The sequence below is a fragment of the Vipera berus genome, assembly GCF_964194415.1.
Source record: "Vipera berus genome assembly, chromosome: 5".
Classification (NCBI taxonomy): Eukaryota; Metazoa; Chordata; class Lepidosauria; order Squamata; family Viperidae; genus Vipera; species Vipera berus.
The window spans coordinates 16964039-17218790 of NC_138207.1; the positions used below are offsets into that span (position 1 = coordinate 16964039).

At 40.3% G+C, this 254752-nt stretch overlaps 2 protein-coding genes across 4 annotated transcripts; both read left to right on the forward strand.

Annotated features, from left to right (window-relative positions):
- Positions 1–30155: 30155 nt before the first annotated feature.
- TNIK (TRAF2 and NCK interacting kinase) lies at positions 30156–180310 on the forward strand. 3 transcript variants are annotated; one of them, XM_081329174.1, is made up of 30 exons: positions 30156–30297; positions 36357–36482; positions 58196–58306; positions 60520–60610; positions 62805–62935; positions 69066–69120; positions 72239–72317; positions 84526–84701; positions 87894–87960; positions 90724–90928; positions 106765–106872; positions 109721–109807; positions 112254–112445; positions 125171–125335; positions 128471–128710; positions 134002–134108; positions 137198–137361; positions 139015–139112; positions 145794–145978; positions 148545–148674; positions 156423–156587; positions 161148–161262; positions 162369–162539; positions 167685–167828; positions 170589–170723; positions 172386–172486; positions 175577–175726; positions 177388–177547; positions 178212–178351; positions 179924–180310. In XM_081329174.1, the coding sequence occupies exons 1-30, from the start codon at positions 30283–30285 to the stop codon at positions 180005–180007; spliced, it is 3897 nt and encodes a 1298-aa protein (XP_081185300.1). In that variant the 5' UTR covers positions 30156–30282; the 3' UTR covers positions 180008–180310. The 3 variants fall into 3 exon arrangements, with proteins under 3 accessions (XP_081185300.1, XP_081185301.1, XP_081185302.1); XM_081329175.1 differs by lacking the exon at positions 109721–109807; XM_081329176.1 differs by lacking the exons at positions 30156–30297; positions 36357–36482; positions 58196–58306; positions 60520–60610; positions 62805–62935 and adding an exon at positions 66582–66870.
- Positions 180311–200128: 19818 nt separating this feature from the next.
- Positions 200129–237178, forward strand: SLC2A2 (solute carrier family 2 member 2; the record flags this gene model as incomplete). Its single annotated transcript, XM_081328253.1, has 11 exons — positions 200129–200188; positions 210679–210774; positions 212553–212743; positions 215892–216016; positions 217427–217542; positions 219442–219604; positions 224991–225181; positions 225646–225750; positions 230605–230706; positions 236020–236223; positions 236984–237178. 11 exons carry the CDS (start codon positions 200129–200131, stop codon positions 237176–237178), a joined length of 1548 nt encoding a protein of 515 aa, XP_081184379.1.
- Between the last annotated feature and the right edge of the window lie 17574 nt (positions 237179–254752).

The following is a 254752-nucleotide window of genomic DNA, read 5'->3' on the forward strand; positions in this document are numbered from 1 at the left end:
CTATTTAAAGTACTACCACTATTCTCCAGAAAGTGATCTCCCAAAGCCATTAGAGCTGTGCCATTTTAAGGATGGAAAACACAATTATACTGGAGTTATAATTATACCCGGTGCAGTGCATTAATAAACTAAATCAGTGTTTCTTAACCTTGGCAGCTTTAAAATGAGTGGACTGCTGCTCCCAAAATTTCCCATCCAATTGTTGGCTGGGAATCCAGGGAGTTGAAGGCCACCCATCTAAAGTCTGCTAAGGTTGAGAAACACTCCAGACAGGCCACGAGAATTTAAAGGTAATCTTCAAGTTACAACAGTTCATTACTAACCATTTGAAGTTACAGCAGCAATGAAAAACTGACTTGGGACTGTTTTTCACACTTAGGACCATTGCAGTATCCCCATGGTCACATGATCAAAATTCAGATGCTTGGGTACTGTTCAAATTTATGATAATTGCAGTGTCCCAGGGTCATATCATCAACCTGACCAGCAAAGTCAGCAGGGAAGCCAGATTCACGTTAACAGTCATGTTACTAACAATGACGGTGCAGCTATTCACTTAACAACTGTGGCAAGAAAGATCATGAAACGGGGCAAATCTTACTTAACAAGTGTCTCGTTTGCCCAGGGCTCAGTTCTGGTCATAAGCCGAGGACCGCCTGTACTTTCTGAGCCAGCTCCAAAAAAGTACAATTGACTGCATCATTCTTTCACAAAGTTTGTTAAAGCATTTGAAAAACTTTACAATTGTTTTTTTTCCTCCTCTTACTTGGTGGCTCTGTACCTGGATTTAAGTCAAAAATCCAAACTGACAGAATTCCTTGGGTTATCAATAGTAGAAGTGGATCTTTCTTTGCCTGGCTTCACAGATTAATCCGCAAAACAGCACAGCTCTGAACCGGCTTTCAAATTCAGCCCAACTAAGGCAGGTCTGTAGAGGTTGATACTGTCAAACCCTCCTGATGAAACAAAGCTCAGGCTTACTATGATCCCAGATAGAACAATAGGCTACATTAATCAAGGGTGGAACAAAGCCCTGGTTTGGTAAGCATGCCAAAACACAAGAATTTACATTCCCCTTGTGTTCTTTGAAGGGACGCGGTGGCTCAGTGGGTTAGGATGCTGAGCTTGTCGATCAGAAGGTCGGCAGTTTGGCGGGTCGAATCCCGAGTGCCGCGTAACAGAGTGAGCACCTGTTACTGGTCCCAGCTTCTGCCCACCTAGCAGTTCGAAAGCACATAAAAATGCAAGTAGAAAAATAGGGACCACTACGGTGGGAAGGTAACAGCGTTCCGTGCGCCTTTGGCGTCTAGTCATGCCGGCCACATGACCAAGGAGACGTCCTCGGACAAGCGCTGGCTCTTCGGCTTTGAAACGGAGATGAGCACCGGCCCCTAGAGTCGGAAACGACTAGCACGCATGTGCGGGGGAACCTTTACCTTTACCTTTACTGTGTTCTTTATGCCTTCTTGGCAATTCCTTGGCACACCCTCTGTTCCCAAAGTGTTCTTAATTTCCTCATTTTCTAAGGAGGGCAGGGGTATTTAAATCATGCTGGGAACTGCATTTAATACTTGCATCTAGGATAGGGTTCATTCTTTTTTCAAGCGTTCCAATTCTGTGTAGTAATCACATTGCTATGGAGGATTTGGAAGAAAGGGAGCCGTGAAGACAACATATGGTGGTGGTCAGGTCTATTGGCTTTCCTGGTTGCCCTAGGGCAGGGGTAGGCAACCTCGGCTCTTTTATGACTTGTGGACTTCAACTCCCAGAATTCCTGAGTCAGGAATTCTGGGAGTTGAAGTCCACGAGTCATTAAAGAGCCGAGGAGGTTGCCTACCCCTGCCCTAGGGCCTAGGCCTTGAGTTGATATGCAACTTTCAAGGGGAATAGTAACTGAGGGACCTAGGAAGCATCTCTACTCTGTCACAATTCCTACCCTCTAGACCAGTGATGGTGAACCTTTTAGAGACCGAGTGCCCAAACTGCAACCCAAAACCCACTTATGTATCGTCGGGTGCCGGGTGGGTGTGGCCCGCTGGGTGGGTGTGGCTGCGGTGGTAACGGCAGACTGGGTGGGACTAAAAAGTTCAATCAATCAATTCCAACTTTGCGAGATCTTTTTTTTCCCCACAAGAAGTTGAAATTGACTGATTGATTGAACCTATTTTTTTTTTGCACAAGGCAGCTGAAGGCCTTGGACTGGGGTGACGGGGCACGTGCCCACAGAGAGGGCTCTGCATGCCACCTGTGGCACGTGTGCCATAGGTTCGCCACCACGGCTCTACACTAATCTTCCTCCAGAGACTCGTGTAATTCCCTCCTTTGTATCATCCAGGTTATTATTAAAGACTCGGCTGTTCTTGTGAAGGCCACGGGAACCAGGGGACTATGGAACCTTCTTTCCTTTTCTTTTACTTGCTTTCATTTTGGTCTGATCTGTCTTGGTTTTGCTCTTGTGGTCAGTTATATTATTTATATGTAGGAGGATTTGTTTTTAATAGTAAGCTGCCCAGAGTCACTTGTAAAATAAATAATAAAACAATTTGGAGATATTTTCTTCAGATAAACCTTTTTATGTGTGTACCTACAGCATGTTTTCAGGAAGCCATGTGGCTTCTTTCATCAGAGTTTTGGGCCAATTGCATAAGTTGGCAAACTTTTTCTGTGACTTCACTGACCGTGGTATTTCTTTTATGCAATGTCACATAATGCTGGATCCCACAAAGAGGGTATGTTATTTTTGCCTAATTTATCAGCTATTTTAATACTTTGAAAAAGCTAAGATATGTGAAGAACAATTTTGTATCTCCCTTATGCCTGCCTTCCTTCCTTCCTTCCTTCCTTCCTTCCTTCCTTCCTTCCTTCCTTCCTTCCTTCCTTCCTTCCTTCCTTCCTTCCTTCCTTCCTTTCTTTCTTTCTTTCTCTTTCTTTCTTTCTTTCTTTCTTTCTTTCTTTCTTTCTTTCTTTCTTTCTTTCTTTCATAAAACAATGTAGTGTATATCTTGCTCAAGCAGGGGGTTGGACTAGAAGATCTTCAAAGTCCTTTCCAACATTGCTGATTGCAATGTATTTAGAGAGTGAGACTTGGGATAACATCCCAGGTAATCCTTGACTTAACAACCATTTGTTTAGTGACTGTTGAAAGTTAAAATGGCACTAAAAAGTGACTTAGGTCCATTTTTCACACTTATGACCATTACAGCATCCCCATGATCAACCCAAAGTTTGATGCTTGGCAGCTGACTCATATTTATGATGGTTGCAGTGTCCTGGCAAGAGGAGTTGTAAAATGAGGCAAAACTCAGTTAACAAACGTAAATTTTGGGCAATATAAATTTTGGGCTCAATTGTGATTGTAAATTGAGGACTACTTGTATTCTTACTTGAATAGTCAAGAAGCCTAATTTTGCTATTCTGTATTATTCAATTAATTAAGCTGGTTTGTGGTGAAAGAGAGTGAGAGCTTATGGGATGGAGAAAGGAAACCCAAACTGGAGAATTCAGGGGTGGGGGGGAAATCTCAAGAGGAGAGCTTCTGGTAAGCTGGAAATTGTAATAGGGTATTTTTTTCCCCAGCAGGCAGCAGAATCTAGTAGCAATAAGACATTTCAGGAAAAGGCAGTGTTGTATAAGGGTCTGCTCTGCTCATTTCGCCATATAAAAGAAATGTAACTTGAATACGGAACATGGAAAATGTGATACAGGTATCGGAACGAGATAGTTGTTAAGTGAGGTTTGCTTCATATTATGAACTTTCTTGCCACAGTTGTTAAGTGAATCACTGCAGTTGTTAAGTTAGTAGCACGGTTGTTAAGTGAAGTGAATCTGGCTTCCCCATTGACTTTGTTTGTCAAAAGTTCGCAAAACCCTGGGAGACTGCAACCGTCACCAATATGAGTCAGTTGCCAAGCATCTGAATTTTGATCACATGAACATGGAGAAGCTGCAACGGTTGTAAGTGTGAAAAACTGTCATGTCACTTTTTTCAGTGCCGTTGTAACTTCGAACGGTCATTAAGCAAACTGTTGCAAGTCACGGCTTACCTGTAGTCCTTAGCGAACAACAGCAATTGGGACTTGGAACAGTTATAAAGTACATTATAATGTTGGTGTATATCTGTCTTTTCAGAACTGTTTCTTATTGTCCTTAACAGCTGGAGGCTTTTTTTACAGTAAATGCACACTGTGCCATTACATTTATTTATCTGATTCATTGACTTGATTGATTTGGCCAACCCTCTTAATTAGCTCTGGGTAGCTCACAACAACCATAACACCAATAAAGAAAACAGTCATAAAAATAATAAAAAGACTAAAACAGTAAACAAAGGCCCTGCACTGTGGGTGAATCCTAGGGATGCACTGGATTCGCTGAACTGTTTACCCTTTTTCCAAGATGTCTAGGGGACGATCATAGTCAGAGAAGCTAAATTATGCTTCTCGGCCAGGAAAAATATAAAGTATATTGGCATAGTAGAAGCAAGGATGGCCTATTAAGATAGACAACTATGGAGAGGTATAGAGAATGGTATTTCACTCAGTCAGACTAGAACTGGAAGGGACCTTGGAGGTCTTCTAGTCCAACCCCCTGCTCAAGCAAGAGAACCTATACCATCTCAGACAAGTGACTGTCTAGCCCAGACATGTCAAACTTGCAACGTCACGTGATGTTGTGCAACGTATTAGGACAGTTTTGCCATTGCCGGCAATAGGGTAGGCATGGCTTCCGGATGACGCGTCTGGCCAGCGGGCTGGGAGTTTGACACCCCTGGTCTAGCCTCTTCTTAAAAATCTCCTGTGGTGGAGCACCCACGATTTCTGAAGGCAAGCTGTTCCACTGGTTAATTGTCCTCACTATTAGGAAGTTTCTCCTTAATTCCAGGTTGCTCCTCTCTTTGATTAGTTTCCATCCATTGTTTCTTGTCTGCCTTCTGGTGCTTTGGAAAATAAGTTGACCCCCTCTTCTTTGTGGCAGCCCCTCAAATACTGGAATACTGCTATCATGTTACCCTTAGTCTTTTCTTTTCTCTAGACTGGCCGTATCCAATTGCTGCAACCGTTCTCAATTTGTTTTTGTTTCCAGGCCATTAAGGACTACTTGTTGAGTACAGTTTGTCAGCCAGTTACAAATCCATCTGGTGGTGATGCTGTCTATCCCACATTGTTCTAGTTTACCAAGAAGTAGGTTGTAGTCTACTCTACTTTGTTGAATGCCTTGCTGAAGCTTAAGTATAATATGTCCACAACATTTCACTGTTCTACTAATTTAGTCACTTTGTCAAAGAATGAAATAAGATTGATTTGGCATGATCTGTTTTTAATAAACCTATGCTGGCTACTAGTTATAACTTTATTTATTTCTAGATGGTCACAGATCTATTTTTTGATTATTATTTCCAGTATCTTCTCAGGTATTGATGTTAGACTGGTCTGTAATTTTCTGGGTCTGATTTTTTTCCTTTTTTGAAGAAGGGAACCACATCAGCTCTTTTCCAATTCTCTGGTAGTTCCCTGGTGTCCCAGGATTTTTTGAAGATATGGTGCAATGGTTCTGAGATAACATCTGCCAGCTCCTTCAGAACTGTAATCCATCAGGTCCCAGTGATTTATATTCATCACAGTCAGACAGGTGTTTTCTTACCATTTTCTTGCTTATTTTAATGTTTATTTCTAGTCTGTCTTTTGTAGTTATATTTTTGGTAGGTTGGGCTATAGTTACAAAGTGCATAAACTAGATTTTGTTGCATTTCATATTTTTATCTCTTGTCTTTAATTCTTTTGGCTTACTATTTTCTAGTCCCTTTTCTATGCTTTGCATAACATTGCTTTCCCAAAAGGGAATAATGTGGTGGGCGCATCATTAATATGTATGTGGCTCTTGGTTTATTCCCAGTCCTCTGAGATGGGTGATCTCTCTTCTTCTCCAACATCTTGCTATGCATAAATGAAGGGAGTGGCAGACCTTCTGAATCCACACTCCATAAGCTGGTATTGATTTTATTTGTTCCTGCTTTGTATTTTTGTAATTTGCTCCTATGTTGTGCATTGAGCTCTGAGTGCATAGTAGAGTTATCTCCCTCTACTAGGTAGATAGGTAGACCTTTGTTGTGGTCTTTGATGAATGTGTATACATGTACAGTATATATGTATACATAAAGTATACATTAAAATGGCAATTAAAAAGTTTAATGAATTAAAGAGGAAGAAAGAGAAGGAGAGAGGAAAAATGAAAATTATGAAAGGAAAGCAGTTTTACTGGACAATATTTATTGATTCTACTACTATGCTAAGTGTTAAATGATTGGATGGGCAATTTGAGAAAGCTATGATATGCTGACCATATCCTTTTATCTCTGTGTAATAAAAATTCAGTTTTGCATAAGGACCATTTTGTCAGGCTAAAAAAGAATAAATAGGGAAGAAAATAGCCACATGGGTTGTTTTTCATCCAAAATCTGCTCTTTCTGTGCATGTACAAGAATGTTTTTGAAGAGCTGAGGTTTTCTCCCATTTGATTTCTTCAACTGCCCTGAAATTGTGACTGGATATTTTGTGTATAGTTTCCTGCTAAATTCTGGGATCATTGTATCCATATGTATTAAATAATAGTGAGGTAAAGGCACCCTCAACTCAATCATGACAACTGATGGCAAACAGACACAACCATGTTGTTCTTGAGAATAGTACTGAAGTAATTTGCTATTGCCTTCTGGGATGTTTTTCGACTTCTATAAATAATTCCTGGGATTCTGTGGTGGCCTTTCGTTCAGATATCAAATACGTCTGATTTGCATTAGGTTCTAAGTCTTCGAACAGTGAGACAGGCATCTTATGGAAGGAAGGAAGGAAGGAAGGAAGGAAGGAAGGAAGGAAGGAAGGAAGGAAGGAAGGAAGGAAGGAAGGAAGGAAGGAAGGATCACTTATAGCCAATGGGTGAATCATTGGAAGTTCTGAAGAACTAGATTGTGGAGGGAGTGTTTGGGACAAAATCTGTAATACAAAGAGTAGATGCCAACTTGATGGCACACACTCAAACCATGCTATTTACCATAGCCAGCAGATACTCTGCACTAGTTACAGCTGGTAGCAACATTTCATGATATGGGCTAATCTTGATCCATCTGAGCAGGGTTAGATATGATTAATGTGGAAGGGAGAGTACCAGAGAGACTTAAGGTTGTAGGCCAAACTGCCCTGGAAAAGTCAGTGGCATCTGTTTCCACGTTGCTTGCAAGAAAGATATGCCTCTCTGTGTCCATGTCGTCACCAGGAATCGTGGTCTACTTGAGATCCTTTCGCTTTTTATTCTAGGCAAGCTTTTTATTCTTTTCTTAATTTTCTATTACCTCTTTATCTTTCTTTTTCCCCAGCATACCTCCAGGGTTTTATATATAATCTAATGGGTTCAGTGCATCTGTTTCATTGAAAAGGGGGTTGTATATTGCTCTTCAAAAGAAGCCTTCATGTGCTTCCCTGAGGAGTTAATCTTACTGTGTGACAAATATAATAGATTTTATGTCCTTTCCCCCCTCTTTGCATAACCCTGCTGTATATGTGTAGAATATCAGGAGGCTGAACGCTTCAGATGTCTTCAAGCAATCTAACAACTCAATAATAGACTATTTTGCACTGGTTGATGATGAGCTGCCTTGTGTGAAAAACACACACGCTGGTATCTGTTTTTCAGGAAGGCTTTAAAATTCTATATGGGTTGTGAATTTCCTTTTCCACTGGAAGGAGAGCAGGGATGGGTGTTTTGACAACAGCAGTATATGTACCAGCCAACCTTGACTGAACCTTGCAAAAGGGAAGATTGGACCAAATTAGTGCTTGGAAGGACAGACCACTAGAAAAAGGACAAACTGAAAGCTCAAAAGCATTCCAGGGAATGTTGTTGCCAAATAAGGACATGGGTATGATTCTAAAATCATTGGGATTTGAACTCTGAAAAATGATGTTAGAATAATATGTAATATATACTGCTCAAAAAAATAAAGGGAACAGAAAATAAGACATCCTACTATTAAATACAGTACATTGTGTTGTTTTAAGTGTTCCCTTTATTTTTTTGAGCAATATGTGTGTGTGTGTGTGTGTGTGTGTGAGTTACTGAATGTAAGGTGCCAATGGAGAGATGGGGTTATAACAAGACCCCTGAGTTGGATTTACATATTCAAGAAACAAACACTTAAATTTCAACATCTCAATTCTTCTTATGTCAGGGCTTCCTTTATTAGTTTGTTGAGTAAACTACAATCCTTTGGATTTATGCAATATGTTTAGCTGTAAACCATGATTTAGCAGTCACATTTCTATAAATAGTGCTTCTGTTGTGTTTGTTAATCGTTGTATTGTAATTAAAGCCTGCTTGTTAGTAGAAACACTTTTGTGCCAAACTCAGTTTTAGCAAAGGACATATAATTATACTTTTTTTAAAAAAGTGAAAAGGACAAGTTCTTTTTTCAAAGTAGGTTTTTTTTACCGGAGAAAGATGTCAAGGATGATTACAGTTTGCAAGATTAATTCAAGAGTAGGAACATACCCTCAGCTTATATTCTTTTTTTTAAAGCAAAAAGTAAATAAAATAACAATTAGGCTGCTGGCCAAAAATTAAACCTGCCGTGCAAGTAACCTACATTCTTAATTATTGTTCTCTGTCACATAGCTGTTACATAAAGTAATAGTGGTGCTGAAATGTTATTGAGTTCTGTGTATTTCTCTTTTTACTTAATTGATTGTCATCAGCATAAAGACATTTAGTTTATAATTAAAAACAAAACAAGGAAACTATTTGCAAAAGGACAATTAATTTGTACTTCAGAAGTTTGGTGAAAAAGGAGAGAAGTTGGTGTATTTGAATAAAGACAAAGGTCTTTGGACCTCTATGGGATTTGCATCTGAGTTGAAGAATGAAGTCCAGGTCTATGTAATCTTTACCAAAGCTGTCCTCTGCATTATTAAGAGAGAACAAGAGACTCCCCCCCCCCTTTGGAAATACTAGCAGCTTGTACTTCTCCGACATTCATTCAATTAAATTTCTCATTCTTGTAGCCTATAAAAATCCATCCTGGAAAATCTTGAATGCATCCAACTGCTATCAATAACCCTGTGGCTTTATAGTTGTAGCTCATTGCTCTGAACAATAATAAATTTGGAATACAACAGAAAGAAGCATCAGCTTCCACTTTTAAAGTATCTTCTAGATCAACGTCTGCTCCAATATTTAAGTCTGACTCCATTTCATTCAAACACTGGGTTTTTTTGGATTCACAATTTGTAAGTTGAGATGCACGATTAGGGTGCTACCATCTTTCTCCCTCTCACCCTCCTGACCATTGTTTTGCATCCTTTGTGCTCCAGTTGCAAATTGAGTTTCTGTTGCAAAACAGAAATAGATTTGGCAAAGACATGAAAGGGGAGCTTGTGGTTTCTCAGTGTCACCGAGCCAACTTTTATCATCCCCCACTGTTGAACTTGCTACTTGGAGTTACTAAAACTTGTAGTTGATTCACATCTGGAGAGCCCCAGTATCCTTTGGTCATTTCATAAAAGATGTAGAAGTATAAGAAGGTAGACAAGGATTGTATCAGACTGAGATGCAGCTTATGCAATTTTATTGGGACCCTGAAAAGTTGGCCTACTGTAGCACACTGAAAGGTGGAAGCAGGCTATGGGTGAGCAACCAGAGGAGATTAGTTTAAAGAGGCTATGGCTGCTTGCCTCTATCATTTTGCCCCTGAAAAAGCATATGTTTAACTTGAGCCAGGATACTTGGTACCTTGCTCAATAGTAGCAACTGTGAGAGGGATCTTGGAGTCCTAGTGGACAATCACTTAAATAGGAGCCAGCAGTGTGCTGCAGCTGCCAAAAAAGCCAACACAGTGCTGGGCTGCATTAACAGAGGGAGAGAATCAAGATCACCTGAAGTATTAATACCATTTTACAATGCCTTGGTAAGGCCACACTTGGAATACTGCATCCAGTTTTGGTCACCACGATGTAAAAAAGATGTTGAGACTCTGGAAAGAGTACAGAGAAGAGCAACAAAGATGATTAGGGGACTGGAGGCTAAAACATATAAGGAACGGCTGCTGGAATTGGGTATGTGTAGTTTAACGAAGAGAAGGACGAGGAGGGACATGATAGCAGTGTTCCAATATCTCAGGTGCTGCCACAAAGAGGAGGGACTCAAGCTATTTTCCAAAGTGCCTGAAGGCAGGACAAGAAGCAACGGATGGAAACTAGTCAAGGAGAGAAGCAACCTAGAACTAAGGAGAAACTTCCTGACAGAACAATTAACCAGTGGAACAACCTGCCTCCAGAAGTGGTGAATGCTCCAACACTGGAAGTTTTTAAGAAGAGACTGGACAGCCATTTGTCCGAAATAGTATAGGTTTTCCTGCCTGAGCAGGGGGTTGGATTAGATGACCTCCAAGATCCCTTCCAACTATTATTGTTGTTGTTGTTGTTATTGTTATCATTATTGTCTGGGCAGATACATCTGAAGTCTTAACACAGTCTCAGTTGAAGGGATGATTGGATTTGTAGAGTCATTCTTATAAGCTGAAGAATGGTGCTGTTTAGTTCTTTTATTATTTTGTAGTTCAAAGGTTTACTTTCTCTAAGGTAACCTGCCTTTTTCTTGTTCTCCTCCATCTCATTTTGCAGGAATCCACCTACATTATTAATCTTGGGTTTCTAACCAGGTCTTACATTGGGTTCCCAGATTCCTTAAATTGATTCCTTAAATTGATTCCTTAAGTTAAATCCTTAAAAGTAAGGATTCCTGTCCAATTAAACCCTTGAAGACTTCAAGGACACATCCAAGTACATTTCTTAACTACCAATGCAGAAATGGTTTTCTGTTGGTTCTTTGGGGATGCTTTGCAACTTTCCAGCTAGACTAAAGCCCTGGTAATCTCAGAGGGTCTTGCATCCAAGTACTAATAAGGTCTGTCCCACTTATCTTCTTCAAGGTCAACCAAAATTGCCTATATTAATGTGCCCCGAATAGGAAAAAAATATTTTCTTTTTTACACATGAACCAAAACCATTGCAGTCTGAAGGTTCTGATGAACTGCTGTGGACCAACCCACATTTTTAGAACAGGCATCTCGAACTGCTGGCCCGTGGGCTGGATGTGTCATGCTGAAACCGCCCCCACCCCATTGCTGGCAATGGGGAAGAAGTTGTGATACGTCACACGATGTCACGTGATGTTGTGAGTTTGACATGCCTGATTTAGAAGAAAAAAACTAGAGCATTTTATTGTTTTGGGCTTCAACTGAAACAAAACTTTGGAGGCAAGGAATAGTGTTCATCAGCCCTCTCTCCCCTCTACCACATAACCTGGCCCACTCACTCAACACTCTTCATGATGTCTTCCCTTCCCTTTTCTTTCTTCCTATCCTTGCTCTATTAATCTTACACAGTTGCTCCAGAATCCCTCCAAACTTTATTTCAGTTGAAGTCTAGAACCAAAATCATGGGTTGATCTAGAGCATCACCGCCAAGGTTTAAAGAAACCCTCTTGACTTTGGTTTTCTTACTTGCTGGTTGGCTAAGTGATACTGTCTTGATGCTTTCCATGGTTTGAAAACTGTGGGCATCTGCATGAGGAACAACAGCCCAATCAAAAACAGTTACATTGAGAACCATAAAAATAAAATTAAAAATCTGGTCTCCAGTATCTCACTCTTATCCCCTCCATCCGAACCCTGAAGCACCTTCTGCTTGAAATAACCACATTTCCAGAATAAAATATCTGGCCAACTAGGGTTGTGCAAAGTGTTCCATGTGCAAGGCTGTTTGTGCACAGAATGTCTTCCACATCCCTAATCAGCTGCTGTCTGGGTTTAGCGTATGCATGAAAAATATGCATCCAAGTTGCCAATTTGTTTTATTATCTTGGTGTTGTTGTTTTCTTGTTGTTCTTGGTGGATTTCCAAATACTGGAAGTAGGGAATTTTGGCTTCCATTGCCTATATTTTGTGATGGTGTACATGTAACCTGAAATTGCGGTTGGAAGGAAGAACTTAACTGATGGGACTTATATATTCAAGAAAATAACATCAAACATACCCATAATCATTGGTTGATAGGTGACTATAAAAATTGAAAATGAAAGAATGAATATACCCCTGTCATATTCTTCCATTCCATTATTTTCAGTGAATTGAATATGACCACCACCCATGTTGGACAACCCACACTGCAGCTAAATTATTGAGGAAAACACAATATTCTTTTTCAGATAAATACCGCAGTCCTGATATTTGCCTTCTCCCAGCCTTTTTCAGTACATCAAGCATTTGACATTTAGAGCTCAAGGGATCTAATCAAGTTATTTGTGTCTGTAGTCTGATGATAGATTTTTCTGTTCCTATGCAGGATAATTTTCACTTCAAAATAAAATGGTACGAGATGCCAACAGGACTGAATAAAATATTCAAATTCATGGAGGGAATGAAGGCTTAAGGCAATTCTACAAGTCCAGAATGTGGTGGGTGGATTTGGGTGCTTTCAGACAGATAGCTTTTAGCACAATTAATCAAAACACATTATGCAGCAATTCTGTCTTTTTCCCTGCTTAGTAGAGTTTGTAGGGACTGGGCTGAGGTGATCTGGGGGCGGGGGGGGGGGAGAAAGCAGTGGAAAAATACAGGTGAGTTCCAGATAGAAGTGAGTAGCACCTCAATTTGAAACAAGTCAGTTGCACTATGAAAGGAGAAAAAAACTCATCTGGATTTATTTTTGATATTTATGTATTTATTATATTTATGTATTTAGTTGTATGTCTAGCCTATAGCACACTGTTTGCGTCTATAGATACAGATAGATGATATCAACACCAATATAGACAGAAGGCTGAGTGCTGAAGAATTGATGCTTTCAGACTGTGGTGTTGGGGAAGACTCTTGAGAGCCCCTTCCACTGCAAAGAGATCAAATCAGTCAATCCTAAAGGAAATCAACCTTTCTGTTCTTTGGGAGGACAGATACTGAAGCTGAAGCTCAAATACTTTCGCCGCCTAATGAGAAGAGAGGACTCATGGGGGGAAAAACACTGATATTGGGAAAGATTGAATGCAAAAGGGAGAAGGGGACAGCAGAGGATGAGATGGTTAGATAATGTTATTGAACATGAATTTGGTCAAACTCCTGGAGACAGTGGAGGACAGGAAGGACCTGGCATACTATGGTCCATGGGGTCGCAAAGAGTCAGACATGACTTAGTGGCTGAACAACAACAAAAAATATAGATTAGAGATAGAAATAGAGATAGCGATAGAGATTGAAAGATAGAGATAGAGATGGCCTTATCATTTAAGATGCTGGGCTTGTCTTCTGGAATGGAGTGAGCTCCTGTCCTTTCCACAGCTCCTGACAACCTAGCCATTCAAAAGCATGCAAATGTGAGTAGACAACAGCGGGAAGGTAACAGTGCTCCATGACATCGTGCTGGCCACATGACCACGAAATGTCTTTGGACAGTGCTGCCTCAATAGCCTTGAAATGGAGACAAGCACCACTCCCTAAAGTTGGCAACAACTAGCAGAGTAAAATCTGCAAGGATCCTTTAACCGTTTTTATAGATATAGATAGGGCTAGCTAAATATATTCAGGTAAGAACTCATTTAAACAACCCAGAGAAACAGGTATTCAAGGTACATTTAGCAACTAGATGCTGGAGTGTTGCTGCTATATTGATTCGTTTAAAAAAAAACCACCAGCAGGAAGGATTATATATCTTACATGGCATCATTCTTTTCCCCATTCCTTTTTGTAATAGTTGGAAGCAGTTTATTTGGCCTTTTTCCAAAAAGGTGATTACAATAAATTGTGTAAATATGGATTTTGAAGGTTGCAGATAACAGCAGCGGGTGCCTGACAAATGAATGCAAATTGGATAATACATTGAGATTGAAATTGATCTGTTTATATGGATTTCTGTATTTTTCCAGTCTTAGCAGCATGTTTTAAAAAGTGGATTTACATTATGGTTGCCATTTTGGGTTGTGACCAGCGTGGAAGGTAGAGAAACCTGTCCAATTTAGTACCCAAGGCTGGAATATTTTAATAGTAGTTTCTTTGAGAACATATTTTATACATTGGATAAATGAATATCAGTTGATTAGCAGAAGAATATTGCTCTGAGATGAAGCCAAGAATGGTATCAGATCTCTCCTCACATGGTCACTTACTATGTCAAGAACGTTTCAAAACTAATACCGATTTGCAGATGCCTTCTATGGCTAAGACTGACAAAATGGTTGGAAACCATTCCAGAAGCTTTGTTCTGTATGCTTTTTCTACCTTCTTTAAAACTTTAATATTAGAATTGCATCCCAACACTCAGTTGTTAGTTTGCAAGAAATCTGACAGAATTCCAAAACCTAGCCCTACAATTAGTAAAAGTCTCAAGGACTTTTAAATTAAAGTTTGTCATGTAATGGGAACATCAGAAATATCCCTTTACTTTTGGCTGCCTCTGTTCTGTGATATGGTATCCTCTTCAAAATCTGCACAAACTATGTTGCCTTTAAAGTGTGGCTCATTTAGCAGACCTGGGTCAAGGGAATTGTAGCCCTGCACTGTTACTGGGATTTTATTCCTTGGTTCTTAATCTTTCCATCCATCTATCCATCCACCCATCCCCACCTCCACATACATACCTACGTTTCTTTCTGTGTCCTACTAGTTTTGTTGTATTAATATGTTACCTTTCTCTCAGAATCACAATAGAGACAATTTATGAAATCAAAGAAATAAATAGGCAGTTCAGATGTTACCAGTCCCATTGTGTTACAAAAACACTGTAAAGTTAATTCAGGATTTAACTACGGAATCTCAAGAATGCATTTTTTCTCTCCAGTTGCTGTGCGGCCAGCTGCTTAGGTCCTACTCTCTAGAGCAGAGGTGTCAAACTGCCGGCCCGCAGGCCGGATGTGTCATGCCGCAACCACGCCCACCCCATTGCCGGCAATGGAAAAAAAGTCGTGATACATTGCGACATGTCACATGACATGAGTTTGACACCCCTGCTCTAGGGAGTGTAGAGCTGAGAGTTGAGTTGAGACGTTTGTTGATTACAGGAGGGCAAGATCTTCCTCTGCATAAGCCTTTTGATTGCAGCCAAAATTCACTGAAGATTTTTTTTTCCTCAGAGAAGATGCTCAGAAATGCAACTGTATTTATAATTTATTAATATGTGAAAGCACAGGCATTTCTGAAAAAATCATCTGCATCTGTACAGTTTGACAGCTGTTCAAGAATACAGAATTTCCAATTTGATTTCCATTATGCATGTGTCACCCAATTGATTGGTGAAAGAGTGGGAGAGGGAGAGGGAGAGAGAGAGAGAGAGAGAGAGAGAGAGAGAGGGAGAGAGAGAGAGAGAGAGGGAGAGGGAGAGGGAGAGAGGGAGAAAGAGAGAGAGAAGAAAAGCAATATGATATGACTCAATATTGTTTACTGTGGAATGAAACCTGCAGATACAGTTAGCATGCCAGTGCTGTAATAAAAGCAGAAGCATTGTGAAAAGATTGTGACTTGCTTGTCTCAGTTAGCCCAGTTTATTCATATCAGGATTGTTGCCATAGATCATTAGGACAGCCCAGATTTACTGTCCTAAATGAACGGATCCTAAGCTATTGCAAAATGTTTTTTGATGGATTATAGTAAGAAATGCCCCTTCATGGATTACTGCCTTGTCGTGGTGAAGGGGCTTGCGTAATTCAATGAAGCTATGAGCTATGCCGTGCAGGGCCACCCAAGACGGACAGGTCATAGCCGAGAGTTCTGACAAAACGTGATCCACTGGAGAAGGAAATGGCAACCCACTCCAGTATCTTTGCCATGAAAACCCTATGGACAGTACCAAAAGGCAAAACGATATGACGCTGGAAGATGAGCCCCTCAGGTCAGAAGGCGTCCAATATGCTACTGGGGAAGAGCAGAGGGCTAGTACTAGTAGCGCCAGAAAGAATGAAGCGACTGGGCCAAAGCCGAAAGGACGCTCAGCTGTGGATGTGTCTGGTGGTGAAAGGAAAGTCCGATGCTGTAAAGATTTTTTCTCCATAGGAACCTGGAATGTAAGATCCATGAATCAAGGAAAGCTGGACGTGGTCAAACAAGAAATGACAAGACTGAACATCGACATCTTAGGTATCAGCGAACTAAAATGGACAGGAATGGGTGAATTTAATTCAGATGACCATCAGGTATACTACTGCGGGCAAGAATCCCTCAGAAGAAATGGAGTAGCCTTCATAGTCAATAAAAGAGTAGGAAAAGCAATACTGGGATACAATCCTCAAAATGACAGAATGATCTCAGTTCGAATCCAAGGCAAACCATTCAATATCACAGTAGTCCAAGTCTATGCCCCAACCACCAGTGCTGAAGAGGATGAAATTGACCGGTTCTACGAAGCCCTACAGCACCTTATAGAACTAACACCAAAAAATGATGTCCTTATCATCATGGGGGATTGGAATGCTAAAGTAGGAAGCCAAAAGATAACTGGAATAACAGGCAAGTTTGGCCTTGGAGTACAAAATGAAGCAGGGCACAGGCTGATAGAATTTTGTCAAGAGAATACGATGGTCATAGCAAACACTCTTTTCCAACAACCCAAGAGACAGCTCTACACATGGACATCACCAGACGGTCAACACAGAAATCAGATTGACTATATGCTCTGCAGCCAAAGATGGAGAAGCTCTATACAGTCAGTAAAAACAAGACCAGGAGCTGACTGTGGCTCAGACCATGAGCTTCTCCTTGCAAAGTTTAGGCTTAAACTGAAGAAAGTAGGGAAAAGCACTAGGCCACTCAGGTATGAATTAAATCATATCCCTGTTGAATATACAGTAGAGGTGACAAATAGATTTACGGAATTAGATCTGATAGACAGAGTGCCTGAAGAACTATGGACAGAGGTTCGCGACATTGTACAAGAGGTAGCAACCAAAACCATCCCAAAGAAAAAGAAATGCAAGAAAGCAAAATGGCTGTCTGAGGAAGCTTTGCAAATAGCTGAGGAAAGGAGGGAAGCGAAAGGCAAGGGAGAAAAACATAGATACGCCCAATTGAATGCAGAATTCCAGAGAATAGCTAGAAGAGATAAGAATGCCTTCTTAAATGAACAGTGCAAAGAAATAGAAGAAAACAATAGAATAGGGAGGACCAGAGATCTTTTCAAGAAAATTGGACAGATGAAGGGAACGTTTAATGCAAAAATGGGCATGATAAAGGACCAAAATGGCAGGGACCTAACAGAGGCAGAAGAGATTAAGAAGAGGTGGCAAAATTACACAGAAGAACTATACAAGAATGAGCTTAATGTCCCTGATAATCACAATGAGGTGGTCACTGACCTCGAGCCAGACATCCTAGAATGTGAAGTGAAGTGGGCCTTAGAAAAGCTGCGCAACAACAAAGCTAGTGGAGGTGACAGTATTCCAGCTGAGCTATTCAAAATCTTAAAAGACAGTGCAGTAAAAGTGCTACACTCAATTTGCCAGCAAATTTGGAAAACTCAACAGTGGCCACAGGATTGGAAAAGATCAGTTTACATTCCAATTCCAAAGAAAGGCAGTGCCAAAGAATGTTCAAACTATCGCACCATTGCACTCATTTCTCATGCTAGTAAAGTCATGCTTAAAATCCTACAAGCTAGACTTCAGCAGTATGTGGATCGAGAACTACCAGAAGTACAGGCAGGATTTCGAAGAGGCAGAGGAACTAGAGATCAAATTGCCAACATACGCTGGATCATGGAGAAAGCTAGGGAGTTCCAGAAAAACATCTACTTCTGCTTCATTGACTATGCTAAAGCCTTTGATTGTGTGGATCATAACAAACTGTGGCAAGTTCTTAAAGAGATGGGAGTACCAGACCATCTTATTTGTCTCTTGAGAAACCTATATGCGGGTCAAGAAGCAACAGTGAGAACTGGACACGGAACCACTGATTGGTTCAAAATTGGGAAAGGAGTCCGGCAAGGCTGTATACTGTCGCCCTGCCTATTTAACTTATATGCAGAGCACATCATGAGAAAGGCAGGGCTAGATGAATCAAAAGTTGGAATTAAGATTGCCGGAAGAAATATCAACAACCTAAGATACGCAGATGATACCACTCTAATGGCAGAAAGTGAAGAAGAACTAAAGAGCCTCTTGTTGCGGGTGAAGAAGGAGAGTGCAAAACTTGGGTTGAAACTAAACATTAAGAAAACCAAGATCATGGCATCTGGCCCTCTCAATTCCTGGCAAATAGATGGGGAAGAAATGGAAGTAGTGACAGATTTTATTTTCCTGGGCTCCAAGATCACCACAGATGGGGACTGTAGCCAAGAAATTAAAAGACGCTTGCTCCTGGGGAGGAAAGCCATGGCAAATCTAGACAGCACACTAAAAAGCAGAGACATCACCCTGTCAACAAAAGTGCGTATAGTCAAGGCTATGGTCTTCCCAGTTGCAATGTATGGCAGTGAAAGTTGGACCATAAGAAAGGCTGAGCGCCAAAGAATTGAGGCCTTTGAACTATGGTGCTGGAGAAGACTCCTGCGAGTCCCTTGGACTGCAAGGCGATCAAACCGGTCAGTCCTAGAGGAGATCAATCCTGACTGCTCTTTAGAAGGCCAGATCCTGAAGCTAAAACTCAAATACTTTGGCCACCTAATGAGAAGGAAGGACTCACTGGAGAAGAGCCTAATGCTGGGAAAGATCGAGGGCAATAGAAGAAGGGGACGACAGAGAATGAGGTGGCTGGATGGAGTCACTGAAGCAGTAGGCGTGAGCTTAAATGGACTCCAGAAGATGGTAGAGGACAGGAAGGCCTGGAGGAATGTTGTCCATAGGGTCGCAATGGGTCGGACACGACTTCGCAGCTAACAACAACAACAAAAGTAAGAAATGAGGAGCCGAGTACAGGACATTTGCAAGCTTGCCTGGGGCACATGAAAACCTTGATGAGACTGCTCTCAATGGGAGGATGAAATACGTATATTCATATGCTCTTCATTTGGAACAAGAATGGCTACTGTGTTCTTTTTTGTAATGACAATATTTATTGGGAAGGACTGTGAAGTTTTATTTGGAATGTTTCTATGCTGCGCTTCAAAACAGAGGTTCAAATTATTGCATCTTGAGATCTGTAGTTTTTATGTCTTGAAGTCTGGGATTCTCCCTTTAGAAACTTCAAATCAAGAAGCTGGATACCAAGACATAAACTATTGGGATGAGTGTGTGGATATGTACAGGTAGTCCTCGACTTATGACCACAACTGAGCCCAGAATTTATGTTTTTAAGTGAAAAATTGGTTAAGTGAATTTTGTCTCATTTTACGACTTTTCTTGCCACATTTGTTGAGTGAATCACTGCAGTAACACAAATTAGTAACACAATTGTTAAAACGAATCTGGCTTTCCCGTTGTCTTTGCTTGTCAGAAGGTCGCAAAAGGTGATCACATGATCCCGGGACACTGCAACCGTCATAAATATGGACCAAGCCTCTGACTGTAAATCATATGACCATGGGGATGCTGCAGCAGTCATAAGTGTGAAAAATGGTAATGTCACTTTTTCCAGTGCTATTTTGACTTGGAACAGTCAATAAATGAACTGTTGTAAGTCAAGGACTGGCTTTGTTTATTTCTATTTACATTGCTGCCTGTCTCACTGAGGCATCTGTGGTGACCGGCAGACTGTTGGATTGAAACAGCATCATAGGTTTCCATGGCTGTTGATATTCATATAATTATATACAGATTTATATCCTGCTTACTTCTGTGGACTCAGAATGGTCTACAAATAGAAACGGGACATAATTCACAAAAAAATTAAAGAAGCGACATCCACTAATTCAGTGGTAGGCAACTTCGGCTCTTATGACTCATGGACTTCAACTCCCAGAATTCCTGAGCCAGCTATGCTGACTCAGGAATTCTGGGAGTTGAAGTCCATGAGTCATAAAAGAGCCGAGGTTGCCTACCCCTGCACTAATTACTTAAGTAACTACTAAACCCACCATTAGCATTCAGGCATCTGACAGAATAGTCAGTTCTTTATTTCCCAGAAGATGAGGAGGTTCAGACGTATTCTCAAATGTCTGTGTGTGACACCATTGAATGCACATTGTGCCCCACTTCAAGTCATGGTGGATCCTCATCAAATCCTCCCTGCAAAAAAAAAAAAACATTAGATAGGCCAAGTTTTGTCAGGGGTGATGATCCTATACAACCTGAGATATCATATATTAAAAGATAATACTGTAACCAATTTTGGAATTGATCCTGTAAGCAAATTAGCAATCAATGTAATGACCATAGCATTGGTAACACATAGTTTTATGGCAGCTGAAGTTTCCAGATCAGGTCTCAAAGGCAACCTCACATAGAGTGCTTTGCAGTAATTTAGCTACAAGGTGAGGAGGGCATGATTCATTGTTACCAGGGTCTCTGATCCAGATACGCCTCTAGTCAACATGCCACCCTCTAACTAAAAATAGAACCACTATCACACAGATCCTCAAGTCCCAGCTTTCATTGGTGGTCCAGAAGTATACAAGTTGAACGTAGCGAAGTAGTAGGACCAAGAAGAGTGTACTTCCAGGTCCTGACATGCATTGGAAAGATCAGTATCATTTCTGTCCCATGCCTAGGCCTGAAATCCAGTTGAAAAGGATCTAGAAAGTCATTGAAGCCCCATTATCTTTTCCCAAAAAACTCTCAGAAGGAAAGGATGGAGTTAGCCAGTTGTTGCCTAAGGTGACTGAATTGAAAGCTGGCCTCTTCAGAAGGAGACACATAGGGTTAAATCTTTGGGCTGTTCAACTTCACACCAAATGTGAGTGCATACACTTCACCATGCCATAGCTACGTGACATTATTAGTGATCCCATTTTCAAAATGACATACTAATGGGGATTTAGAGTAGCAATAGCAATAACACTTAGACTTATATACCACTTCATATTGCTTTACAGCCCTCTCTAAGTGGTTTACAGAGTCAGCATATTTCCTCCAACAATCTGGGTCCTCATTTTACCAACCTCAAAGGATGGAAGGCTGAGTCAACCTTGAGCCTGTCAGGATCGAACTGCTGGTGTGAGCAGTGAGTTAGCCCAGGGTTTTTCAACCTTTTCACCCATTGTACCACTTTTAGAATATGGCAACATCCGAGTACCACCAGTCACCTAGCAAGGTGTCAAAAACTTGATGACACCCCCCCAAAAGGAAAAAAGCGATGAAGTACAGATAGTCCTCGACTTACAACAGTTCGCTTAGTGACTGTTCAAAGTTACAATGGCACTGAAAAAAGTGCCCCCCAAGCCACAGCCGAGCAAGACACCTGCCTGCCTGCCCGGTGGCGCTCTTCCTCCTGTCCGAGGTTTTCATTGTTATGAGCATTTCTGTTGAGGATTGGCAGCGGGGGTGGGGTGGGGGTTGTTTGGTTTTTATTCCTGTCTGCTGGGTGGTTGCAGCAGGTTTTGGTCACTTCACATGACCCTGGGACACTGTGACAGTCATAAATATGAATCAGTTGCCAAACGTGAATGTAAATCACAAGACCCTGCATTTGCTGCAACATTCCAGCTGATTGGCGCTTCTTCTGGGCTCAGCAGATGTGCTGGGATCAGCGTTGAACTCCAGCTGGAGCCTGGCGCTGATCCTGGTGCTTCCACTGAGCCCTGACAACCCCGAAGTAGCGCTGACCCTGGTGCTTCTACTGAGCCCTGACAGCCCTGCAGCTCCAGCCATCTCGCTTAGGCTTGTGCGGTGCTGCCACCGGTTCAACTCATTCCCCTCCCCCGCTACCACTTTTCTGGGATGGTCGCGTACCACCTGCCAGGTACCAATGTACCACAGGTGGTATCCGTACCACTGGTTGAAAAACCCTGAGTTAGCCTACAGTACTGCATTCTAACCACTGCACCACCACGGCTGAATAGGTGGTTCTGGTTGATGTAAAATGATTTTTTTAAAAAAATAATAAGCAGACTTTGGAAATATGAATAAAATCAACGATTGTCTAATTTGTCACTGTTGTTAAGCAGTCCTAAGGGACACTGTCAAAATGCTATTGCTTTGCTTGTCAAAACCAATCAATCTGCTATTTTGTAAGGTGGGAAAAGAACAACAATAGGGACTATATTTCAAATATCTGCAGGACAAAACGTGGATCATTTATACAAGGTCGTGCAGCGTTCTCCTGGCATTTGTTCCTCTTCCAGGCAGAAATGTCCACATTGTCCATAACTAACTTGTGATGCGTGAGAGGACAGTGTGTGTTTGTTTGTGTGTGCGTTAATGAAATTATTCTCCTCCACTCATGCTGGAAAAGGAAGAGCATTGTGAAGGTAGGAGAGGCTGGCAATACCAAAATGTTTGAGCATATTTAAACATCTACGTATTATAATAGCCAGGCAGGAGAAACAAGAAGATGTAGTGGTTTTATGCCTTTGCTTGTTTTATTTTAACCACCCCACCCCAAAAAGAAAAGATAACTCTGATCATGATGAAAGGATGCAGGCCAGATGGCTATTTTTTTCCACCATCATAAAGTTTCCAGAGTAGATATTATTTAATTGGTTTTGTCTTTAAATCAGGTATGCCCAATTTTTTGGCTTGCCTGGGATGCACTCATGAAGAGGAGTTCTTTTGGGCTCCAAATAAAATGTATAATACAATTAACATATTTAAATGCACATGATAATGTTAAAAGTTTACCATCTTGTGGGCTGCATTATTAGCTGCACGGGGCTGCATGTGCTTTAAAAGCTCCAGCTAGTAATTAATTTCTAGTGTCTTTGGAAAACTAAAAGCAAGAAGGCTAGTGAGAGTCATCAGCTGGAGTCCATCCAGCATCTGAAATTTGCAGAAGAGGAGATTAAAAGGGGCGTAAGCCTTCTATTGCCAGAAAAATATGGAAAGTTGTTTAGAAGGAAGTTTTAGGGTAGATTTTTTTTAAAAAGGCATCCAAGCTTTAATTATTCTTGGCTAGCTCACTTGCTTAAGTTCAGAAATTAGTGATTTATGGCCCTCCAGAGGCTGAAAGGTACATGGATGCAATGATTTTTGTTTTAAAAGCTGAGAATGGCTTTTGTTTGAATCTATGTAAAATACGGCTCCAATTTAATGCAGTATGACAGTGAAGATACATTTGCTGGCATTTCTGTAATTGCACAGTGAAGTGAGACATTTGGTTTGCCAGCAATTGTGGCTAATTCATTGGTGATGAGGGTACGGATGAATTTTAATCTGATGCTGTATAACAGGCTTTTGCATTTGGAGTGCTCTGAATGTGTTCGACTACAATTTTGATGTTTCTGAGCCAGTTTTCTTAGATAACTACTGAACATGATATATACTGTATATTTTTGGGATCAGGCTAATAGGAGTATATGTGCATGTTTTGACTAGAGCTCTATGATCCTGTGAAGGTTGTGGCAAGGCTGGAAAAATAATGAAATAAATCTTCAAGAGATAGAAAGCAAATTCATGGCTAGCTTATCTTATAAATGGCAACTCAGCTCAGGTGGGTGGAAATCTGGGAAGAAGCATTTCAGATCACTAAAAGAGACTCTACCTTAATGAACCCATTATAAATCACTGTTTTTCAAACTTGGCAGCTTTACATTGTGTGGACTTCAACTCCCAGAATTCTCCAGTCTGCATTAAAGTTGCCAAGGTTGAAAAACACTACAATGGTGGGGAAAATTTTCTTACGGTATTCAATAGTCTTTTTGAAAAAAACCATAGATTGGGAGCAGAAGTCTGTTTATTTCTTGATTCTTTCATCTTGCCCAGCTGGATGTGGCTTGACAGACACACAGCTGTGACATGGTATAAAACAGGGGTCCCCAACCCCCGGTCCGTGGACCAGTACTGGGCCACGGCATGCCAGCAACCAGTCCGCACAAACAAGCAAAGCCCCATCCGAGGCATGCAGGCAGCACACAAAACCACACCCCCTTCGGTTCATGGAAAAACCTCTCTCCACAGAACCGGTCCCTGGTGCCCAAAGGGTTGGGGACCTCTGGTATAAAAGACCTCTGCTGGTTGCAGATTGATATCACTCCCTGTGTTGCCAGGGGACATTGGGGCTTTCTTTGGAACTGTGGGGCAAAGAGTTTCCTATTGGTGGAAAGTTCCTCCTCCTCCTCCTCCTCCTCCTCCTCCTCCTCCTCCTCCTCCTCCTCCTCCTCCCATATTTACAAGGTTCATAAGAGTAGGAAGCCAATGTTTTGTACGGCAGTACTACTTTATTAAGGGACGCAGTGGCTCAGTGGGTTAGGACGCTGAGCCTGTCGATCAGAAGGTCGGCAGTTTGGTGGGTCGAATCCCGAGTGCCGCGTAACAGAGTGAGCGCCTGTTACTCATCCCAGCTTCTGCCAACCTAGCAGTTCGAAAGCATGTAAAAATGCAAGTAGAAAAATAGGGACCACTACGGTGGGAAGGTAACAGCGTTCCGTGCGCCTTTGGTGTCTAGTCATGCCGGCCACATGACCACGGAGACGTCCTTGGACAAGCGCTGGCTCTTCGGCTTTGAAACGGAGATGAGCACCGGCCCCTAGAGTCGGAAACGACTAGCACGCATGTGCGGGGGAACCTTTATCTTTCTTTCTTTCTTTCTTTCTTTCTTTCTTTCTTTCTTTCTTTCTTTCTTTCTTTCTTTCTTTCTTTCTTTCTTTCTTTCTTTCTTTCTTTCTTTCTTTCTTTCTTTCTTTCTTTCTTTCTTTCTATTTTTATGCCGCCCTTCTCCCTAAGGACTCAGGGCGGCGCACAACAATAAAAATTAAAAACATAAAATAGAAAATTTTAAAAAGAATTAAACAACAAATACAATAAGTCCCTAGGGAGAAGGGCGGTATAGATATCCAATAAACTAAACTAAACTAAACTAATAATTATATGACAATTTAAAAACCAGTAAAAAGCTAATTAAAACCATAGTCAGTCCAGGCCCGCTTGTTGGAAAAACCACGTCTTCAGGTTACGGCGGAAGGACCGAAGGTCAGGGGCCGTCTGCAGCTCCGGGGGCAATTCATTCCAGAGTGTCGGCGCGCCCACAGAGAAGGCTCTCCCCCTGGGGGTCGCCAGCCGGCATTGCCTGGCTGACGGCACACTGAGGAGGCTGACTCTGTGGGAGCGAACCGGGCGATGGGAGGTTGACAATGGCAGCAAGTGGTCTCGCAAGTACCCCGGGCCTAAGCCATGTAGGTCTTTAAAGGTTATAACCATCATCTTGAATCGCACCCGGAGGGCAACCGGAAGCCAATGCAGCTCACGCAGGAGTGGTGTAACATGGGAGTACCGAGCACCTGCGCGGCTGCATTCTGCACCATTTGAAGCCTCCGGGTGCTCTTCAAGGGCAGCCCCATGTACTTTATTATAAAGCAAAAGTTTATCTTGTAAGTCTGAATGTGCATCTCCCTCTCATCCTTTGTTTTCATGAAAACTAGGTTAAAATTGGACAAGACCTTTACTCAGGTTACATTCCTTCCCTGAACTCCTTAATCCACTTTTATCTGATCATTGTTTTGAAAGGGTTTTTTTTTCCTAATGGTCATTGCTTCTGCCCTCTACATCCTCACCTCCTGTAATCATGTCACTAATGCCTTTGCCTCATCCTACGTTTCTCCCATTTAACTTAGTGTCTGAATTTCCCAAGCCTTGGAAATGGTCATAAAACAAAAAATGAATCATTATTGTTATGAACCACCAGGTTTATTATTGGAAAACTGAAGTATATCTTTGTTTGGATCAATAGTATTTACCTCAACTGAATTTATATCAGCTGAGAAAGTAGCACAACAAATAAATTCTTCAGCTAAGAACTGTTTATTCAGTGGCAGTCTCTATTTTTTATATTAAGAATGTTGTTCCTGGCGCACTCTGTAGTGTCATACTTGATTTATGTATATTACAAAATGCTAGTAATGCTTATTTCTGAGGAGTTGATGCCCTAAACACAATTTTTAAAATATGTTTAGAGATGATAGAAATTTGAAAGCAAGATGCTTTAATCATCTGGTTTTTTTCTAGGTCTTTTAGGTATCTTGCTGCGGCGTCTCAGGGGACTGGGAGTGGGAGGCACAGTTCTTCGGTGGTTCTCCTCCTATCTCCTGGGTCGTTCGCAGTCGGTGTTGGCAGCAGGGCAGAGGTCGACCTTGAGGCCTCTTGTTTGTGGAGTCCCTCAGGGGTCGCTCCTCTCGCCTCTCCTGTTCAACATCTATATGAAGCCTCTGGGCGAGATCATCCGTGGTTCTGGAGTTGGGTATCATCAGTATGCTGATGATACCCAGCTTTTCATTTCGACCCCAAACCACCCCAGTGATGCCCTCGACGTGATGTCCCGTTGCCTGGAGGCGGTCCGGGTCTGGATGGGGAGGAACAGGCTTCAGCTCAACCCTGACAAGACTGAGTGGCTGTGCGTGCCGGCATCTCGGGAAATTCAGATTATTCCACCTCTTACTATGGGGGGTGAGTTATTACCCCCCGTAGATAGGGCTCGCAACTTGGGTGTCCTCCTAGATTCACAGCTCTCCTTAGAAGATCATATAGGAGCTGTGACTAAGGGGGCCTTCGCCCAGGTTCGCCTAGTGCGCCAGTTGCGGCCCTATCTGGACCGGGATGCCTTGCGTACAGTCACTCATGCGCTCGTGACCTCTCGTTTAGACTACTGCAACACTCTCTACATGGGGCTGCCCTTGAGGACCACTCGGAGGCTTCAGCTGGTGCAGAATGCAGCAGCGCGAGTTGTGTTGGGGTCTCCCGATACTCCCATGTTACACCTCTGCTCCGTGAGCTGCATTGGCTTCCAGTTGCCCTCCGGGTGAGATTCAAGGTGCTGGTGATGACCTATAAAGCCCTACATGGCATGGGTCCGGATGACCTACGGGAACACCTGCTGCCGGCGTCAACTTCCCTCCGTCCAGTGTGCTCCCACACAGAGGGCCTCCTCACCAGTCAGAGAATGTCGACTGGTGACCCCCAGGGGGAGGGCGTTCTCTGTGGGCGCGCCAGACCTATGGAACCGCTTACCGGTTGAGCTCCGGATGGCTCCCGACCTTCGCTCCTTCCGACGTGATGTAAAAACTTATTTATTTGAACAAGCCGGCCTGGTCTGATGGGTTTGAGGTTTTAACATTGATTTTAACTAATGTACTGCATCGGGCAAAATTATTTAATGTTTTTTAACTTTTGTATCTTGTATTTTTGATATTTATTGCCCTGTACACCGCCCTGAGTCCTTCGGGAGAAGGGCGGTATAAAAATCAAATAAATCTAAATCTAAATATGTCCATTATTTCTTCCCTTATTATAGTTACATACTGAATCACCACCATGAAGGATATCCTTTGTATAATGGAAATGTAGATTCTTAAGCTCTAAATGCCTTTAAAGCTGAAGCGTTTACATGCTATGAAAGTGCTCCCTCCTAGAGCTGAGACAGAGTGACTGGCCCAAGGTCATCCAGTTGGTTTTGTGCTTAAAGCAGGACTAAGTCTCATGGTTTGTAGCCTGGGACATTAACAGCCACACTGAACTGGCTCTTTGTAGAATATATTACAGCTGCAATAGTAAACTGTGTGTAATTGAGAGACGTAATTCTGTGACCAGCTTTCCAAATTCATGGTGTCTTTGGTATTATGAGAATTTGGCTTTCCTTGGTGGAAAATTTGGGATGGAATTTTAATGGTAGTTCAGGATTTTTCTTTACTTATGACAGTAATAGCTTATGTGCCATTTTATTAATACAGAGTAGGCTCATGAAAGATGGGTCTGATAAATAGAGGTCAGTTAGAGCAGTACTATTGCCTTTAAGCTTTGCTTATAGGATTTCCGGAAGCATCTCTGACCTCTGATGGAAATAGGCTGCTTGGCAGATGCTCCTTGTTTATCTCATCCAATAAAGTCCTTCTTATTCTTTAGACATAGATTTACTTCTACACAGCTAATCATCTTGTTAGAAGAAGCAACAATAGTTTAGGAACAGAATACCTGGATTTTATGTGACATTTCAGGTTTAGATTTCGGCACTCTCTGAGTAATAGTAGAAAATAAAAGCTTCAGATTTGTTTGTTCAATTTCTATAGCTACCCATCTCAAGCAAATGGCCCTTGATTGTATTACGACTTGATATATCAGATGTTGGAAACTTGCGTCAATTAGTCTTGGCAGTATTAATAATACACTAATTTCCTTCAGTTTAAGATGGCTTATTTCCAAATTAGCAATTTTTTTATTTTGGATCTCTAGGTATCAAACTACATTTGTCATCATCCCCATATTGGCTGGGGATGATGGGGGAATTGCTATGAATCAACACTGCAGACCCAATATACCTTTTCTCTTGTCTTTATTCATGAACATTGGATTCATACTTTGGTAAAACCTTGACATTCTCGAGCTTACTAGTTTTGCGAATGTACTTTAAGGATAATTACAGAAATAATGTTCCTCCTAAACAGTGGTGGGATTCAGCCAGTTCTCACCAGTTTGGCAGAACCGGTAGCTAATTTTTTGTTGCCCAGGCCCAGAATGGACTTCCGGAAGTGGCATCCACACGGAGAACTGGTGGTTCACATATTTGAATCCCACCACTGCTCCTTAATAATATTCAAGTCAAAAAATGACAGCTTTGAAATTTCCACATGAGTAAATTTACAATTTGAGACACACTAGGTATTACCATCTACTTAGGCAAGTTTGGATATTGTGGCTGGAAATGAAAATGGTTGTCTAATCTCTTCTTTAAAAACTCCATTGTTGTAGCACCCACAACTTCTGGAGGGAGGTCGTTCCACTGATCATTCTAACTGTCGGGAAATTTCTCCTTAGCTCTAGTTTTGATCTCTGTTTTGATTAGTTTCTATCTGTTGCTTCTTGCCCTGGCTTCAGGTGCTTTGGAGAATAGCTTGAGCCCCCTCTCCTTTGTGGCAGCTCCTCAAATATTGAATATGGTATCCAGTATGTATGTGTGTGAAAGTGTTGATTCCTGTCCTAGGTATAGGGAGGTTAGACGTTCTTGAGCATGCTTTTTGTCCTTATTCCATTCCTACCACCTGTCTTATGTACTCTAGCACACGACATATAAAACTGTCTTCATAATTTTCTTCTCTGGTGACCTTCAGTGTTCACTTATGGACTGGGTTGTGACTTACCTTATGATCTCCAGGAAGGCAAAACCCAGAAACTGCTGCTATTGCCATTGTGGAGTCTGTTGTTGTTGTTGTTAGTTGCGAAGTCGTGTCCGACCCATCGTGACCCTATGGACAATGTTCCTCCAGGCCTTCCTGTCCTCTACCATCTTCTGGAGTCCATCTAGGCTCACGCCTACTGCTTCAGTGACTCCATCCAGCCACCTCATTCTCTGTCGTCCCCTTCTTCTATTGCCCTCAATCTTTCCCAGCATGAGGCTCTTCTCCAGTGAGTCCTTCCTTCTCATTAGGTGGCCAAAGTATTTGAGTTTTAGCTTCAGGATCTGGCCTTCTAAAGAGCAGTCAGGGTTGATCTCCTCTAGGACTGACCGGTCTGTCTGTTACGGTTGTCTTATTGTCATATGAGAGCATTGATGCACTGCCAGTAGACCAGTAAATTAATGACAAAACCACCCACATTAGTCTTCCTGATCGCTTAAGCAGGAGAAATGTAGATGCTAAAACTACTTCCATCAGAGTGAATAACTAACATTTGGCTATCTGCACAGATTGGCTAATTGGAATGGGATGTAATTGCATATTTCATGTGTTCACTGCTTTGACTCAGTGACCCTTTTTGGATAATTAGATATTATGAATGCTCCTTTGTGTTTGTTTTCACTCCCTGCGTAGAGATACTTAAGGATATAAGATTGATAAGAGTTGTGTTATACAATATGACCATGTCCTTTGCTGAGTGAGTTTCCTACGGCAGTCATTTTATGATCAGGATTGTTACACATTCTCAATATCTGAAATGTGTCCTAGAGCCAAAATGTTTGCCTGCCTCTGAAATCTGTTAAATATAAATGTCTTCATAAATAATCAAGCTAATGAAGTGATGCTTTTGACTTCTAACTTTGTACTACTTACCTTAAGGGATGAAGCAGTCAAGCAGGAATAAATTATATTTGGAGATAAGGCCTGTCCAATTTATGAGAATTGATGACTTTGAAGCTTTGTTGATAAATAATTGGCCCTAATGTGCAACTGTGAAATCTAACTGACTTATTTGTTTGATTTGTTCTAGGGCCGTCATGTTAAAACAGGGCAACTTGCAGCTATTAAAGTCATGGATGTCACTGGGGTAATGTATTCCTATTTCACTTTCTAAATTATGAATGTGTATGATTAAAGTGCAAGGCAATTTACTCAAGAATTTGAAAACATCCAGAAATTATTCAAATGTTGTTTGGTTTCCATTGGCTCGAACTGCAACAATACACATGGAGAATTGTCAATAATCACAGTATTTTTTAAAGTGCCAGTTCATTTCATATAAAGGCCAGTATTAAAACATTTAGAAAAAATCTCATTAACAAAGGACAGCTATGTGATTTAGGGATTGTTTTTAAAAATATTTTTCTTGCTGTTCAGTGTACAGTATGTATTGCTTATGTGCTTTGAGGAGCAAGGAGAGACTTGCACAAGTTATAACAGTAATTACTATTTAATCATTTATTTGCTTCATTCTCTGGAAAAATGGTGAAGATTGGGTCTCCATACACTATTTTGGCAACTCTTTGTGGCATTGGATGCAAACAAAAGTACTGTAAACATAGCTGAAATTTCTCAAGAAAACTAAATTTCATAAAATTTCATATAGCTAATCACAAATAGTCCTTCAAAATTCCACACCCTGCTTGTGAACAAAGAAATTGGATGGATAATTATTCCGTATTTGTCTTAGAGAAGTAAATATTCTCCAAAGATTCCTTAAAGGAACAGTTCTCTTCAGTAACAATAGTTGTGTCACCACTGGAGAAGCACAACATGAACGACTTACCTTGGGGTATAATTAACACATGAATCTACAAACTTCTGGAGAGGTGACTCTACATTGAAAAATGAGAAATGCACACCTATCCTTTGGACACCTAAGTACAAAATAAATGCAGAAGATCACACTCTATTCATGAAATGTTCTCTGAAATTATCTTCTCTTTTGGAACACTATAAAATACTCTTGTTTTATGCAGTTTGAATGATAACTAATAGAAAAACAAAATAGAACTTATGTATCTGGCATTAATTTTAGCACTCTTGAAATATCACAAGAACACAAGTGTGAACACTGGTATTCAGAGAACATGTTTGATTTAGGCCACTAACTGGGTTGGGATGCTGAGCATGTCGATCAGAAGGTCGGCAGTTTGGCGGGTCGAATCCCGAGTGCCATGTAACAGAGTGAGCGCCTGTTACTCATCCCAGCTTCTGCCAACCTATCATTTCGAAAGCACATAAAAATGCAAGTAGAAAAATAGGGACCACTACGGTGGGAAGCGTTCCATGCGCCTTTGGCGTCTAGTCATGCCGTCCACATGACCACAGAGACGTCCTTGGACAAGCGCTGGCTCTTCAGCTTTGAAACGGAGATGAGCACCGGCCCCTACAGTCGGAAATGACTAGCACACATGTGCGGGGGAACCTTTACCTTTACCTTTACCTGGCATTAATTTTAGCACTCTTGAAATATCACAAGAACACAAGTGTGAACACTGGTATTCAGAGAACATGTTTGATTTAGGCCACTAACTGTAAATATATTTAAGAATGAAACAGTGAGATATTTTTATTATAGACATTTCCATTACTCGGTAGTAGTAGATGCCAGTTGCTGACTCAGGCCTTACACCCAAGCTCCATTTTTATCAACAAAGAAAATTTTCTAATGTTTTCCTTACCTACACAGATTCTCTTTTCCTCTGGAGTTTAAGTTTCAGCATTCCATGTGGTATTTCCTTTACTTTTGCCAGATTTTGAGATTCAGTTTTATCCAACAGCCAGCTCAGTCAGCATGTTTTTACACCTGAGTAAAGAGTACAGTGGTCCTGCCAATCCTACAACTGGCTGCAATTGATCTAGACTTTTGTGTTGGTTGCCTCCTCTGTTTACATCACTGTAGCATTGCCTGTCCTTCATAACTAATAAATTCCTAGCTTTCATTTTACAAGGCTCATATATGTGCTCATTGTTGCTGCTTTTGTAAAACAATGTAATGTGGATAAAATAATAATTCAGTAATAATTTTTAATTTCTGTCATGGGTGTAAAGTTTTACACAAAGCAGTCTTGAGGTTTTTTTCCATTTATTATATTTACAATAAGTATATGGCAATTGGTTTTATTGCATTTCTTTGCAATATTTGAATATTCTTTGAATATTTGTATGCAGTTGCCTTACAAGTAGTTCTCAACTTACAACTGGTCATTTAACAACTGTTTGCAGTAACAAGGACTTGAAATGGGTGCCTTATAACCCTAACTCATAAATGAGGACCCAGATTGTTGGGGGCAACATGATGACTCTGTAAACCACTTAGAGTGGGCTGTAAAGCACTGTAAAGCAGTATATATAAGTCTAAGCCAGGGGTAGGCAACCTTGGCTCTTTTATGACTCGTGGACTTCAACTCCCAGAATTCCTGAGCCAGCTGTGCTACCCCTGATCTAAGCGCCATGAAACACTTACAGCTCTCTGTCACATGATGGTATTTCAGGCAGTTGGCAACCGTTTCACATTTATGACCAGTTGCCAAGTGCTCTGCAATCATGTGAATGCAATTTATAGTTTTCTCTTTTGCCTGGTTGCTTAATGACTGCCACTGGGAGAACTGAGCCAGTCACATGGCTTCTAGCTTAATGATGATTTGGCTCTGTGACCGAGATTCCAGGCCTAATTGTAGCCATAAGTGGAGGACTACTGAGAGACTTTTGAATTTGCTAGCATTTTTCAATAGTACCTGCTCTTCTTGTCTGGGCTTGGAAGCTGGATAGTATTTGGATAGGGTACTATTAGGAAATGCCACTGGTGTAGACTAGGCTTGGAAGACTCCGTCCCACCCAAAAATAAATTCCAGAAGAAAAAAGCGACAAAGAACTTTTCTGTTCTTTTCTGTTACTGTCAAGTCCCCAGGGTGCTTTTTCAAAAGGTAACTCGACTTCCTTGGTTTTTTTTCCTTGAAAATGTTTTGCTTCTCATAAGAAGCTTCATGGCTGAGAAGCAAAGCGTTTTCAAGGAGAAGACCAAGAAAGTCCACCTGCCTTTTGGAAAAGCACCTTTAGGTCAACCATGACCTGGATGATTGAGAAGCTCCATAGACATACTGTGATCGAGAGCATTTTCTAGACTTTTCTTTCTCTAGTATCTAGTATCTCTAGTTTGCATGTTGGTTTGGTGTCCCTCCTTTCAAAGAGGTAGTCTATCCTCTTTGAAATGAATGTTGATATAAACATTGCTAATTCTCTGCAAGAAGTAAGGCAGTTTCTTCTGGATATCTGTGGTGCACCAGCTGTTGAAGACACTATACATATCCTGTTTGGTTGCAAACTATATTCTGCAGAAAGGACCATTTACTTAGATCCTAATTTAAGCGTTAAAAAAATTACTGGGACGCCCAGTCGATAAAAGGAACAGAGTTTTTCTAGGTATTCAGCTTGCTAGTCTTTTTATGGGAAAACTAAACAATTTGCTTCCTACAGAAACCCAGAAGGAAAAATATAAAATGACTTAATGTTTTTCTGGAAATGTAAGCACTCTACGAATTGCCTAATAAGAGTTTTAATTCACTAAACCACATGCTATCTTTACGATTTATGGCCACATGACTTGCCTAGAAATACAGTGTGAGAATATCTTCAGAAAGAATTCACTTTAAAAAGACAAATCAAATGAGCTCCTTGTGCTCTCTCATGAATCGCAACAATTTCTTCCTGCTTTCCTTCTTTCTTCTAACACTTGGCTTTCCCCCCCTCATCCATTCACTAGTACTTAAGCTCCCACCCTGTTCATTCATACAAAAACATACCTCTCCTTCCATCCTTCCACCTTTCACACAAACATTTGCAATTCTCCAGGGAGGTCTGTATAAAAAATGACAACAGTTTTACCCCTACCTGTGGTTTTTTAAAAAACAGATAAGAGATCGCTAATCCTGGAGCCTTTTGGTCCCAGAGTCTTAGAATTTCCTCTGACATTGATAGCTGAAAATTGTTAGCCAATTATTGCTATTTGGGAGTGGACAATGTATGAGCACTTTAGTGTAATCTCTAAAATTGGCATATTTAAATAACAAAGAAAACCTCACAAATGATTTTGTGTATCCCCATACTATCTTATATCTATCTTATATGTGAGCTTTTAACTCTGCCCCTCCCCTCCATTATGTGTGGCCCATCCAAAAGCTTACTTATACCTATCTTTTATCTTTAAGCAAACAATCTTCTTTTTCGTATGATGAGATATCCAGTTGATACTTTTTTTCTAAAAAAAAAAATCTGTGTACATTTTTAAAATGAGACCCAGTTTGATGTAGTAGTTAAAGGAGTAAGGAGAGAAACCAGGAAACCGTGAGTTCTAATCCTGCCTTAAACATGAAGCCAGCTGGATGATCTTGGGCCAGTCACTCTCTCTTAGCCCTAGGAAACAGGCAATGGCAATGGCAAAGCCCTGTTGAAAATCTTGCCAAGAATCTGCAGGAACTTGTCTACGGAGTCATGCATGCATATGTGTATATATTGTTTGAGTGAAAAAATATATGTGATTTTGCGATGCAAGGACTAGGGAATTCAGTGGATAGAACTCCATATGTGAGATGTGTGTTTGAATGTATACATAAGTATGTACACATATGCCGCATGCTGATTTTTGCATGAAAGTGGAGTAACATATTCAGTGAACAACGAGCAAATTTCATAAAGTATACAACACAAAAGTAAACCAAATGGAGGAGGTAAAATGCCAACATAGCAGAGTCTCTATTAAAAGTATAACATAAGGTGTATTAATAAACGATAGAAGTCTACAGTCTGGAAAATAAAAATGTATGTTTTCTAAAATAAAGTACTGGTAATACAAAAACACTAATACAGGGGTCCCCAAACCCGGGTCCGTGGACCAGTAGTGGGCCACGGCATGTCAGCAACTGATCTATACAAACAAGCAAAGCCCCACCCATGGGATGCAGGCAGCACACAAAACCACGCACTCTCTGGTCTGTGGAAAAATCTTTCTCCACAGAACCACTCCCTGGTGCCCAAAAAGTTGGGGACCTCTGCACTAATACAATGTCAGAATCTCCCTAGAATCTGAAGTACCGTAGTTATTCTTGGAAGCAGCTACGCCTTATTTTCATTGTGGAAATACATCATTTGATTGCTGTGGAAGAAATGAAGGGTTTCAAATCTTCTAAAGATGATATGCATACAAATCATCTGGCCTTCTTAAAGATGTAAAAGTGCGCAAAATGTGTATGTTTGTTACCTATTTTCTTTATTCACATTCCACCAATCAACTCTAAGCCCCTCTAGCCTTATTCCTTTCTTTCATTTCCCTCTGCCAATAGTTGATCTTCAGTCCTCCACATTTTGGTTCTGCATATGTGCGAAACAGGATTTCCTGTTTTCTGGCTCATAAATTCCAGGATCCCATTTAAACTCCAGTTGGAATTGAGTAGAAAACTCTATTATAGTTTGTATAGGAAGCAAAACTGTAGGCCTTTAGTGCAAACCACAGTAGACGTACAAATTTGGATTGTAAAAGTTAGTTTGAAATAGATTACTGTAAGACAGTTTGCACATTTCACATATTGTTCATTTTGGAAATTGTCTTTTTCATTTCTCAAAGGGTCCCCTAAACCAACTTTTTCCGATGCCCAAATGGTGGCCACGCTTAAAAGGAAGACAAAAACCAAATAAATTATAATTTTACTTGACTTTAAATTGTTCAAAGTTAAATATAGTTAAAGAGATTAATCTCTAATTATATGTTTAGTAAGTTTTCTCCCCCAACAATAACCAGAATTACTGTTTCATAACTATTTCTGGAGATCTCAAGAGGCTGCATCCAAGTCTTTTAAGGGTGCTTGTGATTGTAAAGTCTCTGATTGTTTCTCTCTATTGTAATCCAATTAACTTCATTGTCACATGAAGCCAAAATAGCAAGCAGCCTAATGTAAAGAAAATGGAAAATATTTACAACTGGAGCTAAATTTATTCTATAATAAACAGATAAAAGAGGAAGCAGAGTGGTGGAAATAAAAGCAAATGAATTGTTTTTGACTGTCTGCATCAACTGATGAAGAGAAATAATCTCTGGTGATAAGCCTGTTGTTGAATTGATGACCCTATTTTCTTTTTCTTTTTCTCCAGGATGAAGAAGAAGAAATTAAACAAGAAATTAACATGCTAAAGAAATACTCTCATCACCGAAATATCGCTACTTATTATGGTGCTTTCATTAAAAAGAATCCACCAGGAATGGATGATCAGCTCTGGGTAATACAGTTACAGTTTTGTTTGTATTTTAACAATCTTCGTTTTATTTTCTGTGGTTGGATAAATCTTAAATGCGACCAGTGTATCAGTAGGTGACAATACCCACACACCCACGGTTAATTTTGAAAGCTACATAGAGTTGAGCGAGAACTGGTTAGCTCTCTACATGGGGCTGCCCTTGAGGACCACTCGGAGGCTTCAAGTGGTACAGAATGCGGCCGCGCGAGTTGTGATGGGGGCTTCCCGATACTCCCATGTAACACCTCTACTCCGTGAGCTGCATTGGCTCCCGGTTGCCCTCCGGGTGAGATTCAAGGTGCTGGTGACGACCTATAAAGCCCTAAATGGCTTGGGTCCGGGTTATCTGAGGGAACACCTGCTGCCGGCATCAAGCTCCCTTCGTCCCGTGCGCTCTCACAGGGAGGGCCTTCTCAGGATACCGCCGGTAAGGGAATGCCGGCGGGTTATTCCCAGGGGAAGAGCGTTCTCTGTGGGCGCGCTGGCCCTATGGAACCAGCTCCCCATGGAACTTAGGACTGCCCCCGACCTTCGCTCATTCCGCAGGGACCTGAAAACTTGGCTCTTTGAGCTGTCTGGCCCAGGCTGACGGGTTTTAATTTTTATTAGGCTTTAGTTTTAAATTTCGGGGACTTTATTTAATTAATTGTTTTAATCTGATTTTAATTTTTGTATGTTTGTTTTAATCTTCCCTGTACACCGCCCTGAGTCCTCCGGGAATAGGGCGGTATATAAATTTAATAAAATAAAATAAATATGGATGAGGAACCCCCAAACAGATCAGAACTGTTGGGAAGTTGAAAAAAATGTCCTTTAAGATAATGTTGAACTATTTTTTCCTCCATATTCACCAGGAGTTTGATTAGACTGAAGGAAACTTTACTGCAAATAATACTGGGAGTCCTCACTTAAGGAGCTTAATTGGGACCAGCTAAGCAAAGCGGTGGTTCAGTGGGTTAGGATGCTGAGCTTGTCGATCAGAAGGTTGGCAGGTCGAATCCCGAGCACCGCGTAACAGAGTGAGCGCCTGTTACTCGTCCCAGCTTCTGCCAACCTAGCAGTTCGAAAGCACGTAAAAATGCAAGTAGAAAAATAGGGACCACTACGGTGGGAAGGTAACAGCGTTCTGTGCGTCTTTGGCGTCTAGTCATGCCGGCCACATGACCACGGAGATGTCCTCAGACAAGCGCTGGCTCTTTGGCTTTGAAACGGAGATGAGTCGGAAACGACTAGCACGCATGTGCGGGGGAACCTTTACCTTTAAGCAAAGCAGTCACTAAGTGGGAAATCACAGGACCACAACTGTGGTTTTTGATGGGAAAGCTACAAGACCAGTTTCACACCTTTACTTTTGTTCACCCAATTTCTTCTTTCTGGGAAGTAAGAGGTGAAGAAAAAGAAGCAATTTCTGCAGGCAATATCTCCTTTGCCTGAGCCTTCTACTCACCCTCCATATTGCAGAGAGATTGGAAAGGAAGGATTTCAAGAGAGTAAGCTGCTTGCTTTGCAGGGGAGATAGAAAAAGAATCCCATAGATCAGGCATTGAATAACACATACTAACTGTAATGGTGATCATGTGACTGAAGGATGCCTAGAAAAGCATAAATGATGTTAATGGGCCATAAGGCTATTTTTTTCAGCACTTCTATAACTTTCTGTAACTGGTCAGTAAGTGAAGGCTACCTTACTGCAATCCCTGAGCTTTCCAAGAAGGAACTTTGGCAAATCAATGGCTGGTTTCTCTTCCATTGTGCTTGGATCTGTTTTAAATGCTATTTTCTTTAAATCACTTGTACATCTATTTATAGGAGGTGATATAGCTCAGTTTGAAACAGGTATAAGGGGTTTTAGCTTTTAATATTGTTTTAATTGTTGGGCTTATGTAATTTAATCTATTTTAATTTATACTATTTTTATATCATATTTTATGTTGCCCTGTAAACCGCCCTGAGTCCTTCGGGAATAGGGCGGTATAAAAATTTAATTAAATAAATAAATAAATAAATAAATAATATCCATTTAGATTCTGTAGCTGTGTTTGCATAACATTCAAACTGAAGCTTAAGCTTCTAGTTCTTTGGCATTCCTGAGATAGTGGGGGGGGGATATTTTTCTCTCCTCTTATTGTTGATAAATAGACACTGGTACAGAGTAGGTTACAAAGTACAGCAAAGCAGTAAAGATGCTGTTGCAAGGAAATATTTCATTCCATTTATTCTTCCAGCCAGTTCTTTTGATTAGCCTCTTTTCTGGGATCAGACAAACTGGATGGTATGGTTTAATTTTCCTTCCTTTTTCAATTAACAGAATAACAGAGTTACCTTCAGAAGCCTAACTGCAAACTAGCTTAGTGTATTGTGTGAGCTTGCCCAGTAAAAATAGCCTGTACTTTAAATTAGGATGCAGGATGATTTCTGCCTTTCTGGTCACAGAGAAGCCAAATTTATAGAACACAGGATTATCAATGGCTCCTAGTCTTGAAAAATGGGTGCTTATGTCAAGGCACGAGAGCAGTCTGCTTCTACGTAGTAGGTGCACAAGAGTAACAGTGAGAAACAGTAACTGCTTTGTTTTATATCTGTTGGCTTTCTATTGGCTTTTTGTGTGAGAAGAAATGCTGATTTTAGATCTAAGATGGCGGCGCCTGGAATGGCTGCGGCTGCATTGGCTGCATTGGCTCTTGAAGGCAAATAGTTTTGGGAGGGATAGTAAGGGCTATAGGCCACATGATCAGGAAATTTTGATGTGTTTGGGCAACATGGTGGAACTAAGGTAACATACAACATACGACCGACAATCTTTGCTGGCATGGTGAGTTTCTAGTTGTTTTGGAACTGTTGGTGAGACTGTTAAAAGTCGTTGGAACTGTTTGAATTTGTTCTACCAGCAGCAAGGTCTGACTGCTGGCCCAGTGATGGATTGTATTGCAAATCAGGGCTGTTTCCAGAGGAGGCAGAGGAGGAGAGGACCTGGAGCTTATGGAGCAAAGGAACTGGATAAGGCTGTCGGCAGGTCCAGAGGAAGAGAGAGAGGCTTTTGGAGGAGTTGGTGGCGGTGGCAGCGTGCTCCAGGGGCGAAAAGAAGCAAGGCCTCTTTAAGGAAAAGGTGGAAGAGTCAGGATCAGAAAAAGGAAAGAAGGCGAGGTTGTCAGAATACAAGCGAATTTGAGGGCTAATCCACATGGAGCCCCATTTCCATCTGTCCTGTGTGCCATCGTTCACTCCCTAGAGACTAAAATGGACAATGTGAAATTTGAGCGGGCCACGAACAAGAAGTATATATCGGAGGTGGTGACCCTTTGAGAGCTGTATGCAACGAAATTTCATTTTGATGTATGCCGATTGGTGTACATTCAAAGTGACAATAAAGTTATCATTATCATCATTAGATCGGCCTAGACGTGATACAGCAGAGCTAGCTTCACATCCTCAAGTTCTCAGTGGCAGCCCCATTCCAGGTCTGCAACTGTTCCTTCCACACTGGACCTCATTCTAAAAATTACACGTTGTTGAACATTACTTTGTGATGCTTTCCTTTAGCTTAACACTGGCTACTACAAGCAGAAACAGAGAAAAATACAACTTGATGCTAAGATAAGGTCTAAGTTGTCTGCAGGTTGTAAAAAGCGATCTCAGCAGGGTTTGCAACAATTGTTACCTTAGCATTCCTCGAAAGAAGGCGGGATATAAATATTTATGAGATACCAGGGATTCTGGTTTTGTTATATGTTCTGTTACATTTATTTGAATGCTTAGAATGCACTTTTTCTTGCAAGCCTGCAGTTCAGCACCTGTGCATTGTTAAACATGACCATAGTTTGGAGGATCTGTTTTTTGTTGTTGTTGTGTTTATTTGTTTTTAATAATTTCTGGAGTTAGGCCACGATTCAAATGACCTGTTCAGAAAGTGTCACTGGGTTGCAGCTGAGAGGTGAATGAACATTTTGTTCCATGCGAGCAGAATTACTATATTTTAGATGTCTGATTGAATTAGAACTGGTGACACTTCTATTCTTCCTGCTCTGGAGATAAATGCATCTTTATTTTTTGCTGTCATTGTTGGAATAAAACTCCTTGATGATAAGGCCAAAGTAATTCTCTTTATCAGTCCTCTGCCGAGGTGGTAATGGAGAGGTGGAAGGGAAGCCACAATTTTTTCAATACAGATTATGATCTCTCTGCAATAAGGCAGGTTCCTGACATATTCTATGGCTATCATGCTTGAAGTGCCTCTTTTTATTTGGCCTGCAAATATTGCTCTGTACAAGAAAAAAAACAAACCCCACCAGGTCTATTAAATGTTATCACCTTTGTCAAATACGAAGGTGGCAAATTCTAGCCTAATTGTTCTCCAGGAAAACCAAGTGCAAGGTTCCTTTTTCTCAATAAAAGGGAATTGGATCTAGCGATCATCTCCTGGTTCTGTAGAATTCCATTGTCTTTCCTCGTTTTCAAAAAACATACTTTCAGATTATTTGTCCTGTTAGGAAAATGGGGAAAATCTTTTTAGTGACCAGGCCAAGGCCATTTCAAAGGCAATGGGAGGGTTTATTTGGTCCTCTCTCTCTTATTCTAAGGTCCTGTCCTAATGGCTGATTTTATTGTTGGGTTTTAGAATTGGTGGATGTACTTATTTTAAGGGTACTGATTTTTGTTCTTCCAAGCTGTTTTATACAGGCAGTCCTCAACCTACAACAGTTCGTTTAGTGACCGTTCAAAATTACAACAGCCCTGAAAAAGTTACTTACAACCGGTGCAGGATCCCCAGAGTCATATGGTCAAAATTCAGATGCTTGGCAACTGATTCATACTTATGACAGTTGCAGTCTCCCAGGGTCATATGATCCCCTTTTGTGATCTTCCGACAAGCAAAGTCATTGGGGAAGCCAGGTTCACTTAACAACCATGTTACTTACTCAATAGCTTCAGTGATTCACTTACCAACTCTGGCAAGAAAGATTGTAAAATGGGGCAAAATTCACTTCACAAATGTCTCACTTCGCAACAGAAATTTTGGGCTCAGTTGTGGTCATAAGTCGAGGACTGCCTTGTCTGATTCAATTGTCTTTCATAACTTTGATATTGTGGCTTAATAAATGCTTTTAGCTTCTAAGTCACCTTGAATACTGTGTGATTGAAAAAAGAAGGTTATGATTTTCTTAAAAGAATATTGCAATGCTGGACAGCTTCTTTGTGAGAGCTGCCAGATTCAGGTTATTGGCAGTAGCCCAGCAGAAACATTTTATGCACACCAAATACGTGTGTGTGTGTGTGTGTGTGTGTGTGTGTGTTAAGTGTTTGATAAGTATTTAGAATACCTTGCTAGGCCCCAAACACGGGGCAAATCTTATTTCCTGTTTCAGCCTAACCCATATATATATATATATATATATATATATATATATATATATATATATATATATATATATATATATATATATATCTCCTCCACAAAATTACCTCTATTTGGCAATTATGTCTTAAAGCCCTTCTGAAGTGTGGAAAGTATATATTGTCAGGGCACTAAGCTGAAATGCTAACTAACCTCTGTCTGTGAGGACCCCTCCTTATTACAGTTTGAAAGGACTGCCCATTTTAAAGAAACACTAGTGAAGAGATGGTTCAAAATCACAACAGCATAGGTGACGCATTGTTTTGACACATTGTTTTGGCTTACAGATCTCTGCACCCAGAATTAGATCCAAATCTTAATCACCTTTCATCAATTAGTGAAGGCCACAGTGGGACAGGTGGATTCTGATTTGGGGAATTCTGGGAGTTATAAATATTTCTGGAGGTTTGATAGATTGGGCATGGTATTTTGAATGAAATATGGGAACCAGGATAGACCACCATATGAGGCTTTCGAATCTGGCTTGCATTGTAATCAGAGCAATAGGAGGGTTGTTCCCAAACTTCAGAAGTGTCCTCTGATTGCCTTTCCTTCATTACTGCCCTCCCTTGCTTTGCTTCTCCTTCACCCTTTCCTTGTTGCTTTCAAACTTTTCTTGAGCAAGGAATGTGGCGCTTAGCATGGTAGATCCTAACTCCCTATGATGGAATGTGGGTTTCACTTAGACAAGACGGACAGGAATGTTGAGCTATAGTAGAAAAGATATTTGAGTCCTGGGAAAATAGAAAGTAGAATGCAACTCTACTCTGCCTTGGTTGCATTAGGTATAAGTTGAAGGCGAGAGGGCTCCGTCAGACTTTCCTGTTGAAATCTGTTTCCAGATTGCAATATCCAACCTAAACCCCATTAAAGCATATTCCAAAGCTCCTAGCAACCCGTTTCCCGAGCGTGCCTATCTCAAAGGGCTGACACTCTCCACTAATAATTGCCTTGGTGGAGCAGTGGGCTAATGCCTCCTTAAGTAACACCAGCTGCCTGCAATTAGTGCAGGTTCGAGTCCCACCAGGCTCAAGGTTGACTCAGCCTTCCATCCTTCCGAGGTAGGTAAAATGAGGACCCAGATTGTTGGGGGCAATTAAGCTGACTTTGTAATAATGCCGCTTGGGGTGTGTGTGAAAGCCCTAATAAGCAGGCATATACATAGAATGAAGGCTATTGCTAAGCTTGTAAGCTGCCCTGAGTTTTCGGAGAAGGGCGGGATATAAATGGAATTAAAATAAAAAAATAAATAAAAATAAAAAAATAATTTTAATTTTTTAAATCTTAAGAAAACCAAGTGCAGGGTCACTGTTCTTAAACACAGAGAGAATTAGATCCTAATGTTCACCTCCTGGATCTGTAGAATTCCAGTGACTTACCTTCTTTTCAAAAACCATCATTTTAAATTATTTGCCCTGATAGGAGACATGCAGGAGAAGTGCTGTTGGGAAATGGGAAAAAAGAAATCTTTTTAGCGACCGTGCCAAGGCCATTTCAAAGTTAATTTTAAATTTTAAAATGTAAAAATACTAGTGGGGAGATTTGAGAAATGCAAAATTGAGTTGTGGCCCAACACATTTTGAGGGCATCAGTTGGCAGTGAACTTTGTATATGCCTCTTTTGTCCTCTCATTTCATTTCATATATCTCCAACTCCAAAGAAATTGGGGAGGGGTGAATACACACACATACACAGAGAGACAGAGAGGTGTGTATGTGTGTGTGTGTGAGAGAGAGAGAGAAAAATAATTACGCATAGTCTATCTTGGTACAAGACAGGTCTGAACAGGTCATTTGTTACATATATTTTGTGTATATGTTACCTGTATTTGGTTTATCTCCCTTATTGTATTTGTGTTTATTTTGTGGTATTTGTGTTGTTTTTATATTGTGAGCTGCCCAGATTTGGCTGGGAGCTAGATGGCATCATAGTTGAAGGAAAGTGGTTAGTTCATTTAGGTCTTTCTGGATTTAAGGGAAGTAGCCATTGAGGCTGTATAGACCAAGAGTCAGCAAACTATATGGTTCACCTGCCAAATTTGGAACATACCACCTTATAGCTTGCAAGCTAAGAAGAGACAGGTGGGCAGCAGATGATCAGGTGTGAACCTTAACTGAGCCTAAGGGTAGGACATTCTAGGTAGCAGTCATCTATCATCAGCCTTCTTATTGGTAGGCTGGCATTGTCCAGTAGCTACCCTGTTCCTTGACCTCTAGACCTGCCGGCCATGCCGACAGAGAAGGGTTCTGTATTGCAGAGTCTCTAATCTTGCTTGGGCCACTGTCACTAAAATATTTGCTATCTGGTCCCTTATAGAAAAGAGATGATTGTACAATGAATGACTAGACATTAGACAATGTTCCTTGACCAAATTGTAATTAGAACATAGAACAATAGAGTTGGAAGAGACTTTGGAGGTGTTCTAGTCCAACCCACTGCTCAAGCAGGAGACTTCATACCATTTCAGACAAGTGACTGTCCAGTCTCTTCTTAAAACCCTCCAGTGATGAAGCACCTACAACGTCCGAAGGCAAATTCTTCCATTGGCTGATTGTTCTCAGCATTAGGAAATTTCTCCGATTGCTTCTCTCCTTAGTTAGTTTTTCCAACCATTATTTCTTGTCTTGCCTTTCGGTGCTTTGAAAAATAATTTGACCCTCTCGTCTTTGTAGGAGCTTCTCAAATATTGGAACACTGCTATCATGTCACGCCTAGTCCTTCTGTTCATTAGATGAGACATACCTCATTCCTGTAATTGTTCTTTGTATGTTTTAGCCTCCCGTCCCTAATCATTTTTGTTGCTCTTCTCTGCACTCTTTCCAGAGTTTCAACATCTTTTTTATATTGTGACGAGAACTGGATGCAGCATTCCAAGTATGGTCTTATTAAGGCTTTGTAAAGCAGTATTAGAACTTCACATGATTTTAATTCTATCCCTCTATTAATGCAGCCTAGGATTGCACTGGCTTTTTTTTTGGCTGTTGCCCCATACTGTTGGCTCATATTTAAGTGATTGTCCACCAGAACTCCAAAATCCATCTCACAGTTGCTGGCATTAAGCCCTGTTTCACCTAGTCTATACCTATACAGATGTTTTTTCTTGCCTAATTGTAAAACCTTACTTTTATCCATATTAAATCTCATGTTGTTAGATACGGCCCAGTGTTCGATGAATGTTTAATCAGAACCTCACCCATCATCTCAAGAGAGTTTTTTCCAAAATTCTTTTTCAAAATAAACTTACAGAAAACCCCCCTCTTTTTCTTACTATACTGAATGAGAACTAGTGGCAAGTATTTTCTTCCTAATCCTTTGTATTTTCTTCCTAATCCTTTGACTGGAAAGGACCATCCTCTCCCAACCGGACCTACATCCTCCATTTATGTGAAATACTGTCCTAGATCAGTGATGGCAAACCTTTTAGAGACTGAGTGCCCAAACTGCAACCCAAAACCCACTTATGTATCGTCGGGTGCTGGGTGGGCGTGGCCCATTGGGTGGGTGTGGCCAATTGGGTATACGTGGCCCATTGGGTGGGCATGGCTGCGGTGGTAACAGCAGACCGGGTGGGACTAAAAAGTTCAATCAATCAATTCCAACTTTGCGAGATCTTTTTTTTCCCCGCGAGAAGTTGAAATTGATTGATTGAACTATTTTTTTTTTTGCACACGGCGGCAGAGGCCTAAAGCGAAAAGGTTTTATAAAACCCAGCTGAAGACCTAGGACTGGAGCAATAGCGCACGTGCCCACAGAGAAGGCTGCGTGCCACCTGTGGCACCCGTGCCATAGGTTCGCCACCACAGTCCTAGAACAGCATGAGTTAATCCACATACCCCGTCTGATCTGTTTCACATTTGATTGATCCCTATTCCTTGATTTGCATTTGCTTTGCAAATTTCACAGGATCTAAGCAATGGATTTGGGATCAGGGGTGGGGGTGGGGAGAGGATTTGTTTTGACTGGAAACATTCCTGCAAATGGTTAGGAACAAGACATGAAAGAAATAAAATAAGCAAACCTACTCTGTGTGGCTTAGACTTCCAAATCCCATTCTGGAGGTACCAACGCAAAAGCAAAGGTGCCACTGTACAGCTGTCCTTGCCGTCTGGGGGCATTGAAATAATAAACAGAAAGGCACTTCCCTGATCATACAGCAGCATTGGCTTTTTTTTTTCCTCTGCCTCTCTGTGGCTTGTGAAATCTGGACTCATGCCATTCTCAGACGGAAGAGAGAACTCCGGGCTGGTGAGAGCTGGAAAGAAGAGTGCTAAAGACAGAGCCCTTCCCGGCGGAGAAGAAAGGGGTGCTTGCTTTCCTGTCTAAAGACGGATTGTTTCCATGGCAACACTACAATTTAGATTTGGAAAGGCTGGTAGATTTATAATGATCCAGTAAGGGGCGGGGAATGAGAGGAAAAAGAAATGCAGAACGTACCAGCAAGGTATATGCTCGGAGGGAAGAGGAGAATATTTAGGAGGACCTTCTCTAAATGGGGAAGAAATGGAGGTAGTGACAGATTTTATTTTCCTGGGCTCCCAGATCACCACAGATGGGGACTGCAGCCAAGAAATTAAAAGACACTTGCTCCTTGGGAGGAAAGCCATGGCAAATCTAGACAGCACACTAAAAAGCAGAGACATCACCCTGTCAACAAAAGTGCGTATAGGCAAGGCTATGGTCTTCCCAGTTGCAATGTATGGCAGTGAAAGCTGGACCATAAGAAAGGCTGAGCGCCAAAGAATTGAAGCCTTTGAACTATGGTGCTGGAGAAGACTCCTGCGAGTCCCTTGGACTGCAAGGCGATCAAACCGGTCAGTCCTAGAGGAGATCAACCCTGACTGCTCTTTAGAAGGCCAGATCCTGAAGCTAAAACTCAAATACTTTGGCCACCTCATGAGAAGGAAGGACTCACTGGAGAAGTGCCTAATGCTGGGAAAGGTTGAGGGCAAGAGAAGAAGGGGACGACAGAGAATGAGGTGGCTGGATGGAGTCACTGAAGCAGTAGGCGTGAGCTTAAATGGACTCCAGAAGATGGTAGAGGACAGGAAGGCCTGGAGGAACGTTGTCCATGGGGTCACGATGGGTCAGACACGACTTCGCAGCTAACAACAACAATCTCTAAATGATCTGGCAAGAGGGTCTGATGAATAGGAGACCCTTGCTCAGCCTGTCTTTCGGAGAAAGATGTGAACTCAAACTAACCTTTGGCTTTGTTGAAACACTCCAAGGTTAAATCGAGCATAAATTGGTGGGTTGTGTGCACTAATGCAACTCTTTGCTTTTCTGTGCAATGGCTGCTATAGCTAAAGTGGAGCTGGTAAATGACGCAGGCCTTATTTACAGAGATCCACACCTAGCTAAGTGTTTACCTCTGTACAGGTGATTAGGGTTCAGACTGGAAGAAAGTGAACTAGGTCACGCCAATCGTAGATGAGCATGTGGGCTGCCTTGACTGAGAGTTTAGCATGAGGAAGGAAGACCTGGTTGCAAAGCAAGGTCAGGATAATAGGAATTTGGGGGAGCTGCTGGACAAGGCAGCTGGTGTTGGGATAGGACCAAGTTCATGTAGACCAAATTCTTAACACTATTCATGGGACCAAATTTATAACACTATGTGTTATGGCAGGGCTTCACAAACTGTGAGTAGATGCAGACAGAACCCAGGAAAGGTGCGAGAATCCTTTTAGTTAGACTGTTAGAATAAACCCACCTTTCACAAACTTTCATTGTACTGTATTCATTGTTAATTTATGTTCATTTTGCCATTCATATTTTTAAGGGAGACATTGTGCATTAAGATTTCAGTAAAGGGAGGCGTGATGACAAAAACTTTCGGATCTCCTGTAGTATAAAGATTGGATTTCCATATCCTATTGAGCCATTTTTGGTTGAACCATACTTTCTTGGGTAAGACAGCAGCAATGCGCAAATCACTAAATTAGATAGATAGATAGATAGATAGATAGATAGATAGATAGATAGATAGATAGATAGATAGATAGATATAGATATAGATAGAGAGATATACACACACACATATATATACATATATATACATATATACGCACACATACACATACACACACATACATACATACATACATACATACATACATACATATATATATATATATATATATACACACACACACACACACACATACATATACATACACACACATACACACATATGAATAAATAAGAAATGAGGACACTGTGCTGTGACTACCTCAGATCTTCTGATCACCCACTTTTAACATTTATTTTGATGTATTAAATTTTTATGCCACCCATTTCACTGATAGAGCAGCTCTGGGCATCTTATAATATAATAAAAAGTAAAAATGGTAATATGGGGCCATTAAAATTAGGTGAGTTAAATAGAAAAGGTAAAACCAAGACTATGGGCAGCCTGGAGGTAGGGATCTTCCCTACCCTGTCAGCCACTCCCAAGGCCAGGTGCAGAGGACAGGTTTTCAGACACTTTCAAAGGCCAGATGGGTGGGGGGAAATCTTGTCCCCAACATGAGAATATTCCAGAGGGTGGGGGATATGGCAGGAAAGGCTCCTCTCCTGGATCCCACAGTGATATCCTTTGGCAGACGGGATTCAAAGTAGGCCCTTTCCGCTGCAACGAGTCAGGTGGGCTAGTCCCATCAGTGTGAGACGGCTCCTGAGAGATGTTCCTTTAATCAAAATAAAAAATAAACAGGAATAAAAATATGAAAATATTTTTCCTTATTTTCATTATAAAACAGGGGTCTCCAAATTGGCAACTTTAAGACTGGTGGACTTCAGTTTCCAGAATTCCTCAGCTAGCCATACTGGCTTGGAAATTCTGGGAGTTGAAGTCCACTAATTTTAAAGTTGCCAAATTTGGAGACCCCTGTTATAGAAGAAGTGAAGTCAGAATAGTGGAGTTCACTAGGGAGATGGCAAAAGGCCAAGGACTCTCTGGGCCAAGCGCAGAGACAACACACCAAAATCCAGTCGAGTTCAGTCATATATTTGCTCACAACTAATGGACAGAATCTTGCCAGAATAACGATATAATCTTTTAGCTTACTGCAGACATGTCAAACACAAGGCCCGGGGGCCAGGTTCCGGTGCGCAAAGTGGTTTCATGTGGCCTGCGAAGCCATCCTGGAAACAGTGAGGGAACGGCCCCCACTGCCTTGGACCTGGCCCAGAGACCCTCCTTCTGCCAGAGACCCTCAGATCTGTCCCACTCCTGCCCAGGCCCCCATAGGCACCCTTGATGCGAACGATGTAGGGCTGGCCACGCCCACCCAGTAGGCCATACGCACTCTAGCCACTCCCACCCAGTAGGCCACGCCCACCCTGGCCATACCCACCCAGCCCCTTGAGGGCAACCGCAATGCTGATGCAGCCGTCAATGAAATTGAGTTTGACACCCCTGGCTTACTGGATATACTCTGAGAGATTCTAGAACAGGGCTCCTCAACCTTGGCAACTTTTAAGACTTGTGGACTTCAACTCCCAGAATTCCTCAGCCAGCAAAGCTGGCTGCGTGATTCTGGGAGTTGAAGTCCACAAGTCTTAAAGTTGCCAAGGTTAAGGACCCCTATTCTAAGGCATTGCTATTCTGATCCTCTTCTCCTCTCCCCCACCCGACTCAAGACTGTAGTCTCTTAATTTGGGCTTCTCTCTGATGGAATGTACTTCCTTGTCCCTGGGAATGTTCTATGTTGCCAAGCCTCTTCTGTCTGCTTTTCCAGAGACGTTGTTATGTGTATAAGCAAAATGGTGTATGGATCAGAAACATGTAAGCAAAACTGCAGATTGTTCTGTACCAGCCTGCTACCGGCCTTGCAGAAAAGGCAACCCCTTTATAAACGGCAAGAGGCTGGAATACGTCTGCCAAATTTATTACAAAAACAAACAAAACACATACCAAGATACAGGAGCTTTGAAACACTATCGGAGCGGTTGCTTTCAGCAAACCAGCCCTCCCCAAACATTCCCTTTATAAAGAGTTCAGGGCGTGGCCTCTCTTTGCCTCCTTCCGAGAAGTCCCACAGCCTTCCTCTGCTTGCTCCTACTTGACTGCCTCCTGCGTCGGGCGTCCTTGAACAGGGCCAGCTGTGGGTCATCTTCATCCACACTGTCAGGCTCACACAGCTGGGTCTCCATGGTGACCAAGTGGGAGGGGCCTGCCTGAGGGCTATCATCAGCAAGATCTTCAACACCCCCCTCCTCCTCTGAGTCGTCGTCGGACCCAACTGCCGAACCCACAGGCTGACCCTGAATCACAACACAGATACCCAAAGCCTTTTACTGCGGTTGATGGGTTCTAGTCTATGCTTATCGACACAGACTTGTGACACTGTTAATGCCAAGACCACAGATAACAAGGTCTTCTACTACAGTGAAACAAACCTGCACTCCTAGCCTCATTAATGAGCCGTAAGTGAGCAAAAACAGAAAGGTATCACTTGGAAGCCGTGTACTCTGTCTCTTTCCAGATGCCCTCTGTCTATTCTCTTCTGAGCTGTAAGGGGAATCAATCTGCTAAGTGGAGAACTGAAAATAATCAAAAGGACTTTTTTTTGTTAAAAAAGGATAGGATCCAGAAAAGGAAAGGAAAGGAAGAGAAAAGAAATATGGAATCCCATAGCACTTTCAAAGTGAATTTTTATTGGAATGTAAGATTTCATGAACAGCATCTCACTTTATGAGATGACATTGAGTACGTTCCTCTTACAGGAGTTCAAATGCAGATGATTAAAGAGACAGGGAAGACAAGACTAAGGATTTACATAAGCTAATCGATTTAATAATTGATATGAAAACCCATTATCCCTGTTTAACCTTTCTGTATGTAGATTGGTGTTCTCTAACACAGGGCTTTTCAACCTTTTCACCCATTGTACCACTTTTAGGATATGGCAACATCCGAATACCACCAGTCGCCTAGCAAGGTGTCAAAAATTTGATGACCAAAAAAAGAAAAAAGTGACGAAGTACAGGTAGTCCTCGACTTACAACAGTTCGCTTAGTGACTGTTTGAAGTTACAATGGCACTGAAAAAAGTTCCTCCCAAGCCACAGCCGAGCAAGACACCTGCCTGCCCACCCGGCTGCGCTCTTCCTCCTGTCCGAGGTTTTCATTGTTGTGAGCATTTCTGTTGAGGATTGGCAGCGTGGGTGGGGTGAGGGGGTGTTTGATTTTTATTTCCCCTGTGTGCTGGGTGGTTGCAGCAGGTTTGGGTCACTTCACATGACCTTGGGACACTGTGACCGTCATAAATATGAATCAGTTGCCAAGCATCTGAATGTAAATCACAAGACCCTGGAGATGCTGCAACATTCCAGCTGATCGGTGCTTCTTCTGGGCTCAGCAGATGTGCTGGGATCAGCGTTCAGCTCCAGCTGGAGCCTGGCGCTGATCCTGGCGGTTCCGCTGAGCCCTGAAAGCCCTGCAACTACAGCCATCTCTTGCTTAGGCTTGTGTGGTGCTGCCACTGGTTCAGCTCATTCCCCTCCCCCACTACCACTTTTCTGGGATGGTCATGTACCACCTGCCAGGTGCCAATGTACCACAGGTGGTACCTGTACCACTGGTTGAAAAGCCCTGCTCTAACATATTGCTATTTTCCTATTTTTCAATGTACCAATGTTCATTGGCAGGAAGCTTCTCAGCTCCACCAGTGCTACCTTGAGTCAGTGATGGAGTATCCTGGGAGTATCCTGAAATGATGTGCCACTGTCTTGTCACTGTTTTGAGTTCTGCCGTATGATTTTTGTCCGTTTATTCTCTTGGCACAGAGTTTAACTAACTTTGCTACGTAAAATCCAAGTGGGTTTTATTGGTAGCCAAGAACATAAATCATATTGAAGGATAAGCAAGTGAAGGCACATCTCATATTGTGGGTGCTGTTGAGGTGGCTTGTAAAAACGTTGTGACAGATGGTGAACAGATTTGGGGTTGTGACTCCTCTTGTCCCACATCTTTATCCATGTTGGCTATCCCTGGAGGGAACTGAATTTCTGTATTATCAGAATGTCCATTTATTCCTATCTAGATTTTACTTAATACATATCAATCTCAGTTATAAACATAATAAACATTTTCCAGAGTAGGGCATTTAATGGTTGAGAAAAATTTTCCAAAGTCATAACATCTAAGGAGAGAAATAGTTGCCCCTATCTATTTGTCTACTCGTTGGAAAAGACCCCCGGTGTTGGGAAAGATTGCAGGCAAAAGGAGAAGGGGACAGCAGAGGATGAGATGGTTAGATAGAGTCTTGGATGAAATAAACATGAAGATAGTGGAGGACAGGAGGGCCTGGCATATTATGGTTCATGAGGTCATGAATAGTCAAATATAACTCAGTGACTGAACCACAAAAACAATCTCTCTATTAGATGTATCCTTCAGAAGCTCAATCTGGTTTACAAAGTACTTCCTCGTCCAATTTTCCCCCATACCAACTTTCCAATAACGTTGAGCATGCTTTGGTCTGGGGTGGGTCTTCCCGATTCTAATCCCACATGCCAAGTTGCTGTATCACAGTGGGTTGTTGTTTTTTTTGGTCAGGAGCCAATTTGTTTGGGTGTGTTTTAACTCAGATGAAGATAGTTTGTCATATTCATTAATAGCTTTTTAGTATCTTTTTTAAAGCATGCACCGCATCTAATTTAGCAACAGGTCTGTATAAGTATTATATTACAAGGATATTAGGATCACAAGCTCTCAGAAATCTCAGCCCTACTTTTCCAATTCTGAGAAATATAGCTCCAGCAAGAGCTGGCTGATGCATTTTCTTGTTAAAATCAATTAACCTCAAGCAGATAGAAATAAGGGCAGATGGCTATGGTTGAATATTTTGGCAGTACAATGGACATTTTGCTCCAGATTAATGGACAAACTGAATGCTTAATGTTTAGCACATTTCTTTTTTTATTTTATATGCAATGTGCCGTAGAGTGCATTTTCCACCACATTTTGATTTTGAACTCTGTATATGAAAATGCCTGCTTACTGGCTTTGGGAACTCAATAAAGAAGATGAATGCTTGCTCTGTGTTTTCATTATTTTCATATTGGCACGCTCCAAACTCAAGTCCTTGCTTATTGTGATTCACACAGATAATCATCCCTTGGGAGTTGTTAGGCTATTTGATGATGAGTTTCTTCAATAAAAGAGCAGGTCCCTAGAACCATGTTTGATGTAATCTATTGCCCTCCATTTGTTTTGACGATAGCTCTCCAGGTATTTTACCATTGACTGATCAAACTGGCGGTGATGGCAACTGAATCTAAAAGCTTCTGGAATCCAGCTGATTGCCCAACCCTAGTTTAATGTCTTGAGGTCAACATGAGGTCATTTTCAGGTCTATTTTATGGTAAATAGCTGTGCATTTTACACTGGTTTGCAACAATTCCCCGTAACTGAATAGTGTTGAACATGCTAAGTTATAATTTCCAAATCCTGTCATATGAATCTAATTCCCAATGATCAGGCATTATATTATAGGTTAACATATGGAAAGACCCTCTACCATCATTACAATGACTCAGCTGCCACTCAAGCAATGGCTGCCACTCAAAGAGCAGCTGTCAATCAGGTACAGGTAGTCTCAACTTACAACAGTTCATTTAGTGACCATTTGAAGTTACAAGAACACTGAAAAAGATGGCTTATGACTGTTTTTCACACTTTCAACCATTGCAGCATCCCCATAGTCATTTGATGAAAATTCAGAAGCCTGGTAACTGACGCATATTTATGATGGTTGCAGTGTCCTGGAGTTATGTGATCACTTTTTGCAACTTTCTGATAAGCAAAGTCAATGGGGAAGCCAGATTTACTTAACAATCATCTTACTAATTTAACAACTGCAGTGATTCACTTAACAACTATAGAACAGAACAGGAATAGACTAGACTAGAATAGAATAGAATAGAGCAGAACAGAACAGAATGAATGAACCTTTATTATCAAAATACAACATGTATACATTGAGATTGGCTGAGCCTCCCTTCGTGCCCCCCCCACACACACACAACTCACAGTGACAACAAACCTACCATCTTGTTACACCATGTGAGCTAATTGCACACAACACACCGGCCTCGCAAGTCAATCATACATAAAGTTATTTCCCATTCAAGATGACAGCCCGTGGATAGAAGCTGTTCTTCAGCCTGTTGGTACAGCTGGCTACACTCCTGTATCTCCTACCAGATGGTAGGAGAGTAAAGACGTACCGACCAGGGTGTGAGTCATCCCTGAGAATTTTTCTCACTCTTCCAAGACAGCGAGCCCTGGCAGTGTCATCCAGTGGTGTCAGGGGACAGCCCACGATGTTTTGTGCTGTGCTCACCACCCTCTCTTAATATTTATTTATTTTATTTAATAAATTTTATTTATTTATTTATTTATTTAATAGAATAGAATAGAATAACATTGGAAGGGACCTTTGAGGTCTTCTAGTCCAACCCCCTGCTCAGGCAGGAAACCCTATACTATTTCAGGCAAATGGTTGTCCAATCTCTTCTTGAAAACTTCCAGTGTTGGAGCATTCACAACTTCTGGAGGCAAATTGTTCCACTGATTAATTGTTCTAACTGTCAGGAAATTTTTCCTTACTTCCAGGTTGCTTCTCTCTTTGGTTAGTTTCCTTCTGTTGCTTCTTGTCCTGCCTTCTGGTGCTTTGGAAAATAGCCTGACTCCCTCTTCTTTGTGGCAGCTCCTGAGATATTGGAAGACTGCTATCATGTCCCCCCTCGTCCTTCTCTTCATTAAACTACACATACCCAATTCCAGCAGCCGTTCCTTATATGTTTTAGCCTCCAGTCCCCCAATCATCTTTGTTGCTCTTCTCTGTACCCTTTCTAGAGTCTCAACATCTTGTTTACATCGTGGTGACCAAAACTGGATGCAGTATTCCAAGTGTGGCCTTACCAAAGCATTGTAAAGTGGTATTAGTACTTCACGCGATCTTGATTCTATCCCTCTGTTAATGCAGCCTAGCACTGTGTTGGCTTTTTTTGGCAGCTGCAACACTGTGATAAGGTTGGTAAAATGGAACAAAACTCAGTTAACAATTATCTCACTTAGCCACAGAAATTTTAGGCTCAATTGTGAACATAAGTCAAGGACTTCCTATATCAAGGCAGGAGGAGGGAAGATCATCAGAAACCAAATAAAGAGGCAAATTAAATAAAGAGAAAGAGGCTACCAGACAAAAAGGCAGCAGCTGAGAAAACTGGGGAGAGGGACACATTTTACCCTTCCCAGAGTGAAGTGAGGGAAAAATTCTTCAAATCCTCTTCCTCAGATGGAGCAAGATGGAGAAGAAGATGAGGGTCAAGAAGCCTAGCTAGGAACAAACAAGACGAAAAGGCAAAGAAAAAAAACCAAAACTTTGACAGGACAGAAGTTGAAAACAGAGTGAAAGAGATGAAAGTCAAGACTGAACTCTAGAAAAAAAGGAGCATGGTTCTAGGGCACGGGTCTGCAACCCGCGGCTCCGGAGCCGCATGCAGCTCTTTCAGCCGTCTCCTGCGGCTCCCGGTCCTCTGCCGTGTGCAGTCCAAAAAAAACAACAACAGTGGGACTAAAAAAGTTCAACCAATCAATTCAAATATGCAGGGTAGTTGCATATCTCGTCTTGGCTCCACTCTTCAGTCAACCCCTGTTCTGCGCATGCGCACATGTACGCACATGCACACACATTTTTTGCGGCTCCCAGTTTTTCCTTTTGTGAGGGAACCGGTTCCGAGTGGCTCTTTCACTGTTTCAGGTTGCTGACCCCTGTTCTAGGGAGAATGACAGCAGAGGGATTAAGACAGGAATATAGAGATCAACCAATAAACAAATATATTAAAGGTAGAGAAGGATTTGAAATACAGCGAAATTGGAATTTAAAAAATGTAACATAGATGAAGAGATTGTAGAAAGTAGAGATGGTAGAAAATAGTTTTATGATAAAGATTCAATTCTATACTAGTCTTCAACTTCATTTTTCTTTTATTTGTAAGCTTTTTTAAAACTAAACTAACAAAACAAAAAACCTAAATTCTCATCCAGCCACAGAAGGGAGATACAAAAACCCCATCTCCGTCATTCAGGTTTCCAGTGCTTTGTGTCTATGGAATCAGGGTCAATCCAGGTTTTTATAGTTTTTTTTTAAAAAAAGAGAATACATGGCAGGCAGTTATTATTATTGGCCAGAATCGATGCAAGCACTGATGTGACTTACATTTTCCTGTGTATTTACATGACTTAAAAACAGTAGAGATAGTCCTCAACATACAACCACAATTGACACCAGAATTTTCATTGATAAACAAGGTAGTTGTTATCTGAGTTATGCCCAGTGCTTTTTTTTTGGGGGGGGGGGTGTAAAAAAAGAAAAAGGTGCCGGAACTCACACACGTCATACAACCTGCCTTGCCTACCCTACAAAGTTCCATCCAAAAAAGGTGCCGAAACTCCGTTCTGAGCGTTCTATGACAAAAAAAAGCCCTAGTTATGCCTGATTTTGCAACCTTTTTTGCCACAGATGTTAAGTCAACCAGTGTAGTTTATAAGTGAGTCGTGTGGTTGTTAAGAGAATCCAGTTTCTCCCATTGATTTTGTTAGTCAGAGGCTGCCTTGGAAGGTTGCAGATGGCGATCCCATGACCCTGGGATACTGCATTTTGTTGGGCACCGTTGCCAAGTGCCCAAATTTTGATCCCATGACTGTGGCATCCCCACCTGTACCACAGGTATTTCTCAAGGAAATTGTAATAATACTTTAAGGCAGGTGTAACTTAAGAATGCAAAGATGAATATGGGACATTTATATAAAGATATAGAATAGAATGTTTATGGCAATATATAAATATGAACATCAAGTCTTTTGAAGCAAGAAATTCTTCAACTGTCAGTGAAAATATCAAAAAAGGAGATATATTTTCAAACACAGGAGACAAATATATTTTAGTTTAACATACTTACTCTCCTATAGTTTCTGAACAGGAGAAGTGGAACAAACCGGGAAGCCACCCTTTAATGATCATTTTGTGCTCCACCTGAACCAAATCCTGTGGTTGATGGGCTTACAACAAGCAAAGTTGACTTGTTTGGAAATTAACTGTAGTTCATAGTTCTGTAATAGAAGAAGACATACTGTACTTAATTGTGGGTTCTCAGCTTGGTTGCTCTTCATGAAAAAGAAAGACCAAAAGTGCCTTTGTTCAGGTTTTTGAAGCTTCTGTATATACTGATTTATCAAGCTAGGATGTGTTCATCCAAATGTGACCTAGCACCAGAGCTTTAATGGAAAAATAATTACTTTGCATGAAGATTAATTTAAGTTCCTCACACTATGAAATCTGAATCATGGCTTTAGTCAGAGGCTTTCATGCAGTTTCCTTATTTGTTTGTGATGTTCCAGTTTTTCTTTCAGTTTTATTATTTTAAAAGGAGAATCAACTACCCTTCATTTCCAAAAATGTATGCAGTAGTGTGGGAGTAGCTTTGACTCCAACTGGTTTCTGAAGCTTTCATAGAACTTCTAAAGCTTCAAAGATCAGCTTTCCAACCCATCTTGAGCCATTAGCTCCTTGGGTGTCCTGAAACACTGTTATTTTTCAGCTTCATTTCCTGATCTGTTAACTGAGAGTATTTCTTCTCTGCCTCTCGGTGGTTATTGCAAAAAAGCTAATGGCATTGGGAAATGCTGTAAAATTGTTGGAGAGAATAACAGAATAACAGAGTTGGAAGGGACCTTCGAGGTCTTCTAGTCCAACCCCTGCTCAAGCAGGAAATCCTATACCTTTTCATACAAATGGTTGTCCAGTCTTTTCTTAAAAACTTCCAGTGTTGGAGCACCCACAACTTTTGGAGGCAAGTCGTTCCATTGATTAATTGTTCCACTTGTCAGGAAATTTCTCGTTAGTTCTAGGTTTAGTTTCTATCCATTGCTTCTTGTTCTGCCTTCAGGTGCTTTGGATAATAGGTTGACAAACCCCCCCCCCACTTCTTTGTGGCAGCCCCATAGACATTAGAACGCTATTTTGGAAGAATATTTAAGTGATAATATTTGCCCTTTCCTCAAGAAAGTGTTTCTTTCATTTCTTCTTTCTTTCCAAACTGCTACAGCGAAATTGCAAGTGGAGGAGTTGCCGTTTAATGAAATGTTTTTATATCTATATAAATTTTAACCTTTTTTTTTCCTTTTAGCAGCACGGGCCATTGCCAATTAAATGCATTCTGCTAGATTAATGCAACCCAGAAAACACTTTTCTTTTGAATTATAATAATTGCATTTTTGTTTATTTTGCCAGCTGGTGATGGAGTTCTGTGGTGCTGGATCTGTTACTGATCTGATCAAGAACACAAAAGGGAACACTTTGAAGGAGGAGTGGATTGCCTACATCTGCAGGGAGATTTTGCGGGTATGTGTCCAAAGCGAGCTAACCATCTCTCTGTAATGTCATTGCATCAACCCTGTAAAGAAATAATGTTAGTTCCTTCCAAAAAGTTTACACAACAGAAGCCAACACACACACACACACACACACACACACACAACACGTACGTATGTTCCCTCTCTTTATTTTTTTTCCAGGTGAATTCAGTTCTTCTCTCTTGCTGAATTTAAACCATGGTTCGTTATCACACCTATACTGATAATTTTAGTTCCTTACTAAAAATCACTACCTGATTAATAATAAATATGAATTCGTGTATAGAATCGTGGTTCTAGCCAACAAGTGTATAAATTTTGATGGAAACAGACAGTAGATGCTAGAGTTAGTGACAAAAAAACCCATGAAAAATAAAGGTTGAATATTGGAATGTTCTCCCTTTCCATGAGAATCTTCCTGGCTCCTGTTCCTATTGTCTATCATTTATTACTGTTAGAAGTTTTGATTATTTTTATATCTATTTTTTATTTTTTTTTATTTTAATTCCATTTATATCTAGATAGAATTGAGAGGGTATATTTACAGTATTCTCTCAATATTTTAAGATAGTCTTTATATGCTGCTGTTGTATAAAAATTGTTCACCTGAGTAACTTATTACTTTAAGGCTTCGGCATCTCTCTTTAATTACAGGTAGTCCTCAATTTATGACTGGTCACTTAACGACTGCTTGAAGTTATGACGGACTTGAAAAAATGTTACAACTGTCGTATCACACCCCTCTGATTATGTGATCACATTTCAGGCACTTGGCAACAAGCTTGTATTTATGACTAGTTGCAGGGTCATGTGATTACATTTTGCGGGGGTTTTGCCAAGAAATGGCAGAAAACACCTGTGGGATCAGCTGGATTCTGACTTACAGCCGTGTGATTTGCTTATCAATTATTATAAAATGGCCATAAACCGAGTCCAGTCATGTGGCAACTTGCCTTATGACCACAACAACTTAGGACCAAATTTGCAGGCTCAGTTGTGATTGTAAGTTGAGGACTACCTATACAGGAATTAAAATTTTGCAGTAGAATGTGAGCTGGTTAGAAGACAGAGGTGAGAAAAGAGAAAATTTCCATTTCTAAGGCTTTATCCTGAGCTTATAAATTAATTTGCTAAGAGCTAATGTTATGCCTGTAACTAATCTCTGTTCTGAATTTAGTTGCTTAGAAAAGGGTCACAAGGTAAAAGATGGCTCCAAATGCTTGGTGGCTAGTCATTAGAGGACTGTATGAATGAATGATTCATAGTCACTTAAATCCAATGTATAATGAATGAATGAAAGTTATTTGGCTCTCTTCCTTGCTCGTCTTTGAAATCTGCTATTTCTTTTTAGAAGGAAAACTCCCTCTTTAATATTAATAGGAGCAGATGTATTAAAATCAGAGTTTCAGATCCCTTTATAGAAATGGGGAAAATCATTCAAAATAGGGATGAAGAAAGATATTTTCACGTAGAGGGACTCAAATGGAACAAAAAAAAATTGTTTTGTTTTTCCTACCATTTAGAATTCTTACTACAATAAGGGTGAGAATCAGGATAATTTCTGAATGTTATTATGTTCTATGTGGAAATCATTTTGCTTTTTATTTACACAGCAAAGTCAGCTATGACATGCAAGTTCCACAAGAAACTGAAGACTTGCTATATATATTACAATCTCTCTGATACTATTTTTTAAAAATTTATTTTATGGAAATCCATAAAATGTTCACACTATAGCTAGATTTTCTGCTAGAATCCTCTTAATGGCCATAGATGCAAATGAAGATCAAGCCAGCACAGTTTTATCTCGGAAGTGGGTGGACTTCACCCTTTTAGGATCTGCTTAATTCAATCTGATACAGCCATTCTGAGATCCAATAATTTGTACCTCCTGCAAATAACTGTCTATGAAGACTCTCAGTCATCCAGGTCATGGTTGTCCCAAAGTTGCTTTTTCAAGAGGCAACTGGACTTTCTTATTTTTCTTGAAAGACATTTCACTTCTCATCCAAGAAGCTTCCTCAGTTCTGACTGGATAGTGGAGAATGGAAGGATTTATATTGCAAATGACCAGCTGTCTGCAAGGAAACAAAATCAAAATAAAAAAACAAAACAAAATTAAAATTAAAAAAATCAAAATAAATACATTCTCTTTAGTTGCAATATATTTATATTTATCATGTCTCTCACTGACTTCTCTAGGGTTTGAGTCATCTCCATCAACACAAAGTAATCCATCGAGATATTAAAGGCCAAAATGTTTTGCTTACTGAAAATGCCGAAGTTAAACTAGGTAAGATTTGGGGAAGGTGACTTTTTATTTAAAGAAAATACTAGGAAGGATGAAATGAGGCTTAACTGAAAAATCTTCATTGGTCCTGCCTTCTAAGGCAACCCCCAGGCCGCGGCCTGTTCGAGATGGGCAGGCGCGGACATGTGAAACTACACTCACGTGAGTGGCAGGCAAACATGAGCACAAGCAACCTCCCTCAAGCATCCTCTGCGCATGCGAGTGGAGCTTCGCGCATGACTGCATAAGTACCTGCCGCTCGCAAGAGTGGAGCTTCAAGCATGAGTTCAAGCACCCACAGCCCATGCATGAAGTTCCATTCACGCGAATGGAGATCACACGTGTCTGCCACTTGCACACATGGAGCTGTGTGCGCGCACACACCTGCCACTCACACACCCTTGCACCAGATTGAGCCGTCAAGCTGGAAAGGTTGGGGACTACTGTTCTAAGGAATACCAAAGCCGAGAATTTCTCTTGTTTGTATGAAGTAGACCTGAACATTGACTTTATAACAATCCTACTCTACTCAAGAAATTTCAGAGAGAAAAAATATTCAGGATTCGTATCCATGATGAACCCTAGAATATACAGCAATATACCACCAAAAGGCTGTGAAGAATACTAGATAATATGGCCTTCATTCTTTGAAGTTGTTATGTTCTTAAAATAAGACCCTTAAAATTCTTGAAAGTTTATGCTCTTACAAAAAATGAAGAGATTCTGGCTAGGAATATTAGCAGGCCATAATCCCTTCCGACTCTTTTGCTCTCAATGTCACTTCAAATTTTCTTGAGCATTTTTACAGTTCTCCACAGCCTATTTAAAATATGTTAATTTTGGATGGGTATTGAATAGGTAAAAGACACTAATTCAAGGATTTATACATTAAACATTAGTTGGTCCTTGAAGAGATGTGGCCAGAATGTTTAAAGAAGAGTTGGTCTCAAAAGTAACTAGAATTGATCAGTATTATTTGTGCAATTCTACTGTAGCTGAACTACAATGCATTCTTCAAGGAGATCCACACACAGGTCTCTGGTACTTAAAAAAACAAATAAACTTTATTGTATTTTGCCAGAAATGGTATATGATCTGACTCAACATTTGAGCGGTATCAAAAAAATAAATAAATCTGCAACCATGCAGTAGAACACAATGGAGATTTTATTTGCCTTTTTATTATTTTCATAATTGAATCATTGGAAAAAGATATTTGATACAGTCTTGATATAGATTCATAACCATCAAGGAAGGAAATACTAAAATGCATCTTCTAAAAAGTAAGAATGAAGTTTTAGATAACTCCATTTCAAGTTTTTAGCATAGGCTTTGGAAGCCTTTTCTGGCCTGTGGCTCTATTTTGTGATCTACAATGATCAAAATGCTTCTTTTTGTAGACTTGCAACAAGCTTGATCAGGAATCCGGTAGACCTTTTCCAACTAATAAATTTTCTTAAAGGCGCTTATGAGCTGCAGTTCCCTTTATTAGATGCACAGAGTGACTAGACTGATTTAGGATTTAAATTGGGTTGAGGTAGGGAAAAGTAGGGAAAGAGAGGGGAAGCTAGATTGATTATACAGATGAAAGGTACAGATAAAACAAATTACAAATACTTTATCAATTAACAATTGTATTTAAAAAAAGTTTTAATTGCACAAAATCTTTTGATACATGGATTCAATAATTTCTTGTTCACTGGTGCTATTAAAGTCCTGTGTTTCTAAAGTCACATTGACTTTTTCTGCTATAGTATCCTGAGAGGTTGAAATACTATGATATTATCTTGTCCTTGTTTGACTTGGTTGGAAAAAGTGATCTCAATTTCCTGTTTTGGTTTTTTTACAATAATAAAGCTATATTCAATGACAACAATTCACAAGATCTCTTATGAGAACTCCAGAGTCTCAAATGTTTTCATCAAACATTTTTTTTAAAAAAAGACTTCTTCACCTGTTGAATTCTATAAAGATTCTTGGTCTACAAAATGGCCTATTTGATTTGACCCTCAAATCCATTTGATACAGGAGGAAGTGTACAGAGTGAGGAGACGGGCTGAAATTTCTTAGTATTCTGAAATGAATTGCCTTGTTCATGGGGGATGATCCTATATGAAATTTAGTTTATATCCTTTTAATGAGATCAGCTTTTTTTAAACTTTTACCTCATTCAAATTCTCCTATTTTCAATTCAAAGTGGATTTTGGAGTCAGCGCTCAGCTAGACAGAACAGTTGGTCGAAGAAATACATTTATTGGAACACCGTATTGGATGGCACCTGAGGTGATTGCCTGTGATGAAAACCCCGATGCTACTTATGATTTCAAGGTATCTATAGCTATTGGCATAGATCACATTTAGTAACCAAAACTGTTTTAAAGCCAGTTTTAATCACAGAAAATAAGAGTACAGCTTGTAGGAGATCTAGGATCAGACCTGATTTACATATTGGAGCAATCTCAAGGATAAAATAGATTATAGGCAAGATGTGAAGCATTTACATTTATGAGGGAGAACATTAGGCTCTAAAGACAGCTAGATTATTAGGAAAGTGGACTACGAGTGAAATTTACAAGGTGACAAGAAAGATATCCAGAGACATATGGGGAAGGAATCTTATTACTGATTCAGGTAAGGTTTTAGTTTAACCAAAAAATGTATACCCAGTTGGAACACAAAGTGTATGGCTTAATTCAGGGGTGTCAAACTCAATTGCATTGAGGGCCGCATCAGCATTGCGGTTGCCTTCAGGGGGCCGGGTGGGCGTGGCCTACTGGGTGGGCGTGGGTAGAGTGTGTATGGCCTACTGGGTGGGCGTGGCCAGCTCTACATCTTCGCATCAAGGGTGCCTATGGGGGCCTGGGCAGGAGTGGGACAGATCTGAGAGTCTCTGGCAGAAAGAGGGTCTCTGGGCCAGGGCCAAGGCAGTGGGGGCCGTTCCTTCACTGTTTCCAGGATGGCTTCGCGGGCCACATGAAACCAGATCCGGCCCCCGGGCCTTGTGTTTGACATGTCTGGCTTAATTAGTAATGATCAGTGTGCAATTAGAGAGCAAATAATTATTTTGCATTAAACCTGACTTTAGTGTGTTTCCTTCCTTCCTTCCTTCCTTCCTTCCTTCCTTCCTTCCTTCCTTCCTTCCTTCCTTCCTTCCTTCCTTTTTATTACAGAAGGGCTTATCAAAGTAAAAACTATAAGAGAAAAATAGATAATGAAGAATAGTAAATAGTGAAAATAGAAATAAGAAAAAGAAAGATTACAAAGAAACATGAAGTTTTATCTTCTTGAGAAAGATCAAAAACAACCAACCTTCTTAACCCGGTTGGTTAAGAAAGTTGAAATCCCCTTTGTATGCTTCCTTAAAAGCAGACAGCAGATTCATTTTCTGAAGGAAAGAAACTTGCCAAAAGACCTTATGCAGACCTTCTGTTTTGCCCTCATTAAATAGTTTCCTTGCTGATTTTCTGTTCTGAACACAGCTTAAAGAGAAAAATGTTCCATAAGGCCATCGCTGGAAAGATATTGATTTGGGATTTGGGATTGCAGTTACAATTTTAGCTTTCAGGCCAAATGCTTCTGTCGTGCATTTTTCCTTTTTCTCCCAACATAGTCATTAACTACAATAAGTAGGGATAGCAGCGACAGACACATGGAGAACACCAGAAAATTGGGCTAGTTACTTACAGATTGTAAGCCTAAAGTCAGAGCCAAGGACTTCAGGGACTGTTACCATGTTTTCCCAAAAATAAGACCCAGTCATAAAAGAGCCAAGCTTGATGACCCCTGATCTAGGCTGTAGCAATGGTAGTATTTGGCCTTTACCATTTGCAGCTCATAAAAGTGTTACTGAACTAGCTAACTCAATTAACAGGCAGCAGAAACATGTACGTGCCACCAAAGGAGAATTTGTTGATAGTTAACTGATTTGAAAGAGGCAGTAGTGATCTAACTCTTGGCTTAAGAAAGAGAAAATCCTCGTTGGCTCCAACAGGATTAAATAACTGTAAGTTTGTTTCAGAGCTTCACTTTGTGGTGAGTTAAAAGAGGTCACTGCACACCATGAATCTTGGAGAAAACAGATTTTTTTTTGAAACCCATATCAATCTAGAAGTATAGTAAAACTTGGATTGGAAACAGCATCAATTGCCATAATGGATTGTTTGCATCATGAGCTGGAACAGGGAGTGTGATGTTATAATTTTTCTTTCCCCTTCAAAGCTGTTTAACATAATAGAGAATCACAATCCTATTTTGTTAGTGAAAGTACTTGATGGGCGGCATTGCCCTCTTCTATAGAAACTGAATGCCAGTAACTATTGTAAACTGCTTAGAGGAGGCTGGAAGGCATTGTGAAGCGATCTATAAGGCTAAGTGCTATTGTATTGTTTAGTGCTGTAGGGTATCTAACAGTCTACCATGTTGTTCTCTCCACTTTAATACTGACATTTTGGTAACTATTTTACCAAAAGTTTGGAATCTGATATTGTCTGAAATAACTAGACTTTTCTCCTTTTCATCCCTGTATAGCTACAGACTAGGAATGCTTTCTGGCCATATTCTGGGATAGCTGGGCCAAATCATCATTTATTGTCTTAATCTAATGAGAAAAAATGGGTCTCTGTCTCTCTCATTTAGATCGTTTTATTGATGTTATATTAGGATCCCCTTGAAGACTGGGAAACTACAATAGGCCATGGAGGATATGTAGTTCTGCTCTTAGTTTCATTGTACTGGATCCTGCTTGCTGGCAGTCTTAATATAATAAAGTCCTAAGTGGCTTTCATTCTATCTTTAACTAACTGAAGATGGGAATAAAAAGAAGCAAAGATGAAAAAAGGAAGCAAGATACAATAAGAAAAAGTAGAAGCAGACTTTTATTTGTGTTAGAACTGGTTTGCAAATTTTGGTATATTTAAAGGTGCAGATTGGATCTGTTGAATTTGACCAATTGTCTCAAGTAAATAAATGCACAAATCATTTAAGCTCACACCTAAGTTTTGCACTCTCCTTCTTCACCCGCAACAAGAGGCTCTTTAGTTCTTCTTCACTTTCTGCCATTAGAGTGGTATCATCTGCATATCTTAGGTTGCGGATATTTTTTCCGGCAATCTTAATTCCAACTTTTGATTCATCTAGCCCTGCTTAGATAGATAGCCTTTATTGTCATTTTTTACTGTGGGTACAATGGTACATATTAAAAATGAAATTTAGTTGCTCTCAAAGTGTACACATACATAGCACATTTAAATATACTATATGCAACATATGTATAGGTAAAGTTATATGTATACCCTTACATATAAGTAACATATACTGTAAATCTTACTCCCTGTCCATCCTGAATGCATAATGGAAGGAGGAAGCTTTGGGGGGGGGAAGTTTTAAAACTTCAGATATCCTAGCCTTTTTTTAATAAAACAGAGCTCACTTAATAATATCTACAGAATTATATAGTTAATACCTCATAAATAAATGTCATATCACAAAGGCAAGAGATAAATCCTGTATTGTAGAAATGTCTCTTCACTGTTTCCCTAGCTGCCTTTTTTTAAATAAAAAAAGAAGCAGATGATTATGTCTTGGCACAAAAAATGAAAATGTGGCAGACCTGCCACTCCAGCATCCAAATTTTAATATGTAATGCTAACAGTCATAAAATAAGAGAACGAATCTGTGTTTTCTGTTTCCCCCCCCCCCTCTAATTTGGGATATAGTTATTGACTTAAATTGGGAAGTTTTAACAGCATGTCTATATTATAAATATCCATTTGTTCTATAATGGTCACATTTTCTCCAACTTTCTAGTTCACAAAAGAAAATTGGGTCTATAATATGGAACCAGTGCCCAGAACCGTCTTTCACAAATCTGCAATGCCACCGAATGATAATTCCTGGGGTCTGTAGAGAAAGGGGATAACCAGTTGCTGAGGTCATGAAGAAGGCTACTCATTTATTAAACCATTTTTAAGTACAGCTGAAACACATGCACTTGCACACGTGCAAGAAACTTAAGTCTACATGCATATTTCTATCATACATACCTAAACATAACCTTGTGGTGGGACAGCTGTATTACCACAGTGAAAATGTCTCGTTAGTAGAATTTGCAAAGAGCATTTTGGAGTGAAGTAAAAGAAAAGAAAAAAGGCAACAGGGAAGAACTGGTAGAAGAAGCTAAGTGAATAAAAAGGAGAAATATGGAAAGAGAAGAAGCAGCATTAGACAAGACTGGAAAGGAAAGTTTTCATAAGAGTTTTTATCAGGTAATCAAAAGTAAGAGTATAAAATGATAAAACAACTAATTGTAGTATTAAAAATCAGGTTGCAACATACCAAAACACTCAGTTAGAAGGAATATTTTCTCCTTTAAGAAAATATATTGCAACTGCTTGAATTGCATTCCAGGACAGAGTGTCAACCTTACTAGGTTAGGTAGACCAGAAAGAAGACATGACTAGATGAGCTAATTCTATTTTATTGTAAAACTACATTAGCGGAATCATTTGAAACACCTTTATACATTCTTGACAACTTATCTGGCAATGATATATCATCACATAAAAGTTTTCTTTTAAATTATAGTTTAGTGTGGAAAAATTTTTTTAGAAAGGAAATGGTGATACACCCAGAGAGGCATCTTCACAGAAAACCTTGTTTTATATTTATTCCAAATTCTTAAGATCTAACAAAATGGTTATTAAAATCAACATTTACTTTAACCTTGTCATAGTATAAATAGCCATGCCATCCAAATCTTAATTCCTCAGCATCTTGCAGTAATTTGTATCTAACTATTGGCTTTTTCCCTTGCCATATAAAATTGAAGATATCCATCTGCCATTGTTTAAATGGAGTATCCATGAAGTATTGAAATAGAAAGAGCATCTTTGGTAAAACATTCATCTTAATTACAGAAATTCTACCCATTAATGGTAATTGCAGTTTATCCCATCTCAATAAGTCCGTTTTGATGTCATTCCAAAGAGGCACATAGTTGTTTTGAAACAATTTTGCATTTGTATTTGCCAATATAACCCCCAGGTATTTCACCTTCTCCTCAACTTTAAAGCCAGATTTTTAGTCAATATGTCACTGTCCTATATGTCTCTTATTTGACCATTCCCTAGATGACATTCACATGCCATCTGTAGTATATACTTGCACTCACAATTCAAAGGTATTTTTAATGCAGTTCAAACATGATTTATTAGATAAAAATCAAAATACCTACCGGTATGTCTGTTTTCTAATGCAGTTTTTCAAATAATTATTTGTAAGTTGCTTGAATTCATTTTTTTCCCTTTGTCATATGTCAGATTTAAGATTTCCCAATAGTATTTTTGCAGAAATTTGTCAGCTCTCCTTTGAAGAAGGTTGAATTTGATAAAATACTTGTTATTTACGTGAGTAGTTTCTCAAAAATCTACTTTTCAGAACAAAAGCCTTTGTGATGATTAGCAATCATACGTTTTGTATATCTTATTATTCTTGCAAATGCCCTTTGAGATAGTTCTTTTTCTTCTACATATCAGTGACTAAGCTTCTACAAATGCAGACTTCAATTCCTAATAATAACCATTTCTAGAATTCTGGGAACTAATATCCACATGTAAAGATTCATATAATGCTATGAGAATTTGGTATGACTTAAGAAACATAAAAGACAATTGTTTGCAGTGGGAATGGATTTATTAAGAATTGTATAACATGACAAGAAAAGATAGGGACAAGAATCAATAATAGACTATTTGAAAATAAACATCTTGTGATAAGTTTTAAATCATAAAACAAATATATAAAGGAAATGTGAATAGATTAAGAGATAGATAATATTTCTTCTACCTATTATGGTAGAAGAAGTAAGGATGGTTTGTAAGATCAGAAAAATGTAGAAAGATCTAGTACTGTAAATAGTATTAGTGTAAACTAGACTTTGTTTAATTTCAATTTCTGCTTCAATTTCTTTTTACTTATTATTTCTTACTCTATTGTTACACCTTGCATAATAGAGCAATAGGTGTGTATGTATATATAAAGCTATAAGTCTGAAAGTTATCCAAATTAGGGAAGATAGGATTAAGAGTATTTGAGGAAATAAGAAAAGTGAAGCTAATATTTTTCTCTTGCAAAAATATTAATTTTTCAAATATTTAGTTCCTATTGATAGAGAAACACATTGGATTATACAGCTTCAGTATACTATAATAGCACTGTATTTTGATTTGGGTTTCTCTTAATTTCTCCGATGCTCCTGTCTGACAGTGGAAAGAACATAAAAATGGGTTTATGAAAGGTTCAAGTCTACTGAACTTGAGGAATCAAAAGTTCAGAAATTTATTCAGACAATTTTTGAGGAAACTTACAGATATAAGGTGCCAAGAAGTCCTTCCTATATAGTAGTAACTCTCGTATGTGGTACATCACTGAAAGTCGTGTTACTTTTGGTTGTTTCTTTCAGAGTGATTTGTGGTCTTTAGGGATAACAGCCATCGAAATGGCAGAAGGAGCTCCCCGTGAGTATATTTGAATTTTATGCTTTATCATAGTTTGGATTGCTGCTTGTTAAAATTCATTATGCAGCTGTAGAAATTCCAATTCAGTATGATATGTTATATGCAAATATTCCCTAAGTAAAGATTTGTTGAATAAAGTGATGAGTTCAGGAACTAACGTTTGGCTTTTAGGTAGACTCAAAGCACACATATAGACCAGATTGTCATGATATGATACCTCTCAGAGTTTCCTCAAATGGTGATATAGATGGCAAATAAATTTGATGATAATAATAATAACAACATACAGGCACCTGCCACATAACACCCCAGACTTAACAACAGTTGATAAGAAAGACCAAAAAAAAGTCTGGATTGTGGACGTGGTAGTACCTGGAGACAGAAGAATAGAAGAGAAAGACCTGGAGAAGATAACGAAACACATAGACCTGCAAGTATAAATAGTGTTAGTGTGGCAAAAAAAGCAAAGGTAGTACCAATGGTAATAGGCGCCTTGGGTGAAATCCCAAACAACTTGAGCACCACTTGAATGCCATCGGCATTGACAAATTCACCATCTGTCAATTGCAAAAGACAGCTTTACTCAGAACAGCTTAATCCTGCAATGATACCTCTAATACCACCAAACATCCACATCCCAGATCCTTGGGAAAGACTCGATAGGTGGATAAAAATGCCAACTCCAGTCTGAACATCTGGCTGACTGTGCGACAAACCATAATACATTGAGTCTTTGGCTAGATTTATTGATAGTCTTATACCAAGTAGACCATAATGAGATATTAAAATATGTACTAGGAGATGAGCTCAATTTCTTCCCTTTCACCTTTCCGTCATATTAAACTTTCCTTTAATTATTAGTTCCATTTCTTGTGGTTTGTGTAAACATAGATATATCCATATAGCTGATATAACAAAGCAACTAAAAGAGTTACCGATAAATGCTTCGTTCGAATTTTATCTTTGACATAAAATTGTTGCGTGGCTGGATATTTAAATCAATGCTAGCTTTGCATAACAAGAATATAATAATAAAACAACATTAAAAGTAGAAGACATAAATGTCGCATCAGTTAAAACATTTCAGTATCAAAAATTAAAATTCAACTGTTTAATTTTGAGAACAGAAGACTGGGGGGAATGAAAGAGAGGAGAAGTCCTCTTCAAGTATCTAATGGAGTGTCAACATTGAAGAAGGTCATGGTTTTCTGTTGTCTTGGAGGGTAGCATATAGAATAATGGAATTAAGTTAGAGGAAGGCAGATTCCAGCTGAATGTTAATAAAAAGCTTCTAGCAGAGCAGTTTGAAAGTGGTTACCTAGGGAATTGCTGGAATCATAAACTTGGCAGCCATCTGTTGGGGATACTTAAATTCCTGTACTGAGCAGGGAATTGGATTCAGTGACCTAAATAACCCTTTTCAACTTCATGATTCTAAGCAGGGCTTCTCTTTAACTACACAGAAAAACCTGCAACAGCCGACATCAACGGCAACAAACTATGGAAAGAATGATCTACCTTAGAAAGTATTAAGACACAAATTGATGACTGGGTTCCCATATCCCACTAAACTATAATTAAACCATTTTTTTCTTGAATAAACCACAATATACACACACAACACACTGAGCCTCTGTGGGTCACAAACCTCAGATGCCAGATGTATACAATGTGCTAAGCAATAAACAAGCAAAGCATTTCGTTTATTTACAAGATTTATATGACTGCCCAACTTTAATGATTGTGATGCTTGGTGGTCTACTTTAATAAAGCTAAAGAAAAACTGAAATTAAAGCCAGCAGTGTCAACAAAAATGCCAAAAATTGACAATTCCTATCACATATAGGCTAATCAACATACATTTCTCAAAAATGGACTCTTCTATACCACTTTGTCAACAACCTAAAAAGGGAAAGTTGGAGACAGGATGAAAACTGTCCAGCTTTGTTGGATCCTGCAATAACTTCTTGAAGAGGAAGGCCACCATATCCTTAAGAGCTGGTGGAACTACCTACTCCCTTGAAGATGTATTTACCACAATGTGAATCCAACCATGCAAATCCTCCCCTGAGGATTAGGAAGACCATGAATCTAAAGTACAAAATGGTCACACTGATCGTGACTTTGTCCACTTCCTTAGAACGAACATGTTCAAACTCATCCAAGGTAACCAGTTAAGACTGTGTCTCAGTCAGCACCATTGGAGTTGCATAGGCAAATTCCAACTTCCAAGAAGTCTGAATGACTTCTCCAACTTTTCCAGCTTCTCCTTCTTCAGGGGTGACCAGATCCTGAGGAAGGCATTAGCTGGCTTGCAGTGGATGCAATAAGAGCAGTGAAATAATTATATCTTACCGCTTTTACTGTCACAAGGACACATACCTGTGCTCAGAAACATTCTTCATCTTTTTCCAGTGGCTGTCTGGACCTCTTTCTGTTGTTTTTTTTTCATTCAGAGATCCTCTGAAGAACAGGAGGACTCCTGGAATCCACAAGCAGAGAGAGTCCATACAGAGGCAGTCTGATCAAAGCCCAAATAAGCTGGCTCAGTGGGTTAGGACGCTGAGCTTGTCGATCGGAAGGTCGGCAGTTTGGCGGGTCGAATCCCGAGTGCCGCGTAGCAGAGTGAGCGCCTGTTACTCGTCCTAGCTTCTGCCCACCTAGCAGTTCGAAAGCACGTAAAAATGCAAGTAGAAAAATAGGGACCACTCCGGTGGGAAGGTAACAGCGTTCCGTGCGCCTTTGGCGTCTAGTCATGCCGGCCACATGACCATGGAGATGTCCTCGGACAAGCGCTGGCTCTTCGGCTATGAAACGGAGATGAGCACCGGCCCCTAGAGTCGGAAACGACTAGCACGCATGTGCGGGGGAACCTTTACCTTTACCTAAGGTCTCAGAGCATAGTTGATGCATAGTCAAACTATGCACCAGAGCCTCAGAGATAACCTCGCTTACCTTATGATCAAGTGGGATCCATGAACCTAGTCACTAAATTGATCTTCCTTCATCACATGCAAAGTTTACCCTAGGATTCAATGTCTTTACTAGAATGTTCTCTTTTTTTTCCATTACACTTGACAGTTCGTTTAATGCCTTCTCTCTCTTTTTGGTTTCTCAGCCCTTTGTGATATGCATCCCATGAGAGCCTTGTTCCTCATTCCCCGAAACCCAGCCCCCAGGTTGAAATCAAAGAAGTGGTGAGCATATCTTTCTTCTACTCTCCCTAGGTGCATGCTGTAAGAAGCCATTATACTTTACTTCCTCTTTGTCATCTGCAGCAATGAAATGCTTCTTGTTCAGTCTGGGACAATATGAGTGCATCTACAGGAATTTGAATATCTTGTGGGAGTATAAACTTTTTCATATTGGCATTGCAAACAATTGTCAGGGATTGCTGAGCACTGATAGACAAGGCAAAAGGAGGATCCAAATTTTGGTCTAGTGGTTAAGGCACCAGGCTAGAAACTAGGAGATTGTGAATTCTAGTCCTGCCTTAGGCATAAAAGCCAGCTGGGTGACCTTAAGCTGGCCATTCTCTTTCAGCCCAACTCACTTCATAGGGTTGTGGAAATATAGGAGGAGGAAGGAGTAATATGTTTGCTGTCTTGACTTATTTATAAAATTAATAAAGGCAGGATAATTAATCAATTAATGTGGTCCCAATCCACATCCACCCTTTGCTTGGTGGCTGCCAATTAATCAATAAAAGCCATATCTTTTCATTGAGACCTGGCTGTGCTTCTTCACTTTGACTGTAAGAAAAAAATAGACTCTTAGTCATACATTTACATGCATAAATTAATTAGGAGTTATAAATCTCTCACGATACAGATTGAATTTGTGATTCAATCTGAGTTTGCAATTCAAATTAAATTGATTAGTTTCATTGCAAAGATATTACTGGACAAAAATGTCTTTTTGTACATGTGGAGTCCCATAAATCTTCAAATAGATTTGAAAGCAGCTGATTCTGTTTGACGTATCATCTTCCTTTGGCAATTTGGCTCAAAGAGAGTAGTTTGATCAAATTACTTTATTTAATGGAATCTTCAAACTGAAGTTGTGCGTGGCTCTAATTTTGATCATGGTCTCAATCTCCACATTCCACGTCAGTAGATATAGATCCTGTTTAGATTTTTGCATCTTCTTGACATGGGTAACCACAGGATATGATTTAAAATCATTTTACAGTTGGGCGATGCCTACACTGAATTAAATAAGAAAGCAAATGGCATCATTTTTACATGTATTGCACCTCTGACATACATTAAAAATAAAGCTTCTATTGCATCTTCATTGCTGCGATCTTGACTTTTTTTAACCAACTAACAGAATAACAGAGTTGGAAGAGACCTTGGAGGTCTTCTAGTCCAACCCCTGCTCAGGCAGGAAATCCTACACTATGGCTGTCCAGTCTCTTCTTAAAAGCTTTCAGTGTAGGAGCACCCAAAACTTCTGGAGGCAGGTTGTTCCATTGATTAATTGTTCTAACCATCAAGAAATTTCTCCTTTATTAGCTTCCATCCATTGCTTCTTGCCCTGCCTTCAGGTGTTTTGGAGAATAGGTTGATTCCCCTCTTCTTTGTGGCAACCCCTGAGATATTGGAACAACCCCTGAGATATTCCAAGGCGTTATAAAGTGGTATTAACACTTCACGTGATCTTGATTCTATCCTTCCATTAGTGCAGCCTAGACCTATGTTGGCTTTTTTGCTGGCTCATATTTAAGTGATTGTCCACTAGGACTCCGAGATCCCTTTCAAAGTTACTACTATTGAGTGAGGTACCACCATACCTGTGTGTTTGGTTTTTCTTTTCTAAATGTAGAACCTTACTTTTTCCCCATTGAATTTCATTTTGTTAGATAACGCCTAATGTTCAAGTCTGTCAAGATCCTTCTGTATCTTAAGTCTATCTTTTGGAGTGTTGGCTATTCCTGCCAGCTTGGTGTCATCTGCAAATTTGATGAGTTCTACATCTATCCCCTCATCCAAATCATTCATGAGGATGTTGAAGAGCACTGGGCCTAAAACAGAGCCTTGGGATACCCCACTTCATACTTCCCTCCATGTAGATGCAGTTCCATTGAGGACTACACATTGAGTGCGGTTGGTCAGACAATTATGAATCCATCTGGTGGTGATGGTGTCTAACCCACATTTTTCTATCTTATCAAGTAATACTTTGTGATCTACTTTATCAAATGCCTTACTTAAGTCCAACTAAATTATATCCACAGCATTCCTCTGATCCACTAATTTTGTCACTTTGTCAAAGAATGCAATAAGATTTTTCTGGCATGATCTGTTTTTGACAATCCCATGTTGGCTTTTGGTTATGATTTTGTTTGCCTATAAGTATTCTCTGGTTCATTTCTTGATTATCTTTTCCAGAATCTTCCCAGGTATTTATTTATTTATTTATTTATTTAATCCCATTTATACCCCGCCCTTCTCCAAAGACTCAGGGCGGCTTACAAGCTTAGCAGTAGCCTTCATTCTATGTATATGCCTGCTTATTAGGGCTTTCATACACACCCCAAGCGGCATTATTACAAAGTCAGCTTAATTGCCCCCAACAATCTGGGTCCTCATTTTACCTACCTCGGAAGGATGGAAGGCTGAGTCAACCTTGAGCCTGGTGGGACTCGAACCTGCACTAACGGCAGGCAGCTGGTGTTACTTCAGGAGGCATTAGCCACTGATAGGTCTGTAGTTTCCTGGATCTATTTTTTCTCTCTTTTTGAATGGGAACTACATCAGCTCTTTTCCAGTCCTCTGGTGGTTCCCCAGTACTCCAAGATCTTTGAAAGGTATAGTTCAATGGTTCTGAGATCATGTCTGCCACCTGGTCCTGGTGATTTGAACTCATGTAGGGTGGACAGGTGCTTACTTACCATTTTCTTGCCTATTTTAACTTGTGTTTCTAATCTGTTTTTTACAGTACTGTTTTTGATAGGTTGGACTGCTTTTTCCCTTTGTGTAAAGACAGATGCAAAAAAATGAGTTAAGTAATTCTGCTTTCTTCCTGTTGCTTGTCACCTTCTTGCCACCTTCTCCCATTAATGGAACAATCGTTTCCTTGACTTTTTTTCTTGTTTTTTACATGTTGAAAGAAGCTTTTTTGAAAAAATTCCAATATGATCACTCCCCCCAAGGTTCGTGTAGCTTCAACAACTTCTACATTTCATCTCTGTTATTGAGAATTAAGTTCAATGTGACTGATCCCCTAGTTTCCTTCTCTTCTTTTGGGGAAACAAAGTTGTCTGTTAGGTTTGTCAGGAATCTCTTTGATCGTCCACTTGATGCAGAGTTTGTCTCCCAGGTGATGTCACGGTAATTAAAGTCCCCCATTACTATTGTGATGTGCTCCCTACGTACCTTAGTTAACTGACTAGCAAAAAGTTCATCTTATTTCTTCTGTTTGGTTGGGTGGCCTAAAGTATAAACCTATGACAATGTCATTGCCCCACCTTTTCTATTGACCCAAATGCATTCAAGACAGTTTTCATTATTGTTGTGCTCTGTTTCTGTAGAGATGTAGTTATTTCTTATATAAAGTGCAACTCCACCTCCGCTTTTATTTGGTCTGGTTTTTAAAAAAAAATAATTTAAATCCCTCTAGCTATATATTCCATTTGTGGGTTTCGTCCCACCACGTTTCCATAATGGCAACAATATCATATCTGCTCTCATTTACTTGAATTTCTAATTCACCCTGTTTATTGATCATACTCTGTGTATACTGTGCATACATATTCCTCATACTTTGCAACCACCCTCTTGTTAGCCTTCCTCTTTTAGTTTTCAAGCTTTAGTGATAGAGAAGAAAGCAACATTTAACAATGTAGTTTGTTTAGAGAACTTGGGTGTAAAGTTCAAGGAGAAGTGGTATTTATTTATTTATTTATTTATTTATTTATTTATTTATTTATTTATTTATTTGATTTGATTTGATTTGATTTGATTTGATTTGATTTGATTTGTATACCGCCCTTCTCCCCAAGGACTCAGTGACATAAATATCAAAATGCACAAATACAGAAATTGAAAACAAAATAAACCCTAATGCCCAAATGCAGAAGATAAGTTACATTAAAACAATAATTACAACAGAACCCGTCAGACCAGACCAGATTGCTCAAACAGATAGGTTTAATAGCAATGTTCCAATATCTATGGGACTGTCACAAAGAATAGGGGATCAACCTATTCTCCGAAGCACCTGAAGAAACGGATGGAAACTAGTCAAGGAGAGAAGCAACCTAGAACTAAGGAGGAATTTCCTGACAGAACAATTAATTAATGGAACAACCTGCCTTCAGAAGTTGTGAATGCTCCAACACTGGAAGTTTTTAAGAAGAGATTGAACAACCATTTGTTTGAAATGGTATGGGGTTTCCTATCTGAGCAGAGGGTTAGACTAGAAGACCTCCAGGGTCCTTTCAATTCAGTTTCGCTGTTAGCACTAAGGACTCCACAGTTAGGCATGGAGCCCACGTATATTTTATTCTTTTGCAATATTGGCGAATATCTGTATATTTTTTTCCTTCTGTTGAATATCTCATCTTAGCTGAAAACATTCCATGCTATTTTTTGCAAGAAAAAAATGTGTGTATTTACACATAACTCTTCTGAAAGGCACTGGATAGTTAAGAAAGGCACTTATGACTTATCACTCTGAATTACTGATGAACATGATGTTGTAGTGCAGAAGGCCTGCTGCAATGACCCCATGTAACTCTTGCTGCTAGCAGCAAAAGAGAAAAGGCGAGAGAGATAATCTGGCTATGCAAAGTAGTCGGCAGAAGCTGGACAGCTGGGAATGCCAGATAAACACAGCTTTATATCTTCCATAATCCATCTCTCCTCCTTTGCCAGTAGGTCAGGAATGCTATTGTTTATTGTAAGCCACCCAGTGTCTTGTATATGAGATGGGCAACTATTTAAATCCAAACAAACAGACTTGCCCAAGTAGAAGATAAGGAGGGACAACCAAGTTGGGTATGAAGTAAAAGGTGAAATTAAAATCCATGCACAGTCTTGGTAAAAAAAGGAGCAGCCTGTTTATTAATTCTGTTCTTTTGAAAATATTGACATAAACAGGTTTTGTGGTTAGCAGAAAGTTCTTGCTGCATGGTGAGTTTCATTTGTGGGAAACCCCTATCCAATTTTTTAAAAAACATTTTTTTCTATTTTCTCTAACAAAGCTCCATTGACATTTTTCTGCTCCTGAAAACTTTTATCACATGGCTTCCTGATTTTAGTAATGAAGGAATTGGATACAGGGCAATTATTTCATTTGGTAATATGTGGGAAAAGGTATCACAGGACCCCTATGTTCGTAATTTAAAAGTTATCTATGTGCTATAAAGTGGAAACCTGCTGTATTTGTAAGGTAAAATGGCAAAAAAGGATTTGGCTAATGTTGAATATATATCCTGCTTACAATTACAGTTGCCAGCATTCCCAATCCATCAGGAAGAGATCACCTCTTATCAACCTGAATTGAAATTCAGTTTATTTCCATGCATACACACAGAGAGACACACAAACACATTCTGTTATCTCAGCCAATTTGATAATTGGTGCTAACTGTTGTCTGAACTATGTTTTGCAAGAACCACAGTTGCAACAGTGCCCAATCTTCACTGAGAAGGGACCCTGTGGTGGGTTGAGAACTAGTATATAGCGTCCTGCACTGAACAGGGGTTGGATTTAACAGCCTGTGAAAGCAGCATGGGACATGGAGAAAATTCATAAGTACGGCCTCTCACAAAGTTCCTTGCAGTACAGAGAGTCCTCGACTTACGGCCACAGCTGAGCCCAATATTTCTGTTGGTAAAGGAAACATTTGTTGAGGGAATTTTGCCCCATTTAACGAGCTCTCCACAGTTGTTATGTGAAATCACTCCAGTTATTAAGATAGTAATACAGCTGATAAGTGAATCTGGCTTCCCCACCGACTTTGCTAGAAGGAGGAAGCAAAAGCTGATCACATGACCCCAGGACTCTGCAAACATCATAAATATGAGTCGGTTGCCAAGTGTCCGAATTTTGGTCATGTGACCATGGAGATGCTGCAATGGCTATAAATGTGAAAAACGGTCATGTCACTTCTTACAGTGCCGTTGTGACTTTGAATGGTCACTAAATGAACCATTGTAAGTCGAGGATTGCCTATAGATAATTTTTTTTACAACACCCCTTTCTCAAAGATAAAACGCATTTACCACGAAAAGGCCTTTTACAAGAAGTAAATGTCTCATTAAAGCACTCTTACTCCAAAGTCTGGTTAGAACCCTTTATTAATGTTGTTATTTACCCACACAACCTTGCAATTATGCTTACAGGAAGTGTCTGCTCTAGAGTGATACAGTAAGTCCCGTTGATAAGCAGAATTCTTTGCTAACTTAATGGCTTAAAAGAGCAAGCTCTCTTTCCCTGTGTGCATAGCGCATTCAGATTTTTATTTTAGCCTGTGGATTATCATTTGACGACAGCTGCTGTGTTTAAGAAGATTGGTGTCAGGACTTCATTCTTTTGTTTTTGCATTCTGAAACGTATCTATTACATATAGGCAACCATTATAAAAGCTCAAGCTGTTTATTATAGGGAGCATATAAGAATAATTTAAGAGATAATCCAACACTACGGCAACTGGGTCTTGGGGTCAGCTGCTATAGACAGTGTTTTTATCTGTTAAACATGAAGCAGTTATTTTTTTTCCCCACAAGCAATTGATATTCACTAAGGTCCCTTGTAAGATGGATGATTAAAACTCATTGAGCATCGTGGGCTTGCTTTTATAAGAGTCTGCAGAATTCGCATAAAATGTTTGCTTTACCCAAACCAATGAGGTAAGTTAATTGTTGCCTCTTGAGCTGTTTTTGACAGGCAAAGTTGAACTCAGTTAAATTATTTTTGATTTCCTGAAAATATATTCACCTGTGGTTTGAACAGGTTTATCTGTTAGGCTATATGGCACAGTTGTAGGAGGATCCATTCTGCACTTTTGCCTCTGTTTTTCAAAAAGTCTCTCCAAATAGTCTGAAATTGAGATTTGAGGGTTTTGTTACATATCAGTGAGACACAGTGTAAGATCCATGTGCAAAAAATGCCTTCAAGTGCCTCCCTTGGCATGGACCAGATACTTGGTTCCACCTAATAATTTTGATCTGCACAAGCTGTGGTGGTGCAGTGGTTAGAATGCTGTATTGCAGGCTAATTCTACTCACTGCCAGCAATTCAATTCTCACCGGCTCAAAGTTGACTCAGCCTTCCATCCTTCCAAGGTTGGTAAAATGAGAACCCAGATTGTTGGGGGCAATAGGCTGACCCTGTAAATCGCTTAGAGAGGGCTGTAAAACACTATGAAGTGGTATATGAGTGCTGTTGCTACCTAGTATATCATTGGAAATTCTGAATGACCACCTGGAGGAAGATTGTCTTCGCACATTTAGCGCTGATATATTCAGGGAGGACTACGAAAACTATGGGGGGGGAAAAGGGTCACAGCCAACTAGCTTAGATAATACTGAGTTCCATGAACAAATTATGTATTGTAGACTAAAAAGTTAATATGAGTTTCACCAGAACTATCTTGTTCTTTTGTTAGCCAACTAACTAACAAAAGAACAAGATAGTTCTGGTAAAACTCATAGTATTGATTATTTCAGTACACTAGTAATTAGCAGTGTGCAAAATAACTCTTATTTAAACCATTTTTAAAATGCAATGTGATTAGCAAGGTAACTTCAGCTACTGTTTAAGATTATCTTAAATTGTGATGTTCAATAGAAAATAAAAATAAGAGCAGGGCTTTTCAACCAGTGGTATGGGTACCACCTGTGGTACATTGGCACCTGGCAGGTGGTACGCAATCATCCTAGAAAAGTGGTAGCGGGGGAGGGGAATGAGCTGAACCGGTGACAGCACCGCACAAGCCTGAGCGAGAGACGGCTGGAGCTGCAGGGCTGTCAGGATTCAGCGGAAGCGCCAGGATCAGCACTTCTTAGGGGCTGTCAGGGCTCAGTGGAAGCACCAGGATCAGCGCCAGGCTCCAGCTGGAGCTCGGGGCTGATCCTGGCGCTTCTGCTGAGCCCAGAAGAAGCGCCAATCAGCTGGAATGTTGCAGCATCTCCAGGGTCTTGTAATTTACATTCAGATGCTTGGCAACTGATCCATATTTATGATGGTCACAGTGTCCCAGGGTCATGTGAAGTGACCAAAACCTGCTGCAACCACCCAGCAGATGGGGGGAATAAAAACCAAACACCCACCCCACCACACCCCCGCTGCCAATCCTCAACAGAAATGCTCACAACAATGAAAACCTCAGACAGGAGGAAGAGCGCCGCTGGGCGGTCAGGCAGGTGTCTTGCTTGGCTGTGGCTTGGGGGCACTTTTTTCAGTGCCATTGTAACTTCAAACAGTCACTAAGCCAACTGTTGTAAGTCAAGGACTACCTGTACTTCATCACTTTTTTCCTTTTTTTCTTTTTTTTGGGGTCATCGAGTTTTTGACACATTGCTAGGCGACTGGTGGTACTCAGATGTTGCCATATCCTAAAAGTGGCACAATGGGTAAAAAGGTTGAAAAGCCCTGCTTTAGAGCTTACTTGAATATTTATTTCCTGTTTCACAAAATGTAAGAGATTACTTGGCACTGTCAAGATTATCCAGAATTTTATAGTGGATAAAACATTGGAAAATGAACAAAGTTACAATTTATAAATTTTTACAACTGAATTTTTACAAGGGTCTTGGAGTTAAGCCAGACCTAAATTGAACATATTGTTTGTAGACTGAAGTGATATTCATCATGAGAAAATATGACAGCAAAGCATTATACTCACCTATCTTTCCACTTGATTGAAAGGTTCCGCTGAAGCAGAAAATATTGTTGACCTGTTTTTCCATTTACACATGTTCATGCATGTATCCAAACAAGGCAGCAATTTTGTAGAGCTTTGTCCCTTTGGTTTCCACTGATACATGGACATGTTTAGACTTCCTGTGTTAGTAGCAGCTGATCTCTGGAGGGCTCGGGACAGGGGATATTCCTCTGTTCTAGTCCTATTAGACCTCTCGGCGGCTTTCGATACCATCGACCATGGTATCTTGCTGCGGCGTCTCAGGGGACTGGGAGTGGGAGGCACAGTTTTACAGTGGTTCTCCTCCTATCTCCAGGGACGTTCGCAGTCGGTGTTGGCAGGAGGGCAGAGGTCGACCGCGAGGTCTCTCATTTGTGGAGTTCCTCAGGGGTCGGTCCTCTCGCCTCTCCTGTTCAACATCTACATGAAACCGCTGGGTGAGATCATTCGTGGCTTTGGAGTTGGGTATCATCAGTATGCTGATGATACCCAACTTTTCCTTTCGACCCCAAACCACCCCAGTGATGCCCTCAACGTGATGTCCCTGTGCCTGGAGGCGGTTCGGGTCTGGATGGGGAGGAACAGACTTCAACTCAACCCCGACAAGACTGAGTGGCTTTGCATACCTTCATCCCGGGTTGATTCGGATATTCCACCTCTGGTTATGGGGGGTGAACTATTACCCCCCGTAGATAGGGCTCGCAACTTGGGAGTCCTCCTAGATTCACGGCTCACCTTGGAAGACCATGTAGGAGCTGTGACTAGGGGGGCCTTCGCCCAGGTTCGCCTGGTGCGCCAGTTGCGGCCCTATCTTAGCCGGGATGATTTGTGCACGGTCACTCATGCGCTCGTGTCCTCTCGTCTGGACTACTGCAACGCTCTCTACATGGGGCTGCCCTTGAGGACCACCCGGAAGCTCCAACTGGTACAGAATGCAGCCGCGAGAGTTGTATTGGGAGTCTCCCGATACTCCCACGTTACACCGCTGCTCCGTGAGCTGCATTGGTTGCCAGTTGTCTTCCGGGTGAGATTCAAGGTACTGGTAACGGTGTTCAAAGCCCTCCATGGCATGGGGCCGGAGTACCTTAGGGAACATCTGCTGCCGGCATCAAGCTCCCTGCGTCCTGTGCGTTCCCACAGAGAGGGCCTCCTCAGGGTGCCACCGATCAGAGAATGTCGATTGGTGGCCCCCAGGGGGAGATCCTTCTCTGTGGGCGCCCCGGAGCTGTGGAATCAGCTACCGGTAGAGCTCCGGATGGCGCCCGATCTTCGCTCCTTTCGTCGCGATCTCAAGACGTTTCTGTTTGTACAAGCCGGCCTAGCCTGATGGGGATTGGTGGGGTTTTCTATTGTCTTAATTTTTAACTTGGTGTTTTAGAATTCTATGTCAACTGTTTTAACATGGGCAATTATTTAATCTCTTTTTAACGTTTGTATTCAGTATTTTATTCTGCCCTGTAAACCGCCCTGAGTCCTCAGGGAGAAGGGCGGTATATAAATATTATTAAATTAAATTAAATTAAATTAAATTTGTTAATTGTTTCTGTCATTGGCATTATCTCTAGTGGTCCATTTATACATAAAAATAGACAGTTTGTAAGTGCCATTATTCAACCTTTGGGTAAGAACCAGCCCATTGATTCAAACAAGTCTGCCTTCATTTTTCTTCCTGAGCATCATTAAAAGGATTTTTTTAGTAAGGGAGTAGATTTGTTGGTATTGTTTATTTCATTTGCTACTGCATTTATTTATTTCCTTATCCAAATTATTATACTAAAAAAATCAACAACTGGAAAATAAAACATACTGTCTTTTGCTCTGATCAAATTGTGGCTGTACCTGCTGGCTTTCATCCCTAATTTGTACTAATTGCCTTATTTGCCAAGTTTGGCAGATCTGTGTTTATTCGTTTCTATTTCGTAGCAGAACAAAATTAGGTTCCCATTTTCAAAGAGAATAACTTTGGTTGGGGATAATTCATGTATTTTGATAAAAAAAGAGAGAGCCCGAATTCCAGAATAAAGTAATGCTCTTCACAACAACACCTGGCAATTTATACATGGGGGGGGGGCATTTATCACAAGGGTTATACGTAGTTTCCAAATTCAGAAAAGAATCCTGAGTACCAATTGCTGAGAGGTGGGATGAATGGGCTTTAGATTTTAAGTAGAATATCTGATATGTTACTTTCAAAGAGATCGCCTGCAATTACAGTGCATAAATTAATCATTTTTATTCGTAAAAGAGCAAGAGTTGTAAGAAAACCCAACATAGGGTCCAAGGCTCTGTTTTCTATTGTGGTCCTCACTGCACTAGAAGGCAAGACAAGAAAAAATGATTGGGAACTACTCAAGGAGAGAAGCAACCTAGAACTAAGGAGAAATTTCCTAATAGGGACAACAATTAACCAGTGGAACGGCTTGCCTTCAGAAGTTGGGGGTGCTCCATCATTGGAAGCTTTTAAGAAGAGACTGGACAACCATTTGTTTGGAATAGTATAGGGCAGGGGTAGGCAACCTCGGCTCTTTTATGACTCATAAACTTCAACTCCCAGAATTCCTGAGTCAGCATAGCTGACTCAGGAATTCTGGGAGTTGAAGTCCATGAGTCATAAAAGAGCCGAGGTTGCCTACCCCTGGTATAGGGCCTGCTGCATACAACAAAGCAAAGTGTCTTGTTTCAATGAAAAGAATGCCGGGCTGAAGGAGCACTTGCAGAAAATGACATCATTTTACAGAGTCACTTTGACTGATAGCTGGAGTGGTCTACTTCGTGGTGGTACCTGGATCTGCTCCATCTTAACATCAAGGCATTTTGAGGATGTATGGTAGGTTGCAAACACTTTGTTTTGCAAGGTATCTTCAAAAGGGCACTTCAGGCTACTGAATCATTTCCTTTCATTAGCTTACCTTTTCTTTAGCTGGTTTCTGGAGGCGTTTTGTGTTCCTGACCCTGGAACAAGAAATTGCCAGAATGGAGAAATGGTATAATGTTACACTGAAAGGTCCCAAGGCATATGAGGGCAAAAAGAGAGAAGACTGTTCTTTCTTTTAAAGAAGTTTGTTAGGTTGCATGATAGGAGAAGAAGGAAAAAGAACGTAAGAAAGGGTTAAATGTATATACAACCTAGATGTGATTTTGAGAGACCAATAATGTTCATCACTAATTAAAATCCAAGCCAATTATGAATTCCTTGCTCATTTAGCTTTCTTGCTCTCTTTCATTCTATTGGATTTACAGTATGATCCTGTATATAATTACCGAAGCGTACTGAATTTGATGGGTCTAATTTACCCCAGGTTCTTCAACAGGGTTTCCAAAATTGTAATTCTAAGAACCCACTTTGTTCTCAGCTAATTTGATAAAAGGTTGGAGGGTTCCCCAACTTGCTGACCTAACATGCTCACAAAATTGGTGGTCCTCTTATAGGGACAATCCTTTTAACTTTGTCCAACACTGTCAAATCCCTGCCTTATAAATATTAACCTAACCCTTTTCTGCATATCTATTCCCAATTATTTGATTTGATAGGTCAAAAAAATTCCAGTCCTTTATTGAAAGCTGTCTGGTAAAAAACCATGGTCAGAGACCAACCACTGAACAGCTGATGAAACATCCGTTTATTCGAGACCAGCCAAATGAAAGGCAGGTTCGCATCCAGCTCAAAGATCACATTGACAGGACTAAGAAAAAACGAGGAGAGAAAGGTAAGATAAATTATTATTCTAAGTGCTGAAAAAATTACATTGGTCCAGGGATATAAGAACATAAGAGTGCTCGTATGGTGATAAACAACCAGATTTTCACATTTCTCTATGTGAGAAGAAAGCAAAGCAATCAAAAAATAAAATCTTTGCCTCAGCATTCTGGATGTTTAATAACCTTTTTCATTCTTCACATTTATTAGGAACTTGAACTTTGACTCTTTAATTTTAGAGCAGAGTGAAAATAAGAGAAGAGAGTGCTACATATTACATAGAAACTCGTGGAGAAAAAGCTGGATATAAATCTCACAAATCAACAGACAAAATAACAATAGTTAGAGATTACATATATTTTGGTTTGCTTGAAGTGGGATGTAAATCTCAAAAATCAATAAATAAAATAGCCTCAATAATTATAGATTAGATATCTTTTGGTTTGCTTGCATTTAAATTCAAAAAGCAGTAAGATATGTGTTTATTGAACCATTCATTTTTAGTACATGAATAATTTTTCATTTGATATTCTGTTTTATCAGTAAGAATGGAATATTTTAGAGAAATGATAAACCACCTCTTTATTATGCTGCCTTGGGGTGTATCTAACGGTTCACAGAAATAGATTGAGACAGTGCAAAAAAAAAAACCCTTTTCAGAGTTTTTCCCCTAGTCTATTCATCCTATTGATGAAACATAGTAAAAGGCAGCTTCACTTCTTTAGCCTCAAGCTTTGTACATAAATTGATAGCCACCTAATTGCTCTGTATACCATTGCAAATGTTTATACTTCCCTTCAGATAAGACAGCATGTCAGAGGCACAAGTGAGATCATTTTCTTTTCTTGCAAGGAAAGAAAAGACAAAGGAACAGGGGTAGGGAACCTTGGCTCTTTTATGACTCGTGGACTTCAATTCCCAGAATTCCTATGCTGGCTCAGGAATTCTGGGACTTGAAGTCCACGAGTCATAAAAGAGCCAAGGTTGCCTACCCCTGGCCTAAGGCCAGTCGTGCACTTTCAGCCTTAGGAAGGCCGCAGAGCCATGACAAATCACTTCTGAAAAACCTTGCCAGCATAGATATTTCTAGCCAGTTGCCCGGAAAGAACACCTACCTGAAGGCACACATGTGTGTGCATGCACACACATACACAAACACACATAAGGTTCACAGTTAGTAGCGATGATGTTTTTCCTTCTCTCTTGTTAGGTGAACTGACCTTGATCTAATAGAATGATCTTTTGGCAAATCAAAGTTCTTTTCTTCCATCATCTTTAGCCTTATCAAGGGAACTCTGCAATCAGTAGATATTTGAAAGACTTACAAATTAACAGTCTTTCAGACATGCAACTGCTGCCTAATCCATTTTAGGATGACTATCCACTTTTTCTCTGGATTGAAATCATTATCCCATCTTCAGTACTCACTAGAGTTGCGTACTTCCTTTTAACTCTTTGTAAGTGCCAACCATCACCTCCATTCCCTAGCTGCTTCTTCCCACAGTTGTCTCTGAAGTTGTGTTTTTTTTTTAAAAAATGCAGACCCATCTACCCACCTTCCTTTTCTATGAAAATTGAGGCTTACTCTAGGCTTCTGTCAGCAAAGCAAGGTGTTTGTGTGCCTGCGTGAATGTCTGAAATGCCAGCGAGAAGCTGTGTTTGACCACAGGCTCATCACTTATTTTATCATTTTAATACTGTAATCCTTTAGACATTTCAAAAGAGTAGGATTGCTGTCATTTAAACAAATCTATAATATGAGAGGCACTTAATAGAGGAAATCTTCTCAGTGGATGCATTTCTGGTTTACTAGCATCACTAACTGTAAAATACTTGCAATTAACACATTGTAATCTCCATTCTTGTAAAAGCAATATGTAAAGGCGTGGAGATCATCCATTTCCTTCCTCTTCTAATATCTTGACACAAATCAATACCCCCTTTGAATTGTATCACGCAGATGTTAGAGTGCTGTTAAACATCTTTTGTCATGGAAACAGAAGATTATATCCCAGGCCTGACAAATAATTGGATAAATACAAACTTCTATTCTTCGGCAACAGAGGTTTCTACATCTGAAAGGAGGACATAAAAAATGAAAATATATTAATCCTGAATGTTATTCAGAGTGGCCAAAAATTTCAGCATAACAATATAAAGATAGAAAGCAGCTTGTTTTGCTATAAACTCCCACTAATCTATTTCACTTGCTTCATCTAACACATTTTCAGGAAAAGTATTTTTCTAACCACACAGTTTCTAAAAAACACATAGTTGTTCTCAGTACAGGTAGTCCTTGACTTGTGACTACAATTCAAATCAGAACTAAGCAAGGAGGTTCTGAAATGAGTCACTCCTGATTTATGACTTTTTTTAAAAAAACCTGGTCTTTAAGTGAATCACCGTGGTTGTTAATTGAAGCAGATAGTCATTAAGCAAATCCAGCTTCCTTCATTGACTTTCATTGTTGGAAACAAGCAAAAAAAAAAAAAAGGTTTCAGATGGCAATCACGTGAGTAGGGGAAGAAGCCTCAACAATCATAAATTAACACCAGTTGCCAAGGGCCCAAATTTTTGTCATGTGACCAGAAGGATGATTCAGTGATTCTAAGTGCAAGGACCAGCTGCAAGTTACTTTTTCCAGTGGTATCATAACTTCAGTCCCTAAACAGATGGTTGAAAGTCAAAGAATACCTTTAGTAGTACGTTGTTGGCTTGAAAATTCTAGGAAAGGAAGTTGACACAACAGGAAGGCACCTTCATCGGGGTAGGTAGGCCTAATGAAACACCCTGTCTGAATAATTTTTTTAAAAAAATCCCATTTATATTCCGCCCTTCTCCAAAGACTCAGGGGCGGCTTACAATTTAAAGCACAAATCAATGTGCTTAGCAATACCCTACTGTGCGCTCTCTCTCTCTCTCTCTCTCTCTCTCTCTCTCTCTCTCTCCCTCTCCCTCTCCCTCTCCCTCTCCCTCTCCCTCTCCCTCTCCCTCTCCCTCCCTCCCTCTCTCTCTCCCTCTCCCTTGCTTTTTCTCTATTTCATTCTTTCAGCTGGTTTGATGAATTTCAGGATAAGTCAAATCAATCCTGAAATAAATTGTAATAAAAATAAAGTTTTCTTTCTTCACCAGAACATCAGCAGCCTTTTCAGGGGAAAAAAAGTTTTTCAAAGACTGCATTGACCCTTAATTATATTCCTAGATGAGACGGAATATGAGTACAGTGGAAGTGAGGAGGAGGAGGAAGAAAACGACTCTGGAGAACCCAGGTAATGAACATTCGTCCCTGTTCTGGCTGTGCTCTCCTCTTTTGTGCATCCAGTAGAGTCGTCTTTAGCTAAAGACAGACGAAACATAAGCATGCAGCAAAAAAAACAACAACCATAGTGGCAAGTAAGAGAGACGTGCTTTGCTCTCCAAATTTAGAAGAAAGGGATAATTTTCTCTAAAACTGGATTCCTACTCGTAGCATACTTCTTCCTCTGATTTGAATCCCTTACTCCTTATACAAATATTGCTATAAGACAAGAATTTTATTTTAAAAAAGGAAAGTATTCCTCTTGTTAGTGACACAGTCCTTACCATTAACATTCCCACGGTTTCGGAAAGAGGCAGAGTAAGGAAGAATGCTCAGATGTCGATTGAATTAAAAAGCCTTCTGTTCTGATCATGGAGAAAAGTCAAGAGGTTGTAATGTTGAGCCTTACACCAGCTCTATTGTCCCCATTATAGAAGATCCCAGGGCAGTGTCTTGCAATCTTGACAACTTTTAAGATGTGTGGACTTCAACTCCCAGAATACCTCAGTCAAGATTGCTTGCTGGGGAGTTCGGGGAGTTCCACACCTCTTAAAGTTGCCAAGGTTGAGAAGCATGGTCCTAGGGAATTCTTGATTAGTCCAGCTATGATTTCCAGGAAAACCTAGGGATGAACATTTTTGCTAACTCCTCCTCCAAGGATTGCCTGTGAGAGCTCTCCGAATATAGGAAATATTGAGGGCTAGAGTGAAACTCTGTCCTCCCCCATATATGAAATTTGTACATGTTGGAATCAAGCTCTTTGTCCAATATAATTTTGAGTCCAGAAAAGGCTTTTGTCACTTGGCTCCATTGTATTTCTGCACTGGGCATCAAATAGCAACAAAAGCTGACACAATGAAATAAAACCTCAGCTGAGCTGTAATTACTGGGAGAGACTTTGTGTTCTTACAATTATAAATTATATGAAAATAAATGAGGAAATGCTAGTCTCTGTGGCCTCTTATCTTTCTTCTTTCTCTACTATCTGATGCCTGCTTTTGTTCTCTGTTTATTCCCCACTTTTTGTAGAATAGAGAGACTGAACGTCTGAAAATCTCTTAGGTGATATGTATTTCAGAACATGATATTAAATCAGGAACTGTAGGGATTTTATTTGATGTCCCATAACGAAGAGGGAGCTTTTTCCATTCTACTTTTATTAAGAACCGTGATGCACAGTGGAGAATTGTGGCGGTGCAGTGGTTAGAATGCCGTATTGCAGGCTAATTCTGCTGACTGCCAGCAGTTCAATCCTGACTAGATCAAGGTTGACTCAGCCTTCCGTCCTTCCGAGGTCGGTAAAGTGAGGACCCAGATTGTTGGAGGCAATATGCTGACTCTGCAAACCGCTTAGAGAGGGCTCTAAAGCACTGTGAAAATGTATATACATCTAAGTGCTATTGTTATTAAGGTGAATTTGCCATGTAAACTGTAGAGATTGATCTTTCCCAATCTGGACACTCTCCATGCTTTTGAACTTAATTTTTTTATATGAGGATGATGTAGCCATTCTATCAAAAGTTGAGCTATGTAAGTGTCTTGGAGTGTCATCAGCCTAGTGCAATAAAGAATGCTTCAAAATAATTCATTCAAAAGGAATAGCCTGTGTATTTTCAAGAAATTACTTTAGCTACACAGCTAAAGGAAACGAATGATAAATGGAAGAACTATTGAGCAAATGAAATATTTCAGATGCTTAAATACCAGATATATTCAAGTTGACCCTTGAATTTTTAACCAGTATCCTAGTTAAAACATACCCCCAAAAATGTGCTCCCTGATGATAAGCAAACGCTCAAAATTTTCATATAGTTTAATTGTCACAATTGGCTTATCTGTGTATTTTGGTTAAAAATTTGAGGGTCTGCTTACTTGCAGATAAAATTAACCCACAGGTTTATACAGGATATACAAATACTATGCAGGTACTTTTAAAAAGCTGCGAAAGAAACCTATTAGTATATACTTGTGGATAAGTCCACCCATGGATAAATCAAATCCAATTTTTTTAGTGTATTTTGGCACCTGAAATTCTTGGCTTAGCTGTGAGTGAATGTGGTGTTTATGTTTAATCTTCTACTTGCTGAGGCAACCAAGTGAGGGAGCTTTTTGTAAGATGCCAAGGAATAATTTAGCAATTACTAAATTTGCAAGCTGGCATGCAAATAATTGAAGCAACTAGGTATGTCTGGCCTCTCAAATAGAAGGATTGAGGGACATGGTAACTATCTTCCAGGACTCAGGAGCTGTTGTAGAGAGGAGGGGGTTGACTTATTCTTCAAAGCACCAGATGGGTGAATGCTTGTAAAGAGAGATCCAATCTAGAAGTAAGAAGAAATTTTCTGACAGCGAGAACGATTAATTACCGGAATAGCCTGATCCCTGGAATTATGGGTGCTCCATCACTGAAGGTTTTAAAAAATAGACTGGACAACCATTTGACTGGGGTAGTGTAAGGTGACCCAGATTGAGCAGGGAGTTAGACTAGAAGACCTCTGAGGTCCCTTCCAGCCCTATGATGCAATATTCTATTGAAGGCTAAAGTTTGGATTTGTTGATGTATAGATCCAAGTATGTGACCATATTCAGGAAGATGCCCAAGTTAGGAAGCTTCAGGTAGATCTTTCAGTATGAGCAGACTTGATTAGCAGAAAAGTGGGAGTGATTCAAGAGCTTTTGTGTATTGAATGCAGAGGCATTGCTGGACTAATGTAAGTTTGTCTCCTCGATAAAGCTCCATCCTAAACCTGCCTGGAGAATCCACCTTAAGGCGGGATTTTTTGCGGCTTCAGCTTGCAAACAAGGAACGCTCAGAGGCCCTCCGTCGGCAGCAGCTGGAGCAGCAGCAGCGTGAAAATGAAGAGCACAAGAGGCAGCTCTTGGCAGAACGTCAGAAGAGGATTGAGGAACAGAAAGAGCAGAGACGGAGGCTGGAAGAGGTAATCGTTAGTTTTTAAAGTGTTGGTGACGCAGTGGTTAGAATGTAGTATTGCAAGCCAACTCTGCCCATAGCCTGGAGTTTAATCCTGGAGGGCTCAAGGTTGACTTAACCTTCTATCCTTTGAGGTTGGTAAAATGAGGGCCTAGATTGTTTGGGGCATTGTGCTGACATTATAAGTGGCTCAGAGTGTCCTATAAAGCCCAGTGGGGTGGTATATAAGTCTATTATTGATATTTTGTGCTTCAAGTATGTGTAGGTTTTCAGAAGCCCCCCCTTAGTCTATAGTAATCTTGCTTTAACAATAGTTATTCAGTGAAAACCACTGTGGCTGGTTCAAACTTCACACTGTATCATCAGGTAGACAAAAGTAGTCCTTGTCTTACAACCATAATGTAGCCTACCCATCACAGTCACAAATTGTGACAGCAGTCATTAAGCAAATGCAGTGATCATTAAGCAAACCAATTGCTTGCTCTGGGCTGGTTTTCCTGAAAACTGGAAGTAAATGCCAGTTTAACCGTAAAAAATGGTCATGTGACCATAGGATGCTGCAAACTGCTATAAATGCAAGTTGGTTACTGAATGCCCAACATACAGTCACGTGATTGACAGGGTGCGGCTGTTGGAACCAGATAAGGATTTAAGTTGTAAATTGAGGACTACCTATATGTAGTGTTTGGATTTTGGTTAGCGCAAAGGGTGGTTTGCAAATCAAGGTTTATGTCTTAATGTTATCCATGAACCAGAATACTGTAGTTTGTTAAACAGTGTTTTAAACCATCTTTGTTTAATTAGGTATGAACTCAGACAACTATAGTGTATGCTTGTGTCATTGGATAATCTGTTTCCTGAAAAGTTACTTTCATTTAATATGGATAATTTGACAAAACTAGATTAGCAAGGGAAGACCAGAGAGGAGCAAAATTTGAGCTGGTCCATGTTCTCAGCAAACAGCAACAGGGATGATGTATGAATCAAAGAGAATCCTTAATATTGAATGTAGTATAATCAACTAATTTCAGAGAAATAAAGCAAACTAAAATAAAGCCATTGCTCTGATCCAAATAAAAATTGTTTTCCTGTCTTAGGTTTTTAAAAAAAGGCATTGTAGCCATTTTGGATACCTCACAGTGCACTGCTTGCAAATTTTATCACAAATTTAAAATAGTTACTGGGTTTCGTTTATCAGCTGCCTTCATATCAGTTTAGTGGAATGATTATTCGATAATATTTGGTATAATCAGGCATGCACAGTGCTTAAAAACTGAGCTGAATTTCTTCTTTATATATATTATATATATAAAGAATATATTATATTATATATAATACTATAGATAGCTAAAAGCTCCTAAAATAAGACTCCCTGCCACATCTTCCATTTATATTTTATGTCCTGTTGTTAGCACCCTGTATGTTTAAATGTTTATTTCAGTCTTTAACCAATTGTGTGGGACATTTGCTGTACTGTATCTTGAATACAATGGAAGTAAAGATGATAAAATATAATAATGATAATAGAAGCTATAGTAGTGATGGTCGTGATGTTTATGATGATGATAAACCATGATGTTGAACTTTTCTGGGTAAATTACCATATTGATGATGACTATGATTACTTAAAAAGGCCCTCTTCTTTGTTCATTCCATTTATTATTCCGATCTAGTTTTCAATTTCCCATCATACACAACTATTTAGCTTTTCAAAGAGAATAATGTTCCTCTCTTACTTATAGCTCAGGCCTCCAAATAAAACAAGCTCTTTGTTACTTAAGTATAAAACATGCTGAGAAACATAGCCCATTCGTAGGTTACTTTGGTAATACTGTTATGGCCACTCAGATGGAAATCACACATCCCAGTCACAAAGGACAATTAGTGGCCTGTATCTTGAGGTCACTACACAAGGTCTTTGAATAAATGGACCCTGTTATTGCGTGGAACCAGTCATCTTGCCCACAAAATTTGCCCATTTTTATTCTTAGGATTTCTTGGCAGGGGAATGTAACTTGAGGCCAAAACATTTCAAATGTAAAGGACTCCAAAACAATGGATCTTTCCCGTCAAGATTACTCCTTACAGTCTCCTTGGGAGCTGATAAAGAGAAAACAAAGATACATCTGATGACAGTTTTGCTTAATCGTACAAATACACAAAGGCTTCTGCAGACATGAGTGTATTGCCATGATGTTGACCACAACCAAGGGTGTGATATGGCAACTATCAATGCATTTGGAGGGTCTCCTGTCTTATCCCAAAGATGTTTTTTTTTCTCAAAAGGCAACTGGACTTTGTTTTCAAGATCTTTTGCTTTTCATCCAAGAGTCTCCTTCAGCTCTGAGTGAATGGTGGAGGATAAAAGGATTTATATTCCTTGCAGTCATCTGGTCATCAGTACTCTTTTTGAGAGCTGTTGAGGTCACTTGGAGGTTTACCTGTGCCCTCTGGGTCACCTGAATGCAAATGAGTCTGGAATCTTCTTGGAACTGCTGAAAGGACTGTGTTGTAAACAGCAGATAGGTGGTGCCGTATCCCTCCCCCTCTGTTGAGAGAGGGCTGTTGAATCTCAATGTAGATGGCCTCTTTGACCCCACTTTCAAACCAGTGATCCTCTCTGTCCAGAATGTGGACTTTACTGTCTTCAAAAGAATGACCTTTTTTCTTTAAAATGAAGATGGGCTGTTGAATCTTGACTCTCCAGACAGAAGTCTTTGCCTTGAAAATTCTCTGTTGCTATCTCTGAATTCCCAAGGAAGCTAATAGTTGTGAAAGCTACATCTGTTAAAAATGTTTAAAGAGAACGAAGTAGCTAATCACAAGATATTTGGGAAAGCTGGCTACCAGCCAAGCTCATTAAATAAACATTCTCCTGCAAAATGTTTTACCATAAAATCTCACTAAATGCCTATTTATAATGAATGTTTTCCAATGCTTTGAAAATGGGGTGTGAAGTTTGAACTAGAATGCTACCAATATTTGGCCTAACTTTGGACCAGTTTCTATATTACTTGTGTGTCCCAATATTATGTTGGCTTTGTGAAGATGTTTATGAGAATTATTATCAGGTGTGCTCATGCACACAATGCACACAATTCCTCTTAGTATTAACAGTTCTGTGTGAACACAATTCTTGCAGAACACAAAGCCTCTAGCCAAAGACAAGCACTTTCCTATTTGTTGCCTCCTAAAAGGATCTCAAATGTCTCAAGGACAATCTTGAAACCATCAGAAGTATGGATGGGAGTGTGAGAATGCCTGTATCACTATCTTCACAGCCTTCCTCAACAGAGTATGTCAACTCTTTCCCAGTCTGCTTGGCACTCGGTATGCAAAAGCTCCTAGATAGAACAATGAATACTCTATGTGCTTTATCACTAAACTCAATGAAGAAATGTATTAATGGGGAGCACAGTGAAAATGAAGGAACTCAAATGGAGACCTGGGTTACTGAAAGGCCTATGGAACAGCTTCCCCAGTCTTTTTTTATTATTATTATTCTGCCTGAATTCCAAGCCAACATGACTGGCTGAGGAATTCTGGGAGTTGAAGACCACGAGTCTTAAAGTTGATTTGTGCTTTAGATTGTAAGCCGCCCTGAATCTTCGTAGAAGGGCGGGATATAAATGGGATTAAAAAAAAAAAGTTGCCAAGTTTGGCAACCCTGCCTTAATAATCCATAGCAATTCAGAAGTGGCCAAATAGTTATTGGATCCTCAATCTCCTCTGTTTAAGCTCAGCTCTCTAAATACTATAGTCTAGACCAGGGGTAGGCAACCTCGGCTCTTTTATGACTCATGGACTTCAACTCCTGGCTCAGGAATTCTGAGAGTTGAGGTCCATGAGTCATAAAAGAGCCAAGGTTGCCTACCCCTGGTCTAGACACACTGATACTCACTCTGAAGAAATGAAAGGCATTGTAAGAGTATGTGAGAATGGTCTTGGGAGACAAGGGGTGAAGCCACTGCCTGGGGAACAGTCAGACAAGAGGCAGCTTAGCTTGCAGAAGGAATGTGGGCATGGCGAACATCTCAAAAGAGGCCCTACCTATTTTTTGGAAGGGGGAGAAAAGTAACTCTGTGACCAGCACGACTGATTTCAGCCTTGCAAGATACTTCAGGCAGGAAGCATGGCCAGATAGATTAATTCTCCTTTACTGTAAGCTTACATGAGCAAAGTCTTACAAGTCTTGTAATGTTCTTTGGACTTCCAACGTTTTGTATTAGTAAATCTGACACCAAAAGAAAATTTGAATTAATTTCTGGTGTTCCAACAGCTCATTAGCCTTAGGCAATATGAGCAATAAAAGCACAGTAAATCAAATAACAAAGATTGTTGAGTAATGTTTCTTCAAAAACATTTACTTAAAAATGAATAATTAAATTGGTTTTACCATCAGAGTTCTCAATATGTACCAATTTGTCAGTGCCTGGAAATATTTCAGTTGATGTAATGCAATTTACAGGGGTTAACACCCTGTGAAGTATGTTTATAATCAATTTTTAATGATTTTCCCAGATAAATTTTGACTTATTGTATGCGGGTCCCAAATCCTCTTCCATACTTTTTGTCCATTTTTTTAAAAAAAAAAACCTGTTGTATTTGATACCAGAGCTTTACATGCAATTGAAAAGTTCCCTTTGATTTAAAATAACACTGTTTTTTCAAATACAGGTCTTGACTAGTGAAATTTAATTAAGCTCCCAAAACAAATGCAAATTTCATTTCAAATCAAGTTGGAACATGTGACCAAGTTTTCAGTAAAATATATTCAGAAAAGATAAGTCTTCCACTAGAGCTTATGTTCGTAGGACGTTCTGTATTATTTTTTAAAGGAAGAGGACATTGTTGATAGTGTTAAAAAGTGGTTGGTTGGTTGGCTGCCTTGCCAAACAAATGGTTCCCCAAATAGTTTCTCTCAAGTCCTTTCCAGAATAAACTGTCATATGCTTTTTTTGAAAATGAAAGGAAAAAAAAACCAGAAAAGAGACCCTATATCCCCAAGCATGAGTTCACCATCATTTTTAGAATAATTATTTTACTACATTCTGTAGTGGCTGATTTCAGGGTACCATAAGTTGAGAGCATTTTCAGTTAAGTTTCTGCTGATCATAATTTCATCTCATCTTTGCACAGCCTTGAACAACATCATAAATTTGACAGCCCCCCAAGAGATTCTAGCTTTTCTTTTGAGCGTTTGGGCAGTGTATGGCTTCATGTTGCTTCCTCGTCAATATTTAAGGTGTGTCATTGTGAATGTGACAGAAAGAGGATCCCTTTGTGCCTTGAAACAAGAAAGTAAAAAGGGGAAAAAGGGGGGGGGAGTATCAAAAAAGCTCGGCCTGAAACATCACTTCTGAAGTTGGGTAAATAAACCTCATAATGAATAAATGATGTTTGCCCTATGATCGTTTCTCTATCTATTTAATTTATACAGCTGCCCAACTGACAAGATTTGATTTTGGGGAGCCTACAACAAAAACAACTATAAAACAATAACAGTGTCAAACACAATCATAATGTGTTTTTTTTTTTAAAAAAAAGTACACATAAGAGATTCAATCGATAATGGAGCCACCTCAAGATCTCACCAGTCCTCCGAGAATCCCAGTTCCATGCCCTGACTTACATCCGTATGGGTCTAAGGTGGAATTGCAAGTCGTCTTGCCAGTATAATAGAATAACAAAGTTGGAAGGAATCTTGGAAGTCTTCTCGTCCAACCTGCTCAAGCAGGAAACCCTATAGCAGGGTTTGTCCAGTCTCTCCTTAAAATCCTCCAGTGATGGAGCACCACAACTTCTGGAGGCAGGTTGTTCCACTGATTAATTGTTCTAACTGTAAGGAAATTTCTCCTTAGTTTCTCATTTAGGTTTGTTCTCTCCTGGGTTAATTTCCATCCATTGCTTCTTGTCCTGCCTTCAGGTGCTTTGGAGAATAGGTTGACCCCCTCTGTTTTGTGGCAGTCCCTTAAATATTGGAACACTGCTATTATCTCACTCCTAATCTTTCTTTTCATTAAACGAGACATACTCAATTCCTGCAATATTTCTTCTTATGTTTTAGCCTTCAGTCCCCTATTTCATTTCCAGTCCCCTATAATATTGATTGGTCTCTTTGGGAAAAGCTATCATCAGTCGGCAGTAGCAGATGAAAAGTAAAATTATAAGTTGCAAACCACCAAATCCTACCCCCTGCTAGAATCTAGATTACAGCCTCCCAAACAGATGGCTAACCTGCCTTTGCTAAACATCACCTAGGAAGGGGAGGCTTTGAAATTCCTAGGTAATTGTTAGCACAAAAAGATGCAATTGCATTTGCATGCAACAGTAAACCAGCTAGTGGTCATGCTCCATTGCTTCCCTGCCAAATAATTGTATGTGTGATAATGGCATACAAAGCAGGAACTCTGCTTTATTCCCTTTGCAAGAAACTAGAGTCTGAAACCTTAGTTTGTGATTGATTTCTGTGTACTGGCATAATAAATAATAAACACAATCCAGAAGGAGCTTCTTAGTTTGATGTGCTGATACCTGCTTGCAGGAAGAGTCAAGTGAGAAATTGTTAAGTTTCCAGGACAAATTCTGGCTTCTTTGGATGAGGAAGTGATCGCTTTACCTGATGAGTTATCTTCTTGCATAGAAAGAACTACAGCTAGTCCTCCACATGTAACAGTTTATTTAGTGACTGTTTAAAGTTAACAGCAGTAGTGAAACAAGTGACTTATGACCATTTTGGACACTTACGACTGTTGCAGCATCCCCACGGCCTTGTGATCAAAATGCAGATGCTTGACAAGTGACTTATATTTATGTCAGTTACATTGTCCAAGGGTCATGTGATCACCTTTTATGACCTTTTGACAAGGAAAGCCAATGAAGAAGCGAGATTCGCTTAATACTTAACAAATGCAGTGATTCACTTACCAACGGTGCCTAGAAAGGTTGTAAAATGGGGCAGGAAATCACTTAACTGCTTCGCTTAGCAACAGAAACTTTGGACTTAATTGTCGTATGTTGAGGACTACCTGTATATCCATTAGTAAGTATGCCAAGAGAGGGCAGGCTATATAAAACAAATTGGTCACTTTCTTATTGCTTATGGACAGGTTACCTACAGTCATCTTACACTGAATGTGAATGATTCATAGTGGGTGGTTCATGCATACCGTTTCTTATTATTTAATGTTACTTATTCAGTTTTTACATCTCTGTCCTAATCTTTGGAATCTTTTCTTGGTCATTTCCAGAAGTGATATAGCTCGTTAAAAATGCATTCAAAAATTTGCTGATTTATCTATAAGCCATGGAAGAAAATTAGCATTATTTTGGTTAACAGTCAGCCTAGTGCAGGGGTAGGCCACCTCGGCTCTTTTATGACTCATGGACTTCAACTCCCAGAATTCCTGAGCCAGGCTGGCTCAGGAATTCTGGGAGTTGAAGTCCATGAGTCATAAAAGAGCCGAGGTGGCCTACCCCTGGCCTAGTGTGACCTGATGCGTCACAGTTAAAAAGAAACATTTGGTTCTGATTTTTCACACCAGATGAGCATATCAAAATTGAATTCCGCATTTTGAAAAGGCCAAAACGTTTATTTATATTTTATGCTGCTAATGTGCTCTTCAGCATGAAGTTAGCTGCTTCAGTTTGCTGAACAGCTGAGACCACAGAGGCGTTTCAGAAACCTTTATTCCAATTTAGCTTCCTCTGGTGAAGTTTGCATTGCAGCTCCCAGTATTCCCAGCATTTTAGATCACCCTGTGACCCAAAGAGATAGTAGAGAAGCTGGCTTTGCTACTTTATTTTCTTTTGTATAAATAAAGTAGCAAAATGTCAGTTGTTACCCTTGTTAATGTAACACAGTCTAATTTTTGAATTAATCCATTGTACTATCAATTTGTTAAATAGGGCCAGGAAGCCCACAACATTCACTTCAAAGTATCTCAACTAAAGTTAACACTAATCGAGCTTAGTTTGTTGCATGAATGCATTTTCTAGATTTCCTTGTGACTTGGCCAAGCATGCTGCATCTATATCACTATGGTTTAAGAGTGGAAAAAGCTCTCTTGCCTGTTCTGAAAACTGTATTACATACGGACAGGATTATATACCATATACAGCATTTGGTATCTACTTGTTTTTAGTGCAACAATCATCTTTCTAATAGCAACTTTCAAGGGTCTTTCATCTTTCAATTCAAGATGATAGTTTTGACCTATAAAGGCCCTACATGGCATGGGGGCCAGGCAACCTACGGAACCGGCTTCGTCCCATCCCATCCCACCTGGTCAGGCATGGAGGGTAGATGTTACAGACCCTATCAGTTAAATAACTCCAATTGGCAAGATCTAGGAAGAGTGCAAAAGTTGGCTTGAAACTTAACATTAAGAAAACCAAGATCATGGCATCCGGCCCTCTCAATTCCTAGCAAATAGATGGGGAAGAAATGGAGGTAGTGACAGATTTTATTTTCCTGGGCTCCAAGACCACCACAGATGGGGACTGCAGCCAAGAAATTAAAAGACGCTTGCTCCTTGGGAGGAAAGCCATGGCAAATCTAGACAGCACACTAAAAAGCAGAGACATCACCCTGCCAACAAAAGTGCGTATAGTCAAGGCTATGGTCTTCCCAGTTGCAATGTATGGCTGTGAAAGTTGGACCATAAGAAAGGCTGAGTGCCAAAGAATTGAGGCCTTTGAATTATGGTGCTGGAGAAGACTCCTGCAAGTCCCTTGGACTGCAAGGCATTCAAACTGGTCAGTCCTAGAGGAGATCAACCCTGACTGCTCTTTAGAAGGCCAGATCCTGAAGTTGAAACTCAAATACTTTGGCCACCTAATGAGAAGGAAGGACTCACTGGAGAAGAGCCTAATGCTGGGAAAGATTGAGGGCAATAGAAGAAGGGGACGACAGAGAATGAGGTGGCTGGATGGAGTCACTGAAGCAGTAGGCGTGAGCTTAAATGGACTCCAGAAGATGGTAGAGGACAGGAAGGCCTGGAGGAATGTTGTCCATGGGGTCACAATGGGTCAGACATGACTTTGTAACTAACAACAACAAGGAAGAGAGCCTTCTCTGTCCTTGCACCCACCCTATGGAATATTATTGTCCTGGGGTTGAGGCAGGTCCCTATAGTCCTGGCCTTCCAAAAAGGGTTAAAACATAGCTCTGCAGCCTTATGTGGGAAGCCCAAAGGAGCACATAGTGTGGGGTTGGCTGATACCAAGAGAGCCCTCCATTTGCTTTTGTCAACTAATCTTTAACAGGGTTTAATTATTTTTGCATCCTTGAAACTTTTTATATTTTTTAAACATTTTAATTCTAATATTTTAACTCAAATGTTTTATTTATTTTTATATTTTCATGTTTTATTGTACACTGCCCAGAGTCCCTCTTTGAAGGAAATGGGCAGTTCATATGATAGATAGATAGATAGATAGATAGATAGATAGATAGATAGATAGATAGATAGATAGATAGATAGATAGATAGATAGACAGACAGACAGACAGACAGACAGACAGACAGACAGACAGACAGACAGACAGACAGACAGATAGATCTTCCCTGTAGGTGTAACTGCCTACAGTCAATAGTAGAGGAGATAACTTAGATATTGGATAGACATTTCCCAAATAGCTAAGCAAGTTGTATGATGAGGCTTTGGGCCAGAGCTCAACTCGGGAAAGACAGTGGCAAATCACTTCCTTATTATTGAGAAGAAACTTCATGGATGTGTCTGTAGAGTATAGTGAGGAGTTGAGCACAACTTAAGAGTTTATTTACTTGAATATAGTTGTATCTTGCAATTTGTTACTTAAATCAGAGGTCCCCAACCTTTTGGGCATCAGGGACCGGTTCTGTGGAGAGAGGTTTTTCCACAGACCAGAGGGTGCATGGTTTTGTGTGCTGCCTGCATCCTGCAGATGGGGCTTTGCTTTTTTGTGTGGACCAGTTGCTGGCATGCCGCGGCCTGGTACTGGTCTACAGACTGGGGGGTTGGGGACCCCTGACTTAGATGTACTAAAATAAGACAAAAATAAACTGACAGAGATTGTTGGTTGCTTAGGACATATGTCATCTTTCCTTCCAATGCTATGTTTCCTAAAAGTTGACATTTGTATCTCCTCCCCTGAGTAATGCCTCAGCAGTTCATATAACAATGGAAAATACATTTAGGAGAATTTACATCTAGGAGGGGATTATGAGCAGCATGGATGGTGGGAAAGATGGAGTAAAGCAAATGTAGGCATATTCCAGTATGAGATTAATAATTCATATTAGTAAAATACATCTTAGTAGCATTTATACCATTAGTCAGTAATGCTACAAATGAGGCTCGAAATTCATTAATAGAAGTCCCTGCAAAAACCATTAAAAATTTGTCTATGGCTTCTTTTTCACATTACTGCTATCTTCTGGTAAAGACTATAGTTTCTTTTAGATCAGCTGCTAAATTGTGATCTGTGAATCACTGCTAATCTGCTACTGTGGGCACCAAAAATATTATTAATGGCAAAAAGATCTTGGGAGAGCAGCAAATGTAGCAAGATTTTGGTATTCTCATATAAATATTAAGAGAATTTAGTATCTAAAATCTCATGAGATTTCTGGTGGGAACAGGTACAGCAAAATCTGTTGAGTATTGGTGCTTTTGCAATCATATAAAATCTGACTGCTAATTGGCCTGAGGTCTAATTCTATATTGGAAGTGGTTAGTGGATTAAGAGAAGATCCTAACTCCACCCATTGTGTATTGCTTTCTTCCTTAATTTTAATGTCAATATTTATCATTTTAACATCTTAATGCTTTATACTGTTGTTTTTATCTTGTAAGCCACCTAGATTCGCCTGATGACAAGATGGATGGCATGTAAATTTAATAAAATATTAGCAATTTTAGTTCTGTTTGAAAAAGTAATTTAATTTTATTTAAATTGGGAGTTCCAGGAGAGTCAGCAAATTATAAATTCATAAATAAATATGAACATCCAGCCTAGGGAGGTGCCTCAACTTATTTTATTTATTTTTGTTTATTAAATTTATATGCCTCCTGTCTTTCCAGTAAGGTGCCTCTAGGCATCTTAATGTAGTGGTACCTCAGTTTTCATCGTTAATTTGGTAAAATGAGTACCAAACAATTTTCCCCCATAACGAATAATGTAGTGAGTCACAAGGCAGTTGACACTGACATGTTCTAGCTTGTGCATTGAGTACCAAATAAACAGTGAGTATTTTTGCTTCGAAATGCATTGAGTACCAAATTCAATGAGTTTTAAAGCAGTTGAGTACCAAGGTACTATTGTACATCTGTTTTGTTTGTTTAAAAAAAGAACAATATAGCTACTTGCCCACAGATTTTGGTGGGAATGTGGAAAATCGAGGAGGAAGGAGGCATAAACCTCATATCCTGAATTGCGACTTTTCGACTATCAACAGCAAAACATCCTCTGGCTTCCAGTGGAAGCAATGCTGCTTTTCACTATTGAAAAACAAAAAATCAAAATGGGTTCCAACATCTGATAGTGAGATTGGTGACTCCGATACAGAAAGGGTAGCCTTTTATAAATGAAAGTGGGGGGAAAGGGGGGCATTTGAGAGTCACATCCCTGGGCTGCTTTATAGAGGAGTATATGTTGCATTTTATGAGGGCAAGAGCATTAACATGTTCAGGGTGTGATGGGGGAATTACATTTCAGTCAAAATAGCAGAGAGCCAAATTCAGTCAGTCGTCTGTTTGCCACGTGTCTAATGCGGCCAGCCTGCTTAATGACACAATTACTGAAGGGTTTTTACACATCTTCATTTTTCTTTCAAGGCACACCGGGCCAATTGTAGACACATCTCATCCATAGCTACAATCGATACTGAGTACGCCTCGCATCGCAGACCCGAGTGGCATGTAATTATGAGGCTGTATTGATTTCCCCCACAAAGGGACTGCTAACACAGAAGAGGCAGCTTGACTTTCAGATGACTAGACCGACAGCCTTTTCATTTGTCCTAGAGAAAATTAACACAGCTTGGAGAAAGGCCTGAGTCCCACCCTGGGCACAGCGGCAACAATTTCAGGAGAGTCTCTTTCTCCCTGGTTATAACAGCCAGTCATTCCAGATTGTTCCAAACTTAGTCTTCTCCAGTTCCGCCAAGGTAGAATAATGAAGATGAAATGGTGAAATTATAGATTGATGGCATATTAGCTCTTACAGACACAATAGGGCTTTAAAGCTCCTCTCCTCGTCCTCCTCCAGGTGGCAATAATAAGCTGGGAGAGCTCTGCCATGAATTTTGCACTTAATGTCAGCCTTATCGTCCCGCCCGCATTTTGGGAATAGTAAATGCAATGTTGTAACAAATACGAGGCAATCTGTGCAATGAGAATCACGATGAGTGCCATAGCTCATGAAGCTCTTCCCCTGTCCTTCACTCTGTACCCACTCTGTATAATAGATTTTGTTGTTGTTGTTCAGTGACCCAAATGTGCATGGCTCCATGGACCAGCATGCCAGACCACTTTGTCCTTCGTTTTTCCCCAAACCCGTGTTCGTTGCATCGATGACACTAGCTAGCCATCTCATCCTCTGCCATTCTCTTCTTTTGCCTTCAATCTTTTCCAACATCCCGGTCTCTTCCAGTGAGTTCTCTCTTCTCATTTGGCCTCCAGAGTATTTGAGCTTCAATATCTGTCCCCACCAAAGAACAGTCAGGGTTGATTTCCTTTAGGTTTGACTGATTTGATCTCCTTGCAGTCCAAGTGGTTCTCAAGAGTCTTCTCCAATATCACAATTCGAAAGCATCAGTTCTTTAGCATATTGCCTTCCAGCTCTCACAGCCATACATTACTACCGAGAAAACCATAGCTTTGACTCACTGCACTAGAACTCCTGCCTGTAAACCAGGAGCCTTGGTGGAGCAGTGGGCTAATGCCTCCTTAAGTAACACCAGCTGCCTGCAATTAGTGCAGGTTCGCATCCCACCAGGCTCAAGGTTGACTCAGCCTTCCATCCTTCCGAGGTAGGTAAAATGAGGACCCAGATTGTTGGGGGCAATTAAGCTGACTTTGTAATAATGCCGCTTGGGGCCCCCCGAAAGCCCTAATAAGCAGGCATATACATAGAATGAAGGCTACTGCTAAGCTTGTAAGCCGCCCTGAGTCTTCGGAGAAGGGCGGGATATAAATGGGATTAAAAATAAAAATAAAAATCTCCCACAATCAAGTGAGATTCCATGAGCTGATAGGAATGCCTCTAAGATGGCCAAAACTTTGCAAGGCTACAACTATTTTTTTCCTGAACTAGTTGGAGAAATGTCTCTATATTAGAGAAATGTCTATGGAGATTCTCAGTAGTCCAGGTCATAGATATCCCAAAGGTGCTTTTTCACGAGGCAACTAGACTTCCTTGTTTTTCTTTGAAGATGTTTTGCTTCTCATCCAAGAAACTTTGTCAGCTCTGACTGGATGGTTTGGAATGGAAGGATTTCTACTCCTTGCAGACACTTGGTCATTTGCATTCTTTTACAGAGTCGTGGAGGTCACCTAGAGGTTTATCTGTGTCCTCAGGGTCACCTGAGTAGTGCAAATGGGTTTGGAGCCTTGTTGGAACTGCCGAAAGGACTGTGTTGTAGACTGGAGATAGATAATGTCTGATCCTTCCCCCTCTGTTGTGAGAGGGCTGTTCAATTTCACTTCTTGGATGAGAAGCGAAACGTCTTCAAAGAAAAACCAAAGTCCAGTTGCCTCGTGAAAAGGCATATTTAGAGAACAAATACTGAGTGTTCATAGATATTGTGGCTGAACCTAAGTTTCACAAATTTGATCGCACTGGTTAATATTCTTTTTTGTTGTTATTTTTAATCCACTTCTTAATTTCTAAATAAAGAATGAGCTGTTGGAGTTAGGACAAGGGTGTCAAACTGCCAGCCTGCGGGCCGGATGCATCACACCAAAACCGCGCCCACCCCATTGCCGGCAATGGGGAAAAAAATCACAATACATCACATCACGTCGCGAGTTTGACAGCCATGGGTTAGGAGAAATTAACTTTACTATTCTCCATATATATTGACATAATTTATGATAATATTTCTTATCATAAGGCAAGACTTCTTATGTAAAAGACTAACCTTCAACTGAAGGGACGCGGTGGCTCAGTGGGTTAGGACGCTGAGCTTGTCGATCAGATGGCAATTTGGCAGGTTGAATCCCGAGTGCCGCGTAACAGAGTGAGCACCTGTTACTCGTCCCAGCTTCTGCCAACCTAGCAGTTCGAAAGCACATAAAAATGCAAGTAGAAAAATAGGGACCACTATGATGGGAAGGTAACAGCGTTCCGTGCGCCTTTGTCGTCCAGTCATGCCGGCCACATGACCACGGACACGTCCTCGGACAAGCACTGGCTCTTCGGCGTTGAAACGGAGATGAGCACCAGCCCCTAGAGTCGGAAACGACTAGCACGCATATGCGGGGGAACCTTTACCTTTTCACCTTTAACCTTCAACTGAATCTAAGGACACGTGGAGCAAGATTGTCTGATTTCAGTGCTTCCCCCACTTCTCTACCACCCAGATGTTTCAGATGACTTCCATATAATATGCTTGTGTGGGATTGTGATGCATTCTCCATCTCCTTGAATGGATTTTCCCCTGCCATTATAATTATAAGACCAAACATAACTATTATAGCTATTGGATACAGCAGAAAGGATCTCCATTGTTGGTTTGTTTAAAACATATCCCTTGTTATGCACATATGATTTATGATTTTGTTTGATATTGGTTCTGTTGCTTCTATTAGTCCTATCACTTTATCTCTAACTTTGGGGACATGGAGTACCATCAAATAGTGGCTGTTAGATATAAGACAGAGAGCCCTCTTTAGATAGTGACTGTTCAAAGTTAAAACAGCACTGAAAAAGTGGCGTATGACCATTTTTCACACTTATGATCATGCAGCATCCCCATGGTCATGTGATCCAAATTCAGACATTTGGCAGCTTGCATATATTTATGATGGTCGCAGTGTCCCGGGGTCATACGATCCCCTTTTGCGCCCTTCTGACAACAAAGTCAATGGGGAAGCCAGATTTACACAACAGCCACAGTGTTACTAACTTAAACCACTACAGTGATTTACTTGACAACTTTGTCAAGAAAAGTCATAAAATGGGGCAAAATTCACTTAACAACTGTCTCACGCAGGTTGTAAGTCAAGGATTACCTGCAGAGGCATCAAATAACTGATTTTGTACATCATGACCACTGTTCCAGACTGAAACCCCAGGCTTTCAGCACAGTCTAGAATTCAGGTTGTATACTTCTGAAATAGATTAATTTAATCTCAGAAAGATTGCTCTTGGCATGGGATCCAGTAAGGTTCCATCAAGTCATAGAGAAACTAAGCCTTATCGTGACATATCTTCAACTTCTTTAACATGTGACATTGAGTTCTCTTAGAACATCGACCCATTTGTTTGGTAGCCAGATGATGCCCGAAACTCTTTAAAAAGTATTTCCTCATGCTGAAACCCACTCCATTATTCACTTTGTAGCACCTATTCTCTGACTGTGAAGCAGGCTGATATGGCTCCGATATATGTTTTCCCAGAAATAATTCTCAGATGGCTAACTTGGCCAGGATTCAGGAAATTTGTGGTCTCAACGCATAGGAAGGATTTTAGGTTGCAAGGCTGCTTCGTTGCCAGTTAAGCAAGTTTGTTTCGAGCCAGAATTATTTTTCTGCTTTCCTTCTGCTCTATAGAGTTGCTGGTTTTCAAAACCCGAAAATACTTATAGGATTTTCCTAATTGGCTTGAATTGTTTATTCCCACCTTCCTTTACAGCAGCAGAGGCGAGAGAAGGAGTTAAGGAAACAACAAGAGAGGGAGCAACGACGGCATTATGAAGAACAGTTGCGGCGAGAAGAGGAAAGGAGACGGGCTGAACATGAGCAGGTGACGAGCTTCCAATCCAAATGATTGCATTTTTAATAGTGCAGGCTGCTTTTTCTGTCCCAAAACTCAGACTCCAAAAGGAAGTTCAGCACGACTCACCTTCTTCATATCGTATGGAGATGTTGGCATTAGATCGAGAGACCCAAGTTTAATTCCTATCACTGACATGAATATACATTCTGTTGCTGGCCATGTAGTAATTTCAAGGGTCTGTGGGTTTTGATGTAGTGTTTAAAGATAATAGGTTAAAAACTGGGAGGCTCAGTTATAGGACGAAGGCAGTGGCAACCACTTCACAAAACATATTACCAAGAAAGCTTCATGGGCTTGTCCAGCAGTCAACAGAATCCAGACTGACTCAAGTGCATACATGCTGATACACACACACACACACACACACTGAATACAGTCCACAACTTGCAACCATTCATTTAGCAACTATTTGAAGTTATACTGCACTGAAAAATCAGCATGTATTTACGGCAGTTGCAGCATCCCAGGGTCATGTCATTGTCATTTGTGACCTTCCTAGCCAGCTTCTGACACATGAAGTCAGTGGGGGCAGCTGGATTCACTTTTAACAACTGCAATAAATCACTTTGGCAAAAAAAGTCCTACAATCGGGGCTACTCACTTAACAATCGCCTTGCTTAGCAACAGGAATCTCAGCCCCAATTGTCATAAGTTGAGTACATACGTAAGTGCAGTACTATAGTAGAGTTTTGACATATAAACGTAACCTGTAAATTGGGATCATCAACTGAGCCTTCCTTAAAATTTAGGGATGTGATCGGACAGAATGTACAGGTAGTCCTCGGCTTACGACCTCAATTGAGCCCAAAATTTTTATTGCTAACCAAGACATTTAAGTGCTTTTTCTGATATTTAGAAATCAGGTGCAGAATGGGGGGGGTTGGAATGAAAGCTCAGCTAGCCATAATAATAACGCTGCTTGGTGGGAACCCAAGGACCAGCTGATAACGTTTTGGCGGGCTGAGGAGCTGGGAGAAAGCCTGCGTTTTAAACTAATTGGAGAATCTGATTTATGACCGCTTGTTGGGGATGGGAATTGAACTTTGTTACTTTGCATCTGGGGGAAGGGAATTTAGTTTTTGGGTTCAACTATGTAGTACCGATACTTTGTTTTCTGAATAAAATGTTCTTCAAGGAAGATTTTGCCTTGAAGTTCTTTTGATGGGTTTCATCTATCGGAACCATGACATCATCTCCAGGTAAAAGAGTCAGAGGGAGATACAACACGGTTCTCGGCTTGAAATCCTTGAGAGTTTTCACTGTTTAGTGTAGAAAACACTGGACTGGGTGGAGATTGTGTAGACGCCAATATAGTGGAAATTCAGTTGGTTATTTTGGAAAAGCAGCCACTTTCATTAGCACACTCCTTATCCTTAGTCTCTAGTTACTTTTCTCCACCTCAACTCAACAGGCATGTGGTCGGACAGAATGTATAGGTAGTCCACGACTTATGGGAACAATTGCATCCAAACCTTCTGTTGCTAAGTGAGATAGTTAAGTGAATTTTGCCCCATTTTACGACTTTTCCTTTCACAGTTAAATGAATCACTGCAGTTGTTAAGCTAGTAATACAGTTGTTAAATGAACTGGCTTCCCCATTGACTTTGCTTGTAAGGAGGTAGAAAAAGGTGATCACATGACCCCAGGACCCTGCAACCATCATAAACAAGAGTCGGTTGCCAAGTATCCGAATTTTGATCATGTGACCATGGGGATGCTGCAATGGTCGTAAGTGTGAAAAACAGTGATAAGTCATATTTCTCAGTGCCATTGTAACTTTGAATGGTCACTAAATGAACTGTTGTAAGTCAAGGATTCCTTGTATTAGGTGGTTCTAAGATGCTCCTGCCAACCTAGCAGTTCGAAAGCACGTAAAAAATGCAAGTAGAAAAATAGGGACCACTACGGTGGGAAGGTAACAGCGTTCCATGCACCTCTGGCGTCTAGTCATGCCGGCCACATGACCACGGAGACGTCCTCGGATAAGCGCTGGTTCTTCGGCTTTGAAACGGAGATGTGCACCGGCCCCTAGAGTCGGAAACGACTAGCACGCATGTGCGGGGGAACCTTTACCTTTACTTTAAGATCTGTTTGCAACTCTCATCTCAGTGTAGTACCCTTTTACAGGTAGTCCTTCTTTAGTGATCACAGTTAAGACTTGCAAGTTGGTTGTTAAGCAAAGTGGATTGCTAATTGAAAATCACATGACCACAACTGTGCTTATGATTTTACTTCAGCTTTCCTTTGCTTTACTGTATCAGAAAGCTATGATGCCGGTCAGATGAGCCCAGATGGCAGGGAAAGTTTCTGGAATTCAATCCATGAGAAAACTGAGTAAAAAAGTGCAACTCTTATAACCATTTTATTTTGTTTATTTTTTGCATTCCCCTGCCCTTTGCAATGCTCCTCTGACCGCTGGGATAAATAGCAAGAAAAGAATTAATGTTTGCATTTACATTCATTTGAGAGAAAGGGATTACAAGAGAGTAAATAAGCGCCCAATGGGGAATATATTTAACAGCCATAATATATTTATGCATTATATACATATTCAGTATTAAATAAAACAAGGCTCTGTTATTTTCTCAGCAACAGTTTGTACAGCTTGTGTGATTTTTAGTCAAATGCATTGTACTGTATTTCTATTTTCCCCCTTTAGTCCCACCCTCCTCTATCAAGCAGCAATCTTTAATGTTTATTGTGGTTGTTGTTTTTTTCCCCTCCTACTCTTTAACAATCACCTTTTTTGCCTTTGGAATTATGGTTCTTCCTTTTCTCTCCTTTTTTTCTGCTTCCTGCTTCCCACCATCTCCAGGAATACATCAGGCGACAGTTAGAGGAAGAACAGAGGCAGTTAGAGATTTTGCAGCAGCAGTTACTGCAGGAACAAGCGCTACTTCTGGTAATGGGGAGGCAGGATCTGTCTTATGTCCCTTTCTCCCGACCTTCCTGTCTGTATCAAAACAGCATGATATTAGCCTTTATAGGGTTGCCACCTTTTTCTCATTTTTTTCCTTTTTTCCTTGAAAGTATTCAAATGTTGGTTAATTTGGCATCTATTAACATTTCTGGAATCGGCAAAGCATGGGGGTTAGAAGACATGCCATCAAGACTTGATCTAGCCTATTATATTATGCAGTTTGATCTGGTTTTTCTCAGGACACAGATTCAATTGCAAATTGTTTGAAGTTTATTTTGAATAAGAAAGAGAAAGCAAGAGGTTATAAGACAGCAGCTGGCCAGCTTTTGGCTACTGAATTTATCAAAGCTTGTGCATGGGCTATTGGAAAAGTCCCCAAATCTTCCAAGATTAGTGCAGGATACTTGTGGTCTTAATGTGAAATTTGGACAGTTTATTTCTTGGGGGGATCAAATGAGCATCCTAGTGCTTTATGTGTTTGCATTGCCAACCTCTGTTCTAAGCCTTAACTAGCATTTTATTGAATGCTTGATTACATCTTCCAATAACATTTTCTTTTTCCAAATTTGGCTCCTCGTAGACTAAATTTCTACCAAGAACAAAACATGGACATCCCAGGCCAGAATTTCAGTTATTATTATCATTTATTTTACTCTTTCACTTTCTTCATCCAACATGTGCTTTCAGCTTATGGAGAAAGAGAAGCTTCAGGCACAGCCTACAGCTGAAAATAGTTGTAGTCATCCTGGAGCATATATGCCAAATTAATTCTTAAATAATGATAGTTTCTAAGTCCAATTAATTGGCTAGAAAGAGAAGAATTTCTGAGAAATAAGCACAATCTGAAATCCTGATTTGGGAGACCCTTCCAATGCCAATAGTCAGTATTACTCTCTATTTGTAGCCTGAAAGTAATAGTGAGGTGTTAATGGGGATTACCAAAGAAACGCTAAGACCAGAGAAGGAAATAAAGATCAGAAAACAACAAGAATGGGGAAAAGTGCTAGTAAACAAAGGAATTTGAGGTGGGGGGGGCGGAAGAGACATCTAAAGTGGCAATCCTAAAAGGCTAAGGCCCAGGGGTAGGCAACCTCAGCATAGCTGACTCAGGAATTCTGGGAGTTGAAGTCCATGAGTCATAAAAGAGCCGAGGTTGCCTACCCTGCTGGTCTGCTAAGGCCCGACTTTATCTCCAGAGGAGAAGATAGCATGCTGCCTTAGTTTCTTCCTGAATGCAACTCTACCAAGAACTCTGAATGTTTATATTGGGGATGCAGTGGACAGAGAGTTCCTTGCTTGCACATCTTTCTCTGTATGTCTCCGTTCTCCATTCATTACTGAGAACTAAGCGAAACCTCCTAGAAATGTGTCCTACAATGCAATATTCACACACCACCTAATTCCTCTATTTTATGCAGTCTGGTGGCGTGTTTCTTTATAGGCTGCTTTCTTTACATCCATGATAGAAGAGTGTCTGTTGGAGGCCTGTATATCGCTACATTTTACGCTACTTAAAATTAAGTAGACAAATACTCTTAACTTTCCCTTGTACTTACTTTGTCCCTTATCCTAGTTCAAAGCTGCATCTTGTCAGTGTTTGGGATATGTAATTTAGGATTTATTTATTTTTTGACCAGCATGGTATTAATTAGTGACATTTATATTTTATTCCCTTGTTAAGAATAGAACAAGCAAGCAGACGTCTGTATAAAGATTTCTGTTACTGCCAGCCATTTTAACAATTCTGCATTAGGAGTCAATTAAAATAAAAATGCAATTTATTAGATTTATCAATAAATGCCTTTCAGATTTAATGTTTTCTTTGTATCAATGATAGCGTCAGTTTGGATGTATTGTGATTATACGTCTTTGATAGCTACTGATATTGCATATCTGTAATTTATGGATATACATAATAAGCATAATTTTAAGGACCCTTTAAACACAACTTATTTCATCCCGTTTGAACTGACACAGTCACAGAAATACCATACATTAAGCTTTGTGGAGGTTTTTTTTCACCCCTTTTAAAGTCACTTTATATGTAAAGCCTAAAGTGAGATTGAATTGCTTCCCATTGAAATAGGTCAAATAAATACCTGTTTGTGATGAATCTTAAGATTTGGTAATGAAATTGATTAGGAATGGGCAATGAGTAAATACTGTGTATGTGCAGAAATAAAGGGAGTTGAGATCTTAAATTGCTCTTTGGTAAGCCAAAGTTCACACTTACCACACACAAAGAATATCGAAATCCATAGAAATCATAATCATTGCATCTTTTAATGTTAACTTTTCATTCAGTAAACATCCACCTTTTAGACATGGCTGTTCCCTCACAGTAGCCTTCTGACAGTGGGAATGTATACCACAATTTCATACTCTTCTCTGGCTTGTTAATTTTTGTGTGGTGTACGTGTCTTGGTAGGAATACAAGCGCAAGCAGTTGGAGGAACAACGGCAAGCAGAGAGGCTACAGCGACAACTGCAACAAGAAAGAGATTATCTAGTTTCTTTACAGCAGCAACAGAGACAAGAACAGAGACCAACAGAGAAGAAGCCTCTTTATCATTACAAGGAGGGGATGAATGCCACTGAGAAGCCAGCTTGGGCAAAGGAGGTAGGACTGATCACATTTTATCTTAGAATAGGTAAAGAAGCCAGTTTCATCAACGTTGAATTTGCACACATTTTCAGTCTCCTGCCCACACCCAGAACTCTTTGGGATTACCTGGCACTAATTCTTCATTATATTGGGTTTGGCCCAATAACTTCATCTGCTCTCTGATGTCATCAAGTCCTTGTGTCCAACCCAAAGGCTAGATTAATTGAGGTTCCCATACAATTCTGAAATTCCATGGTTGTATCACATATTCAGATCTGGGTGGTATGATGTAACTTGGTAACATTACCTGTGTGTCTAATCCTGGAAAGAATTGTGGTATTGATGGTCAGGATTTTAAAAGCTTGAGTGTTTTCACTGGTTTTTATTTGCAGAAGAAGAGATCTCTCCTGTCTTAAGTATTTTTCAAGCAACTTGAAAAACAAAATTCACCAGTATGTGATACTTAATGGAAATATTCTATTTTTTAAAAAAAGTCAATGAAACATATGTTTTTATAAAGAATTATAGGGTGGAAAATGCTGGTATGGCCAAAGCATCTGTTTAGAAGACACGACTCCATGTGTGGTACCAGCTGATAAATCTTCGTGCCTGACATTGGCAACTGTTGATATGTCAGGAGAAGTTACTATTGCAGAGCACTTTTAATAGCTTGCTTAATCACACAAAGATATGTTGCCTATATGTAGAGAGATTGTATATTAAAAAGCTCTCTTGCACATTTTTTAAGTTAGGTATCAGAGGTAATGCACAGCTAAATCCATTTTCCACAGTGTCTAATATGAGAGCAGATAAGTACTTTTCCCAATTCATGTAATAGGTAATTGAGGATAGGTTTACATCTACACATGCATGTAAATGAAATTATAATGTAATTTTTTACATAGCACCTCTGTTTAGAACTTTGCACTGTTTTCATCCTAGCTGTTTCACCATATGTTGTATTGGAGACATTTTCTTTGGAAAACCACATGAAAATGTGTTTCTTTTTTCCCCCACCTCAAATGATTTTTCAATCTTATACATTCAAGGAACATTTTCCACATCAAATCATGTGCTAAAGTGTTCTGCATACATAATGCAAGCCTCAGCACATTGCAGAAGTAATATATGATGACATTGATGTGAAAGCCTTGGTTAAGTGTTGGTCAATCTCGTAATTGCCATGTAACAGAGAGCTGTGAGTGTCTATTTAGACTATCTTAGTGCTTCCATGAAAATACACATTTTTACAAAATGCAAATTATAAGCAAGGACATTTTCAGAGAAAGGTGAAGGATCTCCCATACAATTTGAAAGCCACTGCCTATCCCATATTAAATAGCTACCCAATGTTATTATCTCATACAGCTAGTGTTGGCTATTATACCAACACTTAAAAAAATCCTTCCCCATTTGGTCATTTAACTGTCCATTGCATTCTGGACTGAATCACCTCTTTGATGCATGTAATTTTCTTGATAACTGCATCTCTGTCAACCTTGTTTTAAAAAAGGCAAGGAAATGGGGATGTCCAAAACAACAGAATAGATTTTTAAAATTCAGCTCATTTTTTTAAAGCCTGATTCCTGCTGTGAGGTCAGAGAAGGAACTTGCTCCCATCTCTGCTGCAATTATAGCAATGCCAGCTACTGAATAAGAAGCTGTTATGTTCACATAATACACTTCCTCTGAAAGAAAGGATTGCCCATTCAAAAGCAGATAGTAGATGCCACTGGGGCACAGTAATTGCTACCACTCTGAAAAACTGCTGGTCTCTTAATAACTATCCTGAGTGACTATTACAGGGCATTTCATTATAGTGTGGAGGTTAAGATGTAAGACCTGTAGGAGAAGACCCAGCTGCAGGTCCACACTTGAATATGGAGATTGCTGGATGACATTAAATGAGCCATTTTCTCTCAACATAGCTTACTAAACAGGCATCAAATGAAGGAAGGTCTTCAAGTATATCATCTTAAGTTCTCAAAGAGAAACCTGGAAGAGAAATGCAGTATATAGAGTTCCTGAGATCACAGCTTTAATTGGCCTCATTTCTCTAAATCACATTGGTGGTTTGGGGAACTCATTGTGAATTGCTCTGGAGAAATTTCCAAAAAGATCCCTTCCTGTATTGTTTGTTTGCGTTGATTGTAGCAAAATCAGGTAATTTGGAAGGATTCTCATCTTGATCCATTTAATAGAATTTGAACAACCTCCAAATTTAATGGTAAAAGAATGAAAAGAGAATTTTACTGTAAAATCAAAAACTCATTCTTATTGGAAACCTTCCATTTGTTCTGTGTAATGGAGTTTCATTTGCTCAATGAAATGGACTCAGTCAGATGAAGCGATTGCTATAGTAATCAAGTTCATGTTTTGCAGGAGAATTTGGAAAGTATTTTAAACAGGGAAGAATGCAAATACTCTGCTAAAATAATTTCTAAAAAGCTTATACAATATTTTAGTCAATCTTGCACCCTTAAGTAATTTTATAGGAGTGAGACCACAGATAAAAGTAACAAAGTACAGAGGTAATTTAAAACATTGGGCATAAGAAAAATACTTTATCACATAAAATAAACTGATAGATATTGCATAAAACATTTAACACATATGTTGATTTATTAATCTAGGTTTGTTTCTATAGCCATAGTTAAATATTTGGCTGTCACTATTGTAATTTTAGGATTTTTATCTGAGAGAAGAATTTTAATTTGTACATAAATATTTCTTTCTGGTCTTGATTTTAAAATAAACTAGATAATATCCTGCCAAAAAAGTTTGTAAAATTCACCGAGCTAACAAATATGATCCACAGTTTGAAGATAAATATCATTATCAGGACAACACCTTAGAGAGATGGGAATCTGTTGAAATATACAGTGCATCATGTGATGACAATGCTTTTAATCAGGCTGTTGAAAGGTTATATTTACTTAAATGTGAACTGCTAAAATTTATTGGGAGCCAAAAAGCATAAATGTAAAGTTCAGGGTAAATGATGAAAGATTATAATAGTGATTACTTTCATAATAATTTGGGAAATTATTTCCAAAACAGGATGCACATATGTAATCAAGTTTAAGAAAACACATGCATCCAGGGATTATGGCTTTATTATTGTTAAACAATTATTTCAAAGATGCTGTTCACTGCATTCATTTTAAAAGGTGCAACTTCAAATATCCTCATATATTCTAGTCTAAATTTAAATAATATGAATGGCTTTCTGACCCTCTAAATATTAGATTTCAGTACTCAGGTTTCCAAGCATGGACTGCAAACTTACCTGCTACAAAATGTGGATTGCTGAGTTAAATTTTTTCATTTGAGTACAGTTTCTGTTACGTCTTAGCCTTCTGGGCCACAAAATGGAATTAGTTTGGCACTGTCTTTTTCCATGTTTGCTTTTTTTTCTAAATTTATAGTATTTTGTAGAGCTATCCCATCTAAGTAATCACCTGCCTAAATATGCTTATGTTCCAAGTAGAAATAAGGTCAGATATGTTCTTCCACCTGGTAAGAGACTGTTGGTTCAGGTGATTTTATAAGCAAGTCAATTCATCTTCATTAAAAGTCAGTGGAATCTCCACCTTCAAAGACCCCCAGTGAATACCAGTCACCATAAGGAAAGCCATTTCTTTAATGTTCTCTCTGTGACTTCCAAGAAGTTCATCAACTTGTAGAAATAGGTCATTAGCTTGATCCATTACGGCTCTTAGTATATTTTCTCTGTTAAGGGGTATGTGTGCATTGTTGTTTGCCAGTTTATGAGTTAGAACATCTAGTGTCCTTGATTTTCTGAAGTAGCAAGGTTTTCAAAGCAAGCTTGGTTCTTATTAGTTGAGCATGGTACAGGACGTTGAACAATTGCATGTTGTCTATGAGAGTCGTTACAATGTGTGTGTTTTTAATAGTTTAATTTCTGTAATCCTACTTCCCCAGGTCCAGCAACGAACTTTTAATAACCTGCCTGTTATCCCAGCTAAACAGAACCATAGTTCCATTCCCAAACACGTGCCCTTTCTTATTCACAAAGACACAGTTCTTCAATCCAACTCTAAGGCTTATTGTAACATTTCCAAACTGCATGGTAAACAAAACTTACAGGATCAGCAAGCATTAGGTCACAAAGGAAAGGACATGTTGGCTTCTACTAGAGAAGTAGCACTGTTGCCTGTCATTACAATTTCCATGCCAAGTCCTCAGGAAGATCCAAAGAGAAGACCCATTATGATAAACTCTGAAGCTATGTGCGGTTTTCCAGACCAAAGGAGAAAGAATAGCAACATAAAGTACTTCCGTGGCTCTCGATCACAAGGGTGTAGCCCTGATAGGATGCAGCAGCTGGAGGTCAAGTCAGTGTCTTCTCCTCATCTCCCAAAAAGAGATAAACCACCATTACCTCCTTATAAAATCAAAATGAACTTCCAAGAGCACAATGGAGACAAGAGAAGGAAAAATCCTTCACATTTATACCCAGGTGTTATTTCTCCTTCAAGGAGTGCTCCATCTTTAAACAATGTCTTGAAAATGCAGGATCATCTAGATTTGAGTGCTTCTAGCCCGGCCTGTGTCTTGAGGTATCACAAGATACAAAATGACCATAAGAAGCACCATGTATCTATGGAGAGTATCTTTGAACATCATCATCATCTTTCTGTTGGGAACCGTCATGCACAGATGCCAAGGAAGATGATAGGAAATAGTATGGACCAACTTTTTGTTCCTTCTCTGGATCTTTCTCCACAAATTTCTCAGTTGAATGTATCCAGAATGGAACCCTTATCTCCTTCCTCTCGCTCGGTGTCTTTAAATGCCCTTTCATTTTCTTCTAAGTCTGAAGCGGTTTGGCCTTCTAAAGATTCCCATGGCAATTTCTCTGGTGCTGCTAGGCAGGTGAATCTGGGTTCATTTTCTAACTCTTCCTGTTTCTCTTTCAAACTTTCTCCACAAATACCAAATACAAAACAGTCATTAGGTTTGCATGCGAACAATTATATGTCTCTATCATTTAGCACACCTAACCTTCAATATGCTGGATAGGATTACATAAAACCACTTCCAGTGGGTAAGTTCTCCCAATAATTTCCCCAGCATTATCAATAAGCTACAATGTTCTCTCATTCTATAACTAGGATTTATTAAAAGCTTATAGCATTTCTGAAACAAATAGCATCAAGCAAAGGGTATTTTGCCTTGAGTTGCTATCATTTAAGCAAGCCATTTGGGTATTTGTAACAAGCTCTTACAAAACTGTGTCTAGGATCTATGTTATTAAGAGATATTCCAGCTCTTGTCTCCTCTAACATAGTACTTGCTGCAGTGCTGAAGTGCAAGTCTCCAAACATGAATTACTGTATATTTCACATAACATGTTATATTTTTATCTCATTTATACGCATCTGGCTAAAACTCAATCAGCTCATTTAATTTGATAACAGCATTCCATTGTTCCATTCATCCTTACTTGGTCCTGTTTTAATTAAACATGATCAAATGCTCTTGTTCGTGCCAATCTTTTCTTGATACTCAATAGCTGGGTAGCCTAGCTGCATTCTGTTCCTTGTTTTGAAAGGAACTTGAAATTGTTCATTCTCAATCTGCTGTTTTCTGATAAATTTGAATTTTAAAATCCAGCAGATGTTTTCTTTCTTTTTGGAGGAACATAGAATAAGTTAAGAAGGCTGTATTTAGGTGCTCCCAAGAAGGAATATATATTCAGTGCCAATTTGGGGAGGAATTAAAAAGAAGGGATAACTTTTCTTTCCTTTTAAGATTTTATATTTTCAAATCATTGTGTTACTTTATCCAAAAAGTTGCTTTTGTTGTTGTTGTTGTTGTTGTTGCAATGCCACTTGCAATTCTCCAGGGTTTCAGGCCAAAATCTTCTGTTGTAATCAAGCAAGCTCAGCTTTTAGTGACTTACACAAACACATCCATACAGTTTTCGTGGTGGAATATGAAAGTAGTTTGCCACTACAATGTACCATCACAAAGTGATTTATCATTCCAAGATTTTCTGTTTTGTTTCCCAATTTAACTTCTACCCTGGATTTCACAAATTATCCCTATCCAAATGCAGAAGATGTTAGAGCATCCTTAGCTTTCCATATCAGCCAAGGCCAACCAAATGCTTTGTAGGTTATTTTATCTTGTATTATTGTATTATCTTAAAACTGTCCATAGTCTCCCATCAGCTGTTACATAATTATTTTAGCTAGATTACCATATTCCTCTGAGATCTTCCATATTATAATCTACCACTGCACATGGGTCCTCTCCCACTGAGAGTGGTGTCTGAATAAAAAGGCAGGATTTGGAATGATTGATTGAATGTATTAATAGCTTCTGTCCATATTAGAGGGAGACCTAACTTTCCCTCTTATCATATGACGACAGTGCAATTGGAATAATGAATGAATGAATGAATGCTGTATTACTAATACAAATGCAATACTTGACATTTTCTTTATACTATCAATATTTCTTTTCAAAATAATATTAAAAACAGATCCCTGTTATTACAACACCATCCATCTTTTTAAATACAAACACACATTTTAATCTTAGGGAAGAATATAAATCTTGTTATAGTTTTTAACACTCGTATAAGTGATATTTTCAATCAAACTTTCCATAAGCAAACTCATTTTTTTTTCCTTTTTAGTCTTTTGCTCTGAATGCAGAGCACCCATGTTGAAAATGTTTTATGTAATATGCTTAAAAAGTTCAACTGTTTTCATAAGGCTCACTATGTCAATCTGCTGATGGACTTTCAGATCCATTATGAATTTGTAGGATTAGGTCTTTTACTTCTAGCCAGATATTATAACAAAAAACATTTCAGCTTTAATTTCCAGGAGCAAAACATAGTCCTGAGTTATCAGCTTGCCCTAAACTCGGTGGGCATTGTGTGTATTCAAAACATGTTGAAGGTTTTGTGGAGCGTTTCAAGGTGAAGTTCAAAGCGTCTTTCCCCCTTTCCTGCTGTTTGTTTATCTGTTGCTCAAGTCCTTTCCTGTTGGAAGGTGGTTAGGATAGTAAGAATTAAGAACTTAGGAATTTTGCAGATTCTTTTCTAATGAAAAGAAGGACCTGGGGGGACATGATAACACTGTTCCAATATTTGAGGGGCTTCTACAAAGACGAGGGGGTCAGACTATTTTCCAAAGCATCAAAAGGCAAGACCAGAAACAATGGTTGGAAACTCAACAAAGGAGAGAAGCAACCTAGAACTAAGGAAAAATTTCCGAATGGTTAACAACAATTAACCGTTAACAATGCCTTGCCTTCAGAAGTTGTGGGTGCTCCATCACTGAAGGCTTTCAAAAAGAGACTGGACAACTATTTGTCTGAAATTATATAGGGTCTCCTGCTTGATCAGCGGGTTGGACTAGAAGACCTCCAAGGTCCCTTCCAACTCTATTATTCTATGTTCTATACCTTCCACATATAGTCATGCAACTAATATCTTTTGCTATTCAATTTCATATTCTCTGAATTCCAAAGCAAACCAAAAGGAAATTTTGCTTTGCTTTGCTTTGCTTTGCTTAAGCAAGAGTACCCAGTGCACCTTGCCAGTTTCCAAAGACACCTTCCGTCTCTTGTTGTCTTAAAACATCTTCTGCAAGGGAATGGATCTGTTGTAGAAGAACAGAAAAAGGCCACAGGCAACCAAGGAAATCAGGACTGCATTGGAAGAATGGCTGCTCACAGCTGGTTATAACTTATTTGATTCTGCAAGAAAAGAAAGTAATTGCCGAAAGTAATTTTGTATATTTTACTTTATCTACAAAATATAATCAAAGCATTTTAAACCTGAATCAGTCTAAATTAAAGGGCAGTTTTTAAGATGTTGCGTCCTCTTATGAGCATCACATCATAAGCAAAGGAATGCATGCAGACCCGAAAATATTCTTAATGCTTATCAAACACTAGTTGGGGCGTGAATTAACCGCTGTCATGGGAAAATAAGAACATGTACACCTTTTGTTGTCTGTAATCTGACATGCTTCATATCTGGCTGCTGCTGGCATCTTTCTTTTCTCTGGTGTCTCCAAAAAGGTATATTTCCCCAAAAGTTCTTTTGATTCCTTGAATGAAGAAATATTTTTGTAGGCATGACTGTCCAGGGGAGGTGGGGCTGTTTCATATTCCATGCATGCTCAAATCTAACTAAAAGAAAAATCAAGTGCTTATTTTAAAATATTGGTTGGAAATGTTAAATAGAAGCGGCGGCATAACTTTACTTTGAATTCAGATTGTAAAATGCTTTTTCTTTTTAACAATTGATGGCAAACAACCTCTACTTTTATTCCCATTGCTGCTAAGACTAATCATAACTTAAATAAAAGTTAAACTGCTTTTACTCCAAAGTGTGGTTTGTTCAACTGTTTACCAGTGCTTATAAACAATGGTGAAAACTTTGACAAATGTGCAAGGATAAAGATAATGTGTCTCATAAAGCCCATCTGGATTTTTTCTGGGGAGCTGAAATAAAATCTGCACTCAGGGAGGTGAGTTTGTTGTGAATGAGATCTTCATAACATGAGTCCCAAGTGTTTATTGCTTTGTGTAACTGAAATGCTGTTAAAAGTGGAGTGTTAATAGGTAACACTGTATAAGTATATCACATACATAAAAATAGCTTGCCTCTCAGATTTTCTGTACAGTCTCAACAAGTGTTTGGCTGATGGTTGTCTTGGGCAGAAGAGTGGGACAGTTTAAAATATTGGTTGGAAATATTAATAAAAGTGCATACATTTACTTTTAATTCAGATCATGAATAATAATAATAATTGGTGGTAGTGAGGGAAATGGGGAGTCTCTGTTTGCATCCTCATCTTTGACCTAGGCATAAATAACAGTATTTTGTCTAAAATTCCCCAGAGACATGTAGAAGTAAATTTGCCATTAGGTGGATGGCAAGCCAGTCAGTATTCACAAAATTCATGGAGATTTGTTTTTATTAACAAGTGTTGCCATTTACTTTCCCAATTTTCCTTGAGAACATGTTTGGGAATTGTAAAGAGATTTGTCTTAAAATAATCCAGGGAAAGGTATTTAGTGAATTTGAGTGGATTTCTCAAAGAAACAACAACATTCTGCTTGCACAAAGTAATAAAGGATTCTCTCTAACCCAAATTGCCTTTATTAAGCTATATAGGAGGAAAGAACCTTCCAGAATTGGTCTAGCTTCCTTTATCATAAATATTGCCCACTTGAAAGCTGATTTAATTATGCAGAACTTTCTACCACATCAAGCCCGTTTAGTAATAAAGTGCTTGAAGTTTTGGTGACGATATCCTAGTTCATGGGTTGTTTTAATCTTGTCTTAATTTGCTGCCAGAGCTGGTTCTGCCCAATATTTAACAATTGGATAGCATCCCAGAATACACTCCTTTTATTTCCTCAGGGACTGGAGAAAATACTCTGTGGGCTTGACTGTTTTAGCAGCTTAGTCAACTGCTTCATGGTCATTTGGAGAATGGCAAACAAGAATTGAAGTTTAAAACAAACAAGCAAACATAATTGTCATAGGATCAAACAACATTTGGAGCTACTTTCTGGCTCAGATATTGCACTACAAAACCATGTCAGCCGTGTACAGATACAATATTTTATTTGCAAAATTAAGTAATTTATTTCTTTTCATTAGGACTGTCTGTTCAGCATTAAAAGGTTGGGTGATGGAAGGGAAGGATGGAACTGTGAAGGTTGTTATTCACACTTTTGCAATGGGATGGACTTGTGTTTATTGTTAAGAGAGAGTGTGACCAGGACACTGCATATAGGACACTACAAGCAATATGTTCTTGCTTTCTCCTCTCCAATTCTTTGGAGTTTGGTGTCATTTCACAGAAAGGGGGAACCAGTCTTTCAGGAAAGAACTATTCTCCCATGACCCTTTTTTCCCCAAAGAAGATCACCACAATGTAAAAAAAAAAAGAAGATGTTAAGACTCTAGAAAGAGTACAGAGCAGGGGACTGGAGGCTAAAATATACACAGAACGGTTGCTGGAATTGGGTATGTCTAGTTCACAGGTCTGCAACCCGCGGCTCCGGGTTCAACCAATCAATTCAAATATGCAGGGTAGGTGCATATCTCGCCTTGGCTCCACTCTTCAGTCAAACCCTGTTCTGCACATGCGCGCATGTACGCGCATGTGCACACATTTTTGTGGCTCCCAGTTTTTCCTTTTGTGAGGGAACCGGTTCCGAGTGGCTCTTTCACTGTTTCAGGTTGCTGACCCCTGGTCTAGTTCACTGTTTTATGTTTACATGTTTGATGACAAACAGTCTTATGTTTATAAGTGACAGACTAGGGGTGACATGATAGCAGTGTTCCAGTATCTCAGGGGTTGCCACAAAGAAGAGATAGTCAAGCTATTCTCCAAAGCAGCTGAAGGCAGGACAAGAAGCAACGGATGGAAACTAAACAAGGAGAGAAGCAACCTAGAACTAAGGAGAAACTTCCTGACAGTTAGAACAATTATTCAGTGTAATAACTTGCTTCCAGAAGTTGTGGGGGTTCCAACACTAAAGATTTTAAGAAGAGACTGGACAACCATTTGTCTGAAATGGTGTAGGGTTTCTTTCCTGAGCAGGGGGTTGGACTAGAAGACCTCCAAGGTCCCCTCCAACTACTACAACTACTATTACTACTAGTAGTACTACTATTATTATTTCCACCACATTTTTGAGCATAACAGAGGCAACGAAGCATTTGCAAGAAGCAGAGCAGCTCACCATCACTCTGTGTTTTGTTTGGCATCCTAAGGATAACCAGACAATATCGCCCTAGCTATCTAGACATTGTTTTACCTTGTAAATCTTTTTTGTAGCATTGTCAGACTAAGAGCACCAGTGAAGGTTGGTAAGCATCCATTGGTGATGGTGAGGGTATGTTAGAACAAAATTTTAAAATGCAGGTGTTGATTATCATTCCCGTTTGATTCAAATCTGGGATGACATTTTGTCTGAAATAGTTTTATTGTTCTTTTAATCAAAATCAAATAGTTTTAATTCTTTTAATCAAGATATCCCATTAGATTATGGCTCTATTAATTATTACATATGTTAATAACAATATACCATTGCCATTTCTTATTGAAAGCATTTTAATATTTGTTTTGATGCTCATGCCCTCAAAAGAGATCAAACACCTCTTGGAAGACAAGTGATAATCCAAGGATTTGAGAGCCTCTAAACTAGGGTTTCTCAAAGCTTTACTATTGAAGCTTTATACTTTACACTACTTTAAAACGTTATAAAGGCTCTTGGCATTTCTGTTCTATTCATCTATTCAGGATATGCTCCCTTTGAGTTCAGTCTTGGGATGCATCTCTTCATAGAGCAGGAACATGTAAAATTCCAGAGTTTTCTAGATAGGCTTAGGAAAGATTCCTACCAAAACCAGTCAGTTTAGATCATTTGGAAGTAGAAGGACCAGTGCTATAACTCAGAATTCAGAAACTTCCTGTGGTCCATGTATGATACCAGAACAATTGGATGATCAGTGCAGTCTATTGGTAGGAACAAGAGATCATGCTGAGATTCTGTAAAGTAGCCTCTTTTGAGAACAAATGCTTTGATCTTCCAGCAGTCTTTGCTGTTCTTTTATCTTGGTGCACAGAACAAATTTTAATCTCCCTTGAGGTAAAGTTTGGGAATCTGCTTTCTTGGGGTAGCTGTTATCTTGTGGCCTTCTTAACTGCTGTACTTGCTTTTTTGAAACCAAAAGCTGGGTTGTATCTGTATCCAGTTAAGTTGGCTTGTTGGTTTCATTATGCTACAAATGCAGTCCCATCTCTGTAAAGTTCTTGGGATCAGAAAAGCCACAGAGGAGGGGAGACAGAGAAGTCTGCTCTGTCTTTGCATTTCTCCTTACCTGGTGCTCTTTCACGCAATTTGCTTTTCTTCTTTCTGCTGCTGGATTCAGAGCAGGAAATTTTCCAAAGATAAAATTTATGAATGGTAGGAATCCATGATCACGGCTGGCGTAATCTGGCATAAAAATGAATTTTCTTGCTTTTGATTTATAATCTTCTGGAGAGCGGTACATACCATCTGTCTGCTTGGGCAGGTTCTGGAGGCTGCTATATACAAGAAGAATATACAAAACCTGTACAGCCATTTTAAAAAGTCAACATCTAAAATATAGCCTGCTAAATATACCCCCAAATACATTTGGAGCCAAATGCATAAAAATAAATAGCTGGTTATGTTACCTTTTAAAAAAGAGACTTTCATATGAGGATACATATATATATATATATATATGGATTAATTTCTGCCAAGGCAGGGGAAAAATAGGTAAAAAAGGTGTTGGAAACTTGTCCTGCAACCTGTTTCTGTATGCATTCAGGTATTACTTTGGGCCTTTCAGTTGACTGGTGTTTGCTGAGTTACAGTCTGTTTGGTCTATACTTCAGCCTCCTTGATGATTACTAGGAAACCATTTAAATTTAGTTGATTGAATATTTATTTATACAACAGAACTAGACTTGAACAAAATGCTTAAACTGAGCAACAGTAACTAATTTTATTATCCTACTTATTAATATGAAAGTCCTCTAGAGTAGCCACAATTCATAGTTAGCTTGGGGTATTTTTGTCTTTTGAATAGCTGATTGGAAATACAGACTGAGAAAACGGCTCTACAGGTTTTAGAGATATTATGGACAGCGTCTTCAGACAACTTGTATTCACAGCTCCTTTTTCTCCTTTTGCCTCAGGTTGAAGAACGTTCCAGACTTAACCGGCAAAGTTCCCCAGCCATGTCTCACAAGGTGGCCAACAGAATTTCTGATCCAAACCTTCCGCCTCGATCAGAGTCCTTTAGTATTAGCGGGGTGCAGCCTGCTCGGACACCACCCATGTTGCGAGCGGTGGATCCACAGGTATTGTGTCTTAGTAAAGCTTCCTGTTCTTTGCTGCTCAGATGCAGCTCAGACCGGAATGTGACAGATTATTCTCACCGAAGGTAATGTCATCTCTAAACAGTTACCCTGTTTAACAGGCATGAGCATTTCAGAACAGCACAGTCAAATTCTGCATGTAGTTTGTCATAGACTAATTCAGTTACACTGCTCATTGCCTGTTTTCTCCTCCTCCCCTTATCTGAGAGAGAGAGAAAGAAATGCAGCTTAGCTGTCACAACCACCATATTGTCCTCTGCATATGGAATGATAATGAAAATAAAATTAGGGATATTTAATCATCCTGTTATTAAAGTTTGTAGAACAGTAGAAGTCTCCACTGTTTGAAGTCATTCAAACGTAAGAGATGCACAAGTCCTGATGAAGTAGCACGCATCCTTTACTTTTCTGGGAGAAAATATAATCCATAAAGCTGCTTTTTAGGCAGCAGATTTCATCTGGATTTGTCTCCATTGGCTTTCCATAGAAAAAAGCAGTGACAAGGAAATTTTTGGATGGGTGAGTGACCAGAAATAACAGTGAGGAAATCATAATGGGGTAGAAGGAGAACTTGTAGGCCAAATATGGAGGCAACGTGGGTCAAATCTTGATCATCGATCAGTCCTCTTGCACTTGTGATTTAGACAGTCAAACACACATTGAGCTACCTGTAGGGTGGGGGGAAATGAAAAATGTGTCAATCAATCTGCCCTTAACCTGGCTGTTTGGGAGAGAAGTCAAAAGTCAAGTCATAAGGAAACATGCTTCAGGAACTCTGATAAAGAGGAGTATTTAAATAATATTACAGTGGTGTGGAATTGTATCTTATCTTTTGGCACAAACAGTGGCACACATGAAGAATTCAGAATATCTCGTTCAAATAGCATCGATTTGAAAAGTCCCTGCGGAGCTATTCTGGCATGTCCAAGCTGTGCATGTGTTTGTCACATTCTCCAAGCCTCCACAGAATTATATATGTGAACATATTTTCATAATACATACTTAAATAAATTGTGAATGTGACATAGTGGAAGTATATACTGTAAGATATCAGCCTGTTTGATGGATATCCAGAGAATTTGCTCCGGAGCAAATTTGGATTTGTTGCCTCCTTCAATTCCTGGTAATATGAGTGAAATTGATAATACCATACTTGTCTTTGCATTTCCACGGTTCCATTCATAAGCTCATCATCAGTTCCACTCCAGATCATCCCTTTTTCTCCTTCAGTTGTGCAACAAACCACACGCTTCTACATCAGTCAGCTTGCTTCTAGGGCCATAAACCAGTGGCTTCCATGAAAGAGGAATTAGAAGATAACATAAAATGCTGCTTTGGTCCAGGATGGCAATTCTTCCAGCTCGCTTGTGATCCATTCCTCCAATTAAAGTAAAACAAAATATTGGCCAAGGTTTTTGTTCGCTTGTTTCGTTCTATGCAATTGCTTTTTTTTTTGCATCCTTTTTAGCTGACATAGGTCATTTACAACATGGAAATTGAGTGTTCGTGTTAAAACTAAAACACAGTGTCCAAGCCCCCTTTTATTCAAGCAAGCAGAACCACTCGTGAATAGTCTCAAACAAAAGCTTTATTGTTAGTTTCTGTGTTATAGGAATCTTGCCAGACTGAATAAATTCCTTTGGGAATAGACAGATAAGGCTTCAGGGATTCTGGGGGAAGTCAGGCCTGTGCGGCTTTCTGCAGTATAAAGATTCTAAGCTCAGCCCCCTCTTAATGCCTCCCTCTAGCCTAGCTAGAGATTCCACCACACTTTGCCACTAAAATAATACAAAGAATTTAATATTTTAGAGGAAGTATGAAATAAGCAGCTGTATATAGCAGACTGGGACGCAGTGGCTCAGTGGGTTAGGACGCTGAGCTTGTCGATCAGAAGGTCGGCAGTTTGGCGGGTCGAATCCCAAGTGCCGCGTAGCAGAGTGAGCGCCTGTTACTCGTCCCAGCTTCTGCCAACCTAGCAGTTTGAAAGCACGTAAAAATGCAAGTAGAAAAATAGGGACCACTACGGTGGGAAGGTAACAGCGTTCCGTGCGCCTTTGGCATCTAGTCATGCCGGCCACATGACCACAGAGACGTCCTCGGACAAAGCGCTGGCTCTTCGGCTTTGAAACGGAGATGAGCACCGGCCCCTAGAGTCGGAAACGACTAGCACGCATGTGCGGGGGAACCTTTAACTTTTTTACCTTATATAGCAGACTAAATTACAAGGTGCTTTTGGTTTTAGTTTTCCTTCTTGTGTGAACTATTAACTATTGTTGATAAGGATTTATGGCTTAATGTATTATATAGACCCACCTGGTGTGATGAAGATACTATGGATCAGACAAATTGAGACTTAGTGTCAACATGATCTGCGTCTGTCCAAATGATATTTACAGTAGACTCACAGTTTTTATTTTATCTTCTCTTGTAGCTGTTAAACCAATTGCAAACTTACTTTTTCCTGTTTCTATTTTGGCAACTCAGTGCAACCAAAATGAGGAGCCACCAGCCTTGCCTGATAAGTGTCTATACATGATTCCTCATCATTTATAATTTTACTGTAGTGTAAATGCAGAAAGTGTTACACTTTTTGACGACTTATCAGAACCTGAAACCCCTGAAAACAGCCACTCCACTTTTGAAATATTCTTTAAAACAAAGAAGCTGAACACCATGGATTTGACATACCAAACCAATTGGTGGGAATAACAATAATCTATGGAAAATCAAGTTTCCTTTGTTTCGGGATATCATAAACCATGCCAAAGAAACAAACATTTCATATGTGACTTTCTTGCATCATTTCATAAATAACACATTATCATATAACTAAAAACTATGCTCTGGCGGACATTCTTAGAGGAACAGAATTCAGGCCAAATAAGAAATCTCATCTTTGGCATTTCCTGAGCTTCATCCACTTACTATTGAAACATATCTTGAATCTTACTTTTTTTTTTTAAATCAAATTCATTTTTTAAAGATCAAAACTAAAATAAAAATTGGGGAAACATTTTTTCTAAAAAACAACAACAACAACCCATATGCTTCATTATACTCTTTTTAATAACTTTTTTCCAGTTTATACTTATGGTTTTGTTTCAACTTGGTGCGTAGATTCCACATCTGGTCAGTGTGAAATCCCAGGGACCTTCCTTGCCTGCCTCTCAGTCACTGCATGAACAACCCACAAAGGGAATGGCTGGGTTTCAGGAAGCTCTAACGGTGACCTCTCACCGCACTGAGATGCCAAGGCAGAACTCGGACCCCACTTCCGAAAAGCCTCCTCTCCCCCCTCGTGTTGAAAAGTTTGATCGAAGTTCTTGGTTACGACAGGAAGAAGACATTCCACCAAAGGTAAAAACAAATTTACAAAAAAAAAGGAATTGTGCTAAGTTACAAAATTCGGAATAGGAAATAGCTTCGAGGTCTGTGGTGGCGCTGCAAGTCTTTCAGGTGGCGCTAGGGACTCTTTCCCAGTATGGCCCCAGTGACTCCTGCTATTGAATGGCCAAATACATTAATAATACTTGAGGACATGCTTCAAATTCCTTTGAGGGCAGTAACTGTAGCTCTGTGATAGACCACGAAAGGTACCAGGTTCAGCCTCTAATGGAAGTAGCCAGTTTGAGCTGCCAAAATCCAGATGCCTGCTAGATGGCAGCAAAGAGATTCATACATTATATAATTGCTACTCTGAATTGGTTGCCAGGTTTTGCTTTGCTTTTTTTTAGTTCAGATCTGGTAAAACTAGTCGCCAACAGTTCACTGCTCATTCATTCATTCATTCATCCATCCATCCATGCATCCATTCATCCATTCATTGCATTTATATACTGACAAAATCCGAAGTCTCTTAATTATTTGCAGTAAAATAAATATGATGAAAGTACAGTAACTCCAGTTTAAAACATGAAGAGGCAACTGAGTTTGCCCCAGAGTTTCTACCAAAGAGCAAATGCAACCTCACTTTTCTGGGGCTGAGAAGGACTCTCATTTTTTTTAATAATGCATCAGAGCCACTTTCCAAAAAGTAGTGGGTGGGGCCATATGTAATCTTAACTGGTTTTCAGTTTCAATGTAGTTACAATTAGAATCCATATATAATATCCCTATTTTATATTGCATTTAATAATTTTCTCCTTTAATCTAGTTGCAACAGAGTAAACTCTTGATAATTTAGGGTTACCTGCAACCTTATGACCTCAGGTTGTGAGGCAAACATAATCACCTGGATAAGACCGAAAAAATTCCTTGATTTTCCATAGCTTCTTGTCATGAGTCCACTGCATAGTTAAAGAAACCCACTGGTAGCTATTGGCTCCCTTTTAGAGATGCGTATTTATCCAGTTTTTAAACTATATTGGCAGAAACAATGAAGTTTTCAATCTGCAGACGCCACCTGACCACCTCTAATGGTAGCTGTGTCTTTCTGAAAATAAACAAGGAAACTAACACAAAGGTTTCTCTTCCCATAACCTCCTAATCTGAACCCCAAATTATTCTGGACAGGCCGTCATTCCCATAAGAACTAAGGACATAAAACATTTTACACAAATAAAGCTAGGCAGGTTTACCAGCTGTAGGGAGACAGCCCATCCTCAAATGTATTAGTACATTTGATGAAGCAGTGGGCTAATGCCTCCTTAAGTAACACCAGCTGCCTGCAATTAGTGCAGGTTCGAGTCCCACCATTCAGCCTTCCATCCTTCCGAGGTAGGTAAAATGAGGACCCAGATTGTTGGGGGCAATAAGCTGACTTTGTAATAATGCCGCTTGGGGGGGTGGGGTGAAAGCCCTAATAAGCAGGCATATACATAGAATAAAGGCTATTGCTAAGCACATTGATTTGTGCTTCTTAGATTGTAGGCCGCCCTGAGTCTTTGGAGAAGGGCGGGATATAAATGGGATTTTAAAAAAAGTTGTTTTCTCACTTAAATAGACAAATAAGAATGTTTAGCTGGATTTCCTGTTCAGTAATTAACAAAATGATCCTAGATATGACAATGGGGGTTTGGATTCTTTTATGGAATATACCAGACAAGGCAACAAGCAGACATTGAAACAACCAGTGATTGCTATATCAGACAAGGAATGAGATCTTATTGTGAGCACAAATCCATACAGCATTCCCCAGCATCATTTTGGCTGGGGAGTTCCAGGTTAAAGCAACAAGCTGTTAAATATATATATATATGCGTGAGATCAATACAGTGTGCTAGCTGATAAATAATATAAAAGGCTATTAAAATAATGTTGCAGTGGATGCGGCATGCCTGTCTTTTGGCTTCCCTTTTCTTCCCTCCCAATCCCAGCTTTGCATTTAAAAAAGAAATCTGCAGTAAGCATAAAACTTGCCATACTGGATCAAACCTGTAAGCTTTCCAGGCTGACATCATGCCTCCAGATAAAATCAATATTGGATAGAATATTGTATAAGTGCTCCGGAATCTTTGTGCTTTCATTTATTTGATGGCAGCAGTAGCTCTTTAATTAATGCAGTTCCATATGCATCTACTTAGAATTAAGTCCCACTGAATTGCATGGGCCTTTCTCCTAAGTAAGTGACTATTATGTTGCAATCTAAGGCTCTGTTCCAAAAGACTAATGTAGATACTGCTGTTGATGATGCTTTGTTTTCTTTCGTATAAAAAATAGCTTCTTTTTCATGCTGAATCTCGGGTTGCACAAATGTGAAAAGAAGAAAAACAAATAGCTGACTGATTAAGTGCAGAGATGTCCCTTACATATTTCCCCCCCCCAGGGAAAAAATTGCACTGTGTCATGAATAATTTATACAATATTTACCAAGAAAGATTAGGGATTTTTCCCCAGATAATTTCTTTTCAAAATAAGAAGGTCACCTTAGATTCACCAGGAACAATGGTGCAGAAAACAAGCAATGTTTTTGTGTCCAATCTTAAAGGGAGGAAATTGTCTTGAATTCAGGATTATCTTTGTGATTAAGTAGTTGACAGATAAGTTGACCACAGAGAGACCTCCAACCGGCTTACAGATGGGGTTCTCGGTTAGCTGCATTTTCGAACCATAACCTATGGGTAATGTGTTAAATTGCTTGAGCTGTGAAATCAACAAAAGTTTAATCCCCTAAGATTAACAGTGAAAATAAATTATTCACTTGAGGTAGAGAGGCGAATAATTACAAAGTACTTTTTTTTTTTGAAGAAAATTACATGCAGTTAGAACCAGATTGTCTATGGAAATTCTCAGACATCCAGGTCGTGGTTATCCCAAAGGTGCTTTTTCAAAAGGCAACTGGACTTTCTTTTTTTCTCTTTGAAGACGCTTCGCTTCTCATCCAAGAAGCTGCTTTAGTCTTCAAGGAAAGCAAAATGTCTTCAAGGAAAAATAAATTCCGGTTGCCTTTTGAAAAGAATTTTCAGGACCAGTTTTTTTATAAAGCTTCTGTCTATGAAGAGTGTGCAAAATATTTCATTTTGAAAACTTCTGTGTATGACGTTGTTCGTGAAATGCTCCATTTCAGCTGCAAGGTGGTTGCATTGAACAAATTGGAAGCACTAAAAAAATGTCCACATGTTGGAAACACAAAAAATATGCCCTACAGTCTATCTGATAGTGGCACAGAGGATTTCGTCTTTTGTGGCACCTGTGCAATGGTATACCCTCCCTTTCTGTGTTACACCAGCCCCAACAATGATACGTTTCTCACTTCTTTAAAAAAAAATCTTTTTACATCGACCATCCTTATCACTAACTCTGCCTAACATTCCATTTAAGGGATATTTTTTCCTGTGTTTTAGTCCATTTTTATTTTATTTTTTTTCTACAATGATGATATGGTTATGGAAAATTGCTTCAAGAATTTCTGTAATTATAAGGATTATAAAAAAAAAATATTGCCATTCCATTATCATCACTAATAATAACAACACATTTTTCATCAGATCAGCAGCAAAATCCACAGAGGTTACAGTTAGGGTACGTGTCTTATATAACCTTATGCAGAACTGTGTTCCATTTTATCATATTTTAATGTGGAATGGTGTTATCTTCATTCCTATGCAGACCAATTCAGAAATAATTTGTTTTTTGAGACCACAAACCACCACACGAATATCTGTGCATATGTGTGTATTATAGTCAAATCTACCTCCCATAAACATTTGTGTAAATAATCAAGTATTTGTATATTCATGGCTTTTGCTCTTTGAAAAAGGCCATTGCTAAACATAATACTTTATGGCTTGCTTTGGAAAAAGGCTTTATATAGAAGATCCCAAGTTCAGTCCTTTGCATCTCTAGTAAGTATGAAAAGAAAATTGTGACTAAAACAGAGTGGCAGCAAAACACTTTCATCCAACACCCATGATTGTGCTGGCTGTACTGTTGAGACCCAAGATCCAATAACATTTGGAAGACCGACTACCCCACAATAAGGATAGACAGTACTGATCTAGATGAACCAATTATCTGGCTTAAAATAATGCAAGTGCAAAAACATACATAGTGCAGTAACATCTTGATATTCTTATCTCTGCATTGCATATTATTACCATATTTGTATGGTTTATGATGTTAATGCTCCATTGAATTTTTGTACATCTTGGTTTTGAGTTAGCAACTGTTAGAATCTTCAAGGGGCTCTTAATCCCCGGGCTGACATTAAAATCAATAGTGTTGCTGCACTTCTACTCTGCAATTCAATGCCTCATTATAATAACAAAATACTATCAACATTAGTGTCACGGTAGTATAATAAGTCTTGGACCTGGAGCCAAAAGATTTTAGTTCCCACTCAATCATGGAAGCTCACTGGATAACTATAGGCCACTTGTGACCTCTCAGCCGAACACACTTCACTTGAGTTCTCGCAGTAGGGATAAAAGAAAACAAAGACCACCTCAAGCTTTCAAAGAAAGTGCCTTGCTTCTGATGAAAAATCAATTTCCTCTCTGTTTCTGTGGGACACATTAGGGCACCCTTCCAAAAATCTTGGAATTTTTCGTTCCCGTACAGTATATGACTTCCTGCAAATCACATATTGGTGTGGCAGCTTTAAAACAAAGGTCATCAAGCCTTGATTGAAACAAGTAAATTACCCTATGGAATTAAAATGAATACATTTCAGATATTATCTTTTCTCTCTTAAAAAGGTGCCGTAGAAACAACAAGTGCAGTTTACAGTTGCTTCGCTGAAAAAAAATAATACTATTTTGCAAGAAAAAAAAACAAAGCACATTTTACTGGCAAATTTGCCTAACCTGATACTCATTAAACGTAATATGTTGGTACAATCTGGGAGGGACTATGACAATTGGCCGTGGCCAACTTGCCGCAGCCAACTTGCCACAGGACAACTCGCCGTGGGACGAGAGTCAAACTAATATCAAAGAAATGGTGGAATAGCATCACTAAAGAAAGGATGCAAAAGGAGGGACAGAATGAAATGTGAGTGATGAAAATTAAAATAATTTTATATTAAATAATTAAATTGAATTGTTAAATTGTCCTGTGGCAATTGTCCCACAGTGAGTTGGCTGTGGCTAGTTGGCAGTGGCAAGCTGGCAATGACAAGCTGGCCACAGCGAGTTGTCCCATTCTGAGTCCGGGAGCCTACTTCTGACAGCAGAACTTCAGTAGCCAGCACACTTTGGGTTTTCTTACAGGTGCCTCAGCGAACTACTTCCATCTCACCTGCATTAGCTCGGAAGAACTCACCTGGGAATGGGAATGCTCTAGGACCTCGACTCGGATCACAGCCCATAAGAGCAAGGTAACACCAACCAAGATAAAGCTTACTATTCAGACATCTCAAGCGCTAGAGAGATTATTGAATATTCTATGGAGGAAGAATGTCTTATTTACTTTCCCCAGCCTTCTTGAGATGTAGACAAGAGGAACAAACCTAGCAAGTTAGGGAGCCTTCTACCCTATTCAGATAATGTTGAACAGTGGTGTACAATGGGAGACGCAAGTGGGAGAGCACATATTTTGCATGGAAGTTCTGTCCCTGCCATCTTTAGTTTAAAAAAAAGCTCAAAGGAGCATGAACATACGGACACATACATGGAAAGAATCTTGCTGGTTTGAGCAAGATCCCCTCAAGCTCAGTGTTGTGTCATAAACAGGTAACCAGATGTATTTGGGATGCTCATAAATCATCTTAAAATTGTGATAGCCCTTTTCCCCTGTTGCTTCATAGCATCTGATATTGTAAGATGCCAGTTACCTGTTCACTACCTGTGTTCAAGGAAGTAATGAAGACTAGTTATGAAGACTAGTAACTGTTGATAGTCCTCCCCGGGATTTTGTCTGATTTCCAGTAAAAGCTACCTAAGCTGGTGGTCCATCACAACATCTGATGGAAGCAAATTTCACAATGTGTCACTTAAGGATATATTTTTCCCCAGTCCTTAATCTCCCTATGTGTAATTTCAGCAGATGACTACATTATGAAATGGGAGGAAACCTATTTGTCTCCATAGTAGAATCTATTAGCCCCTGTTCCCCTTGGCTCACCTTAAGTTCAAAAACCCCATTTGCTGCAGTCTTTTCACTTTCCTTTTTTGCATTTACTCTAGTGTGGTTCATATCTTGCCTGGTACCTGAAATTCTGGGGAGCCACTGTGTGTGTGTGTGTATGTGTGTGTGTGTGTGTGTGTGTGTGTGTGTGTGTTATTTTTATATTTCATATTAAGCTGGGCAAGAGATCTTACTTAAATCAGCTCTTGATAAATCAGGATTTAATCTGATTTATCTAAACTAATGCATTAAGAGCTAGGGGACAGATGTAAAAGAGGAAATGGCTAAGATTTATTTAAGGCTTTTGCAGGCATTCATCTCCACAGTATTTCAAACATCCTTTGTGTGGCATATAATAGCAACAGTCTTTGCCTAAAAGAATGTAAGTCTTGGATCTAGGAGTTCTTGCTCTTTCTTCAATTAGTTTGTGTTTTGCATCACACTGCAGATCCTGTTGTAGTATAACATACAAAGCAGCCATAACCCCAAGGCTCTTTTGTGAGCACTGCAATTTACAACAAATGCTGTCTAAGTGGAAGATTGAAAGATTTGCTCAGAAAGGCAGAAAGTCTTGGATTTTGCCTAGGAAACCTCACTCATTCTGCATCTAAAATTCCAAATGTAACAGAAACCAGTCTGAAAAAATTTGCGTTGTATTCAGGCAAGGAAATGTTTCAGCTTCTATACCTGCATTTCCCAATTGGATGGAATTTGGGATATAGGGTTGGAAAGTACAGAATAAAACTAGTAAGTTATTCTTAGAATGACACAGTTAAAATAGGTAGCCTATGTATTATTTACCAAAATAGTTTTCCACTCAAGGTGGCATTCATAAAAGATACCCTGCTTTAATTTGGGCACAGCTGCCCTTTTCTCATCTTCCCTCCTTGCTGGGATCTGAACTCTGAGAGAAAGAGCAGGACGGTGTTTGCTAATCTCATTTTAAAGAACAGTTTAAGGGTAGCTAGAGAAGATTGGATACGAACCAAGAAAACTGAGATTCAGTCCTTATGACCTCTAGTAGAAAAGGTGGAATGTTTGTACAATAGGCACATGTATGTGTGTCCCCTCCAACAAGCAGGATTTAAATCCAGATTTCCCCTTGTTCCTGTCTGATTTTCTATTCAGCATTTCCTTTAGGCTGGATTTTTACACCTGGACTTGTTCTTAGGGAATGTCTCTTCATTAATTTGCAATGGAATTGCTGCTTGGAGCTAGGCACTTGGTTCTCAAGTTCAAGGTCCGATGCTAGTATTTTGTTAGTATATGTAGGGAATTTTCACTAACTATAAAGATGAAAGTGAGATCAAAGAAAAGATAGGACAGGATTTTATTTATTTATTTTATTTATTTAATTAAATTTTTATACCGCCCTTCTCCCGAAGGACTCAGGGCGGTGAACAGGGCGGTGAACAGGATAAAGGTGGCATCCTTCTGCTAAGAAGATCCCTCTAGGTGTGTAGTACTTCAATCCTCCTAATGGCTCACAGTCAGCTTGGATCAGGAACAGGGTGAAAAAACCCACCTGGGCTGTGTGTTTTACCATAGTTGAATAGTTACATCTGAGACTGCCTATAGCAGGGGTCTTCAAACTTGGCCCTTTTATGACTTGTGGACTTTAACTCTCAGAATTCCTCAGCCAGGCATGCTGGCTGAGGAATTCTGGGAGTTGAAGTGCACAAGTCAAAAAAGGGCCAAGTTTGAAGACCCCTAGACTAGAGACTCCTTTCAGTTATCTCAAGATCAACTCAGCTGTTGCCTTTTGGAGGACACTAGAACAAGGCAAATAGATTAGCCAGTATTAGCTGGTTTATAGTTTAGAAGTTAAAATATTTGCAGCTAGTTTCAGAATGACTTTTTTTAACCTGCCACTTACTGGTTTCCTTAATTTTATGGCTACCATCCCATTACTTTTAATGACTTTATTTTAATATATCTTGTAGAAGTCAGTTTTTTAAGGTATTGCTTTAGCAGAAATTAAGGAAATCAAAATGGTATGCTGCAAGGAATTTAAATAAATGGATGATCATAGATAAAGGCACTATAGTTATTTGATGTGTATTAATTTCTTCGAGATCACAGCAGTTTGCTTCCTTCTGAAGAAAGAGGCAGCTGTGGTTTAGATGTTCATGGCATAGAAACCAGACTAATCAGGTTGTTACCCTGTTAGGCCGAGGGTACAGGCCACCTTCAACTCATCTCGCAGGATTGTTGTTCCTGGGAAGATGAGAGGAGAAGTAGTATTAAGTATGTTTACTACCTTGAGTTATTTATAAGCAAATAATAAAGGCAGAATATAAATAAATAGGTATAACATCCTCTCTCCTTTCCTCTCTCTAGTAACCCAGACCTGCGGAGAACAGAGCCCATAATAGAAAATCTGATACAGAGAACAAGCAGTGGCAGTTCTTCCAGCTCCAGCACCCCCAGTTCGCAGCCCAGTTCACAGGCTGGCTCACAACCTGGATCCCAAGCTGGCTCCAGTGAACGGAACCGAGCCAGAGGTGAGATTTTAGCCCCCTCTCATACCTACTGTTTGTCCTACTTTCATTTTTGCTGCTTGAAAGGCTCTACTCATTGGATTATCATCTTGTTATGTATGGGGTGTGAGCAGCTGCTCTGCAGGTAACATCAGGGGGCGCTGTGCTGTGGTTGGATTGGCTGAGAGATTTTCGGCGGGAGATACAGATGGATGGATTGGCCAGAGCATCACCTAGCCAAGTATATAAGGGGTCCAGGTAACCCCCTTTGTTCAGTATGCGCCTACCACAAATAAAGAGCTGACATGCGGTACTCATCTGCCTCCTCATTGCCATGCGGTCCACAACCCACTACACAATAATCTGACCACCTATAATGCTAGAAAGACTTTTCATTTCTCCCTGTGTCCTTAATTCTGTTTTTGTTTTGAATGTCTGCCTTCATATGTAACGCTAAGCCCCAGGATATTTTAGCCATGAATGTTACCTTGGTTTGTTAAAGGAATTAAGCCTTTAATGGGTGGGTTCACACATCATGCTAAGTCCCGAAGAAGTGAACAACTTTATAGTTTAGCACAAATGATCAGCAGAGAATACCCACAGGTGCCAGACTGTCTTCCAACCTTAAGCCATCCTGACCTCTCAAAGTAAAATTTAGTTCGCGTTCCACAAAATCATAAGTTTGTGGTAAACTTGTAAGATGTGATGAGATTTCTAAAATTTCATTACATTTAGCTTGGGGCACAAAATGTTGTTAGTTCCTGAGTGAAGGACACTATATGTTTCGAATTGTGAAGAAAATGGATGACACTGGGGGGGGGGGTGCCCCAATTTGCTATTTGCTCTTTCTACTATAGAGAACTGAACAAGTCCTTGGCAGATGAAAGAATCCTCAACCAAATAAATGCCCAAACCACCACCAACCCCAACCTGGTTGTCTTCCAAATGAGTGAATTTAGGAAATGGTCAGAGCTGTGAATAATTGAAGTCAATACATCTGGAGGTGTCCAGACTGGAAAAGATGGGTGTAAGGCATAGCATAGCATCAAACTTTATTTCCTGATGGGGTGATTCCAAATTCATACTACCTTCCAACTCGTAGTTGGTATCAAATTAATGAATCCCAGAAAGGGAAAAGTCCTCCAATTGTTGGTTCCTCACATACAAGGCTTTTAAGATATGTGCCTGGAGGGAAATTCAGTCTTGTGATTTTGCCTTTTCATTTGATGTGGTACAGCTCGGGTACAGGTTAAACTAAGCCAAACTTCCTGGAAAAGACCCCATTTTGGAGAAAGTGGTCTTAAGTAGATGTGACCTAACAGAAATACCAAAATGCCAATGATGTGAGAATGGAAAGAAATGGGGGTTTCTCTCAGAGTAGCGTGTACACCAGGGATCTTCAAACCTGGCCCCTTTATGACTTGTGGACTTCAACTCCCAGAATTCCTCAGCCAGGCATGCTGGATGAGGAATTCTGGGAGTTGAAGTCCACAAGTCATAAAGGGGCGAGGTTTGAAGACCCCTGGTGTACGCATTGAAATCTAGGCTCAGCAAAGATTACAGTCAACATCCAAAGAGAATGGGATTTTCTGAAGCAGACCTTCTCCCCCCTGCCTCATGCTCCCTGCCTCAATTTGATCTTTAATCTGTTTTACACTGGATTTCTTCTTTGCCCAGGAAATGCCAAGCTTGAAGGATCACCCATACTACTACATGAACCAGCCAAGATAAAGCAGGAAGACAGCAAGGAGATGACCCGGCCAAGTCGACCTGCTGTGAGTCCTTTGTAGCTATTGTGATAGCCCAGGGGTCTTCAAACTTGGCCCTTTTATGACTTGTGGACTTCAGCTCCCAGAATTCCTCAGCCAGGCACACTAGCTGAGGAATTCTGGGAGTTGAAGTCCACAAGTCATAAAAGGGCCACGTTTGAAGAGCTCTGTGATAGCCGTTGGTCATATATGAGCAGCATATGCTTCTGCCTTCTTATTTTTTATTTGTTGAATAATCTCTCCACAACTTTTGTACAATTTGGGGGGGGGGTTTGGGGGGGTGGAGGGAGAAAAAACAAGTATCCAACACATTAAAGTATACTTCAGGTACTTGTAAGGTGCTATAGTAGTCCTTGATGTACGGCCACAATTGAGCCCCAAATTTTTTGTTACTAAGTGAGAAATTAGTTAAGTTAGTTTTGCCCTTCCTTGCTCCATTGGTTAAGTGAATCACTGCAGTTGTTAAGTTAGTAATACGGTTGTTAAGTGAATCCGGCTTCCCCATTGACTTTGCTTATCAGAGGGTCGCAAAAAGATCACATGACCCTGGGACACTGCAACCATCATAAATATGAGTCAGTGGCCAAGGGTCTGAATTTTGATCACGTGACCATAGGGATGCTGCAATGGTCGTTAGTGTGAAAAACGGTGATAAAGTCCCCTTTTTCAGTGCTGTTGTAACTTCAGATGGTCACTAAACAAACTGTTGTAAGTCAAGGACTACCACAACTTGTCTCAATTATCTTGTCTAGTTCCTAATTGCTTGTCAACCTTGTTGTCATTATCTGCGCTTGTTTTTATTTTGGGGGATCTTTTCAAGAAATTCTGGCTTGGTTCAACACAAGATGAAGCACAGCTCAATGCCTTGATTCGTGACCAAAAGAAGCAGACGAGAAGGACCCAGATTGTTGGGGGCAATTAAGCTGACTTTGTAATAATGCCGCTTGGGTGTGTGTGTGAAAGCCCTAATAAGCAGGCATATACATAGAATGAAGACTACTGCTAAGCTTGTAAGCCGCCCTGAGTTTTCGGAGAAGGGCGGGATATAAATGGAATTAAAATAAATAAAATAAATAAAAATTTAATTAAACATCCTCTACTCTGTGCCAAATCTAAGCTACCATTATTTTTGCTAGAGGCTTCACAAAGGCATGTAACCAGCTGACTGCACCATTTCATACCAGTTTGATTTTGCATTTTGACATCTTCAATTTCTAAATTGGAATTGGGTGTAGAAGAAATTTCTTTGTTTTTTTCTCTTTTTACGGGGATAATTTTTAGTTGGTTTCCAACCTACCTCCTGGTTTTTCTGACATTTTCTTTTTTATTGATTAAATTTATAAGTTTATTTTCCTATCCGGATCTCTTTCTCCTGCTGCTAATTAATTCACCATTACTCCCAAGCCTATAATAAAGCAATAGAGGTTAGCAGTATCTATTCTAGGTTTGTTGTTCCCTTGCATAAAGCTATGCTTAGAGTCGAGCCCTACTTTCTTGTTTGCTAACATCTAACAAAAAAGGCTGTTGCTAATGGTAATTCCAGAGGAGAGATCTTAATATAACTAGAGAAACCCTCTCTCTAAAAGGAAAAGTAGGTGTAAGTGACATACAAAACTTTTATTTAACTTGTCTTTCATCTTGATGTCCTTAACCAGAAGGTTGGCAGTTTGGCGGGTCGAATCCCGAGTGCCGTGTAACAGAGTGAGCGCCTGTTACTCGTTCCAGCTTCTGCCAACCTAGCAGTTCGAAAGCACGTAAAAATGCAAGTAGAAAAATAGGGACCACTCCGGTGGGAAGGTAACAGCGTTCCGTGCGCCTTTGGCGTCTAGTCATGCCGGCCACATGACCACGGAGACGTCCTCGGACAAGCGCTGGCTCTTCAGCTTTGAAACGGAGATGAGCACCGGCCCCTAGAGTCAGAAACGACTAGCACGCCTGTGCGGGGGAACCTTTACCTTTACCTATATTAGAGTTATAACGATAGTAGGAACCAAAATGAACCCTATATGTCTAGATTTTTCCCCCAAATAGAAAAGTCCATTCTGATTAAAATGTTGTCTATTGTCTCAGATATTTGCTGAAATATGGAAATGGTACTTTCTTCGGATCTGTTTGGGCATTTGTGTAACAGGGTAAAAGTTATATGTAGATCTAGATTTTTAGGTTTCAAACTCACCATTTTAAGATCATGTGGTAAAGGCTTCAAAGCCACATGAGAACAAAAGGAAGTGTCACCAGAGATATTCTTGCTGCATCTTGGGATCTATTTAGAGCTCATGAGCTGAATCAGAGCTGCCATGGAGGTATCTTCGCTGCTTCTATTCCATTCCATTCCATTCCATTCCATTCTATTCTATTCTATTCTATTCTATTCTATTCTATTCTATTCTATTCTATTCTATTCTATTCATGTCATGGTTGCTGAAAGCAGAATTCCCCAACCCAGACAGAAGTGACATGTAGCTGCTCATGTGTTTTGGCTATGTGTGTTCCTTATAAATCCTTCAACTTTAAAAAAAACCCAGTAAATGCTATTTTCACCATTTTGAATCAGAAAGGGTTGCATCTTTTATAGGCAAAACATCATGTAAAAACCAAAACAAGTCTCCAAACTTGACTTGCCTAAAAATTCAGGGAAGAAAGATCCATGCTAGTCATGTACCCTATCTAGACTGCATCATCAATAGTTCCAGTTGCAGAGTGTAGGTTATTTGCTTTTGACCTTGCTGAATCTAATCTTCACAATTCCTTTTTCTGCACATTCCCAAGCTGTACATCCCTCCAAGTTAGGATATCTAAATTGAAGGAAGAGAAGACAACTAATCAGAGGTCAGGAAGTATATTCATAAATCCCAGATTCAAGCCGACTTAGGAAAATATGGCAGAATCTTCACTAAACAACGATGACATCAAAGATGAGTGGTGCCTTTATTATAGTTTTTGTCCGTGCATGTTAAGAAGTACCTTCCTAGAAATATCTTCTGCTTCAATTCTGAAAACATAGAAAGGCCATTCGCAACTCTTCCAACCATGTAAAACTGCTCTGAGACATGTTACATTGAACACCAGTCCATCTGTAATACACTGAGGATTAAAATTGTTGTTTCCATGTGTGATTGGAAGCCTAGAAATCTAAGAAATCAAACATTTAGGCTTAGTTGGAGGTCTCTTTTTCTTGCTTGAATGATTTGTGAGCAGTAATTATATGAAACGCTACCTTTGATATCCAAAGTATAACAGGCTTGCAGATGAGAATGTATAAGCCAATTTTTTTTACTATTTAGTTCTCTAGTTGGATGATAGCAAGCAGACTAATTTAAAAGTAATATGATGTATTGTTGTAGGTAATTGGAAACAGTCAGAATGAATGAGTCATTTATTACTGGACTTCAAAAGATATATTTTTAAAAAATATATTCCTGCTGCCCAAATCTTAATTGGGCTTGTTTTCATTTAGGGTGAGGGGAGGGAGTTGACCTAAGCAATTAAAACCAAGGGATTGATTTGTTAGTAATGAAAACATTTGCTTAGATTAGAAATTAATTATGATGTTTGTTGATAATGGAAGCCATAGCGACAGTATTATTTAGTTGTGGAAAAAGGAACACAGTGGGGTGGTGATCATTATTCTATGAGCATTAGTATTCACTTGAAGGTGATGGTGCTTATTCTTGTTCATTATTTGATTGGCCATGGCTTTCCAATGTAGTTCAAGGCAGCTTCCATAAGATTTGCTCCCGCCTTCAATTTTTAGATTTGAAAGTTTTGTGGGGGAGAGTATTCACAGCTCCTAATTGTGTTGTAATAGCGAATATTATCTTACTTGTTTGTCATAACTAACAAAACTATATGACTTTCAAAAATAATAATCTCTAACATACAGCATAGGGCTTCTTATTGTTTCAAGTTACCAAAACCTGGATGAATGGATTGTTAGCATTAGTTACATAATTCTGATTTGGTCAGGTCACTTCGTTAGTTGCTAAAGTAACAAATACAGTTAAAGTGGACCTTTATAAATGTGATATTTGGGTATGAGTCTCAAGATACAGAAGGTCTCCATTTTTAAAAATTATAATAATAAAAGTCTTCAAGTTTAAAAAAATGAAGTAGAGCAATTGCCAGCTCAACATGTGTCACTAATGTCAGATCTTCTAGAAACTTCTGCAAAACTCTCTACTGCAAACTTTTTCTTGAACAACTTACCTTTTATACCTCAGTCTCCATTTGTAAAATATCAGATTAACTAAAAATGCTGAGAATTCCTTGTGGATTGGATTCACAATATTTTTGCACTGAGATAATAAATCAGTAATCAATAATCAAATCCTCACACTAATGAATAAAATAGCTGTGGTTTTAAAGCAGAACAAATAATCTTACATAGCAATGCTATGCTAATATGTTGTAACTTTAGGATATTTTTTTTAATGAGCTGTTTTTAGTTAATCAGGGTAGAATCAGTTTGAAATTATCTTGGTATAGTTTTCTGTTTCATGTTATGCGTTGTTATGTGTTGAATTTGATAGTATTGCAAAGTTTGAATTGTTAGCTTCATGAAGTAAAACCTCAGCTGGATATTATTTATATTTTGAGACTTCTGATTTTGTAATGTTTTAAAGTTTGCACAATGATTTCCTGTAATATGGAATGGTGAATTTGATTAACTTTACATTTATAATTTCTGCAGTATTTCAAAACAATAGACGTTATAGTTTAGGCCAGGGGTCTTCAAACTTGGCCCTTTTATGACTTGTGGACTTCAGCTCCCAGAATTCCTCAGCCAGCATTGCTGGCTGAGGAATTCTGGGAGCTGAAGTCCACAAGTCATAAAAGGGCCAAGTTTGAAGACCCCTGGTTTAGGCAATTAAAATCAGGTATATTTGATTGATTAAAAATTCTCCCACTAGTTGATTGTTCTGTTTATCTATCAACCTGCCCATAGAGTTCAATATGCTTGAGATAGATTTTGTCCATAAAGTTTTACAAAATGGCTAGAAAGGTTCACAATTTGACCTGGAAAAGTATTAGCCTTGATGAATAGAAGGAAGATGACACTTTGCTCTTTGTGTTCCTTGCACAATCGCTATAAGACTTGATATACTTTATAGATAAACCTGGAATTAAAGAGAAACTTCCAAACAGTGAGAACAATTAACCAGTGGACTAGCTTGCCTTCAGAAGATGTGGATGGTTCTGAGACAGGACAGGTACTTTTCCGAAATGGTATAGGTCTCCAGCTTGAGCAGGGGGTTGGACTAGAAGACCTCCAAGATCCCTTCCAGCTCAAGTCTGAATTTGAATTTGAACTTAGTGAAGCAAGCTGACTGCAGAGGTATCAAAGAGAACTCCACTGAGACTGGATTGTTAGTTTATTATTATTATTATTTTGTTTCTCCTATCAGGATGTAAAAAGACCATTTGTTTTTCTTTTTAAGAGATCATTCCAAGACATTTTAAGAAAAAAATAATTGTATGGTGCAGGAAAAAGTGAATATAGCCAGAGGAACAAACAAACCCAACAGTGTAGAAACTTGAAATTTGTTCAGTGAGTTTCTTTTTCCCTAATCTTTTATTTCTGGCCAAATATGCTAATAGCTTCCTTATTCTTAATATAGCGAGAGGTTGTAAGATAGTTGATTGCAATTGTTTTGATTATCTTGTGCTTGCTTAGTGCAATCTCTTCTAACTTATTTAATTAAATCTATTGTGCTTTTTATTTTTGCCCTGCTGTTTTGTTTTGAGTGGCTATGAAAGCATGTAAGATTACGATAAATATTTTTGTACAGGTCTTACAACTTTTTATCTCAAAGCAACACTATTAAGATATAAATGGGGAACCTTAAAATGTTGTCTTAAATAGAAAATTCTTTGTGTCTAGTTATCTAGGTTCTAGCATTATGATTCATGGCAAATTTTGCAAATCTGTGCGTGTGCATCACATGCATTCGCACGCATATATTATAAAATACAGCACTCCCTGTATCTTTTGTACATCATTATGCATGATTCAAGATATTATGTGAGCTTTACATATGTTCTGTTAGTGATGTTCATAGATTATGAACCCACTTGATACATTGCACTAAATTTCTAAAGAAATGGATATAAAGAGGGCCCACAAGCCTGCATGGGAAACATAATAGCCAAAGTTAATTCAGTTAGCATAATCTAAAGTCCTTGGTACTTGGTCGTGGTTGACCTCATGCACTTCACTTCCTCTTAAATATCCTTAGATGGAAAATGTGCAGATTTTGAATCTTCCAAATATTTAGAATCAATACCCATCTGAGGTGACATTGTTATTTACTTTGATGGGAACTGCATTCTTGTATCTGCTATAGCTATAAATAGATTTAGATATGCTGATATAATGAGCTTGTGTGTGTCATGACATTATCATGCAAATGACAAAAATCCATGTCATTTCCCCTTCCTCTTGCTAGTCTTGTACATGTCCATAGAAGGCTATAAACACATGTTTACGTGTAACCTATATGTCAGCAGGTTTGCTGTTAGGTTTTTCAGTGAGTATAAAGCCAGGGTTTTGTACAACAAAATCTACACATTCCTTAATGTGTAGCCTTCTATCAGATGGCCATTGCATTTGCTAAACCCCATCCCATCCCTTCTGTAATTCAGGTAAAAATTAACGTTTGTTTCTGGGTTTTCCCCCTTCTTGTACAGGATCTGACTGCTTTAGCAAAAGAACTGCGAGAGCTGCGGATTGAAGAAACCAACCGGCCTTTAAAGAAAGTTACCGATTATTCCTCTTCCAGTGAAGAGTCTGAAAGCAGTGAAGAAGAGGAAGAGGATGGAGAAAGTGAAACACAAGATGGCACTGTGCCTGTCAGCGACATCCCAAGGCTTATGTAAGGCATTCTTTCTTGGTGAAGATAAATCCACAAATACACCTTATTTGGACCTGCTGGTTGGAATATTATTCTGTAGACTGTTGCTGAAAAACCATCCCCATAATGCATACAGAAGATTTCCCACCAGATTAAGCCAGGAACTTAAGTCTCCTGCTCTCTCTTTCTGCCCAAACAGAAGTGAACAAATGCACAACAACAATGGTGAAGGGACCCAGCAAGTAAATACAGACACTTTCATTAGATTATTCAGTAAGGAATCAGATGATGGCAATAAGACATAGGTGAGCAAAATGGGGCCCTAGAGCCACAAACGAGCCCCCTTGTTTGTAGTTTCTGGAACCACTTCTGAAGCGGGGGCTGGGTTTTGGTCATTTTGAAGTAAGAGCTGTAAGAAAATACGTTGTAAGCTATAAAGATACTTCTCTGAATCAATCAAATCAATTGCTACCCCAAATTCCTCTCCCTTAAAAATCAGTGGGAATGTCCATAGATATATCCCAACTCTGTTTGCTTTACATCATTGCCCCACTTCCTATTGCAGCCCTCCTGCTTCCAAAATGCATTAAGTGCAAGCATCAGCCACCAAAATTATTCATCCCTTTAATACAGACCATTATATGGACCACGGGCTATATCTGGCCCTTCGGTTGTCTCTGTCTAGCCCACGGTGGCTGGGGGTGGGAGTGGGACTGCAGTGGTAGCAGCAATGATGGCAGCAGCCCTTAACTGTCCCAGTTTCTCATGTGGCCACTTGGGAAAATGAATTGCCCCCACCTGCTCCAATGATAAGAATTTCACTGAGCAAGTTAGCTGAATAAGAGTTCTTGCCCAGGAAGACTTAGCTGTCCAACCCTTACCTGTCCACCTTGAAGTGGAGTTCCTATTACAATATCTGTGAAGTAGCAAATTTGGCCTCCATAAAGTATATCCTTTATGTAGCAAGAGTCAGTCCTTTCTGTCTAAGCCAGTGGTAGGCAATCTCGGCTCTTTTATGACTCATGGACTTCAACTCCCAGAATCCCTGAGTCAGCATAGTCCATGAGTCATAAAAGAGCTGAGGTTGCCTACCCCTGGTCTAGGCAATATAGTTCTCTAATACATTTTTTTCTCATTCGCACACTGAAGTATGGATGAGAATGGATCTTTTGACAGTCCCAGCATTTTAAAAAAAAAACCTCTCTGAGGTCTTCTACATTTCAGATATAGAGATTTTTACTTTATTTGGCAGGCACCACCTTTAATATTTGAACATGTCATTGCCATTTGCATCAACACACACTTCAGCGACTTCTTGAAATTCTGAAGGCTGACCAAATTCAACAGTCTGTCCGGTTCATGATCAGAGCATCTTTTAATTTTATCTTTCTATAAATGTTATCTAGGTCAATATCTGCCTTCAGGCAGAAATGTGCAGCTGTTGCTTATTTTCATTAGTCAACCAAAAGCATATGGCTAAACTTTAGGCAGTTAGTTTGTTTGTATTTTGCTTAATGTGGTGAAAAATATTCTGTATTGCAATTTTATATTGGAGAGCTGTCAGAAATAAAAGTTCCTCGTTGGGACGTATGCACTTGACAATAATGCTAGCCGAGGGAATAACTTTGAAAATTGCCTATTTGTGGCAAGAACTGCCTGCCTGAAATATAGTCATATAACATTAAATTCCTTATCCCTAATCCCATTCATCTGGCTTCTGCTGAATGCAAGAGGAATCTCATACCATGGATTATAATAGCATGGTGAATACTTGAAAATGTTACAATACTGGGGATCAAAATAGGCAAGATGATGGTCTATTGGGTATTTCATCACTGGAAGTTTTAAGAAGAGATTGGACAGCCATTTGTCTGAAATGGTGTAGGGTCTTCTGCTTGAGCAGGTGGTTGGACTAGAAGACCTCCAGTGTCCCTTCCAACTCTATTATTCTGGTATTGTAATCAAAACCCCATTCCTTTAAATATGAGCACAATAGTCATGCAGGAATGAAAGGTGTGGCTTTGATTGTGATGCAGTAACCAGTCACCAGATTGATTCCCTGTACATGCTGATCCTGGGTAGCCAAGTAATTCCTGAAGAAATTTTCAGCATCAGCTCGATGGGAGTATGTGCTCCGATGTATAGAGTAAAAGATGGATAACATGGGATACAAGTTTCCCATATAAAGATTCATTAGACAATTCTCATTTCTTTCTCCTTCAAATTAGTTCAGAAAATACATTTCATGGAGTGGTCAGAATTGTATATTATTAGAATATGATAGGAAGAAGCCCAGGATGAACCAAAACTGTAATACCAAGCTTGGTGTTCCTCTTTGAAACCCAGAACACAGTTTGCTGTTTGGGATCAGAACCTACCCCTTTGCAATTGCTTCTTCAGCCAATAAATGTCAAGAATGAGAGAGACCAACATTTTGGAAACATGAGAAAGAATCCTTTGGCTTCTGATCCTGATTTTCATATATCTTGCCAATTACGAATCTTTTAAGGTTTTTTTTTATAGCTGCCATGAGCAACCAACAGCTTCTTTCTCCTTTCTTCTTGTTTTGAAAATTTCTATTTTTCAGACCAACGGGAATGCCAGCCAACAACGACTCCTACAATCTAGGAATGGTATCAAGTCATGGTGGTCTGGAGCCCCCACACCCTGATAAATTTAGCAGTATTTCAAGAGAAGGGACTTTAATGATAAGGGAGGTAAGTGGGTGGCAACTATTTTTCTCTGCAGTGTCTTTGAGAGATAATGTCTTTGTAGGCTATTAATAATAATTACACTGTGCATTCTGAGCACAGAGTGATTGATTAAAGTGTGCTGGTTTGCAGCTGATTAATATAATTATAACATCTAAACAAAAGATGTGTCTTAACTATAAACAGCACTGAACATTGTAGGACATAGCAAGGTTGTTTTCAGATCTTCATCTTCTTTCAAACTGACTTTAAAGCATGCAACTTGCACACAACTGATATTGTAAACGTGAAACAAGCTTGGTTCACATACTATATGGAAGACACTCTCGGCTACTAATTTAAATTAATTATATTTCTTATCACACCAATTGTTATGTCTTGGGCTATATTCAGAGAAGAAAAGGAAGACCCTGTGTAAAAGTCAGTGGTGAAAAATACACTTGTATTGTTTTTTGTAACATAATAGGGACAAGACAGTTGCACTAATGTAACAAAGGAGGCCTTCAGTAAAAGTTATTGAGGCAAAGCTAGAACCTTTTGTGGTGTGCCATAATTAATATCCTGTCATTGATAGATAAACTTTTCCTAATATCTGGTAGATCACGATGATAAGGAACTGCAACAAACATTGTCCCAAAGGTGCTTTTCTACAACTAGATTTTCTTGGGGGTTTTTTTCCCCTTGAAAATATTTCTCTTCTCCTTGTCTTCTTTGATGAGAAGTGAAACATTTTCAAGCACCTTTGGGACAACCATGAACTGGATGATTGGGAATCTCCATAGATCAGGGGTCCCCAACCCCCAGTCCATGGACCATTACCAGGCCGCAGCTTGCTAGCAACCGGTCCACACAAACAAGCAAAGCCCCATCTGCAGGCAGCACACAAAACTTCTCTCTGTGGAACTGGTCCCTGGTGCCCAAAAGGTTGGGGACCTCTGCTATAGACGTTTGCGCCAACCATCATTTGCTTAGGCTGCCTCCTGATAAAATGTTCCCTCCTGGAGAAATAATATTGCTTTCCTCTCTTTGTATGAAAATGGTAGGTTTGCTTAATGATATTGTCAAGACAAAAGGTCAGATTGTAGGAGGCAAGTGAAGGCAGGATAATTTAGCTAGGGGCATGAGCCAGCCCATATTCTGTCTTGTTTTGTCTCATAAGGACACACTTTGATTCAGATCCACTCTCTTTTATCCCATTCTGTCTTTCATTCATGAGTTAGTGCCATTCCCTCCCTCTTTTCTCTTCCTTCGAAACATTATCTATATATCATGAAAACAATCTTGGGAGAAAGGTCATCTATCTATTTTTTTTTCTTAAATCATATTGCTGCACAAGTGGAAGAAGATGACTCATAGTCAGGACTCCTATCTTAAGAAAAAAGGACACCATCCAAATAATAAGGGAGAGATCAGTGTATCATTCACAAGCATACCTGACATCTTACATGAAGTTCACCAGCACTGTCCAGTAATCATCTGTGATATTAAATGAACAACTACCCTTTGTGAGGAAACAGTAGAGTTGCTTACTGTTGAAGCCAGCTATAGTTTCTTTTTAGAAGCAAGCATGGGATGGAGGAGGTGTTCACAGGTAATTTCATTTCTGGTACAGTGAGAGCATTTGCTTTTTCTAGCCATATTCAGGAGCTAGAACGATCTCAGGGTATTTCTCTGTATAGAGTACATGTCCCATGTAATTGTCAAGCTAGTCGCTGGCACCTTTCCCTACTTCTGCCATCCCTCAGAGTGGTAATAGAAGGCACATGCTCCAGGGCTCACAGGTTATGTTTAAACATCTTTTTTGGCCCTGTGACCTGGAACTGTAGCAGACAGATGTGGAACAGAGCATCTATAAGGGGACGGAAAAAATATAGGTGGCAGTAGCTGAGGCATCTTAAGTTTTCAGTCTCGTTTTTCTGACTGTGCCAATAATCACCTTCTAAGACTTAAACAGTCCTTCCCCAGTGCAGTTTATTAATAGAACTTGACTGTTTTAAAAAATGTTAAGTTCTAGTATTTTCCTCCTCCGGATTTTGCTGGCATCACCTCAAGTTTTAGGGTCTGCTGATAAAAGACCTGCTATAAAACAATATCGGTGAAAGCCTTCTACTTTTCACATCCTTTTTCCTCTTTAAAATATGATTCTTGTGCAAACTAAACGTAAGATACTGACATAATCCAGATGGTAGCGGAAATGTTCTCCCAACCTGTTGACATAAAATGTGGGCTGTACCAAAGTAGTACAATAGGAAGGATAAAGTAGTGAGCTGGTGTCTTTCCTTCTGTCTTTCTCTCCTCTCCTCTCCTCTCCTCTCTTTCTTTCTTTCTCTCTCTCTCTCTCTCTTTTTTGCATTTGGCAAAAATTGTGCAAAATTGCATTTGTGCTTTCTTTGTATAGTCCTTGTTTTTTCTCTGTCTCTGTCTCTCTCTCTCTCTCTCTTGTCCTCCCCTAAATAAATCATTGCCCTCTGATTAAATTGAGAGTTTTAAGAATTGTGGCAGATGCCGTTTATGCAGCCTGGGGTAATCTCTTTCAGGTACATTACCCTGTTCTAGAGCTCTCCCTTAATAAGTGACACATTAGACACAAACAGCAGGTTGCTGCAGCTGTAACATACTGCTGACTATTTCTGCCAGACTTGTAATATAGCTAAAATGGCATCAACTGGCTTTCTTTTCCTTTTTTTTTTCTTTTTCATTGCCAGCAGAGACTGGAAGAAAAGAGCAGACCTTTTTCTTTTGCTAGATTAGATTGCATTTCTCCAACCACAGATGGAAAGTGGGGGAAGGGAAGGGATGCTGCAATGGTGGCATCTAAACTTCATCAAAAATAATACACAACTAAGCTTCTGGTGCCTGCTGGGACAAAAAAAATCTTACTAATCTGTACAGGGAAAACCCAAAGCTGCTTATGCACCTCAACCTAGAGTAGTCACTGTGAAAAAGTATCAGCTTGGGAAAAATGGCTAGCGGCTTTGGTGAATTCCAGATTACAGAGGGCTTGAGCTACCTACACCTGTTGTTGGTGGCCGTGCGAAAAAACAGTGACTGTGTGTTTGTTTTTTAACACAAGAGATAACACAGTATGATGCCCCAGAGCCGGACATAATGCTGAATTCCTTGGTTACACATACACATAGCAAGGCTCTCCAAAAGTGCTGCCAACTGGAATGAAGAGGACTGAAAGGAGAAGTTATTAAATCAATGGGAAGCAATCCCAGTTAACATAGGTCAAGTGTGCATTTGATTAGGAAGTGATTTGATGAGGTTAAAATACAGTGAATCTTTTTTGTCCAGGCCCCACCTTCTTTTTAGGGTGGCCCTGAGTGAATAAAGGGGAGGCCAAGACCATTACAAGCCAAAACAATGTAATTCTTTGACTGTGGTTAAAATAAAATGCTACTTTTTATAGGGTTTTTTTTTTGTAATTACCATGCCTTTTTTAAGGTAGTAGGCAAAATGCCAGATAAGTGCCCTGTGCGGTTATAGATATATAAATGATGCCACAAAAAAGCTGCCAGGTGTGCAACTACCATGTCAACAATGGAGAATCCTGAATAGGATTTGCACCTCAGACAGCGTCTGCCAGGATTCTCTATATAAATGGGGCATAGTATCCTCCCCTCAGTGTGACTGTGAAGTTTCACGTCAAACTCTAGATTACATTGTGATTGACTATTAGTTAAGGACCTATATTGGTCCAGTATCTGATTTCTTAAAATATAAACAATGCTGCCCTTCAGTGGTTACATTGGCTAGACCAGCGTCTTCAAACATGGCCCTTTTATGACTTGTGGACTTCAACTCCCAGCTGGCTAGCTGAGGAATTCTGGGAGTTGACGTCCACAAGTCATAAAAGGGCCAAGCTTGAAGACCCCTGGCCTAGACAATAGTATTTGAACATAGATCTTTTCAACAATTATATTTAATTGTGTTTTACTAATCTAGGTGAATAGGCCGTATACAATATGCCATACATAAATAAACAAGTAATTTATATTTTATTGGGTTTTACTAATCTAGGTGAAAAGTTAATGTGTATATTACTAGTTCATATATGACATCCAATAAATAAATAACTGCCCTATGCCAGCATCTAAATCTAAATTGCTGGTTTGGGTGCAGTGATCCAAACAACCTATCAGCTACCAGAGTCCCACTGGGGTCCCAAATAAGCTTTCTTCTCTTTACATGCTAATCTTGGTTGGCTGCATGAGAATTAACTCAAACCAGTTCTCTGTTTGAGAAAATGATGCCTTTGTTAATGTACTCAAAAGCCTGGTTTCATGTCCTGCATTGGGCTGATCCCTAGTTTCTCGTTAAAACATAGTCTAATAGGTCTTAAGTACAAGCACAGACCTCCGGACATCAGGAGAGGAGAGAGCATCCAAGCCCAGTTTAATAGCTCTGCAGAACTCTGGTTGTGAAATTTATTAAACCAGAATATTTCTCTCCAAACCAATCCACTAAATACAGTCCATGTAAGAAAAGCTTTTATCAGTCGTTTACTCAGTTGATCTGGGCATGGGTAAAACTGTAGAGCAAAAGGGATATAAAATTCCAGACAACACCCCAGCCCAGATCTGCATGAGTATTGCACTAACTTAGAGCTTCTCACCTGCTTCTGAGCAACTAGAAGGAACCAAAGGTAACTTATCAGACAGCAGATGTCAGCTTAGTTCTTTTCCTGATTTTCTAGTGTGTGTGTGTGTGTGTGTGTGTTTGTGTGTGTGATTGGATTTATGCCACACATAAAGCCAGGAGTGATCAAATTTTTGATCCTCCAAGGGCTGGTTTAGTATGATCACCAGACTGTGCAAGGAAAACATTTTGGCCCATTTTTAGGGAGGAAATTGGGAGATTTTGAACCAGCCCCACCCTCCTATCAGCCGCGGGAAGAGATTGACTCATGGATTGATGATGCCCACGTTGATGTGCGGAAAGGGAAAAATGCAGTTATTTAGTGAAAATGGAGACATGCATTTCCTCCTAAGGTCCTTTTAAAGTAGCTTTTTTTTTTCTCCAGCTGGCTCAGTTTCTGGGTTTGTCTTAAATTCTCATAATCTGGTCATCACAGGCCAAACAAGCTGAGTTATTATGGAGCTGAAGACTAGTTTCCTCAGGAGGACAGCTAATTGGAGAAAAGAGTCTCTAAAGGAAATTTTAATATTACATATCTGGGAATGCAGCAGGTATTGGATATTATTACTGTCTTTCTCAGGGAATAGTTGGTCTGTGCTGTTAAGCATTGTCAAAACTGAACGTTGCCACACAAAGATAAGGAATGAGGATAAAATAATTATGTCAGGCACATTTTATTATGCATATATATATCTAAATCTAAATAGTTAACATTTGACTCATAGATAGATAGATAGATATAGATATAGATATAGATATAGATATAGATATAGATATATAGATATATAGATATATAGATATAGATACACACACACACACACGCACACATATATATATATACATACACACACATACATACATACATACATACATACATACATACATACAAATGAACACTGGGATAGAATTAGATAGAAGGCACCATTTATGAACAGGTGAAGGGCACCCCTAGGGGGTCCCCCATCTCTGGTGTCATTGCAAAAGCAGTCCTGCAACAGCTAGAGACCTGCGTGATGTCCACGTGTCGGCCCAAGTTTTGGGTGAGATACGTGGATGACACCTTTGTGATTGTCAAAAAGCAGGACAAGGACAGGCTGATGAGGAAGCTCAATTCCATCTATCCTGATATCCGCTTCACTGCAGAAGAAGAGACCAATGGGGCTTTGCCCTTCTTAGATGTGTTAGTTAGACGTCAACCTGATGGCTCGTTACACACATCGGTCTACCGTAAATCCACCCATACGGACAGGATACTTCATTACGAAAGTAATCACCCCACAACCCATAAGGCCAGCTGTATCAGAACCCTCTTTAGACGTATAGATACGCATTGCAGCACGAATAAGGCAAAAAGGGAAGAAAGACGCCACCTTTATCGTGTCTGCAGAAACAACGGGTACCCGTCTAACTTCATCAGACAATACAGCAGGCCAAGTGAACCTACCCGCCATGAATGTGACAACGCCTTAACATCACGGATAACACTGCCTTATATCCACGGTGTATCTGAGGCCACAGCGTGCATACTAACCCCTCACAAAGTCGGTGTTGCCCACAGACCTGATCGGACCTTACGAGGTTGTGTCATGCGCCCTAAAGATCCACTCCCCAATGAAGAAAAAGCCTCGGTCGTATAGAAGATATCATGCCAGAATTGCAATTGCAATTACATTGGGGAGACAGCAAAACGACTGAGGACTAGGGTGCATGAACACAAGCTTGCTATTAGAAGACAAGAACAACGTTCACAGGTGTGGACACACATGGCTACACACAACCATGCCTTTAATCTAGCAGGCACTGAGGCAATTGCCAGCGACAACACTAAAGGCAGCCGCTTGTTTAAGGAAGCTTGGTTTTCAAACCACTCCTCCATCAACCGGCATATAGACCTCCCCCCTGCATACCAGGCACTAAGAAATTGGGAAGAACAACGACATGCGCGACATGAAGACAAACAGCGCAAGAATTCACAAATTACCTCATTGCATCAAATCCAAGATTGCACCAGCACACAACCACTCTGCAATGTCGAACACAGGGAAGAAGAGCAACAAGCATTTAAGATCCCTGGCATGAGAACACGGACAATGACCAGAGTTATGGCTACAACACATGGAGCTATAAACAGTTCACTTTTAACAACAGATACCCAGAGACAAATACATCCCAAAAACGGATGCGCGACAACTCAAAGAAATACGGCAGACCTCAACAAACAGATCTGAGCATGCTCCATAAGCAGAGTGCAGACACCAACAGTATAAACGGAATCTCCCCACCCCAGCATCTCCATCCTGATGACGTTGGCAGTTGGCCAACGAAAGCTTGATTTTTTAGTTTTTAATTCTATCCCAGTGTTCATTTGTTTGTTAATTTTAACATGCCTGGGATTCTGGCAAGCACATGATGATGAAATTACAGTCAGACCCACATTTGTTCCATTTATCCCACGAGTTTATTCCTAAAATTATATCTGAGCCAGTAAAGACACCCAGTGAATTTGCAGTGAGGGCAAGGATCACGTTAGGCTACATTGCCAATAACCTTGCTATCAGGGCACAGCCCTATTGGTACAAGAATCCTGGGATCCTTAAGCCGTTCTGTTTGTGCCAATCATTTCTTTGATAGCTCTATATCCTACTGTCAATACCGCTACTCTGATTGTCAGTTGCCAAGCAACCTGTAGGCATTTACACATTGACAGTTCCCAGATACCTGCTTTCAACACGAGAACCATGTTGATTCCACTGCCCTTATAATATCTCTCCTGCATCTTGCCACATATTCGGTAGCATTTCCCATTGGTGTAAATTTCTAGCGTTTCTAGATTCACTGTGTTTTAATCACATTTCTTCTGATATAGAAGCATGCTGCCCTCCCCCAACTCGCTGGCCAGTGAGCTCATCTTGTGTTGCATGCCCTCTTAATGTCACCGCTGTCAATAGTTGCCTCTTGCCGCATGTCGTACATCAAGAAGCTGGGCAACCCAGGGTCTTGTTTCTGTGCTTTGCTTAAGAGTGTGGGTCGATACGGCAACCTTGGGTTTGTGTTTTTGTTTCCTTCTGCAATTCCTCCTCCTCTTCTTCTCCATATAACTTGTGTCTCTGCAGACTTCTGGTGACCACAAGCGCTCAGGCCACCCAGCCAGCAATGGCTTTGCTGGCCATGTCAACCTTCCCGATCTAGTGCAACAAAGCCATTCACCTGCGGGCACGCCGACTGAGGGTTTGGGGCGAGTCTCCACTCATGGGCAAGAGATGGAGCCTGTGGCTGAAGTAGGTAGCAGAGGCCCTTTGTGTTTTAGACACTTGTCTCTTTCCCTTTGTTTTGCTTTGTAGCATTCTGTTTTATACAAGCACTCTTGAGTGGGGAAGCTTTCATGTTCTTTTCTTAATTGCCTTCTATATTAGGATGACAAGCAGAATCTCTGCAGTACGAGATTCTGGGACGAGAAAGAAGCTAGAATTCCATGTGTTGGTAGCTATAAAACCCCAAATGAAACAGGAAGTATATTATAGAAAAGACAATCATTACTACTTTTGCTCAAACCGTCTCATTACTGATTGTGCTGCTATGGCACTCAGCAGCATTTTGGAGAAATTCCAAATCTGCAAGATCCTCAACAATCGTTGCTGTATGTTAGAAGTACTGATGTGCAGTGCCTTATAGTTACACAACACAGAACTGCAGTTCTTGCAATATTTATAGCCATTACAGTTGTGAAGCAGAGTTGTCGGAAACAGGGACAGAGCTTCATTGACCAGTCTCACTCTTTTCACAGAACCCCACATTTTAATTATTTTTTTTGATTGATTGATTTATAAATAAGATTTGTATAGCTGCCCATTTTATGTAACGTAATCCTGGGTGGCTCACAAAAAAAATAAAACGATAGAAAGCATAAAAGCCAACAAAAACCTCCCCGGCAGGGGTCCCCATCCCCCGGGCCATGGCCCATTACTAGGCCTTGAGCTGTTACCAACTGGGCCGCAGAAACCATGCAAGTGTGGCAGGTGAGCACACATGTGCGTGCTCATCCCCACTTGCACTAGCAGCGGCCACTTGCACAGAACCATCCCCTCCCCATCGACCAGTCCGCAGAGCCGGAAAGGTTGGGGAACTGTGTCCCAGAACATTCAAGAACAACATATTCCCAAATGAAATGTAGAGCTTCTATAAGCTCCAAACTCACTACTCCAAAGCTTGCGGGGGGAAAACAAAACAGCTTTTTGGAAGGCCAGGAGGAGACAGATCTCATGGCAAAGTGTGTTCCAAATTGTAGGGCAGTTGCTAAGAAGGCACACTGTCTAGGTGTCACCAACCGGTAACATTTAAGGGAAGGGACCGGGAGTGTGCCCATTTTACAGACCTAGTGGAATAGAAGGTACCTTCAGGGAGAAGTGCGCCACAAATAACCTATCCCTGTGCCATCTAGGGCTTTAAAGTTAATAACCAGTACCTTCAGTTGCACCTGGAAAGAAATGGGAAGCTAGTGTAGTTCACAAAGCAGTGGTAGAACATGGGCAGACCATGGGGGGCTCAAAACTACATTTGAACAAGCTGTAATTTCTAGAAGATCATCAAGGGCAGCTTGTGTAAAGTACGTTGCAATAACCAAACTAGGATGTGACTAGGGAATGAGTTTCCTGAGTGCAACAAATGCAGAATAAGTAACCAAATACATAGAAATTGCATATTTTTGTGTAGTTTATACAGTTGTAGAACTGACATTAAGTTGTGATGGGATCAAATTTTGAAACCTCCTACAGTTAACTGTTAGTAATATCTAGGTGTTGAGATGAAACATTTGGTTTAAATGCTTATTCCCTTTTGCTTAATCCATTTCTTACTCTACCAAGAGGTATTGACGCCTTTTTCTGGAAATTTACATGGTAACCTCCAAATTCAGCCTGTCTGCATTTTAACAGACTCTGCTATGATTCGGGTTATACCTTGGAGCAGCAGGCTAGTAGTAGTTAGTTATCCAGTGTAACAGCTCTCTGACTACCTTTGACCCCATTTTGGACTAGAATTTCCATTGCTAGACAAGATCATTGTTAACTAAATTGCACCTGATTTTAAGACCTATTTTTGCCATGGTTGTTAAGCAAATCATGTGGTCATTAGGCAAATTTGGCTTCTTCCCATAGACTGTGTTTGTCGAATGCTGCAAATCCCATGACTCTGGAACGCTGCAACCATTGTAAATACTTTGCAAATACCCGAATTTTGATCACATGACTCTGGGGAAGCTGCAACTGTCATAAGTTAAAAAAAAATTCCGTGCCATTGTAAATGCTAAACAAATGGTTGTTAAGTCGGGGGCTACCTGTGTGGCTTTTATCCTGGACTGCAGGCACGGTGTTGGGCTGCAGTGGTTTTTGAAATAAATTCCAGGAAAAGGAATCAAATAGCCCTGATGAAAAGTCTTCCCCTCCCTCCCCCCTTGCTGCTTCTTATTATTATGACTCCTAATAGAGGTCATAAATATAATAGGCCCTGGATAAACAGCACACAGAAAAAAAGACCCCAAGAGCTTATCCCCTGCACAGGCTTTGCAGCTATGGAAAAGAGTGTAGCAGTGAGATTGTAGAGAGACTGGAGGGAAAAAAATAGAAGGGAGAATAAGCAAAGAGCCAAGGAAGTCCATTTATAGCTAATCTCATAAATGGCAGTTTAGCTCAGATGCCAAAAAACTTGGGAAGAAAGGGATTTCGAATCACTCAAAGAGACTCTACCTTCGTGAATTCACTGTATCCATGTGGGTTGGAAATTCCTTTGGCAGTTTCCCCAAGACTATCGTTTAAAGACACTTTACTGAAGTCTGTGCAGTTCTTGCTTCCTTGATCTTGCTCAGCTCCCAGATTTGGTATTTTCCTTCACAAGAAAATCTTATCTTTGAAATCTTATCTATGAGCCGTGGTGGCACAGTGGTTAGAAGGCAGTACTGCAGGCTACTTCTGCCACCTGCCAGCTGCCTGCAGTTCGGCAGTTCGATCCTGACTGGCTCAAGGTTGACTCAGCCTTCCATCCTTCCAAGGTCGGTAAAATGAGGACCCAGATTCTTGGGGGCAATATGCTAACCCTGTAAACTGCTTAGGGAGGGCTATAAAGCACTGTAAAGCGGTATATAACTCTAAATGCTATTGCTATTTTGGAGGCAAGCAGGGTTGTTTCCAAAGAAAATTATCCAAATACTGAGAATTCTTTTTCCTTGATTTCCTACATACAAATACTCCCCCCCCCCCAAAAAAAATACAGTTATTCCTCAACTTACAACCACAATTAGGACTGGAAAATTTGTCATTGAGTGGCATGGTTGTTAACTGAGGCATCACATGACCGCACTCAATTTTACTGCCTTTTTTGCTGCAGTCTTTAAATGAAACATTACATGATTTGCGATCTTCCCTGTTGGCTTCCCTATTGATGTGGCTTGATCATAAGTCACATTTTTCAGTGTCGTCATAGCTTCAAACCATCATTAAACTGGCATTAAAGGCTACTGCTAAGCTTGTAAGCCGCCCTGAGTCTTCGGAGAAGGGCGGGATATAAATGGAATTTAAATAAATAAATAAATAAATAAATAAATAAATAAATAAATAAATAAATAAATAAATAAATAAATAAACAAACAAATGATTGTAAGTCTATACAATCTATACCCCTTTTTTAAAAAAAAAGTAACCTCTGATTCACACATTTGTTTTAGGCAACTAAATATTGGAAAACAAAGAAATTAAACCCAACAGAATTTATACCTTCTTGGGAGTCACTTAGGATGGTGCACTTGTTTTCTGGGACTTGGGAAAGGAAGAGAATTAGGTGATGTATTAATTAGGAAAAAGGGGGGGGCAGTCATTATGGACACTAGTACAGAAAGAGGGCAGAATACTGTCCCACTTACCTTTTAGGAAATTTGCAGATGCCGATCTGTATAACTAAACATTCCACTGTATCACCAAGTAGCCTGTAGGTGCAGTTAGAAGGTATGTTTCTGAACTTTTGAACCCTCTGGTTTTGATACTGCCTTTGCATAAAAATGTAGGGATGGACTGGATCATCAGTGCTAGCTGGAAATATTTGGGTTATGTAAACTGTGCTAGCTTAGCATAACGCCAGCTTGGTGTAGTAATTAAGGCACTAGGCTAGAAACCAGGAGACTGTGAGTTCTAGTCCTGCCTTAGATATGAAACCAACTGGGTAACCTTTGGCCAGTCACTCTTTCTCAGCCAAAGGTTACCCAGTTTGTTTCATATCTAAGGAAGAAGGCAGTGGCAAACCATTTCTGATAAATCTTGCCAAGAAAATGCAAGGTCTTCTCCAGGCAGTTCTCGGGAATCAATACCAACTCAAAGATACACAGAAACACATAGTGCTAGACCAGTTCCTCATCTAAACTGGTTTTGCAAAATTCTACCTGCCCTGGGTTTTGAATGAAGCTCTTCCAGGTTCCATATACAAGAGTTCACACATAACATAGCAGTCCTGGCTTTTTCATCACTTGATGAAATGCAGCTGAATATATCAGATGGCTCTGCTGGAAAGGATTGTTTTGCCTCTCAAAAGAGACAATCGCAGTGATGCTTATTTGATAATGAAGCATTGGTGTGGGAAAAATGCTAGCTCTCTCTGCTATATGAGCCACAAAAGGTCATTTACACCTGTAATCACCACTAGATGCTGCAGGAGTGAATTAAGAAGCCAATAAAACCAATGAGCAAACCAAGATCTGCTCATCTGTGCATAGACATCATTGTTACACAGGGATACCATGGATGATTTGGGTGATGATGACAAGCTCATGAATCATTTCTGTGTTCTTCCCTTTGTAGTATGGCATGGGGAGCAGTACAAAAGCTTCTTTCACCCCATTTGTGGACACCAGAGTGTATCAGACCTCTCCGACTGATGAAGATGAAGATGATGATGAAGAATCCACTGCTACAGGTAAATTTATTTAGCATATGGCATGAAATACATGGATAGCAGTAGGAAGGACATATAGAAGGAACACCTAGTGTAACAGTAACAGAGTTAGAAGGGACTTTGGAGGTCATCTAGTCCAACACCTTGCTCTCACAGGAGACCTATGCTATTTCTGATAAATGGCTGTCCAGTCTCTTCTTAAAAGCTTCCAGTGATGGGGCACCCACAACCTCCGAAGGCAATTTGTTCCACTGGTTAACTGTTCTCACTGATAGAAATTTTCTCCTTAGTTCTAGGTTGCTTCTCTTCTTGATTAGTTTCCATTCCTTGTTTCTTATCCTGCCTACAGATGCTTTGGTAAATAAATTGGCCCCCTCTTCCTTGTGGCAGCCCTTCAAATATCACTTTGAATCTCAACCAAATTTCAACCCAAAATCAACTTATGGAATCCAGAAGACACATCTTCTTGGTAGCTGCCACTTCTCTGTGGAATAATGTACTCCTTGGTGTCCATATAGCTCCAACCCTGTTAGGCTTCTATAAAACCATAACAACTGGTTCTTTCAATAGACCTTGGAGTAGAGTGATGGTAGTTGATGGGAAATATGCTTGTGTTAGGCTGATCCTCCTTGATGTCTGTAATATATTCTTCTGCTGATTCTGTTTTTTATTCTTTGTTATTATTCTTACTTGATGACTTAAACCACTTGTATAAGCTGCCTAGAGTCACTTCGTGATTAAAGCTTCATATAAATTTATAAAATAATTTGCTTCATAAAATAAGCAAACCAGATGCCCTTTGTCTTTTACCTATTTCAGTCTGGGCCAGTGTTGAAACAAAGGTTTAAGTTGCATCTTCTCCTTATTTTTAATGTTCAAGAAGGCTTATGGGGACATATTTGGTGAGGGTTGGCCTTTGGTTTGTAGGATACCAGCTTTCCATTTTTTAGTTAAAGAGAATTTATTAAAATGTAAATAGTCGGGACGAGAGGTCCAGGTACCATATTGGATGCTATGTTGCATTCATAGACCATTACAGAATCGTCCAATTAAAATTTGATGAAATCCCTCAGTCACATATTTAACAAAGCTACTACTGTCCTGTTGTGTGTTTTTTCCCTTTTCAGCATTATTTACCAGTGAACTGCTGAGGCAAGAACAGGCCAAACTTAATGAAGCAAGAAAAATTTCTGTAGTAAATGTGAACCCCACCAACATCCGTCCTCATAGTGACACTCCAGAGATCCGAAAGTACAAGAAACGCTTCAATTCAGAAATTCTGTGTGCTGCTTTATGGGGTATACATTTCATTATTCATGTAAATAGTTGAAACAAAGTCTGTATGATAAAAGAGGGTGAGAAGAAAAAAAATACTTATGTTCAGAAGATAATAGAATTTAGCCCAGTGTTTCTATTGCAGTTCTCTGACTGGATACGTGGAAATGGACATGCAGATGTTAAGACGTTAAAGTCAGCCATGACCATCTGTGTACATCAAGTCTAAGCAAAAGCTTTTTTTATGGTTTTACTGGTACTGCAGTTGGAATACTTTGCAGATCATATATTTAATATAACTTACATTAAAGTAGAATTTCCTGAAATTGGCGAGAGCTGCAATAATTACAATCCCTTGGCTTTGAATAGAAAATGAAAATAGTTTAATACAGCAGTCTGTTCAAAATTCTAGCCTCTTTCTACAGCAGTGACTATAACTATATGCCCCATAGAGATGTTAATGTGGAAATAGTAGCCATCAGGGTTAAGAAGAAAATATTTGAAAGAAAAGAGGATGAGGGGACCTTGGTGTTCTCTGAGCTTGGCTGTTTTCTTGCAGACATTTTATTACCCTAACTGCACTGACGATGTTAATCTAGTTTGGGTAATAAAATGTCTGCAAGGAAAAAAAAAACAAGCTCAGAGAGCAGCATGGACTGCTCATTTCAATCCTGATATTCTCTATCAGGAGAGAGCATGGTAGCTTGAAGGAGTAAAATCAGTACAAGTGTATGCAGTTAGATGTAAGACAAATTCAGATATTCTCTCCCTGAAATAGCTGAGTTGTCTTTTGTTAGCAGGTTACATGGAGGTGGTTTGTAAACCGGCTTCTTGCTTAAAATGCTGTCAAGTTAGTCAGTGAAGATCCCCATCTAGGGTAACAAATGTACCAGGTTCAGTTAGCACTTCTTATCCTCAAATGGAAGATTTCTACATACATGCATTTTTTTCCCCACTGACATTGTTTGCATATAACAGGAGAACCTAAGAAGCTCCATTCTACCCATGTTCGGCCTCACGTATATACTTTTACCACACCGCTCAAACGACAGTGCTTTTGTTTGACTTCTTTGGGCTTATAAGTTTGCCGCCTTCTCAACTGCATAACGTGTAGCATCCCGTCCATTTCATCCTCCGTGATTTGTGTGGGAAAATCAGAAACCGCTTCTTTCAATAACATCCTTAGCATTCAGATTCTGCTGTGCTTTTCAAATAAAACTCAGGTCCATTCAGGAAGTGCATCTAGGAGGTGAAAATATTAGATTTCAAGCATAGAAAAATCCATGAATGGTGAATAAAATTATGAATTAAATTAAATTGTGTTTGAGTAATTACTAGAGTGGCTAGGCCAGGGGTAGGCAACCTTGCTCTTTTATGACTCGTGGACTTCAACTCTCGCTCAGGAATTCTGGGAGTTGAAGTCCACGAGTCATAAAAGAGCCAAGGTTGCCTACCTCTGGGCTAGGCCTATGGCCAGATATCTAGAGATCATTTAGCCATTGAACAGTGGCATCAAAACTGAGTTAAAGGCACACATACAATCAATGAATCTCTTGGAAAGGATTCCCAACTCAGGGCAGAGAATTAATTTAATTTAATTTATTAATATTTCTATACCGCCCTTCTCCCGAAGGACTCAGGGCGGTGTACAGGGCAAGAATAAAACACAGAGATTTACAAAAGATAAAAGGTAATTAAATACATGCCCAATTAAAAATACAGTTAATACATACTAAAAAACCCCAATAAAAATAGTAAAAAACCCCACCAATCCCCCCTCAGGCCAGGCCGGCTTGCTCGAACAAGTATGTTTTCAGATCGCGGCGAAAGGAGCGAAGATCGGGCGCCGTCCGGAGCTCAACCGGTAACTGGTTCCATAGCTCCGGGGCGCCCACAGAGAAGGATCTCCCCCTGGGGGCCACCAGTCGACATTCTCTGACCGGTGGCACCCTGAGGAGGCCCTCTCTGTGGGAACGCACAGGGCGGAGGGAAGTAGACGCCGGCAGCAGGTGTTCCCTAAGGTACTCCGGACCCCTGCCATGTAGGGCTTTAAACACCATTACTAGCACCTTGAATCTCACCCGGAAGACAACTGGTAACCAATGCAGCTCACGGAGCAGAGGTGTGACATGGGAGTATCGGGAGACTCCCAACACAACTCTCGCGGCTGCATTCTGTACCAGTTGGAGCCTCCGGGTGGTCCTCAAGGGAAGCCCCATATAGAGAGCGTTGCAGTAGTCTAGACGAGAGGTCACGAGCGCTTGAGTGACCGTGCATAAATCATCCCGGCTTAGATAGGGCCGCAACTGGCGCACCAGGCGAACCTGGGCGAAAGCCCCCCTAGTCACAGCCACCATGTGATCTTCCAAGGTGAGCCGTGAATCTAGGAGGACTCCCAAGTTGCGAGCCCTATCTACGGGGGGTAATAATTCACCCCCCATAGAGAGAGATGGAATATCCGAATAGACCCGGGATGAAGGTATGCAAAGCCACTCGGTCTTGTCGGGGTTGAGTTGAAGTCTGTTCCTCCCCATCCAGACCCGAACCGCCTCCAGGCAACGGGACATCACGTTGAGGGCATCACTGGGGTGGTTTGGGGTCGAAAGAAAAAGCTGGGTATCATCAGCATACTGATGATACCCAACTCCAAAGCCACGAATGATCTCACCCAGCGGTTTCATGTAGATGTTGAACAGGAGAGGCGAGAGGACCGACCCCTGAGTAACTCCATAAACGAGAGACCTCGCGGTCGACCTCTGCCCTCCTGTCAACACCGACTGCGAGCGTCCCTGGAGATAGGAGGAGAACCACTGTAAAACCGTGCCTCCCACTCCCAATCCCCTGAGACGCCGCAGCAGGATACCATGGTCGATGGTATCGAAAGCCGCTGAGAGGTCTAATAGGACTAGAACAGAGGAATGACCCCTGTCCCGAGCCCTCCAGAGATCATTCACCAGCGCGACCAATGCCGTCTCCGTGCTGTGCCCGGGCCTGAAACCCGATTGGTACGGGTCTAGATAATCCGCTTCATCCAGGACCAAAGGGAGCTGATGCGCCACCACACTCTCAACAACCTTCGCAAGAAAGCGAAGGTTGGAGACCGGACGAAAGTTGTTCAATACAGCTGGGTCCAAGGCAGGCTTCTTGAGGAGAGGCCTCACCACCGCCTCTTTCAAGATGGCAGGGAAGCTACCCTCACTCAAAGAAGCTGATATAACTGCTTGGAACCAGCTGCGTGTCCTCTCCCGGGCTGCATAAACCAGCCAGGAAGGGCACGGGTCCAATAAACATGTGGTGGAGCTCAGCCTCCCCATAATCCTGTCCACTTCCTCCGGAGTCACAGAATCAAACTCCTCCCAGGTGATATAGACAAGACCGCCCGTGTCCTGATCGGCAGACTCTGCCCAGTCAGAGTCCAGACCGGTCCGAATCCGAGCGATTTTGTCCGACAGATAATTGTTAAACTCCTCGGCACGACCCTGCAAGGGTTCCTCCCTCACCTCTTGATTAAGGAGGGAGCGAGTCACCCTAAACAGGGCGGCCGGGCGATTATCTGCGGACGCGATAAGGGTAGCGAAGTGATTAGACCTCGCCACCCTTATCGCAGCGAGATAAGACCTAATATAGGTTCTTAGTCGCAATCGGTCGGATTCAGATCGGCTGGACCTCCAACCGCTCTCTAGGCCCCGTCTCCGACGCTTCATCTCCCGGAGCTCCGCGGAGAACCATGGAGCTCGACGGGATCTGCATCGGGTCAGGGGCCGCAAGGGTACAACTCGGTCAAGAGCTTCAGTGGCTGCCCTTTCCCAGGCTTCCACTAAGGCATCTGCCGAGCTGTGAGTGGGGGAGGCAGGTGGGGACCCCAGCGCTGCCTGGAACCTCTCGGGATCCATTAAGCGTCTGGGGCAGTACCATCTAACTGGTTCCACACACCCACAGCGGGGGGTAGCAAAACGGAAGACCAGCCGCAGGAGATGATGATCGGTCCATGACAGGGGCATAATAATTGGAGAGCCCCCACCAAGATCATCTAACCACCGTCCAGATAAGAAAACTAGGTCAAGGGTGTGGCCTCCCTCATGAGTCGGTCCTGAAATTACTTGCGTCAGGTCCATGGCCGTCATGGAAGCCATGAACTCCCGAGCCAACTCAGATGATCCTCCCAGAGATGGTAGATTGAAGTCCCCCAAAACTATAAGTTTCGGGAACTCAACCACCAACCCAGAGAGGACATCGAGAAGCTCAGGCAGGGCTGCTGCTGCGTGACTAGGCAAAAGGTACACCAGCAGCAAGCCCAACTGCGCACCAGGGCCGCATCTCAAAAAGAGAGACTCACACCCGACTATCTGCGGAACGGTGGCCTCCCGCGGACCTAAGGTCTCCCTCATAACAACAGCCACTCCCCCACCCCTACCCTGAGCCCGAGGCCGGTGTAGCACCCGGAAACCTGGTGGGCAAAGATCAGCCAGAGGAATACCGCCCTCTGGGCCCAACCAAGTCTCCGTGATGCAAGCCAGGTCCGCCTGCTCACACTCGACCAAGTCACGGACGAGAGGAGCTTTATTGACGACAGACCTGGCATTCAAGTACACCAGCCAGAGCTCAGGAGGCTGCACATCCTCACTCCCGGGACCTCGGGGCAGAACAAGAGGGTCGGAACGCCTCACCGCTTGCAAGTAGCGGAGAGGTACATGTCTTATCTTTCAGATATGCTTATATGACTTTCTTTTATTCTTGATCATAGGCCAAATTGAATGAAATAAAGCATGATTGCAGGACCAAAGCTTTCCTAATTTCTCTCCCTAAGCAAATGAAGTATATAGCCAATAGTAAGGCCCTTGGTTCAAATGAATAAGATGGTTAAAAGATATTTCTGATTATACTGTTTTTTAAATACCAATTGTGTAAAACTCCGGATTGCAAAAACTATCTTGAAGAGATACTCTTCCCCCATTTTGCCTCATGGGGCAATGAACAGTTCCATCTATGGTCATGCACTTTATATAAACAGTAAAAATGTTTCCCAAATATTACTTTTATCCTTATAAAAATAATTGATTCACTAGTTAACTGCAGCGTTGCAGCTTTACTTTTAACGTTCTTATTTTGTCATTGTTGATTCACAGTGACCCCAATTTTTGTTTCATCTCCTTCTTTCCCTTATGTAGGTGTAAACTTGCTGGTAGGAACTGAGAATGGGCTTATGCTGCTGGATCGGAGTGGACAAGGAAAAGTGTACAATCTGATCAATAGGAGACGGTTCCAACAAATGGATGTGTTAGAAGGCCTCAACGTTCTTGTAACTATCTCAGGTATAATCGCAAAACACCATACTTCCATTATCCTCCTGGTGTCTTCCAAACTTGTAATTCCACCTGTAGTGAAAACCAAGATATATTTTGCAGGTTTTCAGTAAAGAGGTTAGTAAGATTAGGACTGGATCATTCTGTGTTAGCGATGAGTAACATAAGTTTAGGCTCTAATTGCCCTTTCATTTAAACAAGAACAGGAGACCAGTCTCACCACTACCACCCTGCGTATCTTTCAATCTGCTCCATACCCAAAAGATGTATAGGAAAATCAAGCCATTGTCAGATGGAAGCAGTAGATGTACAGTGTCCCATAAACTACGGAAACAAACAAATATAGTATTTTTTTTATTTCATTAAGAAGAAAACAGGCAAAGTATATTCACATGACATGCTAAATCATTGCACATGGCTCACATGAATGCACGAACCGCCTTATTTATGTTCAAAAGTAGTACAGTATATGCTGACGCAGAGATCTGTGAAATCCTTTGATCAGTTCAGAGGGACCTGCTCAGATTGGTCTGCTGATTTAGTTTGTCAGAACACCTTCTAATGGAAACCTTGACGCTCTAAGGTTTCAATCTAATCTAGTGGATAGTTTGGCTTCAGCATATGCCAGATTGGATTGTCTCTTTTCTGAGCTCTCTTCAGAGTCCTGAAAGATTCTGAATCCAATAGAACATTTTCTTCAGTTGTTTTGCCAGATTTTCATCTTTCTGACGTCTAAGTGGGGTCTTAGAGCATGCCTAGACTAAAGGAGATGTTAGACTACTAAATCATTTGAGCTTTGTGTACTTCACTGAAAATTCTCCTTGCTCCCTCTCTTGCTAACTTTACATAGTCATAAAGTTGATTATATATTCATAATCATGAAGCAATACATAATCATCTTTAATTTCTGTCCACTAAACCAGCAATAAGCAAATGGTGCTGTCAGGATCCTTGGCCATTGGCCATGCTAGCTGGATCAGAAGAGTGGGGATTTTTTTATATATAATTGTATGAAGAATTCTGATTACAATATAAAAATGAATACAAGTTAAACTTAGATAAAGAAAGGAAAGAATGAAAGATGCAGGAACAAAGAAAAAGAAATAAGAAAAGGAAAAGAAAGAATATAGTAAAAAAAACCACAAATATATAAAGAAGTGACTTTCAACTTTCAAAACAAGCGTAAACAAATTTAGTAACTCTTCACTCTCTATAAGATTACTAATAAATATGTCCATACCCTATCTTATTCCTTATCTATAAGCAAATTCATAAAACATCAGTTCTTCAATTCTGGTGTCAGCAAAAAAAATTGTAAAAGTTAACAAAATGTCTTATTTTAACCTTGATCAAATAAACCAACTTTACATTCTCTCCTTTTGTTTCTAACAGTCTTAATCCTTAATCCAATCAAATACCATAGAAAGATTTTATTTCTCTTCAATTCTTTATTCATTTGCACATATTTCTTCAATGCTTTATCAAGTCTTCTTTGTAAATGCAATAAGGAAAGATTTTCTAAGTCATTCTCATTTGTATTTCCCCTTTAATTTTTAAAACATAATAATAATAATAATAATAATAATAATAATAATAATAATAATAATAATAATAATAATAATAATAATAATAATAATAATAAAGTTGGAAGGGACCTTGGAGGTCATCTAGTCCAACCCCCTGCTCAGGGAGGAAACCTTATACCATTTCAGGCAAATGGCTGTCCAGTCTCTTCTTAAAAACCTCAGCCAATTTACATCAGCCAATTTCTTTTCTATATCCAGTAAAGCACCCTTTTCCAAATCATTCTCTTGACCCATCATGCATAGTTTCACCTTCTCTGTCTAGTCAGATAAAATTTGTTCCACATCTGTCTTCCTTAATCTCATCAACTTCTCTTGGACACGGTCTATCTACACAAGCAGATTTCATTGGCTTCTGTTCTTCAAAGATCTCCTTTAATATTTCTGAATGAATGATTGTGTGTAAATATAAATTCCGCAAGTCCCAATATTAACTGACATCAAGAACAGGCTTGTATTTTTTTTCCCTTCTGCTTAGAATCTTTAGTTCCCTCTAGTGTCCAAATTCTAAAATCTTAAAGTAAATTATCTTTGTTATGGCTTACAATAGCTAGGACAGCCGAAATAAATCTGTTTCCTAAGAGAAACTATTTATTTTTTATAATTAATTCCAAAATCTTACAGTGAAAGTCCATTTTCCAAATTTATCTTGACCAGTTAATCCATTTTATAACTTTCTTAGATCAATGTTATAGTTAACTTTTTCTGTTTTATTTCAAATTCTTTAAATTCTTAGAATTTAGAATTATTTTATTTGTTTGTTCAGAGCTGAAGATAAACTCAACCCATGAAGGCTTTTCAATTTTGTCATTCCAAAGGTCGCTAATACCTTTAAGATGGTTAATAGGCCATTTCCAGAAAAGATTAGAAAGTGAAATTGTGAACTTGGTGTCCTTTAAAAGGCTCCACCATGTTTGCAAGCAAGAGGGCTAATCCTTTCGGGTCCCAGTGCTCACATTCATAGAAAACCATTGCTGTCTGGCCTTTTTGTGAAAAGCAGCCATTTGGAATACATGTGGGTGATCTCCAATCCTCTGCTTATCTGGGGATAATATCCCACAAATTAACTTGCTTGAACAGGACAATGAATCTGGAAAAAGTAAATGAATTAAAATATTGTCTATAGTTAGTGAAGTCTATGTATACCGTAGTCTGTGTAGAAAAAATGAGCTCCATATTTCAACAGGAAAGAAGAACAAGCTTCGAGTTTACTACCTTTCCTGGTTAAGAAACAGAATATTGCACAATGATCCAGAAGTAGAAAAGAAACAAGGCTGGATCACTGTAGGTGATTTGGAAGGCTGCATTCATTATAAAGTTGGTAAGTATAAATCAACTACACAAATACTGGTGGAAGCCCTGTTGGGTACAGAGCAAGCAAACTCATACCACATTCCTACCACTTAAAAGCCATACAGCAGCGTTTCCCAACCTTAGGAACTTGAAGATACGTGGACTTCAACTCCCAGAATTCCCCAGCCAGCTATGCTGGCTGGGGAATTCTGGGAGTTGAAGTCCACGCATCTTCAAGTTCCTAAGGTTGGGAAACGCTGCCATACAGGACTTTGTAGCCTCTCAAGCTGAACCCTCCTTATTGATAACAATCTCTAAATATTCCATACGAGTCTTATGGCTAAACCAGCAATTGCATAAATAGTTTTCTGAAACAAGTTGGTTGGTGACATACGTTGTCATGACGTATACATAGGATAAATTATTCCCTACTTGATTCACAGGAGCTATTATTACAGGGGTTGGACATGCACACATTGGACTTGTTATGAATAGGTTTGTGTTCCAGTGTCATGTGTAATTCATATATGTAAAATTGGATCATGAATGGAACGCTGATCTTTATTTCCCCAATTTTCCCAAAACATTAATCATCAAATGGATCTCTTTGTTTTGGTCAAGTAATTGAAAGCATTGCACTGGATCCATATCGACGGTTTGTAGAGACCTACTCTGTGTGTCTCTTGCGTAGAGACCTACTCTGCTTTGGCAAAATCTACTTTCCTGAAGTTACTGTTTTAAATAAATTACTTTCATTATCGTAAACATTTTCTGATCATCATGTTCTAAGCTTAAATCATATATTACTTACTGCAGGAATGTAGACAGTTCTGTACTTACAAACAGTTTATGTTCCAAGAGGCTAATTGTAAGTCCATTTTGTTTGTAAGTCCAAACAAATATAAAAACATGCACAATCCAATTCATATCTTTCATATGTTTTTAAATTGTGATTTAATTTTTGTGGCTAGACTTAATTTAATTTATTTTAATTTTATATTGGATTTTTTTAAAATTTTGCCTTGTAAACCGCCCTGAGTCCTTTGGGAATAGGGCGGTATATAAACCGAATAAATAAATAAATATCTTACATAATTGGCAATTATGCCTTAATACCTGATGGCAATGGCTGACAGGATGGGGTAGCATCCAAAATGGCATACATTCAGCCTCCCAATGTGTGATGGTGCTGCCAAGCATGTGTATGCACACACCATAAATTAACCCCTTCCTATATTCTCCTACTTTCTGGGATCTTCCAGATTGGGGTTGACATGTTTGTTCATATTGGTGAAAGTAACTCAAAAGTTTGTAAGTAGAGAACTCTCCGTATTAAAGATATTGTCACATGTGAAATTACTTTTCTCAGCTTAAATCCAGTTTACTTCCAGGTACCACATGCCTTTCTTCGAACACCTGCATTTGTATTAATTTGAGTACTCTAATTATTATAAAAGCTCAAAATATGTTGCCACTTTTAATTTGCTTAAGATACGGTAAACATTTGAGTGACAAATAAAATAGACAAGTAAATCAAAACGGTTGCCTTTATGTGTAAAGGATAGCATCCAGGTATATGAAGAAGCCTGATTCTGATTTTCTGTGCTCTTTTTTTGAGAAAAAAATCAGTTTTATATTTCAGTTTATGTAAATAGGATGTTTAAAAATTTTAGTTCTATTTCAATTTTAGTGAAATATGAGAGAATCAAGTTCTTGGTGATTGCCTTAAAGAATGCTGTAGAGATATATGCTTGGGCTCCTAAACCTTATCACAAGTTTATGGCATTTAAGGTATGTTTTGTGTTATTACCAAAAAAAATCACTACTCATACATTTATTAATAGGGGTTTTTTGCAGATAAAATATATGTCATTCATTACTGGTACTTAACTACCTACAGCAAATAATGACTTCAACCCATGCCCTTGGCAAGAAAATTAATACAACATCATTAGAGCTGCTTTTTTACCCATTGAAGTTCTTAGCAATCAAATCTGACTGTGCCACTATTAAATTGCTAGCTGTGCTCTGACTGAAAGCCATATTTGATGGGCTGCATATATATCTGAGTGTCTGTAAGACTCAGCACTGCAGTAATGTCCTGGATTTTACAAAGACCACAGTCCACATAATTAGCCAGCAGATTTAACATTTAAGTGATAGTTCCTTCCATCTAAGGACACGAGTTAGGAGAGTGATCCAAGCCACTCTGCCACAATTTGTGTACATCCCAAAGAGGCCAAATGAGGATTCAGAACAATTTGGTAAAATTGAACCATTTGTGTCTGGGTTGTTTCCCCTTTCTGATGTTTTATAATAATTTTGTTATTCTTCACTAAGGAATTTAAAAGCAAATAAATAGTGTACAGCCTAGTTAGTACAAGATCTGAATGTGAGGGATTTGAAATGCTCATCTCAAAGAAGAAGTAACAATGCAATCCTCAAGATCTTCTGCACCTTGGATTAAATCAGAACTTAAAAGGGATTCCTATTTAGTCCTAGATATCCCTTTAAACCTAAAACCTTCTTTCTGTTCAGTTTTTAAGTGTAACGAGATCTACAGAATTATTGCAGCATGGGTGGAGAGTACAATTCAAGTTTCTCAAGAAACATTAGAACATAGAGACGGCATTGGTCGCGCTGGTGAATGATCTCTGGAGGGCTCGGGACAGGGGTCATTCCTCTGTTCTAGTCCTATTGGACCTCTCAGCGGCTTTCGATACCATCGACCATGGTATCCTGCTGCGGCGTCTCAGGGGATTGGGAGTGGGAGACACGGTTTTACAGTGGTTCTCCTCCTATCTCCAGGGACGCTCGCAGTCGGTGTTGACAGGAGGGCAGAGGTCGACCGCGAGGTCTCTCGTTTGTGGAGTTCCTCAGGGGTCGGTCCTCTCGCCTCTCCTGTTCAACATCTATATGAAACCGCTGGGTGAGATCATTCGTGGCTTTGGAGTTGGGTATCATCAGTACGCTGATGATACCCAGCTTTTTCTTTCTACCCCAAACCACCCCAGTGATGCCCTCAACGTGATGTCCCGTTGCCTGGAGGCGGTTCGGGTCTGGATGGGGAGGAACAGACTTCAACTCAACCCCGACAAGACCGAGTGGCTTTGCATACCTTCATCCCGGGTCTATTCGGATATTCCATCTCTTTCTATGGGGGGTGAATTATTACCCCCCGTAGATAGGGCTCGCAACTTGGGAGTCCTCCTAGACTCGCGGCTTACCTTGGAAGATCACATGGTGGCCGTGACTAGGGGGGCTTTCGCCCAGGTTCGCCTGGTGCGCCAGTTGCGGCCCTATCTAAGCCGGGATGATTTATGCACGGTCACTCACGCGCTCGTGACCTCTCGTCTAGACTACTGCAACGCCCTCTACATGGGGCTTCCCTTGAGGACCACCCGGAGGCTCCAACTGGTACAGAATGCAGCCGCGAGAGTTGTGTTGGGAGTTTCCCGATACTCCCACGTGACACCTCTGCTCCGTGAGCTGCATTGGTTGCCAGTTGTCTTCCGGGTGAGATTCAAGGTGTTAGTAATGGTGTTCAAAGCCCTTCATGGCATGGGGCCGGAGTACCTCAGGGAACATCTGCTGCCGGCATCAAGCTCCCTGCGCCCTGTGCGTTCCCACAGAGAGGGCCTCCTCAGGGTGCCACCGGTCAGAGAATGCCGTCTGGTGGCCCCCAGGGGGAGATCCTTCTCTGTGGGCGCCCCGGAGTTATGGAACCAGTTACCGGTTGAGCTCCGGACGGCGCCCGATCTGCGCTCCTTTCGCCGCGATCTGAAAACATACTTGTTCGAGCAAGCCGGCCTGGCCTGAGGGGGGATTGGTGGGGTTTTTTATCATTCTTATTGGGGTTTTTATTATGTATCAATTGTATTTTAATCGGGCATGTATTTAATTATCTTTTAATTTTTGTAAATTTCTGTGTTTTATTCTTGCCCTGTACACCGCCCTGAGTCCTTCGGGAGAAGGGCGGTATAGAAATGATAATAAATTAAATTAAATTAAATATTAAATATTTCTAACATATTGAAGAGTTACCTTGAAGTAAAATAGGTGGCCTATATAAATTTAATTAAGTAATTACCTATCTTGGTGGCCCTTGGAAACTATAGTTTTCTTAATGAGTTTTACAAATTCTCGCTGAACGAATGTGTGGAATGGGCTCATTCTCAAGAAATCCTTAAAATAAAGAGTCAGACTTTCCTTTGGAACTTTAGACATTCTTGTAATAGATCAATATATTTAAAAAGCTTAATTAAATTAAAGCCCTACATGGCTTAGGCCCGGGGTACTTGCGAGACCACCTGCTGCCATTGTCAACCTCCCATCGCCCGGTTCGCTCCCACAGAGTCGGCCTCCTCAGGGTGCCGTCGGCCAGGCAATGCCGGCTGGCGACCCCCAGGGAGAGAGCCTTCTCTGTGGGCACGCCGACCCTCTGGAATGAGTTGCCTCCGGAGCTGCGGATGGCCCCTGACCTTCGGTCCTTCCGCTGTGACCTGAAGACCTGGTTGTTCCAACAAGCAGGCCTGGACTGACTACGGTTTTTAATTAGGCTTTTTACTGGGTTAAATTGTCTCGTAATTTTGCATTTATTGTTTAATTCTCTTTTAAATTTTTTACTCTTTTTTTTTTTATTTTTATTGTTGTGAGCCGCCCTGAGTCCTCAGGGAGAAGGGCGGCATATAAATTTAATCAAATCAAATCAAATCAATTAGGTCTAAATCTGCAGAGATTGTAAACTAGTAGAAATAGAGCAGGGCATCTTAAGAAGGAGAATGTCAGATTGTCACTTTGTTACCACCGGATCCTAATTATTTGAATATTTATTTACTTATTTGGCTTCTCACAAAAAATTCATTGAGGGGATTTTAAAAGTCTTTTGCAGATCTTCAGCACAAACCATTGCTTGTTGACCTCACAGTAGAAGAAGGACAGAGGTTGAAAGTCATCTTTGGGTCACATACTGGCTTTCATGTTATTGATGTAGATTCAGGCAATTCTTATGACATCTACATACCATCTCATGTAAGTCTGAGGCTGCTCTATGGTTACTTTTGTGAATGTGATGGACAAGTGGCCATAATAGTCTGGTGCCGTTTAGCTATAATTATTAACCATTTGTTCTGTATCCTCTGGAAAGTCTTTCTTTCAGATTCTGTCATCAAAAGAAATAATTCAGCTGTAGAAATCTCTGGAGGGTCTTTATGATAGCTGTAATTTTGGAATGTCCTGTGGCAGAAGACTTCTTTGTACTCATGAATGAAGGCACATATTCATGTCCCAGGATAATGTTGCAGGATCCAATCTGGGTCTGTCACCGGGACCAGAGGTTTAGTCTTCCGAACTTTTGGACTCGTGCTGGAGCCCATCTTCAGGGACCTTCTCTCTAGCAGAGTGTGTGCTGTTCTCTGTGTGGTATTTATAGTGCCTGTTGTAAATGCCTTTTTAGTTGTTGATTGGGTTGGGTTGATGGCTGGCTTTAAAGTCATTGGCTGTTGTCCCAAAGATGCTTTTTCAAGAGGCAACTGGACCTTTTTGCTGAAGAAGCTTCTTGCATGAGAAGCGAAACGTCTTCAAAGAAAAACAAGAAAGTCCTGTTGCCTCTTGAAAAAGCATCTTTGGGACAACCATGACCTGGATGACTGAGAATCTCCCTAAAAGTTGTTGGCCGTTGTTTGCTTGTGTTGTACAGCCCTCACCTTCTAAATACTTGATATGCTGGTGGTAAATCAGCACTCCTGTTGACTGACGGAGGGCCTGTTTCCCAGGCTTCAATCACTTCCCTGTCTGTTTTGTGATTGAAGCCTGGGAAATGGCCCCTTGTCAGTTAACAGGAATGCTGATTTACCACCAAACGTAGGTAGAAGGCGAGGGCCGGGCAGCACAAGCAAACGTCAACTAATGACTTAAAAACCAGCCATCAACACACCCCAATCAACATCTCAAAAGCCACACACAACAGGCACTATAAATGCCACACACAGAACAGCACACTGCTAGAGAGAAGGTCCCTGAAGATGGGCTCCAGCATGAGTCCAAAAACTCGGAAGACTAAACCTCTGGTGCCGGTGACAGACCCAGATTGGATCCTGCACTCTTTATGCTATTTCCATTTATAGTTACATATTTCTAACATTGAATGCTGCTGTTCAGTGCTGTTTTCACTTTTAACTGGATAGAATTTTGTTTTATTATTTAAAGAATATTTTTTCCTCACGAGTTGCTATGAACATGTTTTTGCAGACTAGTAGAGTAGCATATCAAATACAAAATGCAATTAAGCAGAACCACTTAAGCCAGAATATCCCTGCTCATATTAATGAATTTTTAAAAAGGAATATGTCCAAATATTTGTCTCAGATACTAAACCAGAGCTTAATTTGAGCCTGAGCTGTAAGAAGCTTCCCATTAATCTCAGAGCTCTTGTAGTTTGTCAGCCAAGTTTTCATAAACCTTCTGTCTTATGGGTAGACTATAGATATAACTCTGGCAAGCTTGTCAGAAGACATAGCTAGTGTGCAGTCAGTAATCCTGGAAGCACATCTAATATCACTGGGCTGATGATTGCTCTATTTTAGTCTACTTATTTTCCAAAGGAAAGTGACCTATACCAAAGCAAGTTGACCCTTCTTATCCTGAAAATGTGACTTAATGCTGGTTTGGGGGCTGTTCTGTTCTGTACACAGATTCAGGGCAATATCACACCTCATGCCATTGTCATCTTACCCAAGACGGATGGGATGGAAATGCTTGTGTGCTATGAAGACGAAGGGGTATACGTTAATACCTATGGACGCATAACAAAAGATGTTGTACTCCAGTGGGGAGAAATGCCCACTTCAGTGGGTATGTCAGTTCTTCTTCTTCTCTTTAGAGATAAAGATAGCAGTGACATAGATAGATACATTTAGAGTGAGGTGACCAAGAATTATGCTATCAAATTGTGTTGGAGAGGTATGTTCAATGTTTCTTGGAGTGCAAGGAGATCAAATCAGTCAATCCTAAAGGAAATCAATCCTGACTGTCCTTTGGAACGAACAGATTCTGAAGCTGAAGCTCAAATACTTTGGCCACCAAATGAGAAAAAGAGGACTTTTTGGAAAAGAGCCTGATGTTAGGAAAGGCTGAAGGCAAAAGAAGAAGGGGATGGCAGAGGATGAGATGGTTAAATAGTGTCTTCAATGCAGCAGGCATGAGTTTGGGAAGACTCAGGGTGAGAATGGGGGACAGGAGCCTGGGATACTATGGTCCATGTGGTCACAAAGAGTTGGACACAACTTAGCAACTGAAGAACGATAAAGCAAGAATTGGTTATTTTCCTGTATTTTAATGATGGAATCAAGATACCAATGAACCTCTACCTTATGTCATTTCTGCTGTAAATAATAATACCTGCTAGGAAAGATACATGGTAAAACTTGCTTTTTTCCAATTGTTTTTAATACGAATATATTATCAAATGTTTATAGGTTGTATGTTTTGTTTGTTTGTTTGTTTGTTTCATGACAAGCCTATATTCACTCCAATCAAATAATGGGCTGGGGTGAGAAAGCTATTGAGATACGATCAGTGGAGACAGGACATTTGGATGGAGTATTTATGCACAAGCGTGCACAGCGGTTAAAGTTTCTATGTGAAAGAAATGATAAGGTAAGTCTATTTGCAGGACTCTTGACTGCTTAAGAGTAATTCTTCTCGAATCAGAGTGGATAGCCTCCAGCCCCCAAGGGTTCTAACTCATTAGTTCTACCTGATTATGGGAATTTTAGTTTAGGAACATCTGTTCTATACTAACATCTGGAGGAGCCGGAGGGTCCATGTCCTTCTCCCCAAAACTGCACACTTGTTTGTTCTGAACTCCACAATCTCCAGATACGTAGATTTAACGTTTAGAATTTTCTGCAAAGAACCATGCTTGGTGGGGAATTCTATGGGCTGAAGAACTTACATCCCTTAAAGATTCTTAAAAGCAGGCTGGTCTTTCTGGTTGGTTATTTGAAAGGTATGCTGTAAAAATAGATCCATCATCCTCCCCTGCTTCCAGTTGCGAGTCAATTCAAAGTGTAAAATTCTGCAATCTGTTTTGCATGGTTGCTAACCAGACACATCTGAAAAGCTTATTTTGCTTTAAAAAGCAGCAAAGCTTTTTTTCTTTTTAATAAAAATAAATATATGAAACATTTTGAGTATCCCTTCACCCAAAGAAATATCACAAAACATTCTGAAAACATGTCCTCATTCCATAAGAGAAAAAGGTCACCCTTTCCACACAAGTTGGACTGTACGAATAATTTCCAAATTTGAAAAGTAAAACCTCCAGAGTTTAGTTCACAACATAAATGTATTTAATCCTACTGATAGTTCTTACACCCAAAGAAATCTTGTATGATCCCAGACATTGAAAGAATCCAAAGGACTTCCGTTATTTTATCAGATTCTCTCTTCAAAACGTACTGTATTAACAAGAGGGGGGGGGAGTTTCTTTTTGAAAAATAGACTCCCAAAAACCCAGCCCTTCCAAAGGAGGTGAAAATCCTTGCAATCATCTTCTACCCCAAACCCAATTTACAAAACATCACTATTCAATAAAGTAATTAATATAACAACTATAAATTTCCATTAGGAGAAAGCAAAGAGTGATCTGGAATGTATGCCTGTAATCAGATAACTAATTTATGGCTGGGCATGGAACAGGAAGGAGCTCATGCCACTATAGAATTGGCCAGCAATTTGAATGGAAAAAGCACTGATTTTCCTGAGCTCTATGGAGATTCTCAATCATCCAGGTTGTGCTTGTGCCAAAGGGGCTTTTCCAAAAAGCAAATTGGACGTTCTTGGTTTTTTCCTTGAAAACGTTTCACTTCTCATCCAAGAAGCTTCTTCAGTTCTGACTAAACAGTAGGGAATAGAAGGATTTATATTCTTTGCAGTTATCTGGTAATTAGCACTGATACAATCAGCTTGGTGCCCTCTATCACACATTGTGTGGGAATTCTGGGACTGTGGTCCAAAAAACATGAAGAATGGTTTTAAAAACTTGTTGAGTTTTTTAAGATAAAAGTAGCAGTCATAGTTGTTTAAACGAATGACCAAGCAGAGAAACTAAACAGACATTTTCAATTAAGTCTCTTGAGTCCTTCTGATTAAGTGTATGTGCTGGAGGGAGGAAGGGATGTTGTTTTTTCCATTTATATTTAATCAGAATGCTTTCTTTCCAAACAGGTATTTTTTGCATCGGTAAGATCAGGGGGAAGTAGCCAAGTATTTTTCATGACCCTGAACAGAAATTGCATGATGAATTGGTAATGAAAGAGCACTTGGTGTTTATTTTGATGCCAAGATGTGTTAAATTTCGAAGAACATTGGAATTTGCAGTTATACTGTCAAGGCAAGTGAAGAAGAAGAAGAAGAAGATATTGTGGATCCTGTTGCTTTCTTCGGTGATCACAGTCTGCTCATGCAGCCACATTCTGAGAACACGACACACTTTTTCCATTGTGATTTCAGAATGCAGGTTTCTTCAGGATTCTAAGAATGCAACTCTGTTTGAGCAGGAAAGGACCAACGCTGGAGAGGTTTAACTGAATAAATCTCTTTGAAGTGTTCAAACTAAGCTGTGATAAAATCGTCTCTAGGGTTTTTAAAAACAATTTTTTCCCCCTTGATCCTCAGTTTGTATGAATAGAGACAGGTCTTAAAGTTAAAACAGAATATCTGTTTTAATAATGTCTGCCTATTAGCACCGAATATATAGTATGATGTAAGGCAGATTCCCCTGACCTGGTGTCTTTTAGGTGTGGTGGACTAGCGCTCCCATGATCATGGCTAGCGAGCCAAATGGGTATTTTTGTTTTGGAATGATGGGAGTTGTAATCAAACACATCTGTGGGGGTTAGGCTGAGAACTGCTGTTATAAAGTTATCACTTAAAACTGATGCAAGAGAGCACAATAAATGTACCATTTTTAATCTTTGTGTGAGAGGCCCTAACCATAGAGTGGCTACGTTTTGTAAACTTTTTTTTTTGCTTTTATGGACATTTGTGAGGATTATTTTGTTGTGGTTGTTTTTGTTTTATTATTATTTTTGAAAACAGGTCAAGATATTTCAGATAAGAGTATAAATGAGATTTTGTCCCACTCCTTTGGGAAATCTAAATGGTTAGACTCCTAGCTTTGGAGTATATAATATGATCATGATAAAGTTAACTTTTTGTCTGTCTTTCAGTTCATACTACTTCTTCCCCAGCCTGGCCATCTCCAGATGGGTTGGGATGTCACCTCCCCAGATTCTCAGCCAGCAAGATCACAAGCCGAATACATCTGGCTGATCAATGCTCTTCTTTATAGATCTTTGCATAATGGTGCTCATTGATTTTTTTAAAAAAACAAACAGCAGTGCCATTCTTGTTAGTCATTCCCACTGGTTGCCTTTCTCCAAGCTGTAACACGAAAATATCTCTAAATGGGAAGCTAATTGAAATGTTGTAAGATTCCAAAGAATGCTCCTAGCAGCTTGATACATAAGGCATCTTAACTTGGATATGTTTGAATCCAAATCATATCTATTCTGTACAGTTGTACTTTACTTCGGGGGATAAGGGGGCATGATCCTTGTAGATACTGGTATGTTTTATTTCTTCCACTAAAATTACAAAGAGATAACATCATTCAGATATTTCCAAGATGGAAGTCCCAAATACAGATCAGTATTTTTTATCTAATGGTGTCCTATTCTCAATATGGAAAATCTTAATAAAATATTCATCTCTTGGTGCAAAGAAGTGCAGGAGAAGGAGAGCAGATGAAAGGAGGGTTTCATTGATCAATTATTTGATATTTAGATTTCATCTTTCTGCCCTCCCCCTGTGTACCCATCTGTATAATGACCAACTATTGTGCAGAAGTATGTATGTTTTTAGTTTGAATTTATCTCTGTCTTTATATGCTTTGTTCAAATTATTTGTATTTTTAGATTAGTTATTTCCACTGTCTCCAGGCCTGGATTCTCCCCCTGGTCTCTGGATGTAACATAATTGGATCTGTTTTGCTATTTTTAACCTACCTCATTTTATTTTTTTTATTTCAGTTGGCTTTTCCTTATTCACTTCTATAGATACTCAGAGAGTTTAACTGGTCAGTCCAAGGTATAGCTGAGTATTCTGCAGAGGCCAGGTTTTTGACAAGTGGAAAATTAACATCAAACTCTTCATTTCCATTTTTTCCCCCTTCAACCATTCCATAACTTCAGAATTTTGATCGTATATGCCAGTTGATGCGACAGTGGTCACAATGCATTGGTCTGTGAGAGCAGTTGGCCCTAAACACACAACCATGCAAAGCCATCTATCCGATAGGCTGCCCAAAATTATTTCACGCCAGGCGCTCCGAACATATTGCTGTGATTGTGCATACATGAAGTTGTGATTTACAAGCTCAGTTAGTCTATGCAGCTCTTGAAACTCATGAGAAGTCACTGATTTCTCTGAGACAGGTTTTGTGAATAGGCATAGGCAGTTGGATGGGAGAACTAATTGGTATCTTTCTTCATCACACATTCCATCAGAAATATGCTCATGTTTGTCATCCACATTCGAGTCTATCTCACTACCTGGCCTAGAGAGATGATGGTGATAGCAGTGCTGGCTATATGTGCAGCCAGATGACCCTTACGGGTTAAGCATGCTCTGTCCTTAGTATTCAGTGTAATTGGTGCTTCCAAACTTTCTGAAGATAGTGTTGCTGGGCACCTTTAAACTTCATACTGTGTTGTGGCTTTTCTATAATAAAAACATGGTGGGAGGAGTTGGTGATCATCTAAGTCTGAAGATCTGTGTTGGAGCATCTTGTTTCTTCCCCCTTTAAAAAGGGGCTAACATTGACACGTTATTTCTGAAAGGGACATTCAAACCCACTCTGAGAGCATCAAAGTTGCACTTGGTCCATTTTTGGCTATGCTCACAAAAGGTTTAATTGGGATTCTTTTGTTATATTGTTTAGTTAGGATTTTGCAAGCCTAACATTAATCCAACTTGTAAAGATCAAGTGATTAATTTATGGCCAATTATTACCACCAGAAAATGTCATAACCGAATCTATAAAAGAGAGACAGTTTGATGTAGCGGCTCTTGGGGTAGAAACCAGGAGACCATGAGTTCTAGTCCTGCCTTAGTACAAAGCCAGCTGGGACACCCATAGGCCAGTCACACAGTCTCAGCCCTTATAAGGAGGCAATGGCAACCCACTTCTGAAATCTTGCCAAGAAAACTACAGGAACCTACTAAGGCAGTCACCAGAAGACTGACTCAAAATGGAGTCATCCAAAAACCTCTCAAATTGAGCTCAACTTCTAGTTACTTCATAGACGCATCCATCTAGATTTCTTGACATTACTTGCTAATGTCTTCTATAGTCTTGGGCTTTCTTGGCTTCCATCTAAATACAAAATCTGTACTGATTTTTGTGATCAGCCAAGGTCAGCTAATGAAATATGCAAGTAATTTTAACAATAGATATTTATCTCTACGTATTGTTGCCCAGCCTCAAGTACTGTACTTTCCAGTACTTGGCCTATTTGCTTTTGCCTCAAAAAATAATTTAATGGAATGATATATATTTTTTAAAAAAATGAAGTTCTCTACTTGAAGGAGAATACAGAAAATAATAAAATTAGATGCTGGAGAGACCTATAAGAACTTATCCCAAAGATAGAAAACAAATACAAGCAAGCAAATATATGGCTGTTGAGTGACATTCAGTATGCCTGAATCTGTGGACATTTTCTTCCAATGGAAGATACAAGCAAGGCATTTCTGTTAATATAAAGATTGCCCATCCTTTACCTTCCATTGTCATTGACCTATTTTTTTATATATATAAAGCTCAAAATTGGTGCTGAAAAGGGAGGGCTCACCGCCTACCAACCACCAGCACTTTTATAACTTCAGTGCTTTTGTGTTGGCACCCAATGAAACTATTAAAAACCTAAGATAGAGGTTTCCATACGCTTACTTAGTATCATGCCAATTAATTTATGCCATTCCACACAAGGTATTTGTGACAATTCAGAACCATCTCTGGACCTGTCCAGTCTCATGACCTCAGGTATCTAAGAACCAAGTTGATGCTTAGTTGGTTCAGCTGCAATATCTCCACATTGCATCAAAAACTGTTCTTTTCATTGGTGTTCCAGTATTGGGGAGAACTCTTGATTAATTTCATGTCCCAACTTCCTTTCCTCGCCCCCAGATGTTCAGCAGGAACACCATTCTCTGTGTTTTAAGGTTAATGATATGAATGTGACTATGAGTCAGCTTCAAAATTTTGGGGGCCTGGGACTGAGAGCAGAAACAACAGGCGTGCAAAAGTGCCATCAGTACTGTAATAATGAACAATTGTTAGAATAACGAGTCACCAACATTTAAGAATGTTGTCTCTTAAGCAAAAGAAATTATTGAAAGCTTTAGCAGCATTTTGCAATCTGACTAGGCTAGAACAATGAATTACCCCAACACCTACCTGGTGTCCTCCAATTGTAATTCCAAAAATTGCTGGTTTCAATTCAACGATGTATGAGAATTATGGGACCAACCCATTTTGAGGGTACCTGATTGAGGAAGACTTAATCCATGTTTACCATTTGTCATTCTTGAAATAGTCAGAAAGTGATGTCATTACCAGCTTGAGCAATCCAAGCTAGACAGCCTGAGACCTAGGGTACATTTTTGCAACACTTAGCCATCCATCCACATAACCTTGATGGAGTACGCTAAAGATATACCCATCTTTCTTTTTCCTGGTCTATTCCATTACTCTTCCCAATGATGCCAAACGTAAACCAAAAGTACTTGGCTGGATCTGTTTTTAGATAACAAAAACCTCAATTGGAGTCCCCTATTCATACCCCCATCCCTCAGTGCTCCTTGTGTTTCTTCCTTGCTGCTAAAATTAGAAGGTCCCATAAAGAAAACAACTCTATATTCCGTACATCAAATTGAGCAATAACATTTCCAACTCAGTTAAGTCTACAAGTGTAACTGCTGGGAACTGGTTTGAGTAAGAGCAAGTTTCATAACAACTGCCACCAGCTCTTTTATGTCTTTGCTGTGGTTACCTTTTAAACCAGAAGCTTCTTATTAAATTATGTTGAAAACAATGAGTTGTTTGTATCGTTTTTCATTCAGAAAAATAGCTTTTAAGTATTGGGTTTAAATATTCAAAGCACAAATGATGAGGCCCAAATTATCATACCATTTATATATTTATTTAGGGTATGGCATATGAGGGCAATTCAGAAATAAACCTCTGTTTGGTTATCAATGACACCACTCGCAGATAACTTTTATCATACACATTAGAAAACTACAACATTCGTTACTTTTTGACATAATCACCATTCAAATTGAAGCACTTAATGTCTTACATGGTTTGAAATTCCTTAGTAGTTGGCACCAAATCTGGGCTGTGGGTGTGTGTGTGTGATCAAAAACATCCCAACAGAACTGCTTTAAAAGTTCTTGGGTGCATCTAGCGGTGTGCGGGTGAGCATTATTGTGAACTAACACCACACCGGAAATGGTGCCATAGAAAATCCTGCCAAATGTGAAGATGCCAAAGGAGTACTGCTAGTGAAGTTCATGGAGTGTGGTTCGACCATCAATTCAGAATTCTACTGTGAAACATGAAAACTCAGATGAGCCATCCATAACAAGTGTCGGGGCATGCTGACTTCCAGTGTTATGTTGGTTCATGATAATGCTCATCTGCACACTACTAAACATACCCAAGAACTTTTGAAGCAGTTCTGTTGGGATGTTTTTGACCAGCCCACCCCCAATAGCCCAGATTTGGCACTGAGTACTTCTAGGAAATTTCAAGCCTTGAAAGACGTTACGACACGTGCCTCAATTTGAATGTTGATTATGTCAAAAAGTAATATAATGTAGTTTTCTAATGTGTTTGATACAAGTTCTGTATCTGCGAGTGTCTGTCATTGATAACCAAATGGAGGCTTATTTCCAAATTGCCCTTGTATATACATGGACTACCAATACAAATTAACATTTCAGCTAGATTAGTAGAACCCAATAAAATACAAATGTTGAAAAAGATCAGTGTTCAAATACCAATGTCTAGGCCATCTAACCATTGAAGCGCAGCGCTGCTTATTTTTTAAAAAATCGGGATACTGGAGTGATGCCCTTAGCTTACAGCCAGTCATGATGTGATCTACAATTTGATGTGGGACCCCAGTGAGGGGAAGATGCTATGCCCCATTTATACAGAGAGTCCCGACAGACACCAATGTGAAGTGTGAATCCTAGCCAGGATTGTCCACTGCTGATGTGATAGTTCATAGTTTTGTGGGGTCATTTATATCTCTCTTATAACTGAGCATTCAGCGACCCATTTGGATTATCATGCTTTGGACACGTTATATAAAAACCCAGCTCTCTGGAGAAAGCTGTAATGCTTGGAAAGGTGGAAGGAAGGAAAAGAAGCAGACAACCCAGAAGCAAGATGGATGTGCTCAATTACAATAGCAATGGATGCACGGTTAGAGGTGCTAAAGAACCAAGTTGTGAAGAGATCCTGCTGGAGAATATCTATTTCGTTGCTAAAAATTGACACTTGACTTGCTGCCCATAATCAGTGTTTAAATAAAAGAATGAGAAATTTGCAACTGGCAATCATTAAAAAGCACAGGAATAGGGTTCTGGGTAAAACATATTTGCAGCCTCTAATTCAGCCTGCAATTTAGTATACTTCAGATTGCTGTACCAGAACACTCTGATCACCTTCAGTTCCATTCAATGTTCAATCTTATTCCTGCATATGTCTTGGACTTCAGTATTTGCCAGCAGAATTTTTTGCTTTCTGGAGATTTATGAGAGCTGAATGGAGGGCGGCAACTTGAAGATCACTTTAAGTTTGCCATAGCCAACTCACCATGGCTAACATGCTGCAGCCTATTTATTGTGGGACAATTTGCAGCAGCCAACTCACTGTAAGACAACTTGCCATGGGATGAGTTACACTAATATCAAAGAAATACTGGATTAGAATCATTAAAGAAAGAAGGCAAAAGGAGAAACAGAATGAAATGACAGAATTGCAAAAATTAAAAAAATATATATTTATTTTAAATAACTAAATAGAATTGTTAAATTGTCCTGCAGCAAGTTGTCCCACGGCGAGTTGGCTATGGCAAGTTGTCTTGCAGCGAGATGGCCATGATGAGTTGGCCATGGCGAGTTGGTTGTGGTGAGTTGGCCACAGTGAATTGGCTGTGGCAAATTGTCCCATTCCATCCCAAATAGTGTGTCAATGGTTTTTGGTGTTTCCTAGTAATGTGCTATCCAGGAATACCATTGCAATGAGGTTGAAAGTAGAGGTGGGCCAGGATTTCTGAATAATCTCTGGCTGATCTGTATAACAGTCTTGCAAGCTGGAAGGGGGGAATTTTAAGTGTAATCAAAGTTGATCTTCCATATGGTTCTCCTCGGTGGGGAGATGACATACGTAAGCGCTAGGAAAGTGACTGAAGTAAACTAAGGGTATTTCCTAGAATTTCCTTTATAATCTTGAGTTAAAATAGAGAGGGCAATATGGCAAAGAAATTAATAATATCTGTAACAATTTTAGTACTAAAGCGAACACATCCTTGATATACAGGTAGACCTGGAATTAACAAACATTTGTTTAGTGACCGAAATTACAACGGCACTGAAAAAGTGAGTTTTGACTGTTTTTCACACAACTATTGCAGCATCCCTGTGGTCACATGATTGGAATTTGGTCGCTTGGCAACTGGCATGTATTTATGGCAATGGGAGTCTCCCAGGGTCACATGATCACCTTTTGCAACTTGACAAGCAGTCAAATGGGGAAGCCAAATTCACTTAACAAACATGTTACTAACAACTGCAGTGATTCACTTAACAACTATGGCAAGAAAGGTTGTAAAATGGGGCAAAACCCACTCAACTTTCTTGCTTAGCAATGGAAATTTCAGACTCAATTATGGTCATAAGTCAAGGACTTACCTGTATTGAAATAGTGTACTTTTTATCCTTGGATTACTTGCTATTATACCTAAGTTGCACTTTTAACAGTGAATTCAGGTGGAAAATGTAGTAGAAAGGTGACTGAAACAAAAAACGTATCAGGGACCCTGAAGCAAATTATAAAAGCAAACATAAAAGTACGTGGAATACATGAACACAAAGGGACATGCTCTAATGAAATCATGTTTGGTAGCAATAGTATATTGAGCATTAGTTGGAAATAAAAAACAGAAACTTTGGGGAGTAACTTGAGGGAGATTGGTACTTGGAATAATGATGATGATGATGATGATGATGATGATGATGATGATGATGATGATGATGGAAGGGACTTTGGAGGTCATCTAGTCCAACCCCCTGCTCAGGCAGGAAACCCTATACCAGTGATGGCGAACCTTTTAGAGACTGAGTGTCCAAACTGCAACCCAAAACCCACATGTATCGTCGGGTGCCGGGTGGGCATGGCCCATTGGGTGGGTGTGGCCAATTGGATGCACGTGGCCCATTGGGTGGGCATGGCTGTGGTGGTAACGGCAGACTGGGTGGGACTAAAAAGTTCAATCAATCAATTCCAACTTTGCGAGATCTTTTTTTTCCCGCGAGAAGTTGAAATGGATTGATTGATTGAACCTTTTTTTTTTCACACGGCGGAGGCCTAAAGTGAAAAGGTTTTATAAAACCCAGCTGAAGGCTTAGGACTGGGGCAGTGGTGCACGTGCCCACAGAGGGCGCTCTGGGTGCCACCTGTGGCACACGTGCCATGGGTTCGCCACCACAGCCCTATACCATTTCAGACAAATGGCTGTCCAGTCTCTTCTTAAAAACTTCCAGTATTGGAGCATTCTCAACTTCTGGAGGCACTGATTAATTGTTCTGTCAGGACATTTCTCCTTAGTTCTAGGTTGCTTCTCTCTTTGGTTACTTTCCTTCCATTGCTTCTTGTCCTGCTTTCAGGTGCTTTGGAGAATAGCTTGACCCCCTCTTCTTGGTGGCAACCCCTGAGATATTGGAACACTGCTATCATGTCCCCCCTCATAGTTTAAATGCACTGCAACACTGCTTTGCAAGTCCTTATGATGTATATATGTGATTATTTGCTCTGTTTTTTGAGCTGACAATAAATGAAGAGACTTTTGACTGAGTATTGTCTGTTCCTAAGGTTCCTTGCAAAAAACCTACAAGCAATTGTAAATAAAGAGCAGATAACCAACAAATATCCGCGAGAGGCCACTGTTGTCCAAATAGCCGGGTGTGAGTCTCTCCTCCTTAGATGTGGCCCTAAGGCTCAGTTGGGCTTGCTGCTAGTGTACCTTTCACCTAGTCGCGTAGCAGCAGCCCTGCCCGAGCTTCTTGTCATCCTCTCGGGACTGGTGGTTGAGTTCCCCAAAATTATGATCTTGGGTGACTTCAACTTACCATCCCTGGGGAGATCATCTGAGTTGGCTCGGGAGTTCATGGCTTCCATGACGGCCATGGACCTGACGCAGATAATCCAGGGCCCAACTCATGTAGGAGGACACATGCTCGATTTGATTTTCCTATCTGGACAGTGGTTAGATGATCTGGGTGGGGGCTCTCCAATTGTTACGCCCCTGTCATGGACAGATCATCATCTCCTGCGGCTGACCTTCCGCTTTGCCACTCCCCGTCGTGGGGTTACTGAACCAACGAAATGGTACCGCCCCAGGCGGCTAATGGACCCTGGGCGGTTCCAAACAGCGCTTGGCCCCCCACCTGCCTCCTTTGCTCATAGCTCGGCCAGTGCCATGGTGGAAGCCTGGGAAAAGGCAGCCACAGAAGCACTCGACCGAGTTGTACCCATGCGGCCCCTGACCCGTTGCAGATCCCAGTGGGCTCCATGGTTTTCTACGGAGCTCCGGGAGATGAAACTGTTGTGATTCAGGGCCAGCCTGTGGGTCCGGCAGCCGGCTCGGATGTCTCGGATGACTCAGACGAGGGGGAGGAGGAGGGTGTTGAAGACGAACTTGCTGATGATGGCTTGGAGGCTTCGCAGAGCCCCCAGCCAGGGCCCTCTTCTCAGCTGCGCGAGCCCGACAGTGCGGATGATGATGACCCACAGCTGGCCCTGTTCAAGGACGCCCGACGCAGGAGGCAGTCAAGCAGGAACAAGCAGAGAAAGGCTGTGGGACTCCTCGGAAGGAGGCACAGGGAGGCCACGCCCTGAACTCTAATAAAGGGAGTGTTTGGGGAAGGGCTGGTTGCTGAAAGCAACCGCTCCGTTTGAGGATCACAGTTCCGGTGTTTTGTTTCTTGTGTAATAAATCTTGGCAGACGCCTTCCAGCCTCAGACGCTCTCCAGCCTCTGCCGTTTGTACAGGGGTTGCCTTTCTGCAAGGCCGGTAGCAGGCTGGTACAGAACAGAAACGTCAGAGACGGGGCCTAGAGAGCTGTTGGAGATCCAGCCGATCCGAATCCGACCGATCGTGACTAAGGTCCTTTACGAGGTCTTATCTCGCGGCGCTAAGGAGGGCAAGGTCTAATTACTTTGCTACCCTTATCGCGTCCGCAGATAATCGCCCGACCGCCCTGTTTAAGGTGACCCGCTCCCTCCTGAATCTAGAGGTGAAGGAGGATCCCTTGCAGGGTCGTGCTGAGGAATTTAGCCAACATCTGCTGGACAAAATCGCTCGGATCCGGACCAGTCTGGATTCCAACTGGGCAGAGTCTGACGATGAGAACTTGGACAGTCTTGTTGATGTTATCTGGGAAGAGTTCGATCCTGTGACTCTGGACGAGGTAGAAAGGATCATGAGGAAGCTAAGCTCCACTACATCCTTATTGGACCCGTGCCCCTCCTGGCTGGTTTATGCGGCTCGGGATGGGACACGAGGCTGGATCCATGCAGTGGTAACTGCTTCATTGAAAGAGGGCAGTTTCCCCGCAGCCTTGAAAGAAGCGGTGGTGAGACCCCTCCTCAAAAAGCCTTCCCTGGACCCAGCTGTTTTAAACAACTTTCACCCGGTCTCCAACCTTCGCTTTCTTGCGAAGGTTGTTGAGAGCGTAGTGGCACATCAGCTTCCTCTGTTCCTTGAAGATGCTGATTATCTAGACCCGTACCAATCGGGTTTCAGGCCCGGACACAGCACGGAGACGGCATTGGTCGCTCTGATGAATGATCTCTGGCGGTCTCGGGACAGGGGTCATTCCTCTGTCCTGGTCCTATTAGACCTCTCTGCGGCTTTTGATACCATCGACCATGGTATCTTACTGCGGCATCTCAGGAGATTGGGAGTGGGAGGCACTGTTTTTCAGTGGTTCTCCTCCTACCTTCTGGAACGTTCACAGTGGGTGTTGGCGGGTGGCCAGAGATCGACCCCGAGGCCTCTCATTTATGGAGTTCCTCAGGGGTCGGTCCTCTCACCTCTCCTGTTTAACATCTATATGAAGCCGCTAGGTGAGATCATCCGTGGTTTTGGAGTGGGTTATCATCAGTATGCTGACGACACCCAGCTTTTCATCTCGACCCCAAACCACATCAGTGATGCCCTCGACGTGATGTCCCGTTGCCTGGAAGCGGTCCAGGAATGGATGGGGAGGAACAGGCTTCAACTCAACCCGGACAAGACTGAATGGCTGTACATACCGGCATGTCAGGATATTCAGATTATTCCATCTCTTAATATCGGGGGCAAGTTATTACCCCCCGTAGATAAGGCTCGCAATCTGGGTGTCCTCTTAGATTCACAGCTCTCCTTAGAAGATCATATAGGAGCTGTGACTAGAGGGGCCTTTGCCCAGGTTCGTCTGGTTCGCCAGCTGCGACCCTATCTGGACCTGGATGCCTTGCATACAGTCACCCATGCACTTGTGACCTCTCGTCTTGACTACTGCAACGCTCTTTACATGGGGCTGCCCTTGAGAACCACTCGGAAGCTTCAGCTGGTGCAGAGTGCAGCTGCACGAGTGCTTTTGGGGGTCTCCCGATACTCCCATATTACACCTCTGCTCCGTGAGCTGCACTGGCTTCCAGTTGCCTTCCGGGTGAAATTCAAGGTGCTAGTGATGACATACAAAGCCCTACATGGCGTGGGTCCGGATTACCTACGGGAGCACCTACTGCCAGCGTCAACATCCCTCCGTCCTGTGCGCTCCCACAGAGAGGGCCTCCTCAGGGTGCCACCGGTCAGAGAATGTCGGCTGGTGACCCCCAGGGGGAGAGCATTCTCGGTGGGTGCGCCAATCCTTTGGAACCGCTTACCAGCTGAAATCCGGATGGCCCCCGACCTTCGCTCCTTCCGGCGTGATCTAAAAACTTATCTATTCCAACAAGCCGGCCTGGCCTGATGGATTTGGGCTTTAATAATTTTATTTTTATTGTATTCTTACTTTATTTCTCTGTACACTGCCCTGAGTCCCCCGGGAGAAGGGCGGTATATAAAACAAACAAATAAATAAAATAAATAAAAATAGACCTTGCAAAAACAAACCTCGCTGGAGCAAATGAGACTTTGGACATCGGTTTTATATGATTTGCATAAGCACATCACTTTGGGAAATCCTATTTTGGGGAAGGAAAGATCATTGTCTTGTACTTTATGAAGCTGATGTCATTTTCTGTAAATACCTTGGGGCAGGGGTATAACAAATCTCCAGGAACCTATTCTTTGAAAAACTCAAAATGAATAAAAATCAAAGAATAATGGGAGGCACAGTCTGCTAAACCAATAAATATGTGGACTAAAGTCACTAATAGAATGGGCTAGGGATTGCTGTTTAGCAGAATTTTCAGGAAGTGAAGATTATGGAGGAGGGAACATTTCATGAAAGTGGATGGATATTCCTTCTATCCTTCCCCCCCCCCCCAAAAAAAAAAAAAACCAACCCTGGAAAGATTGTATTGCTGGAAGGATTGTATTTGTTACCTTGAAATGCACATGATTTTAACTTCCTGATGGAAATGGGAAAAAGTGCATATTTGATTTTCGGCTATTGGTTTCTATGTTATTGGAGTGATCCTGGAGAGACTCTTAAGGACTGTGATGACTCCCCTGGATGTTGCCTCAGATACCTCTCCAGATGTCAGCTTGGAGGAGGATGAAGCAGTTCCAGGAACATCTGGAGGCCAGTTAGTCAATGGCTCCAAGTAGCCGTCTGAGAGGGATTTGGCTGAAAAACAGCTGCAGCAGGACAGCCCTGAGGCTTCAGGTGGGGAAAGCCTGCAGCTGCAGCCAGTCAGTGATCAAGAGGAACTGCCTTCTGTACCGAATCCAAGAACACATAGGGCAGAGAAAAGGCAGGAGCAGAGAAAGCCAGATTACTTGTGAGGAGAAAGCCTTGCCCTTCTTGATGGGCTGCACCAGAAGCTGGCTATTTAGCACAACAGACAGATGGAAGCAATGCTGGGAACAACATGTTTGTTTCCTTGCTGTGTGTTCTTGCCTTGAATTTCAGATCGTGTCTCTTCAGCTGTTACCATTGCTTGCCTTGCCTTGCCTTCACCTGTGAATTTGTCTTCGTTTTGGAACTTACTTTGCCTTGGGAACTTGCTTTTGCCTAGTGGACTGGACTTGCCTTTGCCTTTGCCTTGAGGACTAGTGTTGGCTTCCTTTGAGTAGCCTGTGGGACTCACTGGGGATGAGCTGATACTGGCACATGGAATTGCTGGGGAATACAATTCAGGCTCAAAAGCCTTAATAAAGTGATGACCTATAAAGCCCTAAATGGCATGGGTCCGGATTATTTTAGGGAGCACCTGCTGCCAGCATCAATTTCCCATCGTCCTGTGTGCTCCCACAGGGAGGGCCTCCTCAGGGTCCCGCTGGTCAGGGAGTGCAGGTGGGCGATCCCCAGAGGGAGAGCGTTCTTGGTGGGTGCGCCTGCCCTATGGAATCAACTGCCTGTGGAACTCTGGATCGCCCCCGACCTTCGCTCGTTTCGCCGGGACCTAAAAACCTGGCTATTTGAGTTAGCCGGCCTGGACTGAGGGATTTTAAGGTTTTAAATTTTAAACTCTTTGGGGGCTATTAATTTAATTTTATTTTAATTTGTACATTGCACTGTTTTAATTTGCCCTGTAAACCACCCTCGGGAAAAGGGCGGTATATAAATCGAAACAAATAAATAAAATAAATAAATAAATAAATAAATAAATAAATAAATAAATAAATAAATAAATAAATAAAGACTCCTTACACCTGTGGGGGGGTGTGCATGAGTGGGACAGCACAGAGAGCTCCAAATAAAGTTCTGGGCCCACTGTGGCCAACAGATTGCTCACCCCAGGCTATAGCAGTGCAATACACAGGACATCTGTTGAAAGCAATCCAGTGTTGCAGGAAATAAAGTTTATAGAGTTTCTATGTATTTTATTATGGTTTCTGCCAAACAATTTGGGCTAACAAAAGTTATTGACATTCCTCTTTAGCTACAATTGAATACCTGGACTGAAATGCTCTTGAGGACATTGTTGTGCTGCTGTTAGTGCCTGAAACTAAGTTGAAAATCATTGGCTGGCTGATTTCAAGCTATTTGAGATCCATTTTCAAGTCCCGATTGGTTTGATTTATCCTGATTTAAAGGAGCATCTTTCTCTATGAACATCTGCCCAAGTGTGAAGTGTTGTGATTTTCTGCTTTTCTCCCCATTGGGAGTATCACCTTCTCAGTTGGGACCTTTCAAATTTGGAATTGCTACTTCTCTGAACATCATTCAGTGCCAAATGAAAACCTAGTTTTTCACCCACACTTTGGGTACAAGCAGATAATAAAGCCTGATCTTTTTTATGGAACTGCATGCAATGTTTTCTGAATGGCCTCGTTTTACGAATTGCATCCCATCAATAGAAGCCAAATTATAAATATGTTAATTTAATCAATTCATGGTTAAATTGACATGGGTGCTAATGTTACACAATGCCAATGCCATCAAAGGAAGAAACCTTGCCTTGGCATTTTATTCCAATTTTTTTACTTTGGAAAACAAGTATGCCAAGATTGTGGTTCAGAAGGTGCCTGGTTTGGTAGCTCCAACAACCCTCACCGAGTGGAGGTGGCCAATATTTTGATCTCTTTTCTGCATTTAGGAAAGTTTGGGGTGAAAGTGTATAAAAGATGGAATGGATTCTGGGAGTTGAAGTCCACACATCTTAAAATGGCTAAGCTTAGAAACAATGCTTTAAAGCAGGGGTGTCAAACTGCTGGCCCACGGGCCGGATGCGCCATGAGGAAACTGCACCTACCCCACTGCCGGCAATGGGGAAAAAGTTCCAACACGTAGCGCGATGTCACGTGACATCGCGAGTTTTACATGTCTGCTGTAAAGTCAGTGTAGCTGGATGAAGTCGGGAGAGATCTGGTTTGAACTTTCATTCTTAACCTTTCTTAAGTAATTCTGCATCTCTCTTCTCTGCCTGTCCCTCCACCCCTCAGAATTATTGTGAAAATAAAATGGGCTGCAAAAAATCTACAAGTACCACAAATCACAATAAATTTTACTTGGTTTGCATTACCTGAGACTCTTGCAGTTGGGGAGAGAGGAATATCTGCTTTCAGAATGGGCAATCAGTGCTCTTTTAAAATACCATTAATAGCCCCAAATATCCCCAAACAGTGTAGAAGTAGCTGGTTGCATGTGGTTTCCATATCCATTTCACATTGGTAACAGGCCAGCTGTCTTCAAATCACAAGAGGGGACACTAGGCTAAAACCTTTCCAGTCATGTCTTGCACAAAGCAGATAATATTTCTAAACCCTTATCTGGATACGTGTCCTAGGATTCTTTGGTGTCATTTAAAAGGATCCAGAGTGCAAAATCTTTCAGCAAAATGATCTTCTTGCATTGACACATCAATTCCTCAAGGAAAAGGGTGAGGGAAGAATAAATAAACTTGAGCGTGGAGTGGAAACAATCTAATGGAAATTGATTGATTAAGGCAAGAGAGGAAGGAAACCGCATGCCGATGCCCAAATCCCATTTGTAAAGATGCACAACTCCACTTCATCTCACTCTTGAATTGTGTCTCATTTTAGAGGGGTGGGAATTAATACAAACTGTCCAAGCAATATGGGTTTAAAATCAGATAGACCTGTTAGCTAGGATGCATGCAAATAAATCAAGACCCAAGCACCCATTATTAGCTCCAGCTAGTAACTGAAGCAGTCCTTATGAGAAGCTGAAAAGCTATCAACCCACCTTTCCCCTTGAAAGCCTTGCTAAGATGGCTGAAGTCCAGGAACACTTGCAAATAGAGAACTGTTTCCCCTTACATTCCACAGAGTCACAACATTTTGAAAAAAGGTTAGTTTTAATGTGGCTTCAAAAGCTCTGCATATGAACCAGAAATAAATCACTTGAACTCTCAAACGTAGCCTGCATCATGTCTGATGGTACATTTCCAGAGTTATTTTGAAGTACTGTGCTAGATTTGACTTTTAAAACATAAATAGTTTGGGACTATTTGAAAGACGGACTGTACTATCCAAATGTACCTGTGGTCAAAAGTACAGGTTCAAGGACTCGCCTTGAAAATCAGCCATTCAAACTGACAGGCATTAAAACACACAATTATTCTACCATTACGTATACAAACTAATTGTATAAAATTCCAAAAATAGTTTGTATTTTAGGTGGCTTTGTGCTGGCCCTTAAATGTTCTTTAGACTTATTGCTTTTATTACTTGTTTAATCCATAACTAAATTCTACTAACTTGACTTCAATTGTTTTTTTGTTATTACCAGATTATGCAAGCTTTTGGACTCATGATTGTGTTATTGTGCCATGATAGCATTAGCATTTAGGCTTATATACTCGATTGTACTTTACAACACTCTCTGGGCGATTTATTGCCCCCAACCATCTGGGTCCTCATTTTACTGACTTGAGAAAGATGGAAGGCTGACTCAACCTTGAGCCCTGTCAGGACCAAATTCCATTCATATACAGCTGAGCTGTTACCATTGTGAAATGGATATGGATCAAAACCACATGCATCTAACCACTTTTACACTATTTGGGTATGTTATAGGGCTATTGCACTGATTGCCCATTCTGAAAGCAGATATTCCTATCTCCCCAACTCCAAGTGTATCAGGTAATGCAAACCAAGTAAAATTTATCACACATTTGGTCCATGTAGGTTTTCTGCAGCCCATTTTATCAATTGTGGTGTTATTAAATACCACAACTTCCTCCCAACTTTGCTTGGCTCTTCAGCTTCAAAAGAATAGTACTGCCTGCCTGACCAAGTGGAGTGAAAAGAGTTTATAACACATTGTTTGCAGAATGTAGGGAATATTAACAATCAATAGCTAAGTGAGCTCATTTAAGGTGACCAAATTCCAATTAGAACCACAGACTGAATTTTTCATGCCAAGTTAATATTTAGACAAATAACAAATCTACCTCAAGGCCATCCAAACTATTCATTTGATTTTGTGCAATAAACCCTGAATGCACAATCCAAATACAATAGTGTTTTCATACAGCAACTGTTATGATAGGACAATATACTCAAATTGGCATGTTTGAACAGAAAGTACAGGGCACAGATCATCTCAATATTAGAGCAAGTAGGAATCCTTACTGGCATTTAAGAAAGAAAGTAAAAAGAATACAGCTGGTTACAAGAAGACAGCTGGAGGAAAGATGATCATTAGGAAAACAGATATTTTGCATACCAAAAGAGCCAGACTAGTTCAGTCCTGTGTATTTTAAAACAACTGAATGTTGTTGCAGAAGCTGATATGGAAAATACTCAAGATATGTATTACCGTACTTTTTTTTTAAAAAAGAAGCACAATAGTAAACAATTACAGTCCCTGCTTTTAGGGGCTCTCTTGTTACAATCAGAATTAGGTATCTTACCTTTTGAATTTTGTACATATTACACCATCATAACCAGAGAACATCCTTGATGTTATGAAGGCAGAAGTGTGGCATATCACAAAACAACCTCTTCATACATTTATCTAAAATTTCTTGAATCGATGAAAAATAGCCACATTTTACTCTTTGTGTCAGTTGAAAAACCAACTGGCCAATTTTTTTCCCCTTAAGTTAAAGGTTTATTTGCAGTCAGAGCAAATACACTTGATTGTTTATATTATTTCCATGTGCCAAGCATCTAAAAGACTGCATGGTTGTCCGATCATGATTTCAAAAACAAAAACGGCTTATAGTGCAGACTCTCCACCATAACTTTTTATTTCTCTTGCACAAATTCAACATCCAACCGGAGCTGAGTTACTTGTGGTGCTTTGATCTTGATGAACAGTCACTTTGATTCCAAGAGTCAGGAAATTTCCTTCCATTCCAATGAGCACTACTAAAACTCATGCTGTGTAGTAGATTAAGGGTGTCCTCAAAGAAGAACCAGAACTGAGCTGCTAGTAAAAAGAGTGTCTCCCCTTGATTCTTTAGAAGTATTATGGGAATAACATTGTGAACTTTGTTCAGAAAGTTACAAGTGAAAGTATTAAACAGATGTTCTTAACTTATTAACTGGGGTTCAAATGACTCTAGTGAAGTAGAAATACACATCCTTGAAATCCGTATACAGCATTCTGTCTCTTTTTGCCCAAAGGCTATATAATTGTTGGTACTATTAATTCTGCATTTTAAAACATATTTTTCTAGACACATCTCTTTAGAATTAAGCTCCAAGGAATTCAATGGAGCTTACCACCAGGTAAGTGTTAGACGGGAATATCTAATATTTCTTTAAATGAACCAAGTTCAATAAAGGAGAATATTTGTAGCTCAGGGTTGAAATGAAGGATCCTTGGTGCTCTCTAAACTTGGTTGTTTCCTTCCAGATGTTTTATTACCCAAACTATTGTGTTTCCCCAAAAATAAGACCTACCCTGAAAATAAGCCCTAGCTTGATTTTGGGGTGTGTGTGTGTGAGCCTAATATAAGCCCTACCTCAAAAATAAGAATGGAGCCCAGGAGTGACATGTGTGTCAATCTGGAGTTCCATTCTCAGCTGTAGAAACATTTCCTGAAGGCCTCTGAAAGCGAAATGGAGGCGGGGGTGATGCATGCAGGTAGAGTGAGCGGCCGCAGAAGAAGTGAGTTGGCTGGGCAGGGCTGTTGGTGCCACTGCCACAAAGTGAGACCATGGAACAGACACCCCCCCCCCCCAAATTAAGACCTGGTGCCTCTTTTGGAGGCAAAAAAAAATAAGACCGGGTCTTATTTTCAGGGAAACATGGTAAGTAATATCATCAATGCTTCAAGTTCAGGATGGCTGGAGATGAACTCTTCCATCTTGTATCCACTAACTTCAACTGGGTTAACTATTCTCCAAGTACTTAGGATAAATATTTCCATTGATTTTAATAGAATTTAAGTATTCCCTTAATTAGCACAGGAATAGGCTGGATTATCCCTCCAGATATTTTTAGATGCCCAATTATATCCAGCATAGCCAGCCAAATGTAAGCTCATTCCATGGAGATTTGTTGTTCCATATTTCTGAGAGTTGTGATTTGAATCAAAATCCTGTAGGCTCCATTGATTTTTTTTTTCTTTCGGCAAGTATCAAATCTCAATTTAACCATGAATCAGTACATGATCTTAATCAGACCTTAGCAGTGAAGTTCTGGTCCCAATTGTGATTGTAAATCGAGGACTACCTATAAAAGTTATGAATAGAATATATGTAGAACAGGAATCTCCAAACTTGGCAACTTTATGACTTGTAGACTTCAACTCCCAGAATTCCCCAGCCAGCATGGCTGGCTAAGCAATTCTGGCAGCTGAAGTCCACAAGTTCACAAGTCTTAAACTAGCCAAGTTTGGAGACCCTCTAATGTAGAAGAAAAATAACACCTAGAGAAACTTACAACAATCTGGCATTATCTAACTGGGATTGCAGCCCTGAAAATGATAGCCAGCTAGGATGGGACTCTGAGAATTGTAAACCCAGCACTTCTCTGTGTACCAGTTTGGAAAAGGGCAGCACTTATGAAATTATCTGAATATTTTGAAATTGGAATCCAGCATATTGGGATGACAAGTTAGGGGAAGACTTGATGTCTAGAATGCAATAAACTCTCAGTGAACATGTCAGCTTATTTTGGTGGGTTTATCATTGTGCAAACTCCTTTGGCCTTTGCACTTTCTCTATTTAAACAATTGGTGTGGAGAGAAGGTACACGCTGCAGAATGCTTGGTTTTTCATTAACATTCGAGTTGATTAATTATATCCTTACCAGTGGCTACAAATACGCTTCCTCTAATTCTCTCATGTTGTCTGCCACCAACTGTCTCTCTTTCTCCTCCTCCCCTTGGGAATCTCATACGATCAACTATGCCTCTCCAGCTCTTTAAGCAACAAATCTAATAAAGGTCGGAAACTCATCTTTTGCACAATTCTTTTGAGCAAGTGACTACCAGCAATCATGGATCTACTGACAAGAAACACGATGGTGGCAGTGAAACCTAAACAGCGGTTAACAAAGGTAATACTTATGACAAGATATCTTACTAGACTGCCACATCAAGATTTATGACCAGCCTCTTAATTAGGTGCAGAATCCTGCAGTGCATCCTAAAGCATGGTTTATACGTGGGTGTTCAGAAAGAAAGGCCAGTGTATCTATTGAGGCTTACTTCAGGGTAAACAGGGGCAATGTTGCAGTCTCATTAATTACTGAGCTCAGTCATTATAACTGAGGTGGAAAAAATAAGAAGGAAGGGAAAGAACATATTTGTAATTACAATCTAGAAGCTACCGAATGGGAAAAACCAGCTCTTTTCTTGCATCGATGAGTTACATTGACTTCTTTCGAATATGTTTTGAATAAAACATGTTGTCAATAGCTTTCACACTGAAAATGTCACCTCTAGAGAATTTATGAGTGTGATTATCAAACATACTCCTTTCACAATAATTTTCACTCTGGTAAATATACTTGTGAACGTTTCGTGCAGCCCAACCTGGCACACTCCGTTGACTTCTTTGATTTAATAAAACTGAAAGGTGACATCTGTAAAAGCTTTCTGCAACTTTGGGGATAATTATTCTTTGCTTCAAAAAAAAATTAAAGGATTCATTCAAATTTGCTAACAGTGCAGTCCTATGCATGCCCAATAAGGAGGAAAACATGAATGTTAGGGGAGCTTACCTCAAGGGAAGTATATCAATGTCAGATTCTGGGGCTAAAATTTCTTTTTTTATTTATTAACCATTTTTAAAAGAAGAAAAGAAAGAAAATCAAATGGGCAAGCAAAAAAGGAAAAAAAGAAAATTGTTGATATAGAAATATATCACTCAGTGGACATGGCTGGACTAAAATTCCCACCACTGTAGTCTGGAGATTATGATGAGAGTTAAACCATGTTAACTGGGAACTGCAAGAATTCAGTTCCAACATAACTGGATATTAGTAAGCTGGGAAAGCAAGTTAGGTAATTCTGTAAGATTGCACTAAAGTTATAAATATATTTACTCAGAAATCCATGCTATTCAATATAGTGAACTGGTAGTCTAGTCCACATTTTCAGCTTCATACCTATACTGATTTTTAGGCATGAAATACATCTTACAATTTCTCTTCAGGTTAGCCACATGTGGTACAATACAGACTAGGACTTCATGGCGATCAAGACCTTAAATTGTTTGTGATTTGATGGAGATCTATCCTTCTTACTCTTCTTCTTGCAACGTTGTTTTCCTTTCTTACACAGGCCCTCGAAATGCCACTGGAGGTTTAACTCTACCAGCAGCCTTTGATGTGGTTTGCTCTGGGACAAGTACATTTAAATAAAAGTGCAAAAGAGCCATTTCCAGTTGTGGCTGGTTTTCTATTATGATGAAATTGACTTCAAGACATAGCATTTATCTAATTAGAGAAGTTAGTTGCTTTTGGACTTTGTTTCCAGAGCTTCTAAGACAATATCTTTGCAAAGGTTGCTTGACAATATGAACTGCACTGTTAAGACTCTAGATCTGCCTACATTTTTGCTTTCAACTCTATCAAAAGCTTTAACTTTGATATGAAACTCATTACTATGCCCACATTTTAAGAGTGCAGCCCTATGCAGACTTATCAGGCAGTAAACACATTGGATATAGTGGGACTTCATTTGGAATAAATATACAGTACATAGGATGCAAAGTGTCACAGAGTAATGATATAAATAATAATAAATATTAATAAATACATGAAGCATGATGTTTATTCTATAACAGAGCTTACCTGGCAATCTGGGACTCAGCCTTCAGACCCCCTTGAAATGGTACCATCAAATTGAATCTCTTAATATAATAGAAAGAGAAAATAATTAAACCCATGATCAGACAATAAATAATTTTCTGCAACCCTGACTTGAAGAGACTCAAAAGGGAATTGAAATTTGGAGAGTGTGACAAGCGATTATTTTTTTTTAAAAAAACCCCTCTCTTTTTAATATTTATATTAAATATTATTTATTTTATTTATTTATTTTATTACATTTATATACCGCCCTTTCCCGAAGGACTCAGGGCGGTTTACAGGGTAATTAAAAACCAAAATACAAAAGTTAAAAACAAGTTTAAAAAAAAATTAAATTTATCCCTGTATAAATAAAACCCCAGTTAAAATAAGATTAATCCTCAGCCTGGGCCAGAGAGCTCGAAGAGCCAGGTCTTCAGGTCCCGGCGGAATGAACGGAGGTCGGGGGCAGTCCTCAGCTCCACTGGCAGCTGGTTCCAAAGGGCAGGCGCCCCCACTGAGAAGGCCCTATCCCTGGGTGTCGTCCACCGGCAATCTCTTACCGGTGGCACCCTGAGAAGACCCTCCCTGTGGGAGCGCACTGGACGAAGGGAACTTGATGCCGGCAGCAGGTGTTCCCTCAGATATCCCGGACCCAAGCCATGTAGGGCTTTATAGGTCATCACCAGCACCTTGAATATTTATTTTGTAAATTATAATTTATAATTTAATAAATTATAAGTGCAATACTTTGGTCCTGTTGGTTCCTTGTGGGATAGTTAGTATTGATAATTCTCAACTTACAACCATTCATTTAGAGATGATCGAAGTTATAACAACACTGAAAAAAATGACATATGACCATTTTCACACTTATGACCCTTGCAGTATCCCCATAGTCAGGGGTAGGCAACCTTGGCTCTTTTATGACTTGTGGACTTCAACTCCCAGAATTCCTGAGCCAGCATGGCTGGCTCAGGAATTCTGGGAGTTGAAGTCCACGAGCTGGCTCAGGAATTCTGGGAGTTGAAGTTCACACGCCATAAAAGAGCCAAGGTTGCCTACCCCTGACCATGTTCATCTGAACAAACTTTGAATGCTTGGCAAATAATTCATATTTATGATGGTTGCAATGTCCCAGGGACCTTGTCCACGGGGAAGCCAGATACACTTAACAACTGTGTTAGTAACTTAATAACTGCAATGATTCACTTAAGAACATTGGCAAGGTCATAAAATAGGGCAAAACTCACTTAACAGCTGTATTGCTTAGCAATGGAAATGTTGGGATCAACTGTGCTCATAAGTCAACTGCTTGTAACTGGCCATTACCAATAGAAATTGCCTTGTTACCATCGTCAGTTCAGTGAAAGATTTTGTTACTAGTGATTTTTGTCAATAGTGATTTTTGTCACTAGTCTTCAGTTCTCCTGTGATCTGGAGCATCCCTGGTTTTTTTTTACACTTTTTAAAAAGGCCAATTGGAAGCATGTGTGGGCCCAGGGGACGCTCCTCCCATTAGCTTTCTTCATTCCAAATTTGGGACTTATACAGGCAGCCAAGGAGGCCTCAGAGTGATCAACCCACCATCATTAGCACATTCAAACAAAATAAGCTCCAAGACTTATAGAAATTTGTAAGGAACAGGTGTGTATAAATAATCAGTTTGGAGATTCAATATGAAAGCATCTCAGTAAAATATCCTAACTCAGGGATGGGCAACTATGGCTCGTTTGCAACCTGTGGACTTCAACAACCAAAATTCCATGCTGTCTCAGTATTTCTAAGAGCCCGCAAGTCGTAAAGGAATCACAGCTGCCCAACCCTGTCCTAACAGAATCAGGTTTTTACATGGCATTGATATATTGATTTATATGGCTGAACTGATCCCAGTATGAATAAATATTTGATCCACTCTTATGTCTCCTGAATAATTCTACCTGATTCTAGTCTGAATTGAAACCATTCCATTCAAGATTACCATTCAGGATTTTATCAGCTTGCAAATTTGATCCAATCAATGTTTAAAATGAAAGCACCTTTTTTTTGCATATTTCTCTCAATTACTCTGAGAATACAGTCAAATTCCTCTTTCATAGGGCAGGAAAACTCCTGAGAAGTTCCAAGACAGATTTCAGCAAGATATTAACCAGGTGTTTCCTAAGATTTTGCAAAACAAAACATTTATTATATCAGTAGTGTTACTATCTTTAGTCTGTGAAAGCATTATTAAACATCTTTTAAAACCCAGAACACTAGTCCAAAAGACTCAACAGAGAGGATTTTTATTTTTACATAGTGGCAGTTGGAATTATTAGAATTTTCATTCTTGCTCACAATGGGTGTTCTATGATGGGTTAGGTTACGAGAATGTTTAGCATCTGACAAGTGGATGGACCTAGAATTCTGTGAGAGAGATTTCAACGGCAGAAGATGGCAGTTACAGAGGTACAAAATTGATACTCTTTTAAAGCGTATATGTACATGCGAAACGATACTGTGTTAAAATGTACATGCTACATCTATCTCAGATAGCTGGCCAGTCCCAATTTCTCAGTAAGGAGGGAGGTAAAGGAGTCCTTGCGGGTTTTATTCTGCTAGTCATAACCAATTTTAGGGGTGGTGTTCATCTCCATTTCTTTAAGCCATTGAGCCATGGCTGTTTGAAGACATTTCCACGGCCACGTGGCCAACGTGACACCACACCACAGCACAAAACAAATAATAATAATAATAATAATAATAATAATAATAATAATAATAATAATAATAATAATAATAATAATAATAATTATAATTTGGAAGGGACCTTGGGGGTCATCTAGTCCAACCCCCTGCTCAGGCAAGAAACCCTATACCATTTCAGACAAGTGGCTGGCCAGTCTCTTCTTAAAAACTTCCAGTGTTGGAGCATTCACCACTTCTGGAGGCAGGTTGTTCCACTGGTTAATTGTTCTAACTGTCAGGAAGTTTCTCCTTAGTTCTAGGTTGCTTCTCTCCTTGACTAGTTTCCATCCGTTGCTTCTTGTCCTGCTTTCAGGTGCTTTGGAGAATAGCTTGGCTCCCTCTTCTTTGTGGCAGCCCCTGAGATACTGGAACACTGCTATCATGTCACCCCTCACCCTTCTCTTCGTTAAACTACACATGCCCAATTCCAGCAACTGTTCCCTATATGTTTTAGCCTCCAGTCCCCCAATCACGTGAAACACGTAATGCTGTTATCCTCCCACTAAAGTGGTACCTAGTTAACTACTTGCACTAGCATGCTTTTGAACTGCTAGGTTGGCAGGAGCTGAGGCAAGCAACAGGGGTCACACCATCACACGGTGCTAGGACTCAAACTACAGGAGCATAGGTCTCCTCTGGTGACTTTTAAACCACTAAGCTACCACATCTGACAAAGGACGGAGGGGGAAGGAGGAATCATTAAGGGTAACCTCCAGTTCAGTTTGCCCTCAGCACACTGACAGTCAATTAATGATAATAATAATAATAAGTTGGAAGGGACCTTGGAGGTCATCTAGTCCAACCCCCTGCTCAGGCAGGAAACCCTATACCATTTCAGACAAGTGGCTGGCCAGTCTCTTCTTAAAAACTTCCAGTGTTGGAGCATTCACCACTTCTGGAGGCAGGTTGTTCCACTGGTTAGTTGTTCTAACTGTCAGGAAGTTTCTCCTTAGTCCTAGGTTGCTTCTCTCCTTGACTAGTTTCCATCCATTGCTTCTTGTCCTGCTTTCAGGTGCTTTGGAGAATAGCTTGACTCCCTCTTCTTTGTGGCAGCCCCTGAGATACTGGAACACTGCTATCATGTCACCCCTCACCCTTCTCTTTGTTAAACTAGACATGCCCAATTCCAGCAACCGTTCCAATCCTTATTTCCAGATTGGAGCAAGCACACACAGGTCACTCAGTTCAGCCCACAAAAAATTATTTATTAAAGCTCAACAAACATCAAAAACAGCTAACTGGCAAAATAGGACTGAAGGCAGGTAAACACAGGAAGAAAGAGAGACGTGGAGAAACAGGCAAAAGATAAAAGGGCAGAAAATTTGAAATAATGATCTCCATTTTCTATATCCATGTAGCAAAAGCAGAGAACCTTTTGAAGCTGCTGAAAACAATAGTGTGGGTGGTTTTTGTTTATTCTAGCTTTAAGCCTTTTATGTAGATAGTGGCAGAAAAGAGACAGAAAACACTCCCTACTCTGCATCATCAAAGAAGCAATTTGGCAAGTGGAGATGATGTATCCATTTTCCCTGCCAAAATCTGAGGGCTGATAGTCACATTTTTAAGATGGATCGGAAGAATAAAAGAACTTTGCATCTAGGAGCTCATAAGCCATCCTAAAATATCTATTCATTAATTCTAGAAGAAACCCAATAGCACTAGCACTTGGACTTATATACCGCTTCACAGTGCTTTACAGCCCTCTCTGAGCAATTTACAGAATCAGCCTACTGCCCTCAACAATCTGTGTCCTCATTTTACCGACTTTGGAAGGATAGAAAGCTTATGCCCAAGTTTTCAGCTCTTATAAGGGATTTCCAACAACATATGAAATTCTCACCAGGAGACCTTCCTTTCTAGCAGTTGAAACATCCTATTCTCCATTTCCAATCCCCTTTAAGCTATCTATTGTTTTATTTTTACTTAAAGGTAAAGGTAAAGGTTCCCACGCACATGCGTGCTAGTCATTTCCGACTCTAGGGGCCGGTGCTCATCTCCGTTTCAAAGCCGAAGAGCCAGCGCTTGTCCGAGGACGTCTCCGTGGTCATGTGGCCGGCATGACTAGACGCCAAAGGCACACGGAACGCTGTTTTTACTTAGTTATTATTAAATGTATTCACTGCCCATCTGGCAGTTTGAATCTAGGCAACTCTGAGCTATTATTTTAGATAGCATAGGATTGCACTTTTTATTACTACAGTATTATTTATTCTGCCAAGTAGCTAACAATGAAAGTGTCTTCTAGCCCTTGCTTGGAGAATAAATTGATGCCATTTCAGAGGAAGAGGACTCTCATCCACAAAAGTTTGTGTTAAGCCTGATGTTTTAACTCTTGAGGGATCACAAAAATTCTTTTGTCTATAATGTTTTTGACTGTCCTGCTAGATCAGACAGAGTCTGCTTATGGTCCCAACCCATGGGAGCTGAATTGGTTTGGGGCTTAGTGCCCCACTCTATGGAATATGCTGACCCCAAGATACACTTTGGCCTTCAAAAAGCTTCTGAAACCCTTTCTGTTTAGGTGAGCTTTCTCATGATTCATGAAGGTAGCAGAAGCCCTCTGAACTTACATTGGGTTTTTTGTTGGTTAAGTGTTGAATTTTCTTGGCGAAATTGCTGTTTTGCTTACCACTTTTAATGAAATGAATTCAACCTATTGTTAATAAATACTGTACATAAATAATAGATTCATAAAAATAGAAGAAAACTAGAGGAAATTGTGACAACATAAACCCAGAAGCGCTGACATCTGGCATATGGAGAACCTTCTTCTTATGAGGACAATAATGCAAACTTTTTGAAAGACTGCAACCTTTTTATATGGACTTTTACTTAAAAGAAGAAAAGACTGAATCAATGATTTACAGATTTGGGGAGTAAAAAGGGTTAAAAGTAAAAGGGAAGGTAATTACAAAGTTAAAAAAGGAATAGAAAGAGTAAGACAGTAACTTCTCAATAGAAAGGAGGGTGGAAATCATAATTCTATTATTTTTTTCTTATCTTTCCTTTGATTCTTTATACTTTATGATATTTAAACATTCTTATAAAATAAATACAAAAAAGGAGAATATTGCAGATGGATCATATCCTTTTGCAAGGTAGAATGGTATAATTTGGTCTCCCTGTCTAACAGTAATATAGTAAATAGTGTGAATTTGAATGAAATAATATAAAATAAGTCATTGCTAGGATGACATTTGCTATTGTCTGCCATGTCATAGCAATTATAGAGTTAAAACCAATTTTCTGGTTATTGTGAACTCTCCAAATAGAAAAGGCAGCAGCTAAATGCCTATAACAACTTAACTGAACAGTTAATTTATTAGATTGGTGGACCAATGATCAGATTTTAATTTACTTTCATTAAAGGGTAGGCAATCTTGGCAGCTGGCATGGTGGCATATGTCTGGATCAGCTGCCACTTTGCATAATGAGCACAGAAGAAATAGCTTATTTGTAGCAGATGATGCAACTCAGTGAATGAAGTGCCAAGACCTGAGGGTCTTATGCCCATTTTAATAACTGTGAGTTCTTATTTCACTTGTAGGGCACAGTGTTATAATTTTTCAGTACACTGATGGTATAGGGCAGGGGTCAGCAACCTGAAACAGTGAAAGAGCCACTCGGAACCAGTTCCCTCACAAAAGGAAAAACTGGGAGCCGCAAAAAATGTGTGCACATGTTTAGTTTAGTATAGTTTATTATATTTGTATACCGCCCTTCTCCCGAAGGACTCAGGGCGGTGAACAGGGTACATATAAAATACAAGGTACAAAAGTTAGAAAGAGAATTAAATACAGAGCCCAAGCTAAAACAATAAATAATAATGTAAAAAAAACCACAATAAAAAACCCCAACACATCCCCCATCAGGCCAGGCCGGCTTGCCTACATGCGCGCATGTGCAGAACAGGGTTTGACTGAAGAGTGGAGCCAAGGCGAGATATGCACCTACCCTGCATATTTGAATTGATTGGTTGAACTTTTTTAGTCCCACTTTTTTTTTTTTGGACTGCACATGGCAGAGGACTGGGAGCCGCAGGAGACGGCTGAAAGAGCTGCATGCGGCTCCGGAGCCGCGGGTTGCAGACCTGTGGTATAGGGCAAAGACAGGGTTATTCAAATGAATAAAGAGAGTTCCTAAAATAATAAGGAAATTCACCGAGCCCTTATGAACCATGAATGAACCCATGATACAGGACATTATCCAACCTGGTACTCCTCGCATGTGTGGGATCTTATCATTTCCAGCCATCCTGCAACTGGGAATGATGGGGGTCAAAGTTTAGTCTGTGTACAATTATTTGTTGGCGAATTTTTCATATGGTCAGTAGCTTATTAGTTTTATTAAGTTACAGGTAGTCCACAACTACAATTACAGTTGTTAGAACATGACAACATAACATCATTAAGCAGGACATCACGTGACTGCACCCAGTTTTATGACCTTTTTGTGGTGTTCATAAAGTGAATGCTGCAGTCATTAAGTGAAGCCATTGTTCACCATGGTGCATTTGTAAGTAAATGCCAGTTTCCAGCAAAAAAAAGTTGTAAATCATGGTGACTGGGAGATGCTGCAAATGGTCGTAAACATGGGCTGATTGCCGAGTATCCAAAAATGTGATCACATGACTATGGGGAGGGGGCTAGCCATCAGGATTTTGAATCTGGGTTATACGTAACTTTGCGGGGGGGGTCCATCATAACTTCAAATCATTGCTAAGCAATTGCTTGTAAGTTAAAAACTACTTGTATTTGTATTTTGGATATTTATAATTGATTATAAATAACAATTGGTTACTCTATTTCATTATTGTACAGGTAATCTTCAACTTACAACCACAATTGAGCCCAAAATTTATGTTGCTAAGGGAGAAATTTGTTAAGTGAGTTTTGCCCCATTTTACAACTTTTCTTGCCACATTTGTTAAGTGAGTCACTGCAGTTGTTAAATTAGTAGCATAGTTATTTACTGATTTTTTTATTAGAAAGTTCCTTCCGAATCTACTTTAAAGATAAGGAAGAGCCTTATATACCAATATTCCAGATGACAGACAGACATGACATAAAGACCAAACTTCTGAGATCTACATAACAAAGATAAATAATCTTTTTGGGGGGTGGGGAGGGAATGACTTTTTTTAAGTGAAATGTTGGCAACAGAGGGAACAGTGATACAGTGAAGTTAAATGAGTGTGCGAGACCAGAGATTCTGGCACTTTATCCCATTTTGGAGGGTGCAAGGCATTAAAGAAAATAGATAACTTCAGCCCATTTAAGACTTCTCATACCTGTTTTCTCTCTCTCACACACATACACACACCCCAAACACACATACACTCACACTTGCAGAAAATCTGTTGTTTGGTAGCAGCCCTCTGGATTACAGTAGGGTAACCTTGGGGTCTCCAGGGTCAAAATAAAAACAGGTAAGATATCATTAATTTATTGAATGCGTACACCACCACAATTTGTTGGATCCTATAATTTTACAAGTATATATAACAAAACTTAACTCAGTGCACCAAATATGTCCACCAATAACTGTTTGTGGTAGTTTGGCAGGTCTTGACAACTTAAAGTTAAAATAATACTCGTACCCACCGCTTCAAGAAAGTCACCACCAATGTGATGCTCACCTTGGAGCAAGCAGTGATTTGGATTTGATAGCCTCCGTATATTTTGCATATTTAATACAATATGGCAATATTCCAGATTGAAATAATTGTCATGCTTCATTTATTTATATTTATTTTTGATATTTTGAATTATGGAGATTCTCAATCATCCAGATCAGGAAAAGATGTTTTTCAAAAGACAACTGGATCTTCTTGGTTTTTATTCCTTCAAAATCAAGGGAAATATTGACAGTGTTCTGAATCCTGCCAATCTTTGCAGGCATCATTCAAACCAACTTTTGGTAGCTTTTCAAGCAAAGGGTTGAAATGTCCATCTGATTTCTTCTTCAGTCGCTGTAATGGAAATATACCGTGTGACCTTGTGCTCTCATGTGTTGCTCTTTCCTAGGATGTCACATGCACTTTGTTTCTCTCAGTGTTTACTGCAGTGTTGGGTTTTTTCCAATATGGCTACTGCATTGGAGTCATCAATGCTCCTCAACAGGCAAGTCAATTTGATTATTCACATATGCATTAATATCAGAGCCCATATTTGGGGCTCACTTCTTTCATCTTGGGACACCTTAACTATCTTGATATCTTCAGGAAAGAAATGCCAGGTTGGGTTTTTCCCCCAAAAAAGTGTCTCTTCCACCTACAACATTAGGCAAAGCAATATAAAATGTATGAACCCTACTACAGGTAGTTCTCGATTTACGACCACAATTGAGCCCAAAATTTCCATTGCTAAGTAAAACAGTTAAGTGAGTTTTGCCCCATTTTGCGACCTTTCTTGATGCAGTTGTTAAGTGAATCACTGCAGTTGTTAAACAAGTAACCTGGTTGTTAAGTGAATCTGGCTTCCCCATGGACTTTGCTTGTCAGAAGGTCGCAAAAGGTGATCACATAATCCCAGGACACTGCACCCGTCATAAATATGAGTCAGTTGCCAAGCATCTGAATTTTGATCATGTGATCATAGGGATGCTGCAATGGTCCTCAGTGTGAAAAACAATCATAAGTTGCATTTTCAGTGCCATTGTAAGTTTGAAAGGTCACTAAATGAACTGTTTTAAGTCGAGGACTACCAGTATTGGCTTGGATCTAACGTAATACAAATCAACACTTAGGACTGCATCCTAAGTGCCCCATTTATTACCCCACTTTCTTCTTTGTGATGTGAAAGTGAATGAATCTCCCAGAGTCAGTTCAGCATCATTTCATCTGCCCTCACTGTTACATTTAGTTTTAAACCAGGATGATTTGAGCAAGCGACAGCCAGGCGCCACCACTTGGCACTGCCTTGCTTGAGAAAAATAAAAGGACAAAATGCATTCAAGTGCTGCCAATCTCTTCCTCCATGTTAGGTGTATTCTCAGCTATTTTTCATACACACCTAAAATGTAACAATCCCGGGACCAATTTCAGCAGAGAGAGGCACGAGAACCCCCAATTAGTACAAAACTTGCATTGTTCTGCATGTAACAAAAAGCCCCTTTTCCTGAACAGATTAGGGCCATATGTTGAGATATCTGGAAAAAAAATGTCTATGGATATTCTCAGTCATCCAGGTCGTAGTTATCCCAAAGGTGCTTTATTCATAAAGCAACTGGACTTTCTTGTTTTTTCTCTGAAGACGTTTCGCTTCTCATCCAAGAAGCTTCTTCGGCTCCCCACCATTTTTCTTCGAAGAAAAAAAACCCCAAGAAAGTCCGGTTGCCTCATGAAAAAGCACCTCTGGGATCTGGAAAAAAAGCTATTCAGATAGATAACTCTCAGATATATTTCTTGTACTAGTTGTGATCCTCAATTGCTAATTTCTAAACACCAGTTTTTTAACTATGTATTATTAAAATTTATTTATTTATTACGCAAATTTATAGAGCTGCTCAACTCTCACACAATGACTCTGGGCAGCATAGAAGAGAGTAGACTCATCGGGTTGGAAGGGATCTTGGAGGCCTTCTAGTCCAACCCCCTTCCTCATGGCAGGAGACCTTAAAATTCAGTTAAACATTCACAGTTTAAACCCTCATCCCAAACATTTAGGTTTCAAAGAAACTGAATGCAAATTTGGGACATATACAGTAACAGGCATTCTTAGTTCTTAAAAATCCAGGCCCAAAGGTGCTTTTTCAAATGGTAACTGGACTTTCTTTGTTTTTCCTTTGCTTCACTTCTCATCCTGAAGAAGGTGATGGGCAAATTCAGGTTGTGAAACATGCACCGTCAAAAATAATTTTTAGGAGTAATGAAATGACTAATGCACTTTTGTCAACACAGATTATAATGACCCACTACGCAAAGATCCTGAAAATAGAAAGTGCTAAAAATGCCACTGGCAGTTTTTTGATTGAAGAAGTATTGAAAGATCCAACGATCATGATGCTTTGGTCCTTGTCTGTCTCTATGTTTGCTGTTGGCGGGATGATTTCCTCCTTCACCGTTAGCTGGATTGGAGAAAAGATGCCACGGTGAGGATTATTTTTCCTTCTTGGATTTAATGTCTTGGTAGAAGAATAAGGCAGGCATTCTGTGTAACTCAGGAGATAATGAAAACCATTCTTATTGGGTCCTGACTACCACTGACACACTGGAGAAATTATAATGAGGCGATAGCTTGGAAAAATTTAAGGAAGTAAAGCATTTAATTGTCTGTCTCTCTGTCTGTCTATTCATCTATCCGTCTGTCTGTCTGTCTATCTATCTATCTATCTATCTATCTATCTATCTATCTATCTATCTATCTATCTATCTATCTATCTATCTATCTATCTATCTATCTATCTATCCCTATCATCTATTATCTATTATTTGTCTATCATCTATCTATCATTTATCTATCATCTATCTATCTATCTATCATCTATCATCTATTATTTGTCTATCATCTGTTTATCATCTACCATCTATCTGTCTATCTTTCATCTATCAATCATCTATCATTTATTTATCATCTATCATCTATCAACTATCTATCATCTGTCTATCTATCTCTATCATCTATCTGTCATCTATCTATCTGTCAACTGTCTGTCATCTATCTATCCATCCATCCATCCATTCCATCCATCCATCTGTCTGTCTATCCATCCATCCTTCCATTTATAGGGCCAGCCACTGGCCATGTGATTTTGAGTATCAAACAATCCTTTAAGATAATAAATAATTAAAAACTTCAGGAGTTATACTGTTTCATAAGACAGGCCATGCAACGTAACATAATGTCTCTTCTTCAAAGGCTGCACTGGCTACTGGTCAGCTTCTGGGGCAATTCAGGTTGTCACCTTTAAAACTCTATATTGTTCAGGGTGTGGATATTTATGGAACTATTTATTTCCAGTGACTTTGGCCCAATAAGTTCAAGCAGGATAGACTTGTTCTAGGATTTCAGGCTGAGGGTCTTCTCCAGACATCCTGGAGATGCAAAGGACTGGACATGTAGCGTTTGGATTCAAACAATATCTCCATCCGTATATCATTTCCATAAAACAGGTTAATGGCTGCTGGCTTGGTTGATGTTAACAATGAAGAAGCTTACTGAGATAATATATCTCAATAATTATCCTGAAAACAAAGAACAGAGAAATCATTTATCTTCATGTTCTGTTTGTCAGTTTCTCAAAATGTCTGCTTGATCACTGGTAAAATTACAAGAATGAAGTAGATGGAAATTTACTTTGATTCAACAAAGTTCCTCACTTTGAGTTCCATCTTTAACAACAGTACTGAACTCCAAAATTCTTAGCCTATCATACTGCTGATTTTATGAATATAGGGAAAGTAGTTGTCTCACACCAATGGGACTGGCCCACCCCACACAAGCCAGCACAGGAGGCATGCTGTGGGCCCCATCAGTCAAGGAATTTCAGTTGGAACATCTTAGCCCCTGAGGTGAGATTGACTTCCACCCTTCTGACCTTTTGTAAGGGCCTAAAGACATGGGTCTTCCAGTGGACCTGAGGCCCCAATGAAGGAGCATCACATTGTAGGTGGTTGATGAGTTAAGAGGTAATCCCACCTCTCTCACGCACACATCCTGCTCCCTCCTTCCCCATCTTTTAACTATAATTTTTTATCTTTGAATGTAGCTCCATTTTTATTATTTTAGAAATAAATTTTCTCAGTAGCAGCCCCCTCTTTTGACAACAGCATATCTCCTGAAGTCACCCTAACATTTTTCAGGAAAGTGATAAAGACGTTCTGTGGGACATTAGAATAGGAAGAGTTTCAATTAGAACAGGAACAGGTTTCCACGTTTGATTTTTCAAACAGGTTTTTTTTAGTCCTGCGTAGTGTAAGCCTCCCAGAATTGCAGACAGCACACAGAGTTTGGAAATAAAATAATAAAACAATGTAAGTGCCACACTGGATAAAATGAAAAGAATAGCAGCTATAATGAGAAAAGAGGATGACAGAGCAAAAAGCCTATACTGGTACCTCTGGGAATTTATTAGGCAGAGAAGTGTAGTTTGAATGATGGTGGGCTGAAGAGTGTCTGCTCTTCACCTTTATTAGAATAATCAAAGCACTGATACAGTCTATCCTTTATCTGGGCTGTGCAAATCTGATAGGAGTCAACCATGATTAAGGGACTGAAGAGGATAGGGGTATATATACACAGGATGGCTACTACGAAATACAGTGCAGCTGAGCTACAAAGCCACTTGATGACACTTCTGCTGAGAGGCATAATAGCAAACTGTCCATCCATGTTTTATTTTCTGGCAGCGATCACCACTGATAAGTAACAGAGCATGGGAAAACCCCTGTGTTTAGTAAGCCTGTTTAGGGATTGTATGATTACTAAGCTACAGCTAGTCCTCAACTTATGACTAGTGACTTAGTGGCTGTTCAAAGTTACAATGAATTCTACCTTGGGGCTACTTATAACCCAGATTCAAAGTTCTGATGGTCGCTCCCAACCACTCCCAGGTCACATCACCAAACGTTAGGTGCTTGGCAACACAGCCACAGTAATAGACATTAGCAGTGCCCTGTGGTCACATGACCATGTTTTATGACAATTTTGCCAAAAAAGCAGCATTTACTTCTGGTTTTTGGCAAAACTGCACCCATGGTTCGCTTAACAACCATGCCACTCACTTAACAACCTCCACAAAACACATAGTAAAATCCAAATTATATATTGACCAAGCCATTTTACAGCTATCACAACTCACAGTGGTGATGGGCAGGCTCCATTATGTTTGTAAGTTAGGGACTATCTGTATATATTTTGGTTTCGTGCAATATATGAACCTAGTCAATTCAGTTAAGAACCCCTGATGAAAGGCAAGGTGTAAATCCTGCCTATAAATTACAGCAGCAGCAGCCTTAGATATAGTTAATACAGAAGTAGTACAATTTTAACCAAGGTTAGCCAGTGTCTTCAAAGGAGACTCAGGTTAGTGGTAACTGCGATTATGAAAAAAGCCCTGAGTTTTGAGAAGGTTTGATAAAAATAGGCTGCCTGCACACCAATGTTCAGCTTTTTATTTACTATGGAGGTATCTTTGCTATTTAGACACCCATAGATCAAGTCACTTTGGATACTAAACTAAAGATCAAATCATTTTGGATATTAAACCTTGTTTAATATACCTCTTCCTATTATTCTAGAGTGAGAGCCATGCTACTGGTGAATGTTTTTGCAATCTCTGGGAACTTATTTTTTGTAGTGGCAAAACATGGCCCCTCCCACATCCTGGTAATTATTGGAAGAGTCTTGACAGGCTTGCATGGTGGTAAGTTAAAAGTTGATTCTCAATAGATGTCAACCATCCCATTTGGAACATTCAACAAAAGAAACTCCCAGCTCCTTAGATGAACCAAGAGTGTAGCTTTATTGAAAAATCCATCTAGGCACAGCAGAAGCAAAGTCAACTCTGGGGTTTTTCCTGAAAAAACCCACATAGGTAATTCCCTTTTCTCCTCCAGGCCACCCACAGTTCATAGTTCACCAACTGAGTTCAGTTCTTTTACTTTGGGAAAAACTGAATGCTTCAGTGAAAACATTCTTCATCACTGGGCCTTGTTAGATAATGTCTCCCCGGCAACAGATGGTTCACTTGCATTCCATAGCCTCCCTCCACCCTTAGGAATTTACCACCCTCCTCCTATCACTGTTTGGTAAAGTTGCAAGTGAAAGCAGGCAACTATGGAGTGAGTCAGGTTTGACAATAGAGCTTTTCTTCTTGGATTTTCCTTGACACTTCAGTGATTATTTGCAAGTGAAAAAGGAACATGGCTGCATTATCAACACTGGTTGGGAGCAGTGATTCTAGGGTTGAGGATTTCCCCAGTTATTCTGGGGATTAAACCAGGGATCGTGTCATGGAGAAACATGCACTCCATCATCTGGCTTCATAAATTAGCATGTAGCATGCATGAACTTAACAAGAAAGAAAAATCTGAGTATAAGGAGATGACAGAGAAGTAGGGTCCAGATCCAGCAATCTCAAGCAACTGCCAGAGCTGTCACTGGTTGAGAAAATTACAACAGAAACTGACTGCATTGTCTGGTGGAAATCTAATAACCATTTGCTGAGGGGACCTTACAATTAATGTTTGCATTCAATACAGTTATACGGGCAGATAAAACCAGACAATCATACCAAAGCTGTAGAAGAGGGATAGGCAACGTATCACCTTCTAGCACGGTTCTAGATGAGCAGAACAGCTCAAATGCATCTAGAGATTCAGTGTTGGAAGATACAAGGACTTAGGAAAGCTAGAACCAATGTAACAATAGCAAGGAGCAATAGAGGCATATGCAGTCAAGAAATAGCAAATAAATAAAGAGAAATGTGAAAGTGTTCCAGAGTTGACCCGTATCTGACAATACTTTCTTTCCCACATCAGTGCCATGTTCTGAGTAGAAGGAGCTATATGCTGTTACCAAGAAACCCCATGAAGTCACCAAGGTCCCATGCTTGAGTTAAAGGAGTATTGTGCCTTTTTAATGAAACATCAAAATTCTTGAAAGGGAAAAGAAGTCCTCAGTTTTTAATGTTTATATTGTTTATTTATTTATTATTTTGGGAATATGATCTTCCTTCATAACTTAAAGGAGTTTTTAAGGATAGCCGAGAAAATGATTGTTCTGATGATCAAGACGCTACAGTTGGTGCCCTTGTTTGTTTGTATTTGCCCAGGACTCTCGTCTGGACTTGCTCCATTGTATGTTGGAGAAATAGCTCCAACTGCTCTCCGTGGGGCTCTCGGCACCCTGAATCAGCTGGCTGTTGTTATAGGTATTCTCATCAGCCAGGTAGGTAAGACTGCTTGGAGGACTCGGTGATCACGTAGCTAAGTGGTGCTGTCATGACTTTTTCATCTGTACTTTAGTTAAAAATGAATCCCTAGTTTCTTGATCTTGTTATTGCATTTATTTATTTATTATGCATATTTATACATCAAGATTCCAAGTTTTTAATACATTTTTAAATATCTGAAAGCAAACAGCAAACACTCACAACTGTGCCTATTGACAATGCTAATACTTTCTATTGTTTTAATTATCACAATAACTATTTAAATATACCCAGCAATCAGCAAGTCATCAGAAGAATTGGTACCAGTTGCATGTGATAAACAATAGATAATATTTATCCATCTGTGTGCATCCTAGGAAAATAGAGGGACTTCCTGAACAGTCTCCAAACTTAGGGTCCTTGGTGCTCTCTGAGTCTTCAAACTGCCCCTCAGTTTGGAGCAGTATGTCCAAAGCTGGTCTGTGTGAATCAGATATGTCAGTGCAATTGCACAATGATTGAAAGCATCTGTCTATGTGTCATCCTATCTGTGTGTCTGTCTATCTGTAAATACCCAATATGTACCATGTACACATGTACATATGTATCTATGTATATGCGGCCTGAAGCAGGAGATGACTAAATGGATCTGGCTGGACTTAAAAGCTAAGCAGTAGGTCTTAATTAGGTCTTATTAGTATAACCCATCAGAAAACACAGAGTAAAAGTGTAGCCTGGGAAATAGAAAAGTCCAAAAACATGGCCTAAATATGTCCATGTCCATGACGTTACAAAGATTGAGTTCAATTCAAGGAAGTCAGTCATTAGTTCAATTCCCTAAAGATAAACCAGCAGAGCATATTAAGTTAATTAGGTTTGGTGTAAAGTAGCCCATGAGGACAACTAGTATGAACATGGAGAAATTGCAGCCTTTGGCCTCATTACAAAACACGACTCCTTTGCTTCTTGCTGTAGACAAAGAACAGCAAATCTCAAAATCAAGGACAACATACAGAAAAGTGGGTCTTAGAGAGGAACCAAAACTGTGTCAAAATGATTCCATCAGCCACTTTTGGTTGTGGTCTTATCCCCTCACGTGCTTTAGACACCTGAATGCAGTGCCTGATACATACTTCTGAAAGACTTCTTTCTTGCATAGGAAGAAGATTGTTTACTCTTGCTGTAGAAGAGTGTTTCTCAACTTTGGTCATGGGTGAACCTCAACTTGTAGAATTCCCCAGACTTCTTCACCCATCTTATAATGGTCAAGGTTGAGAAACACTGCACTAGACATTGAAAATATATGCTATAAGCTACCTGGAGTCCAGTGGGATTGAGGCAATTTATAAATACAACAAACACGCAAATGAATAGATAATTACAATAGCATATCCTCAAGTGAAGAATGTATTCATTTATTTATTTAACAAACTTGTATGCTGCCCAAATTCCAGTAACTGTGGGCAGCATTTGTGTTTGTCTTTAAAACAAAAGTGACATCGTAAAGACATTTTTTTTAATAATTGAGACCGTCATCTAGATTTATATCCTGAAGCTCAAGAAGACATATTCTTTTGTTCACTTTTCTCCATGACAACAATGTGAGGTATGTGAGACTGAGAGATAGTATCCAGCACAAAACCACCAAGTTTCCAGGACTGCTACAGATTTGAATCCCAACCTCAGTCAAATACCTCAACTACTGTCCCACACTAGCTCTTGTATTGCTGACATCACCATCTGAAGAAAAAGATTGCATCTGGTTTCCACTCAAACTGAAATGAACCGTAAGAAGTGTCCTTAGGAAAGTTTTATTGATGTCACCGCTTTACATACTCTTCCTTGTTAATGCCAAGAGTCATGACTTGACAAGGTTTTCATTTAAATTAATTTATATTATTCTATATTTTCTACAGGTTCTTGGATTGGATATTTTGTTGGGCACACAGAAATGTTGGCCATTACTTCTGTCCCTGTCAGGTGGTACTGCTGTCTTACAGATTTTTCTGCTCCTAATTTGTCCAGAAAGTCCTAGATACATGTACATAAAATGTGGAGACGTTGAAGGAGCCAAAATAAGTAAGGAGACTTCTTCCGATTGCCTGAAAATCATGTTGGAAAAGGGGGATCATGGCTTCCTACGAGAAGTGGAACTTAGTTTGGATGGGAGTAGGAGTATATCTGGATCACTTAGGCTAGATTCAAGGGGTCTAGGACAACTCACTGCAGCCAACTTGCCATGGAACAATTGGCTGCAGAACAATTCAACTGTGCATTGTTTCATTCGGTTATTTTTATCTTGGTGACCACGTTTTCATCAAAATTATTGTAACTCTTGACTTTCTTCATTTTATTATTATTGCCACAGTTCCATTCAAATTAACTTTTGTATTTGTTTTTTTTAAAAAAAAAATTAATTTTTTTATTGAATTTATTATTTAAAACATTGGACACGGTGCGAATGGACTGACATACCTTCTTGTCTACATTATTTTTAAAATTTACATATATATACTGTATATATATACACATAAGATACACTTAAAATACATATCAATTATATATAATAATACAGTATTTAGAGTAATCATGGCTTAGGCCTGGGATATTTGCAGGACCGTCTGCTGCCAGGAACGACTTCCCATCGCCCTGTGCACTCACACAGAGGGTCTCCTCAGGGTGCCGTCGGCCAGACAATGTCGGCTGGCAACCCCCAGGGGGAGGGCCTTCTCTGTCAGGGTGCCTACCCTTTGGAATCAGCTCCCCCGAGAACTTCAGATGGCCCCAGATCTCCAGTCCTTTCGTCGCGATTTAAAGACATACCTTTTCCAACTGGCCAACCTGGACTGACGTTGGGGGTTTTAATTATGTTTTTAATTTTTACTGGTTTTTAGTGGGGCTTTGTAAAATTTAATTTCTTTTAATATTTGTATTTATTGTTTTTATTGTTGTTTTTATTGTTGTTAGCCGCCCTGAGTCCTTCAGGAGATAGGGCGGCATATAAGTCCCATAATTTAATTTAATTAAATTAAATTAAATCAACCAATCTATAAATTCTAATGGAGACCTTTCTTTTGTTCCCGCCAGAAATAAAACTTATTCCAGATTTTATAGTAGCCTGATTGATCTTTATTCTTAATTTCCAGAGTTAATTTGTCCATTTCTGCGCACTCCCAAATTTTCCTTATTACCTCGTTTTCTACCGGAATTTTGCTCCTTTTCCAATTCTGGGCAAACGACATTCTTGCTGCCGTAATAATATGAATTTTCAGATACAACTCTTCTTTGGAGTATTTCTCTTTTATTATGCCCAATAAGAAAAATTCTGGACTAAACTCAACTTTTCGTCTTCGTATTTCTTTTAGCCAAGTCCAAATCATTTGCCAATATCTTTGTGTCTTGCTGCAAGACCACCATGTGTGGAAATATGTGCCTAATTCTTCGGAGCATTTCCAACATTTAGGAGATACTGTCTTATACATTTTGGCTAAGCGTGCTGGGGGAAGATGCCATCGGTAGAACATTTTAAATAAATTTTCTTTGTAGGTTGAGGCCAGTGTTATTCTTTTATTTCTGTCCCAGGGCGTTTGCCATGTGTCAGAATCAATGCCATGTCCCAAATTTTTGGCCCAAGTCAACATAGGGTCCTTCACTTGTTCCTCAAACAATTTATATCCCAAGAGCAAATTATATAATTTCTTTATTTGTTTATTATCTGGCCCCAATAATATTTTATCCAAAGCTGTTTCCTGGGTATTTATCCCCCATTCTTTTTTATCTTTCCCTAATCTTGATTGAATCTGTAAATAGGCCCACCAATCTAATTTTATCCCTTGTAATTCTAATTCATTTCTGGATTTCAATTCCCTCTCATTATTTATGATGTCCTTATATGAAATTTTGTTACCCAAGTTAAATAGATTTGGATAGACAATTGCTTCGAGGGTGGGTAGCCAGACTGGTACTTTAGTGTAGTTATAATTTCTGATTTTATTCCAAATGTTAAATAGTGCTTGCCTAATCCGATGTTTTTGAAAATGTGAAAATAATCCTTGTTTCTCAGTCCATAAAAAAGCATGCCAACCAAATTGTAAATCATGACCTTCTAAAGTCAGTAATCTTGTATTTTTCAGAATTATCCATTCTCTAATCCAATTTAACACCGCGGCATGGTAATATAATTCCCAGACTGGCAATCCAAATCCCCCGTTTTCCTTTGTGTCCTGCAAATATTTCATTTTAATTCTTGGTTTTTTCTCTTGCCAAATAAAATTTAATGACAGTTTGTTCATGTTTCGGAAAATTTTTAAGTCAAGTTGTATTGGGATATTTTGGAACAAGAACAAGATTTTAGGCAAGACATTCATCTTAATCACCGCAATTCTCCCCAATAATGAAAGGTTGAAGTTTCCCCATCTTTCCAAATCACCTTTTATTTGTTTCACTATTTTATTGTAGTTATCTTCTTTAAGTGAAGTGCATCTAGCCGTAATATTGATTCCTAAGTATTTTATTTGTTTGACTATTTCTATGTCCATAATTCTAGCCAAGTTTTCTTTCTGTTTGTTAGTCATATTTTTAACAATCATCTTGGTCTTATGTCTATTTATTTTCAACCCAGCGACTTCACCATATTTGACTAATTTTTCCAGTAATTTTGGTCCCGAATGTTGTGGGTCCTCCATGATAAAAACCAGATCATCATGCTTGAAGTTTGAAAGTTTCCTTTTTAATATCTAATCCTTTTATCTGTGGTTCATTTCTAATTATTCTTGTTAGAACTTCTAGTGTCAATATGAACAGCAGTGGAGATAAGGGGCAACCTTGTCGTGTTCCCTTTTGTATTTGAAATTTCCTAGATATTTCCCCACTAATAATTACTTTTGCTTCCTGGTTAGTATAGATTGCCCTTATTGTATTTATAAATTTTTCACCCATAGCCATATAATTAAGTTGTTGATATAAAAATGACCATTTAACATTATCAAAGGCCTTCTGGGCATCTAGGAATAGTAACACCATCTGTTGTCCGCTGTGTAGTTCATAATATTCTAACGTATCCAGTATTACTCTAATATTATGTTTAGTTTGCCTTTTAGCAAGGAAAACAATCTGGTTTGCATGTATGAAGTCATTCAGGAATCTTTTAAGTCATTCAGCTATGATTGTTGTGAATATCTTATAGTCCGAATTGAGTAAAGATATAGGTCTGTAATTTTGAATTAATGTATGATCAGTATTATCTTTCGGAATAAGGACTATATTTGCCTCAGACCATGATTTAGGAATTCTTGCATCTTCTAATACTACATTGAACACCTCCAGTAAAGGTTGTGCTAGAATATTTTGTTGTTCCCTGTAAATTTCTATCGGAAGACCGTCAGGACCCGATGTTTTATTATTATTTTGTTTATTAATGGCCATTATCACCTCGGACAACCTAATTTCTTCGTTCAACATATTTCTGATTTCTTCTGTAACCTTAGGTAATTTAGCTTTTTGGAAACAATCCTCCACTTTCTGCACACTTGCCTGACCATCATCTTTGTATAATTGCTCGTAAAATTCCTGGGCTATGATTTTTTTCTCCTCTTCCTGATAGTATATTCTCCCTTTATCATCACATACTTTACTAATCCAACTTTTCTCCTTTTGTTTTTTCAATTTATATGCAAGCCATCGGCCCGGTTTATTTGCATTTTCAAAAAAGTTCTGTTTTATGCCTCTCATCTGTTGTGCTAGTTTCTCTTTATCTAGAATATTAAGGTTATGTTTAATTAAATCCATTGATTGTCTGACATTCTTTTTTGTGGTTCTTGTTGGAGTATTGTTTCTAATCTTTTGTATTCCCCTTCTAACCTTTTCTGTTGTTGTTTTTTCTCCTTGTTCTTATTTATCATATACAGTATGCCATTGCTACCCCTCTCATTATCGCCTTGGCTGTATCCCAATTATTTTGTACAGAGGTGTCTTCAGCTTTATTTTCCTTAAAGAAGAAATCTAATTCGCTCTCCATCTTTAACCTAAAGTCATCTTCTTTTAAAATTGATCTTTGTAAGGTCCATCTGGGTATCTTTTTGGAACCTTTCCAGCTTAATTTCATAGGGTTATTGTCTACCCGAGTGCCTGTCTCAATACACACCTCTTCAACCTCACAGCTGATTTCTTTTGACATCCATACCATGTCAATTCTGGACCACGAATTATGTCGATTGGAGTAATATGTATACTGCCTTGCCTCGCAGTTTCTTTCCCTCCATATATCCTGGATGTTTAAATTTTTAGCCAAATTAAAAAAAGATCTCGGTAGTATTCTTCTTTTCCTTTTCCTGATCATATTACTCTTATAGTCCAAATTGTTATCTAAAATAGCATTAAAGTCTCCTAGCAAACAAATTGAATTGTCCTGTAGTAAGTTGTCCCACGGCAAGTTAGCTGTGGTGAGTTGGCCGCAGTGAGTTGTTCAATTCCAAGATTCAAGATAGTCGAGGAAGGAGGCAGTATTCTGACAATGCTCCAGGCTAAGGTCAAAGTTGGCACATTGCGAGTGAGAGTAAATAGAAAGGAAAAGGGAAAAAAATCAGTGTGAAATTTCAGGAACCCACCCCATTGGCAAAAAAGTCAAGATACGTCACGACACATCATGTGACATTGCGAGTTTGACACCCCTTCACTACACACTCAAAAATCCATGACCTAATCTCTGAAGTATTTAATGCATGGGGAAATCTTTGGCCTCCTTTCAATGTTCTTGGCCACCTTTTGTTCCTCCAAAATAATTGTTTTGGAGTCACTGCTGTTATAATCACAAACCAACTGTTTCTGGTGGCCGTTTCATTCTTCTTAGGGACAAGGCTGTTTTTCCTAATAGTTTTACTTGAGTCTTTATTTTGAAGTGCCAGGAACTAAATCCAGGGCCTTCTTTGCAGCAAAGTCCAACCCTAAAAACTGCTAAGGTCAAGTTAACAAACTTAGCTCTTTGATTTTAATTAGTTGATTAGAACCATCTGGCTGGCTTCAGATGCTGCCTGAACTTGACAAGACTCTAATTAGTTTCACACCAGAGGCTTTTGTTTACCTTCTAAGGTCCTAAAACAGGGGTCTTCAAACTTGGCTCTTTTATGACTTGTGGACTTCAACTCCCAGAATTCCTCAGCTAGCATGGAGTTGAAGTCCACAAGTCATGAAAGGGCCACGTTTGAAGACCCCTATCCTAAAATCACTGCTCTCTTATAATCCCTTCTTCTCCTATGAATGTAAATAAAAACAATCACAGCTCAGGATGAAGGGCTATAAAGTTTACTCTTTTACTTGTCTTCCTTGCGAGTTGTGTTTCCCCACAGTTTGGGCTCACCTGACAATTTTTCAATTAGCTTTAAAACAAAGTTGCTAGTCCCAAATGTTATTAAATGAGCGCTACTTAGAGCTGATTTTCATAAAGAAAGACTTAAATTTTCCTTTCTAGATTTACTAAAACTAAGGGGACAAAACTATGATTCCACCAAAGAAATTGAGGAAATGGAGAAAGAGAAAGAAGAATTGTCAAAAGAAAAACCTGTCTCCATTTGGCAGCTGGTTACAACTGCGACCTACCGCCAGCCGTTCATAGTGGCCATAGGAGTTCATATTGCTCAACAGTTTTCTGGAATTAATGCTGTAAGTTTTTTTGCTGATGGGTATTAATACTAAATATGTTTATTTACAGTATGTCAGTTATACACACCTATCTGGGAGTGTTATTCAGATAGGTGGGCTGAATAGAAATGAATATCTATAGTTCGGGGTTGAAGTGTGAAATACTTAATGCTCTCTGAGCTTAGTTGTGTGGTTGCAGACATTTCATTACCTGACTCCATAACATCGTCAGTGCTCAATCCAAAAATAGATTTCTCAATTGATAATTAAACCATAAGCATTGGGGAATTGGTTGAAGTCAGGTCCAACATACCAGTAGGATTGCTAATATATTCTGGGAAATATACTCATTATATTTGGTTGGTTGCTGGTTAATTTGTGCCATTGGCATCCTGAAATTTCATTTAAGTCAGAGACAAGCTTGCATACACAGTATGATGAAAGGATTTCACTACTTCTAACATTATTTTTGTCTCCCTTGTTAGATTTTCTACTACTCTACCGATATTTTTAACAAAGCACATGTCAAGAAGCCTGTTTATGCAACCATAGGAGTTGGCTTTGTGAACACGGTGTTCACTGTTGTTGCTGTAAGTAGCAATAGCACTTAGACTTATATATCGCACCATAGTGCTTTACAGCCCTCTCTAAGTGGTTTACAGAGTCAGCATATTGCCCCCAACAATCTGGGTCCTCATTTTATCAATCTTGGAAGGATGGATGGATGGCTGAGTCAACCTTGAGCTGGTCAGGATTGAACTGCTGGCAGTTGGTGGAATTAGCCTGCAATATTGCATTCTAACCACTGCACCATCACGGGTCTTTTTTAAGTGCCATAGTAACTTTAAAAAGAAAGCACAATTTACATGTAACATGCTTGATGTGGGTCCAAACTGGTGGCTGAAGTGTTATTTTGCCCAACCATAGTAATTGTATAAAGGTAGTCCTTAACTCACAACAGTTCATTTAGTGACTGTTTAAAGTTAGAACGGCACTGGAAAAAGTGACTAATGTCTGTTTTTCATACTAATGACCACTGCAGCATCCCCATGGTCACATGATCAAAATTCAGATGCTTGGCAATTGACTCGTATTTATGACTGTTGCAGTGTCCCGGGGTCATGTGATCACCTTTTGTGATCTTCCGTCAATCAAAGTCAATGGGGAAGCCAGATTCACTTAACAACCATGTTACTAACAATTGCAGCGATGCACTTAACGGTGGCAAGAAAGGTTGTAAAATGGTGCAAAACTGTCTGATTTAGCAACAGAAATATTGGACTCAATTGTGGTCGTAAGAGGAGGACTACCTGTATTTTTTGTAGAATTGATAATGCCATGTTCTGCCAATAGGTGGAGTTATAAAAGCTCAACAAAGCCTTTTATCTTAAGATGACCCCCATGGGTTAAGGTCCTGCATCCCTGTTTCTCAACCTTGGCAATTTGAAGATGTGTGAATCTTAACTCCCACTGACTGAGGAATTCTGGGAATTGAGGTCCACACATCTTCCAAGCTGCCAAGGTTGAGAGACACTGCCCTAAATCCTTTTAGTCCAGCATTCTGCATCACACAATGGCCATCTGGGTGCATGTGGGAAGCTCGCAGGTTTGGACTGGACTTGTGAGATTTCCCCCCATGCCGCTTTCACCACTGTTCAAGCTGCCTATGTCAGTCCAAGAATGGCTAGCAATTTGTGAATTGATTTTACGCAAGGGGGAAAAATGCTATCAGTGTTCCACTCTTTTCTTCTCCTTTTAAAAGTCCAGACTGCTAGGAGAGTTTTAGACTTGCCTCAATGCCAAGAAATTGTCGACAAGGCTGATGACATATTCATGCATGGGAATAATGTTGAACAGGAAGTGCTTGTTTATTGTACAGAAATGGTATTCTGTGGCAATTCAAGTTAGAAGCATAATAGGCAGGCAGATAACAGATTCAGACACGGTGCCATCTAGCTTAGCATGTGCTTTGCAGATGCTTTAAGGTCCAGTTCTTATGAAACCCAGGCTGTATAGACAAGAACATGAGAAATTTAGTCAAAAACATTGATTAGACCACGGGTCGGCAACCCATGGTTCAGGAGCCGCATGCGGCTCTTTAAGCCATCTCCTGTGGCTCCCAGTCCTCCTCCGCCATTCTGGAAAAAAAGTGGGATGAAGGCAGCAGCTCTCCAAACGGGCAGCGGCGGTTTGGAGAGCTGTGCACACAGCTCTCCAAAACTACACCTCCCCGTTTGCAGCTGCTGCCTTCGTCCATGTTTGACGAAGGCAGCAGCTCTCCAAACGGGCGGCAGCGGTTTGGAGAGCTGTGCGCGCAGCTCTCCAAACCTACACCGCCCCGTTTGGAGAGCTGCTGCCTTCATCCATGTGTGACGAAGGCAGCAGCTCTCCAAACGGAGAGCAGCAGCGGTTTGGAGAACTGTGCGCGCAGCTCTCCAAACCTACACCGCCCCGTTTGCAGAGCTGCTGCCTTCATCCATGTTTGACGAAGGCAGCAGCTCTCCAAACGGGGATATGCTGCATTCGTCCGCGTTTGAAAGAAATACGGACGCACGCGTTTGGAGAGCTGCTGCGTTCGTATTTCTTTCAAACGCAGACAAACGCAGCACCTCCCCATTTGGAGAGCTGCTGCATTCGTGTTTCAAATGCGGACGAACGCAGCACCTCCCCATTTGGAGAGCTGCTGCGTTCGTGTTTCTTTCAAACGCAGATGAATGCAGCGCCTCCCCATTTGGAGAGCTGCTGCATTCGTGTTTCTTTCAAATGCGGACGAACGCAGCTCCTCCCCATTTGGAGAGCTGCTGCGTTCGTGTTTCTTTCAAACACGGACAAACACAGGGCCTTCCCGTTTGGAGAGCTGCTGCATTCGTGTTTCTTTAAGATGCGGACAAACGCAGCGCCTCCCCGTTTGGAGAGCTGCTGCGTTCGTGTTTCTTCGTGTTTGATGAAAGCAGCAGCTCTCCAAATGGGGTGGCGGAGGTTTGGAGAGCTGCTGCCTTCCGCACAGCTCTCCAAACCTCCACCGCCCCATTTGGAGAGCTGCTGCCTTCCGCGCAGCTCTCCAAACCTCCGCTGCCCCATTTGGAGACCCGCTGCCTTCATCCGTGCACGTTTTGCCTTGTTGTGCACATGTGCATGCGTGCATGCATGCGCACACACATTTTGCAGCTCCCACTTTTTTGTGTGTGTGACGGAACCGGTTCCGAGTGGCTCTTTTGCTGTTTCAGGTTGCTGACCCCTGGATTAGACAATCACTTGTCTGAAATGGTATAGGTCAGGGATGGGGAACCTTGGCCCTTTTATGACTTGTGGACTTCAACTCCCAGAATTCCTGAGCCAGCCATGCTGGCTCAGGAATTCTGGGAGTTGGTCCACAAGTCATAAAAGAGCCAAGGTTCCCCACCCCTGGTATAGGTTCTTCAGCTTGAGCAGGTGGCTGGACTAGAAGACCTCCATGGTCCCTTCCAGCTCTTATTCTATTCTGTTCTGTTCTGCTCCATTCTACAATTCTGCAGCTACTCTCAGGGGTTTTAGATTGTGGTTTAACAACCTTTCTTGGAAATGTTACAATGTGAGGCTACAAAACTTCTTCCTAAGGAATTTAGCATTGCAGAAAGGAATGGGACTTGCATATGAAGAAATCTAGTTAGGATTCCATGAAAATGAAGAAGAAACATTAGGTTTTTTTTAAAAAAGTGATCAAGATAGCCTTGGACATTTTCCCAAAGTTTGAATAATAAACTTTATTTTTTCTTCTGTTTTCCTACTGTTCTGTTAATCTTGGTTCTAAATAGCAGTTTGTCAATTGCAGTAAATTGTTCTCCTGGTCCCAGCCAGTGTTTATTCTTCTCTACAAGCCTTTAAATATTATCTGAGCTTTATCACAAAAAAAAATAATCAGTGACTGGTGGTGGTCCATACTAACAGGTAGACAAAACCATTTATTTGAACTTTGATCGCTGAAGTAGCAGAAAAGAGCTGCTACAGAATAAAATGTGCTTAGGCCAGCAATTCAATAGACGGCCAATATCAGCCAAGAGATGATGATATAGGATTACAAAGTCCCCACAAGACTTTTGTGTTTTATTTCCTCAGAATATGAACCCCAATGACCAAAGGTATTGTTGTAATGCTTGATTTACATCAGCAGAGTTTTGTTTTTTAATCTCTCTGCAAGACAAAACCCACCAAAGATTAGGATTAAGAGTATGGAATTTATAACCACCAGATGATTTTAAAAGGGGACTGGACACATTCACAAAGGAGAGGGCTGTCAATTATTACAAAACTTGATGACTGATTGCTATCTTGGACATACTGAGCCTGTATTGTGATCTTAAAACACAAGGATCCATTCAAAGACCATTTGTTATCATTGGGATAATCAAGAAAATCCACCGAATTGCTAAAAGTAATTTCGCTCAATTTTAAAACAGTCATAAACTCTGCTTCATCAGACATGCAAACCAACTTCAAAGCAAGAGAGGTTTGTCAAAGCACTAAAAATAAATAAATAGAATAAAACGCCAACATCAATCCCTCATTTATGTTTACTGGTGTAAAGGAATTAGAATACGGTATTCTCTGAGCTAGAGAATTCCAGAGATGGAGACTATACTGTAAAAGCAAAGGTCCTCTCCATGGAAAATGAATTAAAAGAAACACCAGTATTTCCCTCCATTTCTTTGAGGATTTCCTTCTTTTCCAAAGTCTGTTTCCATCCTCTACCTCTACATATGTGACAAAACAGAAGACAACTATCCAAATCATGTAGAAAGTGACTCTTGGCCTACAATCTAGACTGCAATCTGTTTACATAACTTCTAAAAGTGCTACTCCAAAGCTCTATGATATGATAAGGGAGAGGATTTTCAGCTCTGTTGATCTGTCTGCGTACAAAGCCTGTGATGGACCCAGTGGATTCCATAGGCAAGAAGCTTTGATACAGTATAGCTTAGCTCAGTGATGGCGAAACTTTTACAGACCGAGTGCCCAAACTGCAGCCCAAAACCCACTTATGTATCGTCGGGTGCCGGGGGTGTGGCCCATTGGGTGGGTGTGGCCAATTGGCTGGGCGTGGCTGCGGTGGTAACGGAAGACCGGGTGGGACTAAAAAGTTCAAACAATCAATTCCAATTCTGCAAGATCTTTTTTTCTCCCGTGAGATGCTGACATTGATTGATTCATTGATTGAACCTTTCTTTTTTTGCACATGGTGGCGGAGGCCTAAAGTGAAAAAGTTTTATAAAACCCAGCTGAAAGCCTAGGACTGGGGCAAAGGCGCGCGTGCCCACAGAGAGGGCTCTGCGTGCCACCTGTGGCATGCGTGCCATAGGTTCACCACCACGGGCTTAGTTGCATTGCCAAACTGAAGTTTACTGTTTAATCAACAAAACTTCCCTCTTTTCTCATCCCTCCCCCCCCCAAAAAAAAATCACTTTCAGCTTTTTCTGGTGGAGAAAGCAGGGAGACGGATCCTCTTTATGGTTGGTCTGTTAGGCATGATGGTGTGTAGCATGACAATGACTCTTGGGCTTGTGCTTCAGGTAAGATATCTGTCTCAAGTGTTTAGTTATTAGTTCTGTCCACATCAACTATGTTTGAACATCTAATCTCTCTAGCACAGGGGTAGGCAACCTGGGCTCTTTTATGACTCGTGGACTTCAACTCCCAGAATTCCTGAGCCAGCCAAGCTGGCTCAGGAATTCTGGGAGTTGAAGTCCACGAGTCATACAAGAGCCCAGGTTGCCTACCCCTGCTCTAGCAGAATGTCACTGCTACTTGGAAGTGAGCTATTCTGTTACTAAGTGTAAATCATGTTGTGGGTCACTGGCAACTTAATTTGCAAATCGCACACTCCCAGTCAATTTCTTCATCAGCATCAGAATAAGCACATATTCTGCTCAATTCAATTAGAAAAAAAAGCTTGCTATTTATTAAACATCAGTAAACAAGAAAACAATTAACTAGTAAAATGGGATAATAAATAGACAAAAGCAGGAAATAATAGAAAAACAGTTTACATTATCTACCTATATCAAAAGGGATAAAACTTTTCAGAGCCACAGAAAAATTAGTGCAGGTTATTAGTGTGGACAGTCCCGAAGAAATAATTTATTGTTCCAGCAGTAAATATTTTATGTATCTAATAGTAGAGAACATCATAAGTTTACCTCTTCTGTCCTGCACCATTAGAGCTTCTGTCCTAAGGTTTCTCAGCCACTGATATACACAATGCATCATTGGGACTGGTGATACACTAGAGCAGGGGTAGGCAATCTCGGCTCTTTTATGACTTGTGGCCTTCAATACCCAGAATTCCTAAACCAGACATCCTGAGTCAGGAATTCTGGGAATTGAAGTCCACAAGTCATAAAAGAGCCAAGGTTGCCTAACCCTTCACTAGAGTAATTTAAGTGGGATGCGAATCCCTTCTCCAAATCAAGAGGAAGTGAGAAAGAGGACAGCAGCAAAGTACGAGCACAAATGTCAGTGTCTAGTTGCAGGTGCTGAGGCAACGAGAGCCAAGGATCACAGTGTGTTTCTTCAGTTGGAAACTGAAAATATGTTTATATAGAAAAGCTCTGTGGAAAAATACCATTGGCAATAGAACTGGCCCTCATTGTTATCCGTAAGTACAGCCAAGATATTGCAATGGAGTTTGGACTGGACAAATATGCCACACTCACTAACAACAGAGGAAAAAGTAATATCTGTATCTCTCTCTTCTGAGAGCTTAAGAGAAGATGGATGGTGTATAGCAATGTTTCTCAACCTTGCCACTTCAAAAGGGGTGGATTTCAACTCCCAGCATTCCCAGTATTCTGGGAGTTGAAGTCCACACACTCTAAAGTTACTAAGGTTGACAAACACTTGTATGTTCCATTGTGACACAACTTGAATCCAAACATGAAGCTTTCTTGGAAAGTAGATGCAACTGTTTGCAACTGCATTATTCCAGATTATAATTTGCTCTCTAAATCTAACCTTTAACCCTGGGGTTCCCAGGTTGCTGCTAATCCAAATACCAACAATGCTGACATTTGGTATCTTCCAAGTCCAGATTTGTTGTTGTGGTTAGTTGCGAAGTCATGTCCAACCCATCGTGACCCCATGGACAATGTTCCTCCAGGCCTTCCTGTCCTCTACCATCTTCTGGAGTCCATTTAAGCTCACGCCTACTGCTTCAGTGACTCCATCCAGCCACCTCATTCTCTGTCATCCCCTTCTTCTTTTGCCCTTAATCTTTCCCAGCATTAGGCTCTTCTCCAGTGAGTCCTTCCTTCTCCATTAGGTGGCCAAAGTATTTGACTTTCAACTTCAGGATCTGGCCTTCTAAAGAGCAGTCAGGGTTGATCTCCTCTAGGACTGACCATTTTGAACGCCTTGCAGTCCAAGGGACTCGCAGGAGTCTTCTCCAGCACCACAGTTCAAAGGCCTCAGTTCTTTGGTGCTCAGCCTTTCTTATGGTCCAACTTTCACAGCCATACATTGCAACTGGGAAAACCATGGCCTTGACTATTCGCACTTTTGTTGGCAGGGTGATGTCTCTGCTTTTTGGTGTGCTGTCTAGATTTGCCATGGCTTTCCTCCCAAGGACCAAGCGTCTTTTAATTTCTTGGCTGCAGTCCCCATCTGTGGTGATCTTGGAGCCCAGGAAAATAAAATCTGTCACTACCTCCAATTCTTCCCCATCTATTTATGAGGAATTGAGAGGGCCAGATGCCATGATCTTAATGTTAAGTTTCAATCCAACTTTTGTACACTCCTTCTTCACCCGCAGCAAGAGGCTCTTTAGTTCCTCTTCACTTTCTGCCATTAGAGTGGTAACATCTGCATATCTTAGGTTGTTGATATTTCTCCCGGCAATCTTAATTCCAACTTTTGATTCATATAAGTTAAATAGGCATATACAGTAAATTAAATAGGCAGGGCAACAATATACAGCCTTGCCAGACTCCTTTCCCAATTTTGAACCAATCAGTGGTTCCTTTGTCCAGCTCTCACTGTTGCTTCTTGACCCGATATAGGTTTCTCAAGAGACAAATAAAATGGTCTTGTACTCCCATCTCTTTAAGAACTTGCCACAGTTTGTTGTGATCCACACAATCAAAGGCTTTAGCATAGTCAATGAAGCAGAAGTAAATGTTTTTCTGGAACTCCCTAGCTTTCTCCATGATCCAGCATATGTTGTCAATTTGATCTCTAGTTCCTCTGTCTCTTTGAAATCCTGCCTGTACTTCTGGTAGTTCTCGATCTACATACTGGTGGAGTCTAGCTTGTAGGATTTTAAGCATAACTTTACTAGCATGTGAAATGAGTGCAATGGTGCGATAGTTTAAACATTCTTTGTCACTGCCTTTCTTTGGAGTTAGAATATAAACTGATCTTTTCCAATCCTGTGGCCACTGTTGCATTTTCCAAATTTACTGGCAAATTGAGTGTAGAACTTTTACTGCATCGTCTTTTAAGATTTTGAATAGCTCAGCTGGAATACTGTCACCTCCACTAGCTTTGTTGTTGCTCAGTTTTCCTAAATCCCACTTCACTTCACATTCTAGGATGTCTGGCTCGAGGTCAGTGACCACCTCATCGTGGTTATCAGGGATGTTAAGCTCATTCTTGTACAGTTCTTCTGTGTAATTTTGCCACCTCTTCTTAATCTCTTCTGCCTATGTTATGTCCCTGCCATTTTGGTCCTTTATCATGCCCATTTTTACATGAAATGTTCCCTTCATCTCTCCAATTTTCTTGAAGAGATCTCTGGTCCTCCCTATTCTATTGTTTTCTTCTATTACTTTGCACTGTTCATTTAAAAAGGTATTCTTATCTCTTCTAGATATTCTCTGGAATTCTGCATTCAATTGGACGTATCTTTCTTTTTCTCCCTTGCCTTTTGCTTCCCTCCTTTCCTCAGCTATTTGCAAAGCTTCCTCAGACAGCCATTTTGCTTTCTTGCATTTCTTTTTCTTTGGGATGGTTTTAGTTTGTACTTCTTGTACAATGTTGCGAACCTCCATCCATAGTTCTTCAGGCACTCTGTCTATCAGATCTAATTTCTTAAATCTATTTGTCACCTCTACTGTATATTTGCCAGGGATATGATTTAGTTCATACCTGAGTGGCCTTGTGCTTTTCCCTACTGTCTTCAGTTTAAGCCTAAATTTTGCAACGAGAAGCTCATGGTCTGAGCCACAGTCAGCTCCTGGTCTTGTTTTTACTGACTGTATAGAGCTTCTCCATTTTTGGCTGCAGAGCATATAGTCAATCTGATTTCTGTGCTGACCGTCTGCCGATGTCCATGTGTAGAGCCATCTCTTGGGTTGTTGGAAAAGATTGTTTGCTATGACCATCGTATTTTCTTGACAAATTCTGTCAGCCTGTGCCCTGCTTCATTTTGTACTCCAAGGCCAAACTTGCCTGTTATTCCAGTTATCTTTTGGCTTCCTACTTTAGCATTCCAATCCCCCATGATGATAAGGACATCAATTTTTGGTGTTAGTTCTATAAGGTGCTGTAGGGCTTCATAGAACTGGTCAATTTCATCCTCTTCAGCACTGGTGGTTGGGGCATAGACTTGGACTACTGTGATATTGAATGGTTTGCCTTGGATTCGAACTGAGATCATTCTGTCATTTTGGGGATTGTATCCCAGTATTGCTTTTCCTACTCTTTTATTGACTATGAAGGCTACTCCATTTCTTCTGAGGGATTCTTGTCCACAGTAGTATATCTGATGGTCATCTGAATTAAATTCACCCATTCCTGTCCATTTTAGTTTGCTGATTCCTAAGATGTTGATGTTCAGTCTTGTCATCTCTTGTTTGACCACATCCAGCTTGCCTTGATTCATGGATCTTACATTCCAGGTTCCTATGGAGAAAAAATCTTTACAGCATTGGACTTTCCTTTCACCACCAGATACATCCACAGCTGAGCGTCCTTTCGGCTTTGGCCCAGTCGCTTCATTCTTTCTGGCGCTACTAGTACTAGCCCTCTGCTCTTCCCCAGTAGCATATTGGACACCTTCCGACCTGAGGGGCTCATCTTCCAGCGTCATATCTTTTTGCCTTTTGGTACTGTCCATTGGGTTTTCATGGGAAAGATACTGGAGTGGGTTGCCATTTCCTTCTCCAGTGGATCACATTTTGTCAGAACTCTCTGCTATGACCTGTCCGTCTTGGGTGGCCCTGCACGGCATAGTTCATAGCGTCATTGAATTACGCAAGCCCCTTCGCCACGACAAGGCAGTAATCCATGAAGGGGTCCAAGTCCAGATAAGATCAGCTAAATGCTACTATCCTTCGATATCTTCTACAAAAGTTATTGAATTATAGACCCCAGGATCTTTCATTGTTGGCCATGGTACCTGACACTGCTGGGGCTTTTAGGGTCTTCACCCTTTCACGAAACCTTTGCATACCTGCTGTCTTTCATTGAATAAAGTAAAAATGACTGCTATGTCAGGGGTCCTCAACCTTGTCAACTTTAAGAGTTGTGGACTTCAACTCCCAGAATTCGTCAGCCAGCTTTGAGGTCCACAAGTCTTAAAGTTTCCAAGGTTGGAGACCCCTGTGCTAAGTCATGCCATCTACCCTTTGGCATGGAATCACGGTACTATTCCAACTTCTTCCCTTCTCAAATCATTTATAGGGGATATAAATATGGTCAGCAGACATAAAATCCAACACACACCGGCCAAAATAACAATTATTTAAGGAAACCATGATATTTGACCATGTAAATAAGGTTTGCAGATAGCCACACAGAAACAGGTGACGGCCATCCAAGTTGTTTCATTTACTGTGACTGAAAGCTGATGAGGTTGTTGATATGGTTCCATCTGCTTTTGTTTTCAGCCCAAGATTGAATGGATGAGCTATGTCAGCCTGGTTTCCGTCTTCCTCTTTGTGTCTTTTTTTGAAATTGGACCAGGACCGATTCCCTGGTTCATTGTTGCAGAGTTATTCAGTCAAGGTCCTCGCCCAGCGGCTGTTGCAATTGCTGGATTTTCCAACTGGGTCACCAATTTCTGCATTGGAATGTTCTTCCCGTACATGGCTGTAAGGAAACTTTGACCTTTGTTCTATAATGCTGAAACTACACAGCTGAATGATTGTCCAGGATTTGCCCCTTTAAAGTAATTTCTGTTGACCATTTTATATGTAGCTTGTAGATAAAATGATCAACAGAATATTATGTTTTAGACTTTACCGTGACATCAAGGTAGGAGCGGATTCCATACTTATTCGTAGAGTATCATGACTAACAACTGTGGCTAGAAAGGTCGTAAAATGGGGCCAAACTCGCTTAGCAACAGAAATTTTGGGCTCGGTTCTGACTGTAAGTCAAGGACCACATGTAATATTGAAGGGTGGGTATATTCTGAATAGGGACGCAGTGGCTCAGTGGGTTAGGATGCTGAGCTTCTCAATCAGAAGGTCGGCAGTTTGGTGGGTCGAATCCCGAGTGCCGCGTAACAGAGTGAGCGCCTGTTACTCGTCCCAGCTTCTGCCAACCTAGCAGTTCGAAAGCACATAAAAATGCAAGTAGAAAAATAGGGACCACTACGGTGGGAAGGTAACAGCGTTCCGTGCGCCTTTGGCGTCTAGTCATGCCGGCCACATGACCACGGAGACGTCCTCGGACAAGCGCTGGCTCTTTGGCTTTAAAACGGAGATGAGCACCAGCCCCTAGAGTTGGAAATGACTAGCACGCATGTGCGGGGGAACCTTTACCTTTACCTTTATATTCTGAATATTGCCAGCCTTCCTGGAATCAGTGACGGTAACATCCTCTCTCTTTGTTTCTCACCCATCACAGAAACTATTGGGCTCCTATGTCTTTCTGGTCTTTTCTGCCCTCCTGGTCCTTTTCGTCTTATTTGTTTACTTGAAAGTGCCAGAAACCAAAGGCAAGTCCTTTGAGGAGATTACAGAAGAGTTCCGCCGCCGAAGCAAGAAAGATATCGGGGGACCTACTGAAATGGAGTATTTGGGAGCCACCCAAGAGGCTTAGAAGCATCATCGCAGGAGAAAGGCTTGAAGTCAATCCAGCAGAAGCTCTGGAGAAAGCAGGTTTTAAAATATATATATACATATATATATATATATAAATGCGTGGAAGGTTAAATCTGTTCTCTACTAGTGGTTGATTTTGCAGAGCGCTCTCTTAATTTCTCCCTCAGAAACATGCAGAGTTATGGAGTCTCACAAGCTTTATGCAAAAGAGGCAGAGCACAAAACTTCAGGGGGAGCTTTCGATTTAATGGGGGACCTACAGTCCAGGCAATCCATCACACAGGTATTCCTCAACTTACAACCACAACAGCCCTACATTTCCCTTGCTAATTGTTAAGGGAGTTTTGTCTCATTTTACAACTTCTCATGCCACCTCTGTTCAATGAATCACTGCAGTTGTTAAATTAGCCACACGGTCGTAAAGTGACTCTGGCTTCCCCATTGACTTTGCTTGTTGGAAGGTCGCAAAAGTGGATCATGTGACCTCGGGGAGACTGTAACAATCGTAAATATGAGCCAGTTTCCACGCGCCTCAATTTTGACCACGTGACTATGGGGAATGCTGCAGTGGTCAGAAGTGTGGGAAATGGTCATAAGCCATTATTTTCAGTGTCTTAACTTTGAACAGTCACTAAAGGAATTATTGTAAGTTGAGGACTACCTGTATTCTCTGGAATACAAGAGTGGTGCTTGGGCAAAGGGGAAAAAGGCCCAAAACAAGTTGCTCATGCTCAAAAATGGTGTGTGTTTGTGTGTGCGTGCGTGCGTGCCTATGTATACATATAAGAATATTGGTTTGCTCCATTTATTATGTAGCTTAAGGAAAGTTCAGCAAACATTTATTTCCTTTCGGTCGACGTAAGTTGCTCTGGGCTTTGAAAAGAGAAATGCCGTCAGATCACATTCTGCTTCTGCCACATCTGATGTCTAATCGCTGCCAGGGTGATAGTAGTTTGAGAGGAAAATTCAGAAGAAGAAAACCACTGGGTCAAAAAAAGGGAAGCTTGTGAAATCAGACAATGTATTCGTAGCAGCTGTATTCCTAGGTTTTTTGGTTTTTGTTTTAAATCAAATGAAAATCTACTTTGCAGATCAGCAGATCGCTCATCAGTATTCACCTCCTCTATTTGTAGTCTTGGATGCCTCCAGCTGGAAGGCTGCTTATTAAAAAGCATATTCCAGTGGTGTCATGCTTTCCTCCTTAACAATTTTTTTTCTAAAAGGAAAACTGATGGAATTGGCTGGCAAGAAGCATCTTGTTGCTGCTGCTGCTGCAATCCTTTTATTCTTGGGAGGAGTCACCGCCTGGATCTTTTGCAAAATTCTATGAAAAAGTCAAGGCATGGTGGGTCTGCCATGCAGCAACATGCTTGTCATGTTTCATTTCATGCAACATTTCCCCCCTCCCCTTTAGTCAGAATGCTCTGTCTGTTTCTGTTGCCCCAAGTCCTTCTTCCTCTTTAGCATTCCTCACTGGCATACTCGGGGTCCAATGTTACCTTTAGGAAGTACAGGTCATCCTCAACGTACAACCACAATTGAGCCCAAACTTTATGTGGCTGAGGCACTTGCTCAATGAGCGTTGCCTCGTTGTATGACCTTCCTTGCCACAGTTGTTAAGTGAGTCAACTGCAGTTGTTAGTAACACATTGACTTTGCTATAGACCAGGGCTTTTCAACTTTTTCACCCATTGTACCACTTTTAGGATATGGCAACATCTGAGCACCACCAGTCGCCTAGCAAGGTGTCAAAAACTTGATGACCCCCCCCCCCCAAAAGGAAAAAAGTGATGAACTACAGGTAGTCCTCGACTTACAACAGTTCACTTAGTGACTGTTCAAAGTTACAATGGCACTGAAAAAAGTGACCCACAAGCCACAGCCGAGCAGGACACCTGCCTGCTCGCCCAGCAGCGCTCTTCCTCCTGTCCGAGGTTTTCATTGTTGTGAGCATTTCTGTTGAGGATTGGCAGCGGGGGTGTGGGTGCATTTGGTTTTTATTTCCCCCCCTTCTGCTGGGTGGTTGCAGCAGGTTTTGGTCACTTCACATGACCCTGGGACACTGTGACCATCGTAAATATGAATCAGTTGCCAAGCATCTGAATATAAATCACAAGACCCTGGAGATGCTGCAACATTTCAGCTGATCAGCACTTCTTCTGGGCTCAGCAGAAGTGCCAGGATCAGTGCCGAGCTCCAGCTGGAGCCTGGTGCTGATCCTGGTGCTTCCACTGAGCCCTGACAGCCCTGCAGCTGCAGCCATCTCTCGCTCAGGCTTGTGCGGTACTACCACCGGTTCAGCTCATTCTCCTCCCCCGCTACCACTTTTCTAGGATGGTCGCGTACCACCTGCTAGGTGCCAATGTACCACAGGTGGTACCCGTACCACTGGTTGAAAAGCCCTTCTATAATCTCTCAGGACTTGAAAAGGACACCTAATATTAAAACCATCATTAAAAAGGCTTATCCTGACAGTTTATTATTTTAAAAAATAATAAATGTTTAAAATAGAGCATAACCAAAGGGTAGAAATCCAAAGCACCTGACAGCAGGATAAGAAGCAATAGATGGAAAATAATCAAGGAAAGAAGCAACCTAGAACTAAGGAGAAATTTCCTGACAGAACAATTAATCAGTGGAACGACTTGCCTCCAGAAATTGTGGCTGCTCCAGCACTGGAGGTTTTTAAGAAGAGATTGGACAGCCATTTGTCTGAAATGGTACAGGATTTCCTTCCTGAGTGGGGGGTTGGACTAGAAGACCTCAACAGAAATTTGAATGAAGTGCTATCTGTGTAAAGGTGCATTATTTACAGTTTTGATAGGTTGCAAATAAACAGCATTTCCCCTGTGATTTCATGCAATTTTATTGTTTTTATTACTATATTGATATCATATCAGGTAGAGGATATAATCCTCTTTTTCTATTAACTATTTTAGTCTTCCCAAACATTAATAGATTAGGCTGAGTGATTTTGAGTGGGCCTGGCCACCAGAGTGATTTTTATGGTTGAGGAGAATCTTGTATCTTTATCAAATCCTGCTAATATTTCATCGCTCCAAATAAAAATCTCATGGTTTAGTTATGCTCACTAGGGTTTACAGGATTTGATTTTCCACCTCTACCTGTGCAAATTCTTACAAATATAAACTCAGAAATTGTATTCAACGATATACTTAACCAGATAAGAGAAAACTACAGCAGATGCAGTCATGCAACATATTAACTTTGGGTAATGTTAAATGCGAATGTCGTGGCTGAAATGATGGAACCTGGGCCACTGTTTGGTTTTTCGTTTAGGCTATTGTGCAAATCCTCAAAATTCTTTAACATAGTGGCCAGGTTAAGCATCTTAAGTGAATATATAAGTAGGAGGTTTTTGTTCTGTACTAGCCTGCTACCGGCCCTGCAGAAAAGGCAGGGACAACCCCTTTTACAAGAAGGCAAGAGGCTGGAATTACGCCTGCCAAATTTATAGCTACAAAAACAAACAAGACACGAACCAAGAAACAGGAGCTTTAAGAAACAGGAACTATCCAAGCGGTTGCCTTCAGCAAACCAGCCCTCCCACACATTCCCCTTATATAGAGTTCAGGGCGTGGCTTCTCTCTGCCTCCTTCCGAGGAGCCCCATTGCCTTCCTCTGTTTACTCCTAATTGACTGCCTCCTGTGTCGGGCGTCCTTGAACAGGGCCAGCTGTGGGTCATCTTCATCCACGCTGTCAGGCTCACACAGCTGGGTCTCCGTGGTGACCAAGTGGGAGGGGCCTGGCTGAGGGCTCTCATCAGCAAGATCTTCAACCCCCTCAGCAAGGTCTTCAACACCCCCCTCCTCCTCTGAGTCATCCGACCCAACTGCCGAACCCACAGGCTGACCCTGAATCACAACAGTTTTAGTATTTCTTGTCTGGTTTTAGAAAGTAAGCAGGATCGAGACTGATAGCACCTGGTGGAAGGCTATCAGGGAATCCTAGACTACAGTCTGGATTGAGGGTTACAGAGAAGACACAGGACTAACCTCTATTCATCGATGGCTTTTGTTGGGCCACTGGAATACAATATCACCAAGTTGTTCTTTTACGAATGAAGGCAAATAGACGTGTTCCAGGATAATGTCGCAGGATCCAATCTTTAGTCTTCCAAGCTTTTGGACTTGTGCTGGAGCCCATCCTCAGAGAACTTCTCTCACACCAGAATGTACCAGAACAGTTCCAGCATGAGTCCAAAAGCTCTAAAGAGCAAATCTTTGGATAGTTTTCAGATTGTTTGGGATAAAACTATTAAAACCCAACAAAAGAACAACTGCAAGATCCAATTTGGGTTGGTCATCAGGACCAGAGTTTTACTCTTCCGAGCTTTCAGTTTCGTGCTGGAGCCCATCCTCCGGGAACTTCTCTCTACCAGAATGTTGAATACTGTCGTTCTTTTGTCATGTCTTTAATAGTTGCTATCCCAATAAATCTGAAAACTATCCTTTGCACAGGTTCGCCTGGTGCGCCAGTTGTGCCCCTTTTTGGACCGAGATGCCCTATGCACGGTCACCCATGCCCTTGTCACTTCTCGCCTGGATTACTGTAACGCTCTTTACATGGGGCTGCCCTTGAAGTACACCCGGCTTCAGCTGGTGCAAAATGTGGCCGCGCGGGTACTGATGGGAGTTCCTCAATACTCCCATGTTACTCCACTCCTGCGCGAGCTTCATTGGCTTCTGGTTGCCCTCTGGGTGTGATTCAAGATGCTAGTAATTACCTTTAAAGCCCTACTTGGCTTAGGCCCGGGGTATTTGCAAGACCACCTGCTGCCATTGTCAACCTCCCATTGCCCAGTTCGCTCCCACAGGGTCGGCCTACTCAGAGTTCCGTCGGTTAAGCAATGGCGGCTGGCGACCCCTAGGGGGAGAGCCTTCTCTGTGGGCGTGCTGACCCTCTGGAATGAGTTGCCTCCAGAGCTGCGGATGGCCCCCGACCTTCGGTCCTTTCACCGTGACCTGAAGACATGGATGTTTCAACAATTGGGCCTGGACTGACTATGGTTTTAAATTTGGTTTTATGGGATTAAATTACTATGTACTGAACATATCTACTGTTTAATTCTTTTTTAAATTTTGTATTTTCATGTTCTTTTTTTAGTTTTTATTGTTGTGAGCCGCCCTGAGTCCTTAGGGAGAAGGGCGGCATATGAATATAATCAATCAATCAATCAATCCTGACAAAAATTTAAGATGCTTACTCGTTAATTTAAGAGGTCAAACTCTTGGACCCTAAAAGGATCATATGATAAAAGCATTTCAGAAGTGTTTAAAAAAATAATCACTCATACCGTAGCTTTTTGGTTTACCCACAGCTTTTAATTGATGAACTGGTTAGCCAGCTAAGCACTGCAACCTTAAACACTTTTAAATAATTCAGGCAAACGTTTTACACCCCAATGTTGTAAGGAAAACCATCATGGCATTGTGGCTATAGAGATGAGCTAACTATGAAGAACCTTCAACTTTCACAGCTTTTACAATGAACAGCTTCACCAGTTGTTAATTCTCAGCCTTTTTTACACGAATAGCCCTGTAGGAAAACCACTTGGGCTGCATAAACAAAAAGTATAATAAATAAAACTAAGTAGACTTGAAATGGAGGGGAGGTAAACAAGTTCAAAGCTACACACCCACACAATGTTTGGATTCTGAAAGACCTTACAAAGATCTCTTACCGTTTCTAGGCCAAGGTACTGTGCACAATTTTTACAAATGTTGAGGCTTTACAAAGTGAAAGTCCGCGGTGGGACCGCACACACGCAGTCAAGCTCATGGCTATGTAATAGTGCAAAATCCAGCAACTGAAACCTTGGCATGTTGTTGCTATCTACTCAGTGGAATCCCACCTGTATGCCTGGCGGGCAGGCAGGCAAGCAATTCAGTGTTACAGTTTTACCAACTTGCTAATCATTAAGGCAGCTCCACTGATCAAGCCATGTGTATTAGCTAAACGGTGGCAGTATTTTACCTCTGGATGTTCAGACCATGTTCCCGGATTGTGGTCAGCTAATAATGCATTGTAATTAGTAGAGTTTAGGAAAAGCTTCTTGTCAGCATGGCGTTGATGTTGTTTTCCTAAGTGCCAACATTACTGCTCTTAGGAGCTTGCTCTTGTGTCAGATGAATGCTTGACAACGTGCACTTCCTACTCTTGAAAATGAGCCTGGTGTCCTAATGCAACAAACGTGGGCTGTGTGACCCCATTATGATTTTCTGTGCTCTTATGAGTTTTTCTGCCTCACTTCACTCTGTTTTTAATTTTTGCTTTCAGCCTGAAACCACTCTGGTGGCAGAACTGAATAGCTGAGGAAAAAGAAATGAATAAATGATCCAGAGAGGCTGTGATGATTTGGGGCTGAGTGTGCTCATTTCCCTTATAAATTACTACAGGTTGAAAGGGTTGGGCGTTCTGAATTCTCTCTTTCAGAAATAAGATATTCTTCTGGTTCAGTTCTTTCTCAAAACTCACCTGGATAAATCCCCCTCCCCCCTCCCCCCACACTTCTTTTGGATCTCCGAACATATCGAAATCTTAAAAAGTGAAATGATACTGTTCAGCTGGAACAGGTGCAAACACCCCCCCCATGAAACTTATCAGAGCGTTCCCTACAAAGGAAGAAACTGGAAGCCTTTTGGATTAGAAAACATTTACTGAGGAATGATGAAAGCGTGCACACCTCAAATTTTATTTGGAAGTAGTGCTTCTGATCTTGTGTGTATGCCGCTTCTCTGCTATTAGAACAGTTTGATTTTTCTTTTAGGCTTTTGCACATGCATGAAAAAGGGGGTGGCTGCCTTAAGGAATTGACCTTTAAAGCCAGGGACACCTTTAAAATATGAATAATATGTTCATCACAGATTCAGCAACATAAATATGGTATGGTTCAAGGCGCAGCTTTCAGACTCATTTCCAAAGGAATCCTATGTAGAGAAACTTACAACTGACATAGTTACTGGTGCCTAGATCATCATTCTTCATCTAATCCTGCCCAAGTATGGATATACTGGTTGAGACAAAACTGAGAAAAGGCACTCCTTGCTACAAAAACTACATGGGTTTGCACTGATAATGTAAAATATAAATGGAATCACCCAGACCATGCAATTGTTCCACTGGAAGAAGGAGCACCAATGCGGAGAAATTCTGTAATTAAACCTTTCAAACATATTATTGTAAAGCAGGATGAGTGACTACCCTAGAAATGGTTCACATAATAGGTAATTATACTCATCTTAGGGACGCTGAGCTTGTCGATCAGAAGGTCAGCAGTTTGGCGGGTCGAATCCCAAGCGCCGTGTAACAGAATGAGCGCCTGTCCCAGCTTCTGCCAACCTAGCAGTTCGAAAGCACATAAAAATGCAAATAGAAAAATAGGGACCACTGCGGTGGGAAGGTAACAGCGTTCCATGCGCCTTTGGCGTCTAGTCATGCCGGCCACATGACCACGGAGACATCCTCGGACAAGCACTGGCTCTTCTGCTTTGAAACGGAGATGAGCACCGGCCCCTAGAGTCAGAAACGACTAGCACGCATGCGCGGGGGAACCTTTACCTTTATACTCATTTTGCTTGGGGAAATAAGCCAAAATATGTTCCCTTGCCATCTTCCTTTTTATTCACACAAGGATGTTAATTGGATAGGGAAAAACAACCTCAAATTAAACCTTAATAAGATGGAGGCCCTATTTGTCTGTAAACATCTAGGCGTGATGGCAAACCTTTTAGATACTGAGTGCCCCAAAACCACCCCACCCCCTGGCCTGCCCCCACTCAGCCCCTGCCCTGCTCCACCCCCACCCCGCCCACCCGCAGGGCCACCCACCGCCTCCATGGCCCTCCACAGCAAATCGCCCAGGCAGCCCTGCAGTGCCATGGTGGCCACACCCTCTGCCCGCACCCCTCAGCATCATCTCCACTCAATGGGGCACGAGGGTGGAGTCTTGTCCCTGCTGCCCAGCTGCCATGTGCTTGGCTGCGCTGCTTTGCGCGGGCCGCACCCGGGGATGACTTTTCTCCAGGGGGCTGCTGGTGAGGAGTGGGCTGTGGGGCTGGGGCAACGGTGTGTGTGCCCACAGAGAGGGCACTGAGTGCTGCTTCTGGCACTCGTGCCATAGGTTCGTCACCACTGATCTAGGCATTCCCAAATCTTTGTTACCAGTGTTGGCTTTAGATAGACAACTCCCATTCTTGAACTGTGGGTTCTCCTGGACTCACAGATCCTGCTTGAATAGCAGGGGGAAGCCATGGCCAAGAGAGCTTTTGTCTAGCTTAAGTTGGATCTGGACATCTTGGCAATAACTCATGTCCTCCTCCTCATCATCATTCATCTTGAGTATTGCGAGCCATTCTAAAGTTAAGTCAGTTGTAAAGAAGACTTAGAATGTAGCAGCCAGAAAGTTAGAGCATAATACTTGCTGCTGACTTCACTAGCTGCTATTAAGCTTCTGGGCTCAGTTCAAAATGCTGTTTATTGCTTTTAAAGCCCTGAATGGTTATATCAGAAACTGTCTAACCCATAAGAATTGTTTCATCTTGTAAGAGCATCAAGGAATAGCTCAAGGTCTTAACCTTGCAAGAAATGAAAGGAACACGTACCAAAATGAAGTCATTTTCCATGATTGCTCCAACACAATGGAATATTCTACAGCAGAAATAAATCTAACTTCTTCAATCTTGGCATTCCAAAAATCTCTATAAACAACATTCTTCTTTTCAAGAGTTGCCTTCGGTTTGATCAGATGCTGACACAGTTTATTTTACAATTTCACTGTTAACCATGCAGCATCAATTGATTTGGGTGGTGTTTAGAAAAGGCAAATAAATAAATGAATGTAAATATATTTGAAAACAAAAGAAGTGGCTGGGAGATGCATTATCAAGGAGGCACTGTAGCTTCCCAAAGAGGAAGGGACAAAATCCCCATTATAAAAATATATCTGAATCAGATTAACTTCTGCTCTACCTCTACATGGTACATATCAAATAAGATCAGAAAAAGTCTCCACATGGAATAGCTCTTCAATAGTATTGACTATATGACAAAGCAACAAATTATAGATAAAATGCAATTTTTTCCACAACCACACAAATATAAACCAAACTAAAAGATCCATTCTTGATTTGCAATTTCGTTTGAAGACTTGAATCATTCTTGCTAGGATCTTAAAAAATGGGACATTTCTTTCTACACTAATAGGAAATAGATTTTAGAATGGTTTTTCCCCTCTAAACAACCTCTGTGTAAGTAATGTTCAGCTGAACAGAAATGAACAATGTATATACAGAACAGACTAATATTGATCTTCCCACAAAAAAATATCCATGCTGTTCATTAAAAAGTAGCACATTGCAAATGGCCGTCAATATTGCCTACAACTCTAGGGATAATGATAAATTCACCAGACTTTAAATAAAAACAACAGCATCCCAAGAGCTACTTCCTTTAGTGGCTGTAAATCTGTGTAACTGTAGTTGGGTTATTTTAATTTCTTGCAATGAAAAGATGCTGCTTTCTCCCCTCCTATTTGTAACTGAGCCAGGGTGAAAAAGACTGGGACCATGATTAGCAAAATCTCCAAGCAGTGCTTCCAAAATGGTTCAGTCTGCATCTGTCATCACCTCCAGCTGAGTTTTCTGGGGATGGTGGTACTTCAGTACAGTATTCCTAAGCAGGTCCAGCTTGGGAAAAGCTAAATGGAAAACTGGTAAACAATAATCTATGTATGCTCAAAGTAATAGGGTTTCCCCCCCCCCATCTGAGATCAATTCTGATGATCAAAAGCTCTTTTACTGCAGCATATTGTAGAAAGAAAAATCTTCATCAGGGTCCAGTCCAAGCTGAGAATAAACGAAATGGAGACTGCTTTAGAAAGAAGGTTATAGTTTATTGAAGAGCAGAACCAGACAGAAATGTGGCTCTGGGAAAACTGACCACATGTAGCTGGGAGTGGTGGGTTTTTATACCTTCTTGGGCTTTTGTGTTTGGAGTTGTTCCTGTTTGAGGCTTTGTATTGCCTGTGTCATGTACTTTGACCTGAGTCTGGGTGTGCCCTTTTTGTATTCTGATGCCCGTGGGTTTAATCCTATTATGTCCTAAAGGTCCTATCTTTAGAGGTTGAGTGGGGTATGTAGATTTTAGGGGTTTATGTCTTCCTAATCTCATCAGCTTCTAGCTTCCTGGTTCCAACCGTTCTGAATAGGATTGTCAAACCTGCATTTCTACAGACCTGGCCTCTGCCTGGGGAGAGGGGCTGGGGCTGGTTTCTGTCTTTTAAGATTTTCTTTCTCCATTACCGTATTCCTTTGGGAAATATAATATTCTGCTTTTTAATATTCCCCAAAATATTTCCCTCTGGGGTGTGTGTTTGTGTGTGTGCTGTCCTCCCACAATATCTACAGATATTTATTTCCTTGTCTCCTCCAGCCTGCTTGTTTTATCCAAATTCAACAACTTTAAAAAGGGGAACTTCAGTTCCCAGAATTCTTCTGCCAGCATGTTGCCTGAGGAATTCTGGGAGCTGAAGTCCACACCATCTTACTTTTGCCAAGTTTGGAAAAACACTACATTAGTGACCACAACATTAGTGGCTTTCACCAGGCCAGGGTCTAAAGGGAAAACTAGCTGAAATGAGTTCTGCAGCTGAAGCATAAATGAAAATCTAAATCACATTATGCTTGAGACCTAAGAAGACAAGATAGATACTCATTAAAAGAAAACCTGGTTTAGACAGCAGCAACGGGCCATTTAAATGCTCAAGTAAAATTGATTTCTTTATCAGGCTCAATAGAGCAACTACAGCAGGGAACAAAGAACCTGACTCACAATGGGAATTTAGCTTCACAAAACCATCCACAGCTGTGAAGGGCTGTGAATAGGTTTTCCCCTCAGATGCTATTTAGATGAATTTGCCATAACAATATTCACCATTACCACACTATTGTTCAAAGCCATTTCCATACCCTCACTTGATCCCTGTTACCCACCGGTGGTTAAGGCAACAGCATCTTTACTACACGTTAAATGGATTTTGCTGCTTGCATATAAGCACCGTAGCTGTTGATAAGAGGGATTACAATAATGAATTAGAAAGAATCCCAATGCGGGCAGTTTGTTGGGGGGTCCCCTAATGTTTTATCCACATGCCATTATGGGGATAAAAGAATGGAAACTGGTAGTGCTGTAGGGAAAAAAATACCCTGAAATAATATATTTTTTATTGTATCAATAGTTGCCTAAAGCAATGAGTTCATTTCAGCATTTCTAGACCCATGGGAGATGAAAAAGCTTGTCTGCAAACTTGGGAGCTACTGAAGGCTGCTTAGTTAAAACTGAATTAGAGTTGAAAGACATTTACCCCAAGCCCTTGCTTAGTACAGGAATGAAAATTAAAACATCTATAGTATATGATGACTTAACTTCTGCTTCAGTACCTTTAGCAAAGCAGAGGCCCTAGTCCAGGGGTAGGCAACCTCAGCTCTTTTATGACTCATGGACTTCAACTCCCAGAATTCCTGAGCCAGCATGTTGAAGTCCATGAGTCATAAAAGAGCCAAGGTTGCCTACTGGCTCAGGAATTCTGGGAGTTGAAGTCCATGAGTCATAAAAGAGCCGAGGTTGCCTACTCCTGCTCTAGTCGAAGGATTCTTGCCTGTTTTCTTAACCTTCAACTCCAGTTCAGGAGAGCAAGGAGTCACTGTTTATTGTTTCATCGCTGATATCTTCCTGAGGAGTCTGCACAAACGGAATTTCAAATCCAGAATAAACTATTATGCTCTGGAAATTCTGCCAAAGATTATGAACTGACCACAGTTCAGGAGAAAGTAAACCTGTAAGTTTTGGGCTAAAAAAAAAATTCCAGCTTTGTTTGCCTTCTGTGAGACAGACAGGAAATAGTTGCAGTTCCTCTCACTTATCTATAGGTAAAGGTAAAGGTTCCCCCGCACATGCGTGCTAGTCGTTTCCGACTCTAGGGACTGGTGCTCATCTCCGTTTCAAAGCCGAAGAACCAGCGCTTATCCGAGGACGTCTCCGTGGTCATGTGGCCGGCATGACTAGACGCGAAAGGCGCACAGAATGCTGTTACCTTCCCACCGTAGTGGTCCCTATTTTTCTACTTGCATTTTTACGTGCTTTCGAACTGTTAGGTTGGCAGAAGCTGCGATGGGTAACAGGCGCTCACTCTGCTACGTGGCATTTGGGATTTGACCCGCCAAACTGCCGACCTTCTGATCGACAAGCTCAGCGTCCTAACCCACTGAGCCACCGCGTCCCTCACTTATCTATAGCTACCACCTAATTTCTGTACTTTATTCAACTCTCTCCCGAAACAGCAATGAGATCCAAATGAGAGATGTCTGTTCATGTGGTATCTTTCTGTAACTTCAGTGGCTTGCCTAATTAAACATCTTCCTGAGCCATTTGCACACATTCAGCAATAACCATGCATATTTCTAACTCTAAACAGCCTTTCTGTGTTATTTCAAGGCCACCAGCACCACCTGCTGGATGAAGCCATGCAATACATATCCCTGATATGTATTGCATGGTTTTACTGAAGTGATGGCAGGTGGACAAATAGAATAACTTTATTGTCACTTTGAATGTACACTAATTGGCATACATTAAAATGAAATGTCAAGGGTCACCACCTCCAATATACACTACATAAATATGACAAATACAAATACAGAATGATGTATATACCCACATATATTATATGACACAGAGAAATAACAGTCTAGTTCGGGTTATGTATACATGTGCATGGCAAGAAAAACGAATCTTGCAAGTTTACCAGATGGATGGCATAGGGAACAAAGCTATTACAGAATCTGGTAGTCCTGCTAGAAATACTTCAAAACCTCCTCCCAGACGGGAGCAACAGTAACAGACTGTGAAGTGGGTGTGTGTGGGGGGTCTCTAACGATGCTCTGAGCTCTGAGCACATAGCGCTTATAAGCAGCATCCCGAATACCAGGAAGCGAGCTTCCTATGATCTTCTCGGCTGTCCTTCCCACTCTCTGTATGGACTTGCTATCTGAGGCACTGCTGCCACCAAACTAGACAGTGATGCAGTTTGTTAAAATGCTTTCAATCGTGCCTCTGTAAAAAGTGGCCAGGACAGGAGAAAGATGTGCTCTCCTCATCCGACGCAGAAAATGCAGGCGCTGGTATGCACGCTTCACTAAGGATGACGTGTGGAAAGACCAGTTCAGATTGTTAAGTTATCTGCACCCCAAGATACTTAATACTGTTGACCACCTCTACAGCTGCATCCTTGATACTGAGTGGAATATGACCATGCCGACTCTTTCTAAAACCAAGGCAGTCATAGAATGGACTCCACTTGATAAAAAAGCGTCCACGAAAGAGACCTAAAACAAGATGGCTCGATGACATCAGCAATCATTGCAGGCAATTGGCAAAAGAAAACTCAGGACTGTTTTGGTTGGAAACATGCGGAAGAGGCCTTCATCCTGCAGTGGATAGACAATGGTGATGATGATGATGATGATGATGATGATGATAATGATGACATTTTCCACATGACCATCTCTCTGATGATTTCCAGCCGGAGGCTTATTCAACTTAGTTAGGGGTTGGTTCTGAAGAGAAACAAAACCAGAAAACATTTTTATTTTAATTATTAGATGCCCATTTCTCATTTGAAGAGAAGCTACTTTGAAAAAGACTCCTGATCTGTAATGAAAACGGTCTTCAGAGGAAATCCTATGTTAAGCTACTGTAATTTTTAAATACAGGTAGCCCTTGACTTACAACAGTTCATTTAGTGACCGTGCAAAGTTACAATGGCACCGAAAAACCATTTTACACACCGTTGCAGCATCGCCATGGTCACGTGATAAAAATCGGACGCTTGGCAAGCGACTCACATTTATGGCAGGTGCAGTGTCCCAGGGTCATGTGATCTGCTACCTTCTGACAAGCAAAGTCAATGGGGAAGCCAGATTCACTTAACAATCACATTAATTTAACAAGTGCGCTTAACCGATGTGACAAGAAAAATCATAAAATGGGGCAAAACTCACTTAACAAGTTTCTCATTTAGCAACATAAATTTTGGGTTCAACTGTAGTCGTAAATAGAGGACTACCTGTAGATTGCTCCAAAGAAAAGGCACTGATTAAGCTTGATCATAATTTCTTGAACGTGTTTCAAGAATAGGTATTGAAGAATGTTGAAGAATAACTCTCAGTGACAATGACAGTTCCAAGTAGAAAAGGACTGTATTGTCCGTCTCATATCATTATCCATGAAATGAGTCTAATAATTATCTCTCGCATGATTACAGCAATGATGGAGAGAGAGAAACATGGCAGTCAAAATTTAAGACTACACAGACTGCTACCCATAATGGCTGGATAGAGTGGGCATTGCAATCCAACACATTTGGAGGGCACAAATGTATTTTATGTACAGTTCCTGGAAGCCGAGTGGCATATACATTTAATAAATTGTTATCTGTTAACAACAAGGTGAAGTCACTACTGCCTGTTGTGCCATAACTGAATGTACAGGGTAGTGTTTCCTTACTGACCTACTTGTTCAGTGAGCACTCAAAGTTGCAACAACACTGAATAGTGATCCTTATGACAGGTCCTCAAAGTTCTGATATCACAAGATGTGATTTGGTTCCTTGACAATCAACTCTCAGAACAGTTACAGCACCCCATGGTCACATGATTGCAATTTGCAAGTTTTCTTGCCAGCAGGAAAAATTGTTAAGTCATTCCTGTAAGTCCGCCCTGTTCTCTCTGCACTCATGTGGTGTGGCACCCTCCTTCTCCTGGCATTCCTGCTTTTGAGAGCCTACATCAGGCCTAACCCCCATTCACCCACTCAGCACTTCTGTATTCCTTACCCACTGTTTCCTAATATCCCAGGTCTTGGGGTTATGGTAGCAACTGGGACTGCCAGGATTGTCATCACCAAGCAATCTGGCCAGATGACATTATGCTTCACAACCATATCACCTAGTGACAGCAGTCCCAATTGCCTTTGTGACCTGGGGATTATCTATATTTAAGATGAGACCAGAAAACCATTAGAAATGCTTTAATTTGTATTCTTCCATTGAGCAACGAATCAGATTCAATCTCTAAACAGTTTCCTCCAACTCTGTAACCTGGCTTTGAAATTTCATTTTTCTTCTGAAATAAGATTCTGGACATTGTAAAACTTTTGGGATTCCTTGTAATACTTCTAATATATTTTATCTCGGAATTTAGCATAAAAATAGAATGCTGCCTGCACCTCCCACATAATAACCCAAACCTAACAATTGTTAAGAAAGACAAAAAAAGTCTACATAGTGGACGTAGCAGTGCCTGGAGACAGTAGAAGAAAAAGAAATGAAGAAGATAACAACATACAAAGTAATGCAAATAGAAATAGAATGACTGTGGCAAAGAAAAGCAAAGGTAGTAACAATAGTAATAGGTGCCTTGAATGTAATTCCAAAACATTTGGCGCTCCACTTGAACTCCAACAGCATTGACAAAATCACCATCAATCAATTGCAAAAGGCAGCTTTACCGAGAACGGCTTACATCCTGCAACAATACCTTTAACTCCATCAAACATCCACATCTGCCTATCCCACATCCTTGGGAAGACAAAAATGCCAGATCCAGTCTGAACATCTGGCTGACTGTGCAACAAACCATAATATCTATTAATATCTAGTCCCGCCTTAGGCGTGAAAACAGGCTGGGTAACTTTGGGCCAATTACTCTCTCAGACCAACACACCTCATGGGATTGTTATGCAGAAAATAGGAGGAAGGAATATTAGATGTGTTCATTGCCTCAAGTTATTTATAAAAACGATAAAGGTGGGTGGGATTAAAAAAATCTCTAAATAATAAACAAAATTAAACCTTTTCTTCCCAGATTACAGTGGTATTCTAAAGGGGGGGGAAAGTGGGCCTTCATTTTAATTTCCCATTTGTGAAAGCCTTCCTGTAGTGCAGGGGTAGGCAACCTTGGTTCTTTTATGACTCATGGACTTCAACTCCCAGAATTCCTGAGTCAGCATAGCTAACTCAGGAATTCTGGGAGTTGAACTCCATGAGTCATAAAAGAACCAAGGCATAGCTAACTCAGGAATTCTGGGAGTTGAACTCCATGAGTCATAAAAGAACCAAGGTTGCCTACCCCTGCTGTAGTGAGAGTTTGACCATCTTCCCCTTCATACACCAATAAGAGGCTTGGATTTAGACCCGAAATCCCTCCTTCCAAGTCCACAAATCCAACCCGGCCGTTCAAGGTTTTTGGAAGAAAGGGTGCTCTATCTCTTGTCCTTTTACCACCACCCCCGCCGACTTTAATAGGATTTCATCACTTTTTGTTATTAGCTAATCGGAGCCCTGATGAGCAATTCTATAGTATAGTGTACATTTAGCTGCACGCCTTAGTACTACGGATTATTGTATTGCTTGCTTTGGGGAATTACGAAGAGTGTTGATCACAGGGAAAGGAACCTGGAGGTGCGAGGGACTTGAGAGGTCATCTAGTCCAACCGCTACTCCACGCTTTTCTCCCAACCACGCTGCTAAAGCCGATAGCGGCAGCACAAGGAAGTTTCAGTGACAATGTATGCAATTGGGGGGGGGGGAATGGGACACTGTGCCACCAAGTGGAGCCTTGGTGGAGCAGTGGGCTAATGCCTCCTTAAGTAACACCAGCTGCCTGCAATTAGTGCAGGTTCGCATCCCACCAGGCTCAAGGTTGACTCAGCCTTCCATCCTTCCGAGGTAGGTAAAATGAGGACCCAGATTGTTGGGGGCAATTAAGCTGACTTTGTAATAATGCCGCTGGGGGTGTGTTGTGAAAGCCCTAATAAGCAGGCATATACATAGATGACTTACACCCTGGACGGTATCTCTTTACTCTCCTACCATCCGGTAGGAGATATAGGAATATAGCCAGCCGTACCAACAGGCTGAAAAATAGCTTTTATCCGTGGGCGGTTAGGCTTTTAAATGGGACATAATCTTATGCAGAATTGACTTGGGAGGCCGGTGTGTGGTGTAGTTGGCTCACATAGTGTGGTGGGATGGTTTGTTGTCACTGTGTGTTGGGGGGAGAGAGCAAAGGGGGGAGGCTCAGCTAATCTCAATGTACACATTTACTTTGACAATAAAGGTTTATTATTATTATTTATTATTATTGCTGAGCACATTGGTTTGTGCTTAAATTGTAAGCCGCCCTGAGTCTTCGGAGAAGGGCGGGATATAAATGGGATTTAAAAAAAAAATCTTTCGTAACTCTCCTATCTTATTCCAATTAGCCCCCCCCCCCGCAAGGACATAAACCCCGCGCGCTGCTTATCCGACCAATTCGGACTCGAGGCGAAGGCCCCGCCATTAATAACTCCGAAACCCTTTCAGCCGCTTTCCGTACAAGGAGCACGTGCTTTGACAAGCATGACACGCTAGTTCAGGGGTAGGCAACCTTGGCTCTTTTATGACTCGTGGACTTCAACTCCCAGAATTCCTGAGCCAGCACAGCTGGCTCAGGA

Excerpts from the sequence above, each read along its gene's own strand:
- TNIK (XM_081329174.1), top strand. Across the intron at positions 90,929-106,764 it reads AGAGACGGAGGCTGGAAGAG|CAGAGGCGAGAGAAGGAGTT; the intron begins GTAATCGTTAGT and ends CCTTTACAGCAG. Across the intron at positions 128,711-134,001 it reads AAGAAGACATTCCACCAAAG|GTGCCTCAGCGAACTACTTC; the intron begins GTAAAAACAAAT and ends GTTTTCTTACAG.